The 224,521-nt window shown below is 41.6% G+C and overlaps 3 protein-coding genes, 1 long non-coding RNA gene and 1 pseudogene across 19 annotated transcripts; 3 read left to right on the top strand and 2 right to left on the bottom strand.

Moving 5' to 3' along the window:
- Positions 1 to 269: 269 nt before the first annotated feature.
- Positions 270 to 30,293, bottom strand: MRO (maestro). Of its 12 annotated transcripts, XM_055368542.2 has the most exons (11): positions 30,195 to 30,293; positions 25,169 to 25,301; positions 24,368 to 24,489; positions 20,907 to 20,945; positions 14,064 to 14,166; positions 11,793 to 11,939; positions 10,265 to 10,447; positions 6,488 to 6,643; positions 5,170 to 5,277; positions 4,474 to 4,523; positions 270 to 3,289 (listed from the first exon to the last, which is right to left on the bottom strand). In XM_055368542.2, exons 5-11 carry the CDS (start codon positions 14,160 to 14,162, stop codon positions 3,268 to 3,270), a joined length of 765 nt encoding a protein of 254 aa, XP_055224517.1. In that variant the 5' UTR covers positions 14,163 to 14,166; positions 20,907 to 20,945; positions 24,368 to 24,489; positions 25,169 to 25,301; positions 30,195 to 30,293; the 3' UTR covers positions 270 to 3,267. The 12 variants fall into 12 exon arrangements, with proteins under 12 accessions (XP_055224517.1, XP_055224515.1, XP_063555293.1 ...); XM_055368540.2 differs by lacking the exon at positions 20,907 to 20,945; XM_063699223.1 differs by having other exon boundaries at positions 270 to 4,523.
- LOC109023957 (large ribosomal subunit protein uL22-like) lies at positions 28,458 to 86,251 on the top strand (annotated as a pseudogene).
- ME2 (malic enzyme 2) lies at positions 86,176 to 154,741 on the top strand. 3 transcript variants are annotated; one of them, XM_004059425.5, is made up of 16 exons: positions 86,176 to 86,616; positions 103,151 to 103,270; positions 114,443 to 114,576; positions 119,195 to 119,344; positions 122,586 to 122,661; positions 123,765 to 123,926; positions 124,528 to 124,631; positions 126,869 to 126,978; positions 127,096 to 127,193; positions 127,504 to 127,617; positions 130,529 to 130,643; positions 132,196 to 132,338; positions 138,664 to 138,766; positions 145,967 to 146,037; positions 146,686 to 146,784; positions 153,869 to 154,741. In XM_004059425.5, exons 2-16 carry the CDS (start codon positions 103,163 to 103,165, stop codon positions 154,034 to 154,036), a joined length of 1,755 nt encoding a protein of 584 aa, XP_004059473.3. In that variant the 5' UTR covers positions 86,176 to 86,616; positions 103,151 to 103,162; the 3' UTR covers positions 154,037 to 154,741. The 3 variants fall into 3 exon arrangements, 2 of the variants coding, with proteins under 2 accessions (XP_004059473.3, XP_055224509.1); XM_055368534.1 differs by lacking the exon at positions 86,176 to 86,616 and adding an exon at positions 94,022 to 94,342; XR_008673614.2 differs by lacking the exon at positions 145,967 to 146,037 and having other exon boundaries at positions 86,481 to 86,616; positions 153,869 to 153,923.
- Positions 154,742 to 176,150: 21,409 nt separating this feature from the next.
- On the top strand, positions 176,151 to 201,567 carry ELAC1 (elaC ribonuclease Z 1). Of its 3 annotated transcripts, XM_055368536.2 has the most exons (5): positions 176,204 to 176,339; positions 176,641 to 178,471; positions 182,583 to 182,747; positions 192,320 to 192,787; positions 194,840 to 201,567. In XM_055368536.2, the coding sequence occupies exons 3-5, from the start codon at positions 182,591 to 182,593 to the stop codon at positions 195,304 to 195,306; spliced, it is 1,092 nt and encodes a 363-aa protein (XP_055224511.1). In that variant the 5' UTR covers positions 176,204 to 176,339; positions 176,641 to 178,471; positions 182,583 to 182,590; the 3' UTR covers positions 195,307 to 201,567. The 3 variants fall into 3 exon arrangements, with proteins under 3 accessions (XP_004059475.1, XP_055224511.1, XP_018869612.1); XM_004059427.4 differs by lacking the exon at positions 176,641 to 178,471 and having other exon boundaries at positions 176,151 to 176,339; XM_019014067.3 differs by lacking the exons at positions 176,204 to 176,339; positions 176,641 to 178,471 and adding an exon at positions 187,033 to 187,102 and having other exon boundaries at positions 182,688 to 182,747.
- On the bottom strand, positions 187,097 to 197,032 carry LOC134757378 (uncharacterized). Its single transcript, XR_010131243.1, has 3 exons — positions 196,860 to 197,032; positions 192,349 to 192,564; positions 187,097 to 187,303 (listed from the first exon to the last, which is right to left on the bottom strand). It is a non-coding gene; the product is annotated as an uncharacterized lncRNA (long non-coding RNA).
- Positions 201,568 to 224,521: the final 22,954 nt, after the last annotated feature.

Here is a 224,521-nt window from a genome sequence, read left to right on the forward strand (position 1 = left end):
GCATCACGGGAAATTCTAGGTTGGTGTCTATTATAAGGAATCTTAGAAGTCTGGCTTGGGAGCCTTAACTCCCAAGTGCTTAACTTGGTAAATAATAGGTGCCTTTGCATATCAAATCATCCCTCCTCAGTAAATTAGGATGTGTTGGCTTTATCTAGAACCCAGGGTTTTCCTGAAACCATTTAACATGCAAATAAAGGAACAAAATATTTACTCTACTGTGGTCAGACAAAATTAATGTAAGTTCAGTCACATAAATAAAATGATAATCAATCATAAGTCATTTTATTTGTCATCAAGTTATATTATCAACAGGTTATTGTCATCAACAGATTAAAACAAAATGTCTCAAAAAGACAAAGGCAAACACATACTATTGAGAGTAAACAATGACCATCCCAGGCTTTCCAAAGCATATATATCACTTACACTCATGGACTTTTTTTTCATTTTAAAAGGGCACTTTGCATGTGTTTTATAACTATGAAAGTAATACATGCTCATTGCAGCAAACTTAGAAAATGCAGAAATGCACAAATATCTGTCTTCTGTACAACATTAACTGCTAGCTACCCTACACAGCTGTTGTTTCTCGCTTTCAAAACATTCTAGTGCTTTTTTATAACGTGTCAAGCGTTCCCCCAATTAAGTGGTCTATTAACTGGAAGTTCACAGGCTTCTGCTCTCATTCAGTAGCAGAATTGGTCACACCTGTTAGATTCTCGGCCTCCTCCTTTGTCATTTTCTCTCCTCTCTCTCCACCACTTCCCTCTCCCCTTTAAGAAAGACCTATCTCAGCCAGGAGCGGTGGCTCACGCCTGTAATCCCAGCACTTTGGGAGACCAAGGTGAGCAGATCACTTGAGGTCAGGAGTTTGAGACCAGCCTGGCCAACATGGTGAAACCCCGTCTCTACTAAAAAATTAGCCAGCCATGGTGGCAGGCACCTGTAATCCCAGCTACTCAGGAGGCTGAGACAGGAGAATCGCTTGAACCCAGGAGGTGGAGGTTGCAGTGAGCCGAGATCGTGTCATTGCACTCCAGCCTGGGTGACAGAGTGAGGCTCCATCTCAAAAATAAAAATAAAGAAAGAAAGACCTATCTCATGAGCACCAGGGACACAGGGGACCAAGCATAGCTCTACCCTGGGCACTTAGCATGAGGGTCGGGGCACTTGAACATACCTTTTTTCTTTCTTTCATTCAACTGCTCAATAAGGTTCAAAATCAATGTTCAAAATTAAGAAATGTCAAAACATTACCTTTGGGTTGGCATTCAAATAAACGTGGGGAAGGGGAAACTTGAAATGCACAAGCATAAAAGTAACCTGTACATTGGTTATAAGGAATGAAATTGATGACCCTCATTTGTCAAAATGGGCTCCTCCCAGGAAGGAATGACAGCTTCAGATGACTTTCTGACATTTTTCCCCCTAATCAACATTCATTTACAGAGTACTTTTGCAGTCACCAGGGAGATACAATGATGTACAAGATACAGCCCTGCCTTCTGTAGTTTCAATCTAACAGAATAAAAAAAAAAAAAAACATAAAGCCATATACAAAAAAAAAACTTTTCAGATAAGATATAAGTGGTATAATATTGCTAGAATGTTCTGGGAATTCAGAGACTCGAGCTCTCCCCTGATTGGGGGGATCAGGACTTTGACCTAGGCGTTGGAGTACAGATAAGAGATACGCGTGAAATGTGTGTGTGTGTGTGCATGTGAGTCCAGGTGGGTGTGTACAGGTGAGCAGGGAGGGGACTCAACACAGAAATAGCAGACTGAGCAAAGGTGAGGGGGTATAGGAGAACAAGACATGTTGAGAGAAGAGAAAGGACCCAAACTTGGCTGAAGCAAAGAGAGTAACAGAAGAAAAGGAAGGTTGAAAGCCTGAAATGGCAGACGGGACATTGGACTTTATTCCCTCTACAATTTGGAATCATTTAGTCATTCAGCAAATGTTCCTTAATCACATGGCCAGGCTCTGTGGTAGGTATGGTGAGAAACAGAAACAAACAAACAAAAAAACATAGTCCCTTGCTCTTGCCACCAAATTTCATGATAACATAAATTTCTGGAAATAGAATTTAAACTCAAAGAGGACTTACGAAGAGCAAAACAAAATTAGCCAAGACAACAGTTAATAATAAGGAGTCTTCTTTGGTTACTTATTGCAGTATGACAAATTATCCCAAAGGTTAATGACTTAAAACAACAATCATTTGATTCTTTGTGCATGCTTCCGCAATTGACACAGGCTTGATGGAGACGCTCGTCTCTTTTCCATATGGTGTCAGCTGGAGTAGCTTCAACAGCTCGGGTCTGGCTGGAAGGGACAACTTGTGTCATGTGTCTGGGCCTCGGACTCTGCTGTGGGTTGGGTGTCTCCGTTCTCCTTCACATGGTGATCTCAGGCACTCTCATTTGTTCCTGGTAGTTCAACTCCTTATGTGGAAGCTGGCTTCCCCCACAATTCAAACGAGGAAACTGCCAGGGTTTCTAGGCCCGGCACAGTGCCATTTATCACAATCTCCTGATTAAAGCAAGTCACAAAGGCAGCCCAGATTCAAACAGAAGGGACTAAATAAGGACATGAGTATCAGGAGGCATGACTCATTGGGGGCCACCAAAATAAAAGGCTACCATTGAATCTTAAAGTCAAATAATCCAACCGCATCTTCCACAATTTTAACCGACAGAGGGACATTAACTGCATAGGTTTTTCTACTCTAGAGCACGTAACCCCACCCATCTCACCCTATCCCCACCTTTTTGAATGCCAGCCACATGCAGCCATTTCTCAGACCACTCACTGATCACTTAATGGAACTGCATCAAGTTTAAACCAACCTTGCAACAAAATTTCAAAGAGGCCAACATCCGGGGAGCGGGTGCTGGGGAGGGGCAGGGGGCTTACAGCTCAGAACCACCCATTTGCTCTTGAGCCTGTGTCCCTCCTAAAATCTCTTGCTGTCATGTTCTTCAGATTCAAAACAGGAAGGAAGAAAATCCATTCCTGCCTGGCACTTGCCACTCTGTCTGCCATCTCCCACATCCTCATCTCGCCTAGGGCTCTCCTCATCCCCACATCTGTGTCACACCACCCTGTCCCTGGGAGCCACAGCAGAAAATTGAGTTCCTCGTTCTCAGAATGCCATTTAAGATCCAGCTGTAGCTTTTATAATCTCCCGTGTTTTAAATTGTCTTGAACAAAACGCTCCGGGTGTGGTCTGGATACTGAATTCAGGGGTGGTACCAGAGTTTCTATAGAAGCTTGGGACGCAACCTGGTTAGAGGGAGGGTGACAGGGACTTAGAGATTTTTCTTGTAATTTTTATGAGTGATGTGATTCCTTGGATAACTAGGATTGATCACCAAAATAATTGACATTAATAGCCAAAAAGTAATTAATAAAAACACTCAGCTCACATAAATTAATAAAAATGTATACTTAGTACATATAAAATCAAAAGTTAACTGGGCTTAGTAGAGGAGCAGAAGCAGAGATGTTTGCATTTGCTTTGTTTTTAACATTTCTAACCATCCATCAGTTATTCCACGGAAAGGCAGGATGGCATCATTATTGAGTATGGGCTCAAGAAGTCAGACCGTACATGTTTGAATTCCAGCTCCACTGTTTACTGAGTTATCTGGGGCAAGTTACCTAATTTCCCTATGTGTTAGCTTTCTCATCTATAAAATGAGAACAGTAATAGTACTTACTATCTCAGGGTTGCCACAAGTATTAAATAGAACTTACAAAAAGCACTTTGACCGTGCCCACTGAATTGTAAGCACTCGATGTTACCTACTATCGTTATCCCATAAGTTATCATGAGCCTGAGGATTTTCAACACATGCTTTATAGATTTTTTTCTCTCTATTAATTCTTGTTTAGGATGATCTTGAAAGCAATGACTGTTTAAAATTATGAGAAGCCAAAGATGCCCCTGCAAGCCACCTTCTTGGTATCTTGGCCAACTTTAAATAAATCTTGGCAAGAAAATGTATCAATAGCAAAGTATCAATAGCAAATACACTAAAAAAAAAACAAAACAGAAAACAAAAACAAAAAAACGCTTAAGGTAACAAGTATTCTCCTAAGCCTCAGAAAGTGAGTATTAAAAATAAAAGCTAGGTGACAGAGATGAACTTAAGAAAGAAAAAGCTGAGAAATAAGCACTGAATCTATATACACTTGGAATGTTTTAAAGAAAGTGTGTACCTGCTCATCAAATTTGTATAGGGAGGAAATGAAATAAGTGAAAGCAGTCTAGAATTTTACTTTAGATATAATCATACAATTCCATGTATTATTTTTGCCTTTGATTGCTCTCACAGCACCCTCTTTTCCATTACAATCCCAAGAGGCAAGCAGTGAGAAGAGGCATCCAGTGAGATAAAACAGGGGAACATGATGGCTCAGCAATGCACTCATACAGAACCATTTCCCTGCTGCTCTGCGCTTACAGAATTTTATTTGCGTAGAAGAACTGCAGGATCTCTGGATGATAGTGGCTCTGAAAGAAATTAGCAAAGGTACGCGTGAGGGCAGGATTCAACAAACTTCCTTGACAATGTAACTAGTAGGCAGTGATCAGTGCAGGGCATGCGGATAAGCAGGAGAGGTGGAGGCATCATCTGTATCCAGCTAGTGACCTGAATTGGAACTGCCAATATATCTTGTGCTTGATCCTCCAGGCGTTTTGCCATTTACGTTGTATGATGGGTCAATTACAATCAAAACACAGTTGGCTTGGCCGGGCATGCTGGCTCATGCCTGTAATCCCAGCACTTTGGGAGGCTGAGGCAGGCAGATCACTTGAGATCAGGAGTTCAAGACCAGCCTGGGCAACGTGGTGAAACCCCATCTCTACTAAAAATACAAAAATTAGCCGGGTGTGGTGGTGCACGCCTGTAATCTCAGCTACTCAGGAAACTGAGGCACGAGAATTGCTTGAACCTGGGAGGTGAAGGCTGCAGTGAGCCGAGATGGTGCCACTGCACTTGCTCTTCTCAGAAAAAAAGAAAAAATAAAAAAATAAACATAGTTGGCCTGAGTCGTTTTAAGGGGGGTAACTCTTTCTTGTGCTTGGCCACCTTCCGTGTTAACCACCAGGAGGGCAGGGACCGGAAAAGAATTCTCTCCTACCCTGGCTCACTCACCAGCTGCCGGTAGAGCTTAGTGTTCCTTTGATCTTCTTCACTCTGGAAGCTGTATTCCTCCTTTAGTTTCAGATATGGAGAACAGGCTCGAAATGTTGTTTTGCAAGCCTGAGAAAAATAATATTACTATTTTATTTATTAGAGAGTTCCATAATCCCAAGCAAGGAAAAGTATCCTAGAGGATTGCACCCAATCTGTGGTCAGGGGCCCACTGAAAGTGTGAAAGTAACTTCCAGGTAGTTTCAAAATTTGAATCTTAAAGGATGTATGCTTATAAAATGGCCATGTCTATAATTTGGGGACTGGTGGGAAGGGCGTAGCTTTACAGTTTAGCACAGCCTTTGTTATTATCCCATCAAAAGTAGTACTGGATTCCTAAATTTAATCTCTCCGTCAGTAACTTAAAGAAGGCAAGTGGTTTGGTAGAAAGCTTTGCTCCCAATTGTTTTGAAACGTTCACCAAGTCCCACTCCAAAGCAGGCCTGAAGTTGATCCAACCTTGTTGGGATGCAATTTTCTCCAAGAATAAAACAAAACTACCAGAAGAAATTAATAAGTCATGGGTGGAGCCCAGCAAGATGGCTCATGCCTATAATCCCAACACCTTGGGAGGCTGAGGTGGGTGGATCACCTGAGGTCAGGAGTTCGAGACCAGCCTGGCCAACATGGTGAAATCCCATCTCTACTTAAAATACAAAAAATTAGCAGGGCGTGGTGGCGGGCACCTGTAATCTCAGCTACTTAGGAGGTTGAGGCAGGAGAATTGCTTGAACCGCAGAGGCGGAAGTTGTAGTGAGCCGAGATCACACCACTGCACTCCAGCCTGGGCAACAAGAGCAAAACTGTCTCAAAAAAAAAAAAAAAAAAAGAAAGAACGAAGGAAGAAAGGAAGGAAGGAAAGAAGGAAGGAAGGAAGGAAAGAAAAGAGAAAAGAACAGAAAAGAAAAGAAGCCATGGGTGGAAATCTATACCAGGCACAATGACAAAAGCTAATTGGGCATGAATAAATATCCTCATTATGTGGGCTGCTGCACCATTGATTAAACCTGTGCCTCTCTGCCCTCAACCCCATTACCCTGAGCTTACCTTGCATTGACAGGTGCTGGGCTTGGGCAGGTGGGGCAGATGGAAACCAACACTCTTTCTCAAAGAGAGATTACACACCAAAGAGGCACCTTGTCAAGGATGCACACAGAAACGCTGCTAAGTATCTACAGCAGTGCTGGCAGGAACCCTAGGGTCTGGCGTCTCAACTCGCAACTCCCTTTATGAATAGCATGGAGATGTCACTCTGTTGGTTGCAGAGTCAAGGTCTTACCTTGGCAACCTGGGGATTTCTGTCCTGTAAATGGATCAGGAGGGAATCTCGTGTCTGCTTAACCTGACTGGTGAAAAATTTTTTCCATTTCCTCCCGGCAAAGGCAGCCAATTGCCCAAACAAAACAAAGGCCGAGTATCTCAGACTGTCGTTCTCCTGCGGTCCCCATCAACAAAATAAGAAAGCCAGATCATTACCAAAAGGCAACTGCATCTGAACACATCACAGCCATCGGTCAGAACACATCACAGCCGTCAATCAGAACACATCACAGCCATCGATCTTGGCTGTACATTACAGGGTGGATGGTGAGATCTCGTCTAAAGCACTTAGCTGGGTGGGTGGGGGTGGCTTGAAGAGGGCCCAAAGGCTTCAATGAACCTCTTCTCCAGCAGACGAGAGGACTAGCCTGGGAAATCACTAGTGCTACTCCCACCTTCCCAGATTTTTTGTTCATTATTTCATGTTTTGGAGATAGAATACATTTATAAACTTCCCAAAATTCAAAATAACCAAAAAGCTTTATAGGAAAAGTAGGTCTACTTCCTAATCCTCTCCATCAGCCACCAAATTTTCCTCCCCACAAGCTAATAAAGTTATGTTTTGTGTGTATCTCTCCAAAAAATAAAGAAGAAAGATGTATATCATATAATCCTTTCCCTCTTTTTTACATAAATGGAAGCACATGCCACTGTTGTTGTGCACCTTGAGTTTTCATCAGTCTGAGAGCTCTTTCTACGTCAATACATAAAAGAGTTTTCATTTTTCTTTTTCTTTTCTGCACCAAAATTCATTCAACCAGTTCCCTGTTTATTACTCCAGCATTTTTGCCAAGTCTCTTCTCTTTGCTTTTGGTCTGAGTTTCTCCTATCTGCAGTGGATATAATAATCATGTTTCTTCCCCCAACACCCTCCCACCTCTCCCAGCTTCCAGTCTGATTGGTTGGTTTGTCCCTGAGTGCATTTCAGTGGACTCCGCCCTCTCTTTCTTTCCAAGTTGAGCTGTTTGGTCCAAGTATTACATTTCCAGTGAGGAGACCAAGGCCCAAGGCACTTAAGGAACTTGCCCAAAATCACACTGTCAGGTAACAGAGCCAGTATAGTAACCTAAACACCTGACTCCTGGTGCACGGGTTTTTATATCAGTGTTTTGTAGTCTAAGTCCTCCTCCAGGTAAACCGGAGGGAGGAGGGCTGGGGTGGGTCTTCACAGTGGGGAAGAAGCACCAAGAACTGGGGGTCACAGAGACCCAGCAAGACTGAGGAGCACTAATCATATTGTGAAGTATCTTTAAAAAATTTAGCACATGATGCATACAGAAATTGTCTTAGGGTTGTTGTTCTTTTTTGTTTTTGTTTTTTTTTTAGAGACAACATCTTGCTACATTGCCCAGGCTGGCCTCCAACCCCTGTGCTCAAGTGACCCTCATGCCTCAGCCTCCTAAGTAGCTGGGATTACAGGCACACACCACCATGCCTGGCTTAGGGTTGTATTATCTTCATGGCTCTATTAGTGAGTGTGTGTGTGTGTGTGTGTGTGTGTAGTGTGTGTGTGTTTAAGTAATTTTAATGGAGAATGTACCCCATTCAAAGCCATACCCTAATGCTTTAAGATGTACAGACACGTAAGACAGATGCTCGCCCCCCCTGGGAGTCTGACAACCATCTAACTGGGAACACATGCACAGGTGAGCTTCATGGCCTCAGATAGTGAAGAGTGCTATCTGTAATGGAGATGTAAACTGTCAGCAAACAGCTCTGCATAAGAATTTCTGTGTTTCTACGTGGCTGGGGATTTCTGCTCAAAAATTCCAGGCAACCAGGGTTTAAAAAAATGGTTGAAGGCCAGGCATATGTCTCATGCCTGAAATCCCAGCCCTTTGGGAGGCCGAGACAGGAGAATCGCTTGAGCCCGGTTAGAGACCAGCCTGGGCAACAGAGCAAGACCCTATCTCTACAAAAACTACAAAAATTAGCCAGGCATAGTGGCATGCACTTGTGGTCCCAGCCACTAAGGAGGCTGAGGTGGGAGGATCAGTTGAGCCTGGGAGGTTGAGGCTGCAGTGAGCTGTGTTCCTGCCACTGCACTCCAGCCTGGGCAATACAGCGAGACCCTGTCTCAAAAAAAAAAAAAAAAATAGTGGTTGAATGACAAACAAGTCCTCGAAGTTCAGATGGTATCTCCAAGAGATTTAAAGCCATCTCCCCGGAGACATCTGCTTACACTTCAGGGTGGTAAGTAGGGACCTTCGCCCGCTCCCTCCCCAGAGAGGACTGGCTTACATTCAAGAACAAAAATCCCTCTGTGTCTCTGGAGCAGGTGAGACACATGTGCCCAGCTCCCATATGAGCTCCAAGTTACATAAGGTCAAGGCCTCTTCTCCCCTTCTGTCCTGCTGACACGTCTGGCTCTCGCCATGTGGCTCCAGAGAGAATTAGGGCGTGGGGAGATGCAAATCTCTCTGGGAGTAAATAAAAGGTCTGTTCGCTGTTCTGTAGGTCTTGTCTTTCAGGGACAGAATAACTGGCAGGCTAACTTGTTAGCTTGCAGTCAGGGTCTCTGACTCTTCTCAGTTTTGGGCTGGACGATGTGCCGGTGCACTTTTTGCTTAGCCTGATTTGTCATCTGGTAGTTGAGTGTAGCCCTATAGTCAGAGGAGCTGATGGCATGTCCACTTCCTGGCTCTGTGAATTTGGGCAAGTTCTAACCTTTCTGTGCCTTGGTTTCCTTGTCTACAAAGTGAAGATAATTACAGTGCCCATCTCACAGGGTTATTGGGAAGATTATATGAAATGATTCATGTAAACTGCCTAGCACTGTGCCTGGCACACAGTGAGGGCTCACTAGATGCTAATCATTGCTATAGCCACATTTATAAGACAGCATTGACTACATGTTAGTCAATCAGTGTACATCATCATCAGTGTACATATACCCACTTCTCTGTTAAGATGAAAACTCGCCAGGTGCAGTGGCTCACACCTGTAATCCTAACACTTCGGGAGGCCAAGGCAGGTGGGTCATTTGAGCCCAGGAGTTTGAGACTAGCCTGGGCAATATAGTGAAAACCCATCTTTACCAAAAATACAAAAATTAGCCAGCTGCGGTGGCATGTGCCTATAGTCCCAGCTACTTGGGAGGCTCAGGTGGGAGGATCAATTGAGCCCAGAAGGTGGAGGTTGCAGTGAGCCGAGATCACACCATTGCACTCCAGCCTGGGTGACAGAGTGAGACACTGTCTCAAACAGACAAAAAAACCCTTGAGGGTTAGAGATAAAATTCTATACATCTTTACATTTCCTCCCAACCCCTAGCACAGTACTAGTCTCTCAACAAGATGTGTTAATAAATAAGTGAATACTAGAGACCTTGTTCCCACAGCAACAAACCACCCGCAGCTCACATTTCTTTCTTTCTTTCTTTCTTTTTTTATTTGAGAGGGAGTCTTGCTCTATTGCCAGGCTGGAGTGCAGTGGCATGATCTCGGCTCACTGCAACCTCCACCTCCCAAGTTCAAGCGATTCTCCTGCTTCAGCCTCCCGACTAGCTGGGACTACAGGCGTGCACCACCATGCCCAGCTAGTTCTTTGTATTTTAGTAAAGATAGGGTTTCACCATGTTGGCCAGGATGGTCTCGATCTCCTGACCTCGTGATCCACCCACCTCGGCCTCCCAAAGTGCTGAGATTACAGGCATGAGCCACCGCACCCGGCCCCACAGACATATTTCTAAGCCCATTTTGATTTCAATAACCCAGAATTTTTCTGATTTACTTACATCATCTAATAAAGTCCTGGTCTGAAGGGTGATATCTATGAAGAAGGAACCCAAACCTTTCCCCTGGATCTTGCCCAGAACGACGGTCAGAGTCTTCATACTCTCATGGATGACTTCCAAATTCACAGGGTCATACAGTCCATACACCAGCAGGTCGAGGACAATTTTCTTATACTTTCTCACCTGTCACCAAGGTTTGAAAAGCATTAATAGCACAGGAATTGCTCCCCATAGGTTGAAAAGCAACCCCACATCTAAGCTACTAATAACCTAGGACTTGAACTAATAGACCAGGGCTTTCTTCAAGATCTGCACAACTCTCATTAAAATACAAATGCTTCCATTAACCCAACCCAAGAGCCCAACTCAGCCTAGGAAGGAAAACAGTGTGGCATGTGGGTGGGTGAGGCTCGGCGGGGCTCTTCAAACAGGGCAGCAGACCTGGGTGATCTCAGGGCCTGGGGAGAACTAGGTACCTTTATAGTGGGGAGGAGACAAAATGGACACTGAAGTTGGCGGATGGTAAAGGAGGAGGTGGGAAAAACATCTTTTACGAAACAAACATTAAATTACTAAAAAAAAAATCACTTAAATTCACCAGGAAGGGTAACAACTGTGAGTTTATCCTTCCTGCAGCTCTGTCTCTCACAGCTGATATTGCTGAGGTGTCATGAGCCTAAGATGACCCTGAATGAGTGACACCCTGAATGAGTCTCCTCCCCTTGAGTGCAGAAGGAACCTGTGACTCGCTTCCAGCCTACAGACATGACTTTACATTGCATAAGACTCTATCTTTTTTTTTTGAAATGGAGTCTCGCTCTGTTGCTCAGGCTGGAGTGCCTGGTGTGATCTCTGCTCAAGCCTCAGCCTCCCGAGTAGCTGAGATTGCAGGCACATGCCACCATGCCTGGCTAATTTTCTGTATTTTTACAAAAATATAAAAGAAATGGGGTTTCACCATGTTGGCCAGGCTAGTCTTGAACTCCTGACCTCAAGTGGTCCACCCGCCTTGGCCTCCCAAAGTGCTGGGACTGCAGGCGTGAACCACTACGGCCCAGCCCGTAAGACTCTGTCTTAGCAGACAGGAGGAGGCAACACCCTCCTGCTGGCCTGGAGGAAGTGAGCTGCCTGCTGTGAGAGAGTGGCCTCTAGGCATCGAAAGTGGCCCCCGGCACACAGCAGGCAAAAAAACAGAAACTTCTGTCCCACAATGGGAAGTAACTGAATTCTGCCAACAACCATGTAAGCGAACCCTGAGCTTCAGGAAGGAATGCAGTCTGGCAGACGCTTGATTGCAGCCTCGTGAGATCCTGAGCAGATGACCCAGCTGAGCTGCACCGGGACTCCTGACCCGCGAAAACCCGAGATAATCAACACGTGTTGCTGTAAGCTGCTAAGTGTGCGGTGGTTTGTTCCGGGGTGATAGATACCTAATACAACAGAGACCATACTCCAGCCCTGGGAGTCTCCACACCAAGGTGGTTGGAGAGGCTTGGGGAGCTGGCTGAGCCCCACTCCCCTTCCCTACCTTGTCAGGGGCTTCATAGGCCATGGTTCCCAAGTTTCTCATTGCCATGTGACGCTTTTTAGCACTGGGGTCCCGAGCTCTTTCTGCCAAGATAAAAAACACATTCTTCAGAGGCTCCCGCTTCTGGAACCTCAGTTTCCAAGAGACCTGGGTGATGGGTCAAAAATGTATTAATTTGGGAGTGTTCAGAGTCATACCCAATCCCAACCCCAATCCCTCCCTCTAAAGAAAATCCCGTGATTGCCTGCTCAATTTTACCCCTTCTTTCTCCTACTAAAGATGGCTGGGTTTTGTTGGAAATGTACTCATTTGGTCTACATAACGAAGAAATTGATGGAGAAAGAGGGCAATAAAGATAGTGCAGGCTGGTGTTGAGGTAGGTTTAGGAGATTAAGGGGAGAGGCTCTAGAGCAGCTATGGGTGTGATAGAAGTTGAAAAAAAGAGGACTTGATCAGTGTTGATGTGATGTGGGAATAGGGATCCGTTTCACAGGGAAAGGTGTGCCGTTACTCCTCAAAGAGCTCCCTTTACCCCTTCTTCTCCAGCTCTTTCCCATTTTTCTGCTCTCCTTTGTAGCCAAATGCCTTGAAAGACATCTATACTTGTTTTCTCCCGTTTGTCTCCTCCCATTGCCTCTTGAACCCTCTGCAATCAGGCTAATGTCCCCTCACCCCTACCCTGCCAAATGACTAATTCCAAGGGTCAGTTCTCAGTAGTCACCTTACTCAACCTCTCAATAGCACTTGACACAATTAGCAAAGCATATCTGCAAACATCTAGTACACATCTACAAACATTTCAGCACTGATCTAGTACACATCTACAAACATTTCAGGATTAATCTAGTACACATCTACAAACATTTCAGGATTAATCTAGTACACATCTACAAACATTTCAGGATTAATCTAGTACACATCTGCAAACATTTCAGCACTGATGTAGTACACATCTACAAACATTTCAGGGCACTTAAAGGATGTCCCAACTCCAGAATGCATGCATCTGAGCATGCAGTTAAGAACAGGAAGAGAAATGCATGCATAATGCAAATTGGGGAACACTGTGTGTCTGATGCAGACACCTGTACTTTAAGAACTAAACTCTATCATGCCTGTAATCCCAGCACTTTGGGAGGCCGAGGCAGGTGGATCGCCTGAGGTCAGGAGTTTGAGACTAGCCTGGCCAACATGGCGAAACCCTGAAACCCCGTCTCTATAAAGATACAAAAAATTAGCTGGGCGTGGTGGCGAATGCCTGTGATCCCAGCTACTTGGGAGGCTGAGGCAGGGAGAATTGCTTGAATCTGGGAGGCGAAAGTTGCAGTGAGCTGAGATCACACCATTGCACTCCAGCCTGGGCAACAGAGCGAGACTCTGTCTCAAAAACAAACAAACAAACACAAACACTAAACTCTAAGTAATTGCAGGGCTAGGGATGGGGCAAGAGATAGGCTAGTCTCTGAGCCTTTGTGGCAAGCCTGTGAGCTCTCATGCAGGAAGACCCTGGTGTGCAGCAGGACCCAGAAGACCGCAACATGTGCTAGAGTCAGAATCAAGATGACGAAATACCCAGACAAGATCAAAGAAGACAAAAGCCACCTCCCCCCCATCCTTAGAAAGGGGCCTAGAGGGGCAGACTGGCTTGAGATTCAGCTATCTCAGTGGTGCTATGGATGAGATTTGGTGATTTCCAAGCTTCATTAGTATTCCTGGATTTTCATTACAGTTCATTCCTTTTTTATCTTATCTTTTTTTTTTTTTAATTTAAGACAGCATCTCACTCTGTCACCCAGGCTGCAGTGCAGTGGCATGATCTCAACTCACTGCAACCCCTACTTCCTGGGCTCAAGCGATCTTCCCACCTCAGCCCTGAGTAGCTGGGACTACAGGCGCATGCCACCATGCCCAGCTAATTTTTGTGTTTTTGGTAAAGACAGGGTTTTGCCATGTTGCCGGCTGGTCTAGAACTCCTCAGCTCAAGTGATCCGCCTGCCTCAGCCTCCCAAAGTGCTGGGATTACAGGGGTGAGCCACCACACCCGGCCTCATTCCATATTTGTATTATTGAGTTAGCAGCAAGTTAAATTATTCTCAACTTATCTTCCTGTCATCCTGTAAACATCCTATCCATGTTAAAAGAACTGTCATCAAAGTTTTTTCAGAAGGAACTTCAGTGGAGCAGGCCTAACTAACCACAGACCAAGCAAACATACATCTTACAAAACAGCTGCTGGGAGGAGAAATTTGTTCATAATATTTTGTGTCAGACCTTGGAAAAGAAAGATATCATTGATGTCCTTTTCTGCTTGGGCTGGGAAGTAGGGATGGAAAGGGGCTGGCCCAGGATTCTCCTCTGTCTTTGGTCCATGGAACTAAAAACAAAACAAAACAAAATCACATGTGCCACAGACACTCATCATCAACAAACATTGTTGTACAATGCATTGTGCTGGGGTAAGAATACAAAGAGGCAGCAATCCTGAGGTCTGTCTTTAGGAACCTTCCACTGTGGTGAGATAGAACAGTCACACAGATGAATAGCAACCCAAGGCAGCCCAAGAGGAATAGCAGCTTGGGGGTCAAGGGGGATCTGCCCTCTAGTTCCCCACTGCATTCTGCAGATTTCTTTTATCACTGTCAACAAAGAAGTAAAATGTAGATTCCCAGGCTCTGCCCACAGAGTTCTCATGAATTGAAATACAGAGTAGCCTCAAATTTTGTGTTTTTAAAAGTTCTGTGAGAATGTAAATCGGTACCTCTTTTTAGAGAGGATTTGGCACTATCTCTTACCACTTTAAAGCACATGTAATTGGCAATTCTTTAATCCTATAGATATGAACACATCATATGTTCAAAGATATACACAAAGGATAGCCACCATAGCACTGTAATAAACAATATTGTGTTCTTTAATGGTTTGGGCAGGGGAAGCGGGAGTGGGGCAGGGGTTTGAGACAGGGTTTTGCTCTGTCTCCCAGGCTGGAGTGCAGTGGCAGGAACACAGCTCATTGCAGCCTCAACCTCCCAGGCTTAAGCAGTCCCCCTGCCTCAGCCTCTGAGTGGCTGGGGCCACAGGTGCATGCCACCATGCCCAATTAATTTTTTATTTTTTTTTTACGTTGTCCAGTCTTGTCTCAAACTCTTGGGCTCATGCAATCCTTCTGCCTCAGCCTCCCAAAGTGTTGGGATTATAGGCTTGAGCCACTGTCCCCAGCCAATGGTTTGAACATAAATAAATTACATATATTACAACTATACAACTTTACAACGACTGCTATGCAGTCACTAAGAAGAATACTGGGCAGATCAACATGTGCTAAAATAATCTCCACGATATAGTGTTGAGTGAAAAGTGCAAATCCATGTGTACAGTATGTTACCACTCGTGTAAAATCAAAATGAGGGCAGGAAATACATATGTACATATACGCTTGCATATGCATAGGAGGAGGAAAAATACACAAGAAACATTAAGAGAGATGGCCTCTGGGCTGGAAATCCGAGGAACTGAAATTGGAGGGAAACTTACTTTTTTCACCTTTTTTGTATATGTACAGCTTGTAATTTTACCATGTGCATGTATTATTGAAAGAATATAATATACATAAATGTAGCTTACCAAGTGATTCTGATCACAGCTTGACTTGGGTCCAACTAGTACAAACCAGCACTTCTCAAACTTTAATATGCACTAAAATAATTTGAAGATCTTGTTCAGAGTGTCTGCAGCGGGAACTCGAGATTCTGCCTTTCTTCCAAGCTCCCAGGGGATTCCAAGCAGGTACTATGCTTTGAGTGGCAAGGGCATAAAGTTTGGTTTTTTTTATTATTATTATACTTTAAGTTCTAGGGTACATGCGCACAACGTGCAGGTTTGTTGCATAAGTATACATGTGAAGGGCATAAAGTTAAGAGCCACTGAAGTCGAGAGAGGACCGTGGGCTGGAACAGCTGGTGGAGACTTCCCAAAGCACACTGGTGAGCTTGGAAGCAGAGGCAGAGCATATATGACACATTGGGAGTCAACGGGATCCCATGCAGTATCGTGGTGATGGTAGCAGTAACAAAATAGTAGGAGAGAGGTAGAAGATAGGCTACAGAGGCTAGTTAAAGGCCAGCTGTGGAGGACTCTGACTTCTAAAGAGCTTGATTTCAATTGTACTTTGTAGATATGAGTAACCTGATGATTTTCTTTTAATTTAGGTGAAATCCGTGTAACATACAATTAGTCATTTAAACAATGTTCTGCAACCACCACCTCTGTCTAATATCAAAACTTTTTCATCACCCCAAAAGAAAGCCCTGCACCCATTAGGCATTCATTCCATATTCCATCCTCCCCCAGCCTCAGGCAATGTTAATCTGCCTTCTGTCTCTATGGATTTACCTATTCTGAATATTTCACATATATAGAATCATACATTATTGTGATCATTTATAACTGGCTTCTTTTTCTTAGTATATTGTTTTCAAGGTTCATCCATGTTGTAGCATGTATCAGTATTTCATTCTTTTTTATGGCTGAATAGTATTCCATTGCATGGTTATACCACAATTTGTTTATCCATTCACCTGTTGATAGGCACTTGGGCTGTTTCCCTGTTTTGGCTATTTTGAATAATGCTACTATGAATATCTGTGCACAACTATTTGTATCTGCTTTCAGTTATTTGGGGCATATACTTAGGAGTAGAATTGCTGAGTCATGTGGTAATTCTTTTTTTTTTTTTTTTTTTTGAGACAGAGTCTTACTCTGTCTCCCAGGCTGGAACGCAGTAGCTCACTGCAACTTCTGACCCTGGGTTCAAGGGATTCTCTTGCCTCAGCCTCCTGAGTTGCTGGGATTACAGGCGCATGCCACCATGCCTGGATAATTTTTGTATTTTTAGTAGACATGGGGTTTCAGCATGTTGGCCAGGCTGGTCTTGAATTCCTGACCTCAAGTGATCCGCCTACCTCAGCCTCCCAAGTGTCAGGATTACAGGCGTTAGCCACCCAGCCTGGCCATCATATGGTAATTCTATGTTTAACTTTTTGAAGAACCACCAAACTGTTTTCCACAGTGGTTACACCATTTTACATTCCCACCAGCAACGTATGAGGGTTCCAATTTCTCCACATCCTTACCAACTTTTATTTTCCATTATTATTGTTATTATTACTAGATCCATGTTAGTAGGTATGAAGTGGTCTGTCCTTTGTGGTTTTTATTTGCATTCCCCTAATGACTAATGAGGCTAAGCATCTTTTCATGTGCTTGTTGGTGATTTATATATCTTCTTTGGAGAAATTTCCATTCAAATCCTTTGCTCATTGTCAGTTGGGTTGTTTGTCTTTTTCTGAGTTGTAAGAATTCTTTATATATTCTGAATACTAGACTATTACCAGATATATGATTTACAAATATTTTCTCCCATTCTGTGGGCTGTCTTTTCACTTTCTGGATAATGTCTGTTGTGCACAAAAGTTTTTATTTTTAATGAAGTCCAATTTGTCTATTTTTGTTGTTCTTACTCATGCTTTTAGTGTTAAATCTATGAATCTATTGCCACATCTAAGGTCATGAAGATTTACCCCTGTATGTTCTTTTAAGCGTTTTATAGTTTTCACATTTCTATTTAGGTCATTGATCCATTTTGAGTTAATTTTTGCATATAATACATGGTAGGGGTTCAACTGCATTAGAACCATTGACTTGTATGTGTTTTGTGTTTTATTTTTTTTAACAGGAGAAATGGCAGGCAAGCAGCTGCAGCCATTCTTAACCCTGGCTACATTAGGATCACCTGAGGAACTTCTAAACCTCCAGACTAAGTCTACCATTATCTCTGGAGGGAGACCCAGGCATCAGTATTTTTTAAAGCCCACCAGGTAATTCCAGCAGGCAGTCACTGAACTACAGTGACCAGTGACCAACTGCCTTGGTTTACCCAGGGCTGGGGAGCTTCCAGGGACATGGGACTTTCAGTGCTAAAGCTGGAAAAGTCCTGGCCAAACCAAGACACACTCCTCTCTGATGCAACCTGACCCTTTCCAACAGCTGTGCTTTGGAACATTTGACTCACTTGATCTGGAGGTGCATGGGGACTTGGTTTCTCTGCCATCCTTGCTCCCCGGGTGGATTTGGTCCATGAAACCCCAGGTGGATTTGCTCCATTCTGGAGAGGTCCATGAAAACACTCCCTCACCGCCTAACTTCCAGGACCTATATCTCCTTCATATCTGGCCAACAGGAATCTTCTCACCACTGCAATGGGGCACCAAAAAAAAAAACCCCAGTAAACTGCACCCCCACCAGTTAGCAAGAGTTTCTCTTTCCGTCAGTTACCTGGCTGAACTGAGATTCTCTCTGTTTGATTGAAGGTATTCCCACAGGCTTCCTCATTAAACCAGTGGTTCTCACACTTCAGTGTGCATCAGAATCACCCAGAAGACTTGTTAAAACACACATTCCCAGGCCTAGGCCCCAGAGTTTCTGATTTTGTGCATCGGCAGCAGGGCCTAATAATTTCTATTTCTAACAAGCTCCCAGGTGACACTGGGATGTGACTGGTTTGACGACCACACTTGGAGAACCACTGCACTAACGGAAAGAAACCACAGCAGTACAGTGTTGCTTCTCTCCAGAATAAAGGGATTTTAAAATTCACATTAAGGATGGAGCTGGAGGTCATTATCCTAAGCAAACTAACACAGGAACAGAAAACCAAGTACCGCATGTTCTCACTTATAAGTGGGAGCTAAACGTTGAGTACTTGTGGACACAAAGAAGGCAACAGACACCAGGGCCTACTTGAGGGTGGAGGGTGGGAGGAGGGTGAAGATCGAAAAACTACCTGTTGGGTACCATGCTTATTACCTGAGTGACAAAACAATCTGTACTTCAAACACCCGCAACACACAATTTGCCTTTATAACAAACCCACACATGTACCCCTGAAACTAAAATAAAATTTAAAAATTTTAAATTCACATAGAGTCAAAAAACATGCTTGGTTGTTTCTTTCTGGGGCTTTTCTTTTAACAACTTCATGTTTCAATAGAACCTAATGATTCTCAGGTCAGATGCTCCAGATCAGAGCCGACAGGTGCCTGACAACGGGTACAGGGAGCCTAAAAGACGCAAAACTCCTGTCCCATGTTGAACGAGGGGTTGAACACAATCTTACTTTAGACAAATAGGATTGGTTATTTATATTAGCATACTTGTGAATTTTAATAGCATTCAGATTACCTTCAAATTAAAAAAAAAAAAAACTCAAAGTGGAGGTAAAGCTGTCACCCGACTGCCCCCAGCCCGACTCGGGCCATCACCATCTGCCCCTGCAGCCAGTGAAGGTACTGCAGCCAGTGAAGGTAGGGGCGGGGAGGAGAGCCATGACCCACGGGAATCAGGGCAGTTGAGAAAACTGTTCTTGGTGGCCTGAGCTTTGAAACTACAGAGGCCTGTTTAAGAGACCATTTTGAGGAATGGGGCACACCCACAGATTGTGTGGTAAGGAGAAACTCCCAAACAAAACATCTCGGGGGCCTTGGTTTTGTGACTTACGCTCGTGCAGCAAAGTGTGCTCAACCACATAAGGTTGATGGGCATATAGCGGAACCAAAGACAGCTGTTTCTAGAGAGGGTTCTGTAAACCCTGGATGGTGCCTATCCAACAGTAAAGAAAATGTTTGTTGGGAAGTAATAAGGAAGAGACAGAAGAATATAATTTGAGAGACTCCTTTGAAAAGTGTGACAAGATTGAAACCACAGAAGTTATGAACCAGTCACGGTGGCTCACGCCTGTAATTTCAGCACTTTGGGAGGCTGAGGTAGGCAGATGACTTGAGCTCAGGAGTTTGAGACCAGCCTGACCAACATGGTGAAACCCCCGTCTCTACTACAAATACAAAAATTAGCTGGGCATGGTGGCACGTGCCTGTAATCCCAGCTACTTGGGAGGTTAAGGCAGGAGAATTGCTTGAACCCAGAAGGCAGAGGTTGCAGTGAGCTGAGATCATGCCACTGTTCTCCAGCTGGGTGATAGAGCGAGACTTCATCTCAAAAAATAATAATAAAAAATAAAAAAGTTATGGAAGCCAGGCAGAGTGGAAAACAGAGAGGATTTTCTCTTGTAACTTTTGATGATCATGAAACAAATGATGAAATTGTTATTCAGATATACCACGCCATTAATGGGCATAATTGTGAAGTAAAAAGTGTCCTTTCTAAATGAGATGGAGTCTACCAGGTCATAAAGAGGTCATGGAAGTGGATCTGGCAACTTGGCTGGTCATGGAGGAAACTTTGGAGGTGGTGGAGATAATTTTTGCCGTGGTGGGAACTTTGGTGGAAAGGAGGCTATGGTGGTGAAGGTGATGGTAGCAGAGACAGTTATGCAGGAGATGACAGTGGATAGAATGGATTTGGAGGTGATGGTAGCCACTATGGGTGGTGATCCTGGTCATAATAGTAGAGGGGGCCGTGGTGGTGGTGGACCAGGATATGGAAACCAAGGTAGTGGATATGGTGGCAGTGGTGGATGATATGATGGTTACAATGAAATTTTGGTGGTGGTAACTATGGTGGTGGTGGGAATTATAATGATCTTGGAAACAGCGATCAAATTATGAATGCATGAAAGGGGGCAGTTTTGGTGGAAGAAGCTCAGGCAGTCCCTGTGGTGATCGTTATGGATCTGGTAGTGGAAATGGTGGATATGGTAACAGAAGGTTCTAAAAACAGCAGAAAAGAAGGCTGGGCACGGTGGCTCACACCTGTAATCCCAGCACTTTGGGAAGCTGAGGTGAGCAGATCACCTGAGGTCAGGAGTTCGAGACCAGTCTGGTCAACATGGTGAAACCCCGTCTCTACTAAAAATACAAAAATTAGCTGGGCATGGTGGCGGGTGCCTGTAATCCCAGCTACTTGGGAGGCTGAGGCACGAGAATCGCTTGAACCCGGGAGGCAGAGGTTGCAGTGAGCCAAGATCATGCCCCTGCACTCCAGCATGGGGGGTAGAGTGAGACTCTGTCTCCAAAAAAAATAAAAAAAAAATAAAAACAGCAGAAAAGGGATACAGTTCTTAGCAGGAGAAAGAACAAGAAGTTTGGGAAAGCAGCAAGTTACCTTGAAACAGTCGTCCCAAATGCATTAGGAACTAAAAATCTGCCATGGAAGAAACGATGATACATAGTTAGAAAAGTTACTGCAGCTTAAACAGAAAACCTTTCTTGTTCAGGACTGTCATAGCCACAGTTTGCAAAAAGTGCAGCTATTGATAATGCAATGTAGCATTGGCTAGATGAACATCCCTATGGTCTTTTATCTGCTATAGCTTTTTCTTTTTCTTTTTCTTTTCATTACATCAGGTATATTGCCCTGTAAATTGTGGTAGTGGTTCCAAGAATAAAAAATTAAGGAATTTTTAACTTTTCAATATTTATATAGTTCAGTTTTTCCACATTTCTGAACAGACACTTTAACAAAATCGTTTTGAGGGTGTTTCCTCGTGAGTTAACAAATAAAGAAGACCATTGTGAATTACTGCTTTGCATAAATTTTGCTAACGTTAGCTGTAAAGAAACACCAGCTGACTTGCAGTTTAAGGGAATTCTATTCTCCCCATTTCCAAACCATGATCTAAATGGGTGCTGACATGTGGAGAGAATATTTGTATGCTTGCAACGTCTATTTTAAATAAATAGGATCGGGTATTTAAATTAGCATATTTATGAATTTAATAGCATTAAGATTACCTTCAAATGAAAAAATCTCAAATTTCAAAATCAAAATAAAAGAAGCAAAACTCCCTCAAGCTGAGGGCCCACTCACCAAGGAGGGTGTGGGCCTCATTATAAAACAGCTGGTATCTCTGTTCCAAGGCACAAGAAAATCATGCCTGAAGCTCCTTTCCATTGGGAAAGAAAACAAACCTGCTACCCTGTTCTTTCTGCTTGACTTCTCTTGCAAGATTAGCATAACAGCTAAGGGCTTTAGCCAGCCAAGGCAGCTTCCCCAGGCTTCAGAAACCAAGCAGCCAGCATCGCCTTCACAGGCGTAAGTAGAACTCAAGGTCATGCTCCCATGCACGGCAAAGTAAATGAGAACTGAGTGGCTCCACCTGGAAGATTCGATCTGTGATTAGAGAAACTCACAGAGTTACATCTTGAGCTCACTACCTCTTCTAGCAAACCCTACCTCCCCATCACAAGAGAAAAACTGTGATGTGGTTTAATCTTACAGGTTGTCAGGGATCATCTCAATCTTGGGTGTAGGAAAAGTAAAGCATTTCTCAGTGTTGGTTGCACCTTCTATATCAGAATTCCCCGGGGTACGTGTTACAAACTCCAAGCCAGAGGTGGGTGCAGTGGCTCACACCTGTAATCCCAGCACTTTGGGAGGCTAAGCATCCCTTGAGCCCAGGAGTCTGAGGCTGCCGTAAGCCATGATTGCGCCACTGCACTCCAGCTGGGTTGACAGAGCAAGATCCTGTCTCTAAAAAATAAAAATAAATAATAATAATAATAATAATAAACTCCAGGCCTGCCCCAGAATTATTGGATCTGAATCTCAGGGAGTGTTGGGCCTGAGCATTGCACTTTTTGTATGTGGTGCCTGGTGATGCTACATGCCTGTTGGTATAGAAGAACCTCTATCCTGGAAATTAAATAAAGCTAAGCCGAGCCCATGCAGTAGCAGAAACCATGGAAGTCAGGGAGGGAGCTGGGGCCGAGGGATGAGAAAGAGAAAGAGGTCAGTGTCTTTGCAGAGAACAAGAGATTGATACCATATGTTTGTGAAGCACTTTGAATTTCACTTTAAAAATAAAATTAAAATCACAGCAGCTGTTTGTCTATGATTTATGCAACTTTTCTAGGATGCTATTCTTCAGTTAAAAGTTTCATTAAAAAATAAAACAAATTAGGAGTTAAATCAAGGTCACAAGGCCCCTCGCTGGAGCCTTGTGTTTCTTGTACTTGCAGCTTCTTAAAGAACTCCCACCACCCCCATGCCCTCCTTCTTGCCTGCAGTGCCTCCCTCCTTTCTAAAACATGAAGTCCTTTACACCCAATCCAACAAAAACAAAAGGATCATTCTCATCTGTTGCAACACAGGATCTCAGAGAGGATCGTTTTAAACACACTGTGAATGAACGTAGTATACAGATTCCAAGATTTCTTAGGATGTTCTAACTCCTTCTCCAAGCCCTCCCACCCGTAAGACAGGCATTCTTTCCTAGGAGAATTACATTTTCTGGTGGGTTTCTATGGTCACCACATATGCCTAGCCTTGTATGACCAAGACCAAGAGGTCACCTGGCCATTTGGAAGCCAAAGACACAGCTCTGCTTATAGTTTTACTCATCTCTGCACACGTTCTTCAACGAATTCTTCTTCCTCTAGAACATACTCCTGAGTGAGCTATGTGCAGACCCCCTGGTTTTCACCAACCCCAAAACCCCGGCTGGGGCTTGTGTTCATTGCCAGGTTGTGCTCTACCTGAACTTACTGAAGATACATGGATTTGGGGTAACTTAGAAGACTGTTTTATGCTTTACACTGACTCCCATCTGCTTTTGCAAACTTGAATGACTCTGACTCAAAATATTAGATTTTTGGTCAATAATCCTTTTATTTATTGAAGCCAAAAGGTATATTATGAAGGCCAAAATTATAAAACACTTTGATTTTATCTCCTCATCTGTAAAATGAGCAGAAGAAACTGTTAGATTGCTTAAAAATCCTTCCAACACTGAACTTATAAATGACAATAGTAGGCTGCGTGTGGTGGCTCATGCCTACAAATCCCAGCATTTTGGGAGGCTGAGGCAGGCAGATTGCTTGAGGTCAGGAGATCAAGACCAGCCTGGGCAACATGGTGAAACCCCGCCTCTACTAAAACTACAAAAATTAGCCAGACATGGTGGTGCACACCTGTAGTCCCAGCTACTCAGGAGGCTGAGGCAGAAGAATCACTTGAACCCAGGAGACAGAGGTTGCAGTGAGCCGAGATCAGGCCACTGAACCCCAGCTTGGGCAACAGAACAAGACCCTGTCTCAAAAAAATAAAAAACAAATTAATATTAAAAAAATCGTCTTCATTTTAGAAAAGAAGAAACTGGGGCTTAAAGTAATGTTGAACAATTAACTCAAAGTCAAATAGTGGCAGAGCAGATTTTAGGACTCTGAAAGCTATCCTGTCAGTCACTGTGCTATAAGCCTAGGTTCAGCTCCCAGGCAATGTCCTGTGAGCTGAACGAGGGAAGACAGACCGCATAGACATTTCAGTTTAAAGTGTCAATATCTTCCCTGAGTCCCTGCCATTCTATTATATTGCTGACAATAGAATGATCTATAACCCATCTATTGATCGATTAACATAGTTTGTGAAAAGCAAACAAAATCAGCTTCCCGGTCAACACTGCCCACTTCAGTTTTACAAAGAGAACATTACCAAATACCTAACCCCTAGAGGTCGAACTCCCATACTGGTGACCAGAGTGAAATTCCAGAAAGGTTTTGGGAACCCAAGTGCAGCCAGGACGCCTCCCGCTGCATCTGGCTGCCCCGGCCAACAGTGTCCCTTACCTGTGGCTCCTGCAGGCGGCTGCCACGTGATGAACCGGAGCCCGTTCCTGACTCGGGAGGGCTGCTTTCCCGGGTAGTAGCCAAATGTGATGACTCGGCTAAATTTTCCCCGCCCTGAATTCCTAACATACAAGAAGGGAAATTAGGAGGTGACGCAGGGTCTGCTCAGGATAACGGGTCGGCACAGAGTGATGGAAAGTGAGAATCAAATAAGAGGGGAAAGTCAAAGTTTATAGAGTATTTGGGCAGGGGAGGGAATTGTTCTGGAATGAAACCGACAAGAATATTGTAGGGTGGCACAAGCATGACTTGCGCCCTTTGCTTCCCTACGCCATGCTGAGGTGTTTTTCCTTCTCCTTGCTGTGATTTCCCCTCCTTCTTCCCTCATGCCAGCCTGGCCGACACTTTCTGCAGAAATTCTGCAGACGGCAATTCTGGGGACCTTCCCTCTGTACCAAACAAAACCGCCCTGCCAAGCCAAGGCCCGTTCCCCATGCGGCCGCGAGATGGCGGCATGACTCAATGGACGGGTTCCAGGCGGCCCCTGCACAGAGCCGCCGCCGTGGCTGCCTCCTTCCTTACGTAATCCTGTTAGAGCGCATTTAATCTAAGGATGGGACACTGTGTTCCATGCCAAGCAGCCTCATCGTGGCTGATTGTTGCACCAACAACAAGAGCTTTAACCGTTGACGTCCCTTCCTGCTCAAGAAACACCATATGTCCCGAAAGGAGCGATTTAAGCTCTCAAAATGATTTATTGGTAAAAAGCAAAGCAAAATTAAAACCGGGGAATTACAGCACCTGCAGAATTTAGGAGCCTCTCTCTCTCATCAGCCCTCCTTCTCCGGACTCTCCAAACATGTGCATAAATCTATTTAACAATAATTAGTTATCGTCTCGCTCTGCATTGGGTCATAAAGGGAGAAAATATGTCCTGAAAGGAAAAAAGAACAGTTATATTTTCAAAGACCGAGGCACTTATTGTTATGCTAATAGATAACATTCAATTAAAACTTCTGTGTGCCAAATGTTGTGATAAATATTACATAGACTATCTCATTCAATTGTTACATCAAACCAAAGGTTAATACTCCTACTATAGTCTCCATTTTAAGGCTGGAGAAACTGAGGCACAGGGAGATTACCTCGACAAAGGTCATGCAGTTAATTTGTGGCAGTTAAAATTCAGCCACAGGCAGGCTAATGTAAGAGCTTGGACTCAGCCATGATGCTATGCAGTGGACTGGTCTAGAAACCCCAATTAGGAGATAAACAGAAAAATATAAACCAGAGAACTATGTCAGAGTGGAAGATGAAAGAAAAAAGGCAGAAAGAAAGAAAATCGATGCTGCTGAGAAAATAAGAAGAATGAGGCTAAAACACCACCCTCTTCAGATTAAGTTACAAGGGCACCACTGTGACATTTGAGGACACAATTTCAATAGAGTGACAGAGAAAGGAAGCTAGACTGCAAAACTAACGGGCTATGAGGAAAGAGGAAATTGAGATGTCTTGCTGCAAAAGGAAAGCAATAAATAGACTAGAAGAGACAGCAAGGTCAGGCAAAAGCATTTTGGTTTTCTTGTGTGCTTTTTAAAATGGAATAAAGCCTGGCCTTGTTTGAAAGTGGTTGCAAGGGAGCCCTAATATGTGGGTGGTGCCAAGTAGTGGTAATAGGAAGAGGTGGAGGGGGGCATCAAGGGCACAAGGGAAAGGGTTAGCTCTGGAGGAGGAAGAAAGGTGGCTGCCTCTGTCTGCAACTGGGAGGCAGCCACAGAGATGAAGATACATCAACACGAAACTGAGAGGAATGGGCAAGTTCAATTCTTCCAAATTAGCTTTAATCTTTTCAGTAAAACCAGAGTTAGGTTATCTGCCAAGAGTGAGAATGAGGTTTATACGGCCATAATCTATACACTGAACTAATCCATGTAGTGCTTAGAATGACCAAAAAGGTATAAGATTATCCAAAGAACAGAGGAGACTGGAGAAAGGAAGCCCAAAGTATGATTGTAAAGATTCTCTGCAAAATCTCCTTTGTGAATCAGAACTGAAATTTACATCCCCTCCTCCCCATGAACAGAAACACAACAGACACACTATTAATAACCCCTTGTGTCTAAAGTTTCTTTATATTCATGTTTTAAGATATTTGACAGAGAAATAGTATCTTCTCTACTGTTAAATAGGAGAACTAATATGCAGATAAATTTTCCTGTTTGACTTAAAACTACAAAGAATATCAGGGCCAGAACTGGAATTGATATCCAGGAGCCTTTCTGATACTTGCACTGTGCTGACTTCAGCTCTACTAAACACTTCTCATAAACCGCCTGGATGCAGCTAACTGCACCTAGAGAATCCCAGACACAGCACAAACTTGGGAAGCATCAAAATCAATGCATGATGCCCACAAGAGTCTAAGATTCTCCTTATGTGGCCCTGGGTCACAGTACAGTTCTTTGGAAATTAGAGGGCAAGTTTGATAACTTCGTTGCAACATATTTGCATATCGATAACATGATGTCCTTAAAAGCACACACCATAATTATTTAATGTAAGGATTTAATGACTCTATTTTCATTCTCAATTAACATTTCCTTATTGCCAGAAGTACACTGGGACTGGCACAACTGGAAAAAGCAAAGAGGGTAATTATTTAGCCTGCATTACTGATGAAAAGGGTAACAGGCAAAGCTAAAGCAATCCACAATTCACCTTCCGTTTAGACAGGAGATAAGGACAAGAGATTGACCAATCAAAATGGTTTATCTTCAGTTTCAGGTATTTCAGAAGCACTTCCCTGTGTGTGTGCGTGCACAATGTGTAATCAGGAAATTTATCTTTTTTATTTATTTTATTTTATTTTTGAGACAGAGTCTCTCTCTGTCACCCAGGCTGGAGTGCAGTGGGGGGATCTTGGCTCACTGCAACCTCCGCCTCCCAGGTTCAAGCGAATCTTATGCCTCAGCCTACCGAGCAGCGCGACTACAGGCGCCTGCCACCACACCCGGCTAATTTTTGTATTTTTGATAAAGGCGGGGTTTCACCATGTTGGCCAGGTCTCCAACTCCTGACCTCAGGTGATCTGCCCGCCTCTGGGATTACAGGCATGAGCCACTGGGCCCTGCCAGGAAATTTATCTTAAAGGGAGAGATTTAAGTTTCCTCCCTCTCATCTTCTTTCAGGAAATACATCCCCCGCCCCCCGCCCCCCAGCTAAGCTAAACCCTCTCTTGATTTTCACTTCTAAAAAGAAGTAAAATCAGCCACCTCCTTAGCCACAGGTTGGGTTTACCAGCTTCTCATTCTTTCCTTCTTTCTTCCAGTGTTCACTGAGATCCTGCTTCCATGGAGGCAGAGTGCTCGGCAGGTGGGACCAACACTCAGACTACGCTCTCAAGGAGAATCGACTGGTAGAGGACTTGGGACTGGGGCTTATGTGCCCACAGCGCAAGGCAGGAATTGATAAGAGCCAAGGAGAGGAGGTGATAATGAGTCAAAGGGCAGTCACTCGGGAAAACCCTTTGTAGAGGATGGAGCATCTACTCCTGCACTTAGTGAAACCTGTTAGTCAGAGAGACATGAGAAATGCCTCCCAGGAGGCAGGCCCAGCGAGAACACGAGGCCACGAAAGCCCACCAGCTAGCCACCCCATGAGCCACCTAACCTGACTCCTCCACAATCCACTCGCCTGCAAGGCAGACAGCCTTGGGAGGCTCTTCCCAAACTTCATGCCACATTTGCTTCCCACTCCCCTACCTATGTGTTTTAATCTGAAAACAAAGGTCATTTGGCTGCTATTCTTTGAATGGAATAGATGCTGCAGGAAGAAGCACTGGGATTTATCCCTCGGCTTCAAATACCCTCCAGCACATGGAGGCAGGAGCGCCCCGTGGCCCAGGTTGCTTCACGCCCAGATGCAGTTCTCCACACTCTATAAACAGTAAGCTGTCTCATCCAACCCTCCATCTGGCTGTTACGCCTTCCATTTTCTCTATTTTGTTACTTGATAGTTATTGTTGGTACCAGAATGCGAGAAAAAATTCAAGCTCTTTCTGTAGCCTCTTGGCCTGGGGTAATCTCTGAAAATGGTTTGCCTATCCCTTGACCCAGAAAACTCCACAAAATCATGCAAACAAAGGGGTTCAAATCTTTATGTTCGCTTTAAGAACACCCGTGTAACTGTGCAGGCCATCAAGGTATGCATACCCAAAAAACCACCAAGTACCTGAAAGATGTCACTTTTCAAAGGCACTGTGTGCCTTTCCATCATTACAAAGGTGGAGCTGGCATGTGTGCCCAGGCCAAACAATGGGGCTGGACGCAGGGTTGGCGGCCCAAAAATGTGTTGAATTTTTGCTGCATGTGCTTAAAAATGCAGACAGCAATGCTGAACTTCAGGGTTTAGAGGTAGATTCTTGGATCATTGAGCACATTCAGTTAAACAAAGCCAAGATGTACACCGTATTTACAGAGCTCATGGTCAGATTAACCCATATGAGAGATCCCCCTGCTACATGGAGATGATCCTCGCTGAAAAGGAACAAATTGTTTCTAAACCAGAAGAGATATTTACACACAAGAAAAAGGTATCTTACAAGAAACTGAAGAAACAACATGGCCTAGAATATATTCAGTATAAGATAAATGCAAATAATAGTTTAGCCAGGCATGGTGGCTCACACCTGTAATCCAAACACTTTGGGAGGCTGAGGCAGGAAGATCACTTGAGCCTAGGAGTTTGAGACCAGCCTAGGCAACATAGGGAGACCCCCATCTCCATAGTTAAAAAAAAATTTAATTACCCAGGCAAGGTGGCATGTACCTGTGGTCCTAGCTACTCAGGAGGCTAAGGCAGGAGGATTGCTTGAGCTCAGGAGGTCAAGGCTAAAGTGAGCCATGATCATGCCACTGTACTCCAGCCTGGGTGATAGAGCAAGACACTGTCTTTTCTTTTTTTTTTTTTCTTTCTTTTTTTTTTTTTGAGACAGAGTCTCATTCTGTTGCATAGACCGGAGTGCAATATTGCGATCTTGGCTCACTGCAGCCTCTGCCTCCTGGGTTCAAGCAATTTTCCTGCCTCAGCCTCCTTAGTAGCTGGGACTACAGGTGCATGCCACCATGCCTGACTAATTTTTTGTATTTTTAGTAGGAACAGGGTTTCACCATGTTGGTCAGGCTGGTCTCGATCTCCTGACCTTGTGATCCGCCCACCTCGGCCTCCCAAAGTGTTGGGATTACAGGCATGAGCCACCACATTCAGCCAAGACACTGTCTTTTAAAAAAAAGTTCAAAAAAAAAAAAAAAGGCCGGCACAGTGGCTCACGCCTATAATCCCCACACTTTGGGAGGCCGAGACGGGAGGATCACCTGAGGTCAGGAGTTCAAGACCAGCCTGGCCAATGTGGTGAAACCCTGTCTCCACTAAAAATACAAAAATTAGCCAGGTGTGATGGTGCATGCCTGTGATCCCAGCTACTTCGGAGGCTGAGGCAGGAGAATCACCTAGGAGGCAGAGGTCGCGGTGAGCCGAGATCGCACCACTGCACTCCACTCCAGCCTGGGCCACAAGAGCAAGACTCCATCTTAAAAAAAAATTAAAAAATTAAAAAAGAAAAGTAAGTTCAAGTTTAAATGCCTTTCCTACCTGAGATATTAATTACTCCCACACCATCACCAACACCCCTACTTCCAAAAGGTAATTATAAACTTCTGTAAACATTTTTCAGTTGAACTGGTTAAGTCTATAGCAGTCTATCAACTGTGTTGAACTACAATGTCTAACAGAATCAGTTGAGTCCTGAAACTGCTCTGTGCTGTCTTACCTGAGCTAGGCAATGAGGAGCACAGCGTGGCTAGCTTCTCGCTCTGTGCTCATCTTCATGAAGGGTGAATATGAATCAATCTAGAAACATCTCTGTCCTTTAAACAAGCTTGCAGTGAACAATAAGCCACATTTTGTCCTTAAGGATGAAACATAGGCCAGATTAGAGTTTTATCACAAGAGAGAAATACGTAATAAGGCCTCTGCTATCTGCCCCTGATAATTGCTAGTGATACATTCTAAATGATGCAGTTTTGCAAACTTCTAAGATTCTCACGTTACATTTCCTATTTGTGCGAGGGCCCGGTGAGAAAGCTACATGTTTTATTGTGGAAGAGAACAGAATCAGTAAACGGCACCATGAGACATCAAACCAATCCTGCAGACAACACTGCCTATGATCTCTGCTCTTAACACCTCAAAGTGTTCTTAGGCTATTTGTCATTTTCTCCTCTCAACCTTGGAAAGGTCATTCTTGTGCTTCTTTGACATATAGGGAAACTTGGGGGAGCGGAGAAGAGTGAGTGGGGAACTTCCCCAAAGTCCCAAACTAGTTGATGGGACTGGGATCTAAATGTTTGGCTTCCTCTTGTGCTTTGTCCAGCCAGACATTCTATGGATTCTGCCTTTCCCCTCTAAAGGCAGAGTTCTTATTCCCATGGCCTTCCTTCCTCCCACTTTTTAAAAATTTTTTCTCAACTTGTTTTCTTCTCTGCCCCCTCCCCCACCCCCACCTGCCTTGTTTCTATTTTAAGTTTGTTTTGAGCATTGCTTAACATATTCCTTCCTCTCATAGTCTTAACATTCCAAGGCTTGTCCCTCAATTTTATACTTAGAGTAGAATCCAGTCGAATCCCACAAAGCGACAAACCTGTAGGCGTTTTATGACAATGAGTGTAATGTCAGGCACAATATGACCAATAAAACAATAAACCCATGCCCAAAAGTGCTTTACCAGGCCTGCTGCTGTGATAAAGATCCAGTCCATTATTGGAACTGTTGACTCTTCCTTGAGAGATTGGAGAAGACTCTAAGAGTAGAACCTTTTTTTAATATACCCCACAATAGATACATTACAACAGTCTGTCTTTGATCCCATAATACCAGCTTCCCACCACAACTCCATCACAGCATTACTGCACCTTTCCCATTATTGTTCATTTAATTTCTCCAGTAAAGAACAAAAGAACAGCCAGGCACAGTGGCTCACCTGTAATCCCAACAATTTGGGCGGCCAAGGTGGGCAGATCACTTGAGGTCAGGAATTCAAGACCAGCCTGGCCAACATGGCCAAACCTCATCTCTACTAAAAATACAAAAATTAGCCAGGCGTGGTGGCAGGCACCTGTAGTCCCAGCTACTGGTGAGGCTGAGGTGGGAGAATCACTTGAACGCGGGAGAATCACTTGAACCCAGTAGGTGGAGGTTGCAGTGAGCCAAGATCGTGCCACTGCACTCCGGCCTGGAGAACAGAGTAAGACTCTGTCTCAGGAAAAAAAAAAAAAAAAAAAGAACAAAAGCAAACATTTTTATCAACATATATATGTTCAGGAACCAACTATGCAGGTTTCAGGTGCCCTGCAACTAGAGCAGATTATTTTGTCTCCTGCCGGCATCCAATCCTTCAAGGGATTGTGTATTAGATCATCCCTAGAAAGGAAAGGAAAACAGGTAACATGCAAATTACCTGATTTTCTCATTGAGAATTTTTGGGGAGGTAGCTTTTGGCTATTCCTATTCTCATTCTTTCTTACAACCTCAGGTAAATAAAAGTTGACCATGACTTAAAACAACACAGTATGTTTTAGATCTTAGAAATCAAGCCCTATTGTCTGTCAAAAATTGATCTCTCTTGGTACAAACATTTTGCAGGGAAAGTTGACAACATTTTATCAGAAGTTCACGTGCATATGCCTTCTTTTTTTTTTTTTTTTTTTTTAGATAGCTCCTGAGCATCTGGGATTACAGGCATGCGCCACCATGCCTGGCTAATTTTTATATTTTTACTAGAGACAGGCTTTTGCCAAACTCCTGAGTTTGAGTTTCATCTCAGACTCCTGACCTCAGATGATCCACACGCCTCGGCCTCCCAAAGTACAGGCATGAGCCACCACGCCTGGCCGCATATGCCCTTTGACTCAGTTGTTCTGTTAATATTGATTTACCCAGGGCCATGGTGATTTTGTTCAAATTAGAATAAAGTATCCCCTCATCAGGAGATTTTATGTCTGTCTTCCAGAAAAGTATCATAATAACTATTTAAATTTATGATGTCTACAAACTGAATGGTGCCCTCATAGAAAAGGCACTTTATGCAGTGTACAGCTTATCTAACTACATGCAACAGCCCAGTGACCTCATGAATTCATATGAAAGATGATATCGAGTTATATGTAAAAGGGTATTCATTGTAACAGCAAAATAAGTTATCACAAATGTCCACCAGCAGGGCACACTGTATATAAATAGATTAGAATACCTTTATACAATAGAATACTAGGAAGCATTATAAAAAGAATATGGGAAGATCTATACTGTAGACACTGATAATGAAAACATGTTCAAAGTTTATTAAGTGAAAAGACCAAGGTATAAAATAAAATATATTATAATTCAATTATGTGCATTTCAAAAAGAAATACATGCTGGTACATAGCCATTTTTCTGAAAAGACACTTAAGAAATTATTAACAGGAGCCTTCTAGGAAGAGAGTAATTGGGTGAAGAAGGAAGCTTTCAGTTCAAATGTTTACCTTTCTATATTATTTGAATTTTCTCACTGAAAGCATTTATTACTTTCTTTTTTTTTTTTTTTTGAGTTGGAGTTTCACTCTTGTTACCCAGGCTGGAGTGCAATGGTGTGATCTCAGCTCACTGCAACCTCTGCCTCCTGGGTTCAAGCAATTCTCCTGCCTCAGCCTCCAGAGTAACTGGGATTACAGGCACGTGCCACCACTCCCAGCTAATTTTTCTGTTATTAGTAGAGACGGGGTTCCATCGTGTCGGCCAGGCTTGTCTCGTACTCCTGATCTTGGGTGATCCACCTGCCTCGGCCTCCCAAAGTGCTGGGATTACAGGCGTCTCAAAACAAAACAAAAAACAAGTCTAAGAGGTATTGTTTAATTTCTGTGTACATGCCCCCAACAGAATACATGAAAAAATAGACTGCAGGGGTTTTTGATATAGCAATGGGGCCAAGGAAGGGAGGGAGGCAGGAGGCAGGTGGTGAAGGCTGGGTGCTGACCCAGGAGACACACCCTCTATGCACCGCTGTTCTCTAGGGGCATTTCTACCTCACAATTCTTGCTTCTGAAAACAAACAGATGCTACATTCATGTATCTATTGGGCAGTGAATATATTTAATCATAGAAAAAGAATATCATTAAGCTCACTTTCTTTTATTAATTCAGTCCTAGTGGAGGATAAATACAGTGCAAGCAGAGCTGCCCATCACCTAAAAACCCAGGGGCTGTTAGAAACCTACTGTCCTTCCTTGATTCTGCCATACTAAGTGGGTGTAGAAGAATGACATTTGCTGCCTTTCTCATTTTGATTTCAGTCCTCAGATAAAGAAGAATTCTAGCTTTCTGTTTGTTTCTGAAATGTAAACCACCATTACGATAAAATAAAGCTGAATTCATTATAATAAATTTTATGCTAAGAATATATTCTCTCAAATGACTTTTTTTTTTCTTGAGACCAGGTCTCACTCTATCACTCAGGCTGGAGTGCAGTGGTGCAATCATGGCTCACTGCAGCCTTGACCTTCCAGATTCAAGCGATCCTCCTACCTCAGCCTCCCTAGTAACTGGGACAACAGGCATGCACCACCATGCCCAGCTATTTTTTAATTTTTTTGTAGAGATGCGGTCTTACCACGTTGCCCAGGCTGGTCTTGAACTCCAGGGCTCAAGTGATCTTCCAGCCTTAGCCTCCCAAACTGCTAGGATTACAGGTGTGAGCCACTGTGCCCGGCCTCAAATGAATATTTACTTAGACTACACATACATTATTCCACAAAAAGAGGGCAAAAAAAAGATTTTCTTTCGATTAACAGAAGTTACATTGAATGTAAGTAAGTAACATAGCAACCTCAAACCTAAGAAAAGAGTGACATTTATATGTTTATTTTTAAGATGACGTATTTGTATTAAATGACTTTTAAAAAATTCCCTTCAGTAAAGGTTGTCAGAGGAGAGCATTTTAACTGTTACAGATTTTACAAAACATTTTTCTGCTTTGCAGTTTTGCCTTTTGAATCATGTATTTGTCCCAATGTCAAGGCATCAGACCTTGAGTTTGATTACAATTTATACACATTTTGATCCAAAGTTATACACATTCCATTCTTCCACCCCTTGGAAAATGGGTTTTAAATACTGAACTCATTCCAGGCCAAGGTCTTCTCTTGACACATTAACACAACAAATACTCTTTTATTGCTGAATTTCTATTTGGAGACTGATTATTTAAAACTCCACTATTCATTTGCTTACCAGATTTGCCTTGGTTACCCTGTGTCATTAAACAAATATTTATTCATTCGATAAACATTTTTGAGAATCTTCTAGGTCCCAGTCTCTCTGTCCAGCACTAGAGCACAGGGAATAGACAGATAAATATAAAATTGAAAAAGGCTGGGCACGGTGGCTCAAGCCTGTAATCCCATCACTTTGGGAGGCTGAGGCAGGTGGATCACCTGAGGTAGGGAGTTCGAGACCAGCGTGGCCAGCGTGGGGAAACCCTATCTCTACTAAAAATAGAAAAATTATTCAAGTGTGGTGGCACGTGCCCTTAATCCCAGCTACTCGGGAGGCTGAAGCAGGAGAATCACTTGAACTGAAAGGCAGAGGTTGCAGTGAACCGAGATCCCACCACTGCACCCCAGCCTGGACAACAAAGGGAGACTCTGTCTCAAAAACAAAACAAAACAAAACAAAATCTGGGTATGGTGGCTCACACCTGTAATCCCAGCACTTTGGGAGGCCGAGGCGGGCAGATCACGAGGTCAGGAGATGAAGACCATCCTGGCTAACACGGTGAAACCCCATCTCTACTAAAAGTACAAAAAAATTAGCCGGGCGTGGTGGCGGGCGCCTGTAGTCCCAGCTACTCGGGGAGGCTGAGACAGGAGAATGGCATGAACCCAGTGGGGCAGAACCTTCAGTGAGCCAAGATCGCACCACTGCACTCCAGCCTGGGCGTGGAGTGAGACTCTGTCTCAAAAAAAAAAAAAAAAAAAAAAAAATTGAAAAAACGATATGATTCCTGCCCTTAAAGAAGTTGCAAGCTGGGCTCTTCTGTCCAGTGTTTATCATGATGTTTGTTCTATAGAATCAGGGGCAGGACTAAGGTGAGACCAGAAAGACACATGTCCTAGGAGAATTTTAGGAGGTGTTCACTCTCGGGGTTGCACAGGCCTGCCAGTATCGTAACCCAGCCACATGGCTGCCCCACATCATATCTGCTTCCCTTCTGCTGTCCTCCTAGCTCAGAGACATCACAGACTCACACTTTCATCACAGTCAGCTCCTTTCACTTCCTCGAAAATGTCTACATTTTGTGTCTATTTTCTTTTTTTCTTTTTTTTTTTTGAGACAGAGTCTTGCTCTTTCACCCAGGCTGGAGTGCAGTGGCACTATCTCGGCTCACTGCAACCACTGCCTCCTGGCCTCCAGCAATTCTCCTGCCTCAGCCTCCCGAGTAGCTGGGATTACAGGCACCCACCACCACACACGGCTAATTTTTGTATTTTTAGTAGAGACGGGGTTTCCCCATGTTGGCCAAGCTGATCTCGAACTCCTGACCTCAGGATCCACCCACCTCAGCCTCCCAAAGTGCTGGGATTACAGGCGTGAGCCACCACGCCCGGCCTCTTGTCTATTTTCATGTCTAGGACTATGCAACCCTCTCTATTGCTCCCCCACCTCACCCCAATTAAGCATTTTTTCCAGGCCTTGTTTAAACCCCACAAGGAGAATCCTCCCTAAATCTTACAGCCTGACCAATCTCTCTCCATGCCCTCTGCAATTCTGAGAAGGCCTTTAGCACTAACCAATTTATATTCAAATTATCACATGGGAATCTCCTGCCCCTGGTCTGTGAGCCTGTGGAAAGCAAGGCCTGTGTTTCAGCTTTTGGAGGACCTGATTCCAAACCCATGGCCCCCAGCACAGTACTTGGCACATGATGGGCTTTTAGCAAATTATTCTTTCATTTATCTGAGTCTTTAAAATCCTTATCACATTTTTAGTGTTTCTTTTCACTTTCACGGAAGCAAACAATTGTTTGAGGCATTCGTAACACTTGAATGTGATTCTACAGAAGCAAGACAGGAATTATAATGAGTTAGCTTGTTAGAAAATGCATTTCTTATTTCCCAGCAACTAATTAAATGTAATAGTAGCTTAAGTAAATAGACATTTTGTTTAGTACTACTGTAATTTGTGTGTGGTAGGGTGTTAACTTGTTTATGACAATAGACTTTCTCTGTTGTGCAAAAGATGGTCACTTATTGGGTGAAGGTCTCCACAGCAACTTCTTGGGGTAACACCACTATTCAATGAGTTATAATTAATAAAGAATTATAGTGGTGACACTCTTCCAATCGGGCAGCTCCTAATGATAGCATGATCTCTTTACTGATGATAAGAATGTGGCCTTACCCATCACTAAGGCACACCACATCATCAATGTAGGAAATTATTTACAACCCCCCTCCCAAACATGTACCCCAAATGGTCATCTAAGAGTATAGTTAGGATACTTCTTGAGATGATGTGCTGAAAGAGTTAGTGGCCTGGGAGCCTTTGCAGAATTGCACTAATGGTCATGAAAGGGACTGATCTATCATAATTATTTTAGTGGCCCCCCTACCCTGGGCATTTGTGATGTCGATGGGCAATTAATTTAATAGCCAAAGCTTGGCTATGACCAGTCATTGGCAGTAGGGAGTAACCCTTCCCCCTTCCCTTTGCTGTTTCCTTGCAAGGACCTGCTACACAAGATGTTTGTCTTCATGGTGTGACTTGACAATGCAGCTTAGAGCTATAGCAATTTTGCTAAAATATTTTAGACAAGTAAACTCCAAATACTGAATGGAAAGCCCTTGTCTTTCTGGAAAGCTCTTAGCTAGAGTCCTTTATGATGTTTTTCCTCCCTCCTCTCCCCACATCCAGCCATCATTCCTCTTCCGCCTAAAATATCTGGCAATTACAAACAAAATGAGCTTCAGTTGCTAAAGTGGGGAGCACGGGATTTCTAGTCCTTGGTGACTTTACTGCTGCAATCAAAATAGGCATTATCAACCAGAAAGCCTCCAACGCTGGAAGCTCCAGGGCACACCCAGGAGATGTGCTGTGGAGTGAGGCTAGGTTGTGGGCAGGGGGTAAATAAAGACAACACACACTGTTTAATCAATAAGCTTCTGGAAAGGTGACATAAAGACGGAAACTGTAAAATCAATGAGATTTTAAAGTTAGGTAATAAGAGTTGGTTGTTTTACAGGAAATACAAATGAAAAATCATTTTCTATTTTTTTCTGCTTTCAAGTTTTGAATTTAGGGCTTTCTAAAAGTAGCCAGCCAGTTCTTTGAGGCTGGGGTTCCACAACCTGCAGATCTGAACAAAAGAGAAAGTAATGCAGGGGAACCTATACCGATGTTACTCAGCATCATGTGCTTTGGGACCACATTATTCATTTGAACTGGTAATGGGGGAAGGAAGAACCACCTGCCCTCTGTCTTCCAAGTTATCTTTAATATCAATTAGCAACAAGATTTGCAGGCCAGGTGCAGTGGTTCACGCCTGTAATCCTAGTGCTTTGGGAGGCAAATGCAGGCAGATCACTTGAGTCCAGGAGTTCAAGACCAGTCTGGGCAACACGGCAAAACACCATCTCTATAAAACATTTTAAAATTAGCTGGGTGTAGCTATGCATGCCTACAGTCCCAACTACTAGGGAGGCTGAGGCAAGAGAATTGCTTGAGCCCAGGAGGTGGAGGTTGCAGTAAGCTGAGATCGTGCCATTGCACTCCAGCCTGGGTGACAGAGAGAGACCCTAGAAGATTTGCAAAAATTCCAGAGTCTCATGGCTTCAACCTCGAGCATATGTTTCTTGGTAATCCTGTCACTTCATTGGTTTGGGTTCAATAAACAATTTTATATAGATACACATACACATATATATATGTATAAATATATGTATATGCAAATACGTGTGTGTGTGTGTGTGTATATATATATACACACACACACACACACACACACACACTTTTTTTTTGAGATGGAGTCTTGCTTTGTCACCCAGGCTGGAGTGCAGTGGCGAGATCTCGGCTCACTGCAAGCTCTGCCTTTTGGGTTCAAGCAGTTCTCCTGCCTCAGACTCCTGAGTAGCTGGGATTACAGGCATGTGCCAACGCACCTGGTCAGTTTTTGTATTTTTAGCAGAGATGGGGTTTCGCCATGTTGGCCAGGCTAGTCTCAAATTCCTGAGCTCAAGTGATCCACCCGCCTCGGGCCCACAAAGTGGCTGGGATTACAGGCATGAGCCACCACGCCTGGCCTTTAGAATATTTTCTGAATGCACATCTTGGGTACAATATGGCCAAGGAGATCAAATAGATGAAAAATAAGCTTATAGATTAATTAAGGAATCAAAACAAATTGCCCTGATTTTATTCTCTGTGCACTTCACATCATTTCACATCTTGCGGATCTTCCTAGAATCCTCAAGAACTTTTTAAGTTCAGGCTCCTCATACAGATCCTCAAAGCTTTCCAAGCTCTGCCCCACTTTATTTTTATAGCCTTATTTCTCCTAGCCCTGTCATCTGCACACGTTCCACTCCCCAGCCCCCAAGGCAGGGTCTCCCTGTCTCTCCAATACCATCTGCTTAGCTCAACCTGCCTGTTATTGTTCATAAACCATCACCACAATGGTACAGGTCAAGACGGCTTTATGTAAGCAATGGTTTTGGAAAATGAAAGACAATTTCAAAGATCTCCTGTCATGGTCTGAGCCAATTAGCTTCCATCTCTTCACTTTAGATATGCTCATCCTCATCCAAATAACAATCTTTTTTATGTAGTAAAAGTTAATTGACTCTCATAATTTTGAATATACGGTAATTCAGACAAGGATTAATTTGAAGTTTGACTTTTGCAACTGACAAATGGCAGTAATTGGTATACAAACAAACTTGATGTGGGAAAGGTTTAAATATCTTAAAAGATCTACATTTTTAGCACCTTCAAGTATTTGAGGAATATCCTTTCTGGTATACCAATAGAAACAAAGCTTATCTATTTACCACAGTAAAATCCTTGTAGATCATAGAAACAAAGCTTATCTGTTTATGAAAGTAAGATTCACATAAGTAATCTACAAAGATTTTATTAACTTAATTGAGATACTGTCAATACTTCAAAGTAATCAAAATGCTATTCATTTATGTATTAAATAATTTAACTTTTTCGTCAGGTTGCTCCCAATTTAGTGCAAGTGAAAAAGACATTGAGAAAGAAAAGAATATATATAAATACTTCTTATCTGAGTAATGTGACCCCTTTTAAATTATCAGGCCCAGAGAGGCATTAATATGAGACAGCAATTATGTCCTACTTCTTCCCACCCCGACTTGAGCTATGTAATTATCTTTTTTTTTTTTTTTTTTTTTTTGAGACAGGGTCTCCCTCTGTCGCCCAGGTTGGAGTGCAGTGGTGCAATCTCGGCTCACTGCAACTTCTACCTCCCAGGTTCAAGGGATTCTTGTGCCTCAGCCTCCCAAGTAGCTGGGATTACAGGCGCACACCTCTGCAACCAGCTAATTTTTGTATTTTTAGTAGAGATGGGGTTTCGCCATATTGGCCAGGGAAAGGTCGAACTCCTGGCCTCAAGTGATCCGCCTGCTTCAGCCCCCCAAAGTGCTGGGATTACAGGTGTAAGCCACTGCACCTGGCCTGTAATCATTTCTTGAAACTGCTTGCTATTTTCACAAGTAGCTATAAATTAACCTAGCAATGCCACACACAGGACGCCATACCCATACCCTATAGTTCAACAATGTGTAGCCAATCTAATCCATGTTATTTCTTTTAACCAGTGAAAATTCCTGACAAACAACTTTGTATCAGTCCACTCTTTGTCCCCCAACTACCCCTTTTTTTGGCCTTTGAAAACCTGCTTGTGACAAAAGGTTAGTGGAGCACTCCCCAAGGCAAGTGTGTCCAGGGCAGTGGTCCTCAACCTTGGCCCAGATAAACTCTCTCTATTAATTTTGCTTCATTTTTTTTTCCTTAGGCTCACATTATTCATTTGAAAGTCATTAAAATAATTCTCTAGACCCAATTTCTGGCTCTAAGATTTACTGTGTGACTTTGAGCAAGTTATAGTAACATGTCTAAGGCTCAGTGATCTTATCTGTGAGATGGGGAAAAGCTCTTGTGAGATTTGTGAAAACTGAGTGTGAAGATATCTGGTACTGAGCCCAGCCAGTGGTAGGCACTAAATGAACGTCAGTTTCTTTTTCTTTACCTACTTTTTCAGTGATTCTCAAAGGAAGTTCTGCGCATATGTTTAGATTGATCTTTTAGTACTCCATTTTTAATGGAATGAAAAGTAATGAATTAATTACTTTTTTAAAACCAAAATCCCCATATTGGTATTTTATTTAGATAAATCCAATTGTTTTCCATCCTAGTAAGTTCTTTTCTTTTTTTTTTTCAGATGGATTTCGCTCTTGTTGCCCAGGCTGGAGTGCAGTGGCACAATCTCGGCTCACTGCAACCTCTGCCTCCTGAGTTCAAGCGATTCTCCTGCCTCAGCCTCCGGAGTAGCTGGGATTACAGGAGCCTACCACTATGCCCAGCTAATTTTTGTACTTTTAATAGAGATGGGGTTTCACCATGTTGGCCAGGCTGGTCTCGCACTCCTGACCTCAGGTGATCCACCTGCCTCAGTCTCCCAAACTGCTGGGATTACAGGTGTGAACCACTGTGCCCAGTCCCTAGTGAGTTCTTTTGATAAGACTGAGATCTGGTCATTGATGTATTCCTACTGGCCATATCAATTAGGAAGGTTTTAACTGCAATCAAGTATCAGGATATCCAACTCATAGAAGAATCTTGTTTTTGTTTTTATATATTTTCAGTTTTTTAACACAACACAGAAACCCAAACATGGGGGTCATTAGCATTGGTCGGCTGCTCAGGGGTGACATCCAGGATCTCCATTCTTTCCATCTTTTTACTTACTCTGCTGTCATCATTATGCCAGGGCTTCCTCCTTCTGCTTGTCTGCGATAGTTACCACGTCTGCAGGTATCATTCTACATTCAAGGTTGGATGAGTGGGAAAGGGCAACACCAACCACATTTTTTAATCAGAAAAGCCAAGTGTTTACGAGAAGTCCTTCAGCACACTTCCTCTTACATATTTTTAGCCACAACTAGCCACGTGGGCACTTCCTTCCAATTGCAAAGAGAGGCAAGGAAATCAGATATTTGGCAAAAGGAAGATGGATTGCCATAATTTGCTTAAGCTAATAATAAATGAGTCATCAACTAAACCACCTGGAACAAAATCAAGAATTTTTTCTGCTCAATGAATCTGTCATCTGAAAAATTCAAAGCATTCTTGGTCCTGGGTCTGCTACCCTCAGCTTTCATCAGGTACAGATATCTCAGATACACTTCCACAATTGAGATTAAACTTATATAAATCTCCAATTTTTTGGTATGTTTGCTTTATCAACCAAAAAAAAAAAAAACCCCTCTCTGTAAAAGCAGGAAGCTGGATTAGGTGATTTATTGAGATTTCTCACAGGTTGAAGACCTATGATGCAAAATTCAACATAAGAATGGCAAGGGTCGGGAGGCTGAGGCAGGAGAGTCGCTTGAACCTGGGAGGCGGAGGTTGCAGTTAACCAAGATTGCACCACTGCACTCCAGCCTGGACAACGGAGGGAGACCCTCTCTCGAAAAAAAAAAAAAAAAAAAAAGAATGGCGAGGGTCCTGTGTGTACTTCTTCTGTAAGTGTAAAAACACAATTACTATGCCTTTATCTGAACCTTATTCAACTTATGATGCGTTAGAATCCCAAGTTCTATTTCAGAAAGCTCTCTTTCTCTTTTTTTGCAGCTCAATTTTCCTTCATAAGTAAACTAATCTGTACTTTTCATTATTAATACCGTTCCAACCAATTTGAACCAATTATCATTCAATTATTCTACAAACATTCACAAAGCACTTACTTTGTGTCTAGCACTGGGAATATAAAGATGCAGAAGAAACTTATCTGCAAGTTTATAAACTAGGAGGGAGAAAAATTTGTGAGCCAGTAATGTATAAGCAATAGGATGTCACAGGTGTAATCATTTTAAAATATATATAAAGGTGAAGGGGGAAAAAACAAGGCTGGAGTGGTCAGTCCTTGATGGGTGGAGTCAGAATTCTAAAAATCTGATTTAACATCAGAGACTTTCTCCAGAACTAGCATCTTCTGGATTGCTCCAACAGTGTCAGCTCTAAGTATAAAAGGATCTGGTCAGGTGCAGTGGCTCACGCCTGTAATCCCAGCACGTTGGGAGGCTGAGGCGGGCAGATCACGAGGTCAAGAGATCGAGACCAGCCTGGCCAACATGGTGAAACCCCGTCTCTACTAAAAATACAAAAATTAGCTGGGTATGGTGGCGCGCACCTGCAGTCTCAGCTACTCGGGAGCTTGAGGCAGGAGAATTGCTTGAATCCAGGAGGTGGAGGTTTCAGTGAGCCGAGATCGTGCCACTGCACTCCAGCCTGCCAATAGAGCGAGACTCCGTCTCAAAAAAAAAAAAAAAAAGGATCTGGTTTTGCCTAATATTGCAAATGAGATGTTTAGTTAGGAGTTGAAGTCGTATTTTCAGGGGGTTTATTCAGATGTGTTTTCTCTTGGTTAACAATCACATGTGTTCTAAACTCTTTAAGGATTCGTAAATCAGGGGGGTAGCATTTCTTTGTTTTCAGTGATGACACAGACATTCATCATCACCTACCGTGCTGATCTCAAGTTTGTGGGAAGATAGCCAAAAGAAAAAATATTGATTCCCTACTTTCCTTTAGGCTCAATGAGACGTCACTCATTTTTTTTCCTTCTTGGTCACTTAGCTCCACTGACAGACACATTTGTACATGATACTGGGAAGTGAGTGAGCATCTACCACAATCACCAAGCTTCTGTATTCATTTCCTCAACTTTTAGCCAGGTAAAGATGAGATTAGAAATTCAGTAACTTCATGTATCACCAGTGTCTTCCAAACTGCAGACTCTGACTCACTGATGGGTCATAAAATCCAATCAGTGGGTCTTCATCAGTCTTTTTTTTTTTTTTTGAGATGGAGTCTCGCTCTGTCACTAGGTTGGAGTGCAGTGGTGCGATCGCGGCTCACTGCAACCTCCGTCTTTTGGGTTCAAGCGATTCTCCTGCCTCAGCCTCCCAAGTAGCTAGGACTACAGGTGTGTACCACCATGCCCAGCTAACTTTTGTATTTTAGTAGAAATGGGGTTTCACCATGTTGGCCAGGATGGTCCTGATCTCTTGACCTTGTGATCTGCCTACCTCGGACTCCCAAAGTGCTGGGATTACAGGTGTGAGCCACCACACCAGCCTTAATCAGCTTTAAAAAAAAAAAATAGAAAAAAGAATAGAACAGGAAAATATCAGAACGCATTTCACCTGGTTAGGTAAAAGTTAGCTCATGAAATTTTTGTTGCAGTGTGCATGTATGTGTGTATTGAGTCACAACATAAAAGATATTTCTTACTGTGTCACTGTCAAAAAATTAAACCACAAAATCAGACACTAATTCCCATGAAGGCACTTATTAGCCATCTAGCAAATATTTGTTGAATTAAACTGATTTGCATGTGTGCTTATATATCTACTCAACAAATACTTACAAAGACTGTGTACACAACATTGATCATTACAATCCTTCATTTAAATTTTGTGAAAATGTAGGACACCAACAGGCTGTCAGTTAGTCAGACTCAGTAAATGTTTTCTAGGAACAAATCATCCCACTTACCAGGACTGTTTCATAATTTTTAATCCAGCTTAACCCCTGCCTGCAGTATTAAATAGATTTTGAGATATCTAAACAGGTATCCAGGAAAAAGAAAGCTATAAAAGCATCAGGTGCAATGGATTATCAGCAAACAAAGCCTTCTGATCCTTATTAGTCTCAGGAACACAAGTCATGTCCTAGTTCAAACTCCTCTCATAATCAGGGCAGGCTGGCACAGTGTCCTGTGTCCCAGCATGGATGATGTCACAGGTCCTGGCCTCCTGTGTTCCTTTTTCAGGCCTTGGGTACTGAGCACTTACCTGTTCTGACTACAGTGAGCCCCCTCCCAAGCCAGCAGGGCTGCCACTGGAGGTTTTGCCTTCCCTGGAGGCCACATTCTCACCACCCCTCGGTGGGCACAGCTCCTCACTGTCCAAAGTCATCACAGTTCTCAGTGCCCAAGATGTGCCCTGAGGGTCTCACACCATGCCCAGAAGACTACCACTTGCCAGACCCAGGCCAAGCCCACAGACACTGCACCAAATGCTCTTTCATCTCTTTTGTCTGCATGAAATAGAGCCTCCTGTGGATTCCAGAGTTCTCTACTTGCCTTGGGCAGGGGAACCACGTTCGGTCAGGGGCATCAGGTGAAGAATGCACCAATGCCTAACACTTGCCTCTGACCTGCTCACAGCCTGGTACTGTGATGCTCCACACATACATCAGAGGTGGGGCAAGTTTTTTCTCCACTCACCCTCCCTACACCAAAACAGAGGATACACCTGTTCCCATCAACAGGGAACTGGGGCTCTGTGATGTTCATGACCTCTGCCACAGTGTTCAAGTGTTTTCTGAAGCAGGGGCTTATCACGTCCCTGTGCCCGCCTCCCGAAGGTCAGACATAGTCCTGTAATCTAAGCTCCATAGCCTCTGGGCTACCCTTGTGGAAGTCCAGCCTGGGTCAGTTAGATAAAGGGTGAGCACTTACTTCCACAGGAAACAAACAACATCCTGAAAGTCATCTTTTCCTCTGTCCTAGACTGGATCTACCTGACACTGAAGTTTAGTGGATCTGTGGGTGTTTCTCTCTCTTGCTCTCAACCAAAGCCTTCGCCATGGGCTTGTTCCCCTTCCTTCTGTCTGCCTAAAATTCCCCAGGACCTGGAGCCCCAGGGACCAGAGCTACAGGACAGGCTGTCTCTGTTGCCTGCCCCTTGTGTGAGCTCATTCCTATCGCAGATTCAGGAAAAGAGCACCACAGTCAGTGGGCAGCAAAGGCTAAGGAAGCACAACTGGCTCTTTCTCCCACCCCTTCCAAACCCTCCCTAGTGGTTTAGCATTATGGATGCTGTTTGGTTTGTTTACAGAGTCCAGCCCTTCAAGGGGCCACCAGATTCCTGTGGGGAGTGTTAGAGAGGGGAGGGCATGAGTAGCTTCAGTGGGATGGGACGCAAGAGCTGCTATCCAGGCAGAATATGCAAAGGGCTCCATTTTGGTACCCTTGGTCCCAGATCCAAACAGTCCACCCACCAGTGTCCATCTCTCAAAATGATCTAGAGTTCCAGAGCCCAATCACTGAAACTCTCTTAAGGAGATCCAGAGACAGAAGAGAAGTTCTTGGTCATCTCTTGTGATGTGGAATATCAGTTACTTTCCAGGATTTTCTTCTAATTAAAAAAATCCAGCAAGCAGCAATGAGTTTTGAGGCTGCCAGTTGTCTGGTTTGGGGTACTGCAGCAAAATGATTAAAAACTTGCTCTTAGAATGAGATCTGGGATCAAATCCCAGCTTTGCCACTTAACCAGATAACTCTTGAAACCTCAGTCTCCCTGATTATAAAATAGGGACAACACCACAGCCTACCTTATCAGGCTGTTATGAGGATTGGTTAAGAGAACCTTTGTTAAGCTCCGAGTATAGTATCTGGCACACAGTAAACATTCAATAAATGTTAACTGTTGTTACTATTGCTTTTTTCTTTTTTTTTGAGATGGAGTCTCGTTCTGTCGCCCAAGCTGGAGTGCAGTGGTGTGATCTCGGCTCACTGCAAGCTCCACCTCCCAGGTTCATGCCATTCTCCTGCCTTAGCCTCCCCAGTAGCTGGGACTACAGGCGCCTGCCACCACACTGGCTATTTTTTTTTTTTTTTTTTTTTTAGTAGAGATGGGGTTTCACCGTGTTAGCCAGGATGGTCTCGATCTCCTGACCTCTTGATCCGCCCACCTCGGCCTCCCAAAGTGCTGGGTTTACAGGCGTGAGCCACCGTGCCCAGCCTATTGTTACTATTATTATTGGCAATTATGAGAATTAGTGAAAAGAGCAGAATAAGGTAATTAAGACTAAGACAAACCATATAGTATCTACCAAGCTACATCCTTACTTCAAAGTAAAAATGAAGTTGATTCTATTTCAGTGTATTCTACTTGTTTGCTTGTCCACTTGACAATGCATTGGACACACAGAATATGGTATAGTGGAAAGAATATGGACTCTAGTGTCAGAATTATGCTTAAATCCCTTTCTTCTACTTCTCGAGAGGTTTGGACAAATTTTTTAAGCTCTCTGAAACTTAGTTTACTCATCTATAAAATGGGAATAACAATTATAGCTTGCAGGGTTGTCCTAAGGATTAAAAAAGCCTCTCCTCCTGCTTCCGTCCCCTGTGGGCTGGCAGCCTCTCTCATGTGCACAAATAGCTCTCTTGGCTTTCTCCATGGGAGCCCTTATCACACTGGACCACATTGTTCCCTCCCCTAGAGTGTACACTTTGTTTTTTTGAGATGGAGTCTTGCTCTGTCACCCAGGCCGGAGTGCAGTGACACTATCTTAGCTCACTGCAACCTCTGCCTCCCAGGTTCAAGCGATCCTCCTGCCTCAGCCTCCCAAGCAGCTGAGACTAGAGGCATGCACCACCATGCCAAGCTAATTTTGGTATTTTTAGTAGAGATAGAGTTTCACCATGTTGGCCAGGCTGGTCTGACCTCAAGTGATCCACCCCCCTCAGCCTCCCAAAGTGCTGGGATTACAGGCATGAGCCACCTCACCCGGTCAAGTGTACACTTCTTAATTGTCTGTTTGTTTTCAATCGCCGGCATCTAGTACAGCCCTTGGACACAGCATATGTTCAGTAAAAGCTTGCTAGCTTATTGAATAAAAAAAAAACTGAAAATGGCAGAAAAAATAGATTTTGTAGGAAAAATAAAATTCGTTTATTACAAATATTCTAGGGAAGAGTGTTAGCAGATATATCATAGCTGTGTTCCATGTTGAGATTTTTTTTTCTTTTTTTTTTTGCTGTAGTAGTTGTAATTTGATTTGGGTGCCATTCAAATCTTCATAATAAGTGGTGTTACATCTCATCTTACCCCATGTCTTCTAGCTCTGTATTAGCTAATCTTGCTTTTAAACATTCCTCTGAATGGAAATCTTTTCTTACATTATCATTACACAAACAACACATGGTCACAAAAAGTCACAAGTACAGATAAACTAAACAAAAAATAAACCTAAAACAAATTCTACCGTCAAATAATTACTGTTAACATTTTGGATGCATCCTTCTAAGTTTTCTTTTAACACAGACTTGAGATATAATTCACACACTGTATTAGTTGGCTAGGTCCATACGTTAGTCAGGGTTATCCAGAGAAACAGAACCAAGAAGATGTGTATTGAGAGAGAGAGAGGAAGAAATATATATTTTAAGGAATTGACTCACACAATTTTGTGTATGCAAGTTCAAAATCTGCTGACAGGCTGGAGACCCAGGGAAGAGTTGCAGTTCAAGTTCAAAGGCAGTCTGCAGAATTTCTTCTTACTCAGGGGAGGTCAGTTCTTATTTTCTTAAGGACTTCAACAGATTGGATGAGATTCAACCACATTTTGGAGGGTCATCTGCTTTACTCAAAGTCCATTGATTAAATGTTAATCTCATTTAACAAACACCTTCACAGAAACATCCAGAATAAGGTTTGACTAAATATCTAAATACTGTGGCCCAGCTAAGTTGACACATAAAATTGATTATCACAGACTCCCATAACAAAGTACTACAGACGGGGTGGTTTAAACAACAGAACTTTATTTTCCACAATTCTGGAGGCTAGATACCTGAGATCAAGGTGTTCATATGGTTGGTTTCTTCTGAAGCCTCTTTCTTTGGCTTGAGTCTTTTCCCTGTGTCTTCAAATGGTCTTCCCTCTGTCTGTTTCCTAATCTTCTTCTTTTCTTGTAAAGAAATCTATCATGTTAGATTAGGGCCTAATGACCTCATTTAACTTAATTAATTCTTTAAAGACTCTATCTTCAAATATGGTCACATTTTGAAGTACTGGGTGTTAGGACTTCAACATATGAATTTGGGGAACCTGTGTTAGCCCATAACACTTAAGGTACAATTCAATGTTTTTAACACTGAAGAAGGAGGATCACAGCCCTATTTATAATTGAGGAAACTGAGGCCTGGAGATTAGTCCAAGGCTACACAGCTAGAGTCCAGCAGAGGAAAACCACATGGCTTCCTTCAGGGGGGAATTTGAGATACTCAGTCACTTGCTCACTTGTACTTTTTTTTGTTTTGTTTTGTTTTGTTTTGTTTTAGAGACAGGGTCTCACTCCTATCACCCAGGCTGCAGTAGAGTGGTGTGATCTCAGCTCACTGCAGCCTCGACTTCTCAAGCTCTGGTGATCCTCCCACCTCAGCTTCCTCAGTAGCTGGGACCACAGGCATGCACACCCACACCTGGCTAACTTTTTGTATTTTTAGTAGAGATGGGGTTTCGTCATGTTGGCCAGGCTGGTCTTGAACTCCTGGGCTGAAGTGATCTGCCCACCTCAGCCTCTCAGAGTGCTAGGATTACAGGTGTGAGCCACTGTGTTTGGCTTGTACTGTTTTTTCAAGTGTCAAAATTAGAATTAATATCCTCAAGAATTTTTCCAGTTATGTAATATAAATTACACTTGTATAATTCTGCCATGGCATATCCCATAGATATACCAACTGTATGATTTGTGCTGCTAGATATTTGCTTCTTCTCTCTGGTTCATCAGCATGTTACAGTCATATCCTTCAGTGTCCTATTTATTACCCCTTGGTTGTATGTACAAATCACCCTTCTCAACTAGTGGAGAGCTATCCAAATCAAAGCATTAGCTTTTCACCCATACACATAAAGTTAGCTCCTAACATGAATATCAGGAAAGAACCACAATATTAATTGTTTGGAAATGCTCCAACATTATCCTCACTTGGAAGAGACAAACCAGTTAGTTGGATTTGCATTACTTAAAAAGGACAAAGCGAAATGTCAAGGTAAATTATGCAATGGGTTATGTAATTTTTAAATTAAAAAACAACAACAACAACAAAACAGAACGGGAGAATTTCCTTCCTAGTTATGTGCATCCTTACTGGTTACTCTGACTTTTTGTTACTTATTTACTAAAGTAACTTCAAGGACAGCATTTGGCAGTCACTCGCAAACCTCTAGCCCCAGAGTTTTCAAGCAATATCACTGTACGTTTTGAAGATGCCCACCTCAGTATACTACCGTTTTAATAGGACAAATAAATAAAGTTGTTCTTGGGTGGGGTTTCCCAAAGAAAGCATTGTAGGACACAAAGATTACAAAGGATTGAAAATGCTATTCACAATTTTGTACGACAGGGTAGCTGCTGGTAAGAAAAAGCGGGCTAGACGAATGTATTTTTGATGGAATCTAGTTGATTGGATTTAAGGGCCTCAAAAGTTAGCAACAATATATTCTGCATTGCTACAAACACAACTGTGTATTGTTTGTCCTCTCTGTAATTATATCAGAACAACCCTAACATCAAAGGATTGCAGAATTACATAGCAAACCCAGAATAGCCTGTGGTTTGGAAGCTGAATAGAGAGCCCAATTACCCAGGTCAAATATCTACCAGTGATATCAGTTTAGGGCCACACTCTGGCTTTACTTTCTGGTGCAAGGATATTCCAGGCCTAAAATCTGGCGACAGGCCACTACTTCTTGGGGCAAAAGTCATAGCCTGCTCAAAGTTGTTGCTCTTGTCCCATTCCAATTTATTCCCCTTCCAGCTTGATAAGCCAGTCTACACCCAAATTTCCAGCTCTTCAGTTTCAAGAATAGAACCAGATGGCTGGGCACGGTGGTTCATGCCTGTAATCCCAGCAGTTTGGGAGGTCGAGGTGGGTGGATCACCTGAGGTCAGGAGTTCAAGACCACCATGAGCAACATGGCGAAACCCTGTCTCTACTAAAAATACAAAAATTAGCCGGGCGTGGTGGCATGTGCCTGTAATCTCAGGTATTCGGGAGACCGAGGCACGAGAATCACTTGAACCTGGGAGGCAGAGGTTGCAGCGAGTCAAGATCATGCCACTGCACTCCCACCTGGGCAACAGAGCGAGCCTCTATCTCAAAAAAAGAATAGAACCAGAGATGTGAACCATTGTCATTCTAGACAAAAACGTGGATGCTACACAGGTATATGCATCTGCCTATTTGCTACACTCACCTCCCAAAACAGAAGCACAAACCTTGTCACTTCCTCACATAGGCAGCTATGAAGAATAACCTAAGCCAATTACTTAGGTTATTGTAGATAAGATTGTTTTTTGCTTATCTACGATGTAATTATCAATTAATAATAAAATTAAAAAGCTACCTGTATTAGAGTTCTCCAGGGAAACAGAACCAACTGTTCTGTTGGTAGAACAACTGATAGATAGATAGATAAAGAGACTTTCTTGCAATCTCTGCCTCCCAGGTTCGAGCAATTCTCATGCCTCAGCCACCTGAGTAGCTGGGATTACAGGTGTGCAGCATCACACCCGGCTAATTTTTGTATTTTTAGTTGAGACAGGGTTTTGCCATGTTGGCCAGGCTGGTCTCGAACTCCTGACTTCAAGTGATCTGCCCACCTCAGCCTCCCAAAGTGCTGGGACTACAGGCATGAGCCACTGCACCCAGTGCTTCCTTCCTTCCTTCCTTCCTTCTTTTTCTTTTTCTCTTTCCTTCCTTTTTGCCATCCAACCTTCCTTCCTCTCTCACTGTCTCTCTTTCTCTTTCTGTCTTACAAGGTGTTGGTTCATGTAATTATGGAAACTGAGAAATCCCACAATACGCCATTTGTAAGCTAGAGACCCAGGAAGACCGGTGGTGTGGTTTAACAACCTCAGCAAGTCAATTGTGTAGATTCCAGTCTGCATCTGAAGGCCTAAGAACCAGGAGCACTGAAGGTAGAAGATCAATTTCCCAGCTCAAGGGTCAGGCAGAGAGTGAATTCAGCCTTCCTCTGACTTTTTGTTCTACTCAGGCCCTCAAGGGGAATGATGTCCACCCACATTGGGGAGGAACAACTGCTTTAATCCTTTCACCAACTCAAATACTAATCTCATCCAGAAACAGCTTCACAGACACACTCAGAAATAATGTTTAATCAACTATCTAGATATCCCATGGCCCTGTGAGGTTAACCCATACAACTAGCCATCATACTACCATTAAGGACATAAATTGGTTTTCAGATGAACTCATTAAAATGTAGAATCCTGGCCGAACATAGTTGCTCATGCCTGTAATCCCAGAACTTTGGGAAGCTGAAGCAGGCGGATCACAAGGTCAGGAGTTCAAGACCAGCCTGACCAACATGGTGAAACCCCGTCTCTACTAAAAATACAAAAACTAGCTGGGGGTGGTGGCATGCACTTGTAATCCCAGCTACTCAGAAGACTGAGGCAGGAGAATCACTTGAACCCGGGAGGCAGAGGTTGCAGTGAGCCGGGATTGCACCACTGCACTCCGGCCTGGGCAACGACAGAGTGAGACTCCATCTCAAAAAAAAAAAAAAAAGCAGAATCCTGAAAGTACAGGACACATTCATATCAACAAGGACCCAGTTTCTTCAGCTCAACTTAGGGTTGGGGCTTCCTTCCCAATTCTCCTGTCTTGGTCTAATACCATCACCAATGTCTCAATCAGCCAAGCTTAAAATTCTAAAACTTGGTGTCATTTTTGACTCACTCTTCTTTTTTATCTCTCCTATCCCATGAGTCATCAACTTCTGGGCATCATTTCTTTGAAAAGTGTGATGTTTTCTCTTCTTCCGTTCTTTGCCAGTGCAGTCCTTAGTAACCACACACTGATTATAACATCGCTTACTCTAGGCTCCTCTGCATTCCAGCTGCCCATCACATCCTTGCCAAATATCCCTAGAACACCATCCCCACTGAGTCATTCCTTAGCTCAAACACCTAGAATGGTGGCTCTGTGGGACCTCTACAATATCAGTCTATAGTTCACTATCAGCTTTTCAAGTTTCTTCATAATTGAGCTTCCTCCAGGAGACTTTCTCCTTCTGGATGGCAAAGCTGGTCTTGCTGACCCTGTGCTGTAAGCCTGCACAGTATGTAACACGGAGTAGGTAGTGAGTAAATTACAGCCAAATGCATGGAGAAACATTGAAGCCCATGGAGTAGGTGACATCTCCCATTGCATTATAATTACTGATGTAATGTAAGGAGTGGTACAGATGTTTTGCTTTTGTACAGGTGAGAAAGCACAGAAAGGGCAGTTTGACAGGTCAGCGCTCTGCATGATCTTGTAAGTTGTGAGATCCTTCTTAGATGCAGAACAAGGAAACACAACTATTTCATGAGTACTTAGCAGTAATAGCACAGACTTAGAGAAAGTGATGTGAGACTTTTTAAAAAGTTTATGATGCATAATTTGACTTTATGATAAATATCCTGATACGAGCTCATCGACCTTTTTTTTGTCAGTTGTACTTACACACAAATCACAGTCACTATAAATAGGGCCACTTGAAAACAAAAATAAAGGACAAATGATTTTGGGCAAGCCACTTAACATTTCTGGGCCGCACATTCCTTTTTTTTTTTTTTTTTAAGAGAGACAGGATCGCTTTACAAACCCGGCTGAAGTGCGGTGGTGTGAAGTGCATAGCTCACTGCAGCCTCAAACTCCTAGGCTCAAGCAATCCTCCTGCCTCAGCCTTCCAAGTAGCCGGGACTACAGGCACATGCCACCACGCCCTGCAAATTCCTCATCTTAAAATGAGGAGGTGGCACTAACCAGATGATCTCTGTGTTTCCTTCAGTTCTGACATCATTTGGCTCCGTATGCAAAAAACTACCCCTCTGCTCCTTAAATCAGCAAGTTTATTAGTCTGAGCATTCAGTTTTAAGATTTCATAGGCCAGTAAAATTCCCTCGCCCCCAGTTTTTTTCCACAGGATTTTCAGAGCATTAGAAGTCTTTTATTTTTGTTGTTGTTGTTTCCACAGGGTTAGAAGTCTTTTATTTTTGTTGTTGTTGTTGTTATTTTTATTTTTATTTTTTTGAGACAGAGTTTCGCTCTTGTCACCCAGGCTGGAGAGCAATGGCACGATCTCGCCTCACCGCAACCTCCACCTCCCAGGTTCAAGCGATTCTCCTGCCTCAGTCTCCCGAGTAGCTGGGAGCTACTCGGCACCTGCCACCACGCCTAGTTAATTTTTGTATTTTTAGTAGAAATGAGGTTTCACCATGTTGGCCAGGCTAGTCTTAACTCCTGACCTCAGGTGATCCGCCCACCTTGGCCTCCCAAACTGCTAGGATTACAGGCGTGAGCCACCGCACCTGGCCAGAAGTCTTTTATTTTGACAAAAGAAGGAGTTTTTTATTCCTAGTCCCACCATCCTACAAATCATCACCATCATGTCATTTTAATAAACCATGTTAAGACCAGAAATTTAATCTCTGGATAAAAGATAATTATTGTGTTTAATACATTTTAAGTTTATGAAAAACTCATTGAAGCCACCTTATTTTTCGCATTTCACCATAGACTAGTGAAATCTTTGTCACAGGCTGATTCTGTTGTCATCCTGATTCAACACTTTTTTCTCTGTGTGACCCAGGATTAAATCCAGCTTCCCCTTTGCTACATAGAGATATGAGGAAATTCACCATTTTATCATCTATGCATTATAAAATCTAAAATATCAGCATTGGAAGGTTTATTAAATATAAATCCATCAGAAAGATATTTGCATTCTTTCTACTACACCTCAACCAGACAGTTATCACACTGACAGCTGATAGCCAGAGAGCTGTCTGGTTCTGAAGGTGAAGGATGGAATAATAATAGCCGGCTATATTTTAACATATGCATTTTACCAGCTTCCCTTTTACAAATCCCATATCAGTGATTTATGCACTCTGAAATGAGGCTGAGAAACATGGACATGGCTAAGTGCATACCTATGATGTAATACAGTTGAAATGTTCTGTCTCTGAAATATCTAGATTGTCTCCATTTTTCAATGTTCAGTGTAAATGTCTCCTCCTCCAGGAAGCCTTCCCCACCTCTCCAGCCAAAAGCAATCTGCCCTCTTTTGAACTTCCTGAGTATTATTTCACCCTATCATATGACACTTTCCAATTTCCTCCACTTTCGTGTTATGGTGAAATATGTGGAAATCTTATTTCCTCTACTAGATTGTAAAGTCCTTGGTGACAGGAATTATGTCTTTGGACATCATGTCTAGCCAGACACAGTTAGCCATGTATCCTCTAGGAAATGGGTTCTCAGTAAATCAAGGAAGAGATGAAGCAAGTGAAGAAGAAAAACTCTTTTGCATAAAGGAGAGGCCCCCCTGCTTGGAAAAATCTCTTTAAAGGGAATATTCAAGAGAAAGTGAGGGAGAAGGCCGGGTGCGGTGGCTCACGCCTGTAATCCCAGCACTTTGGGAGGCTGAGGCGGGCGGATCACCTGAGGTCAGGAGTTCAAGACCAGCTTGGCCAACATGGCGAAACCCCGTCTACTAAATATACAAAAATTAGCCGAACGTGGTGGCAGGTGCCTGTAATCCCAGCTGAGGGAGGCTGAGGCAGGAGAATCGCTTGAACCCAGGAGGCAGAGGTTGCAGTGAGCTGAAATCATGCCATTGCACTCCAACCTGGGTGACAAGAGCAAGACTCTGTCTTAAAAAAAGAAAGAAAGTGAGGAAGCAGAAGGCAAAAGTGAGTTGGGTTAAAAGCCAACTGATTAAGGAAAGAGATTGTGTCAAACCTAACAAGGAGCAGAGAGGAGTGAGAGGATGGCCAAGAGCCTATTATCTAGGTGGGTGATACTTGGCCCCATAGCCTGTGCTTCCACTTCTTCTCTCACCCGTTGCTTTTCAAGTCCTCTTACTGAATGGGTTCACTTGATACCCTTAAAGAAGCCAGAGCTTGGTCAGGCACGGCGGCTCATGCCTGTAATCCCAGCAATCCCAGCACTTTGGGAGGCCGGGGAGGGCAGATGGCTTGAGCTCAGGAGTTAGAGGCCAGCCTGGGCATTTGAAAAAAAATTAGTCAAGTGTGGTGGTACACACCTGTTGCCCCAGTTACTCTGGAGGCTGAGGTGGGAGGATCATTTGAGCCCGGGAGGTCAAGGCTGCAGTGAGCTGAGATCGGCCACAGCACTCCAGGCTGGGACAACAGAGCAAGACCCGGTCTCAAAAAAAAAAAAAGAAGAAGAAGAGGAAGAAGTCTGAGCTAGGCACGTGCAACAACCACAGGCAGACTTAAGCTCCAAGAAGCCATGTTAACTCCTTCCCTAGAAAGTCAGTATGGTCTGTATGAGAGCAGGAGAGCAATCAGCTGGCTCAGTAGAAACCTCTCCCCACTGCACATGAGCAGAATCCTTCCTGCAACAGAAATCTGGAACATCTTGTTCAGTGAAATCATTTCTCCTTCAAGAAAACCTATGCCAGTGCTTACGATGACAGACTATCCATCCCTGACATACGACTCTGTGTTGACACGGAAATGTGATCTGAGTCTGCAAGGGCCTTGGGGCAGGACCCTCTGTCTCTGATAGGACTAGAGGTTACTGCACTCATATATTGCCTATCAAGACCACCCTTCCTAATTTAGATTTTTTTTTTTTTGAGATGGGGTCTTGCTCTGTTGCCAGGCTGGTCTCAAACTTGTGGGCTCAAGCGATCCCTCCACCTTCCCGAGTAGCTGGGATTACAGGCTCAAATCACCATGCCCAACCCAATTTAGATCTTATTTTCTTTTTCTTTCTTTCTTGTTTTTTTTGTTTGTTTGTTTGTTTTTTGTTTGTTTTTTTTTTTGTGACAGAGTCTCGCTCTGTGCCCAGGCTGGAGTGCAGTGGCACGATCTCGGCTCACTGCAAGCTCCACCTCCCAGGTTCACGCCATTCTCCTGCCTCAACCTCCTGAGTAGCTGGGACTACAGTCGCCCACCACAACGCCTGGCTAAGTTTTTGTATTTTTATTAGAGACGGGGTTTCACCATGTTGGCCAGGATGGTCTTCATCTCTTGACCTCGTGATCCGCCCGCCTCAGCCTCCCAAAATGCTGGGATTACAGGCATGAGCCACCGCCACCAGCCTAGATCTTATTTTCATTTGATGCAAACTGGGCTTCAAACCAATGAGACGCATCAGTCCAGGCTTGGCTACCCATGACTAGTCTGTCTTCGTACAGCCAGCACCTCCAATTCAATTTGTCCAAAATAGAACCCTTCACCTTTCCACACGCTGGTTTTTCAATCCTTAACAAGTGTATCTATTTCCCAGGTTGGGAGGCCTTACAGACCTTTCCACTACTCAACCCCAAAGCTTGTTTCCTACCTGGGCCTACTCAGCTGCTGGAGTCTCCTCCCATCTTTGCTGCAACCTCCTGGGGTGAAGCCAGGGTTCCGCTCCTCATCCAAGGATTATCGCCAAAGTCAAAGTTAAGTCAAAGGAAAGAACATCCAATCCCTTTTCCTAGGGAGATTTTTTATCACCACTCCCATGGCACAGAAACCAGTGGTAAACTATAGATAAACTCATAGTTTGCTTCTGTTTCCAAAGGGAAGCTCACCAATGCCTCGTCACCTGCTTCCTTCTGACCTGACTTTCAACCCAGGACAATGCAAGCTTGCAGAACACACGGGCTGCTCTTTATCAAGCAGTCTGTTTGTGTTTCTAAGACTCTCCCTGATTCTATTTTTTGGGTTTTTTGTTGTTGTTGTTGTTGTTGTTGTTTTTGTTTTTTCAGACGGAATCTCACTCTGTCACCAGGCTGGAATGCAGTGGCACAATCTCAGCTCACTGCAACCTCTGCCTCCCAGGTTCAGGTGATTCTCCTGCCTCAGCCTCCCAAGTAGCTGGGACTACAGGTGTGCACCACCGCGGCTGGCTAATTTTTGCATTTTTAGTAGAGACAGGGTCTCACCATGTTGGCCAAGCTGGTCTCGAACTCCAGGCCTCAGTTGATCTGCCTGCCTTAGCCTCTCAAAGTGCTGGGCCTCCCTGATTCTGTTACTCTGCCTGACCAAAGAATGATCACTTCCCATTTTCTCACATCTCTTTGAAAAACCAATTACTCTTAAAACTTTAGAAAAATGCCTCCCTCTCTCTGTCAAACTTGCAGAGCTCTGTGTTCCATCTCTTCCTTTCCATTCCCATTCCCCTGGTCTAGTCTAGGGTATTGTTCTGCCCCCCTGCATGGTCACCTGGTTCCTGATATCACTCCAGAATGATACTTCTAAACCACATTTTGATCATGTCACTACTGTCACCCCATTCCCCTGCAACCTCCAAAAACTCTTACTAACTCTCCATTGCTTGCAGAACAAAGACCAAATTATTTTGCATGGTATTGAAGGCTTCCACATTTGAGCCCCAACCTGCCAATCTAGTCTTGCTTACATTCTCATGTTCCAAATTCCTGCTAACAGAACAAGCTCTAAGATTTCACATCTACTTCTCTGTCTGGGATTCATTTTGACCTATCAGAACTATGGCTATCCTTCAAGACTCAGATAAAATGACAAATGACATCTACTACACAAGCCTTCCTTGATATTCCCTACCTGAAATGTTTTCCCCCTATTCCTGGCACTTCCACGAAACTCCCCCTTAAAAGCATTTGTCACCTTTTACTTTGTATTACAGTAACTTGTGCACACAGCCCAGTTCTTATCCCAAATTGCAAACTCCACAAGGCCAAGGACAGTGTTATTGAATTTTATATCCTTTTCAATCCCTAGTACACTCCCTTTCATAAAGTTACTTAATGAAGTATTTATTAAATCCATTAATCCAGCTGGGTGCAGTGGCTCATGCCTGGAATCCCAGCACTTTGGGAGGTTGAGGTAAGCAGATCACTTGAAGCCAGGAGTTAGAGACCAGCCTGGCCAACATAGTGAAACCCTGTCTCTACTAAAAATACAAAACCCTGCCTCTACTAAAAATACAAAAATTATGCACCTATAGTCCCAGCTACTCAGGAGGCCGAGGCACAAGAATCACTTGAACCCGGGAAGTGGAGGTTGCAATGAGCCCAGATTGCACTACTGCACTCAAGCCTGGGCAACACAGCAAGACTCTGTTTCAAATAAATAAATGAAAAAGAAAGAAAAATTCATTAATACACTAGTGGTGAATGTTGTCAACAACTTTTTTTTATAGTTAAGTAACTTCAACTTTAAACTTTTTAAATTTGCACGTTTTGTCCAGAAATGATGTTAATCATTTATCATACAGCCATATCCTCAGTCCAGAGGTTAATCTATGCAGAAAGGAGCTTTCATTATACATCCAAGTGAGTTACATTTCAGATAACTGGGTATTAGTGCCTACTTGGCACTTTTCATAAGAATCAATTCTTTTGTATTCCCTATGAGTCAGGGGAGGAGAGGAAACCAGAAGGATAAAGGAACATATTCAAGTTCCCCAGCAAATGAGGTCAGAGATTAGATTTAGGGCTTTGTAAGGTTGAGGCAAAGGTTATGTTGAGATTCCCAGAGTGCTGGGTCTCAGAGCAGTCAGTGAGTCAACTGCGAAGGCGCTGAGTAACGAACTACGAGATCTGAGCGGCATCTCACACAGGACACTGAAGAAAGGCATTTTGTAGACGGATGACTGCCCTGCCAGTGTGGTGGGTGAAAAGGGGGAGTTCTGGCCGGCAGTGTGGCCCTTGCCTGCAGTGAGTCTTAAGGAGACTCATTTACTTACCTGTCCAAGTCTCACTTCACCTTCCAAGAAGGAAAAATGTTGAACTTAGGTAACCAATAGTCCCTTTCTAGCTTTCAAGCTGTGGTAGAGGAATTCATTCACTTAGTAGTGAATGTTCTGAGCAAGTGGCTTTTTACATCCCTGGGAAGTACAAAAGAGCCTAAGGGCAATGGCCAGGGCAAAACTAACACCTGAAAAGAAATTAACAGCTCAGTGGGGAATAGAACTGGGTAGGAATAAAACAGGACCAACTCCTGGAGAGTCTGGAGAGGCAGGCTGTGAAATCTGACCTTGACTTAGAAGAGGGAGCAGAGGGGGAGGCTGGTAGGTAATAAAGAGGGGAAACAATGGACTTCAGACTTTGAACAAAACATCCCTCATGTCATCTGAGCCTCAAAGTATACTAAGAATTATGCAAGATACAGGGGCAGCCATCAGGTTCGATCCACATGTGAATCAAATTATTTCAGGCCCCCCAACAATAATGCCTCAACTGAATACCTTGATGGGGGATTAATTCCAGGTCCTCATCTGGGCTATCCAGCTCCAGGAACTTAAGCTGGCATTACACCAGTACTGGCTTTGTATGGCACTTCCCCACACTCAAGAAAGAGGAAGAACCTGAAATGGGAGAAGTCAAACGTTTACCCAGACTTCTGATTTAAGGTGCCGTGCCTCTGTACTGCCTTGACCTGGGGGCATGATATGGTCAAAGTGCTATTTTTGAAAGCTAAATTAGCTGGGTGTGGTGGCTCACGCCTGTAATCCCAGCACTTTGGGAGGCTGAGGCGGGCGGATCACCTGAGGTCAGGAATTCAAGACCAGCCTGGCCAACATGGTGAAACGCCCGTCTCTACCAAAAAAAAAATACAAAATTTTGGCCAGGCGTGGTGGCTCACGCCTGTAATCCCAGCACTTTGAGAGGCTGAGGTGGGTAGATCACGAGGTCAAGAGATGGAGACCATCCTGGCCAATATGGTGAAACCCCATCTCTAATAAAAATACAAAAAATTGGCAGGGCATGGTGGCACGTGCCTGTAGTCCCAGCTACTCAGGAGGCTGAGGCAGGAGGATTGCTTGAACCCAGGAGGCGGAGGTTGCAGTGAGCCGAGATCGCACCACTGCACTCCAGCCTGGCGACAGAGCAAGACTCTGTCTCAAACAAACAAACAAAAATACAAAAATTAGTCAGCCGTGTTGGTGCGCACCTGTAATCTCAGCTACTCGAGAGGCTGAGGCGGGAGAATCACTTGAACCCAGGAGGTGGAGGTTGCAGTGAGCCAAGATCACACCACTGCACTCCAGCGTGGGCAACAGAGCAGAAAGAAAGAAAGAAAGAAAGAAAGAAAGAAAGAAAGAAAGAAAGAAAGAAAGAAAGAAAGAAAGAAAGAAAGAAAGAAAGAAAGAGAAAGAAAGAAAGATAAGTTAAGCAACCATTTGTAAGGTGGGCAAGCATTGGAAGAGGAGGAAGACAGAAATATGGCCAGTTAGGAGGTATGACAATTAATAAGGGCTGGAGAAGGCAATGTTGTCCTTCAGTTGCAGTGAGCCAAGATCACACCGCTGCTCTCCAGCATGGGCAACAGAGTGGAAAAAAAAAAAGAAAGAAAGGTAAGTTAAGCAACCATTCGTAAGGGGGCAAGCATTGGAAGATGAGGAAGACAGAAATGTGGCCAGTTAAGAGGTATGACAATTAATAAGGGCTGGAGAAGGCAATGCAAAGACAGGAAGCAGGTGACAAATGCATTATAGGGGAAAAAGGAAAAATCCTTTTCAGATTCCACTGACATCTATTGAACACTTATTCTATTTCTTTTTTCTTTTTCTTTTTTTTTTTTTTGAGATGGAGTCTCGCTCTGTTGTGCAGGCTGAAGTGCAGTGGTGCAGTCTTGGCTCACTGCAACCTCTGCTTCCCAGGTCCAAGCGATTATCCTGCCTCAGCCTCCTGAGTAGCAGGTTATAGGCATGTGCCACCATGCCCAGCAAATTTTTGTATTATTAGTAGAGGTGGGGTTTCACCATGCTGGCCAGGCTGGTCTTGAACTCCTGACCTCAGGTGATCCGCCAGTCTCAGCCTCCCAAGGTGCTAGGATTACAAGCGTGAGCCACCGCACGCGGCCTCTTATTCTATTCCTAGTTATACTCTTAAGTGCTTTCATGTGCTCTTTAAATTTGGTCTTCAGAACGATCCTACAGAGATAAATAAGTTTTGTAAGAGATATTGAGAGAGTTGCCGTGGTCCATAGCTAGTAAGTGGTAGAGCAGAATTTGAATCCAGGCATCCTGATTCCAAGTCCCGTATTCTCTTCATGACATTATGGATCTAGAGAAGTGGCATTTAAAGAAATGGCACTGCTGGGAGGAGTGACCCGCAGAGGGGAAATACACTGGCTTTGATTTGGATCTGAGCTGTGGTAGGATATCCAATTGCAGATGTTCCATACTGACCTGGCTCACGTCTTGCTTTCCATCCTGACTCACATAAAAACCAGTGACCTTCACTGCTTGACTCCCTCTGGATCACATTGTATCTCGGCCATCTCAGGCAACTGTTCCACTTAAAACCTCGCTTTCTGTCTACAACTCCCCAACTTTCCAGGCCTCCAGCTCTCTCATTCCTATTGCAAACACCGAAATGCCTTTGACTTTTTAGAAACATCAATCCCTTGATATTTTTATTTTCTCCCAGTCTTTTTTGTTTTGTTTTGTTTTTGAGACGGGCTCTCACTCTGTCACCCAGACCGGAGTACAGTGGTGTGATCACAGCTCACTGTAACCTCAAGTTCCTGGACTCAAGCAATCCTCCTGCCTTAGCCTCCTGAGTAGCTAGGACTACAGGTGCACAACACCACTCCTGGCTAATTTTACTTTTATTGATTTTTTGTAAAGATAGGGGCTCACTGTGTTGCCCAGGCTGGATTTGAACTCCTGGGCTAAAGCAAGCCTCCTGCCTTAGCCTCCCAAAGAGTACTGGTCTCCCAGTCTTTTTTTTTTTTTTTTGAGACAGAGTCTCACTCTGTCGCCCAGGCTGGAGTGCAGTGGGGCGATCTTGGCTCACTGTAACCTCTGCCTCCCAAGTTCAAGCAATTCTCCTGCCTCAGCCTCTCGAGTAGCTGGGATTACAGGTGTCTGCCACTATGCCCAGGTAATTTTTTGTATGGGATGGGGTTTCACCATGTTGGCCAGACTGGTCTCAGACTTCTGACCTCGTGATTCACCCGCCTTGGCCTCCCAAAGTGCTGGGATTACAGGCATGAGTCACCATGCCTGGCCCCAGTCTTTTTTTTATTAGTTTCTCCAGACGTCTCTATCTCTCCAAATAACCCCAGATGCCTTAGCTCATTATCCAAAGCCTGCTTTTGCCTTTGATTTCCCAGTACCCCAATGGAGAAGTATAGATGTTACTCTGTAACATCTCTCAGACAATACCCCAATCCTGGCTGGATGTTACAACCTGTCTTCACCTTTACTTAGTTGCCAGAGGAAACTTTCTCAGTCTTGCAGAGAACACTCACAATCTCCAACTTCAGCTGGGCCCTGAGCACCCCTCAATTCTTTCCCTGCCCAGGGTCTCTCCCTCATTGCCTCCTATTTCATAGAAAAAGCCTGAGCGCATCACACCTTCTGTCTCCATCATCCTCCTACCTATAAATGTAGCAACATCCACAGCCTTGCCACTGCTTTCCCTCCCCTCAACAGAGAAGCCACTGTCCCTTCTGCCCAAGGCCAGGACCTGCCATCCTGGGCCTCCCAGGATTCTGCTCCTTCACACCACTGGGTGTCATCTCTCTTCCTCTGCTGCCTCCTTTCTGTCAGCTTCTAACATGCTCCAACCTCTCCTCCTACACCTCGCAACTTCTCCATCCCCGCTTCTCCAAACTTCTCAAAGGAGAGAAAGCCTTGACTTCCTCACCTCACACCTGCTTCTCAACCTGCTGCAGTCTGACTCTCACTTCCATTAGCTCTGGAAACTATACCCCTAAGATCTTAAATGCCCTCCTAATTGACACATCTTATTTTTATCTTCCTGGGCCCCTCTGCTCCTTTTTTAAAATTTTTTATTTTAAATTCTGGTCAAATACACATAACATAAAATTTACTGTCTGAACAATATTTACGTGTACAGTTCAGTAGTGTTACATATATTCACATTGTTGTGCAAACCCATTAAACAGCAAGTACCCACTCTCCCCTCTCTTCCAGCCCCTGGCAACCACCATTCTACTTTCTATCTCTATGGATTTGACTATCCTAGATACCTCATACCAGTAGAATCATACAGTATTTGTCTGTTTGTGTCTGGCTTATTTCACTTAGCATAATGTCTTCAAGGTTCACCCATGTTGTGGGATGTGTTATAATTTCCTTCTTTCTTTTTTTCTTTTTTTTTTTTGAGATGGAGTTTCACTCTTGTTGCCCAGGCTGGAGTGCAATGGCGCGATCTCAACTCACTGCAACCTCCACCTTCCAGGTTCAAGCGATTCTCCTGCCTCAGCCTCCCAAGTAGCTGGATTACAAGCATGCGCCACCACGCTGGGCTAATTTTGTATTTTTAGTAGAGACGGAGTTTCTCCATGTTGGTTAGGCTGGTCTTGAACCCCCAACCTCAGGTTGATCCACCTGCCTCGGCCTCCCAAAATGCTGGGATTACAGGCATAAGCCACTGCACCTGGCCTAATTTCCTTCCTTTTTAAGGCTGAATAATATGCCATTGTATGGATGAACAATATTTTGTTCATTCATTCATCTACTGATGGACATTTGGGTTGCATACCCTGTTGGCTACTGTGAATAATGCTATGAACATGGCCATACAAATATTTCTTCTAGATCTGGCTTTCAATTCTTGTGGACATATACCCAGAAGAGGTATTGCTGGATCATATGATCTGCTCCATGTTTTTTTGTTTTGTTTTGTTTTGTTTTTTGTTTTTGAGATGGAGTTTCACTCTTGTCACCCAGGCTGGAGTGCAATGGCACGATCTCAGATCACTGCAACATCTACCTCCCAGATTCAAGCGATCCTCCTGCCTCAGCCTCCTGAGTGGCTGGGATTACAGGCATGCACCATCACACCTGGCTAATTTTGTATTTTTAGTAGAGATGGGGGCTTCTCCATGTTGATCAGGCTGGTCTGGAACTCCCAAACTCAGGTGATCCACCCACCTCAGCCTCCCAAAGTGCTGGAATTATAGGCATGAGCCACCGCACCTGGCTGCTCCATGTTTTAAAGGCCATCATTAGGCCAGGCATGGTGGCTCACGCCTGTAATCCCAGCACTTTGGGAAGCGGAGGCGGACGGATCACAAGGTTAGGAGTTCAAGACCAGCCTGGCCAACCGGTGAAACCCTGTCTCTACTAAAAATACAAAAAAAAATTAGGCGGGTATAGTGGTGTGTGCCCGTAATCCCAGCTACTCGGGAGGTTAAGGCAGGAGAATCGCTTGAAGCCAGGAGGCAGAGGTTGCAGTGAGCCAAGATTGCGCCATTGCACTCCAGCCTGGGCGACAGAGAAAGACTGTCTCAATAATAATAATAATAATAATAATAATAATAATAATAATAATAATAATAATTTTTGAAAAAGGCCATCATTGCTTCCTTCCTGAAGCTCCCTGCTACATTGTCTCCATAAGACACAGTCCTTATTCTTACCTTCAGTTCTCTTGGCACCCTTCTTACCCTTCCATCTCCTCCTCTGCAGGTTTTCCCTCTGCCTGCCCTAGGGGTCTGAATCAGAGTCCAATCAGAAAAACAGATGTTTCCCTATAAAAAGAGGGTGTTCAATACAGGAAATTGATGAAATAGCCATTGGAAAGCTGAAAGAATACACAGGGGAGTGTTGAGATAGCCCAGATCAATAACTGCAGGAAGCCACCCCCAGTCCTAGGGCTGAAAAACAAAGAGGTGAGGTTCACCCCCGCCTCTAGAGGCTCTCAGAGACCTGTCTCCCTTACTGCACAGCTGGGCTTTGACCCTTGAATTAGAGAATTAGAGACAGGGTTTTCCAGAGAAACAGAACCAAGAGGAGAAAGAGAGAGAAAAATAGAAAAAAAGAAAGAAAGAGAGAGAAAGAAAGAAAGAAAGAAAGAGAGAGAAAGAAAGAAAGGAAAGAAAGAAAGGCAGGCAGGCAGAGAGGCAAGCAGATGGGCAGACAGACAGATAAATAGATAGGAGAGAGAGAGAGAGAATTTGTTGGCTCACACAATTGTGGAGGCAGAGAAGTCCCACAATGTGTCATCTGCAAGCTGGAGAGCAAGGAAACCCCATGGTATAATTCCATCTGAGGCCAAAGGCCTGTGAATGGGAGCCTGGGAAAGGGTGAGGGGGAGTGCCAGGGTTGGTGTAAGTCGCAGAGTCCAAGGACCCAAGACTCAGGATCTCTGATATCCAAGAGCAGAAGATGGACATCCAAGGGCAGGAGAAGCTGGATGCCCCAGCTCAAGCAGAGAGTAAAGTCTCCTTTCCTCTGTCTTTATGTTCTATTCGGGCCCTCAACAGATTGGATGATGCCTTTTCACACTGGTGAGAGCAAATCTTTACTGAGCCTACTGATTCAAATACTAATGTCTTCCTGAAACACCCTCACAGACACATCCAGAAATAGGGGGAGACTGGAAAAAAAAGTTTGCAAACCTCAACCATAGCCTCAAAGAACAGAGTCCAGAAGGACAGATTTGAAGCCAAGAGACAATACACAGATGATGAGCCTGGGTCTCTGTCCTGGGTTCACCATTCTTCTCACTACATTCACTTTCTAGGAGGGATCTCAGTTTTCCAGGAGTAAACTCTCATGCTTCCAACCCTACCTATATGCCAGTGACATCCAAGTCCATTTGTCCAATGCAGACCTTTCTTCTGAGCTTTAGAAACATTTCTTCACCAGTTGCCTGCTGGGAATGTCCACCCTGATGGCCTTCAAATTAAACAGGCTACAAACAGGACTTGTCATCTTTCCTGCTTGACCCACCTCCACTCTTCGGTTCTGCAATTATGTCTGAGCACGGTGGTTCATGCCTGTAAACCCAGCATTTTGGGAGGCCGAGGCAGGAGGATTAGTTGAGCTCAGGAGTTCGAGACCAGCCTGAGCAACATGGTGAAACAGTGTCTCTCCCAAAAATACAAAAATTAGCTGGGCATGGTGGCATGCACTTGTAACCCCAGCTGTTCAGGAGGCTAAGGTGGGAGGATCGCTTGAGCCCAGGAGGTGGAGGCAGCAGTGAGCCCTGGTTGCACCACTGCACTCCAGCCTGGGGGACAGAACAAGACCCTGTCTCAAAAAAAAAAAAAAAAATTAATGGATTTCTCCACCCCCATCCCAAATGGGTTAGGTGGGTGTCTCTTCTTTGTGCTCCCATTATACACTGTAATACTTTTTTTTTTCTTTTGAGACAGTGTTTCACTCATGCTGCCCAGTCTGTAGTGCAATGGTGCAGTCTTGACTCACTGCAACCTCTGCTTCTCAGGTTCAAGCAATTCTCCTGCCTCAGCCCCCTGAGTAGCTGGATTACGGGCATGTGCCACCATGCCCAGCTAATTTTGTATTTTTAGTAGAGGCAGGATTTCATTATGTTGGTCAGTCTGGTCTTGAACTCCTGACCTCAGGTGATCCACCCACCTCAGTCTCCCAAAGTGTTGGGATTACAGGCTTGAGCCACCATGCCCAGCCTGTAACACTTCTTTTATAGCACTGACATTATAATTAACTGTAGATGTATCTGTCTCCCACCTCTCTTCACCTCTCTGCCACCTCCTGAGAGCTCTGTCATGTCAGGGACAATCGTATATTTGTTTGAAACCAAGTAGGCACTCCAAAGGTGTTTGCTGACAGAATGGTGCCAACTGGGGGAAAAGGACTGGATCAAAAGTAAAAACTCACAGTGGGGCACCCAGACGTGAGAGTCCTCTCAGTAGAGGTAAGTTTAGAATTGAACCTTGGGGATCACCCCTAATTATAAAAACAAGGGAGAGGAAATGGCAAAGATGAGGCAAGAGATCCAGAAGAGTCCTGGGCCAGGGGAACCAAAAAAGGTGTTTCCAGGCCAGGTGCAGTGGCTCACGCCTGTAATCACAGCACTTTGGGAGGCTGAAGCAGGCAGATCACCTGAGTTCAGGAGTTCGAGACCAGCCTGGCCAACATGGTGAAACCCCATCTCTACTAACAATACAAAAATTAGCTAGGCATGGTGGCAGGCACCTGTAATCCCAGCTATTCGAGAGGCTGAGGCAGGACAGTCGCTTGAACCCGGAGAGGGCGGAGGTTGCAGTGAGCCAAGATGGAGCCACTGCACTCCAGCCTGGGCAACAGAGCAAGACCCCACCTCAAAAAAAAAAAAAAGTGTTTCCAGAAGGAAGGGAAGATCAGCTGGGCCAAATTTGGCTGAAAGAATCAGGAAGTTGACAACTGAGAAAAGGTTTGAATGTCACCAAAAAAGAGGAACTTTTGCAGTTTTGAAAAAGTTGTGGGGATAGAAGCCAGCTTCCCTGAGCTGCAGACGCGACTGCTTTCACAGGAGTCTGTAGGCTGCTTGTGGAAATGGCTTGGCATAAGGAGGTGAGTTAAGTTCCCCCATTTGGATGGAGTACAGTGAGCCCCAGAATGTTATTTCTCATATTTTCTTCTCCTTTCTGCCCCAATAAGTACAAAATGGGCTGAGAGTCACAGGGTTTGTGACCCGACAACAGTTCCATTTCCCTTTCCTCACTGTTGGCATAATGCCTTTTGAATATTATTTTCACAACTGAGGCCAGGTGCGGTGCCTCACGCCTATAATCCCAGTACTTTGGGAGGCCGAGGCTGACAGATCACCTGAGGTCAGGAGTCCCAGACCAGCCTGGCCAACATGGTGAAACCCCATCTCTACTAAAAATACAAAAAAAATCAGCCAGCGTGGTGGTTCGTGCTTGTAATCCCAGCTACTCAGGAGGCTAAGGCATGAGAATTGCTTGAACCTGGGCGGCACAGGTTACACTGAGCCAAGATCGTGCCGCTTCACTCCAGCCTGAGCGACAGAGCGAGACTCTGTCTCAAAAAAAGAAAAAAAAAATATTTTCACAGCTGGCATAAAATGAAATCTTATTCCTTTCCCAACCTTACATGAAGATGACTATTGCCCACTAATGCCTATTCAGAGAATGTAAATAAAACATAAACAAGGGCCAGGCACAGTGGCTCACGCCTGTAATCCCAGCACTTTGGGAGGCCAAGGCGGGCGGATCACCTGAAGTCAGGAGTTCAAGACCACAGACCACCCTGACCAACATGGTGAAACCCCATCTCTACTAAAAATACAAAAATTAGCTGGGCTTGGTGGTGCATGCCTGTAGTACCAGCTACTCAGGAAGCTGAGGCAGGAGAATTGCTTGAACCTGGGAGGCAGAGGTTGCAGTGAACCCAGATCATGTCACTGCACTCCAGCCTGGGTGACAGAGTGAGACTCTGCCTCAAAAAAAAAAAAAAAATATATATATATATATATATATATACACACACATATGTGCATATATATATATACACATATGTGCATACATATGTATATATATGTGTATATACATGTATATATGTGTATATATGTATATATGTGTGTGTGTATATATATACACACATATATGTCATTTTTCTTCACAAAAGAAGCTAAAATATATTTTTGTACCAAAAATAAAGTTGTAAACTGCTTTTTAAAAAATTCTCTGTGGGAGGCTTCCAAAAACATATTCTACAGCAATTATTCTGAAAGTCAGTATGTCAGAAATAAATTACTTTCTTGACCTAACAATATGTGCCCCTGGCACAAGGAGAGACATAAACAAATTCCTCTTCACGTGGAACAGAAGATAGCTAAGACAAGTTCCCTAAATTATAAACCTTGGAGGCTGGGAAATTTGGCCAGTTTTCAACTTGAAAGCAACCTCTGCCATGTTAATCAGTTAAACCTGCGTTTGTGTCATAGTGTGGATTCACCCAGTAACTGGAAAGCCCAGGGAATGTAACATTGTCCCTGGCAAAGCTCAATAAATGGAAAGAGTGGAGTTTACTGAAAGTCACAAAACACCTGTTGACGGAGAATGTCCCCACTTCACCTTGAAATTGGGGATCTGACAAAAGAAATTGCTACAGGAAATTGTTTTCCATGATCACAAGTTGAACTCATAAATTGCTGACAGATAAAACAGGGTTCCTAGTTGAACTTAGATAAAAACTGATAGCCTGGTAAAAGAGTTCTTAACCATAGGTGGTATGTGAACTTGGACTGGGAAAAATATACAAACAGTCCGAGACTTTAGATTTTTTAACTTTATGATAGTGGGATAGTTATACATATTCAGCAGAAAACATTCTTCAAGTATCCATACAACCATTCTATTTTTCACTTCAGTACAGTATTCAATAAATTGCATGAGAAAGTCAACACATTATTATAAAATAGGCTTTGTGGACAGGCACAGTGGCTCATGTCTGTAATCCCAGCACTTTGGGAGGCCGAGGCAGGTTGATCACTTGAGGTCAGGAGTTTGAGACCAGCCTGGCCAACATGGTGAAACCCTGTCTCTACTAAAAATACAAAAAGTAGCCGGGCGTAGTGGTACACACCTGTAATCCCAGCTACTCGGGAGGCTGAGGCGGGAGAATTGCTTGAACCCGGGAGGTGGAGATTGCAGCGAGCTGAGATCACGCCATTGTACTCCAGCCTGGGTGACAGAGCCAGACTTCGTCTCAAAAATAAAATAAAATAAAATAAAATAAAATAAAATAAAATAAAATAAAAAAGATTTTGTGCTAGGTGATTTTGCCCAAATGTAGGCTAACGTAAGTGTTCTGAGCAAACTGAAGGTAAGTGAAGTTAAGCTATAATGTTCAGTAGGCTAGGTGAATTAAATGTATTATCAACTTAACAATATTTTTATGATGGGTTTATCAGGTTATAGCCCCATCAGAGGTTGACGAGCATCTGTATTTATTTACACTAATTTCTAACTGGAATTTAACATTTTCTTCAATTATCAATGTAGGGAACAAATTGCTAGAATTAACAAAAACTACAGATTTTTTTTTTTTTTTTTTTTTGAGACGGAGTTTCGCTCTTGTTGCCCAGGCTGGAGTGCAATGGTGTGATCTCGGCTCACCACAACCTCTGCCTCCCAGGTTCAAGCGATTCTCCTGCCTCAGCCTCCCGAGTAGCTGGGATCACAGGCATGTGGCACCACACCCGGCTAATTTTGTATTTTTTTAGTAGAGACGTGGTTTCTCCATGTTGGTCAGACTGGTCTCGAACCCCCAACCTCAGGTGATCTGTCCACCTTGGCCTCCCGAAGTACTTGGATTACAGGCGTGAGCCACCGTGCCCAGCCGAAATTACAGATTTTTTTATGTCACTTTACAGTAGTTGCAGATATTAGGTTGGTGCAAATGTTATTGAGGTTTTTGCCATTGAAAGTAATAGCAAAAACCACAATTATTTTTGCACCAACCTAATACTTTGAAATATCATTATTACTAGTTATTAGAGCCACTGTTATTTAATGCATTAAAAAGTAGCATATATATTATTATACCAGAAATTTGGGGGTTAAAAAATTATTCTGGTAACTTTATTTCAGTATAATTGGATTCTGTGGTTATTCTATGTATTTTGTTTTACGCATTTAATAAAACATTCTGAGGAGTCTGTAGGCTTCATCAGACCGCTGATGTGTCCAGCACACCAAAAAGTTTAGGAACCCTTGATCTAGTACTTTATGAATAAAGTTTTTAGGCTATCATCTTTTAGTTGCAGGCACAAAGATATGAACAAGAAATTCTATTTGCACCATTTGGTGGCCTTAATTAGTTGGAATCTAGATTATCCTTTTTGCAAAGTAGTGTTATTTAGGAATAATCATTTAGTCTATGTCCTGTACATCTTATTTACAATTTTGGTTTTACAATCTAAGTACAATTCCTGTTCTGGGATTTTTTTTCCAGATATCAGCCAGAGATTTTGCCTCTATCCTATTTAGTGAAACCTTCTACCTCTTGCCTTGTTCATTGCTACACATCTAGTGAATAGTGCAATACAATTATACTGCTCATGGTTTAAGCAGAACATGTGGTTCAAGTGCAAGGAAGGAAAGACATACTACTTTCCTTTGGATGCCTGTTAATCAGGAATGCTCCCAGTTAATTTCTGGGGCTGGTGCAGACCCCAAAATGGCCAAGTCCCAAGGTGAAACACCGGAATTGAGTCAAACCTCTAAAGAGGTCTTGGAGTCCCATAGACATTCCTAAGGTGACTAACGGCCATGAGAAGAACATTTGGAAGGATCTTCAGCGCAGGAGCACAGCTTGCTGTGGGAGGCAGTTCAATTCAGAAAGCACATCAGAAGGCTAGTAAGTTTAAAGTAAAAAACTACTGGGGCCAGGCATCGTGGCTCACACCTGTAATCCCAACACATTGGGAGGCTGAAGTGGGCGGATCATTTGAGCCCAGGAGTTCCAGGCCAGCCTGGGCAACATGGTGAGACACCATCTTTAATAAAAATACAAAAAATTAGCTGGGCATGGTGGCACATGCCTTGTAATCCCAGCAACTCGGGAGGATGAGGCAGAAGAATTCTTGAACCCAGGAGCTGGAGGTTGCAGTGAGCCAAGATTGCGCCGCTGCACTCCAGCTTGGGTGACAGAGTGAAACCTTGTCTCAAAAAGAAAAACCTATTGGCAGGGAAGGCACACCTAGGAGGTTTCTTTTGTGGTTCGACCACATCTTGTTCATGTAAAATATTTGAAAGATTCAATGTACAATGTCAAAGCTGTTTTTAGGGTTCTGATATCCCATGCACAAAAGAACTTACCATTTGTTGCTTAGCAGGAAAAGATACTGGATAATCAAACACAATTTATCTATTTTGGTGTCCTTAAATGACTGTACCTGTTGTAACTGCTCTCTTGGCCAGAGAAATTATGAACACTTTACAGAAAAATGTCCCTGTACTGCCCCCAAGAGATCGAATCTCAGAGGTAGCTTTTCAAACCCACATAGTCTAAGAGCTTTGAAGCCTGCAGGGCCTATTAAAGACATTTATGTAGAATTAACTTCAAGATACCAGGAATACTATTTGGGTGATCAAAGTAAATATTCTTGGGATTTTTTTTTCCTCAGACATCAACCAAAAACTGTATCTATCCTATTTGGTGCTTAGTTCATTATTACACATCTAGGGAAGGAACAGTAAAATTGTAATGCTCATGGTTTAAGCATAGCATATTCTCAGTGTAGGAAGAAAAAGAACAACTGTGCATTTGTCTTGGCACACGACCTTTTGGAAGGTAAAGAGCATACCATGGGCTTCTCATTATCCCCTATCTAGAAACAAGTCTGCTTACAGCAGTGTGAGTTCACAGAATCGAGCACTTCAGAGGTCCTCCGTATTTCTCAAACATGACTGTGCCCTGGGCATGCTGTTGCAGTGCAAATCCTGATGCAGTGAGCCTGGAGTGGCTTTTTCTTTTTTTTTCTTTTCTTTTTTTTTGAGACGGAGTCTGGCTCTGCCGCCCAGGCTGGAGTGCAGTGGCCCAATCTCGGCTCACCGCAACTTCCGCCTCCCGAATTCAAGTGATTCTCCTGCCTCAGCCTCCCGAGTAGCTGGGACTGCAGGCGTCCGCCGCCATGCCCAGAAATTTTTTTTTTTTTTTTTAGTAGAGACAGGGTTTCACCGTGTTAGCCAGGATGGTCTCGATCTCCTGACCTCGTGATCCGCCCGCCTCAGCCTCCCAAAGTACTGGAATTACAGGCGTGAGCCACCGCGCCCGGCCCTGGAGTGGCTTTTTCTGACAAGCTGCCTAGTGATGCCAGAATTGCTGTTTCTGGAGTCCTCAGATAAGGACTTCTAGGTAGTGATGGAGCCAGGACTAGGATTTAGAATAGGTAATAATAAGCAGCCTACAACTCAGGAAGATTTTAGGGGTGGGGCTTCAGCAAGACTGAATTACTTTTCATAAAAGAAGAGGGTATTTCCACCATGCCATGATGCTAGTCAATTTTTGCTTTACTCCCTCCAGGTTACCTAAAGCCCGAAGAGAAAATCAAATGTAGTGCAACATTATCCATAAATATCAACATGCTATTATTCCTTAAGGAATAAAGGTTCTTCTATTGTTAATAAGCCTGTCATGTTAACTTCTTTACTCTTCACAAAAATTTCTAGAACTTATCTTAAAATATTTTGATAATGAAGACACTGCTTATTATGGCACTAGTTTACTCTTTAGACAACTCGAAAGTTGTATTTATTTTAATTGTATAAAGAATTGTTAGTACTTTTTTGGAGGTAATTACCACCGTTAGCACTTCACTGTATTTGGGGAAAACATGGTTTTTTCTTAATGATCATACTTACCTACACCAAATGCTTTTATGCCTCACTTTCAGACCAGGCTGACAGGAGGTTTGTTTTTGCAGTGTGTCTAGCAAAAAAAAAAAAAAAAAAAAAAAGCCTTTACTGTTTACTTACTCTTGTATTTTTAGAGTTTGCATTTTTAATGATCCTAATTTATTAGAGAATAATTCTCAGTGGTGCCGTCAGTATTCATTATTATCTTCTAAAGCAGATGGAGTTATACAAATCTAAAGATACGAGTAGCACAATCTATCTGCTTTTGCAGTAGGTAATGTGTCAACATAAAACCGACAATCTTACTCATATACTACTCTCATTACAAAGATAATAACCTTCTGTAAGTCTCTGAAATCTCAATAATATGGATTTTGGCCAGGGAGGGTGACTCATGCCTGTAATCCCAGCACTTTGGGAGGCCGAGGAGGGCAGATTCCTTGAGCTCAGGAGTAAGAGACCAGCCTGGGCAACATGGCAAAACCCCATCTCTACCAAAAAAAAAAAAAAAAAATTAGCCAGGCACGGTGGTGTGCGCCTGAGTCCTGGCTACTCAGGAAGCTGAGATGGGAGGATCACTTCAGCCCAGGGGGTCGAGGCTCCAGTGAGCCATGACTGGGACACTGCACTCCATCCTGGGTAACAGAACAAGACCCCGCTGCAATAATAATAATAATAAATTTATAAAAATGAATCATGGTGCTGGGATGAGATAAGGCTGCTCCATTCTCATGGCAACTGATACCTGATACAAAAGTTTTTCCAGGCATCTTCCTTTAATTTTAAGAAAAGCTGATGAATATATGCCCATCTTGAGATAACTGGCACATATACAGCTTTACACTTTGCCAATGGAAGGGTTTTACAGGGAAGTCACATGGCCAGGTGTGTGCCCGCAGACTGCCACTTTAAGGCTCCTCCCCGTTCACAGGTGAATAGGCTGAACTGAAAACAAAGCCCAAAATAGCAGCCTCAATTTCCACCAGTACAGAATTCACACAACTAATCCACACCCCTGCCTTCCTCTGTTTGTTCCGTAATCAAACCGAACACCTATTTCGTCCTCTGGTTTCGTGTTCATTTGGGCCTTGACACCTTGTTTTACCTGATCCTCTGTGTCATAATCCATCTTTCTTCCAAGAAGAGCTTGTGTCTTCTTTCTGGGCCCAGCATTGTTTGTATTGTCTGCAAGGCCATTTGACCACACTGACAAGGCCTGGTGAGCTTTATTCTGGGCAATCAAGAATGTGCCAAGGATGGCTCTTGCCTTTTTCTCGGAGAGTTCAATATCAGACACCAAGGAGGAAGCCCATTAGGAAGATATTGAATTCACAACAGAGTTGCAGTGAAACTGTACTCCCAAAGAAACAGCAATGCACAATGCAAATGGCTTATTTTATATATTTATTGAGGTGGATATAAAATTTATGCAGTGAGGTATATAAAGTACATAAATTTCAAACATGATGAATTTTTATATATGTACACACCTATGTAGCCATTGCCCAGACTGAAAGATAGAATGTTTTCAGCCTCCAGAAATTTCCTTTATGTCTCTTTCCAGCCAACCTATCTTAACGGTAACCACTTTAGTGACTTCTGTCATCACAAATATTTCCGTAAAGACTAAGTTCTTTTTTTTTTTTTTTAAGGCATGGTCTCGCTCTATGGCCCAGGCTGGAATGCAGTGGCATGCTGTGATCTCAGCTCACTGCAACCTCTGCATCCCAGGCTCCAACGACCTTCCCACCTTGGCCTCCCGAGTAGTTGGGACTACAGGTGTGTGCCACTCCGCCTGGCTAATTTTTCTATTTTTAGTAGAGACAGGGTTTTGCCATGTTGCCCAGGCTTGTCTTGAATTCCTGAGCTCAAGTAGTCTGCCCACCTCGTCCTCCAAAGTGCTGGGATTACAGGTGTGAGTCACCGTGCCCAGCCAAGGTTAAGTTCTTAAAACTCAAATGAGTCATTTCTGTGTGCACAACAGCAAATAAAATGTCATAATTGTTTCTCATTCACAATAAGCTTAGGTTTCAGGCATTATAATAAGCAGTATTTAATTAAGAAATTGGAAAATTGAAATTGAGAACTACACAAAGCCTTTCCCTAATTTCTTTTACCACAAGGAGAGCTTCACTTTTTGATCACACAAATGAATGATGCCCTTTGAGCCAGCTGGGCTTCAGAATTTAGACACTTTTGGAGCATACACTGTATGTTACATAATACCCACTGTGGGATCCAGAGCAGTGCCTATTAACACATTCACATTTTTGAAAAGAAATAAATAAATATTTACACTATGTTGGGGAAATAAAGACTATAGATAGCCTTGTGTCAAATTCTTATTTGTCACCAAATAAATTCTGGCACTACCAAAATGACAAAATTAAAAAAAAAACTTTTTGGATTTTGGAATTATAGATAATAGTTTGTGGATCTGTAGTAGATAATATTTATATTTATGTATTTATTTATTTACTTTGAAACGGTGTTTTGCTCTGTCACCCAGGCTGAAGTACAGTGGCATGATCTCAGCTCATTGCAACCTCCACTTCCCGGGTTCAAGAGATTCTCCTGCCTCAGCCTCCTGAGTAGCTGGGATTATAGGCATGCACCACCATGCCCAGCTAATTTTTGTATTTTTAGTAGAAAAGGGGTTTCACCATATTGGCCAGGCTGGTCTCAAACTCCTGACCTCAAGTGATCCACCCCGCTGGGCCTGCCAAAGTCCTGGGATTACAGGTGTGAGCCACCGCACCAAGCTGACAATATATTATTTAAGGGACTTTTCTGCTTGAGGCAAGGCTCATTCTGATGTCCATGTTCTTCACAAAGCTTTCTGAGGTAATCCAAATTTAAGAAGTGACTACTTCTTTTGAACTACTATAGCACTTTGAGCTTATTCTTCACATGGTGACTTAAAAAAAAAAAAAAAAAACTTTTATAATGAAATGCTTGGTTAAACCCAAAAGTAGAAAATGTAGTATAATGAACCCCATAAAGACCTCATCTGGAGCCAGGTGCAGTGGCTCACGCCTGTAATCCCAGCACTTGGGAGGCCAACGTGGGCGGATCACCTGAGATCAGGAGTTCAAGACCAGCCTGGGCAACATGGTGAAACCCCGTCTGTACTAAAAATACAAAAATTAGCTGGTGTGGTGGTGCCCACCTGTAATCCCAGCTACTCGGGAGGCTGAGGCAGGAGAATTGCTTGAACCTGGGAGGCAGTGGTTACAGTGAACCAAGATTGCGCCACTGCACTCCAGCCTCAGTGACAAGAGTGAAACTCCGTCTCAAAAAAAACAAAAAACAAAAGCAAACAACAACAACAACAAAACCTCATCCAACCTCAACAATCTCATTAGAAATATAATGATTGTATCACTTCACCTGTAAATATTTAATAACATACTGCCTGTTTAAATACTTACATGAGTAAATATTTTGTTTCCATGTTGTAATATAGACTCCTTGATGATGAAGTAAATGTTGTGTCTTTTTCATTCCTATTTCCCAATTACCTTTTCTCAGCAGGAAATTTAATACAGGAAAATGAATTATGCCCTGAGGAATGCTTGATGAATGTACAACATCAAACAGTGGTTCTTAAGCTTGAGTGTGTGTCCAGATCACTTGGAGAGCTTGTTATAAGGAAGACACTTGGGCCCCAACTCTGGAGTTTCTGATTCAGTGGCTGTGGGGTGGGGCCTGAGAATCTGCATTTCTAACGAGTTCAATGATGATGATGATGATGGCCTGGGACCACACTGTGAGAACTCCTGCGTTAGATGTCAACACTGAGTGATTTGCACATTAAAACAGTTTTATCCTTTAATCAAGTATCAATCATATGTAAGGACTAGGAATACAGGAAGAAATACTTTTTATAAATCTCTACTCTCATGGAGTTTCTAATATGTTGTATAAAAAGTATATAAAACAGAAATACATGAGAACTATTAAGAAACATGGGTGTTGGAGACCCATATTGGAACATTCTTGTTTTATTGGTATAATGTAGGCATCAATTTGTTTAAAGCTCCCTGGTGATTCCAGTGTGCATTTACATACTATTACACCAGTGTTCACTGAAGAGCTGAGATTAGAATTTGTCCTTGAATTATGAAACAGTTTTTAATTGACAGCTTACAGCGGGGAAGGCTTTCCCACGTTGGGGAGTGGAGTGACATAATGCTCCAAGCTTACTTTCAAATCTTTCCAAGACACTGAACTGTACATAAACATATTTTAAAATATTCAGTCTGTACAGTGTAGTTTGTATCTTCTTTCCACTTATTAGTGGTACCCTTGGATGAATCAACCTCTAAGTCCTCAGTTTTCCCATATGTAAAATGGGGATAATAATTATACCTACCAGCTGGGCACAGTGGCTCATGCCTGTAATCTCAGCACTCTGGGAGGTCAAGGTGGGAGAATAGCTTCAGATCAAGAGTTCAGGAGCAGCCTGAACAACATAGCAAGACCTTGTCTCTACTAAAAATAAAAAACATTAGCTGGTTGTGGTGGTACATGCCAGTAGTCCCAGCTACTTGGGAGGCTGAGGCGGGAGGATTGCTTGACCCTGGGAGATCAAGGCTGCAATGAGCTACAATTGGCACTGCACTCCAGCATGGGTGACAGAGCAATACCCTATCTTGAACAACAACAACAACAAAAACAGGAGTGGCACGGTGGCTCATGCCAGTAATCCCAATACTTTGGGAGGCCAAGATGGGAGGATTCGTTGAGTTCAGGAGTTCAAGACCAGCCTGGGCAACATGGCAAGACGCCCCACCCCATCTCTAAAATAAAATAAAAAAAGAAACAGAAATAATTATGCCTACTTGATAGCGTTGTTAGGATAATTAAATAATTTTAATATATACATGAGGTGGGCAGGGTACAGTGGCTCATGCCTGCAATCCTAGCACTTTGGGAGGCCAAGGGTGGATCACCTGAGGTCAGGAGTTCAAGACCAGCCTGGCCAACATGGCAAAACCCTGTCTCTACTAAAATTACAATAATTAGCTAGGTGTGGTGGCACACACCTGTAATCCCAGCTACTCAGGAGGATGAGGCAGAAGAATTGCTTGAACCTGGGAGGCAGAGGTTGCAGTGAGCCAAGATCATACCACTGCACTCCAGCCTGGGCAATAGAGCAAGACCCTGTCTCAAAAAAAAAAAAAGTAAAAATAAATAAAATACACTAGGCGCCTTAGAGCAACGCTTAGCAAATAGTAAGTACTCAATGAATGGTAATTATTATTTATCAAGCATCATCTATATGCCAGGCAGACAGCCTGCATGAGAATACTTTGCATCTGTATCCTTTTAATCTTTGCAAAACTCTTGCATATTTTTTGTCTCATTCCTCTTTTCAATGCCCTTTGGGATACGTAGGGAAAGTTTAATTGTGTCCACCTAACCGGAGAAAAAGACATCCAGCCTCTTATTAAGACAGTGTGAGAGCTAGCCCTAGAATTCAAGTATTCCACACTCCCAAAGTGTGCTTTTTCCTTCGATGTAAATAAGTAAATGAACAAAATAAAACAAAAGCAAAAAAAAAAAAAATTTGAAGAACTGAGGCATTTGTCCAGATAATTTTCAAACATCCCCTCCACGCCTTCCACTCCCACCCCATAGGAATCCAAACAACCTTCCTTCTATCATTCCCTGATTATCTATAATCGGGATGTCTAATTTATGGATAACTTATACTCTGCTTGGGGTTATATTTCTTGCTCAGCCATAGTTCTAGTCAAAAATTGTCAGGTTTTATCTTCATTTACTGGAGAGACCCTGCATTTAGAAGAGATTCTTTCCTTCTCTCAAGGATTATCCAGAAAGTGATTGAGCCATGTTTAGCCTTAAATCCTACCCTCACATTTTTGTGAAAAAGCCCATATTTGTATAAATCAACTCCAAATGGGTTTTCTGTTGTTGGGAGCTAAAAATCATTTCTAACAGTTACTGTTAAAATGCACAAAAATCTTGTTCCTGTCATAATATCTTCATTTATATTTCCTCCTTTAGAATAGCTCATTAACTCTTATTAGGTCAAATTGACGATGTCAAGTATAAACTACTAGTAGTAGATTAGTGCTCTCCCTCTCCCTCTCCCTCTCCCTCTCCCTCTCCCTCTCCCTCTCCCTCTCCCCTCTTTCCACGGTCTCCCTCTGATGCCGAGCCGAAGCTGGACGGTACTGCTGCCATCTCAGCTCACTGCAACCTCCCTGCCTGATTCTCCTGCCTCAGCCTGCCGAGTGCCTGCGATTGCAGGCGCGTGCCGCCCCGCCTGACTGGTTTTCGTATTTTTTTGGTGGAGACGGGGTTTCGCTGTGTTGGCCGGGCTGGTCTCCAGCTCCTAACCGCGAGTGATCTGCCAGCCTCGGCCTCCCGAGGTGCCGGGATTGCAGACAGAGTCTGGTTAACTCAGTGCTCAATGGTGCCTAGGCTGGAGTGCAGTGGCGTGATCTCGGCCCGCTACAACCACCTCCCAGCCGCCTGCCTTGGCCTCCCAAAGTGCCGAGATTGCAGCCTCTGCCCGGCTGCCGCCCCGTCTGGGAAGTGAGGAGCGTCTCCGCCTGGCCGCCCATCGTCTGGGATGTGAGGAGCCCCTCTGCCTGGCTGCCCAGTCTGGAAAGTGAGGAGCGTCTCTGCCCGGCCGCCATCCCATCTAGGAAACAAGGAGTGCCTCTTCCCGGCCGCCATCACATCTGGGAAGTGAGGAGCGTCTCTGCCCGGCCGCCCATCGTCTGAGATGTGGGGAGCACCTCTGCCCTGCCGCCCCGTCCAGGATGTGAGGAGCGTCTCTGCCCGGCCGCCCCGTCTGAGAAGTGAGGAGACCCTCTGCCTGGCAACCGCCCCGTCTGAGAAGTGAGGAGCCCCTCCGCCCAGCGGCCACCCCGTCTGGGAAGTGAGGAGCATCTCCGCCCGGCAGCCACCTCGTCCGGGAGGGAGGTGGGGGGGTCAGCCCCCCGCCCGGCCAGCCGCCCCGTCCGGGAGGGAGGTGGGGGGGCCAGCCCACCGCCCAGACTGCCGCCCTGTCCGGGAGGGAGGTGGGGGTTCGGCCCCCCGCCTGGCCGGCCACCCGGTCCGAGAGGTGAGGGGCGCCTCTGCCCGGCCACCCCTACTGGGAAGTGAGGAGCCCCCCCGCCCGGCCAGCCGCCCCGTCCGGGAGGTGAGGGGCGCCTCTGCCCGGCCGCCCCTACTGGGAAGTGAGGAGCCCCTCTGCCCGGCCAGCCGCTCCATCCGGGAGGGAGGTGGGGGGGTCAGCCCCCCGCCCGGCCAGCCGCCCTGTCCAGGAGGGAGGTGGGGGGGTCAGCCCCCCGCCCAGCCAGCCGCCCCATCCGGGAGGTGAGGGGCGCCTCTGCCCGGCCGCCCCTACTGGGAAGTGAGGAGCCCCTCAGCCCGGCCAGCCGCCCCGTCCGGGAGGGAGGTGGGGGGGTCAGCCCACCACCCAGCCTGCCGCCCTGTCCGGGAGGGAGGTGGGGGTTCGGCTCCCCGCCTGGCCAGCCGCCCCATCCGGGAGGTGAGGGGCGCCTTTGCCCGGCCGCCCCTACTGGGAAGTGAGGAGCCCCTCTGCCTGGCCAGCCGCCCCGTCCGGGAGGTGAGGGGCACCTCTACCCGGCCGCCCCTACTGGGAAGTGAGGAGCCCCTCTGCCCGGCCACCACCCCGTCTTGGAGGTGTACCCAACAGCTCATTGAGAACGGGTCATGATGACAATGGCGGTTTTGTGGAATGGAAAGGGGGGAAAGGTGGGGAAAAGATTGAGAAATCGGATGGTTGCCGTGTCTGTGTAGAAAGAGGTAGACATGGGAGACTTTTCATTTTGTTCTGTACTAAGAAAAAATTCTTCTGCCTTGGGATCCTGTTGATCTGTGACCCTACCCCCAACCCTGTGCTCTCTGAAACATGTGCTGTATCCACTCAGGGTTGAATGGATTAAGGGCGGTGCAAGATGTGCTTTGTTAAACAGATGCTTGAAGGCAGCATGCTCGTTAAGAGCCATCACCACTCCCTAATCTCAAGTACCCAGGGACACAAACACTGCGGAAGGCCGCAGGGTCCTCTGCCTAGGAAAACCAGAGAACTTTGTTCACTTGCTTATCTGCTGACCTTCCCTCCACTATTGTCCTGTAACCCTACCAAATCCCCCTCTGCGAGAAACACCCAAGAATGATCAATAAAAAAAAAAAAAAAAAAAAAAGATTAGTAATAATAGTAGTAAGGATAATCATAGTACTGTTCTGATTCTGTGTGCCCTGACCTACTATATATTAGACCTTAACATTCATTTTTAAAAACTCTATACTTGAAAAATAACTACACACTTACATTATTTCTGGAGACCTATGGATGTATATAATTCCCCCTGGTTTTTTAACTGATGAGACATCTTAGTGTCTCACTATAACTATTACTGGATCAAAGTAGCTTTTTTTTTTTGGAGACAGGGTCTCACCCTGTCACCTAGGCTGGAGTGCAGGGATGCGACCTCAGCTCAGTGCAACCTCCGCCTCCTGGGCTCAAGCGATCCTCCCACCTCAGCCTCCCAAGTAGCTAAGACTACAGGCATGCACCATCAGGCCTGGCTAATTTTTTTTTTTTTTTGTAAAGATGAGGTTTCACCATATTGCCCAGGCTGGTCTCAAACTCCTGTGCTCAAGCAATCCACCCACCTTGGCCTCCTAAAGTGCTGGGATTACAGGAGTGAGCCACCTCACTCAGCCCAAAATAGTATCATTTAAAGATGAAATAGCTCAATTCAAGCAAGAATGCTGGACAGATAGGGGATAAAAGGTAAATGCAAGAAAGCACAGTATTTTTCAAAGCTTAAGATGACCATGCAGAAAATTCACAACCAGTTGCAGAGTAATGACTACTTTATTTAACCCAGGAGTTATATCCGCCAGTGTAATTCTTGCTTGTAGAAACCAGCAGAGGGAAATTTCAGGTTTAGACACTATGTTTCTACTAATGATTACTCATGTTTTCCAATTACATGTGTCTTTTTCCTGCCTTTTCACTGCTCAGATCCCAATATATGTAATATGTCACTCAGCAGCTGTTACATGAAAGGAACATGTTAGGTTGCTATATTAACTTTTCCAGCATGCATGTGTGTGCACTGGAGAAGAAGAACCCAGGCTCTTCTACTCCTCTGACATCCTTAGAGTGCAGGCCTTCATTCTCTTGTTTGTCATCTTATGGCCCAATGATGGGTGCCATGCCACTACACATCTGTGGCAAAAAGTGAGATGAAGCAAAACAGCCAAAGACACATGCCAGTTGAATCTGTTCTTTTTTTTAAAAAAGCCTTTCCAGAAGCCCCAGCCGTCAGCTTCCTTGTATGTGTTTCTAACAGGGTCACCTTAAACCAGCATGATCCAACTGAAATAGAGTGCAAGCCACAAATGGGAATTACATATATAATTTTAAATTTTCTGTAGCCACATTTAAAAAGTAAAAGAGGTTTAAAAAATAACTTTAGTAATATGTTGCATGAACCAAAAATATACAGAATATTATTTCAACATGTGATCAATATTTTAAAAATTAAGATATTTCCATTCTTTACATGTTTTTGCACTGTCTGCAAATCCAATGTATATCTCAACTTAAAATAGCCACATTGCAAGTACTCAATAGCCATATGTCACTATATTGTAAAGGAAAAGAAGCCTGTGACATTGTGATAGAATAGGAATGTATATTTGGTCTCTGCCCTGGTTCCTGAGAAAAAGCTTCTAAATCCCTTGGAATTTCCTGAGTGACAGGGGCATCTTTTGTTCTAATGAGGCAACTCTTGGTGGGCTCCTAGATAGCCTCAGGATGGGGGCTGGTTGCCAGGGGAACCAACCATGTGATTAGAGGATTGGAACTTTTAGCTCCATCCTCTGCCCCCTGACCTCCTGGGAAGGAAGAGGAGATAAGGTTGAGTTGATCTCCAATGGTCAATGATGTAATCAATCACACCTATGTAAGGAAGCCTCCATAAAACTCCAGAAGGACAGGGTTCAAAGAGCTTCCTGATGGCTGAACACGTGAAGGCATATGGAGGGTGGTAAGCAAAGAGAGGGCATGGAAGCTCCACACCCCTTGCCACATACTGTGCCCCATGCATCTCTTCCATCTGGCTGTTCATCTGTGTCCTTTATGACATCCTTTGTAACGTACATAAAGTGTTTCCTTGAGTTTTGTGAGCCATCCTAGCAAATTAATATAACCCAGTGACAGGGTAATGGCAACCTGGGACTTGTGACTGGCATCTGAAGTGGGGGACACTCTTGTGAGACTGAGCCCTCAACCTGTGCGATGCGACACTATCTCCTGCTAGATAGCATCAGAATTGAGTTAAATGATAGGACACCCACCAGGTCACAGCTGAAGAACTGGTTGTTGGTGAAGAGCAACCCACACACATTTTGGTGACTAAAGGTGAAGTATTGTGTTCTGTGGTGACTGTGTGTGCACAGTAGCAGAAAAAGTTAGCTCTGTTTTCTTTTTCTTTTCTTTTTTTTTTTTTTTTTTGAGACGGAGTCTCGCTCTGTCGCCCAGGCTGGAGTGCAGTGGCGCGATCTCAGCTCACTGCAAGCTCCGCCTCCTGGGTTCACGCCATTCTCCTTCCTCAGCCTCCCGAGTAGCTGGGACTACAGGAGCCCGCCACCAAGCCCAGCTAATTTTTTGTATTTTTAGTAGAGACGGGGTTTCACCGTGTTAGCCAGGATGGAATTCTGTTTTCATTAGGAAGTCTTTCACCAATCACTGTAAGCGGCTAAGGGGAAAGAAATTGTTGTCAGAGCAGACCAGAAAACAGCAGTGTCTACCTCCTTGACAGTAGCGGGTATTTAATAAAGAATAAATTGACTTCAATTTAAGCAAAATAAGTTCCCTCCATGATAGCTCTCTACAACCTTCAATCTGGGATTATTCGAATGTAGGACAAACTGTCCTTAAATTCTTTAAATTGACAAACAATTGTATATAATTATGGTCGGGCGCGGGTGACTCATGCCTGTAATCCCAGCACTTTGGGAGGCCGAAGCAAGCAGATCACTTGAGGCCAGAAATTCAAGACTAGCCTGGGAAACATGGTGAGAAACCCCGGCTCTACTAAAAACACAAAAATCAGCTAGGCATGGTGGTGGGTGCCTGTAATCCCAGCTACTTGGGAGGCTGAGTCAAAAGAATCGCTTGAACCTGCAAGGCGGAGGTTTCGGTGAGTCAAGATCACGCCACTGCACTCCAGCCTGGGCGACAGAGAAAGACTCCATCTCGAAAGAAAAAAAATGTATATACTTTAATGCAATGGGATACAATGTAATGTTTCAATACATTGTGGAATGATCAAATTAGGCTAATATATCCATCACCTTACATACTTATTTCTTTTTGGTGAGAATATTTTAAATCTACTCTTTCAGCCATTGCGAAATATACATTATGAACTATAGTCACCATGCTGTGCGATATTTCTAAAACTTACTCCTGAAACTTTTTACCCTTTGACCAACATCTCCCCATTCCCCATCTACCCCCCAACACCCCCACAACTGTCTTTCAAAGACAAAAGAATTTCACCTCTACTAATGAAGCGTTTATGTAGAAAGACACTGGTAATGTTTAGTTTCCTTCATCCAACCTGCTGCATCTTGTAAGTTCCTGGCAAGCAGAGTTACTTTAGGTCATGCATATTTATAACCTCTCCTTGCCTGCAGTGGTTATTATAGCAACCACACCAATGGATTATCACCTAACTGGAGTTTCCTCCTCACAGGCCCCACCCTTCAATGTTCAGAGAGGGGCGATTGCCCCAGATTTTATTTAATTGTCAGAGTTTAGGAGGGAGCAATTCACTCTTCCCTACTTCCATTCCATCTTCTCAATCCTACATTTCCATCACTTTTAATTTTATTCTGCCTTGCCTTTTTTATATTTTACATCTTATTTTTGAAATTGTCATTACCATGCCTTGTTTTAAGAGTACACAAGCTCATTATAGTAAAGAGTTTTGGGTGATAACATTTTCTGAAATAAGGGTGAAGAAATATCCTCCCATGTCACAACCGTTGGGAGGGCGGGGGTAGGGATGTTGGAAGGCACGGTCCCTGCTGCTTTCAAGGACAAGACAATTAAGTGTTCCGGTGCTTTTCTGAGGCAGAACATTGAACATCTATTTATGGTGACTGTGACAGTGGAGGTGATTGGTAAATTCACTGCAGGCCAATAACCTTGCCAGCAGCCATGAGGAGTGGCAAAGAATTATGCAGAAGAGCAAGTCCTATGCACACAAAACAGCTCGGAAAGTGAAAGCGTCGCTGAAGTGCGGAAGCCTCGCATTTCCTGGGTCCTCTTCCTCCTTCCTTTGCCGTCTACTGCCCTCCCGTTCTCCCCCTTCCTCTGTGGCTCAGGCAGGACAGACCCCAACTCCCAGCTTCCCTGGCCTCCGCGGGTTCGGAGACTGGGACCCCCGGGCCAGGAGTGATGGGGGCGCGGTCGGCCAGCCCCGGCTTCCTTCATGGAGCGGCGGAGCTCCACCTCCTCCTCTGCACTGCACTTCTCACATCCTCAGCATCGCGTCCACGAGGCCGCCCGCCCCGCCTCAGAACCGTAACCTCCAGTAGCTGGGTTGAGGAAGGCGCGGAGGACAGGAACCCCAGCGCCGGCAGCTAAGCCTCCAGACGGAGCCCGCCCCTCTGGCCGGTTCCTGCCTCCCATTGGCCCGCAAGCCCGTCCGTCTCCACCGTGGGCCACGCCTTCCCGGCCCCGCGGCTGGCCGGCTCCTCGCGCCCTCCCCTCACTTGGCCGCTCTTCGGGCCGCCTCTGGGTGTGGGGCCGCCCGCGCCAGTGTGAGCCTGAGCTGACGGCGGCTCCGGGAGGCTCGCAGAAGGGGAGGGCCGGGCGGCGCGGGAGCTGAGCATCGCCAGGGCGGGCGGCAGGGCGCGGCCTCGCCGCCGGGTGTACCACCTGTCGCGGCGCGAGACCTCTGGTAAGGCCCGGCGCGGTGGGGCCCCGGGCGGGGGTCCGGGAGAGGAGCGGGCGTCGGCCTCCCCTGGCCAGGCCCCGAGAGCCCAGCGCTGCCGCGCCTCCGGCCTCCGCGCGTGCAGCCCCCGCCGTTCCCGGCCTGGCGGTGGGGGCTGGGGGAAGGGAAGCGGTCCGCGGAGTCCGGGCTGAGGGCGAGGGACCGGCTACATCGCGGCGACCCAGGTTCTAGCGGCCGCGGCTCTACCCGGCGCGCGATTTCCAGGTTCCTCCGCCCGCTGGTGCCTGGGCGCCCCGCTGTCGCCCGGGAGGGAGGCCCTGGGCCTCCAAACGCCAGCATCTCTTTCTCGCTCTTTCTGCACCCCTCCACAAAAGGACTTCTGTGGCTGGAAACCCTTTGGCAAGTCTATCTTCTTTATTCAGTCGGGCCGAGTTAACGGCAGGAGTTAGGCTGTGTGTGTGGCTCCTCCCTTTAAAAAAAGACTTGCTGCGGGCTGGAGAGTTCTGAGATTGGACCGATTCCGTCTATTATGAAATGCCATCTGTGGACCGGGATTGGCAGGTGTTTCTTTCACGCTGGCGATAACTATCTCTGCATGTGGTGTTACCTAGGTGGTCCTAGGTTTCGACTTTCTTTTTTGGTTCCAGAGATAATTCTAGAAAATTTACGTTGCTTGTGGTGAGAAGCGTGATCAAATTAACACGTGCTTTTTTACAAAACGTTTTATCATCTTCTGTCTGTGGATTTACCTTCCTGATGCTTGTGTCTATCACCTCTAAGCAAAGAGTTAATAGCGTTGCTATTTCTGTTAGTTTTGCAGTTGATAACGATAACAATAGTAGCATGAATTAATTGCTAGTGACAGGCAGAGCGCTAGTTTCTACACGGATTATCTCAAAATAACCCTTTGAGGTTGATACTGTTACTGCCTCCAGTTTACAAACCAGGAAACTAAGGTTTAGGTAGGTTAAGTAACTTGCCTAAGACCACAGTTTTAACGTGACAAAGCCTAGATTCAAACTCAAGTGGTCTAACTTCATAGCTGCATCCTCCACCCCCACTCCCTTAAACGTGTATGCTCCTTAAGCATTGCTCATGTTGTTAAGCTAATTGCGATGTTGTACCCATAATTTTGATTTTCAATTTACAAATATTCTGTAAATTAGATGAGAGAAACAGTTGTTTTTAAAAACATACATATAGGCCGTTCGCGGTGGCTCACGCATGTAATTCCAGCACTTCTGGGAGGCCGACGTGGGTGGATCACCTGAGGGCAGCTAATTTTTGTAATTTTAATAGAGACGGGGGTTTCACCATATTGGCCAGGCTGGTCTCGAACTCCTGACCTCAAGTGATCTACCCACCTTGACCTTCCAGAGTGCTGGGATTACAGGCGTTAGCGACCGCGCCTAGCTCCTAATATGACTTTTATCATGCATTAATAGGAAATGTTGGGCTATGCTTCTGTAGAAATATTCTCTTGAGAATAATATATTTATGCTTAGTAGCTATTCCTGAGAACTGCTTATGGGTGACACCCTTAGAGGGTGTTTATATGTTTTTGTCTTTTAATATATTTATGAAAACAAAATATAAAGGAAAAAACCCATTTACCATTTGGGAACTTCTTTTGTAAAATTAAAAACTTATAGCTATATATGTATAATCTGTATATTAAGTTAAAAACTCTAATTGATTTTGGTGAATTTCAGACAAACTAGACATATTTTATTCTCTTTAAGACGGAGTTTTGCTCTTGTTGCCCAGGCTGGAGTGCAGTGTTGTGATCTCCACTCACTGCAACCTCCGCCTTCCGCGTTCAAGCGCCTCTTCTGCCTCAGCCTTCTGAGTAGCTGGGACTACAGGCATGCACCACCATGCCCGGCTAATTTGTGTGTGTGTGTGTGTGTATTTTGAGTAGAGACAGGGTTTCACCATGTTTTTCAGGCTGGTCTCGAACTGCTGACCTCAAGGGCTCCACCTCCGTCGGCCTCCCAAAGTGCTGGGATTACAGGAGTGAGCCACCATGCCCGGTGAACTAGCCATATTTTAAAACACAAATAACATTAAAACCTATATTTACTAAGGATTAATGTTACAGGACAAAATTCACACTAAATAAAAATTACATTGACTTTATAAAAAGATAACTTTTATTAGAAATTAACTATTTTATTTGAAAGTTACGATTTTGATTTTATGGTGGCATATTATACCTCCTTTGATCAATATGTACAAATTTCAAAAGTGATAAAAAATATATTCTGTATATACTTGTTTAGGATGACATTTGATATTGCCTGTATTTGTATGCCATCCAGGTTCTCATTCTTGACTTTGAGATTTGATTTGAAATATTTTGAATAAATGTTAATCATGATTATCCTTATAGCCTCTTATGTTAATTTGATCATTAAAAGATGTTGATGCAGAAACAAGCAGGCATTTAGAAGGCACCTTGTGACCACCTTAGTCTACAACTACTAATAGTAATGCTTGTGATAACTAGCCTTTCTAGAGCACCTAGAGGGCATTGTGATAAGCATCTTAATGGATTATCTAATTTAAATCTTAAAACAACCTATTAAATAGGTCTTGTAGTTTAACGTTCCCATTTTACTGATGAGAAAATGTGAATTGGGGAGGTTGTGATTTACTCAGCATCACAGAGCTAGCAAATGGCAAAGCCAGGATTTATTTTGTTTTGTTTTTGTTTTTGAGAGAGGGTCTCACTTTTACCTAGGCTAGAGTGCAGTGGTGCTGTTATGGTTCACTGCAACCTCAACCTCCCATGCTCAAGCCATCCTCCTGCCTCAGCCTCTGAAGTAGCCAGGACTGCAGGTGTGTGCCACTACCCCCAGCTAGTTTTTAAATTTTTTGTAGAGATGGGGTTTTGTCATGTTGCCCAGGCTGACCTGGAACTCTTGAGCTCAAGCAACCCACCCACCTTGGCCTCCCAAAGTGCTGGGGTTTACAGGTGTTCGCCACGGGATTTAAATCCAGGCAGTTTGACTCCAGAACTTGCCCTTTGACCACTCTGCTAGACTATTTCATATGGGTTTTTTAAAGCAAACTTTGAAATCAAGTAGTCAAGCTCTTTATAGTGATGCTATTGTAAAACTCTAAAGGCTTGACACTGTTAATAATATGTATATATCAACATTACTACACAGAATTCTGCAAGTTTCCCCTCCCCCACTTTATTGATGAGAAAAATGAAACATCTAAGTCAATGGCTTCCAGACTTTTGGACTTTGCCAACAAGTAAAAAACTTATGTGTGGGGGACAATTGGGACCAGACGTAAGATCTCCAACTTTTACTTCTGTCAAGGTTGAGAATCTTCTTAAACACTACTGCAATCTGGTCGGGCGCATTGGTTCATGTCTGTAATCCCAGCACTTTGGGAGCCAGAGGTGGATGGATCACTTGAGGTCAGGAGTTCGAGACCAGCCTGGGCAACATGGTGAAACCCCGTCTCTACTAAAAATACAAAAATTTGCTGGGCATGGTAGCACACACCTATAATCCCAGCTACTCAGTAGGCTGAGGCAGGAGAATCGCTTGAACCTGGAAGTCAGAGGTTGCGGTGAGCTGAGATCACACCACTATACTCCAGCCTGGGCAACAGTGATTTTTGAGACTCTGTCTCAAAAAAACAAACAAAAAAACTACTGCAATCTACTGTCCTGATCCTTTCCTTAAAAAAGGGACATTTTTACCACCACAAAGGTAGGAAGGTCATAGTTACAACATAAAAACAGAATAAATTTAATATTATGAAAAACTATATTACATTGTGTTAGTTTTTCCTCCTTTGGTCATAGACCAGTCAAAAATATGTCCTAAACTAACACCAATTCAGAGATCATTCAGGAATGCCTGGGTGACACAACTGATTCTGAACTGGTAATTAGCTGAGTCCAGTCCAGATTCACTCTCCAGTCTGTCTGACCGCACAGCCTGTGCTTGTTGCCCTGTCATGAGCTCTTTCCAGTGAACAGTGTCTAGGGTTTTGGTCTCCTGTGAACAGTCTTTCTCAGGTGTTGACTATTTCCTTCTCCCCCCAGGTAGGGGGCCAGGGAGAATAGTCTCCAGCAGCCAATGTCTTAACAGCTTTAGTCCCAGTCCAGTTTGTAAATACCACCCAGAGGGTGAGTTCCACTGCTTCCCTGTTTGAGGTAGTTCTTTTGTCTGTGCTTACTCATGGAAGGGGCAAGGCAGTGACCATACCAGGGCAAGAAACCACGGGCATATTCCAGTATTCAAGAAACTCTCCGGCTGGGTGTGGTGGCTCACACCTGTAATCCCAGCACTTTGGGAGGCCGAGGCGGGTGGATCACCTGAGATCAGGAGTTTGAGACCAGCCTGGCCAATATGGTGAAACCCCATCTCTACTAAAAATACAAAAAAGTAAACGGGCATGGTGGTGGGCACCTGTAGTGCTAGCTACTCGGGAGGCTGAGGCAGGAGAATTGCTTGACCCAGGAGGTGGAGGTTGCAGTGAGCCAAGATTGTGCCATTACACTCCAGCCTGGGTGACAGAGCAAGACTCTGTCTAAAAAACAAAAAAAGAAACTCTCCAGTAAATAGCTTGATTTTACTTAGTTATTCAAAATTCGAATCCCCACCTTCTTTTATTTCCTGTTTTTACTTCACTTGCTCCTATAGTTCTCCTTCTGTCATCTTTGTGTAACATAAGGAGTTAGGTGTGTGTTTTCCTCGTTCTGTCTTGTCTCCAGCAGATATTAAGCCCACCTGTCTGTTTCTGTCTGTAAGTATTCTAAGTTCCGATTTCGGCAAAGATTGTTTCTTTCCTTAAGTTTTTTTTTTAATTATGCCTACTAAAGACACTATTAAAATTACTTTTATATTTTATTTTACTCTATCACTTGCTAATAAAATTAAGTTCTCTAATAATTTGAATAATATGTTTTATCTTTAATTATAATACTCTTTTGCATATATTCTCTCATTTGATCATCACAGTTTTCTATGAGGTAGATTTGAGAGGTGGTGTTATCTTTATATACAAGCCAAATTCATTATTTTATTTATTTGTTTATTTTGAGACAGAGCCTCATTCTGTCATAAGGCTAGAGTGCAGTGGCGTGATCTCGGCTCACTGCAACCTCTGCCTCCTGAGTTCAAGCAATTCTCCTGCTTCAGCCTCCCGAGTAGCTGGGACTACAGGCACGCACCACCATGCCCGGCTAATTTTTGTATTTTTAGTAGAGACTGGGTTTCACCATGTTGATCAGGATGGCTTCGAAATCTTGACGTCATGTTCCACCTGCCTCGGCCTCCCAAAGGGCTGGGATTACAGGCGTGAGCCACTGCGCCAGGCCCAAATTCATTATTTGATAGGAGCAAGATTTTAACTAGGAGTTGAAAATAGAAGATTTCATATATCAGCAACCCGATCTTAACTGCTGATTCCAAAATGTATTTTTTGGGGATTGCCTTTGATTCAAAATAAAATGTATTCCATACCATTTTAGATTTGCCTACCTTGTAGTACTAATCACCAAAGTTTGTTTGTGTTTGTGTGTGTGTGTGTGTGTGTGTGTGTGTCTGAAACAGAGTTTCGCTCTTGTTGCCCAGGCTGGAGTGCAGTGGTGCAATCTCGGCTCACTGCAGCCGCCGCCTCTCGGGTTCAAGCGATTCTCCCATCTCAGCCTCCCGAGTAGCTGGGATTGCAGGCGCCGGTCACCACACCCAGCTAATTTTTTGTGTTTTTAGTAGAGACAGGATTTTGCCATGTTGGGCAGTCTGATCCCGAACTCCTGGTCTCAGGTGATCTGCCTGCCTCAGCCTCCCAAAGTGCTGGGATTTCAGGCATGAGCCATCACGCCAGGCCCAAAGTTTTAACTGTAGTAAATAATGCTATCTCTCCTGGAAGAGCCACACAAACATATGATGAATTCTTTTAGAACTTCTTTTTAGCTGGGTGTGATGGCTCATGCCTCTAATCCCAGCAACTCACAGGCTGAGATCGGACGATTGCTTGAGGCCAAGAGTTCAAGACCAGCCTGGGCAACATAGCAAACGCCAGCTCTACAAAATATTAAAATTAGCCGGGCACAATGGCTTGTACCTGTAGTCTCAACTACTTGGGAGGCTAAAGCAGGTGAATCACTTGAGCCCAGGAGTTCAAGACTGCAGTTAGCTGTGATTATACAACTGTATTCCAGCCTGAGTGACAGAGTGAGATACTGTCTCTAAAAAAAAATAAATAAATAAAACTTTTTTTAAATGACAATTTATAAAATTTAAATGGTTTTTTTTCGCCACTTAGCAGAGTATCAACCATCCCAATTTTGTTAATAATACTTTTGTCACCATGTTGGGGATTCTGGGGAGAAAGCTACTTGGTATATATATATATTTTTAACACTGTGCTGCTATAATTAACATTATTATTCATATGATACTGATTAATAATTTTTTAAAGTGTAGAAACATGTATATATAATTTGTACTTTTAGAGCCAACTGCTGGTACTTTCTGCAGTATAATAATAAATGGAAATAAAGTGACATGGACCTTTTATGCAAGATAATCCTGAAAAGATGTATAAAAGTCAAATATGAGTAACTTAAAATTTAAAAATAGCCTGAAAAATCTTGCTATTTAAAGAAGTCCAGTGAAGAATTCTCTTATATAGCAAATTCTCTCTCTTAAAAATAAAATCAATGGAGTTTGCTCAAAGCAGGCTCTACCACTGTTTCTTCTTCTAGATTGTACACATTTAATAGATATCCATTATTAGATTCAGATAGTGAAGACAATTCATAAGTACACAATGCTGGTTCTATATATGTGTGTGTATATATATATTTATACTATATACCCACACAAATTTAAAATTTAAAAAAAAAGAAAACTTGGGAAGCCTATACAGGTATGTGTCTATTTTTTAATTTAAAATTGATAAAGGGTAAGTTAGATTTTTTTTTTTTTTGAGATGGAGTCTCACTCCATTGCCCAGGCTGGAGTGCAGTGGCATGATCTCGGCTCACTGTAACCTTCACCTCCCAGGTTCAAGAGATTCTCATGCCTCAGCCTCCTGAGTAGCTGGGATTACAAGCACGTACCACCCTGCCCAGCTAATTTTTGTATTTTTAGTAGAGATGGGGTTTCACCATGTTGGCTAGGCTGGTCTTGAACTCCTGACCTCAAGTGATCTGCTCACCTCAGCCTCCCAAAGTGTTGGGATTACAGGCGTGAGCCACTGCACCTGGCCAAGTTCTTTTCCTTGGTTTTGTTCGTGTTCATATTTCTTTTAAAAAGCACAAAGGAGAGCTTTATTTAGGACTTTATAACTTACTGGTAATAGAACATTAAGAGAATACTGCATGGTGGTGATTTAATAGATTCTGTTTAATGCTTTTGATGTTTACCTAGAGAAAACCAAATCTGGCTGGACGCAGTGGCTCACACCTGTAATCTCAGCACTTTGGGAGGCCAAGACTGACGGATCAATTGAGGCCAGGAGTTTGAGACCAGCCTGGGCAACATAGAGAGACCCCATCTCTACCAAAAATACAAAAAATTAGCCGGGCATGGTGATGCATGCCTATAGTCCCAGCTACTCAGGAGGCTGAGGCAGGAGAATCACTTGAATCCAGGAGACGGAGGCTGCAGTGAGCCGAGATCGTGCCACTGCACTCCAGCCTGTGTGACGGCAAGACTCTGTCTCAAAAAGAAAAAAGAAAACCAAATCTGATGGTGTAAGTTTCACAGCAGCTAAAAAGACATGGATTCCTGTAGTGTTAAGTAAGAATATGAGAGCAATACTAACCCTAGGCCTCATTCCGGCCCTGACGTAGGTGCTCAATAGATGAGTAAATAAGTATAATATATGTTTAAACTGAATCAACTTCCAGTTTAAAGTGATCGATTAGTCACATGTTGAAATCTCCCTTTCTTGCTCTAAAAACACAGAGATGGTAAGTAAAATTGAAACAACACAGAGCCAAGTTTGAAAGCAAGAGAGAAATCTCCACATGCAGGAGTGAAGAAAGAACCTATAGCAGTGAGCTTGATTGAAGACAAATGTTCCATGGGTAGACAGGGAACAAATACAGTACATGAATACTACTTAGGATCTGAAGTGTTTATTGCTTGCCAGGAGACGGAAACTGAGTTCCCAAGGCCTGTTCAACCTTCAGAATCAAAACTAGACATATTTTGGGAAGCTGAGAATGGGGAAACACTTTTCTCTCCATAAATGAAGACTGTATCCTCACTGAGGTTGAGACGAGAATTAAACCATCCATCCCACACCATAAGTAGAATCCTAAACCTCAACTTGTTTGAATTTGGCTTTGGAATTCTACCTGAGGTATGTAACCATCTAACACAGAAACTAATGTAGAAACTAGTTTTAGCCTGTAAACCCTCAGGATCTCATATAGAGGCAAACTTAAAACTGCCTCCAAGGGTTGGTTTCCACAACACACAACGTGTATGGGACCACCATCAAAGATTGCAAAGTGAGCTTATAGACAAAAATTATGCCATGAAAGAGACTGAAAATTTATATCCAGGCACTAAAGACATTAGAAAAGGTCTTTAAAATAAATATTTAATGAAGCCAGAATTTAAAGTTATGAAGCATGAACTGGTGACCATAAAACAGAACCAAATAGAAATATAGACATAAAATGATTGAAGTGAAAAAATGGAATATCAGAAATAGATAACTAAAGAGCTATATAAGAAGTTAGGTGGTGGATAAATTGCTTAATTAAGAAATGAGGCCAGGCTCAGTGGCTCACGCCTGTAATCATAACACTTTGGGAGGTTGAGGCTGGCAGATCACTTGAGCCCAGGAGTTGGAGACCACCCTGGGCAAAATGGTGAAACTCTTTCTCTACAAAAAAAACTACAAAAATTAGCTGGGCATGATGGCACATGCCTGTCATCCCAGCTACTTGAGAGGCTGAGGTGGCAGGATCGCTTGAGCCCCCAAGGTCGAGGCTGCAGTGAGCTGTGATCATGCCACTGCACTCTAGCCTAGGCAACAGAGCAAGACCCTGTCTCAAAAAAAAAAAAAATGAAAAGAAAATATACGAAATGAAATTTTGTCTTGAAAAACGGGATTTAGAAAGGAATGGGAGGGAATACATTTATGAAACAAAAACAACAGAACCAAAGTCTTAGAGGCTGAAAATTTTGGAACAGGAAGGGAAAACAAAATAAAAACCCTGGACTACCACTAGTAAGCTGAGTGATATTGGACATGTCCATTTCTGTCTCTGGGCTTTATTTTTTTTTTCATTTAAATTAAGATATTTAAACTAGGTGATGTCTAAGACTTGTGATAACTATAATTGTGATTCAAGGAAAATCTAAGTGTGTAAATCTAATTAGAATAAAGCACTATTTAGGTTTATGTACTTGGTAATATGATACATACTCTAATGCTTTAGGAAGGAAGCTCTATAAAGGGTATCAGGGTCATAACAATGTGTTAAATAGTGTGGTATTATACTAAATATATTGATCTTCCTGATTCTGTCACAGAGCTCCTCAAACCCTTGGATTTCCTGAATGATAAGAGTGTCTTTAAAAAAAATTTTTTTTAAACTGATGTATAATAGATTTACATAGTTTCAGGGTACATGTGATAATTTAATATATTAATATAATTTGTAAAGATTAAGTCAGTGTATTCTGGATATCCATCACTTTCAATATTTGTATTTATACTAGAAACATTCCAGTTCTTCTCTTTTAGCTATTTTTAAATGTACAGTAGATTATTATAAACTATATTCACCTTACTGATCTAACACTAGGTCTTATTCCTTCTGTCAAGTTGTATATTTTTATCCATTAATTCCCTCCCCCCCATGATAGGAGTGTTTTTTGTCATAATGATCCCCTTTTGATCACACCTGAGTGTATGCTAGTCACCTGAGGTGACTTAGGGTAGAGCCCCTAGGCAGCCTCAGGGTATGGCTGATCACTAGAAAGACCAAGTGATTAGAGGGTTAGAACTTTCAGCCCTATCCATGAGCTTTGGGGAAGGGGGTGCTGGACATTAAGCTCTATAAAACTTGAACGACAACATTTGCTGAGCTTCTGGGTTGCTGAACACATGGTGCTGGCAGAGTGGCCTGTCCAGAGAGGGCATGGAAACCCTGCATCCCCTTGCCCTCTACATCTCTTTATCTGGCTCTTCATCTGTATCCTTTATAATAAAGGGGGATTTTTTGAAGACATATTAGAATAAAGCAATTTATTGCGGATAAGAAGACTTAAAAATGGGCCATGGTTAAAGACTTGTTAAGAGTTCATAATAATGATACATTTGACAAGGAAATTTAGTTATTTCTGTGACATATAACAATTTAACATTAGAATTATGACTGACAACATTTCCTAAGACGTATCAGATTTCTAGGAATCTCATGCAGTTTTGGAACACATATTAACCTGTTCATGTTAATGGGATTCTAGGGAATGGTTAAACATTATTCTTATTTGGCAATGCTTCCCATATAATTTAACGTGCCCAATAAGCCTAATATGTTTCGCTTGGACTTCCACAGGCCCTTTTGGAATGTCCAAGAGTTAGTTTAAGGTCAAAAAGATGTAATTTAGAATTTGAAATTTGATTTGGGGAAGCCTGTTAATTATGTCAAAGGTTTAAAACACTTGATCAAAAATAGTATCAAAGGTCACTGTGATGAAATGAAATAATATTCATTTAGCTGAAGTGACTTCAAAAATCAAGAGATTTCAAAAATCAAGAATCCTCACTCTTTGATAGAAAAGCAACCCCATTTTCCAAAAAAAAATCAAAAGGCCTAATAAAGACAGCATGATGCAAACAGAATGTTTCTTCTATTTTGCAGCTTACTCAAAAGGCAAACTATAATATTCTGTTATTTTTTATTAATACTACACAAAAATCTTCAGAAGAGAAAACCAAATTCAATATATTATTATTTTTTCTTTTTTTGTACTTTTTATAGAGACAAGGTCTTACTATGTTGCCCAGGCTAGTCTCGAACTCCTGAGCTCAAGTGATCCACCCATCTCAGCCTCCCAAAGTGGTGGGATTCCAGGCATGCACCACTGTGCAGGGCCTCAATGTATTATTATTAAAGTGAATTTTAATAAAACCTTATAAACAAATTCAATCTCAGTCAGCTTTGACCACACAACATAAGATTTCTGTAAATTTTTTACAACTACTTACAAAATTATTTCAGGTTTTTTTCTTCCCCAAATTGTTTTATCCATTTAATTTTATCTATATCATTTTTTTCTTCATTATGAAACCTTTAAATAACCTCTAAACTAGACAGAATTCCTTTTTTCAACAAAAAACACATCTTTTGTCTTTCTTATAACCTTCCTCACCAAAAGGCATCCTGCCTTTCTTGTAAAAGCATTGTTTTTCTTTATATCTAGTTGTTTTAATTACATATATTACAATTTTGACTCTTACTAATTTCCAGTATAAAACCTAGTAGGAAGCAATTTTAATTGCTATGTACCAGGTACAGAGTTCTGGACAGAGCTATTACGACTACATCTGGAGGACCCAACCCCTTCTAGCATGGCCAGGAGGCACTGCTGGACCAGGAGGGCAGGGCCATATTGAGCCTGGCTCTGCCCTGCAGTTGGTGGCCCAGGTACTGAAGATAAACGTATGTACCTGGGCCTCACCATGGTCACCTGTGTAGACTGCAGAATTTAAAGGCTGAAAACCAAAAACATAAGCTCAGACAAATCAAACAAATATTAAAAATATCTCAGGAGCAATAGTTTGATGACCTTAAAATACATAGAAGAAACTGTGTAAATCTAACCAGTAGACCCAAGGCAAAAATGTCTGAATTATATTTAATATTGGCAATTTTGAGACATTCCTATTTTACCAACAATTTTTAAACTAGCTTATTTCAAATAGAGAGAATTTAAGCTTTTTCAAGAGGGAATTTGAATATGTCAGAGGAGACACTGAGGAAGGTTAATCTGAACTACCAGACTACAAGGTGGAGTGGCCTTCTTTATAAATCCCACAGGGGATCCAAAGCAGGCAGTTTGAGCATACAAAGGAGTTTTACTTTGTTTTAAATCTGAATTCTGCTTGCTATATTCCTTTTGTGTCTTTTCATAGGTCTCTGAAAAGATGAGAGGTCTCTGCAAAATTTTCTCATAAATACAGCCAATTAATTTATTCCATAAGCACCTAAGCCAATAAGCCTTTTTCATGGAAAGTCCCAGAGGTAGCTTTGCAGGTTTAGAATACCATAGACATGAGTGGCATATTTTAAATGGCATAGATGTGGTTCCGCATGATCCCCAAAAGAATTCACTCCCACAAAGAGGCTAAGATAGCAGAAGACTCTTGTTGCCATAGACAGTGAAGGATGGTGTGTATGTATGGTGTCTCTAGTATCACACAAATTTGTGGGGGGCACTGGTCACAGACCCATTACTCCATGACACCAGGAGGCCCACCTGGAATTGGACTTATAATTCTTTTTTTTTTTTTTTTTTTTGAGATGAGGTCTCACTCTGTCGTCCAGGCTGGAGTGCAATGTCGCAGTCTCAGCTCACTGCAGCTCTGCCTCGCAGACTCATCCAGTCTTCCCACCTTAGCTAGTACCACAGGTGTACACCACCACACCCAGCTAATTTTATTTTTGTGTGTGTGGGTTTTTTTTTTTTTTTTGGTAGAGACGGAGTTTCACCATATTGACCATGCTGGTCTCGAACTGCTGAACTCAAACAATCTGCCTGCCTCGGCCTCCCAAAGTGCTGGGATTACAGGGGTGAGCCACTGCACCCGGCCTGGACTTGTAATTCTTTATAGTTTCTTTACTTTTTGAAAAAATGTTAATATCTTTAATCTGTTTGAAAGGTTTTGCTAACTGTAGTGGCAAATCCTTCTACCTATTCTTTTTCAAAATTTCTTTGATTTTCTCACATGTGCTCTTTCAAATATATATTTAAGCTGAGTCTAAAGCTCCATAAAGTTCAAGGCTGCAGTGAGCTATGATTGTGCCACTGCACTCTAGCCTGAGCTCAGAATGAGACCTTGTCTCTAAAAAAATAAAAAATTAAGCTCTGTAAATATTCTTGGAATTTTTGTTGGAATTGCCTTAGAACTGTGGATTGTTTGAGGGGAAACTGAAATGTTTACTGTTGACTGTTCCCATCCAGAAATGGGTATTTCTATCCATATATTTAGGACTTCTTTATGTCTGTTAGTTTCTGTGTTGGTGTATTCCTAGGTATTTTATAATTTGTATTAGTATTGTAAATAGAATTTTTTATCCTATTACATATCTTAATTTATCATTGCTGATATAATCAGCCACTTTGCTGAAGTCTTCTTATTAGTTCTAGTATTTTTTTCATTTGATTGTCTCAGATTTTCTAGGTGGCAGTTATATCATCTGCAGCTTTAGACCTTCGTAGTAAATGGGCCCAAAATAATGCTGCTTTTTTATTCTAAGAAAAACAATTCAGTGGAGTCATGAAGTGAAAAGTATAGCAAAAAATTACTCTTTAAGGGCAGGTGCAGTGGCTCACGCCTGTAATCCCAACACTTTGGGAGGCCGAGGTGGGCGGATCACAAGGTCAGGAGTTCGAGACCAGCCTGGCCAACATGGTGAAACCCTGTCTCTACTAAAGATACAAAAAATCAGCTGGGCATGGTGGCGCACGCCTGTAATCCCAGCTACTCGGGAGGCTGGGGCAGGAAAATCACTTGAAACCGGGAGGCAGAGGTTGTAGCGAGCCAAGATCGTGCCATTGCACTCCAGCCTGGGCAACTGGGTAAGACTCTTATCTCAAAAAAAAAAAAAAAAACAAAAAAAACCTTTAAATTTGCTTCAATACTTATTATAAAATAATACGCATAAATATACAGAATAATGGTAATAAAGAGTGTATATGCAAAATTGTAATTTTATGGTATTTTGAACTTAAAGCATCAAGATGGTAGCATAAATTAATTTCTAAAAAGAAACCTGAACACTTACTTTTCATCATGGTTATTTCTGCTACACTATTACGGCTATGATAAAAATCCAGCAATGAAAAACGGTGAGGATAATGATGTAGCACCTGCTTAATGAATAAGACCATTCAGATGAGCAAAATACATAATTTCAATAATTTGTGTTACCTTTCCCCTGAAAAGGCCATCAGGAATTTGTTAGAGTTTGATGCCTCCCCAGTAGTTAGCCTTGGTAACTGAGGAAGTAATTGGCTTGTGTTTGACTCAAAAAGTTTGTGTAGGCTCAGCTACGGGTTATTTTTCTGTCTCACTGTCTTTTGAACAGCTCAGATATTTCTTAAAAGGGTCTCAAATCTCCTACGTGTGATTTTGTAGTTTTGTTCTACTGACAGAACATATTCAGAAATTGAATCTTTTTTTAACAATACATTGAAGATTTTCTACTGCTGCCTTTTCCTCTTACTCTTTCTGCTCTTCCCATTTTCTACATTCTTTGTCAGTGTTTTCTTAAGGCCCACAATTAATTCTTAAATTTATTCTTTGAAGCTGTGAACAAAACCATCCCTACTATCTTGGCCTGGCTACCTGTACAGTGTTTTCCACTTTTTTGACAAAGGACAGGAAACCTTTTAAATCATTCACACATTCTTTTCATTTATGTCCTTCATGCTTTAATTATTTACAGTTTAATTACATCTATGACTATTTAATATGAGTGAAACATTCTTGGCAATGTTGAAGGACTTCTAACCCTGACTGCGTCATATTTAATATCAGGCTTACCATCCATACATGGATGTGTTGATGAAACTCTAAGCCTCATACAAGTGGTCTTGAAACATCAAATCACACTTGATTTCAAAGGTTGATGGATGGAAGTGGTATGGGAGGCAGAAAACAACTTTAGCAAAGTTACTTGCAAACTGGAGTGTTTCAGTGTCCAGGAATAAGTGATCAAGCAACACATTGAAAACATCCCTTTTTGGCCGGGCGCGGTGGCCCATGCCTGTAATCTCAGCACTTTGGGAGGCCGAGGCAGGTGGATCACGTGAGGTCAGGAGTTCAAGACCAGCCTGGCCAACATGGTGAAACCCTGTCTCTACAAAAATACAGAAAAAAAATTAGCTGGGCATGATGGCGGGTTCCTGTAATCCCAGCTACTCAGAAGGCTAAGGCAGGAGAATAGCTTGAATCCGGGAGGCAGAGGTTGCAGTGAGCCGTGATCGTGCCGTTGCACTCCAGCCTGGGTGACAGAAAGAGACTCCATCTCAAAAAAAAAAAAAAATCCCTATTTTGGCCGGGAATGGTGGCTCACACCTGATTACAGGTGGCTCACGCCTGTAATCCCAGCACTTTGGGAGGCTGAGGCAGGCAGATCACGAGGTCAGGAGATCGAGACCATCCTGGACAACACAGTGAAACCCCTTATATACTAAAAATAAAAATACAAAAAAATTAGCCGGGCGTGGTGGCGGGTGCCTGTAGTCCCAGCTACTCAGGAGGCCGAGGCAGGAGAATGGCGTGAACCCGGGAGGTGGAGCTTGCAGTGAGCTGAGATCATGCCACTGCACTCCAGCCTGGGCAACAGAGCGAGACTCCATCTCAAAAAAAAAAAAAAGAATTTTTGAAATGCCTCTGAATTGTTCAGTTTAAAATGGTTACTTTTATGGTATATGAGCTTCAAAAAAAAAAATCCTTATGTAAATGGTTTTGCTGCCCCCTCACACATATCATGGATTTCTCCACAAATAGAAATCCATTTAAAAAAACTTAACAGCATAATAATTGCAATGATTTGTAATGTTTAAAGAAATAAATAGGCATTTCAAATTCTGATTTTTGGTGAGATAATTGGTAAGTAGAAGACTCTATTATCACTAAATATTTTAGATTTAATGTATAGTTTTCTCTTTAAAAATGTCCATGTTTATGATGGATGCAATTATTTTATACATTATTTTATATAAAGTAATTACAATTACTTTATATGTTTTCTACCCAATTTATATGATTTGTTTATATTAAATAACAGGTTTTCTAAGACAAAAAATTCTAGTACGTTAAATTTAAACATTAAACATAGTTCATTAAAATTCTAGGTCTAGATTAAGAATCAGGATAGTTTTTCTTCCTCTGTGTCTCTACTTTTCTTATCATTTGCTTTTCCACCTTCAAGCTAAACTCTCACTCATTAAAATGGAACTCACTTTGCTATTTACTATGTTACCTTGTTTCTTAACCTCTTAATGTGTTTCTGTTACAAGTGGGAGATGCATACCTTGCCACACTTGTGTGACTAGAAAGAGGTTAAATGTTTTTTGCAGTGTCTGATACATAGTAGGTGGTACTTAAAGAGTAGCAGTGATTATTTCCCAAGAACATAAGAGTGTTATCAGAAAAAGTAAGTTTTCACCTTCGCCTCTTGTTACCTTTTTAAAACTGTTGCAGCCTGTGGAAACATAAATGTGTTTTGAAAACTGATACCTGATGGACATGAAGGCCTATAATATGATTCTCTTCAGTGGTTTATTTGCTTTGTTTTTTTCAGGTGAAAGAAAAGATGTTGTCCCGGTTAAGAGTAGTTTCCACCACTTGTACTTTGGCATGTCGACATTTGCACATAAAAGAAAAAGGCAAGCCACTTATGCTGAACCCAAGAACAAACAAGGTTAGTAACATTAATATCAATGTACATTTTCTCTCTTCTTATTAAAGTTTGATATATTTAAGACTGATAAGGTGTGACATATTTTTGTAGCTTTATGCTAAGGTTGTTCAGAGATAGTTGTTTACATGAAATTTTCACGCTTCTCCACATGGCAAAATCGTGGTTGCTTTATACCTCCTCAATTTCATCCTCATGACTTTTACCACCAGAAAAGGATTGACTTTAATTCCTAGTTCTAGCTTTAAAAAATAAAAAATAAAAAATCCCGGAATAGTGCTTTGGCCAAGACTTTGGGCCACATGTGAGATATTTACATTTCCCCAGCTCATATCAGGTACTCACCCTGAGCTAATCAGTTAGGCCCTTGGAAAGTAGGGTCAAAATTGTGAAATGAACCTTTATGTAAAGTCCACATCACCCCACCTCCACTTATCTTTTTGGACACAAACCATTGCACACAAAAAATTTTGCCCATTAATTAGAATGATTAGATGACTGCTTCAAAATAGAGAGACTCCTGGCTCTTTATTGTACTCTTGTGACAAAAGTGACGTGCAATATTGAGATCCAGTCATGACTTCATCCTCCATCTATGTTTGGTTCGGTGGACAAGTGCCTGTCTGTTTTTTAGTGGCAATATTAAATAGTAAGTAAAAGTTCTGGGAAGAGATTTTTTTTACAAGAAGCTTGCAAGAGGATACATTGAATTTATTGCAATATATGAAATTTACCTTTTGGGGAAAGGTAAATTCAAATGAAAAGTGTGACTTATTTTAAAAGAACAGTCATAAAAAACTTGCCAGTCCCGTTTGTTTCGCACTATCAGGGAAAATAGTTAATTGTTAATTGTTATCCTATGATAAGTTTTGAGGGGTTTCAGGCCTACAAAGGGGAATTTGACCATGGGTCACACAGAGCACCTCACCTTTGTATTCTTGGTACGTGACACAGAATGAGTTCAGCAAGCAGTTAGTGCGTTAAATGAAGCTTAATGAAGGATATTCTGATCCTCTCTTGTTTGTGCCTGACCTCTCCAAATCTCATTTGCTCTTTAAGATGTACCTCATTTCAAATCCAGTTCTCCTGTAGAACCTTTTTACACCACCATGGACTGGAGTAATTACTCCCTTCTCTGAAACCCCATAGCAGTTTCTTCCTGTTCCTGTGGCAAGTAATCAATAGGTGTTGCTTTGTGCTTCTTTTCATGGTTTAAGCTGTTATTGAAGTCATTGATGGTAGTTACATTTTCCTGAGTTTATATCTTCTTGACTATATTTCAGGTTCCTTTTGGGCAGGGACCATTCAAATACTTCTGTGTATCTTTTACAGTGCTATGGGCGCATTTGATAAATACATTGGTTTTATTTTATATTTTATCCTTATGGAAATAATTTAAAACCTATTCTGGGGACTTAGAGATTATAAGAAATTTATAAAGTACATTGAGTGGCAAACAAGTTTGCAGATGGAGCATAGTCTAAGTGCATTACCATATACTTCCCTAAAGAAAATAATGTCGGCCAGGCACAGTAGCTCACTCCTGTAATCCCAGCACCTTGGGAGGCTGAGGCAGGCGGATCACCTGAGGTCAGGAGTTCAAGACCAGCCTGACCAACATGGAGAAACTTCGTCTCTACTAAAAATACAAAATTAGGCTGGACATGGTGGCTTATGCCTGTAATCCCAGCACTTTGGGAGGCTGAGGTGGGCGGATCACCTGAGGTTGGGAGTTCGAGACCAGCCTGACCAACACGGAGAAACCCCATCTCTACTAAAAATACATAATTAGCTGGGCGTGGTGGAGCATGCCTATAAACCCAGCTACTTGGGAGGCGGAGGCAGGAGAATTGTTTGAACCCGGAAGTGGAGAGTGGGGTGAGCCGAGATCGTGCCATTGCATGCCATCCTGGGCAAGAAGAGCGAAACTCCATCTCAAAAAAAAAAAAAAAGAAAAAGAAAAAAAAGAATGTCTAACATTCTGGCCTTCTGAAATCCCTAAGATTGAATAGCATCTATATGGTAACATCATTGAAGGACCACTTCTGGAAACCCCTTAAACATCAGGAAGAGTTTATTTTTGTTTAAAGAACATAGACCAGTGATTCCCAATTCATGGGTTATAGACTCCTCAGGAACTTACCATGTAAAGAAATCTCATTTGTGCTTCAAATATTGTATACTTAATAACTTTTCACATTTTTGTAAATACTATCTTTAAGGATATGTTGCTGCTGTAATTAATAAAACAGTAATTAAAGGCAGTATTGAATTCTGAATCTTTTTAAATGTATGTCTGTAATCACTGTATACTCAAGGTATACCTGCTCTTTGTTTATAAAACTTTTTTATTGTGGTAAAGGAAGCATAATATAAAATTGACAATTTTAACTATTTAAAAGTATACAATTCAGTGACATTAAATTTATTTAGTGTTGTGCAACCATCACCACTATCTAGTTCCAGAACTTTTTTATTATCCCAAGTAGAAACCTAGTATTATTTCATTTTATTTTATTTTTTTGAGACAGGTTCTCACTCTGTTGCCCAGGCTGGAGTGCAATGACACTATCACGGCTTACTGCAGCCTTGACCTCCCTGGGCTCAGGTGATTTTCCCATCTCACCTTCCCGAGTAGCTGAGACTACAGGCACGTGCCACCACGCCTGGCTACTTTTTGTATTTTTTTGTAGAGACAAGGTCTTGCCATGTTGTCTATGCTGGTTTTGAACTCCTGGGCTCAAATGATCCGCCTGCCTTGGCCTCCTAAACTGTTGGGATTACAGGCATGAGCCACCACACCTGGCCAAAATTTCTTACACTTTAAAAGGTGAGACACCATTATGCTAGGTTATAAGCAGGAGTTTAGGTGCTAATTTGGGCTTTACCATTTACTAGCCATGAAACTTTGGCAAACCCTTCAACTTCTCTAGGCCTTAGTTTTTTCATGTAAATAATATAGGTAATAGCATTTGGAAACATTTAAAGGGCTATACAAGTATAAAATTGGATTTCTCCTTTTCTCCCCATGCTCATTTGGCTAACTTTTCTCATAATTTTCTGAAATTCAGCTCTGCATCTTTTCCCACACAGCAGAAGGTGAGCAGTGGTTGAGCAAGTGAATCTTCATCTGTATTTACAGCCACTCCTCATGGCTTGCATTACCGCCTGTGCTCTGCCTCCTGTCAGAGGAGTGCAAACCCTATTGTGAACTGCGCATGCAAGGGATCTAGGTTGCACACTAATTATGAGAATCTAATGCCTGATGATCTGAGGTGGCACAGTTTCATCCTGAAATCATTCCCTACCCCCTGAAATAGAGTCAACAAGATAAAAACTCATGAAAATGTAACTATCATCAATGACTTCAATAACAACTAAGACATGAAAAGAAAAATTGTCTTCAGCTGGCTGTGGTGGCTCACACCTGTAGTCCCAGCACTTTGGGAGGCTGAGGTGGATTGCTTGGGGTCAGGAGTTTGAGACAGCCTGGCCTGGTCTCTACCAGCCTGAACTCGTCTCTACCAAAAATATAAAAAAATTAGCCAAGCACTGTGGTGCATGCCTATAGTTTCAGCTACTCAGGAGGCTGAGGTGGGAGGATCACTTGAGCCCAGGAGATGGAGGTTGCAGTGAGATCGTGCCACTGCACTGCAGCTTGGGTGGCAGAGTGAGCCCCTGTCTCAAAAAAAATTGTCTTCCATGAAACTGGTCACTGGTGCCAAAGAGGATGGGGACCACTGCTCTAGGAAGTTTTCAGTGACCCTTTTTCCTACTTCCTCACCACACTGGGTGAGTTACTCCCCTGTCCTTTGAGCATTCTTGTGCTCACTTCTGTCAGTACCGTGTATCATACTCAGTTGGAATTATCTCATTCCTCCATTGAGGACAATGACCATATCTTAGTCTGTATCCTCATTATCTTACCGCAGAGTACTTAGCACACACAGAGCCTCAGTACATGCTGGGTAGATGGATGAATGCATAAACAGATGAGCAAATAGGAAAACAAAATCTGACATGATTGGTGCTCGGAGTTTCACAGATAATTAAACATAGGTTTTGTTTCCAGAAAATAAGTTTGGATTAGATAGGAGTTTTGTTACCTACTCTTGTAAAACAAGTTGGGAAATACCCCTATTCACACCTCTTTTCCCAATGTACTGATTTATGTGTTTTCTTATCATTTTTTGAGCAAATGAAGTTTCATCTGTATTTACAGCCACTCCTCATGGCTTGCATTACAAAGCCCATTTCATCTTACAAAGTCTTAAAAATTGAGTGATGCAGTTTTTTTAAAAAATAAGAATAGGGGGAGGAAGAAGGAAAAAAGTAAGAATAATTTTATTTATTTATTTATTTATTTATTGAGATGGAGTCTCGCTCTGTTGCCCAGGCTGGAGTGCAGTGGCGTGATCTCGGCTCACTGCAAGCTCTGCCTTCTGGGTTCACGCCATTCTCCTGCTTCAGCCTCCCTAGTAGCTGGGACTACAGGCGCCTGCCACCGTGCTCAGCTAATTTTTTGTATTTTTAGTAGAGATGGTGTTTCACTGTAGTCTCAATCTGCTGACCTCGTGATCTGCCCACCTCAGCCTCCCAAAGTGCTGGGATTACAGGCGTGAGCCACTACGCCCGGCCAAGAACAATTTTAAATTACATTAAAAAGTTTTCAGTTGAGTGATATGATTTGGCTCTGCATCACCACCCAAATCTCATCTTGAATTTTAATAATTACCACGTGTCAAAGGTAGGACCAGGTGGAGGTAATTGAATCGTGGGGGTGGTTTCCCCCATGCTGTTCTTGTGATAGTGAGTGAGTTCTCACAAGAGCCGGTGGCTTTATAAGGGACTTCCCCCTTCGCTCAGCACTCATTCTCTCTCCTGCCACCCTGGGTAGAGGGGCCTTCTACCATAATTGTAAGTTTCCTGAGGTCTCCCCAGCCATGTGGAACTGTGAGTCAGTTAAACCTCTTTTCTTATAAATTACTCAGTCTTGGTATTTCGTCATAGCAGCATGAGAATGGGCTAATACAGTGAGTATATTTTATTTCAAATTTATGTATTAACACCTAATTTCTATACCAAAACAACATAAGCCATAGAACATGTGATGTGAATAATTGTGGATTTGTGATGAACAGAGCTTGCCACTTAGTTATAATTTGCCCTTTTAGTGCAATTTCATCTCAATTAACACATTTTCAGAAGTCTAAACAAGCATTTGAGTGCTAGTGAGGCACTGGCTACATAGTGCCTATCCGTATTGAGGTTAAGGGAATGCATTTTATCTCCTGCATATAAATGTGTGTAAATGGATTCTATCTCCTGAATCGTTTGCCTTCTATCTTACATTTCTCATTACAAACGTAAATCAGTATTAAAGAGTCTGATTTGTATTAGAGAGTTGTTTTAGTCTTAGATTATTTCTGTTACTCTCAGGATATGTCTTATATTAGATTGTACAAGGCTTAAAGATACAGATAAAATGTGCTTTAAAGTATGAAATGAGTACCAGAAAATAAATATTTGGTTGAATCAGAGAGATGAGAAAATATATAACAAATGAATTGGCTATTCATTTTTAGTGTGGATTTAAAGCTTTTAGAGGTAGATATAAGTGATACTTTCTTTTACACTTTAATAATGCTTCCATAGGGTAGAGTGCTCAAACAAGAAATTTGGGAAGGATTCAGGCTGAGGTTTTATTATGATTACAACAGTAAAAGTGTACAATTGTTTGATTACAAGGTGAGCCAACTCTAAACTATGTACGTAGCCTCCGACCCTCAATTTTTTTTTTCACTTTTGTTCTTCCTGCCTCTGTGTTGGCTGCCTTAGCAAGAGAGATGCCAACATTTTTATTGATGACCCAGTGGGCTAAAGGTATAGGAGTCCTTCTGAAATTTTTTTTAAAAAACACCTGAACACTATTGATATAACCTAGTAATTCTCAAGTAACTCCTGCTATCTACGTTTTTTTCTTTTTCTAGTTCCTCCCGTAATACTACTAAACATCTCTTTTAAACCAAGTATTCTTTTCAAGATGTAAGATTGTGAAGAGATTTTACTACAGATTCTTAATTTATTTCAGCCAAATTCAAATATCCTAATGGACTCTATTTAGAATAATGAACCATAGATTGCCAGAACTAAAAGAGCTAAGTACATAGTAAATACCTATGCAAACCATTAACTTAATTCGAGAAGGAGTGTTAAAGAAGAGAATCAATAACTCCTTTATTTTGTAGATTCCATCCCTAAGATTTAAGGACATGCTCAAGCTTTGTATCTGGAACTCTGGTTTTCTGGTTATTAGTTCTCTGAGGGTTTTGTTAATTTATTTGTTTATATTTTAACTTCTCCCGGCTAGTTCTTTAATAAATTTAGAATTTTCTTCTGGTTATTTACACAAATAATATGACTAATAAAATATTTAAAAATCACATTGCTATTATTCTATCACCTTTTTTTTTTTTTTTTTTTTTTTTTTTGGTGAGACAGAGATTTACTCTTGTTGCCCAGGCTGGAGTGCAGTGGTGCGATTTTGGCTCACCACATCCTCCGCTCCCAGTTTCAAGCGATTCTCCTGCCTCAGCATCCCAAGTAGCTGGGATTACAGGCATGTGCCACCACGCCTGGCTAATTTTGTATTTTTGGTAGAGACGGGGTTTCAGCGTGTTGTCCAGGCTGATCTCAAACTCCTGACCTCAGGTGATCCACTCGCCTCAGCCTCCCAAAGTGCTGGGATTACAGGCGTGAGCCACTGTGCCTGGCCTCTATCATCTATTTTTATTTGGCCATGATTCTCTTAAAAGTATACTTACTTTTAAGATTATAACGTATACTTTTATATGCAATTTTACCACTGGGAAAAGTATACTATAAATATATCTCTAAAATGTTTGATAAGCTGTATAATAAATATATGGGTGCATAATAGTGTAGTAGCCTTTGGATTTGGAATTCCAGTGGCTGATGAGACTCCCAGCTTTGCACCTTTACTGGCCCCCTAGCATGTTTACCTGAATGTTCAAGTGTCTGTTTAAGAGATTTGTGTCAATATTGACTCGTGTGGAGAAACTGCATGTGCCTAAAGTAAAATAGTTCAGGGTCTTTCAGGATCAGCTGGAGGAAGTACACCTCTGCTATGTAAATTGGGAGGGAGGGAATTGCTGTTGCATAGATGAGAAAAAGGGAGTCTTGGGAGAAGTGGCAAAGGGAGATGGAGAAAGTAGGGGAAGAGTAGATAAGAGGATGATCATTTCTGCTTAATACTAAACTAATCAAGCCATTCATTTTAAACTAATGTCATCATCACAGGCTTGCTTCACTTATTAACACCAGCCTAGCAAATTTTAGAACTTAATCAACTGTTAACATAAATATCTATACATAAAATTATTTAATCATTTTATTTTTTACTCTGCATTATAAATAAATCACTTTTGAGTGTCCCTTAAATCTAAATAGGAAATAGGCAGTGCAACCTTGTGTAGTCAACTCCATTTATCTTTGGCAATAAGGATAGGCAAAGTGTACTTTTTTTTTTGAGACAGGATCTCACTTTGTCACCCAGGCAGAAGTATAGTGGCACAGTCATGGCTCCCTGCAGCCTCGACCTTCCAGGCTTAGGAGATCCTCCCACCTCAGCCTCTGAGTACCTGGTACTACAGGCATGTGCCACCACACCTGGCTAATTTTTGTATTTTTGTAGAGATGGGGTTTCACCATGCTGCCCTAGCTGGTCTCGAACTCCTGGGCTCAAGCAATCTATCCGCGCTGGCCTCCCAAAATGCTGGGATTACAGGCATGAGCCACTGCGCCTGGCCGACATTATTTCTTTAGAGAAGTATGGTAATGCATTTAGACTATGCTCCACCTGCAAACTTGTTTTTCTCTTTGTCTAGGCGTAGATCTCTTTTGAGTTTATCATACTTGGAGTTGTTGAGCTTACTGGATGTGTGGATTAATGTTTCTCATATTTGGGAAGTTTTGGGGCATTTTCTCTTGAAATATTATTCTGCTTCTTTCTCTCCTCTCCTCAAACTTCATTATGCATATGTTGGCGTACTTGATGGTGTCTTACAGGTCTCTGAGATTCTGTTCATCTTTTTTTTGAGACAGAGTCTCCCTCTGTCACCAGGCTGGAGTGCGGTGGCACAATCTCAGCTCACTGCAGCCTCCGCCTCCCGGGTTCAAGCAATTCTCCTGCCTCAGCCTCTCGAGTAGCTGGGACTACAGGCACATGCCACCACACTCAGCTAATTTTTGTATTTTTAGTAGAGATGGGGTTTTACCATGTTGGCCAGGATGGTCTTGATCTTTTGACCTCATGAACCACCCACCTGAGCCTCCCAAAGTGCTGGGATTAGAGGCGTGAGCCACCGCATCTGGCAGTTCATATTTCTTTATTCTTTTTTCTTTCTATCTTAGACTAGATAATCTTGGGTGACCTATTTTTAAGTTTGCTGATTCTTTCCCACTTGCTCAGATCTACTGTTGAACCCCTCTGGTAAATTTTTTATTTTCATTTATTGTACTGTTGATGAAAATATTAAAACTCTGTAAAATATTTGAAGAGATTTATTCTGAGCCAAATATGAGTGACCATGGCCTGTGAAACAGCCCCAGGAGATCCTGAAAATATGTACCCCAGGTTGTGGGGGCACAGCTTGGTTTTGTACATTTTAGGGAGACATGAGACATCAAATACATTTAAGACACACATTGGTTCAGTCCAGAAAGGTGGGACAACTCGAAGTGGGGGCTTCCAGGTTACAGGCAGGTTTAAATTTTTTCTTATTGGCAGTTGGTTGAGTTATTATCAATAGAAATAAATGTCTGGATTATGATAGGAGGCTTTGGAGACCAGAGTTTCTTCATGCAGATGAAGCCTCCAGGTAAGAGGCTTCAGAGAGAATAGATTGTAAATGTTTCTTATCAGGCTTAAGGTCTGTGTTGATGTTAATGCTGGAGGAGTATAGTGAGGCATGTCCGACCCCCCATGCCATCATAACCTAAACCAGCCTTTTCAGGTTAAATGTTAAGAGTGCTCTGGCCAAGGAGGAAGTCCATTCAGGTGGTTGGGAGACCTTAGAATTTTATTTTTGGTTTGCAGTACTTTCATTCCCAGAATTTCCATTTAATTTCTTTGTTGGTAGTCTCAATTTGGTGGGACATTATTCTCATACTTTCCTTTAGTTCTTTAGACATGGTGTCTTTTAAGTCTTTGAATGTATTCAAAGATGTGAATGTAAAGTCTTTATCTAGTAAGTACAATGTTTAGGCTTCCTCAAGGACAGTTTCATGATTTTTTGTTGAAAACTGGACATTTTAAATAAGGTAGCAGTTCAGGAAATCAAATACTCCTCCCAGGGTTTGTTGTATTGCTGCTACTTTTGCTTGTTTAGTGATATTTCCAAACTAATTCTTCTCTTTTTTTGAGATGGAGTATTGCTCTTTTGCCTAGGCTGGAGTATAGGGGCATGATCTTGGCTCACTGCAACCTCCACCTCCCAGGTTCAAGCGATTCTCCTGTCTCAGCCCCCCGAGTAGCTGGGACCACAGGCACATGCCACCACGCCCGGCTAATTTTTGTACTTTTAGTAGAGACAGGGTTTCACCATGTTGGCCAAGCTGTTCTCGAATTCCTGACCTCAGGTGATCTGCCCACCTTGGCCTCCCAAAGTACTGGGATTACAGGCATGAGCCACCGTGCCTGGCCTCCAAACTATTCTTTATAAAATCTGTATTCTTGTACGTGCCCACTGAAGTCTCTGATTGGTTAGTTTTGTGGTCAGCTGATAATTAGACAAAGACTTAAATGCTTGGAACTAGTAAATTTCCCATTTTTTGCCAAGCGGCTCTGTGTGCATGTTGCGGCATACCTCCAGCACTGAACCAGACAGTTTACAACTACCCAGAAGCCTTCACTTCCTGCTTGCACAGAGCCTCAAGGTTAGCCAGAGGTGTGAGCTAGGGTCTTTTCAGGTCTTTCCTGGATGTGTCCACAGCTCATGTATGTGACCTTCTAGAGTCCTGGTAATACCTCATGGCTTTTGAAAGCTCCAACCCCATGGTCATCTCATTCTTTAGCTTTTCCTTGTGAGCTTTTTGTTGCCCTATTGTTTTTCTCAACTGTTATCCACTGCTTTGGGCAGCTGCTATGCTAAATTATTGCCTCTGATTGTTTCCAACAAGCACTTCTGGGGAAATGGCTTTTCAGATGGGGTGAGCGCCAAGTTAGGTCAAATGAAGGTAGCCTTGCAAGTGGGGTCTTCCAGGGAACCACCAGACAGGTCAAATAATGACATTTTCCTGGAATGGGGCTTAGAAGAATCTCCAGCCCCTTCTTCCTGCCCTGGTGGCTTCCAGGCTGCTGATTTTCATAGTAATTGTGAGGTGTTAGTTTTCGATTTAAAACTCACAAAGCTTGTTGCTTACTGAAATCCAGCCATTTTTCCTGAATAACTGCTCCCTGATTGCTGCATTCCTTTGGTAAATTTGCAGAATGTTGAAGAAGTTGCTTCTGGTTATTTGTCCAGTGTTCTTGTTGCTTTTATGGAGGAAAAGATTTTCCAAAGGCCTTGCTCCAGTATTTTCATTGACATTGCTTTGATACGAAGAATTTAACCCATAGTCAAATACCAGAAATTGAAAAAGATTTTCTTATGACATAGTTTAATTTTTTCTTAAGCATCATTTCTTCTATTCCCCTTTTAATGGTATTTCATGGTATGAATATACCGTAGGATGCTTAACTCTTTCATAGTTAATGGGCTTTTTGTTAGCTTGTAATAGCCAAGAGAACTAGAAACAATGCTACAACTAAACTTTTTGTATATGCCTTTGTATGCCATTAAGAATGTTTCTCTAGAATAGCTCCCTGGAAGTCAGATTGCTTGATGAATAATATGTATATAAAAAATTTAAGAGTACTTTAAAACTGTCTTCCAAAGGCCTAAACTAGTTTATATTCCCAGCAGTGATTTGTGAGAATAACTATTTTTCACACCCTGACCAATACTGACATCAGTCTTACAAAGTTTTGAAAGCGTGGGCAAAAATAATATGTCATTGATTTTTCAAATTTGCATTTAAATTATATTTTGAAGAACAATGTCATTACTACCCCAGTAAGTAATAATTTTTAATCCTTTTATTTCTCCTCCTTAGGGAATGGCATTTACTTTACAAGAACGACAAATGCTTGGTCTTCAAGGACTTCTACCTCCCAAAATAGAGACACAAGATATTCAAGCCTTACGATTTCATAGAAACTTGAAGAAAATGACTAGCCCTTTGGAAAAGTAAGAGTTGCTTAGATGTTTCTTTTTTTATTGGTATTCTGATTAGAAAACTTATGAGCATTATGGTTATTATGGCATGAGAAATACACAATCTTATATAAGTTTGTGTTTTGTCAGTTAACTACTTTTATAATGATTGTGTTTCTTTCACTTCAGTGAATACTTCACAAGTATTCACTATTGTAAAACTTAACAAATTAGTTTTTATGCTTACAGTCAGAGCAATTCAGGTTTGAATGGAATATTAGAAGCAAAGGATACCATCTAATTTGCACCCATTTTATTCAACAACTTTTATTGATCACCTGCTTTGTGTTTGACACTGTACCAGCCACTGAGGCTATAAAGTGGGTAATAGATAGGATGACCATATACTATATCACCTAATCTAGGATACTTTGGAGGATAAAAAAGAGGTGTACCCAAAGCTACCCCTGGCAAACTTTTTTTGTTTCTCTTTTTGAGATGGAGTCTCGCTCTGTTGCCCAGGCTGGAGTGCAGTGGTGCGATCTCAGCTTACTGCAGTCTCCGCCTCCCAAGTTCAAGCAGTTCTCCTGCTTCAGCCTCCTGAGTAGTTGGGATTACAGGCGCCCACCACCATGCCTGGCTAATTTTTGTATTTTTAGTAGAGATGGAGTTTCACCATGTTGGCCAGGCTGGTGTCAAATTCCTGACCTCAGGTGATCCACCCGCCTCAGCCTCCCAAAGTGCTGGGATTACAGGCATGAGCCACTGCGCCTGGACTTTTTCTTTTCTTTTCTTTTCTTTTTTTTTGAGACAGGATCTCACTCTGTTGCCCAGGCTGGAGTGCAGTGGCACAATTTCGGCTCACTGCAACCTCTGCCTCCCGGGCTCAAGCAGTTCTCCTACCTCAGCCTCCCAAGTAGCTGGGATTACAGGAGTGCACCACCACACCCGGCTAATTTTTGTAATTTTTAGTAGAGACAGGGTTTCACCATATTGCCCATATTTCCCAGGCTGGTTTCAAACTCCTGGACTCAAGCAATCTGCCCGCCTTGGCCTCCCAAAGTGCTGGGATTACAGGCTTGAGCCACTGCACCAGGCAGCAAACTTAATATATATGACCAACCCAGTAACTCATAGCCCTGTCTTCTAAAAGTCATCAACAGACAGTTATGCTATGATTGTTATTGGTCTCTAGACCACAATGTACAGTACAATGAGAAAAAGGTACAAGCAGATATATTCTGAGAGCACGCAGAGGGCATCTAGCTCAACTTGGGGAATCAGATAACAGCTTCCTGAAGGGAGTGATGCCTAAGCTGAATTGTAAACAGGATGTTACAGGTAGCAGGCAAAGTATTCTGGGTAGAGGGATCGGTCTGCATATAGAACTAAGCATATCAATTGAGTTTGTTAAGTATAGGAGATTATTGGTGACTGGTAAGAGTGGTTTCTTTGATGTGATAGAGCAAAAGAGATACTGTGATAGATTGAAAAATGAATGGAGGGGGAGGAAATGTAAACTACCCTTACAAGAAGTTCAGGTAAGGAGGGAAGGAAGATATTAAATAATAAGTAAAGTAAGACTTGGGATTAAGTGTGTTTCAAGCTGGAAGAAAATTTAATGTTTCATCGTAGTTAGGAGGAGTGAGCCCAGGAGAAAGGATAATTGATAGAGCAAGGTCTAGGGAAAGGAAAAAGTCATAGGGTCAAATGCGGAGATAGAGTGGCTGGTCTTGAGCAAGAACAAAGAACAGCTCATTCGCCGAAGCTGAAATAAACATAAATACAGATAGTAAGGATAAGTATGGAGATGATTGAGCAGAAGTAGTGAACTCTCAATCTTAACTGATGATCTTGCTTTCCTTTATGACATAGAATATGAAAGTCATCGCTCAGATTTAGAAGGGCCAGGGTTGAGTAGAGTTGGTGAGGAGAGTGAGAAATGCTTGGAAGAGCCATGTGGCTATAAGATAAAGCTGAACAAAAGGTAGGCTTGGTGGCTCATGCCTGTAATCCCAGCATTTTGGGAGGTCAAGGTGGGAGGATCACTTGAGCCCAGGAGTTCCAGACCAGCCTGGGCAACAGAGTGGGACCCTGTTTCTACACAAAAAAAAAAAAAAAAAAAAAAAAGCCAGGCATGGTGTTGCATACCTATAGTTGCAGCAGCTCAGAAGACTGAGGCAGGAGGATAACTTAAGCCCAGGAGGTCAAGGCTGCAGTGAGCCATGATTGCACCACTGCACTCCAGCCTGGGTGACAGAGTGAGACCCTGTCTCAGAAAAAAAAAAAAAAAAGAAAAAGAAAGGCTAAACAAGAGCAGGTTAAAGGGGTGAGAGCAGACCCTGATGGCCTGGTGGCAAGATCTTGTTTGTATTGGTGCCATTCTGCACAGCAATGTTATTTTTCCATAGAAAAAATGAAATGTAACACTGATTCAGGCTTGGAGTTTGCTGGGCTGGCAAAGGCAGGTGTTACATAAATTCATTCAGTTAATATTCAGGACTGCTAATGTGCCTGGCATTGTTCTAAGCTTTGAAACTCCACAAATGAAAACACTCAGCCCTTCTCTTCAGAGAGTTCACTATCTCTGGTGGAAAGGCAGACACTGTGGAAGGGTAGTACAGTGATAAATCATGTGGGGATTCCTAAACAGTAATGACAGGGAGAGATTTGCTCAGAGTGAGAGATTTGATCCTGGGATTCAGAGCAGGAAATAAAGAGGATCCTGAAGGGAGCCCATAGAATTGGAAGAAAATGAAGCAGTCAAAGAGCTAGAGATCCCTCTGAAGGATGACGAAGTGAGGGCATCATATGGCTACCCAAAATGGTAGAGGATTGTGATCCAAGAGTGGATAAGGGCATTCACCATTGCTGAGCTATAATGATCCTAGGTGAGTGCTGCCCATCACTGAGGCACACAGAAGACTGACTAAAGTGAAATAAAGATTGAAAGTGGTAGCATTGAGGAGATCCATGACTTGTACAGCTTCCCTCTATCACATGCCTCATAGGTCATCTGTTCTTCCCTTAACATTATTTCCATCTCACAAAGCCATCCATTCCATTTTAGCAGCTCAGTTTGTTTACTTCCCTATACTGCAGAGAAGTCTTCTTCCCTTTAATTTCTATCTATTGATACCATTTCTTCCACTATTAGCTATGTAGAAAATAAAATTGAAGGGATCACTTCTCATTTATTCACCAAATATTTGCACACCAGTTATATGCCACATATTGCTGTTAATAGTTCCTGGAACTATAGAAGTATATGAGGTGATCATTTCTAACTTACGGTATTGTCTAGACTGGAGGAAGCCAGAAAGTCAAGGAGTGGAGTGAGAGTTAACAGAGGGAAGTAGGCTATCATGGGACCTGAAAATAGGAAAGTCTAAAGCATGTATGTATACATGATAGGGGAGGGGAGTGGACAGAAAAGGGCCCCCAGAGAGCACGCCACCTGAGCTGCATTTGGAGCGCACGTGTATAGGACTATACCTGGAGAGAGAGTGCAGGCAAATGGTGCATCAAACGCAGCAAGTCCAGGTTGAGTTGTGATGCATTTGAGGAGCTGAAGTAAGTCAACGTGAAGAAGATGAGGCTGAAAAGTAGGCAGAGGTTTTGTTAACTATTTTAGGAGCTTGAGCCTTATTTTACGATGATTTATTTGGAAGTGACTTGAGAACAGAAATGATCACAGTTAGGTTTTTAAGAGAAGAATGAATTGGAGCATAGGAGGAAATTGTATTTATAAAGACTGGTAAGAAGGCTTTTGAGGTAAATCAGCTGAGAAATGATGGTAGCTTGTACTGTGCAAGGGTGGAGGGAGCAAATGGATATATTTGAAAGCTACTTAGCAGGTAGACTCTGTAGGACTTGGTGATTTATAGGATTGGTGTTGGGGAGGGTTGGGGAGGGTAGGAGAGGAATAAATCAAGAATGGAATCTGGGTTTCGCATTTGGTCACGTGATAGCAGAAGAAACAAGGTCAGCGGAAAGATAAGTCTGCTTTAGGCATATTTAATTCAAGATGATTACTGACTTTCAAGCTTTCAAGCTGATATTTCCCTGTTCTCTAAATTTAAAAACAAGTTATTTATATATTTATTGACATCAATTGACAATTGCCTTTTTTGTGCTGCTTCTGCACTCTATGTAGACCTTATAATGCTTCTAACCCTCCTGGGTTATAAACTCCTTGAAAATAGAGGTAACTTCTTATATCCCTGGAGAATAGTGCCAGGCATATAGTGTTAAGCAAATGTTTGAATTAATGCCACTTTATTTTGCTTCCTTGTTTATATGTCAGTCTCCTTGAAGACTGATTCTTTAAGCGTAAGGACCGACCTCATGGTGATCTTTGCATTTCCAGTGCCTTCTACAGAGCCTGACCCACAGTTAGGGTTCAGTAAACATTGTTTCTATTGTTATTTCATCGTCAACATCATCTACTATTTAAGTACCCTCATATTTTTGTTAATTTTTAGTCCTGGGTGTTAAATAGTAATAATCTAAGGTTTTGGGTTTTTTTTAGAATGTGATGTGAGAATGGGGCTCAATTTCAATTTTAGACATTTAGATTTAACTTTCATAAGCCAAGACTTTTAATGTAATGCAGGCTGACTTAGACATTATTTACTGTGCTTCATTTCAGATATATCTACATAATGGGAATACAAGAAAGAAATGAGAAATTGTTTTATAGAATACTGCAAGATGACATTGAGAGTTTAATGCCAATTGTATATACACCGACGGTTGGTCTTGCCTGCTCCCAGTATGGACACATCTTTAGAAGACCAAAGTAAGGCTTGTTTAAAAAAAAGCTTGTAAATGATTATTGAATAAGGAAAATATCATTCCATAACACCCATTACATTTCTATTTTATGTTTCTTAGCCAAATCACATTTCCCACCTCAGAAAAACGTAATTTTGATTAAAAGAGATTAACAAAATCCCAACATATTCATAACTTTTATCTTTGTAAAAATAGCATAATTCATTTCTAATCTTCTTTAAATTATTGTGATTGTTAGAGGAATTACATACATACTTCTGGAACCTGCCCCCCCGCCAAAAAAAGTCTTAATTCTGGTGGGAGATTCTCCCGAATTATCATTAAAATTTTTGTCAATAAAGTCAAATTAAGAGATTTTTTTCCTCATTTTTTAATCAGTTTTAATTTGTTTGTTTTTGTTTTTGAGACAGAGTCTCACTTTGTCACCCAGGCTGGAGTGGAGTGCAGCAGTATGATCTTGGCTCACTGCAACCTCCGCCTCCCAGGTTCAAGTAATTTTTGTGCCTCAGCCTCCCTGGTAGCTGGAATTACAGGTGCACGCCACCATGCCTGCTAATTTTTGTATTTTTAGTAGAGATGGGATTTCACCATGTTGGCTGGGCTGGTCTTGAACTCCTGACTCCAAGTGATCAGCCTGCCTCAGCCTCCCGAAGTGCTGGGATTTACAGGCGTGAGCCACTGCATCTGGCCTGTTCTCCTTTTTTTAATGAATTTTCATTCCAAATAGTTGTAGCACCTACAAACATTATAAGTGGGAAGAGTACTGAAATGGCAAGGACTGACTCAAGTTCTTGAATGAGTCGCGTGATCCCCATGAATGTGTTTCCTCATGTGTAAAATGGGAATAGCAGGGCCTATTAAAGAGCTGTTGGAGAAACCAATGTGACAGTTCTTTGGAAAATTATAAGCAATATTATATATATATACACACACACACACACACACACACACACACACACACACACATATGCTGTTTTCACTTAATCTGAGTTTTCTTATTCCTCTAATCCATTCTTACTTTTCTCAATCCTTATAATATTTTCCCCATGCCCAATTAACACATTCTTCCACGTGTAGAAATTCAGTCTCCTGTCACCTTGTCTAGTGGCTTTCAAACTTTAATGTGTATAAGAAATACCTGTGGGACTTACTCAAAATGTTGATCTCTGCCAACTTTCCTCTCCTCCCCATCCCCAAGATTTCTGATGAAAAAGAAAAAAGGTCTGGAGGTCCGGATTTTAGTGAGCACCCTCAGTGATTGTGTTGCAGGTGTTCCCTGGAAGACACTGAGAAACAGACTGTTCTAACCTAGATGCTGCCAACAATTACTGTAACTAAAACATTTCTGTGACATAACCATGCTGTTCAGCTATTTTATAGTTTCTTATTAGAATGATTAAAAGATAGAGAGAAACTTAGAAATACTGATGCCTGATCCCCACCCCCAGAGATTCAGATTCAGTTAGTCTAGACTTACGAGTTTCACAAAAGAGCCTGGTGTAATTCTGATATATACCCAGAGTTGAGAACTGACTTGAAACATGAAGAGCATGGCTTATGTGTGAGGGCAAATACTGTATATTGTTTATGCAATGTATTGTGCTATGGGTTTTTTGTTGTTGTTGTTCGTTTTGTTTTTGTAGATGGTCATTAAATCTTGATTGGTTGGTTGATTGATCTAAACTTTAAGCTAATTAAATCAGAATCTTTGGAGGTGGGACCCTGGCATTTTAAAGCTTATCAGATGATTCCATTATATAGCCAGATTGAGAAATTGCTGAACTAAACTGATTTGAACTGTAATAGTAGTGCCAAATTTAAGATACCAATGAGAAAGTTAAACATAAGATCAGTTTGACAGCAATGAGGATCCATTGGCCCTCACGTCTGCCTGACCTGTGTTCTAGAACCTGCGTTTCTTCTTTTTTTCCTCCTTCTCTCCCTTCCTTCTTTGCTTTCTCTTTTGGAATCTGGATTGATTATCTGAATTAGGTAACAATATACTGTGTCTAAAATGACTTTTTGTTAGCCATTCCACAATTTATACATATTTCAAAACATGTTGTACATGATAAATGCAGTTGACCCTTGAACAACACAGGTGTGAAGGTCCATTTATACTCAGATTTTCCTGTGCTTCTGCCACCCCTGAGACAGCAAGACCAACCCCTCCTCCTCCTCCTCCTCTTTATGATTTTGTTAATAACATTTTCTTTTTTCTAGATTACTTTATTGTAAGAATACAGTATAGAATTCATATGGCATACAAAATAGTGTTAGTCGGCCAGGCACAGTGACTCATACCTTTAATCCTAACACTTTGGGAGGCTGAAGCGGGTGGAACACTTGAGGTCAGGAGTTCGAGACCAGCCTGGCCGACATGGCGAAACTCTGTCTCTACTAAAAATACAAAAAACTAGCCAGGCGTGGTGGCGGGCATGTAAAATCCCATCTACTCTGGAGGCTGAGGCAGGAGAATTGCTTGAACCCTCGGGGGGCAGAGGTTGCAGTGAGCCGAGATCGTACCGCTTCACTGCAGCATGGGTGAAAGAGCAAAACTCCAAGTCAAAAAAGAAAAAAGAAAAAAAATTGTTAGTCAATCTGTGTGTTACTGGTAAGGCTTCTGGTCAGTAATAGGCCATTAGTAGTTAAGTTTTTGGAAAATCATATGTAAATTTTTGACTTGATTTTCTAACACCCACATTGTTCAAGGGTCAACTGTATATCCAATTTTTGCCAATTAAAAAATAATATTAAATAAGTAAAAGTAACTTCACTTTTTCCTGATGCTTCAGGTGTCTCATCTTTTGTGTGATTTTACTATAATTTTCTTCTCTCCCTTACTGCTCCTTCAAATTTCAAATTTTCAGTTTCAGTAAGTTTTAACAATAGTTTAGTTGGCCTTGTACTGCTCTCCTGCATTGGTGGCTTGCTTTAGATTTTTTTTTTTTTTTTCCTGGTGGTGTATTGAGTTTATTTGAACATGAGATGTGGTTACATTTCTTCTTGGGTAAAATGACTGTATCATTTAACAGTAATCTTTGTTGCATCTGCTATGAACAGTGTAATTACAGTTTGAAGTACTTGAAAATGTTTGAAAATAAACCAGTGTGACTTAGCTAAATCTGCTTGGAAATTATACCATGTCTTGATATTTTATTAAAATATCAAAATATTTCAATTATGAGCAAAAACTTAGAAACAAAGCTGTTGTGAAATGCAAAGGTGTTTTTGTTCTGTTGCAGGGGATTATTTATTTCGATCTCAGACAGAGGTCATGTTAGATCAATTGTGGATAACTGGCCAGAAAATCATGTTAAGGTACTAATAGCACAACCCTCCTTTTCACAATGTTTTCTCTTTTCTTGTAAATTACCTCTAAATCTCCAAGAACAGTTTTTCATTGTTGCTCTGATTTATTTTGCACTTATATACATGCAGATTTAGTGCTTTGCAGCTGAAGTGATGATAATAGTAGTAGTTATAAAATGGGCTACTCGTATAAAGGTTGACTCTGAGAAAGAAATTAGAGCTAGAATACAAGGTGAGCCCTCTCGGTATCAGCACCACTGGTGTCTCCTGCCTTCTCAATTTCCTTTTCTATTTCACTAATATTATTCTAGGTAAAGAAAATACATTAAAATGCCACAAAAACTTTTGTTTATGAATGGTGTTAGAGAAGTTTCGTTATGCCTTTTTTTCTTTTAAATCTAACATTTAGAACCTTAGCAAATATAAAAATGTTAAATATAGCAAATATAAGCCCTGGCCTATTTAGTTATCTTTCATAAAATAAAATGTAATAACCTATTTCAAGATCTTTGGGTAGGCTTTTGTAAATTTTATTATAGGCAATAATCTTACCTGCCTTTATACGCCTTTCCAAAATAAACATTGAATGATCGTTGGTTTGAATACTCTAGCAAAAATTTGGTCAAATAATTAAACTCACAGTATCATCTTAAGACCTTCCTTATAAGTAGGTATTTTTTTTGTTCTAGACCTTTTTCTTTTTCACAGTTGCTAAGGTTTTTTTTGTTTGGCCTAGGTTATTGTGTTGGGGTACCATGCTGTTTATTTCTAAACTCTTATTTTTCTCTTATGGTAATCTCTCCATCAGAATCTTGTTCATCTCTGCCATATTTAATCTTTCTGAAGATGTTTAAGTTGGTCCTCTAGTCAGAAGAATTCTATTCCTAAACCGAAGTCAGAGGGAAATCAAATCTAGTTAATGTCTCATACTAGTCAGAAGTCCTAGAATTTTAAGTATGCTTGGTTGGTTTACATTGGAAATTAGCCAAGAAACAATTTTATTTTTAAAAGCAAAGAGTAAATATATATGAAGTGAAACAATCTTTTTAAAAATGCTTTTCTGTAGTGCCCCATTTTTGACAACTTTTAATTTGCATTTTTTTGTGATTAAGGCTGTTGTAGTGACTGATGGAGAGAGAATTCTGGGTCTTGGAGATCTGGGTGTCTATGGAATGGGAATTCCAGTAGGAAAACTTTGTTTGTATACAGCTTGTGCAGGAATACGGCCTGATAGATGCCTGCCGGTGTGTATTGATGTGGGAACTGATAATATCGTGAGTAACATCATTTTCCCCCTTTATCTTCCTCCTGTATTTTTAAAAATGTGTACAATATTCCTTTTTTGAAAATGATAATTTAAGAAGGGAAAGTTTTATGATTAGATTTTTTTTTCTTAAACTCCACTTTTAATATTTATATAAATAATAGTAAATTAAGTCTATTAAAAGTTTCTTGGGCCGGGCATGGTGGCTGATGCCTCTAATCCCAGGACTTTGGAAGGCCGAGGCGGGCAGATCACCGAAAGTCAGGAGTTCAAGACCAGCCTGGCCAACATGGTGAAACCCAGACTCTACTAAAAATACAAAAAAAATTAGCTGGGCGTGGTGGCACACGCTTGTAATCCCAGCTACAAGGCTGAGGCAAGAGAATCGCTTGAATGCAAAAGACAGAGGTTGCAGTGAGCCGAGATCACACCATTGCACTCCAGCCTGGGTGACAAGAGTGAGACTGTCTCAAAAAAGAAAAAATAAAGTTTCTTGTAGGGCAATACGTTTAAAAAATCGTATTAGTAATTTTTTATTTTGCAATTTTTATTGTATGTGTTTAAACTGATCATATAAATTATTTTATTTTTACATTTGGTTTATTTTGTAGGCACTCTTAAAAGACCCATTTTACATGGGTTTGTACCAGAAACGAGATCGCACACAACAGTATGATGACCTGATTGATGAGTTTATGAAAGCTATTACTGACAGGTATTTTTTAAAAGTTTGAGTATATGAAAGCACCTTTAATGGGGTGGGCGGGGTAAGAACCAAAGTTTTGTTTTGTTTTCCTTTATTTCTTTCTTGTGAAGATAAGCAGGAGGCGATTAAATTTTTGAGAACTTTGTTCTGCCTGGCTGTTTCTGCCTGATTAGATGTGCCGATATGAGGTGGTACCCATGGTCTGCCTTGCTTTCTTGAGTTACCTGACATTTTGAGGGAAGTCTGCCCTCACTGCTTCCATCAAACGCTTACTGCTCAGTACCTTTTTCAGCCTTGACCTTCAGGCTCACGCCCACCATTCCACTGAAGCTCTTGTGCAGCTTTTGTATTTTAAGTTCTCTGACCATTGGGTCCTCCCACCTCTCTACCTCTTTGCACCATCGACTCAGGTTTTCCCACTTCTATGTCCTTGAAACTCTCTCTTCTCTTGACTACTAACCAGCTTCCTCCTAACTTGGTCTTTCTCCCACCTTTCTCTTTTTTTTTTTTTTTTTTTTTTGTCATCTTCACAGATTCTTGCTGTCTCTTACTAAATGTGGATAACTACCTAGTCCTCTTCTCTTTCAGCCAGGTCAACTATGACCTTTATGCATGTTACTACTAAACCCATAAAAACCCATCTGTAGTTCCACTGCTCTTGTGAGGCCTGCATTTCTAATAATCAGAATCTTCCATCTGGATATTCTGTTATGAGTGCATATTCATATCCCACACTGAACTCCTTTCCTTTCCAAACAACCTATCTTCTATTATTGGCAGTAACATTCATCCTGTTGCCAAAACTTTGATCTTAGTGTTATCTTTGACCCTTCTGCCTTCTCCATCAGTCTCCCATGCGGTCAGATAATCCTCAAATTCAGTGGGTACTACCACTTAAATGTCTCCTGTTTTCCATTGCCGCAATCTTGCTCTCTCCTTATCTCTCTTCTGGAGTTTTCTAATTCTTCCTCCAGTTTCTCTCCTCTCCAGTTCATCTCCACCTTAATACCAGATTAATTGTTTTGAAACATGTGCTTCATTATGTCATTCTTTTGCTTGAAATCTCTGATTGGTTTCCTATTGCCATAGGATAAAGACAAACTCTTTACCTTAATGATCTAACCCTGGCCTACCTTTAAAATTGCTGGCACGTAGAAGATATTTAAACATTAATTCCTTTTCAGAGTCAAAGTCAACAAGTCTAAAGCTGAACTTTACATCTTCCCAGAAATTGCCATCTCTCCTTCTTCCTCTCACTTTCCTGTCTTGGACAACCAAATAGTACCTTCTTAGTTACCCCATTACCTTCACATTGTAACAGCTTCTTCCTCATTTCCCAGTTGATCCTTATCAATTTCTATTCATCCTAATAGTTCATAGTTACTCCTTTTGCTTCCTGCATCTTCTGCTTCAGATCTCTTGTCTTCGTATCATAGTAGCCTTCTAGTTGCTTCTGCCACTCAGTCTCCCCACACCAATATGAGCTACGTATCACTGGCAGGTTTATCCTTCCTAAAGGGAGTCATATGTGAATATTTTCCTTTCTCTGCAGCCTTCACTGTTTCTACATGGGATGCAGAAGAAAGTCCCTCTTCTCTAATTTAGCATTCGAGATCCTCCCTTATTTGGTCCCAACCTGCATTAACCAATTTCTCCCTTATCTCTTAATGTAAACCATGAAATATATAGCCAGACTGTTGAAAATTCAGGGTCACCCTAATAACAGCCTGCTTTTCTTCCTAGCTCTTTACTTTTTGTTCTTTCAGGGCCCACCTCCTTTTCAAGCCTTCCCTTACTACTTGAGCTCACCTAGACGATTAACATCTTCTTTTTCTGAATGTCAGTGAACTCAAATAGCAATTATTTTTCAATTTCTTATTTAATATATACTTTCTTGTGTTGCTGTTTAACTATTAATGTAATGAGAATATACATATCAAATATATATTTTTTGAGGTTCAGAGTCAAAGGAAGTGTCCTCCTGGACACTTGAAAATAGTTTACATAGATTAATATCCCATGGGTTTATCATTGTGCCACATTCTTTTTAAACACCTCATACTTTTTTTATTGAATAATTTCTACATTTTGGATCTAGTCTTTCACAGGCTCTGAAATTTTTCAGATGGCCTTAATTGAACTAACATAATACATTATTTTTGAATGCTATCATAGGGAATATTAGGTGGAAAGCTGTTTAATAGTGTTATTTTCAACACAACTATTGTGGGTTTTGCTGTTTTTAGATATGGCCGGAACACACTCATTCAGTTCGAAGACTTTGGAAATCATAATGCATTCAGATTCTTGAGAAAGTACCGAGAAAAATATTGTACTTTCAATGATGATATTCAAGGTAAAGCAAAAAAAAAAAAACAAAAAAACAAAAAAACTTTAGGGTTTTGATTCCTACTTTTTAAACATTTTTAATGTGCCCATTTTTTATTTGTAAAAATCTTTGTTTTTCTTACAGGGACAGCTGCAGTAGCTCTAGCAGGTCTTCTTGCAGCACAAAAAGTTATTAGTAAACCAATCTCCGAACACAAAATCTTATTCCTTGGAGCAGGAGAGGTAAGTTTTGTAGGCTTTTTGAAACTTAAGCCTATCCTCTCTTATAGAATTAGAAAATGGGCAGAATATTGATGTTTATGAAAGAGCATAATAAGCCTGTAATTTTGTTGAGGTAGAGGATATGAAATCAAGAGTTCTGCTGTAAAACAGGTAATTTAAAATATGTTTCGAGACAATATCACAAAGAATTTTTGTTTGTAAGGGAAAAATAAACCAAATATTTCTTATGGCATATAATCTTCATATATAAAGTAATTCAAGCATTGCATCGTACTCTAGTATATATTAAAATTTATGTTTTGTTGAACAGGCTGCTCTTGGAATTGCAAATCTTATAGTTATGTCTATGGTAGAAAATGGCCTGTCAGAACAAGAGGCACAAAAGAAAATCTGGATGTTTGACAAGTATGGTTTATTAGTTAAGGTAAGGTATTTAAAATTTGGAGAAGCAAAAGAGTGTATTATATTTTTAGTTGGATTTTTAAAATATTATTCCTTAAAATCTTGTTTCTCATTGGAGTCTCCAAATTATACCATTTGGGACCTTCCACTCTCTTTTCAACAGATGTCCCTAGTCTTGTTGTCTTTTACGAAGACTTCTGCTTCATATTGAATTAATAATCTCTATGTTGGCATCAGACTTACTCTTTCTTGCTTTGTTGTCTTGCTCTTAAGAGATCAAGTGGCCATTGTACAAGTATGATCGTGTTTGACACTCCTAAAACTAGGTTTTTAATAGGAACTGAGAACTTCCTAATTAAATTACAGTATTGCAGTACTTTTGATATTTGAGCAGAAATTCTTTTAATTTTATTATTATTATTATTATTTTTTGAGATGAAGTCTCTCTCTGTCACCCAGGCTGGAGTGCAGTGGTGCGATGTCACCTCGCTGCAACTTCTGCCTCCTGGGTTCAAGCAATTCTCCTGCCTGAGCCTCCCGAGGCTACCGTGCCTGGCCGTGAGCAGAAATTCTTAACCCTTTGGAGATCATAATCCCCTGAAGAAATCTAATAAAAATCTGTGGACCCTATCCCCAGGAAAAAAGCATGTGCTCCTGAAACCAATTTATGGATAATAAAGAGCTTATCTCCCAGATTAACTTAGTACCTTTGGGCCTGACTACCTTTGTTAGCATTGATTACCATTTTCACTAGCTTAAGAATGTCATATATCTTCTGTGTAACACATTGAATATAAGTAAACTGTTCCATAGTTAAACCAATCCAGTACACAATGCTGTTATATTTTTGTATGTACACATTAAAATATAATGGTATAGCTGTCACTTGGCATTTATGTCTGTGGAGCAAGCTATCTAAATGTACTTTGTTCCAGTTCTAAAATCTTTTCTTGTTAATTAGAACCAGTATTCTATTAGTACAAAAAATAAAATGAAAAATTAAAGTATGTGAATGAAAAATCTTGAGTGCTCAAACTACATGTAATTTAAAATGTAATAGTAGTTATATACCAGACATTGTTATAAGACTTTACATGTATTATCTCCTTTAATCATCTCAAAAAATCCTGTGAAGTTTTACAAATGAAGAAACAGTTTAAAAGGTCGAGGGAGTTTTCCAAAGTCATCAGCTTATAAGTGACGGAGGTAGGATTCAAAACCAAGTATCCTGACTGTGAAGCCTGTGCTCTGAATAATTAAACTGTGCTGCCTCCCAAAGAGGCTGTAACTACCATATTTACTAGTATGTAAGGCACAAGGATAAAACAGCACATATTTAGAAGGCTATTGGGGGATGTTTGTTTTGACTAGTACACAGTTAGTTTGGTACTTCTTTTTGTAATGTTGGTTTTCATCAAATATGTTGTGATTCTTTAGCATATTGGTAGGTCAGGTCTAACACAGTATTGGTAGCTACAATGTGTTTACTTAGCACAAAGTGAGAACCCTGTCCATCTCCATATTCATCATCAGATTATATATTTCTTTTCCAGTGTGCAGGTAGCTTGGCCTATGGGCATTAGGCTTCCAGTGTCTCCTGGTGATCCTAAACACTGCCCTTCATTTTGAAACTTTGAAAACAGTGGCTTCTTATGTCACTGTTTGCTCGGCCTGGTTTTCTCAGCCGATTGATGATAGTGTCCTGCTTTACTAGCCCCTGCAGGTTCTTATCTGGAGTTATCTTGGAGTTCTGATGGAAATACACTTTTTCAGAAGTCTTCTTTTTTACCAAAATAAGAATATGAGCTTCTCAGTTGGTTTTTGCATTCAGTATGTTTTTGTCTGCCTTAAATCTTTGAGAAATTCTTCATTGTTCTAGTCTGTCAGTGGTATCTCTTCTGGCTTTGTGGCATTACTACAAATTTAACTTTTATGGTTTTTGACCTGGGATTTGGAAAGGAAAGCATGTTTCTTCATTCAGCCATCTTTAACCAGAATTCCCTGTTCCTCTTGTTTCTGAACTCTTGGTAGTGCAAGTCCGTGGTGTCTGTCCGCAATTCTGAAATCCTAAAGGCTTTGAAATTCCAAAATTTTTTCCAAAATTTATTTTTGTGACCAATCTGATTGCCTTGAATTTACCTAGTAGCGAAACCTGACTCAAACTAATAAGAAGCTCTTTGTAATCTTAACCTTTTGTACTTGATGTGACTATTCATAAGTTTGTTCAGTTGTGGAGTATCTGTTGGGAGGGAGAATATGTAATATTTGATATATGCCATATTGTATTTCTAAAATATGAAAAATTCTCAGCCAGGAGTGGTGGCTCATGCATGTGGTGGCTCAGCTTCCCACTTTGGGAAGCTGAGGTGGACGGATCACTTGAGCCCAGGAGTTTGAGACCAGCCTGGGCAACATGGCAAAACCCCATCTCTACAAAAAAATCAGCCGGGCATGGTGGTGTGTGCCCATAGTTCCAGCTACTCTGGAGGCTGAGGTGGGAGGATCACCTGAGCCCGGGGAGGTAGAGGCTGCCACTGCACTCAAGTCTGGGCGACAGAGTGATACCCCATCTCAAAATAAATCAATCAAATTAAATTAAATATGAAAATTTCTTAATTCCAAAACTCATCTACCCCAGATAAAGGACTGTAGGCTTTTGTGCCATGTTGGACTTAGGAAGACCTCATAGTGTAAATGCATTTTTGAGAGGAACTAGAAAGTTTCTAGGAATAATGGTAGATTTGATTTTTGTTTTATATTTGAGTTTATGGACATGATGAAGATACAGTTGGAAGATATGGGTTGAAGAGAAAAGTAAATGAAAATGAAAAGACATTTCTATTGTAGAAACAATGTGTAACTCATGATGTCTTTTTATTTCATCCTTAGTATGCATTGACTAAAAAAATACTGTATTTTATCTCAAAATTTAGGGACGGAAAGCAAAAATAGATAGTTATCAGGAACCATTTACTCACTCAGCCCCAGAGAGCATACCTGATACTTTTGAAGATGCAGTGAATATACTGAAGCCTTCAACTATAATCGGTAGGTAAAGTTTTTCTGATAAATAATTTTACTCCCTAACTGTATGTTGCCAGTCATAATTACCATGTAGGATTACTAAAAATGAATTGGCAGTTTTACCTAGCTTTCAGCATGTACAATGTTTTCTGTGATAACTTTTTGGTTACCATGCATGAAATTCAGTTACCAGATGTTGCTTTATACTTTTAGGTCCTAGACACTGTGTAGTCGATCATGATTTGCTTTTAGAGTTGGTATGACTGTTGGACTCAAAACATGAAAAAAACCAAAGCCATTTGCAGATTTTACCAGGAAAATTCTATGCAGACTCAAAGTTTTCGTGGGCAACAAAGCTGAAAACTTTGAGTGTGTTTTGAATCAGGCATTGCATAGATGCCATCAGACTATGTCATCATGGCATTACATTCTCAGCAGAAAATGTAAAAGTGTTTAAAAGAGGAGCTATTTAATTTGCTGTATAGCTGTAAGGTTTTTTGTTTTCTTGTTTTTTGTTTTTTGTTTTTTGTTTTTTGAGACAGAGTCTCACTCTGTCACTCAAGCTGGAGTTGGCTCACTGCAACTTCCGCCTCCCGGGTTCAAGCAATTCTCTTGCCCCAGCCTCCCAAGTAGCTGGAATTACAGGTACCCACCACCACGCCCAGCTAATTTTTGTAATTTTAGTAGAGATGGGGTTTCACCATGTTGACCAGGCTGGTCTCGAACTCCTGACCTCAGGTAATCCACCTGCCTCGGCGGGTGAGACTCCATCTCAAAAAATAAATAAATAAAAATAAACGACCCCCCATTTTCCCCACTCCCCACCCCCTAACAACCACCATTCTACTTTTTGTCTCTATGAATTTGACTACCTCATATAAATGGAATGACATGGTATTTTTCTCTTTGTGACTGGCTAATTTTATTTAGCATAATGTCAAGTTTCATCCATGTGGTAGCAAGTTTTATCTTCCCAATCAGAGTGATGAAGATAGTCATATACTCTTTTTAAAAACTGGTTGGGCATGGTGGCTCACACCTGTAATTCCAGCACTCTGGGAGGCCGAGGCAGGCGGATCACCTGAGGTCAGGAGTTTGAGACTAGCCTGGCCAACATGGCGAAACCCCATCTCTACTAAAAATACAAAAATTAGCCGGGCATGGTGGCACACACCTTTAATCCCAGCTACCTGGGAAGGTGAGGCACGAGAATCGCTTGAACCCAGGAGGGAGAGGTTGCAGTGAGCTGAGATTGTGCCACTACACTCCAGTCTGGGCGACAGAGCGAGACTCTGTCTCAAAAAACAAAAAGTTAAAAGAATAAAATTTCCCATAATTTACTATGTGTATAGTAGACAATAAATATTTAAATGAGGACTTTCAGCATCTTACTGTTTTTTCTTTTCAGATTTGAGATTGTGTTCTCATAGATTTTGCATTGCTGAGATAGTGCTATCTTTGTAATGAGATATTACGTGTGTTTTTATTATTGTAGGCCTATTGTAGAAATGCTATTGATAAGCATTGCTTTTATACCTATAATGAAGTTGCTGTTTTTCCCCCTTACGTATTACAGGAGTTGCAGGTGCTGGCCGTCTTTTCACTCCTGATGTAATCAGAGCCATGGCCTCTATCAATGAAAGGCCTGTAATATTTGCATTAAGTAATCCTACAGCACAGGCAGAGTGCACGGCTGAAGAAGCATATACACTTACAGAGGTATTAATAATCACATGAATTGATATGTATATTATTTTCCCTCCACTAGCTTATTAGTTATACATTCTTACACAGTTGTTCTAGTGGTTTCCCTAGAGATTACAGCATGCATCTATGGGTGATCAAAGTCCGATATAAATTATTGCTTATACCAATTATGGGAAACAGGTACTTTATAACTCCACTGTAATGCCCTCACACTGTTTGCACTATTGTTGTGAATTTTAATTTTCTATGTATTTTAAACTCAAAATACATTATTGTTATATTTTACAAAAATTATTCAGATTTACCTACACTTTAATTTATTTATCACTATTCTTCCTGCAAGTGCTTCTACCTAGGATCATTTTCCTTCTACCAGAAGAATTCCTTTATTTAAGTGTAGGTCTAATGAATTCTCTTGGTAATTTATTTTGCCTTCATTTTGAAGGATATTTTCACTCTGCATAGACGTAAAAGTTGGTAAATACTTGAGCATTTTGAAGATACCATTTTACTGTTTTCTGACTTTTGTTTTCTTTTTGATGATATAGCATTGTCTTAGGTTTTTAACAGTTTGACTATGGCGGACATATGCATGGTTTTCTTTGTATTTATTCCACATGGGGATTATACTGCTCCTAAATCTATGGCTTGATGTCTGTTTTTGGTTTTTGTTTTTTCTGTTTTGAAAAAATATCAGCCAGTATCTCTACTTTGACCACATTGTCTCTCTCATCTTATGGGACTCTAATTATATGGTTAGAGATATATCTCATTTATCTTTTACACTGTTTTCTATATTTACTATCTCTCTTGCTTTCTGTGTTTCAATCTGGTGATTTCCTTTGACCCTATTTTCCAGTTTGCAGATTCTCTGTTCAGCTGTGCTCATCTGTTGTTATGTTCTTAATTTTAGTTGCTGTATTTTTTCATTTGTAGAATTTGTGTTTTATCTGTATAGTAATTTATTAATTTAGTAACAGACTTAAAATCATGTACTGTAGAAATAATCAATCTCTAAATACTGCTTTCTTGTACTGACATTTTATGAAACTTTTGTTTTTACTCTCTTCAAATGCATCTTCACCATCAGTGTTTGTCTTTTCTAAGGCTGTTTTTTTTTGAGTCATCTGGTGCTGTGGAGAACAAATTTTTATTTACATCCAAACTGTTTAAGATTCACTACTTTTAGATCTTTGACACTACCACGGGATTATAGCCCAATTACAAATATCTGCCTATAAATCACTCGACATTTGGGTTTTTTTCCTACCATTCTGTAAGGATGTAGTTGTAATCTCCACAATTACTTTCTATATTGTTGTGGTAAGTGATCTAAGTGGCTCTAGGAAGTGATTTTTAAAGGCTTGTTTACAATGAGGTCTAGCAGCTATAATTGCTAGACTACATCCTTGAGAGTAAGTAATAAATCTGATACATTTTTTTAATCTTCACTCCTTTAAAACAAAGTTTTTTATAGTAGAAAAGTATTACAGTGTATCTCTCAAAAGCTAAGGATTCTTTTAAAAATATAACCACAGGGCCGGGCACGGTGGCTCACGCCTGTAATCCCAGCACTTTGGGAGGCTGAGGCAGGCAGATCACGAGGTCAGGAGATCGAGACCATCCTGGCTAACACAGTGAAACCCCGTCTCTACTAAAAATACAAAAAAAATTAGCCAGGTGTGGTGGCGGGTGTCTTTAGTCCCAGCTGCTGGGGAGGCTGAGGCAGGAGAATGGTGTGAACCCAGGAGGTGGAGCTTGCATTGAGCCGAGATCGCGCCACTGCACTCCAGCCTGGGTGACAGAGCAAGACTCCATCTCAAAAAAAACCCCAAAAAACCATATGTGTATATATATATACACACACCACAGTACTGTTATACCTCATAATTTGAACAATAATTATATCTTGTCATTTAATTTTTTTTTTTTTTTCTTTTTGAGACAGGGTCTCTCTTGGTTGCCTAGGCTGGAGTGTAGTGGCACAGTCATAGCTCACTGCAGACTCCAATTCCTGGCTCAAGTAATCCTCTTGCCTCAGCTTCCTCAGTAGCTGGGACTACAGGCAAATACTACCACACCCAGCTAATTTTTTAATTTTTATTTTTGTAGAGACAAGGTCTTGCTTTGTTGGCCAGGCTGGTCTCAAATTGCTGACCTCAAGTGATCCCCTGCCTCAGCCTCCCAAAGTGCTGGGATTACAGACATGAGCCACTGTGCCCCACCTAATTTCTTGAATATATGAATTGCAATTAAAATTTTCTAATGGTAACAAATATCTCGCTCATTTTTATTATCTATCTTTTGTTCTGTCTTGGTTATCAGGTTTGTTTGTAAGGCTAATTTGTCCTTTTTTTTTTTTTTTTTTTTTTGAGATGAAGTGTCACTGTGTTGCCCAGGCTAGAGTGCAGTGGCGTGATCTCACCTCACTGCAAGCTCTGCCTCCCAGGTTCACATCATTCTCCTGCCTCAGCCTCCCGAGTAGCTGGGCACCCGCCACCATGCCCGGCTAATTTTTTTGTATTTTTAGTAGAGATGGGGTTTTACCATGTTAGCCAGGATGGTCTCGATCTCCTAGCCTTGTGATCCGCCCACCTTGGCCTCCCAAAGTGCTGGGATTACAGGCATGAGCCACCGCGCCCAGACTGTTTTTGTTTTTCTTAATTGAGTGATGGATAGTGTAGAAAAAGAACTATAGCAATAATTTAAGGCTGTGGATAAAGTTATCTTTGGAGAAAGGGACTTTACTTTTTCAAGTAGATCGCCATAATCCAGCCAGGATGTGGTCCACATGAGGCCTGGGGTATTTCCAGTTTGCCCTTTCTCCTGATATCCACCCCTTTGGGTATGAATCATCAAAAGTCCTGAGGTATTTATCAGCACCTCTCATCCTTAACGGTCCCTGAACATCCATTTTCCTCTCTGTCATCATGAGACTTTGGGTGGCTTTGCTGTTCAGGGTCTCAGTCACAGCTTTTGATTTGGAAATCAGCAGTCATCTTGAGGGGAAGAGCTTCAAATGCTAGGCTCATATATCTTGCTTCCCTCTTCTTTTGAATCTTGGAAACCTCTCTTCCCCAACACGAAACTCTCACTATCTTGTTAGGTCTCTGCTTGCTTACAAAAATTTTTAAAAATGTATTTTATCTGGTTTTTTAAATTGTAACTAGAGGAAAATTTGGTATGAAACAACCCAGAAAATCATTGCCAAAGCAGAACTCTCAGAACTTCCTGAACTTAATATTCATACTCTTGATATATTTGGCATTCTTTTTTTTCCCCCATTGTTAAACACTGTGTAGGCCAGGCACAGTGGTTCATGCCTGTAATCCCAGCACTTTGGAATGCCAAGGTGGGAAGACCACTTGAGGCCAGGAGTTCAAGATCTGCCTGGCCAACTAAAAATACAGGTGAAACCCTGTCTCTACTAAAAATACAAAAAAATTAGCCAGGTGTGGTGGCTCACACCTGTAGTCCCAGCTACTCAGGAGGCTGAGGCTGGAGAATAGTCTGAACCCAGGAGGCAGAGGCTGTGTGAGCCAAGATCATGCCACTGCACTCCAGCCTGGGCAACAGAGCAAGACTGTCTCAAAAAAAAAAAACCAACAAAAAAACAACCGTTATGTTGACACATGTATTCTCTCAAAATTCCTTTTTGACCTTTTTGACCACTCCGTTAGTCAAAATAAATTCTCATGACTGTTGGTTTCCAATTGATATAATAATTATTGAAATCTCTTCTTCTAAATCAATCACAAAATCACCATACAGATATTTAAAAATTAGTCTCTTTAGTACACTGTCTTATCTTTTTATTACTTTTAGCTTGATTGCCTGTCCTCTTCACCAGGCTTTACTACTTAAAACTAATGGTTATTGTTCCCCAAATTAAATCTTAGTCTTCTACAATGACTATTTGGTAAATACATTAAATGCATCGTGGATCGTTGACATTTCCAAAATATAAAAAATTTAAGTGTTTCGAGTAGTAGTGGTATATCACCAGAAGACTGCTCATTTAAGAATTTTGTTTTTTGAATAAATATTATTGTAATAAATTATTTTATTGGAATAAATAAAAATTCCCCAAGGAGACTAGTTTGATATACTATATTTCATCAGTTTTAAGATCAAGGATTGCTTGAGCCCATGAGTTTGAGACCAGCCTAGGCAACGTAGCGAAACCCTGTCTGTATAAAAAATTTAAAAATTAGCCAAGCATGGTGGCGCACACCTGTGGTCTTAGCTACTTGGGAGGTTGAGGTGGGAGGATTGCTTGAGCCCAGGAGGTTGAGGCTGCAGTGAGCTGTGATCGTGCCACTGAACTCCAGCCTGGGCAACAGAATGAGACCCTGTCTCAAAAATAAATAAATAAAAAGAGCGTGGTGTCATAGTTTACTTTTACATAAATTCTTTCTTAGTGTTACATGAAATAATGGCATAGAATTTTGACTAGTCGTCACCTGTTAAATTTTTAGTCCCATTTTGTTTTCACCATGGAGGTGTTACTCCAACACCATTTGCTGCTCAGCGAGAAAAATACTCTAAAAAAAAATCTTCATAGTTGAATTGCCAGCTGCTTACATAGACCAAGTTGGACTTCAGAATAAGAATATACTATTATCATTAAAACCTGGCCACGTTTAAGCCATGGATTAATTATTGGGTTAAATGGGCAGGGAGGCAGGGATGGTGACCTGGAGAACGTGAACTGCTATAGAATCTTGTCATTATTAAAGAGATTCCCAAGATCTTTCTAAATTTCCAAACTAACTGATACCATGAGAACATTTTTTCCATGATGTGCTATATTGTGTAATCTACCTTATAAGACTATTAAAATTAATGGTGCCGGAAAAATAATTATGTACTTATTGTGATAACATGTATGACATTAACCATGAACTAACCTTAATCGTCAAAGAAACAAAATTTTTAGTCACAAGTAATGTTTAGAACAGATAGATAATTGTAATAGCTATCCATAGAATAGGTAGAAAATGATATAACAATATAGAGTTGCAAGTCTAAGATAGTCAGCTGTGCCCTACTAGCATAGTTAGCTTGCTTCTACTCTTAAACCTTGTATCATTTTGAAATGGAAAGTATGTCTTGTAAAAGTGGTGGTTACTCTGCATTATTGACCTTCAGATTACCTGGAGTCAAATTCTTGAATGTTAAATCCACTAAAGCCAAGGGTCTACAATGCTATAAAGAATAATAACACAATTAATTCTCTTAGAAATACTGAATATGCCAGTAACATTTATTATATGCCATTATAGAGCATAGTATCAAAATTGGATAGATGTGACAAATTTGGAGAAGTATTCTTCTTTTACAAGGCATCAGGCCATTTGTTTTCCTGGAGTGATACTGTGGTCGTGCCACATGCCTGTGTTATAAACTGCCTACTGCTGGGTATTATAGCATCGTTGAAAACCTGCGGCTATGGAGTTACAAAAAAATCTAGATTAAGATTTAACTACTACAATTTTGATGTGTGACTTTTGACAAAGTATTTGAAAATATTAAAGCCTTAGTTTTCTGATTTTTTAAAATTAGTGAAATGGAGATGATGTTGAAGTTTTCATGATGGCAAAATTAACTGAGTTAACACATATAAAGCACTTGGTAATTAGTTTTAGCGGATATATAGTAAATGACAGCCATTTGTTTTGGTATTTCCCCTTCATTCATCGGTGTTTATATTGGTCTTTATAATATGGAATGGTATTTATTGGCCGTCTACATTTTAAATTTCTTTTTCTTTTTTTTTTTGAGATGGAGTCTCGCTCTGTTGCCCAGGCTGGAGTGCAGTGGCGTGATATCGGCTCACTGCAACCTCTGCCTCCTGGGTTCAAGTGATTCTCCCGCCTCAGGCTTCTGAGTAGCTGAGATTACAGGCATGGGCCAACACACCCAGCTAATTTTTTGTATTTTTTGTAGAGATAGGGGTTTCACTCTGTTCCAGGCCGTCTCAAACTCCTGGCCTCCAGTGATCTGCCCACCTTGGCCTCCCAAAGTGCTGGGACTGCAGGTGTAAGCTGCTGTGCCTGGCCTTAAATTTCTTAAAAATAAGTGTCTGATTTTTAAATTTTTAGTAATAAATGATTTTTAACTTTATTATTTATTTATTGAATGTATACTACACATGAAACAAACCTCATTCTAACAAAAGGATTGTAACGAAAAGATTGTTATATAGTATATTATGCCTTGTTTCCAAGTAATATATTGGTCTATTTTACTCCAGGACTTGATTTTGTATGAATTCACCTCAATTTTCTCATCCACAGAAAATAACAAAATTGAAGTTATTTCATTTTATTAACAGGGCAGGTGTTTGTTTGCCAGTGGCAGTCCATTTGGGCCAGTGAAACTTACAGATGGGCGAGTCTTTACACCAGGTCAAGGAAACAATGTATATATTTTTCCAGGTAAATGCCACCATTATTTATGTTATAGAGCAATAGTTAATTATGTAAAAATACTTAATGGAATTCTTTGGAATGGGAGATTGAACTGAGCAACAGTATTACAGAATTTTGGTATAAATGTACAAGGAAACTCAAGGAATTCATCAAATTCAGCATGCTCCACTTTCTCTGAAAATTTATTCATATTGTTAATTAAATTTGTTTTTATTATAGAAATAATGTATTGCATGATTTGTAAAAATGCAGAGGAACAGAATGGCACAAAATTATGTAACCCTTTCTATCTCCCCTTGGTGTACCTCCTTAATTATACTTCTCAGAACCATTGTCAATAATTTGCTGGGAGTTTTTCTGATGGTTACCATCGTGACTGATAGATTTATTTCCCAGGTTCAAGCAGTTCCCCTGCCTCAGCCTCCCGAGTATCTGGGACTACAGGCATGCACACCACACTCAGCTAATTTTTGTATTTTTAGTAGAGATGGGGTTTCACCATGTTGACCAGGCTGGTCTCGAACTCCTGACCTCAGGTGTTCTGCCCATCTCCCATCCCAAAGTGCTGGGATTACAGGTGTGAGCCACCACGCCCAGCCAGGTGTTCTTATTTTTTAAGATACACCCACTATACTGGTATCACACCAAAGGAAATTAATAATAATTGCTTAATATCGTTTATCATTACCTCAGTTCAACAACTTATTTTTATTCCCAATACCTTTTTTTATTCTAGAATTGCTCTTTCTAAATAGCTACTTTTAAAACAAAAACGGTTACAGTACTCTTTGAGCTTTTTCTGGAGAATTATTAGGATTCCTTTCAATGTTTCTGCCTTTGTGCTGTATTTTCCATAAATTTCTGGTGATCCTCAGTTGTCTCTTTCTTTTAAGCAACACTGTGTTGAGTAAAACAGGAATTTTGTATGATTTTCTTTTGCACTTGTGTCTTTTTTCTTCTGGTGGGTCTTTCCCTGACTAGCTGACAGCAGGCTCTAATTAAGATATGACAAGTTTATATAGGTTGGCATCAGGCAAGCATGTATAACTGTTGTCAAAGTAAAGAGGGTATTTAGTCTGTGAATATCCTGGTACTTTTCTATATTTTTCTCCTTTTTTTTGCCCCTCATGTTTTCCTGTATGTCTCTTGAGACCTAACTTCTATAATAGAAACTGTCCCGTCATCCATAATCTCTTTCTAGAACTTGATAATGTTCAAAATTAATGTGTTCTATTCAGTAACATTTCTATGGCCTAAAAGACATGAGGGCAGGAAAGGAAATACTTTTCTGCTGATTTTGACAAAGCTATTTTTTTAAACTTTTTTTTTTAGTTCCAGGGGTACATATGAAGGTTTGTTATATAGGTAAATTGTGTATTGCAGGGGGTTTCATGTATAGATTATTTCATCACCCGGGTAATAAGCATGGTACCCGATAGGTAGTTTTTTGATCCTTACCCTCTTCCCGCCCTCTACCCTTAAGTAGGCCCCAGTGTCTGTTGTTCCCTTCTTTGTGTCCATGAGTTCTTATCACTTAGCTCCACTTGCAAGTGAGAACATACGGCATTTGGTTTTCTGTTCCTGTGTTAGTTCACTTAGGATAATAGCCTCCAGCTCCATGCATGTTACTGCAAAGGACGTGATCTCATTCATTTTTTTGGCTGCATAGTATTTTTTTTTATTTATACACATGGTGTATATGTGCCACATTTACTTTATCCAGTTTACCATTGATGGGCATTTAGATTAATTCTATGTCTTTACTATTGTGAATAGTGCTGAAGTGAACATACACATGCATGTGTCTTTATGGTAGAATGATTTATATTCCTTTGAGTATATACCCAATAATAGGATTGCTGGGTCGAATGGTTGTTCTAAATTCAGCAAAACCATTTTTTATATCATATCTGAGTATTAAGGAATTTAGCAGTTGATTATTTTTATATAACACTTTAAAGTCCTAACTTAAATAACAGCTATGGATACCATAAATATAGACATTAAAAATGACCTGGCCAGGCATGGTGGCTCTCGCCTGTAATCCCAACATTTTGGGAGGCCGAGGCAAGAGGATTGCTTGAGGCCAGGAGTTTGAGACCAGCCTGGGCAACATAGTGAGACCTTGTTTCTTCCAAAAATTAAAAAAATTAACCAGGTGTAGTGGTGCACACCCCTAGTCCCAGCTAGTCAGGAGGCTGAGATGGAAGGATCGCATGAGCCTGGGAGGTCCAGGCTGCAGTGAGCCATCATCATGCCAGTGCACTCCAGCCTGGGCAACAAAGTGAGACTGTCTCAAAAAAATAAAATAAAATGACCTGGCATTTGAGGCAGAAATGAGCCTAAAAACAGGAGGATTGGCTGAAAGTCTGTTCATAAAGCAACTTAAAAAAAAAAACTGTTAATATTTGAATGACCTAGTTGAGCAACTACAACAACCGGATGAAAATTTTTTTTAAGACTTTAAAAGGGTCAAAGGGATAAGATATTGACTCTAATGGAATATTGGAGAATTCTGGACCAAGGTTAGGGAGGGAACAAATGCACAGAACAAGCTTTTGAAGCCAGTTTTACAGTGGAAATATAGACCAGGAAGAAAGTGGCTAAGAGGTACAGCTGTGCTTTTCATGGAAAGTGGACAAGATCGGCACCATGTCCGAGTCTGGCACTACCTCCCATTCTGGACTGAAACTCTAAAGTGCTGTACCTTGGATTGGGGGTATAGTCTGCAGCAGCAGTGGGTGATTTAGAAAACCTCAAGCCTCTGTTCAGGACTGCCAGTGCCCACAAGTGCCCAGCAGAAGCAAACAAAAATTTCTCTGAAATAAGATAATGGAATCCTAGTCCTCAAATTATTTTTATAAATTTTCAAGTACAACCTAAGTAGAAAAATAAAAAAAAGATAATGAGGCACATAAAGAGACATAACAACAGAAGCCAAAACCAGCGAAAACAAGAAAAACAGATACACTGAAACCCTGGATATACCGTAAATGCTATGAAACAAATATGCTTATTATGTTTATAGAGATAAAAGCCAATCTTGAAAACTTAAGACAAGTACCACTAAATTCTAGAATTGAAAAATGTAGTAATCTATAAGAACTGAGTGAGCTGGGTGTAGTGGCTCATGCCTGTAATCCCAGCACTTTGCGAGACCAAGGTGGAAGAATTGCTTGAGCCCAGGAGTTTGAGACCAGCCCTGGCAACGTAGTGAGACCCTCATCTCTATAAAATTAAAAAAAAAAAATTAGCCAGGCATAGTGGCATATGCCTGTAGTCCTAGCTATTCAGGAGGCGGAAATGGGAGGATCACTCGAGCTTGGGAGGTCAAGGCTGGAGTGAGTCATGATTGGGCCACTGCACTCCAGCCTGGGTGACAGAGCAAGACCCTGTCTCAAAAAAAAAAAAAAAAAAAAAAACACTGAGTGAATGAGGCTTATGGCAGATTAGACCAGAGAGAATTAATCAACTGGAAAATATCTCAGAAGAAACAATCCAGAATGCAGCACAGAGAGACCAAAAAAAAAAAAAAAAAAAATAGGTAAGGGACATACATTTCATTGATAGATCTTTAATTGAAGTCCTAGAAGAAATGAGAATGAAGCAGAGGCAACATGTGCCGGCCTCATGGCTGAGTTTTATTTTAGAACTGGTGATTGACAATCAATATTCAAAAAGCTCACAGAAACCCGTGTGGGATGCATAAAAAGAAATCTACATCTAGGAACATTATTGTGAGGCTTCAGAATCACCACAAAGAGAAGAATATGAAAGCAGTCAGAACAAAAAGATTTCCTTCAAAGAAGCGACCGTTAGACTCACAGCAGACTCCTCAGTGACAATAAGATACCAAGGCAGTGGTAATGACCTATTAAAGTTGCTTATGGGAAATACTTGCCAACCTAGAATTCATTACACAGTGAAAATATCCTTCAAGAATTAAAGCAAAATGAAGACATTTTTCAGAAAAACAAAAAACCGGGGATTCACCACCTGGCAGACTGTTTTTATATTAAAGGAAAGGAAATTTTGTTCCTTAGGGAAAAAGAAAATAATCCCACATAGAAACTCTAAGGTGTAGGAAGGAATGAAAAGCAAAGAAAGTTATGAATAAGTGGGTGGGTACAACAAAATGAATGTTGTTTATATAGAGTGAAACAAACATCACATGGGATTTTGAAAAATATATAGAGAGAGAATTAAAATGCACAACAACAACAGCTCCGTTAAATAGAGTTAAGCTGTTATGTGGGACTTACATTGATTGACAGGAAGGTAAATTAAAAATTATAATGTCGAGCTGGGGACATTGGCTCACACCCATAATCCCAGCACCATGGGATGTCAAGATGGGAGGATCACTTGAGGCCAAGAGTTTGAGACTAGCCCTGGCAACATAGGGAGACTCTGTCTCTACAAAAAAAAAAAAAAATTTAACCAGCCAGGTGTGGTGACATGTGCCTGTAGTCCCAGCTACTCCAGACACTGAGGACAGATGATCACTTGAGCCTAGGAGTTTGAGGTTACAGCAAGCTTTGCTCGTGCCACAGCACTGTAGCCTGGGCAATAGAGTGAGACCCTGTCTCAAAAAAAAATTTAATGTAGAATGTTGGTAGTTAAAGATGCATGATATAAATTTTAGGATAACCATTAAAACACTACAAAGACTTCCTGTTTATGGTAAGGTAATGTTGGGATGAAATGAAACAACAAAAATCCGAAAAGCAAGAAAAAAGAGGAAAAGGAACGTAGGCAAGACAAGATGAGATGAGAGTGATGAGACTAAATGTTTGGGGGCTAAATCTGCCCCAATTACTTGAAAAAAAAAAAAAACTAAAAGCAAAAGTAAAAACTACATTAAATCTAGATGGACCACATTCTCTACTTAAAAAAATGCTATTAACCATGTGATCTTCTCAGTCATGAGGTAATCTGGTGACTATCCTTCCTCAAAGCCAGTTGGGATATTCTTTGAATAGAGTAAAACAGTGTTTCTAGGCTGGGAGACACCAGACATAGTTGAGGACAGAGGTGCTAGAAAATAGGAAGTTTAAAAGCACATGCGGTGATGCTCAGAGGAGGTAAACCCCACCCTCATGCTCATAGCTTCCAATCATTTTCTCTAGTTCTTAACTCTTAAATGTGAGAAATGCTTGATGATTACTAGTCATCTGAAGAAAGTCTCTTTATTAAAGATTTTCATAAAAGAGACCAAAGCAGACAAACAGAAAAAGACATCTTGGGGAAAAAAAACAAGGATAATGGGAAGAGAAGGAAAGTTTTAAAAATTATCAATATCCTCAGGGGGACAAAATATTATATCCTATAAAGACAGATTTTTATTTTTTAAAAAAATAGAAAGCAAAACAAGCTCCTAAAAATAAAGTTTGATAGCAGAAAGAAGAAAAAGATGAGTTAAGTCACCTAAAAAGAGAGCAAAGGACAGGAGAAGGAAAATAAAGAAAATTAGAGAGCCAATCCAAGAGGTACAATATCAGAAAATATAAATGTCAGGGAACAAGAACAGAAAAATGGAGGGAAGTGAATCCTCAAGACTTCATGAACATTTCCCAAAACTGAAAGACTCGTGTTTTCAGATAGGAAGCGCCTACTCACTGAATGCTAAACATGATGAGTTAAAATAATGCACATCAAGGCACAGTGTTTTGAAATTGCAGACCGTTAGGTATAAAAATAAGGATCTGGCTGGGCACAGTGGCTCATGCCTGTAATCCCAGCACTTTGGGAGGCTGAGGCAAGAGGATTGCGTGAGTCCAGAAGTTTGAAACCAGCCTGGGCAACATAGTAAAACTCTGTCTCTACAAAAAATAAAAAAATTAGCCAGATGTGATGGTACATGCCTGTAATCCCAGCTACTCAGGAAGCTGAGGTAGGAGGATCGCTTGAGTCCAGGGAGGTTGAGGTTGCAGTGAGCTTGTGCCACTGTTCTCCAGCCTGGGTGACAGAGTGAGACCCTGTTGCCAAAAAAATTTTTTTTAAAAGGGATCCTACATGCATCCAGAGATTAAATGAAAACAATCACCTGAAAAGGCTCTGAACTCAGATTGATGCTTCTCACCAGCACTGGAAGCTAGATGGTATTGGAATAATACCTCACAGTTCTGAAGGAAAAATATTTCCAAGCCAGAATTCTAAACCTAGACAAACTATCAAATATAAGTAGAAAGAAGTAAACAAACACATTTTCAGAAATGCAAGATTTCAAAAAATATATATCTCCAATGCACTGTTCTTCAGAAAGCCTTGGGAGAATGTACCCTACCAAAAGAGGGAGTAATAAACTAGGAAAAGTTGAATTTAGGAAATGGAATCAACTTAGAAAGAAGCAAAGAGGCCTGTAATGATAAAGGGGTTTTCTAGGATGACAGCTCCATAGCTGGAATGGGGGACAACCAGACCAGAATGGAGCTTTAGCAGATTTATTCTAGAGCAGGAAATTCGAGAATATATAAAGTAGCTAAAATAGAAGAAAATGTTGACAATTGAGTGAGAGTTCAAGGGTGAAATAACAATGTTAAATACAAAAAAATCAAAGTAAAGGAAAAAGGACAATTATTAACTTCAGGAAGGACAAAGTTATGCAGAAAAGGAAAAGTAACCATGATATAAACATTGAATATTGATTGAACCACAATTATGCTCTAACTATATTGGGAAGAAGAAAGAAAGCTGAAAATATGAAAGAGCACTAAATATTTACTCCTACAGGAAGGAGTCAGTGATCTCCAAAACAGAAAATGCAAGATCAGCACAATAAGAGAAGGCAAAAAAAAAAAGAAAGAAAAAAATCACAAGAAACATAAGTTATTTAAGAGTGAGAGAGAAACAATCAGCTAAAACAAATTGTCATTGCCTCTGTAGAGCAAGAAGTGGAGTGTTAGAGGTGGGCTGGGAACTGGAGTTAAAACAAGCGTTGATAAATTGTATGTATTTGTCATTTTCATAAATGTAAAAACTAAACTGAGAAAAGCCGTTTGATATTTCTGAAATTACTTAGCGAATAAGAATTATTAAAGATCATTTGATTTTAACTCAGATTTCTGTTTCTTCTTGGCTGTTTTCTGTTTGGGGGGAGCTGTTTGCGATGTGGATGGATTACCATTTATTTGCCTGAATATAGGAATTTATTTCTTTCATAATTTGAAAAGTGACCATACTAGTAAACTTTAAAATGTGTTCTAGGTGTGGCTTTAGCTGTTATTCTCTGTAACACCCGGCATATTAGTGACAGTGTTTTCCTAGAAGCTGCAAAGGTAAATGTTTTAAATGTTGTTTATTTTATAAGGGATGAATTATGAAGATGAGTAGATCTGAAAATTAAAGGCAGAGAGAGAATGGGTTAAATCTGCCTTATTAATGAAAAGGAAGTTACTCAAATTACTTTTATGATTTACCTATTTATGCATAAAATTAATTTTTTTAATCATGACTTAAATTTTTATAAACTGAATCCTCTCATTTTAATAACACTTAGACTATACTTGCAGTTTGTATATCTGAATATATTGTGACAGCATAGATAACTCCTTGCATGTTTTTAATGGACAAGTACTGGTATTATTTGGAGTGCTGGCCTATGGGAACTCCAGACTTTGAAGTATTTCTGAAGAACTCACATTAATACAATTAATGTCTGTTTTCAAAGTAGCCATTGCAATTAAGCCAAGCTCTACATGTGTAATATAAAGCAGAATATAATCAATAAGTCTTTAAGTCTGGTTATTTATTGTTTAGTGATGAACAGTTTTAATTTCTGCAGTGGTTTAAGTGTATTCCTTCAAGAAATAAGAGGAATTATATTACCTGTATTACTCTCTGTTTCCCCAATGCTTTTTCCATTTTACTGGGTCCTTATTCTGTTATTTAAACAAACAAAAGCAAAATGCTGTTTTTCTCTTCAGGCCCTGACAAGCCAATTGACAGATGAAGAGCTAGCCCAAGGGAGACTTTACCCACCACTTGCTAATATTCAGGAAGTTTCTATTAACATTGCTATTAAAGTAAGTAATAACTTAAGCTTCTTCACATTAATTTTAATGACATTTTCTTATACAAGAAATACAGGTTTATTAAGATAAATCTGAAACATTTAGAAGGCTGCAAAGAAGAAATTTTAGGCCCATATTCTTACTACCAGAATATAACACACATGATTATTTTGGGTTTGTTGCCTTCTAGTCTTTTTTCTTTGCAAACACATACATGCATACACACATGCATGTAGTCACTTGTGCCTTTTTGAAAAATTGTCTTAAAGAATAGAAATAGGGGTCTCCCTGTGTTGCCCAGGCTGGTCTCTAACCCCTTGGCCTGAAGCGATCCTCCTGCCTTGGACTCCCACAGTGCTTGGATTACTGGCATGAGCCACAGCACCTGGCCTGTGCCCATTCTTATAATTGGTTTCTTACTGCACTTTTTCCCCTTAATATATTGTAAGTCTTTTCCATGTAACTTAATAATAATTCTCATGTATGTGATCATTAATGCTGCATGGCATTCTCTTTATTATTTTTTCAAAATTTGTTTCATCATTTCTCTGTTTTTGGACATTTAAGTTTTTAGCTTCTTATTGTTAGAAATAACACTGTAGGCTGGGCGCAGTGGCTTACACCTGTAATCCCAGCACTTTGGGAGGCCGAGGCGGGTGGAACATCTGAGGTCAGGAGTTCAAGACCAGCCCAGCCAACATGGTGAAACCCCGTCTCTACTAAAAATACAAAAAAAGTTAGCCAGGCATGGTGGTGGGCACCTGTAATCCCAGCTACTCTGGAGGCTGAGGCAGGAGAATCACTTGAACCTGGGAGAAGGAGGTTGCAGTGAGCCGAGATCGTGCCATTGCACTCCATCTCAAAAAAAAAAAAAAAAAAAAAAGAAAGAAATAACAGCGTAATGAACATCTATCTTTACAGATAAATCTTTGTGTGTATTTGTGATGGTTTCTTTTTTTTTTTTTTTTTTGAGACAGAGTCTTGCTCTGTTGCCCAGGCTTGAGTGCAGTGGCAGAATCTCAGCTCACAGCTCACTGCAACCTCTGCCTCCCAGGTTTAAACAATTCTCCTGCCTCAGCCTCCCAAGTAGCTGGGATTACAGATGCCCACCACCATGCCCAGCTAATTTTTTGTATTTTTAGTAGAGACGGGGTTTCACCATGTTGGTCAGGCTGGTCTCGAACTCCTGACCTCAGGTGATCCACCTGCCCTGGCCTCTCAAAGTGCTGGGATTACAGGCGTGAGCCACCACGCCCGGGCTGTGATGGTTTTTGTTTTTTGGGGATAAATTCTGAGCTTAAGAACAAAGGTTTTTAAGGTGTTTTAAGGCTTCTGATGCATATTGTCAAATGAGCTCTTCAGAAAAAGTACTGATTTACATTGCAGCAATTAGATATGAGTGTATCTTTTTCCACACTTTTGCCGATACTTAGAATTATTTTTTTAATCTTGCATATTTAATAGGTAAAATTGTTTCTCATTATTAAGGCACTATTAGTGAGATCGAATAATTTTTTGTGTTTATTCAACAATTGTATTTCTTCAACGAACTACTTTTTCATGACCTTTGTTCTTTTTTATATTGGATATTTGCCTTTCTACTTTCTGGCTTTGATTTCTGAGCGCTTTTTATATATTATATATTTTTTATAATTTTTAATTTTTTTATAATTTATAATTTTCTGAGGGCTTTTTATATATTAAGTGTATATGTAAAAAGTGTATATATACACTTAATATATATAAAAAGTGTATATATACACTTAATATATATATAAAAAGTGTGTATATACACTTAATATATATATTAAGTGTATATATATAAAGTGTATATATACACTTTATATATATATATATAGTGTCAAATGAGCTCTTCAGAAAAAGTACTGATTTACATTGCAGCAATTAGATATGAGTGTATCTTTTTCCACACTTTTGCCAATACTTAGAATTATTTTTTTATCTTGCATATTTAATAGGTAAAATTGTTTCTCATTATTAAGGCATTATTAGTGAGATTGAAAAATTAACATATATATATTAAGTGTATATATACTGTTTGCTGTGGTGCAGATATTTTCCCATTTGTCATTTAACTTTATAGAATTGTTTGACATGTCTTTTAAAAGTTTTTTATGGAATTATTTGTTTATTTTGTGGATTCTCTCCTCACCTTTTATGAATATTAATGCCTTCTGTCACTCCAAAATCATAACTGTCTACTTGCATTTTCTAAAATAAAACTTTTTTAATCTCTCTGGGATTTATTTTAATGTATGATATGAGAAAGGGAAACATTTTTTCCTGAGTAGTTAACCAGTTGCCCCAGCATTATTTATTGATTAATGCATCTGTTGTTTACAGTTAATTGGGAATTAAATCTGTTCCTGGGATTTCTATTCCTGACCATTTTTGTTTACTATCTGACACTGTTTTAAATTTTATAATGTGTATAATGTAACATTTAGTACTTTATCTTTCCCATCATTATGCTTTTTCAGTGTTTTCTTGACTGTTCTAAATTGTTTTCTTCTGGACAAGTTTTTGTATCTGCTTTTTTAATTTTAAAAAACTCTGCAACTTTGTATGAAATTGTTACATTTATAAATTGGTGAAGTTGGGTCTTTCAGTATTGAGTATTCTCCAATCACTATCTCTCTTTACTTATTAAGATTTTTTTAAAAAGTGTTTCAGTATAATTTTGTTTTCTTCATCTGAATATGGCATTTTTACTTTTTTCTAAATATTTTTAAATTTCTGTTTTTCTAATAAAGACTTTTTTCTTTCCAAGTATCTTCTCATTGATCATTTCTAATATATAGGAAAAGGTAGGAATAATACTAATTTGAAAACATTCATTTTTATGAATTTACTTGATGACCAGTTTTTTGAACAATCTTATTTTAATAGTTTTTCATTTCATTTGGAATTGTTGAGTTTTTAATTGTCCGCAAGTAATTTTTTCTTTTTTTAATATGCATAGTCCGTTTTTCTCTAACTATAAATTAGCTGAAACTGCAGAATAGTCTTAAGCAATTAGGTTGATAAGGGTATTCTTGTATTTTTTTTTTTCAATTTAGAGACAGAGTCTATATTGCCAAGCTGATCTCAAACTCCTAGGCTCAAGTGATCCTTCTACCACAGCCTCCCGAGTAGCTAGAGGCACATGCCACCACACCTGGCTAACATCTTTGTATGTTAATATTAAATATGATGCTAGCTTTTGATTGAAATAAGTGTTTTCTACTTTTTAAAAGAAGTAGTCTTCTATTTCTAGATTACTAAGATTTTTCTTAAACATTAGGATTGACTGTGGAATTTATCAGCCACAATTTCAACTTCCATACAGTTGATCATAAAATTTTATCATTTTGACTATTAAATTTATTTATTTATTTATTTATTTTGAGGCAGAGTTTTACTCTGTCACCCAGGTTGGAGTGCAGTGACGTGATCTCAGCTCTCTGCAACCTCTGCCTCCCAGGCTCAAGCGATCTTCCCACCTCAGCCTCCCAAGTAGCTGGGACCACAGGCATGCACCACCATGTCCAGCTAATTTTTTTTTGCATTTTTGGTAGAGATGGGGGTTTGCAGTGTTGCCCAGACTCGTCTCAAACTCCTGAGCTCAGGAGATCTGCCCACCTTGGCCTCCCAAAGTGCTGGGATTATAGATGTGAGCCACTGTGGCCAGCTTTGACTATTAATTTTATTATTACATTATTTTGGTGCCTGTAACCTAAGCAAAGATTGGGAATTGGTAAAGGATGGTATGTTCAGGGAATAATAGTTGAGCCTGGGGGAACAGGTAGGGAAATAGCATGGAAGAAAATTTGAAAGTTATATTAAAGCCAGCTGTACAAATATACAAATGCCAGGCTAAGGAGTATGATTACCTTCTACTGCAAAACAGTTGAAGATTTTAGAGCCCAGAACTAGGATGATAGAGTCCAACTTTAGAATTTATAGAATGATATTACAGGTGGGAGAGATTTTGGAAGATATTAGTCAGTTAAGAGATTACTGGGCCAGGCAGAGTGGCTCACTTCTGTAATCACAGCACTTTCAAAGGCCAAGGCAGGAGGATGGCTTGAGGCTGTAAGTTTAAGACCATCCCTGGACAACAAAGCAAGATCTCATCTCTACCGGAAAAAAAAAAAAAAAAAAAATTAGCCGGGCATAGTGATATGTGCCTGTAGTCCCACCTACTCAGGAGGCTGGGGTGGGAGGATCACTTAAACACAGGAGGCCAAGGCTGCAATGAGCTATGATCATACCACTGCACTTCAGTGTGGGTGACAGAGCAAGACCCTGTCTCTAAGAAAGAAAAAAGAGAGAGAAATAACTGGTATGTCCAAATGAGAGGTAGTACATGAGGTCATAGAAGGAGACCTCTGCTTAGGATTAGTATACCAACAGAGGCCCAGGTTCATGTCTCTGTTTCCCCAGAGGCAGGAGTAGAGAGTGTGCTGTGTCTGCAGTGGCATAGGCTTTTCTTTTTAGGAGCAAATAAGGAAGTGGTGAGTAGAGGAGGCAGAGCTTTGTGTCTGTCCCCACCCCAAACAGCCACTGATTCACCCCTTTGGCTCTATGAGCAGGGCTGTGTGTGCTCCTCTGACAGCTACCAGTCACCTCCTGCATGCCTCCAGGACCAAGGGGAGCTTTCTCCAATCTCATGCCTTGCCCATAATCTTTTTCTGTGGTTACTACCAGCCTGTGGGAAAGAGATTTGCAGTGAGTGTGAGCCCCCCTTATGTCTAAAGCTTGCAGTTGTTCCAGAATAAAACACTAGCTCACATAGACCTTTGACAGTTCCTTAAAATTTTAGCTGACTTCTTACTGTATGCATGGTGGCCACTGCCTCATTCTCCCTCCCATGCTCTGCCACAAGTGAGAGTTTCTGTGTCTAGTCTGCCGCCTTCTCTCCTTCATTCATTTATTTATAAATTTATATTTATTTATGTTAATTATGCTGCTCACTGGCTTCAGAACACCTCCCACTGCCCCTCACATCAGGCAGGCCACGTGTTCAGCTCTCCAAGGTCGGAAGGAATGAGAAAAAGTGTGTTTATTCCATCCTCCTGGAAGCAAAAATCTCTGCCTGTCTTTTTATATCGTTCCTGTTTTTCCTGTTTAGTACAAAAACTGAGAAGAGCAATTTGGTCAACAAACTGTACTAATGACATGTGTTATGTTTATTTGGCCCTTAGGTTTTTTGTTTGTTTGTTTGTTTTTGAGATGGAGTCTCAACTCTGTCGCCCAGGCTGGAGTGAAGTGGTGCAATCTCAGTTCAACACAACCTCTGCCTCCCAAGTTCAAGTGATTCTCCTGCCTCAGCCTCCTGAGTAGCTGGGATTACAGGTGCCCGCCACCACGCCTGACTAATTTTTGTATTTTTAGTAGAGACAGGGTTTCACCATGTTGGCCAGCCTGGTCTCAAACTCCTGACGTCAGGTGGTCCACCTGCCTCAGCCTCCCAAAGTGCTGGGATCACAGGTGTGAGCCACCGCGCCCAGCCAGCCCTTAGGTTTTTAACCTCAGATCTTTATTGCAGTTACCTGCCACTGAGGATCTAGCCCTTCCCTACTTCTTTTTCCTAGTCAGTGATAATAAAATATTAATAAAATATGTTTTCTATAATAGAACAGAAAACAATTGAACACATTTTCTATCACAAAATATACTGAGATTGAGTTCTTGGTACCAAGGATTATTTTTTAATAACCATCTTATTCTGAGATTTTTCTTTTAGAAAGTTGAAATATGAAACTTTAATAATGGTTACCATTTGGAATGAGAATTAGAGGAGGAGAGTGACATCTTATAATGGTTTGAATTTTTTCTACCGTATGTCACTACATTTTTTTAAGTTAAATTAAAACCTGCTGGGCATGGTGGCTCATGCCTGTAATCTTAGCACTTAGGTAGGCTGAGGCAGGCGGATCACCTGCGGTCAAGAGTTCAGGAGCAGCCTAGCCAACATGGCAAAACCCCATCTCTACTGAACATACAAAAATTTACCAGGCGTGGTGTTGCATGCCTGTAGTCCCAGCTACTGGGGAGGCTGAGGCAGGAGAATCGCTTGAACCCAGGAGATGGAGGTTGCAGTGAGCTGAGATCGTGCCACTGCACTCCAGCCTGGGTGACAGAGCAAGGCTTCATCTCAAATAAATAAATAAATAAATCCATAACAGAGCAAGGCTCCATCTTAAATAAATAAATAAAACCATGACTTCAGAACTTTACTGTGTGAGAGGCACTGTGCTACCCTGTGAGGAAGTGTTTCACATTCCTCATTTTATATCAGAACTGAGGCTCAAGGGCTTATTCTCACCACCAATCATGGTGTGTGGCTTGGGTGGAAAATTTGAAATTCACTCAAGCCACCTTTGGTGGGGAGTAATCGAGCTTACTGTTGAGGGTCTAATATCTAGACTCAGAATGCTTTGGGTTTGAAACAGCTCTCAAGTAACTACCTTGGGCAAGTTACTTAAACTCCTCTCATTCCTCATATGCAGAATGAGAATAAGGATAGCACTTATCTCCTGGGGTTCTTGTCGAGAGTAAAGGAGGTATCCTTGTAAAACACATAGAAAGTGCCTGGCACTCAGTGATAGTGGTGTCAGTTCCCCTGTATAGGTTCTAGCCCTGACTTCACCTGACCTTATAGTTCTAGTGTCTAAATCCTGATTTATAATAATTACTATGCCTGTTAATCCAAATTCTAGAGCAGAAACCTCTCTCTCACCTTGGGTTAGGTTTTCTTCCTGGTCAAGTTGGCTATGATTAGGAAATAGTCTCTGTGCCCCTCTAGAAAGGCCACTCTTTCAGCAAGACTGGGAGGAATGACATAGGCTGGGCAGGTTATCTAAATGTATTTACTAGAATGACACAGTAGAACTTAAATGTGTTTGGTTTTATCTTTTAAACTTTCCATAGTTTCCAAATGTTTTGAAAGGAGTCAAAGCAATGTTATTTTTTATTGTGAAAAAAGAAAAATGCCATTCTTCTAAACTTATTTTCCTGTGTTATAATAGTACGTTGTCTCTCTAATAGGTTAATACTCAGAGCCTACACAATAACCTTACTTATTTTTCAGGTTACAGAATACCTATATGCTAATAAAATGGCTTTCCGATACCCAGAACCTGAAGACAAGGCCAAATATGTTAAAGAAAGAATATGGCGGAGTGAATATGATTCCCTGCTGCCAGATGTGTATGAATGGCCAGAATCTGCGTCAAGCCCTCCTGTGATAACAGAATAGAAGCACTCCCTGATAAATACTTTCTGTGCTCCAGGGAACCGCTTTTTTCAGACAAGAAGAGATAATGTCTTCAGTTTTATGGTGTTTTCTGTGTTTTGTTCTCCCTGACCACTTTGGTTGATGTATTTTTTCCATGCGTCTCCACATCTGTTGGGGTAGACGTGTTGATTGATTGCATTGCACACCAGCACCCTACAATCAGATAGTTGTGATGCTTTAATTCTAACATACAGCCCATACCACATCCAGGAGATGTAAAAAGTGTGTTTGTGAATGTCTTCACTTGTACTCTAATTCAGACTTGCCAAAGTATTTGCTATTTACTATTATGGGTAATACTCTTCTCTGGCCTAGTTCTTACAGAGCTACTAAAATAGAAATTTACTTTTATGGATAGAAGTACAGAATTTTGAGAAGAAACTAAATTTTCACCAAATTTTAAGGAAAAATTGTCATTATCTAAAAATGTTCTTATATATCTGCTTCATCTTACCTTCATACTCTGAAATTCCCTATAGCAGACAGAGCTAGGGAAATATTAAAAATTTACCCTATTTATTTTCTGGAACTAAATCAAGCCTTAACTATAACATTATGAGAGTAATGGGAACTACTGCTGGCTTTAAGTAAATAAAAGTCATTGTTTTCAACAGTGTATAAAAATCATAGTGTAACCTTTTTATTTAATAAATATCTTGCACTTAATTGCTTCAGTTATGCTATCTTATTGCCCAACTAGAAATTTAGATTTGCTTATGAAAAACACATATTTTTGTTACTTCTAGATGATTCTAGGAGGGAGTATAAGATACCTAACTCATATGGGAACATCACATGACTTTTTAAATCTAAATTAGTCATGCTTCACATCAAAATGAGTCATTTAACTGGAGAAACTATGCCCTTATTCCAGAACTGATGCTCTTTATTACTTGAGATAATTTTGGAATGTTACTATGATACTGTTTCTTTGAATATCATTAATAGTGACAACTCTTTCTCCATTGAAGGCAGACTTAATTTTTTTAAACCACCAAAATTAATTTAGAGCTAAGTGGGGATGAATAAGGTTGGTGTTCATCCGGGAAATGCCTTTTTTAATCCCAGTAAAATGGGTAATAATGGCTATCCAGAACGGTTTTCTTGTGTGGCTTTGAAGAATTCTAAAGGAAAATGTATCTGCCTACCATGCTTACTTTTAGGGAAGAAAACTTAAATGCTCATTCTAGGATAGTAACAACAACAGATAATTCATCGATAATATGAGCATGCACAGTATTTGATATTGCTCTGTAGGAAAAAAGAGACTTCATTTTTTTCATCTTCTGCCTATGAATACAAATTCATTCTTTTTTTTTGAGACAGAGTCTCACTGTTACCAGACTGGAGTGCAGTGGTGTGATCTCAGCTCACTGCAACCTCTGCCTCCCAGGTTCAAGCGATTCTCCTGCCTCAGCCTCCCAAGTAGCTGGGACTACAGGCACACGCCACCACGCCCAGCTAATTTTTGTATTTTTAGTAGAGACGGGGTTTCACCATGTTGGCCAGGAGGGTCTCGATCTCCTGACCTCACGATCCGCCCACCTCAGCCTTCCAAAGTGCTGGGATTACAGGCGTGAGCCACCACACCTGGTCCAATTCATCATAATTCTGAATATAATTTAATAATTTTAAAATGGTTGCAATGGCATTGCCATTTGGAGTATGGGAAAATGCAGTTGGTTAATTCATGGAACAGATTAGTAAAGTCAGAAGTCTTTTTCATAACATATGGTCACAATTCCTTTCTTTTAATTAAAGACAAAAGGTTTATGGGTTTTGGTTTGTTTGTTTTAGATATGGGGTTTTGCTATGTCACCCTTGCTGGAGGGCGGTGGCTCTTCACAGGCGTGGGTCATAGAGCACTGCAGCCTGGAACTCCTGGGTTCAAGCTCTCCTCCTGCCTCAGCCTCCTGAGCAGCTTGGACTAAAGGTGTGCACCACCACACCTGGCTGAGAGGCTTCTGTTTTTCATGTTCCCTTTATCAAAACAAAATCACACCTAAACATACTGTGTGAAATCTTGATTTTAGTTCAACCTAAGAAGTATAATAAATGTAAACCTGTTTCTTGCTTAGTGTTTATTGAAGGCAGGAACGTATGCTGAATTAAAGTAATTTTACTACGAAGTTTGCTTATTAAGTATGTCTGGTACAGTCTTCATGGAAGTTATTAAGTATTTTAAGGAAAAAAATAGGCTAAATGGCATATAGCCTGCTTAAATAAAACAATTCTATTTTTTTAAAAAGCTCCCAATTTTCATTGTTATTTACCAGTCAATCTTTCAACAAGTATCAATTATTGGATGTAAATTAAAGTAACATTGCTTAATATTTAAGCTAAGAATACAGGAAGGACTATTAGCATTGAGGAAATCGGGGGAGGCCAGAATGGCATCAAGCTGGAAAAGAAATTAAAACATTACCTTCGATGAGACTTTACCTAGCAAGAAGGAAATTCTTTTGCATAACAGCAATAGAGAATCTTTTATTTTGAATTGAGAAGAAATTCTGATGATTAGAGTGTCAGTAAGTAGTAGGAAAAGGTAAGAATACATGTGTTTCTAATCTCCCACCACCACCTGTTGTATGGAACAAATTGGATTACTAGCAAGGGTAAGGTTTATTGACAATGAGAAGTTTTAGTCCAAGATTTTAGTTAAAATATTTTAAAATTTTTGGATTCATAACCAAGAAGTTGCCTCAGATCACTGTGAAGCTTTAAAATGCAGGTGCCTTTGCTCCTCCTCCCTCCAGGCCCCCGGGGGCAGAGCCCTGGCTGGTGTCTCTTCAGGAGGACCCCTGACACACCGATTCTGCCCTCACAATCACTGCCTTAAAGCAGGCAGCAGAATCTTTTGGAGAACTAACAAGATTCTGATGCTGATGCATAGGGCCTGGGGTGGGGCCTCAGCTTCTGCTTTTTTTTTTTTTTTTTTTTAGACAGGGTCTCTTCCTTTTTCCTTTCTCACTCAGGCTGCAGTGAGTGGCGTGATCTTGGCTCACTGCAACCTCCACCTCCTGGGCTCAAACGATCCTCCCGCCTCAGCCTCCTGAGTAGCTGGGACTATAGGTGCAAGTCTATGCAACCACCCAGCTTATTTTTGTATTTTTAGAAGTGGGGGGGGTTTGCCACGTTGCCTGGGCTGGTCTCGAACTCCTGACCTCAAGTGATCCAACCACCTTGGCCTCCCAAAGTGCTGGAATTACAGGCATGAGCCACTGCACCCAGCCAAGAATGTCTGTTTCTGACAAGCTCCCAGGTGATGCCTATGCTGCTGGTACAGTGAACAACATGCTGAGAGGCATTGCTCCAGGATACTGCATGTAGTGAGCAGTTCTTTAGCGTTTATGTGTCATATACTTCAAGTTACATGAAAAAGATCAACTGAAATTATGTTCTTACACAGAATAGTTTTCATCTAGTTTTATTATGTTTTTACAGGCTGTTTATAAGAACAAAAATTAATAGAGAATTTTTGAACATATTTTTCTGAAAACATAAAAACTAGAATACTCTTTAATTCTAAATTATAGATTTGTAGCATACTTAGTAAACCTAGTAACCAATTTTCATTTGTAAGAGATTAGCTATCAAATGGACATTTATTTCTCTTAGTTTTCTTATGACATGACTTGCCTTATCCTTTGTCCTTTTTCTGTAAATTGTCAGCCTCTGGAGAAATAGGATTTTACATTTTTGCAAATGAGTTGCCAATGAATTAAGACCAAAACGTCATTATTAAGGAGTATGAAGCATTATTTACTGGCTCTCAGATAACAGAAAACCCAAAAGGGATGGTGGCGGAGTGAAGAAAGCCTTGCCTTGGGAAAAATACTTCAAATGCTCCCATAGCTTTTTTTTCTGAAGCCCAGTCAGTATCCTTCAAGGATAACTTTTTCATACTTTTTTTTGGTTTGTTTGTTTCTGCTAGCTTTATGACAGAGGTTATAATATTCTTTTCTCCTCTCTTCTTTGACGTGTTATGTTGTCTTTTTTTTTTTTTTTTAACTTCTTCATACTCTTAAAAAGCTCCGGAATGGCCAAGCGCAGTGGCTCACGCCTATAATCCCAGCACTTTGGGAGGCCAAGGCAGGCGGATCACGAGGTCAGGAGATCAAGACCATCCTGGCTGACACGGTGAAACCCCATCTCTACTAAAAATACAAAAACAGCCAGGCGTGGTGGCGGGCGCCTGTAGTCCCAGGTACTCGGGAGTCTGAGGAGTGAACCCGGGAGGTGGAGGTTGCAGTGAGCTGAGATCGCGCCGCTGCACTCCAGCCTGGGCGACAGAGCGAGCCTCCATCTCAAAAAAAAAAAAAAAAAAAAAAAAAAAATCTCCAGGGTTCTGTTGAATTCACCAAAATGGGGTCAGCTCTGGTGAGCCTATGTAATACTCGAGAACATTAATATAAACCCATAGCTCTTTACTGGGCTTCCATTTAAAGGGAAGTCCTAAGAATGAAATGGCACCAGCATCCTGTTTCCATCCAAGACAAGACCACACGTGTTCAGGTGCCATGTATTCATATAGCTCTCAACTGATTGGTGATTTGCACTTTGTGCATCTAATTATTAAAATGAAACTCTCTACAGGTGAGCTGAAGTAACATACTTCATATTTAAAAAGTTCACAGCAATTTGAACTTTCTCATAGAACTTTTTTCTATTGAACTTTCAATAGAAAACTTTCTCATCTGAAATCAGGATAAGTTTTTTTAATGTAAGCAGAGAAAAAACTCAGTGTTTTATTTCAAATTTCAGTAAGTTCAGGTGGGCCTAATTAAGACATGACTATTATTACAAATCCTATTCTTGCCAGAAGTTACTTAGATAGATTAGTGATTAGATTTTAAAAACATTATTTTCCTTTCTTGAATAAGGAAAATTGTGCATCTCAAAGAGAAAAGTATGGAAATATGTTCATAGTTCAGTTGCATAAAATAGACACATTAAGTCAAGTGATTTGAATGCTTAGTGTCTTTTGGTAAACAGCGTTTTGTCAACAAACTTTTCATATGGCTATAGAATCTTGTTTTTTCCAAATAAAAACTTTGCAATTGGGAGTTATTCCTCCATTCAGCACACTTTTTAATGTTAAGACTAGGGGAAACTTGTGGGTATATATTCAGTGGTTTTCAGGATTTTCTTTTATGTTCTAGAAAAGTAATTTTTCCTTTCCTAGTTTTAAGTATATATTCTAGCAAATCGTTGATTCCTATACAGCCATTGGATTATCACCAACACATTTGGTATATACAGTGGGCCGATAATGACAAACTAAAGTTTGTGGTTAATACCTACTCTATACCAGACACTGTTCTAAGGATCTGACATATTTAATCCTCACTGCTACCCTCTGTTTCTGTGCCTGATTTACAGACAGAGACAGAGGCACAGAGAGGTTAAATGACTTGTCAAAGGTCTTACGATGTGTGGCAGAGCCTGGGTTTTTAGCTCAAACCCCTCTCAGTGAAGAAAGGCTTCTGTGTAGGCAATTTCATCTAATACCTTCATGAATTGTTACTTCAGATGAGAATTCTCACTTATTCTTTTTTTTTTTTTTTTTTCTTTTCTTTGAGACAGAGCCTTGCTCTGTCTCCCAGGCTAGAGTGCAGTGGCGCAATCTCAGCTCACTGCAAGCTCCGCCTCCCGGGTTATGCCATTCTCCTGCCTCAGCCTTCCGAGTAGCTCGGACAGGCGCCTGCCACCTCGCCCAGCTAATTTTTTGTATTTTTAGTAGAGACGGGGTTTCACCGTGTTAGCCAGGATGGTCTCGATCTCCTGACCTCATGATCCACCCGCCTCGGGCTCCCAAAGTGCTGGGATTACAGGCGTGAGCCACCGCGCCCGGCCTCACTTAGTCTTTTACCAGTTCATCTGATTTTTACTTTGTTCCCATTTATAATTCAAATATAATATAAACGTCTTATTCATTTAGTCTTCAGCATTTTAAGTATTCGACACGAACATTAAAGATTTGGTGTTGAATTTAATAAATTACACCAAAAAGTCTCAGTAGCCAATTCACTAACATCTTTTGATTTGGTAATCTTCACAGAATCAACAACTGTTAACACTTCTGTGCAAATAAATTTCAGTTGTGCTTATATATTATAATATTCACTTTAGGAATCCACCTGTCAATTTGCAATTCAATTATAAGGTATATTTTAAATGATATCTATGTATTGTATACACATATTCCATTGAAAGGTGAGAATAATTAGAAAGTAGTAATATAAAAATGTGTATGAAATAAGAACTTTCTTAAAAGACCTAGTTTAGCTAAATATATGACAATATAAAATGTCTGCCCAATGTTTTATTATACTTTGTCTAATGACCTTTAAATTTAACTGAAATTAAAACCGTAGTTTTGCAGTTGATATTTTTGTGTTCCCTTTGTTAACATACCAAGCACTAATTATTGACTTCAAGGAAGCCACGTATTGCAAGTCATTGCTTAGCCTTTCACATCTTTGTGTTGATAAGATGATGGAATGGGTAGTCTTGTAGTAATTGCTTATGGGAATGCTAGTTTAAGAGGAATGCCTTGTATAGAACATATTATACCAGATTGACTTGTTAAAAATGGTTCTAAGAATCAGTCTAAAAACTTCAGAATTATGTGAATTATTTTTTCTCTTTTGTGATATGTTGTAATGAGATGTGTGTTCTTATATTTTCTTAGTAAAATTTTCTTACGCATAAAATGCTTTATGATCTTGTTTTTAAAGGCTCTGTGTATAGGACACTTTTAAAACTTGGTAATATAAACCTTAACACACACTCTCTCTCTTTCTCTCTCTCTCCAGAATACTTGATCTCTTGGGAATGTATTGTTGGACTTAAATTCACATATGGAGTACTAGTTTTGCTCCTCATCTTTTCATTCCCTTTTGTTGAGCTTCCTACCCTATTCCTCTCCTTACTTGATTTAATTATGATACTAAAGGAATTCTCTATCGCCTTTTCTTCTCCCCACTTCTCACACGCAAACACCAAGACCCTAATGTTAAGATACTAAATCAGGAGAGACTATGTTGATTTTGTGATGAAGGGGGGAATTATATAATAACAAATACCTACTGAGACCCTCAGATAAAAGTTCTTTTTTTGCCTCAGGATTCATGAATAGCTCCCAGGAGTCCACGAAGCCCCTGAAATAATACATGATCCTATGCTTGTGTCTCTTGGAGGGAGAGAGTCCATCACCTTCATCAAAGGGCCCTTTCTTTTCCCGGGATAGGTTGAGAAAAACTAGCCTACGCCTCTTTTTTTTTTTTTTTGAGACAGGTTCTCACTCTGTCACACAGGCTGGAGTGCAGTGGGGCGATCTCAGCTTATTGCAGCCTCTGCCTCCTGAGTTCAGGTGATTCTCCCACCTCAGCCTCCCAAAGTGCTGGGATTACAGGCGTGAGCCACCGTGCCCGGCCGGCCTACACCACTTTTTGACAACTCCATCATACTTCTTTATTGGGAGGGCTGGCATGGTGAAAGACAGGCCCCAACTTGCATGGAGGCTGAAATAGGTAGCCAGACCAATAAAGGCCTATCGTTGCCTCTATAGCAAATAACACCCAGATACCTCAGCAAGAGCAGTGGGTCAGCAGCACCTCCTTCCCCAAATACAACTGCTCTGTTCTTGAATCCTGAACAGTGTGGACCTCAAATACCACCTGGTCTGTGTCTAAACTGAATAGAATACAACTTCAAAAACAAATGATTTTCTTTCTCAAGCTGATCTAAAAATTACACTTACAACCTCGCAGATCTCCAACTGCTGGGAATATAAGTAACTACCATCCCCAATTGCTGCGCTCTGAAATTCATCATGGCTTTCACACGGAAGCCATGCCTCCTGTGGGCTGCTCTTAGCCAGTGACTTCTCACAGCAGGGATGGTATGACAGGCCTATTCCTGGAAGACAGGAGATTCCTCTGATGCATAGCTTTAGCTCAAGCCCTCCCCCGTGGCCTTGCCAAGCTCAGAACTGTACTTCAACCTAAGGCACTTCTTCACTCAACCTCTCTTTCTTTCCTCTCTCTTTCACTTGGGATCAGATCTGTATGATGCTATGAAGGCTCTTGCAGGCTCTTCCTGGCTCCCTCCCCACCTTCACAGACATTTCTTCTCATATAAATTACTTGCATATCAGCTGGGTACGGTGGCTCATGCCTGTAATCCTAGCACTTTGGGAAGCTGATGTGGGAGGATTTCTTGAACTCAGTAGTTCGAGGCCAGCCTGGGCAACACAGTGAGACCTCATCTGTACAAAAGATACAAAAAATTAGCCAGCATGGTAGTGCGCCCCTGTAGTCCCAGCTACTCGGGAGGCTGAGGAGAGTGGATTGCTTGAGCCCAGCAGGTCAAGGCTGCAGTGAGTCCTGACTGAGATGTTCCTTCTTGGATGACCAGACTAACAGAGCAGTTGATTCAGGATGTAGTTTTGCAGATGAGAAACACTAAAACTATTAGAGCTATTGGTAAGGTAATTAGACTTTCTAGATTTTCTGATATGATCTTTCTTCCAGATATACTGTCTCAACTCCAGACCATGTTGTGAGCTAACCTAAACCAATTCAGACACATGCTCCCAAAACAGGTACTTTCAAGTCAATAACAATACCAAAGAGGTTTGAGGTGGGTAAGGGTTAGCTACCCCCTACAACCTTACTACTAGGTTTTAATAAAAACAAGTCTCAGACCAAATTCTGCCATGTATACAAACATTCATTAAGCAAATATTCATTAATAAGCAGGCACAGGCCAGGCATGATGACTCACACCTATAATCCCAGCACTCTGGGAGGCTGAAACGGGAATCACTTGAGCCTAGGAGTTAGAGATCAGTCTGGGCAACATAGTGAGACCTTGTCTCTACACAAATTAAATTAGCCAGGTGTGTTTATATACACCTGTGGACCCAGCTACTTGGGAGGCTGGATTGGGAGGATCGCTTGAGGCTGGGATGTCAAGGCTGCAGTGAGTGGAGACTGTGCCACTGCACTCTATTCTGGGTGGCAGAGTGAGACCCCGTCTCAAAAAATAATAAGAATAATAACTGGCCGGGTGCGGTAGCTCACTCCTGTAATCCCAGCACTTTGGGAGGCTGAGGCAGGTGGATCACAAGGTCAAGAGATCGAGACCATCCTGGCCAACATGGTGAAACCCCATCTCTACTAAATATACAAAAAATTAGCCGGGCGTGGTAGCGGGCGCCTGTAGTCTCAGCTACTTGGGAGGCTGAGGCAGGAAAATGGTATGAACCCAGGAGGCGGAGCTTGCAGTGAGCTCCACTGCACTCCAGCCTGGGCTACAGAGTGAGACTCCATCTCAAAAAAAAAAAAAAAAAAAAAAAGAAGAAGAAGAAGAACTAAATAATTTAAAAAATAAGCAGACACAAAACAATTCATACTTCTTAGTCTACTCAGGCTGTCATAACAAAATATCAGAAACTGAGTGGCTTAAACAACAAAAATTATTTCTGCACAGTTCTGGAGGCTGGAACTCCAGCACTAAGGACACAAATCCTCAATCGGGCCCTACCCTTATGACTTGATTTAACCTTAATTCCTTCTGTAAAGACCTCATCTCCAAATACAGTCACATTGAGGTTTAGGGATTCAACATTTGAAATGTGGGGAGAGATTCAATTTAGTAAAGGTTCGCTCAAGGAGAAGAACAACCCAGAGGCAGGATTTTTATGCCCTCTACTTGGCATCATGAAATCAGAAAAGGCTCTCCCCAAGACAGCCAGGGAATCCAAGCTCAGGTGCCACTCCAAGGCACCTATAATCTCAATAGATTCTTTAGTTTGTTAATCCAAGGGTGGAGAAAATCTCTGAATTATTTCAGCCAATCTACCTATATTGAATACCCTGCATTTTACCAATGAGAGCTTCTTTCTAACATTCATCATGCTAACAAACCAATAAAATCCATTTTTTGACATTCAGTATGCTAATTTGCAAATCATTGGTTTTCTATCAAAATAATAACAGAAGGTCTTGTGGTAGCTACTTTTGCAGTGCAGCTCTTCCTGATTTAAGGCAATCACTCCAGTACTCTTACTGGCTGACCACCCCCTAAAATTAAAGCTTAAATTAATTGACAAATACTTAATAATACATCAGTAGACTGAAATACTTAAAAGCAAATTACAGGTGGGGCGCGGTGGCTCGTGCCTGAAATCCCAGCACTTTGGGAGGCCAAAGCGGGCGGATCACTTGAGGTCAGGAATTCAAGACCACCCTGGCCAACATGGTGAAACTTCATCTCTACTTAAAAATACAAAAATTAGGCAGGTGTGGTGGCAGGTGCCTGAAATCTCAGCTACTCAGGAGGCTGAGGCAGGAGAATTGCTTGAACCCAGGAGGCGAAGGTCGTAGTGAGCCGAGATTGCACCACTGCACTCCAGCCTGGACAACAGAGTGAGATTCCGACTCAAGAAATAAGTAAATAGGCTGAGCATGGTGGCTCACGCCTGTAATCCCAGCACTTTGGGAGGCCAAGGCAGGTGGATCACCTGAGGTCAGAAGTTTGAGACCAGCCTGGTCAACATGGTGAAACCGTGTCTCTACTAAAAATACAAAAGCTAGCTGGATTGATGGCAGGCTCCTGTAATCCCAGCTACTCAGGAGGCTGAGGCAGGAGAATTGCTTGAACCAGGGAGGCACAGGTTGCAGTGAGCCAAAATCACGCCATTGCACTCCAGCCTGGGTGGCAAGAGCAAAACTCCATCTCAAAAAAATAATAAATAAAATAATAAATAATTAAGTAAATAAAATAAAATTGTAGCCATTGTAACAGATCATCTGTCCCAATTTCACTTAGAAAAGAGTCACTACAGATTTGGAAGGATAGTATTTAAAAATGCTATCAAGAAGGGTATGGAAATAGTTCATTTGAGTGAAATCCAAGTGCCACTATCACACACACACACACACAATGTAGAATGAATTGAGGAAGAAGCAGGCTTAGATGAAGAAAGCAAAAGTTCTGTTTGGGTCAGTTAAGTTTGAGGTGTGTATTAGACACGTTTTGGGTGACACTTGACATTCAACTCTGTTATTTTGGAGTGATTTCTCACTGTGTGTGGTGTTGCAGGGGATAAGGTGTTCTGTCCTCCTCTATAGAAGCCAAAGCTGGTGTGGGGAGGATCCGTCTGCTCCCTACCTCATGGCAACCAAGAACAGAGGCCAGTATCTACTGGTGTTGTGTCCATGGCAATGCCCTAAGAAGGCTCTGAGGCAAGACCTTGACTGTGGTTCCTGCTGCCTCCATTAGCTCATGTTTTCTGTCAGTTCTGTGGATTATCCAGTTTCCTTTCAGTCTGCTTAAATTAGCCAAAATTAACTTCTGTTCTAGTAACCAATAATTCTAACTGACATCGAATGAAGAAGATCTTAGCTGTTTATAAGGGTGTATATATTAGATCATTCAACCAGACTCTAAGCAAAATGAGGACAGGAGTTGTGTTTTTTATTTTATATAGTCTCAAAATCTCTTTCTCACCCAGTCCAGGGCTCTTTCTCTCTTTCTTTCCTTCTTTCTTTCCTTCTTTCTTTCCTTCCTTCCTTCCTTCCTTCCTTCCTCCCTCCCTCCCTCCCTCCCTCCGTCCGTCTTTCTTTCTTTCTTTCTTTCTTTCTTTCTTTCTTTCTTTCTTTCTTTCTTTCTTTCTTTCTTTCTTTCTTTCTTTCTTTCTTTCCTTCTTTCTTTCTTTCCTTCTTTCTTTCTTTCTTTTGACTAGTCAAGCACAATAGTGAGAAGGGGGTAAAGAGTAGAACAAGGAGCTGAATCTGTAACTGACTGTGAACAATCTATTGAGGTTAATCATTACCTTTGGACCAGTACAGGGCTCTTTCTCTACTCTATAGGTTTAAGCAGTGCTTGATTTCACATAATCAAATGATCAACAATTTCTGACTATAATCTGAAAGAAAAATAGTGACGAAGCCTGCCATGTTAGCAGTTTGTTGGCTCTAAAACTTGCCTACTACTTTTTACTAATTTGTAATCAAAGGCACTATTTTCCCCCTTCATTCTATGTTAATTACCTCTGTAGACAAGGTTCATTTACTGATTCTAGGACACCACTATTATATTACATGTAGATTACCTCTAAGCAGAGAGCAAGGGAGAAAAGAGAAAGCAGCTTTCTCTTATCTGTATAAATTATACTATTAGATGTGTTAAGTATCACTTTGAAATGACTTAAATTTGAATAACACATTACAAAGCATTTCAACAAGCACCATTTAGTCCTTATAGCAAAAGTTTAAGGCAAACAGAGCAATTATTATCCTCATTCTACCAATAAAAAAAAAGAGGCTCTGAAAAGTTAAATGACCACCTGATCCAGGTCACTCAAATACAATGGGATAAAATCAAGATTTAAATTGTATTTTGACGGAAAAGTTCATGTGGTTAAGCAATGAAAAAAGACAAATGAAAAATTGGGTAAAAGATGTGCAACTTATTTCATAGTTAAAGAGTTATTGGCCACGCGCAGTGGCTCACACCTTTAGTCCCAGCACTTTGGGAGGCCGAGGTGGGGGGATTGCTTGAGTTCAGGAGTTTGAGACAAGCCTGGGAAACATGGCAAAACCCTGTCTCTACAAAAAATGCAAAAATTAGCTGGGTGTGGTGGCACACACCTGTGGTCCCAGCTACTTGGGAGGCTGAGGTGGGAGGATCGCTTGAGTCCAGGGAGATTGAGGCTGCATTGAGCCATGATCACACCACTGCACTCCAGCCTGGGTGACAGAGTGAGACCCTGTTACAAAAAAAAATAAGAGTTATTATCCCTAATATATAGAAAGCACCAAAAAAAAGAGAAGATAAAGGCCACTAATACAATAGAAAACTGACCAAAAGATATGCACAAAAAGTTCACAGAAAAAAATACAAATGGGGCCAGGTGCAGTGGCTCACACCTGTAATCCTAGCACTTTGGGAGGCTGAGGCAGGCGCATCACTTGAGGTCAGGAGTTCAAGACCAGCCTGGCCAACATGGTGAAACCCCGTCTCTACTAAAAATACAAAAATTAGCTGGCCTGGTGGCATGCACCTGTAATCCCAGCTACTTGGGAGGTTGAGGAGGCAGAATCACTTGAACCTGGGAGGCGGAGGTTGCAGTGAGCCAAGATCATGCAAGTGCACTCCAGCCTGGGTGACAGAGCAAGACTCCATCTCAAAAAAAAAAAAAAAAAAAAAAAGCAAATGGATCTTAAATTTATGAAAACATACTCAACATAGCACACTTATCAAAGATAAATGCCATTTTAAACTACATTAAGATATCAGATTGGCAAAAATCCAAAAGTTTGACAACATTATTGGCGATGAAGATCGGAGGAAAAAGGCACTCTCATAAATTGCTTAACGGAAGTCAAAATGGCACAATGCTCATGGAGGGAATTTTAGCAATATATAGCAAAATTACATGTGTATTTACCCTTTAAGCCATCCATCCCACTTGGTATAAATCTATGCCAAAGATATACTTGCAAAAATAAAAAATTACTTATATTTGTTACCATACTGTGATAACAAAACAAAACAAAAAGCAGAAAGCAAAACTGGAAACAACCCAAAGGACAGACTGAATAAAATGATACAAAATCACACAGCAAGTACTAGATAACTGTAAAAAGGAATGAGGAGGAATTTTGTATATTGATACAGGGTTGTGCTTCTTAGAACTTCCTTCAGAAAAAAACTTGCCATTCAGCTACAAGGAGTGCACCTTTACTAGTGCATTTTGGTTTTCGTTCATGGGAATTTTAATTATCATCTGGAGGCCATTTGCTTTCAGCCTGAAGATATTCCTTTAGTATTTCTTTTTTCTTTTTCTTTTTCTTTTCTTTTTTTGTTTTTGAGATGGAGTCTCGCTCTGCCGTGCAGGCTGGAGTGCAGTAGCGCAATCTTGGCTCACTGCAACTTCCGCCTCCTGGGTTCAAGCGATTCTCCTGCCTCAGCCTCCCGAGTAGCTTGGACTACAGGCATGAGCCACCACTTTTTTATATATTTTTAGTAGAGATGGGGTTTCACCATGTTAGCCAGGATGGTCTTGATCTCCTGATCTCGTGATCTGCTTGCCTCGGCCTCCCAAAGTGCTGGGATTACAGGTGTGAGCCACCGTGCCCAGCTTCTTTTTTGTTTTTGTTTCTTCCAACAGGGTTTCACTTTGTCACCCAAGCTGGAGTACAATGGTGTGGTCACAGCTAACTGCAGCCTCAACCTCCCAGGCTCAAGTGATCCTCCTGCCTCAGCCTTCCAAGTAGCTGGGACTACAGGTGTGCACCACCATGCTTGTGTAGTTATTTTTTTATTTTTATTTTTTAGTAGAGAAGAGGTCTTCTTATGTTGCCCAAGGTGGTCTCAAACTCCTGGGTTTAAGCAATCCTTCCATATCAGCTTCCCAAAATCCTGGGATTAGAGGCATAAGCCACCACACTCAGCCTAGTATTTCTTATAAAGCAGTTCTGCTAGCAACAAATTCTCTCAGTTTTTGTTTATCTGAGAAAGTCTTTATTAATCTTCATTTTTGAAAGATAGCTTTGCTGGATATAAAATTCTTCGTTGACAGGTTTTTTTTTTTCTTTGTGCACTTTAAATATGTTATCCCACTGCCTTCTGGCTTTCATTGTTTCTGCTGAGAAGTCATCTCTTAATCTTGTAAGTGATGAGTCATTTTCCACTTGCTATGTTCGAGATTTCCTCCTTGTCTTTGCCTTTCAGCATTTTTATTATGATGTGCCTGTCTGTAGGTCTCTTTGTATTTATCCTATTTGGAGTTTGTTAGCTTCAGGATGTGGAGATTATTGTTTTTCAATAAATTTGGAGAAATTTCAGCCATAATTTCTTTTCTTCTGCTTCTTTCCTCCCTCTCCTGATATTCTCAATACACCAACATTCGTGTGCCTAACCATGACCCACATTTTTCTGAGGTTTTATTTATCTTTCTTCATTCTTTTTTCTCTTTATTCTTTAGATTGCATAATTTCTGTTGACCCAGCTTCAAATTTGCTAATTATTTCTTCTGTTAGTTAAAATAAACTGTAGGGCCCCTCTAGTGAGTCCTTCTTTCTTTCCTTCCTTCCTTCCTTGAAATGAATAGAATAACATATAAAAGAACTCCAATATGTCTGGCAGGAGATTTCTCCGTAGAAAACTTACAGACCAGGAGAGAACTGCATGATGTATTTAAAGTGATGAAGGAGTCTCCCCCTCCCCCTCCCCCTCTCCATCTCAGTCTCCATCTCCCCACGGTCTCCCTCTCCCTCTCTTTCCACGGTCTCCCTCTGATGCCGAGCCGAAGCTGGACTGTACTGCTGCCATCTCGGCTCACTGCAACCTCCCTGCCTGATTCTCCCGCCTCAGCCTGCCGAGTGCCTGCGATTGCAGGCGCACGCCGCCACGCCTGACTGGTTTTCGTATTTTTTTGGTGGAGACGGGGTTTCGCTGTGTTGGCCGGGCTGGTCTCCAGCTCCTAACTGTGAGTGATGCGCCAGCCTCGGCCTCCCAACGTGCCGGGATTGCAGACGGAGTCTCGTTCACCCAGTGCTCAATGGTGCCCAGGCTGGAGTGCAGTGGCGTGATCTCCACTCGCTACAACCTCCACCTCCCAGCCGCCTGCCTTGGCCTCCCAAAGTGCCGAGATTGCAGCCTCTGCCTGGCCGCCACCCCGTCTGGGAAGTGAGGAGCGTCTCTGCCTGGCCGCCCATCATCTGGGATGTGAGGAGCCCCTCTGTCTGGCTGCCCAGTCTGGAAAGTGAGGAGTGTCTCTGCCCAGCCGCCATCCCATCTAGGAAGTGAGAAGCGCCTCTTCCTGGCCGCCATCCCATCTAGGAAGTGAGGAGCGCCTCTTCCCGGCCGCCATCCCATCTAGGAAGTGAGGATCATCTCTGCCTTCCGCCCATCGTCTGAGATGTGGGGAGCGCCTCTGCCCCGCCGCCCCATCTGGGATGTGAGGAGCGCCTCTGCCTGGCCGCGACCCTGTCTGGGAGGTAAGGAGCGTCTCTGCCCGGCCGCCCCGTCTGAGAAGTGAGGAGACCCTCCGCCCGGCAGCCACCCCGTCTGAGAAGTGAGGAGCCCCTCCACCTGGCAGCCGCCCCATCTGGGAAGTGAGGAGCCTCTCTGCCCGGCAGCCGCCCCATCCGGGAGGGAGGTGGGGGGTCAGCCCCCCGCCCGGCCAGCCGCCCCGTCCGGGAGGGAGGTGGGGGGTCAGCCCCCCGCCCGGCCAGCCGCCCCATCCGGGAGGGAGGTGGGGGGTCAGCCCCCTGCCCGGCCAGCCACCCCGTCCAGGAGGTGGGGCGCACCTCTGCCCAGCTGCCCCTACTGGGAAGTGAGGAGCCCCTCTGCCCGGCCACCACCCCATCTGGGAGGTGTACCCAACAGCTCATTGAGAACGGGCCATGATGACAATGGCGGTTTTGTGGAATAGAAAATGGGGAAAGGTGGGGAAAAGATTGAGAAATCGGATGGTTGCTGTGTCTGTGTAGAAAGAAGAAGTAGACATGGGAGACTTTGCATTTTGTTCTGTACTAAGAAAAATTCTGCCTTGGGATCCTGTTGATCTATGACTTTACCCCCAACCCTGTGCTCTCTGAAACATGTGCTGTGTCCACTCAGGGTTAAATGGATTAAGGGCGGTGCAAGATGTGCTTTGTTAAACAGATGCTTGAAGGCAGCATGCTCGTTAAGAGTCATCACCACTCCCTAATCTCAAGTACCCAGGGACACAAACACTGCGGAAGGCCGCAGGGTCCTCTGCCTAGGAAAACCAGAGACCTTTGTTCACTTGTTTATCTGCTGACCTTCCCTCCACTATTGTCCTATGACCCTGCCAAATCCCCCTCTGCGAGAAACACCCAAGAATGATCAATAAAAAAAAAATACAAAAAAATAAAAATAAAAAAATAAAGTGCTGAAGGAAAAATACTTTTATCCTAGAATATTGTATCCAATGAAAATATTCAAAAATGAAGGAGAAATAAAGATTTTTCCAGAAAAACAAAAGCTGAGGAATTTTGTCAACACTGGACCTGTCCTAAAAGAAATGCTGAAGGGAATTCTTCAATCTGAAAGAAAAAGATGTTAACAAGCAATAACATATCATCTGGGCCAGGCATGGTGGTTCACACCTGTAATCCTAACACTTTGGGAGGCTGAGATGGGAGGTTGAGCCCAGGAGTTCGAGACCAGCCTGGGCAGCATGGTGAATCCCTGTCTCTACAAAAAATACAAAAATTAGCTGGGTGTGGTGGTGTGCAGCTGTAGTCCCAGCTACTTGGGAAGCTGAGGCAGGAGAATCGCTTGAGCCCAGGAGGCAGAGCAGTGAGCTGAGATAGCACCATTACACTCCAGCCTGGGCAATGGGAGTGAAACCCTGTCTCAAAAAATAATAAAAAAAAAAAGATATCATCTGAAGGTAGGAAACTCACTGGTAACAGTAAGTACACAGACAAATGCAGAATATTATAACACTGAAACTGTGTTCTTAAATTCAAGACCTAGAACTGTTACCGACCTTGATCCCTGGTGGACTGAACAAAGAGAGTGAATGCGGGAATAAAGACAAAGACAAACAAGTATGTTTGGAAGAAGGGGTCAGGGGGCACCTTGCCTCTAGTGGACAAGGACCCAGACTTTCTACAGCCCTTCGTATTTATTGGTAAAAGAGATAGCGAGAAGTGGGGTGGCAGAAAAGGTCAGGTGCTCAGTCCACAGTGGGCTTGCAAAACTGCATTCCTCGAACAATAGGCTCTAGATGTCCCAGTAGATAACCTCAAGGAGCCCGGTGCCAGGCAGTGACCACCCGCAGCAAACCTTCTGGTGGCAGGCACAGTGTGAGTTTGCCCACATCCTGCATTCATGATAAACAGTTTGCTGTTTGATCATATAGCCTCCAGTGGAATGCTGAGTTGGTCATGATACCTTTGGCCTTTTCGGCTCCCAACATAGAACTAGGGAAACTACTAAAAGAAAACACTGAGGACACTCTCCAGGACAATGATCTGGGCAAAGAGTTCTTGAGTAATATCCAAAAAGTACAGGCGACCAGAGCAAAAATGGACAAATGAGATCACATCAAGTTAAAAAGTTTCTGGCACAGCAAAGGAAACAACAAACAAAGTGAAGAGGAACCCACAGAGTGGGAGAAAATATTTGCAAACTACCCATCTGACAGAGGATTAATAACCAGAATTTATAAGAAACTCAACAACTCTACAGGAAAAAATCTAATCAATTAAAAATGAGCTAAAAGTCTTAATAGGACTTTTCTCAAAAGAAGACATACAAATGGTCAAGAGGTCTATAAAAAGGTGGTCAACATCATTGATCATCAGAGAAATGCAAATTAAAACTACAATAAGATATCATCTAACCCCAGTTCAAATTGCTTCTATCCCAAAGAAAGGCAATAATGAATGCTGGCAAGGATGTGCAGAAAGAGGAACCCTTATACACTGTTGGTGGGAATGTAAATTATTAGGTTGCTGCAAAAGTAACTGTGGTTTTTGACATTGAAAGTAATGACGGCCAGGCGTGGTGGCTCACGCCTGTAATCCCAGCACTTTGGGAGGCCGAGGCGGTTGGATCACCTGAGGTCAGGAGTTCAAGACCAGCCTGGCCAACACGGTGAAACCTTGTCTCTACTTAGAGTACAAAAAAATTAGCTGAGTATGGTGGTACGCACCTGTAATCCCAGCTACTTGGGAGGTTGAGGCAGGAAAGTCACTTGAACCCAGGAGGCAGAGGTTACAGTGAGCCGAGATTGCGCCACTGCACTCCAGACTGGGGGACAAGAGCAAGACTTTGTCTCAAAAAAAAAAAAAAAGAAAGAAAGAAAAGAAAGTAATGACAAAACATTACAGAACAGGGGAAAATCCCATTTACTCCGATGTGATTATTACCCATTGTATGCCTGTATCAAAATATCTCATGTACCTCATAAATATATATACTTACCATGGACCCATAAAAATAAAAAAATTTAAAAATTTAAAACGTTATAAGAGAATTAGGAAATTTGAACAGTCACTGCATATTTGATGATATTAAGGAATTATTTTCTTATTTTTATAATATAATGATATTATGGTTCTATTCTTAAAGTCCTTATCTTTTATATATATTTACATACTACAATGCTGACCATCATTATATTGTGATGAGATTTTTTTAAAGGGTCCTTAAATGTTCGTAGAGGTATTTATGAATAAAATGATATTTTGCCTGGAATTTGCTAAAATATAATCCAGGGTTTTGTTTTTGTTGTTGTTGTTGCCTTTGGAGAGAGAGGGTGATACTGTGGATGGTTGCCCTCTCCAAATCTCATGTTGAAATGTGATCCCCAGTGTTGGAGGTGGGGCCTAGAGGGAGGTGTCAGATCATGGGGGTGCATCCCTCATGAATGTCTTAGTGCTATCCCCTTGGTGATGACTGAGTTCTCACTCTATTAGTTCACTGGGGAGCTGGTTACTTAAAAGAAGCCTTGCTCCTCCTCCTCACTGCCTTAGTATGTGACATGCCTGCTCCCTCTTTACCTTGCCATGATTGTAAACTTCCTGAGGCCCTCAGCAGATGCCGGCAGCCACTTTCTGTACAGCCTGTAAAACTGGGGGCCAAAATAAACCTCTTTTCTTTATAAATTACCCAGTCTCAGGTATTTTTTATAGCAATGCAAATGGACTAATACAGAGGAATTATAGGTGAAACAAGATGGATCAGATGTTGGTAACTGTTGAAGTTTAGTGATGATTGTATGTAAAGGTTCATTCATAATTTTCTCAACTTTTATATGTTTGAAATTTCCCATGATAGAAAATTTTTTAAATGAACAAACAGTTCTATCCACTATTCTCTAAAAGTGTGATAACCTCTGAGAAGGGAGTAGGAAGCTTTGATGGATGGGCAGAAATAAGTCCTAGCCAGGTCTATGGAGAATACTGCTCTGGGAGATCCCTAGCTCAGGAGTCTTAAACCCCTGGGCTGCAAACCAGTAAGGTCTGTGGCCTGTTAGGAACTGGGCCACACAGCAGAAGGTGAGCGGCAGGCTAGCAAGCATTATTGCCTGAGCTCTGCCTCCTGTCAGGTCAGCTGGGGCATCAGATTCTCATAGACCTGTGACCCCTGTTGTGAACTGCACTTGTGAGGGATCTGGGTTGCATGCTCCTTATGAGAATCTAACTAATGCCTGATGATCTGAGATGGAACAGTTTCATCCCAAAACTCTATGCCCACCCCCTGCCCCCAAGGAAAAATTGTCTTCCATGAAACTGGTACCTGGTGCCAAAAAGGTTGGGGACTGTTGTCCTCGCTGATTGTGATCAAGACCAAGCTGTAGAATGCTATGTGTCTTCTTAAGGAACTTTTGGCTAGGCAAGTGTCAGGAGAGATAAGTTCAAGTTCCAGTGTTCAATGCTTTGTTAATTTAGACCCCACTTGACCAAGTCCATTTTATTTTTTTTATTTCCACATTAATTCAAGTGTCATCATCCTACAAGATTCAGCTCAAATCCTACCTCTTCCTCACTCATCTCTTAGCTAGTGATCTCCCTTTTTCCATATCCTTTTAAGTGGATTGTTTCCTGACTGAGTGTAGGCTCCTTAAAACCAGGGACCAGCAGGGCACGGTGGCTCGCGCCTATAATCCCAGCACTTTGGGACACTGAGGCGGGTGGATCGCTTGACCTCAGGAGTTTCACACCAGCCTGGGCAACACAGTGAAACCCCATCTTTACCAAAAAAAAAAAAAAAAAAAAAAAAAAAATAGCTGGGTGTGGTGGCTTGCCTGTAGTGCCAGCTACTTGGGAGGTTGTAGTCCTGTAGTCCCAGCTACTGATACTTGGGAGGCCAAGGTGGGAGGATTGGTTGAGTCCAGGAGGAAGAGGTTGCAGTGAGCTGAGATCGCGCCACTGTGCTCCAACCTGGGTGATAGAGTGAGACCCTGTCACAAACAAACAAACAAACAAAAACCCAAAACCAGGGACCATGACAAATTTTAAAAATCTCTCAGCCCCAAAAATAATACTATCCACAAAGTCAGAGCTCCATTAATATTGGAATAAAGGTTAAAAGAGCCCAATAAGTAGATCAATTAATGATTTTTAAACAAGTGGCGGTCTCTCTGTCCTGGTAGTTTCAAGAAACACCACTCCGATTCCTATTTTGAAGCCGCTGGATTTTTTTTTTTTTTTTTTTTTTTACAGAGTCTCGCTCTGTCGCCCAGGCTGGAATGCAGTGGTGCGATCTTGGCTCACCGCAACCTGCACCTCCTGGGTTCAAGCGATTCTCATGCCTCAGCCTCCCGAGTAGCTGGGACTACAGGCGTGTGCCACCATGCCCGGCTAATTTTTTTTTGTATTTTTAGTAGAGACGAGGTTTGCCATGTTGGCCAGGTTGGTCTCGAACTCCTGAGCTCAGGCAATCCGCTCGTCTTGGCCTCCCAAAGTGATGGGATTACAGGTGTGAGCCACGGCGCCCGGCCAGCTGCTGGATATTTTGACCACCTCAAGTACGCTGAGCACGAAATCAGTGCATCTGGTAGTACACAGGAGCTTGAAATACTTTTTTAAAAAGTTGTTATTCATACTGAAGGAGTTTTTCCCTGTGGTCTGTAATCGCCACGTGCCCGTTCTGTATACAGCCAGCCTGGGTTTTTCAATCCCACGTCCCCTACCTAAGAGAACACCAAGGCTTGGAGTGAGTACAGCACAATCAGCTTCAGATGTTAAGCAAATATTCCAACCTAGAGTAGGAAAATGGAATATGGACGGGGCTTTATGAAGGTGCATGGTCAGGCAAAGGATCTTAGTGGATGAAAGACAGTAAAGATTCATCCCAACCAAACACCAAAAATGACACATATGTATGAGCAAAACATCAGGAAGAACACTCTTATGTGGAAAATATTACACGGAAAACAAAAGAAGAGTAACTTTTTCCCTTTTGGTTTATCCCACTCTGGTCCTCAGGGCGATAGCCACCACCTGACACACAGCGACCTGGGAAAGAGGGAAACTCAATCACTGCCCTCGCGGCCCGTGGGGGGGGGGAGCCCGGAAGCGCGCCCAGAGCCAGGTCCCGCGCGGGCGCCACCGAGCGCGGACCTCCCTCGCATCCTAGAGCGGCCGCGCGGGACCCGGCCGGCGGCGCACTTCCGCCCGGGAGCACTGTAGCCCCGCGGACAGCTGGGCCAGGGTGCGGGCCTGCGCCTCCCTCGGCTCCTGGCGCGGGCCTCGGGGAGAGGGTGAGTGCGGTAGGGCATACCAGAGGGGGGCGGGCGCGCTTCCTCGGGACTCGCCGGCTCGACCAGGCATGGCCCGGCGCTGGGGACCTAAGCCTGGGGAGCGCCCGGGAGCGAGGACGCGCCTCGTTCACCGCCCCGGGCTGGAGCCTCGGGCGCCCGGCGCCGCCGCCCACCCAGCCTTTTTCGAGGCCAACACGGTCTCGTGGGGGAGCCTGGGCTCTCTAGAGGCCGGAAATCTGGCCTCTGGCCCTGCCTGTGCCTTGGCCTCTTACTCTCTGCCGCCCGGCCTCGGTTCTTTCAGCTCTAAGATGGAGGACAGCGATATCTGCCCTAGGCACACCACAGGGTGATTGCAGGGTTGACACTGCCTGCCTGAAAACGAAGGAGCGCCGGTTCTCAACCCGGCAACCAGTAGAATCGCTTGGGAAGCCTCCAAATGCTGATGCCCCATCATCACCGGGGAATTGTGATCTGCGGCCAGGACCGAGATCCACGGGCCCAGAGTGAAATGACAGTACTGTGATCACGACTGGAATATGCACTTCGCCGAACGTGGATCACAGTCTTGAGAAAGCAAGCAGCTGGGTTTTTGTTTTGTTTTTTTTCCAAGAAGACAGGGACCTAATCTGGTTTGCTCGCATTTAATTCCTAGTGCCTAGAATGGTGCATGTCCCAAAACATGCACCATTGATTAAATAATTTCTGATTACTTCCCGACCTATTTGGAGGGTTTTCATTATATTTGTTTTAAAATTATTATGGAAACCTTCAAGTCATATATGAAAATTGGATAGTGTACTGAACTCCCAATTCATGATCAATTCTGTTTCATCTGTTACCCTCTCCCCCACTGTAGTATTTTAAAGCAAATCTGAAATGTACCATTCCATCTGTTACCTTGTTCATGTTTATAAGACACAATAACACCTTTTTAAAACATAAAGCCATTATCAGTGTACTTAGCACTTCATTTTACCCTCTACTATCCAGTCAGCATTTACATTTTCCTAGTTGTCTCTCTCCTCTTACCCAGTTTGTCCAAATCAGTATGCAAACAATCTACACACGTTATATTTGGTTGATGTCTCTTAGATCTCTCTTAATCTTTTTCTCTCGCTCTTTATTTTGTTCCCTGTATTTTACTTGAACAAGTCATTTGTACGGTTCACGTTTTCTACAACCAGGATTTTGCTTTTCCCATCTCTGGTATCCTTTAATAAGCAGGTATTTAGACCTGCAGCCTTCTTCAGGTCAGGTTCGATTTTTTGGCAAGAGAACTTAATGGGGGATTACTGTGTTTTTCACATTGTATCACACCAGGAGTTAGATAGCATCTTGCCTCTCTTTGTGGACCTTTTATGTACAAGTAGCACCGTAGGGTAACAATTGACCAGGGAATGCCAGCAAATACATGCAAAAGAAATGAGAGAATATCACCTTTTGGCAACCCCTAATGAAATAATGGATCCTGGCAATGATCACTAGCGGCTGTTAACGTCAGAAAGAGAGACAGCTAGACAATGCGTGCTGCCTAATGGGGTACTCCCATCAGACAGCACACCGTTTGTCTTATCAAGTATTCTTGGAGTAATGGGGGTGCTGTGTATAGATGAAACATGATTGCCTATGAGTTAACAGTTGTTGAAGTTCAATGATGGGTATATGGCATTGCATTATGCTAATCTCTACTTCTGTAGGTGTCTGAAGTTTTTCAGAATAAAACTTTTTTTAAAAAGATTGATTAGTTGAGTAGTGAGTTTAGGTCAACCTGATCCATACATTGCAGTTCTCTGTTAGCCTTTCACTAAGTGATTCTCAAATCGGACTCCATGTTAGGATCACAGGAGAAGGCTTTTTATTTTATTTATTTATTTTTTAATACTAAAACATGTCTCACTTGCAGAATTTCCTATCTAAATGTTCTGGGATGGAGCCCAATTATTGATAGGGTTTTTTGTTTTGTTTGGGACTACAGGTGTATGCCACCATGCCTGGCTAATTTTTTTATAGAGACAGAGTCTTGCCATGTTCCCCAGGCTGCTCTTGAATTCCTGGCCTAAAGCCATCCTGCCACCTCAGCCTGCCAAAGTGCTGAGTTTACAAGCAGGAGCCACCGTACCTGACCTTCACTGGTATGTTTTAAAAGCTCTCCAGGTGATTCTAATATGCCCCCGGGGTTATGTACTACTGATCTAAATCCATTATTTGTTAGGGATGACAAAGTGATTATATTCTATTATTCCTTCTGCGGTTAATTTGCCTTTACAAATGTTAACTTTCTGCATTCTGTTTATTCTTACCTATCTTGCAAATCAATAAGGAAGCCTCTGCAAATAAAGCTCCTTTCTTATCAGAGGAAGACTTGATCTTGGAGGTGATAATGTAGAGTAACACATGAAAGGGATGTTAGCAATAACCTCAACGCTATGCTTAAGGTAGAGATGCACCACCTTATGTATGAGGGTTGGGGGCAGGAAATATGGGGAGGGGCTGTTTCCCAAAATGTAAGGGAAGACTAGGTAGTGTGTAGTTAGAGGAGCATGTTTGGCCATATGACACATTTCCAAAAAAAAAAAAATCATCAGCATTAAGTAAATATAAATTTTTAAAAAATAAATAAAATGCCACTCATTGAAACATAATGCAAAAAATTTAAAAGAAAAGTTAACCCCCCGCACAGCCCCCACCCCATCACTTTAATTACCCCTGAGATAACCCATATTAACAGGATGGTGTGTATCCTCTCCCACATCAGGCTTTCTCTGTCTTACGTAAATGTAGGGGTTTGGGGTATTGTTATAAAAACGAGATCATACCATAGCCATCTGTAACTTTTCTCCTTGTCATCCCTCCACAACAGTAGTTACAGAAGACTCTATTAGCTGCAGAATAAATAGTTGATAGACTAAATAATAGCACAAATGTACAATAAAATATTCAGCCATTTTCCTATTGACATTTTTAGATTGCTTTCATATTTTAGCCATCTTGAGAGCAACACAATACACGTCATTTTACATAGCTCTTTATTATTTGGGTAGATTACCAAAAATGGGATTACTGGGTGAAAGCATATAATTATCAACAGCATCATTATTACTGGTAATATATATTCCAAATTATTCTCTGGAAGCCTAATCGCTATTCATAACTTTGTCACCATTAGTTTGTGACAGTAGCCATTTACCGTCATCCTGGTTAGCACTGACTAGCATTGCTCTATTGATATTTGCCTGCCAGCTGATGTGTGGTAAATGGTCTCTCTTTTTTTGTTTGTTGTGAGAGTGGGTCTTGTTCTGTCATGCAGGCTGGAGTGCAGCAGTGAAATCACAGCTCATCGCAGCCTTAACCTTCCAGGTTCCAATGATCCTCCTGCCTTGGCCTCCTGAAAAGCTGGGACTATAAGCACATGCCTCCATGTCCAGCTGATTTTTGTTTTTTAATTTTTTTGTAGAGACAGTGTCTCACTGTGTTGCCTAGGCTGGTCTCAAACTCCTGGGCTCAAGTGATCCTCCCACCCCAGCCTCCCAAAATGCTGGGATTGCAGGTATGAGCTACCGTACCCAGCCTCTTTGTTCTTTATTTTGCATTCCACTAACTACCTGGAGACTGAACCCTTATCTTTTATTTATTAATTTAAATTTTTTAAATAGATACACGATAGTTATTTGAACCCTTTTCATGCTTATAGGCCATTTGGATTTCTTCTGTGATTCATATATATACATATTTGTGTATATATGTGTATATATGTATATATATGTATATATGTATATATAGAGACACATATATATATATATATCCTTTGCCTGTTTTTCTGTTGCACAAGTATTTTTGTATTTTGAATGCATTTGCATAAACTTTTTTTTTTTAGGAGCATTAACCCCCTGTCATAAGGGGGTCCAAACTGTTTTTTTTCAGGTTTTTTTTTCTTGTCCTTTGACTTTATGAGTCTCGATATATAAAAAAGATTTTATTTAGTGAAAATGTCTGTTTTTAAAATTTCTGGATTTTATGTCTTGCCAGTAAGGGCTTCCCATCTCCACAGTTAAATGTATAAACATTCTCCTAATTTTTTTGAACACGTTATTGGATTTTTTACATTTAAATTTCTTAACTACGTGAAGTGTATTTTTATATACAATGCAAAGTGAGCATCTTTCTTTGCTTTTTTCTCTGCTAGAATAGCCAATTATGTCAGTGCCATTCATTAAAGAAACCACACTTTTTACATCTTTGTTATATACTGTATTGATTCCGATAGGTAGCTGGTTTATTTCTGAACTTTCCCTTCCCTTTTACCTCTATTTTTGTGCCAATATTATTGTTTGTATGTATGTATGTATGTATGTATGTATTTGTTGAGACAGAGTCTTACTCTGTCACCCAGGCTGGAGTGCAATTGTGCAATCTTGGCTCACTATGACTGCCGCCTCCCAGGTTCAAGCAATTCTGCTGCCTCAGCCTCTTGAAGTAGCTGGGACTACAGGTGTGCGCCAGCATGCACGACTAATTTTTGTATTTTTAGTAGAGACAGGGTTTCACCATCTTGGCCAGGCTGCTCTCAAACTCCTGACCTTAGGTGATCCACCCTCCTCAGCCTCCCAAAGTGCTGGGATAACAGGCATGAGCCACCGTGCCCGGCCTATTCTGTTTTAATTATGTCAGATTGCTGTAGTAAATGTTAATACCTAGAAAAGCAGGTCACCACTCACTGCTTTTTGGAATTTTCTCGTCCCTTCTCAGACATTTATTTTTCCTTCCATATGATTTTTGGATTGTTTCTGTTCCAAAATAAATCCCACTGGAAGTCTGATAGAATTTCCACCAAATACATCTACATTAGCTTAGGAAGGATGAACATCTCTGTGATATCAAGTTATCCTATCAGGGACATAATGTGTATCTTTTTTTCATGTGAATCTTTTGGGTGCTGTTCCTTTCCTGCTAACTTTATTTCTGGTAATTTTGTTTTTGCTCTTAGAATGGGTTTTTCCCCCATTTCTGTTTTTATCTTGTTATTGCTAAGACTGAGAAGAGTTACTGAAGTTTTTGTATATTTTATATCTAGCTGTCAGTCAAATTCTCTTAGTTTTTCTTAAGCTTATTTGTTTTCTTCCCTGCCATCAATGTGGATAATCTGTAATCAGTTATGTATAAATTTCAGTTCATTCTAATATATTCTGTTTGATACATATCTTCCATCTCAGAAGTATATCAGTGATGTCAGATGTACCTAGAAATAGTGAAAGGAATAGTGCCAGGAGTTGGAAGAAACCTGCACATTCAACAGGTTGTTGCTGATCACTTAAAATAGCAGAGTCCAAAGTCCTCGTGAGTCATGGACCATGTCATGTAGGGAGTGAGACATTTGTTCAGCATTATTGTGAAATATCAGCATGACTATAGAGCATCATAGAGCATTACTGTTATGATTGTTCAGAGAAAGGGCTGATCATTATGGGCATCAGAGACACCATATGGTGAGCATCATTAAATACCATCTCTTGCCCAGTATCTGAACTAGAGTTGTTGTTTAGTGTTTATTAGAAGGATTTTTTAAAAAAAATTAATAAGTAGAAAGTACAGAGTGTTCCCATGTAGTCTCTTATCCCTCACCTCTCAGTTTCCCCTTATTAACATCTTGCATTAATGCGGTATATGTTCAGAAGCTTAAGGGCTCATGAAAAAAAATGAAAAGAAAAATGTGCTACATGTGTTACAGTTGTTGAGCCAATATTGATACACTGTCAACTAAAGTTTACATTAGAGCTCATTCACTCTAGTGGTGGTTATTCTGTGTACAGTTGACCAATGTATAATGACATATGTCTGTCTTACTGTATCGTACAGAATCGTTTCACTGCCTTAAACATCCCCTGTGCTCTGCCTGTTCATTCTTCCTTCTCTCACCCTGTATCACTAGCAAGCACGATTTTTACTGTCTCCATAGTTTTGCCTTTTTGAGAACATCATATAGTTAGAATTCAGCTATAGTTTTTAATTGCCTGGGTTTGGTTACTTTTGTTTGTTTGGGTGTGTGAACAATTATACAAGATTTGTTAACTTGTAGTTTTAGCCAAGTTATTAAGACCTTACTGTGGATATGTGTGGAATACTATGAGAGACCAAGAATCCAGACTGTTCTAAATAACCAAAAAGTAATAATAGAGATAAATATTACAGGAATGTGTTTTTGGTACAGTGATATGAAATAATCCCCAGATGATCTTTCTGTTGCAGGGTGGAAGATGTCTATGGATGTGACATTTCTGGGGACGGGTGCAGCATACCCATCTCCAACCCGGGGTGCCTCTGCTGTGGTCCTTCGGTGTGAAGGCGAGTGCTGGCTCTTTGACTGTGGGGAGGGAACACAGACACAGCTTATGAAAAGCCAACTTAAAGCAGGTTAGTGTGCCTTCAGCTATCTCATTAAGATTTTTTTGTTGTTCTGCTTCATTTTCTTGGCTCTCCTTGGACATTTTGTTTAGAAACAGCCCTGATGGTTGCATCCCACTTCAATGCTAGACCCTGGTGAGACTTGGAAGGCCTGCAGGCATCTGGCCACGTCCACTGAACTTCATTTACTTATTTACTTGCTTTTCATTTATCCTGTAGATGCTGAAAGCAAGGATTCATGTAGGCTTGGGGTTTGGGAAATGTCGTGGGATACACCAGGCATATTAGATGAACACTGCCTTAGCAAGGAAGCAGTGTACATACTTACCTCCACCAGGAGACAGTTTTCATGAGAGGATGCAAAGGGTAGGAAATGTTTGGAGGAGGGAGATGCTGTTTTCCTCTTGGGGTTATCAGGGTAAACTTCTCAGAGAAGTTGACCTGTGGATTGTCAAAGGAGGAGGAGGAATTTCAGGGCTGAGGAGAAGAAGGGCATTTCAATCAGGGGGAATGGAGTGAGCAGAGGCCAGCACCTGGGAGATAGAGCAGTCCAATGGTGAAAAGCTTCAGCTCAGAGTCAGGCAGACCTGGGTTCTAGTCCTGGCTGTGTCTTGGGCCTGTGACCTTAGCATATCAGCAAACTTCAACTTTACTTTCCCGATCTTGAAAATGGGGATAAAAAGTCTACTTAGAAAGGGTGTTATGAGAATTACATGTAATCATTTATTCTCTGTGTGATTGCCTCTTTCTCAGTTAAATCTTAGCTCAGATGCCATCTTCTCAGAGGCATTCCCAAATCCTCCTGGATTAAGTAGTTCCTCTCTCACCCCAGTCATTCCTTTACTTTGTCCTATTTTTATTGACTTCTTAGCATCATCAGTATCTGAAATTATGTTATTTAGTTTGTTTCTGTGTTCTTTATCTCCCTATACTGTAAAGTACGTTCCATGATCATTTATATACCTAGTAGATGCCTAGTTATATCTGTTCAACTAGGCATCTACTAAGTATATAAATGATCATGGAACTTACTTTAGTGAATGGATAAGACGTTTAGCAACTTAGCACAGTGCCTCTCACTTATTAGGTCTTGATAAATAGTATTGAAGTCATTATTCCTACAACTCTTCACAGTACCTGGCACTTGGTGACTAAAGGAAAGATACTTCTAGTGTTCAGGGATCTCTTGGTCCAGTGATGGAAACTGACATGCAAACGGACAGTAATCAATCATATAATGTGATAAGTAGAATAATGGAAGTATTTTCTAAGTACTTTGGAGCACAAAGGAGGGGGAAGTTACTGACCATTCATTAATAGAAGGCATCCCAGAGATTGTTAACAGTTGAGCTAGGATCCAAGAGATTCATAGAAGTTTTTCTGAGAGAGAGGTAGAGATGGACATTGACGGAACAGACAACAAAGTGAGCAAAAAGTAAGGAAGTTTCCAGGAAAGAACTGGCATGTTGGGTAGCATTGAGTACTTGGCTAGGCTAGATGGAACTAAGAATGCTGAAAAGGTGAGGGCTGACTGTGAAGTCCTCTGTAGCATAGTAAGATATTTAGACTTTATTGTTCTACTGGGAAAAAGGAACCATTCATGTTTTTAAGGGGGAATAATGCAATCTTATTTGTGTTTTAGGACAGAGTTTTCTGATGGCACGTGTATTGGGAGAGAGAGAATAGCATCAGGGAGACCAGTTCAAGGCAATTGCAGTTCACTTGTATCAGTTCATTTTCATACTGCTATGAAATACCCAAGACTGGGTAATTTATTAAAACAATAAAATACCCAAGACTGGGTAATTTATTAAAACAAAAAAAAAGAGGTTTAATGGACTCGCAGTTCACATGGCTGGGGAGGCCTCACAATCATGGTGGAAGGCAAAGGCAGAGCAAAGGCGTGTCTTACATGGTGGCAGGCAAGAAAGCATATGCAGGGGAACCGCCCTTTATCAACCCGTCAGATCTCATGAGACTTATTCACTGTCATGAGAACAGCATGAGAGAACCTGCCCCCCATGATTCAATTACTTCCCACTGGGTCCCTCCCATGACATGTGGGGATTATGGGAGCTACAATTCAAGATGAGATTTGGGTGGGACATAGCTAAACCATATCATTCCACCCCTGACTCCTCCAGAACCTTATGTCCTCACATTTCAAAACCAATCATGCCTTCCCAGTAGTCCCCCAAAGTCTTAACTCATTTTAGCATTAATTTAAAAGTCCACAGTCCAAAGTCTCATCTGAAACAAGGCTAGTCCCTTCTACCTATGAACCTGTAAAATCAAAAGCAAGTTCGTTAATTCTTAGATACAATGGGGGTACAGGCACTGGGTAAATATACCCATTCCAAATGAGATAAATTGGCCAAAACAAAGGGGCTATAGGCCCCACGCAAGTCCAAAATCCAATAGGACAGTCAAATCTTAAAGCTCCAAAATGATCTCCTTTGACTCCATGTCTCACATCCAGGGCATGCTGATGCAAGAGGTGGGTTCCCATTGTCTTGGGCAGCTCTACTCCTGTGGCTTTACAGGGTATAGCCCACTTCCTGGCTGTTTTCATGGGTTGGCGTTGAGTGTCTGCAGCTTTTCCATGCACACAGTGTAAGCTGTCAGTAGAGCTGCCATTATGGGTTCTGGAGGACAGTAGCTCTCTTCTCACAACTCTACTAAGCAGTGTCCCAGTGGCTATGTGTGGGGGCTCACTCCCCATATTTCCCTTCCACACTGCCCTAGTAGAGGTTCTTTGTGAGGGCTCCAGCCCTGCAGAAGACTTCTGCCTGGACATCCGGATGTTTCCATACATCCTCTGAAATCTAGGCGGAGGTTCCCAAACCTCAATTCTTGACTTCTGTGCACCCACAGGCCCAACACCACATGTAAGCTGCTAAGGCTTGGGGCTTGCAGTCTCTGAAGCAACCGCCTGAGCTGTACCTTGGCCCCTTTAAGCCACACTGGGATGCAGGGCACCAAGTCCCAAGACTGCACGAAGCAGCAAGGCCCTGGGCCCAGGCCAGGAACCATTTTCCCTCCTAGGCCTCTGGGCACGTGATGGGAGGGGCTGCTGTGAAGACCTCTGACATGCTCTGGCAACATTTTCCCCATTGTCTTGGTGATTAACATTTGGCTCCTCATTATTTACACAAATTTCTGCAGCCAGCTTGAATTTCTGCTCAGAAAATAGGATTTTCTTTTCTGTTACATCATCAGGATGCAAATTTTCTGAACTTTTATGCTCTGGTTCCCTTTAAACATAAGTTCCAATTCCAAACCATATCTTTGTGAATACATAAAAGTGAATGCTTTTAAGAGCACCCAAGTTACTTCTTGAACGCTTTGCTGCCTAGAAATTTCTTCTGCCAGATACCCTAAAGCATCTCTCTCAAGTTCAAAGTTCCACAGATCTCTAGGGCAGGGGCACAATGCTGCCAGTCTCTTTGCTAAAGCACAGCAAGAATCCCTTTGCTTCAGTTCCCAATAAGTTCCTCATCTCCATCTGAGACTACCTCATCCTGGACTTTTTGGTCAAAACCATTCAACAGGAAATTCCAAACTTTCCCATGTCTTCCTGTCTTCTGAGCCCTCCAAGTCTCTAGGAAATTCTAAACCTTCCCATATTTTCCTGTCTCCTTTTGAGCCCTCCAAACTGTTCCAGCCTCTGCCTGCTACCCAGTTCCAAAGTCATTTCCACATTTTCAGGTATCCTTATAGCATTATCCCACTCTACCAGTACCAATTTACTGTATCAGGCCATTTTCATACTGCTATGAAGAAATACCCAAGACTGAGTAATTTATTAAAAAAAAAAAAGAGGTTTAATGAACTAATCACAGTTCCACAAGGCTGGGGAGGCCCCACAATCGTGGTGGAAGGCAAAGGCAAAGGTATGTCTTACATGGTGGCAGGCAAGAGAGCATGTGCAGGGGAACTCCCCTTTATCAAACCATCAGACCTCGTGAGACTTATTCACTGTCGTGAGAACAGCATGAGAAAACCTGCTGCCATGATTCAATTACTTCCCACCGGGTCCCTCCCATGATGTAGGGATTATGGGAGCTACAGTTCAAGATGAGATTTGGGTGGGGACACAAACCATATCATCACTGTGTATATGTGTGTGTGTGAGAGAGAGAGAGAGAATGAGGATATTGAAGTATAGAGATGGAGATGAGAGATTCAATTTAAGAGATACTTGTAGAAACAAGAGGAGATGGTCACTGAATGTCTAGTGTGTGAGGAAGTGAAGAATTAATACAAGTTACTGATGGTGATGTCCTGGACCTAGAGAAGAAGTCAGGAAGAGAGTTGTTGGAGGAAGGAGCTAATGCATATTGTTTGGGACATATGGCCTTCAGGTAAGTACAATTGAACCGTAATTATATACTGTCTTGTGTTGAAACTTTGAGATAATTCAGGTGCTATTCTTTGCTTTTCTTGGATCGTACAGAGATTCCTTTCATGAGAACCTTCATGAGAGCCCTCCGGACAGGCACAGGCCAGAGTAGAGACTTGATAGTTAACATTTTAGACAGTAGGAGTTGAGGTGGCAAGGTGTACTGAAATAGAAACAAGAGATTGTTAAGTGTGAGTACCAGAGGTTTGGCTGTGGGGATACATCTTTTTATTTAATACTTGTGTTAGTTATCTGATACTATCTAATAATGCATAACAGATTATAAATTTAGTGGCTTATTTGCATTTATTATCTCCTAGTTACTGTAGGTTAGGGAGTTCGGGCCTGGTTTAGCTAGGTTTTCTGCTTCAGGGTCTCACTAGGCTGCAATCTAGGTGTTGGCTGGGGTTACAATTTCATCAGAGGCCCAACTGGGGAAGATTCTGCTTCTCAGCTCTTTCAGGTTGTTGGCAGAACCCTTACAGTGGTAGGACAGTCCACCCTGAGCTCCTTGAGTTCTCTGCATTGTAGGTTTCTGCTTCATGGTAGCTTGCTTCTTCATAGCCAGCATGGGAGAAGGAGACTCTAGAGTAAGTCTGCTAGCAAGATGGAGTCTTATGTCCCATAACGTAATCTCATTGCATTCTTATGCCATATTCTGCTGGTTAGAAGCAAGTCACAAGTCCTGGCCACACTCAAGGAGAGGGGATTGTAGGACGTGAACACCAGGAGGTAGGGGCCACAGGGACCACCTAAAGTATCCACCACAAGTATATTTTATAGTACCTTTATATATGATTTTTTGTTTTTTGTTTTTTTTTTGAGACAGAGTCTTGCTCTGTAGCTCAGGCTGGAGTGCAGTGGTGCGATCTCGGCTCACTACAACCTCTGCCTCCCAGGTTGAAGTGATTCTTATGCCTCAGCCTCCTGAGTAGCTGAGATTACAGGCACGTACCACGACACCTGGCTAATTTTTTTTGTATTTTTAATAGAGATGGGGTTTTGCCATGTTGCCCAGGCTGATGTCAAACTCCTGAGCTCAGGCAGTCCACCCGCCTTGTCCTCCCAAAGTGCTAGGATTCAGGTGTGAGCCACTGTGCCCAGTCTATATAGGATTTAAATAAACAGTTGGAGTTGGGCACAGTGGCTCATGCATGTAATCCCAGCATTTTGGGAGGTCAAGGCAGGAAGATCACTTGAGGCCAGGAGTTTGAGACCAAGCTGGGCAACATAAAGAGACTCCATCTTTACAAGAAATAAAAAAGCCGGATGTGGTCCCAGTGGGAGGCTGAGGCAGGAGGATCCTTTGAGCCCAGGAGGTCAAAGCTGCAGTGAGCCATGATTGAGCCACTGCACTCCAGCCTGGTGACAGAGCAAGACCCTGTCTCAACAAATAAATAAATAAACATAAATGCATGCATTCATACATACAATTGATAAATCTAATCTTGGCCAAAAAAACCCAAAACAAAACAAAAGAAAACAAAAAAAAACACAACCCCAAAAGCCCAAAGGAACCTTTAGTTTACTACATTTCTATATGCTTAGAAAAAAAATTTCTGAGGCCGGACATGGTGGCTCATGCCTGTAATCCCAGCACTTTGGGAGGCCGAGGCAGGTGGATCACGAGGTCAGGAGTTTGAGACCAGCCTGGCCAACATGGTGAAACCCCATCTCTACTGAAAATACAAAAATTAGCTGGGCATGGTGGCGGGTGCCTGTAAACCCAGCTACTTGGGAGGCTGAGGCAGGAGAATCACTTGAACCCAGGAGGCGGAGGTTGTGGTGAGCCGAGATAGTGCCACTGCACTCTAGCCTGGGTAACAGAGTGAGACTCCATCTCGAAAAAAAAAAAAAAAAAGAAAAATTTCTGGCCTTAGAGAGGAAGGGGAGATAGTAATCCTAGAGCATTACCTGTGACTCTCTAGTACTTCAGATGCCCCTAGTCTCAAACTGGAATGCAGCACCCTCAGTACATACTAATTTCTCTCCATAACCTATTATGGACCTATCATTATTTGATTCAGTGAAACCCTTTTAGCTTGTACTACCTCTAGGGATAATGGATATATTACATAGTGGTGAAGTCTGGGATTTAATGTACTCATGACCAAATAATGTACATTGTACCCATCAGGTAACTAATTATCCCTCACCCCACCCCCCCACCCCCCGCCACCCTCCCACTCTTCCAAGTCTTCCATGTATATTATTCTACACCCTATACTTATGTGTACACATGAAATGATTATTAAAAGTATTATAAGAGCATGATTTTTTAAATGATATAAAAAGTATAAATGCTTATTGTAAAAATTCAAACAAAACAGAAAAGTGTAAATAAGAAAAGTCCAAGTCTCCCCTCATAGGTGAATTTTCTATGTACATAGATATGGTGATAGTATGGGAGTGTGTGTGTGTGTATAGTTCTGCATACATAGAATTATACTGCTCTTGGCATAACCTGCTTTTTTTTTCAACTGAGCAATGTATACAAACAATACATTGCAGCTTTTCCAAATCCAGTCAATATACCTATGTCTTCATTTTTAGAGAATGCTCAATATTCCACTCCTCTGTGGATGACATATTCCCCCATAACTTCCTTGTTCCCAAGGGAAAGGGAACTCAGGCATTTTTGTGTCTTCATTTGAAAGCTTCCTCATACCTTTGATAATTGTGGTTGCCATTCCTTCTCCCTTTGAAATCAGGTTTCTTGAAAAATGAAGTATTTGTCTCCTTGAAACTGTGATAACTGTAGGAAGCAGTTTTTCACTTAATTTGCCTCACTTCGAGTTCACAGGTTGTTTTGGTGTTCAGTTTGGCTTTGTTTTAGAGTGGATAGGGAAAGGGCCCAGAAAGTCAGATATTGGTAGTTTTTAGGCCACTGGGGGATCTGGACTCATTGACTGCTATAGTTCTATTTTTTTTTTTTTTTTTTTTTGAGATGGAGTTTCACTCTTGTTGCCCAGGCTGGAGTGCAATGGCGTGATCTCGGCTCACCGCAACCTCCACCTCCTGGGTTCAAGCGATTCTCCTGCCTCAGCCACCTGAGTAGCTGGGATTACAGGCATGTGCCATCACACCCAGCTAATTTTGTATTTTTAGTAGAGACAGGGTTTCTCCATGTTGATCAGACTGGTCTCAAACTCCCAACCTCAGGTGATCCATCCACCTCAGCCTCCCAGAGTGTTGTGATTACAGGCATGAGCCATTGCACCCGGCCCTATTGCTGTAGTTCTTTTGTCTGCAGAGTCCTCAGGTCACGCATGGAGGTGGCTTGGCAACCCGGACAGGGAGACGGGGGAAATGAGGAATTCAGGCAGTAAAAAAACAGCAAAAAGGAGCATATCGAGGAAACTTCTAGAGTGCCTCCTGGGGATTCGCAAAGTCCACAATCAGCCTGTGCCAATCTGTTGTTCTCTGTTGCTGGCTGGGCTTGGATGTAGTAATTCTGGGAAGACTTGCTTGGAGAACACTTGATGTTATAGAACAAATCACATTACAGTAAACTATTCCTGTTCTTTTATGGTATCAATAAACTGTTTCTGTACTTTTATAGCATCAAATGTTTAAAATAGGTGGGCCTTGAGCAAAGGACCAGAAGCCTCTTTTGCACTAGAAATGTGTTAATTTTTGTTGTTACTTTTGAAATGTCATGTGGTGTGTCTCAGAAAATGCTGATGTGGCATCCTGCCATATTCCAGCAATAAATTCAGTTTACCATTGGCTAAACCAAGTTATAACCTAAGCCAATATGCACTGAAAAAGCTGTTGTGTTAGTTCAGATTGAAAGGAAGAATGGACCCAAGTACCCTTACATAATAGCTTAGGGGATCGGCCCTCCTGCATTCTGCCATCTGTTGCCCACCTTCCTTCTCAGTTCTTCACCTTTTTCCCTCTCCTACCTCCCTTCTCCCTCCTCCTTTTCCCCTCCCTTCCTCACCCTTCTTCCTTTTTCTCCATCTTCTTCCACCTCACCCAGACAAGCAGGCCGTGACTTGATTGGTTAATCGCTGTCCAGTATAGGGAGTCCTTAAAAGGCAATTTTGAGTTCAGGCACTGGTCCAGTCAGTTGGAGCCAGTGGAACATTTTGTTTTCCTGGAATATATGTTTGCTTTCCTCAGAGGGAGCAGTAGGGGGCAATGTAATTGCTAGATGCTTTTAATACTTGAGGCCTATGTATTTAATAGTAAGTGAATTATTTTGGTACACTTGTATATTTTACTTGGTTTTTTTTGTTTTGTTTTTTTTTTTTTTGAGACAGTTTCGCTCTTGTTGCCCAGGCTGGAGTGCAATGGCACAATCTCAGCTCACGCAACCTCCGCCTCCCGGGTTCAAGTAATTCTGCTGCCTCAGCCTCCTGAGTAGCTGGGATTACAGGCATGCGCCACCACGACCGGCTAATTTTGTATTTTTGTTTAGAAGAGATAGGGTTTCTCCATGTTGGTCAGGCTGGTCTCGAACTCCCGACCTCAGGTGATCCTCCTGCCTCGGCCTCCCAAAGTGCTGGGATTACAGGCGTTGAGCCACCGCGCCTGGCCTACTTGTTTTTTTATGTGACAGAAAATGTATGAAAATACTCTGAAAGCTGTAAAACTATGTAATATGAAGATGTCTTATGAAAAATGTTATATCTTATTGAAACCATCTAGTGGGGCTAGGCACCATAATCCCAGCACTTTGGGAGGCCAAGGTGGGATAATTGCTTAAGGCCAGGAGTTTGAGACCAGCCTGGGCAACATAGCAAGACCTCATTTCTACAAAATTAAAAAAAAAAAAAAAAAAGAAAAAACAGGCATAGTGGTAGGGTCTGTAGTCCTAGCTACTTCGGAGGCTGAGGCAGTAGGATCACTTGAGTCCAGGAGGTCAAGGCTGCAGTGAGCTATGATCACACCACTGCACTCCAGCCTGGATGACAGAGCAAGACCTGTCTCTTAAAAAAAAAAAACTATTAAAAACGAACAAACAAAAAACCACCTGGTGAAATAAAGCCTGTCTTCTTGTTTTTGGAATCATGTAGCAAAATGTAAATGAATAAGTTTATGATGATAAGTAGAACTTTTAAATTCAATTTACTATTTTTAATGTAAATTGTTAGGCTTGTTTCAAATAGCTTTGTATGGATTTTTAGTTAATGAAAAATTTCCAAACGTATTTCTCTATCTCAATCAAAAGGGAGAATTACCAAGATCTTCATCACACACCTTCATGGAGACCATTTCTTTGGCCTTCCTGGGCTCCTCTGCACAATCAGCCTGCAGAGTGGCTCCGTGGTGTCCAAACAGCCTATTGAAATCTATGGCCCTGTAGGGCTTCGGGACTTTATCTGGCGAACCATGGAACTCTCTCACACGGAGCTGGTCTTCCATTATGTGGTTCATGAACTGGTTCCTACAGCGGATCAATGTCCTGCAGAAGAACTAAAAGAATTTGCACATGTGAATAGAGCAGACAGTCCTCCCAAAGAGGAACAAGGAAGAACTATCCTGTTAGACTCAGAAGAAAACTCATACCTTCTGTTTGATGATGAACAGTTTGTTGTAAAAGCATTTCGCCTCTTTCACAGAATTCCCTCATTTGGGTTTTCAGTCATGGAAAAGAAACGCCCAGGTAAACTCAATGCACAGAAACTTAAAGACCTTGGTAAGTGTTTTTTTTGTTTTCTTTCCCCCCCTTCTCATCGATAGGGCTCCTGTTGACTGAAGCTATAAGAAGTGTCATAGTAAGGCCAGGAGTGGTGGCTCACGCCTGTAATCCTAGCACTTTGGGAGGCCGAGGTGGGAGGATCACTTGAGTTCGGGAGTTCAAGACCAGCCTGGGCAACATGGTGAAACCCCATCTCTACTAAAAATTCAAAAAGTAACTGGGTGTGGTGGCATATGCCTGTAGTCCCAGCTACTTGGGGGGCTGAGGCAGGAGGATCACTTGAACCTGGGAGGTCAAGGCTGCAGTAAGCTAAGATAGTGTTACTATACTCCAGCTTAGGTGACAAAGCGAAACTCTGTCTCAAAAAAAAAAAAAAAGTGTCATAGTAAGCTTCCACTCCTCTATCCCAGGCCTAAAACTGACATTTTCTCCACTTAGTCCCTTTGCCCAAAGTTTGCTTATTAAGGAAAATCCATGGGGCCAAAAAATGCTATTTAGAGCAAAAGCCAAGTATACATTTGAATCCTGTCTTCATCTCCCTGGATTCACATTCTTAGTCTGTCTTCACCTTATACTATCTTGGTTGGCAAGGTGATTTGGGTGGTAGTGGTGGTGGTTTTAGGTCCAGCCTTTATTTTTTCATGTCTTCCCTTTGATACGTGTTTTTGATGACATCTTTGGTCTGAGAATTTTTGCCATCATTCTTAACCTTACAACTGCAACCATGTGCTTTCAGAGTTTACTTCTGTATCTACTTTGCTTACTAATTTAACCTTGATTAAATTAATTTGGTATTCAAAACCCTGTGCCTCAACCAGTTTTAGATATCAGGGTTCATCGTAGTTGAAAGCAAGCATACAGAGGTGGGCTTGGGGCCCATCTAAGGCTTCACACCTCCTCCATGCTAAGTGCTAAGCCAGCATGCATGAGGGGATCTTTTCAGTACCTCTTGCGAGGTAGAGTCCAGGTACATTATATCTCCAGCGTCACTGCCTTCACGGGCATGCTGTGGCAGTGCCTGTAAAAAGCACAGTGGCATTTTGTGTGTGTTTGTTTTTTTATTTATGTGATCTCTTCCTCAACTAAAACAAAATGCTAGATAATGAGGAAAAGTGACTTAGGCCAAGGATATTTTTATTACCTGAAAGCCTGTGGAAATACTATTATATTTGGAAACTTTAAACATGATCTGTGTTGGAATTGGTGGTCATACTATACTAGTTTGTAAGTATTGTCCATAGTGATGATCAGGTCTTACTTTAAATTAATACGAGATTTAAGCCCACTTTGATAAATGTGGAACTGCCCCTGTCTGCCAAGAAGACTGATAATGTACAATTGCCTGAAAAAATGCTCCTTGATCTTGTAATACAAACAATCCTGCTAACAATTTTTTTATTAAGTTACTTTGTAGGTACTTGTTTTGACTAGGTGTTGATTATATCTTTTTTTTTTTTTTTTTTTTTGTGGCAGTCTCACTCTGTTGTCCAGGCTGGAGTGCAGTGGTGTGATCTCAGCTCGCTCACTGCAACTTCTGCCCCCTGGGTTAAAGCAATTCTTGTGCCTTGGCCTCCCATATAGCTGGGACTACAGGTGTGCACCACTACTCCTGCCTCGGCCTCACAAAATGCTAGGATTACAGGCATGAGCCAGTGCACCCAGCCTGACTATATCACTATTTAAATGCACTCTCAAATTTTACCCAAAGGTGAGCTTATTAAATAAAGCACTCTCAAAAACTGTTGTTTCTGTGCACAGCAGAGAATCAAGAATGTTACAGTGACTACAATAAGGTCCTAGTGATACTTAGGAGACTAAAACTTGTCTGACATGTATGCATGGGAAATGTTTTAAGTACTAAGGCATTGCTAATATCAATCAACACTGAAATTTTGAAAATGTATAAGTCCAGTTTTCCATGAGTAGTAAAACATTTATAACAATTATGGATGCCTTTTCCATTAGCTATTTGCAATGCTGTTAAAATAGACTCTTGAAAAGTCATAAATTCCATTCCTATGATGTAATGTTATCTGCCTTCATCATTAGGTGTTCCACCAGGTCCTGCCTATGGGAAGCTGAAAAATGGAATTTCTGTTGTTCTGGAAAATGGGGTTACAATTTCTCCCCAAGATGTCTTAAAAAAGCCTATTGTTGGAAGAAAAATCTGCATATTGGGTGACTGCTCTGGGGTTGTGGGTGATGGAGGAGTAAAGCTGTGCTTTGAAGCAGACCTGTTGATCCACGAAGCAACCCTGGATGATGCCCAGATGGACAAAGCAAAGGAGCATGGCCACAGCACACCACAGATGGCAGCAACATTTGCAAAGTTGTGCCGTGCAAAGAGGCTTGTTCTGACTCACTTCAGTCAGAGGTACAAACCAGTTGCCTTGGCCAGAGAAGGAGAAACAGATGGCATTGCAGAACTAAAAAAGCAAGCTGAATCAGTGTTAGATCTCCAAGAAGTGACTCTAGCAGAAGATTTTATGGTGATAAGCATTCCAATCAAGAAATGAAACCAGTGTTCCTGAGTGCACACTGACATGTCTGTGAATATGTTACTGAGCCTATAGCCCAGTTTTTTTAATTTCTTGTTTTAGTCTGAAATTATTTGGGCCCTAATAATCCTAAAAAGAATGGAGCTGCATTGATGAATTGGCTCAGTATTTAAAGGGAGCAAGCTTTTTGATAATAAATCTTTTTAAGAGAAAAAAACCCCAGCATCCTTTTTGAAGTCCAGATTTGTCAAAATGATAGACTATTCAGGTATACATCTTATTTTGTGCTACTACCACAGATAGCCAATATTCCATGCAGTCCTGGGCTTAGCTTCTGCCCAGCTTTATTGCTGCTATTGGCAAAGAGCACAGGACTCAGCCCTCGTGGCTAAAAATGGTATTTTGGCAGTTTGTATTGAATCTGTTTGTGTTATTAACAGAAGAGGGAGAAATGTCATGAGACGTTGGACGGCAGGATTGATGATAGCATGACCATAGCTTTGCTGGAATACTGAATGCAGGGTTTGGCTAGGTGTTTATTTTAACATTTTATTAAACTTTCTATTTGGGTCTTAACCCATGGTTCTCAGCTGGGGTGACACTGCTCCTCTAGAAGCAGGTTTGAAATTATGAGTATGTTTTCTTGTCGCAGTGACTGAGTACAGTGGTGGTAGTGGTGGTACTACTACTACTGGTATTTAGTCAGCAGGGATCAGGGATGTTAGCTGTCCTGCAAAGTTTTGGTCAGTCATATACAATAAAGAATCATCTCACCCCGAAATGCAAATTGCAGGCCCATTGAGATACACAGCAAGTTAGTTTATACTCTTGATGTGAATATGGTTTACCAAAATTAGTGACATAATGAGTGGAATTACTAGGTAAGTCAAATCCTAAAGAGTGAATATGTTAGAATTGCAATGTCATACCAAATAACATTCAAAAGAAATGAGCCATCAAGTGAAGCTTATGAACCTGGAGGTAAAAAATGCTTATCTGTTAAACTGAGGTTTCATTGACGTGTCCCTGTTAATAAACATTATTTGCCCCACAATGTTTCTTAAAACATGCTCCATGGAAAGCTAGCCTTGAGTGCTGATTCACTCAGAGGGGCTCCTCAGTCAAATCAGTTTGGGAAACACATTATTGCTGTCTGTCCTTCTAGGAGTGGTGTAGTGTCCATCAACATACTAAAAACAGTATTGCTTCAAATGATCATAAACCAGTGTTTGATGCCAGAAAGACCTGATCCCAGAGTCCCATTCTCTGATATGTGGTGGTACCTCTGTGTGGTCTGGAGCAGGTAACCCACTCTCTGAGTTTCTTCAGCTTGTTCATTTCAAAAATGGGAAAAACAGTAAGACCCATGTCATAGATTGTTAAACAAGACAACATATATAAGGAGCATAGCACATTGCTTGAAGGTGTTGAGAAATCCTGCAGTACAGAGGCCTGTCAGTTCTGATGAACCCTGTTCTCAGTCCTATTTCACCAGGTACTACCTGTTAACATCTCAGGAACCTAGAGAGCTTTACAGCACACATATTTAGAAACACTGTTGTAGTACGTACTGTTCAATTCCTCTGGGTTCTGGGGCTTCTTTGGCCAAATTTTTTGACTCCTGGCTAGTTGTGGAGACTCCAAAGTAGTGATGACTGGCTGGGGGCAGTGGCTCATGCCTGTAATCCCAGCATTCGGAGGCCAAGGCAGGCGGATTGCTTGAGCCCAGGAGTTCCAGACCAGCCTGCACAACATGGTGAAACCCCATCATTACAAAAAATACAAAACTTAGCCAGGCATGGTGGTGTGCCTGTGGTCCCAGCTACTCAGGAGGCCAAGGTGGGAGCCTGGGGAGGTTGAGGCTGCAGTAAGCTATGATCGTGCTATTGCACTCCAGCCTGAGCAACAGAGCAAGACCCTCTCTCAAAAAAAAAAAAAAAAAAAAAGCAAAAAACAATGATCAAAATAGGTCTGGTTACTTAAGATATGATCATTCTGATGCAGTCTCTAGAATGGTCTGTCTTACTGTAGACTCTGCCTGCAAAAAGTGCCAAATTTTGATCATGGATAAAGCATGCCATGGTTTCTAAATTCAATTCAAATAAGCATTAATTAGACATCTAATGTACCTAAACTTGTGCAAGAGGCTAGGACTCTAGGACTAGAATGGCTCAGATGAGTATCTCTAATGCATGAAGCCCCTGAGGATAGAGATTATGTCTTAGTCACTGCCACATCCTTAGAAATGTCCACCTAGAGCTGAGTGCGGTGGTGTGTGCCTGTAGTGCCACCTACTCAGGAGGCTGAGGTGAGAGGATCACTTGAGTCCAGGGGTTCAAGTCCATAGAGACATAGCAAGACTCCATCTTGGCCAGGGGCAGTGGCTCACGCCTGTAATCCCAGCACTTGGGGAGGCCAAGGTGGATGGATTGCTTGAGGTCAGGAGTTCAAGACCAGCCTGGGCAACGTGGCTAAACCCCCGTCTCTACTAAAATTACAAAGATTAGCTAGGTGTGGTGGTGCATGGTAATGAAACTAGCCCATTTCATTACTGAACTTACCAAAAAGAACTTAAACCACCTCTTTGGTGGTGCCCCATTCACTGAGTACTAAGTAAGTGCCAGATTTTATTGTGTTGGTAGTACATAAATGAATAGACAAATGGCAAAATTCCAGCCCTAAGCACACAGCCTAGTGAAAGAGACCAGTAGATAAAAGTAAATCTGTAGTTGCTTCACATGTTCTAACCTTGTATCCTGGGCACTCGAATTTTGCTGTTCCTGAGCATTGCTTGGTAGCTGACTTGAGCCATGCCCTTAGAATCAGGCTCTATAAATACATATGGGCTAAGCCCTCAGAGGCCATGGGAATGTGGAAACGATATATTGGGTCAAGTGTAGAGCATCAGTCCATGATGAGAACTTTTTCTAGACCCTCTTCTGGGCTAGAATTTGTTTTCAGTGATAGAGACATTCTAAGAATCTGTGGAGTTAGAATTAAGAAAGAAGTTTATATTGGACTTCTCGGAACCTGTAATCTACCCAAGGATTTGACTCTTAAGTGGGGAGGGTGACCATAATATGTATTGTGTCCCAAATTTATTTGATTACTGAATCCTCTTTTTGCCAAGGAAGATCTTGGAACTTTAGAAATGCCATTCTCCATACGTTGCAAAATTATTCTATTTATATTTTTTACCTGCAGAATTTATTGAGGTAATGATTTCCATGTCTACACTTAATGTATTACTTCCTTTGTCCTAAACTGACTCAATTGTAAGGAATCCATACATAACTACTTATTTTAGATTTTATTTTATTATTATTATTATTATTTGAGACAGAGTCTCATTCTGTATTTTAGATTTTAAAAAATGCACACTTGTGGCCAGGCACCATGGTTCACCTGTAATCCCAGCACTTTGGGAGGCCGAGGTGGGTGGATCACTTGAGGTCAGGAGTTTGAGACCAGCCTGGCCAAAATGGTGAAACCCCATCTCTACAAAAATTAGCTGGGCATGGTGGCGGGCACCTATAATCCCAGCTACTCGGGAGGTTGAGGCAGGAGAATTGCTTGAACCTAGGAGGCGGAGGTTGTAGTGAGCCGAGATCACACCACTGCACTGCCTGGGTGAAAGAGCAAGACTCCGTCGCAAGAAATAAGAAGTGCACGTTCTAATTCTCCAAAGTTGTTTACACTTGCCCAGATAGACCCTAAATCAGCTCTGTTTAATACTCATGCCTCATTAATGCACTTTTAATGAACTTTGAATTATAAAAGCAGCGTATGTTTGGTAGAGAATTTTTTTAAGATGCAATAAAAGAAGACAATTATTTGTAATTCCTTCACCCACAGAGAGCTGTTATTTCTGATCCAGTGGTCCCCAAACTGAGGGGTGGGTGAGAGTTACTCAGGGTGTGTAGGTAGACAGCGATCCTTAGGCTCTGTTTTCAAAGACTTAGGCTCTGTTTTCAAACGTCTGGGGTAATACCCAAGAATTTGCATTTTTAATAAGCCCCCAAGGCGATTCTGAGGTATATGAGTGGCAGACCATATTGAGAGAAAAAAACTGTCTATTCTATGCGTTTTAAAAGTTTTGCGTGTGTTTAGATATTTTGTATGTGCTTCTACCTATGTTTGTATGTGTGTATATTATACACATGTACACCTGTATATTTTTACATGTAGGCTGACCTCAACTGTTTTTCTCATTTAGCATATTATGAGGATTTCCCCACGGCATTAAGTGTTCTCTGAAAGCATGCATTTCATGATTTTCTATTATTGCATTCTATAGATACAGTGTCACTTAACCGTTTTTTCATTTGGAGGCAGTGAGATTGTTTTCCGTTATTATAAATAATACTATCATGAATATTCTTATGCATAAATCCTTGTATCTCTGAGTATTTCCTTCCTTAGAATTGATTTCTCTGAGGGTGAAAATCTGACTTCTTTTTGGAGGTTCTGGGTAGGAATTGCCCACTGGTTTCCATGCTCTTTTACACTCCTAGCAGCAGTGAATAGGAGTGGCCTGTCTTGGTATTCTATCTGGAGATGATATGGAGTATCATCAGCTCATGACCTTGCTAACGCTTCTTCCCCAAGACATTAGTCCTATGAAGATTATTTTCACCTCCCAGTGCAAATAACTTTGTTATGTCTTGCAAGTAGGATATATTGTGATTTCCTTGAATACTCTTATGCCAACTTAAAAATTTGGTAGTTTTTACTTCAGGGGTAAAAATCCTTACTGCTTCAAATATGTCCATGATAGATGTACAGTGAAGGTACTTTTTTACTAAGAAAGGTATAAATTTATCATGAAATGTGCTGGTTCTGTCCTTACTGATTGATGGATTTTTCAGGTAATGAATGAGTCAGTATTTTTCTTACATGGGAAGACTAAAAAGGAAGTGCTGGTAATGCTCTGAATGTTCCCTCTTGGCAGGATAAGAATAGAGCGGGGAGGCGGGTAAGATCGCAAAATTATTTTCTTCCTTAGTAGGAAGTAAACAGTGTCTAAAAGTGAAAAACAAATAGTACTCTAAGCATAGTATGTTTTTAAAAAGCAGAAGGTGGGGAGGAGAGACTACCAGATGAATAGTTAAGAGTGGAAGAAGGGGTCAGAAGGGTCAAGGGGGTGGGGACAGATGGTCAGGGGACCGCTATTTTTTATAAGCCTAATAGTATTAGCACTATTTTACATTTTAAACCATTTGTGTGTATTCATTTAGTTTAAAAATTACATTAAAACACACACACAGATAAGATGCTGCTCTGAGTAATCTTAACAATTGCGTGTCTCCCCATGGGTGCTACAGGCAGTTAGCAGCTGCTCTCAAGCCTTTGTAACATTTCAGTCCCATTCTCCATACTGCAGTCTGAGTCTGTGTGTTTTGTTTTTTTCAAAATGCACATTTGAGTCTCACATTCCCCCTGCTTGAAACTTAATGGTCATTTCTTACCCACCTTCCCAATCTAATCTTCCTCTACACTTGTGCAGCCCTAGCCACGTGGGTCTTCTTTCAGTCCTTTGTCAGGGCTTTCTGTTGTCGCAAAGCCTTTGCAAGGCCTGCTCCCTCTGCCTGGAATGCTCTTTCTCCTCTCCCCAGGTTAACCCTTACTGGGCCTTCAGATCACAGCCCTATAGCCACAGCCTCAGGGAAACCTTCCCTGGCCTCACCACTAGGTAGCATATTATTCTTTTTTTTTTTTTTTTGAGATGGAGTCTCGCTCTGTTGCCAGGCTAGAGTGCAATGGTGCGATCTCTGCTCCCTGCAACCTCCGCCTCCTGGGTTCAAGTGATTCTTCTGCCTCAGCCTCCATATAGCTGGTACTATAGGTGTGCACTACCACGCCCAACTAATTTTTGTATTTTTGGTAGAGACGGGGTTTCACCATGTTGGCCAAGATATTCTTGATCCGCCTGCCTCAGCCTCCCAAAGTGCTGGGAACACAGGCGTGATCCACTGCGCCCAGCCGTATATTACTCTTATAGCACCTGCATCTGACCTTCCTGGTGCTTGGCACTTACTATTTTCATTTTGCTTCTGTGAGCGATGTTTCTCTTTCCCATTAGCACTGTAAGCTTCCCAAGAGCAGAACTGTGTCTTTTGTTTCCCTCTGTGCCTAGCTTGGTGCCTGGAACATATTAGGCACTCAATAAATAGTGTTGACTGGTTCAGTTTTCTCCGTCATCCTGTTATTCAGTTAATATGCAGTGCTTTGTTTTCCTAGGAATTCTTCCTGATTAATATTAAAAACAAACAAAATACCCACCCCTAGTCTCTGAAATAAAAGTGGGAAGGAGGATAATGGTTGTCTGTGACTTTAATGGGGTGAATCCTTTTAAGTACTAATTTTAAAGCTTTAGTTTTGTGTCATATGATATGCAGACAGAAACCTAGACCCATGGGAAGGGTTGGAAAAAAGATTTACTCTGCCTAAAAAGTTGTGATGTTAGCTTTTGCAATGTATAGGGGAATCAGAACAGAGAGGAGACAGCCAAGCCCCAGGCAGGAGTCTGGAGCCCTATGCAGGTAGGAAAAGTGGGAAAACTTTTAAGAATACAGATATCTGATACTCAATTTTATGTTGCCTGCATTGCTTGGAATTAAATCCCTACTTTCTACCTAACTTTCTTTGAAGTCTGCTAGACACATATGACTTGGGGATCCCTCCCCAGCCCTGCACACCACCAAAAAAGAACAAGTTCTAAATTCCATGACTAGGTTGACCTGGGGGGAAAAAGGACAGCAGGGAAGAGAGTGAGACAATCCCCAAACTAATACAGTTCACAGGAGCTGAAGTCAGAGGTGATTACATGAACCAATGTTTCCCAGTTATTTTCAGAAAATTGTGAAGAGGACATTGACCTTAACATAGCCCATGGAATGAGAATGACAGGGGTTGAGCCAATTTCATGTATATCTTAAAGGACAGGGTAACTCCTACTGCAATCTAGACACAGATATTTCTGTGTCCTTGATATGTTTCAAGGGTTAAAAGGCTGTCATATCCAGTATAACAAGGAAGTTTTTTGGGGGGAAGCAGTACCTCAGTTTATCCAAAGCAAAAAATATTTCCACCCCTAAATAAAGCTAGCTGAGAAGCACTGCTGCTCAGATGTCAGAATGCTAATTATACACCCAGCAGACATGGAAGGTACAAAGATGAAATGCACCCACGAAAAAGTAAAAGGGGAAAGACAAGGGATCAAGTTTTCCAGCTATATAAATCTACCTTTAATTGCCAGAAATCATTCAGGCAGCCTCAGGTAGAGAACTACACAATGTTTAGTTCACTGTCACCAAATGAAACCAAGGTTATCTGGGTTGTTTTCTACATTGTTATGGCTTCCAGATGTCATAGGCTTGTCTGACTATATCTCTTGACACATCCTGGGCTGGAAATGACCTTGTCACTCGGCCTTCTAAAGTGCTGGGATTACGATTGTTGACCCAGACATGGGTACCTTAGAAGTACCCATGTCTGGGTCAGCAACTCAAATGCTGATCCCAACTGGCTTACAAAGGGCCTTCCCATGGAATACATTTTCACACAGCTAGCAGATAATAGGGCACAATCCTCCCCAGCATGCCTATACCGAGAGGCAGTGTAGCCTAGTAGAGTGGTCTTCAGGCTAGGTAATAGTATCCCTGGAGATATGTAAAGACTTTTCTAAGGATACACAGGCATATTCTCATATGAAATATTTCGTAGAGTTTATCTTCCTGAGAACTATTGCAATCAAAGTGTTTTGCTGTAGTATTGTGCATTGTTCCAGAATGAAAAGCCTCTGGGATACCAGTGAAAGGGATAATTGAAATATTGATATTGAGGTTGAAAAAAATGAATGATTAACACCTTTTATAAGTTAGGTAGTTTCCAACTTGTTTTGAACAAAACTGAAGGAGGATCTAATCTGTCCGATGATAGATTTGTTTAAGCAGCTTTATGGAGATATAATTCACATGCCATACAAGTTGGTAGTTTTTCATATATTCACAGAGTTGTGCAACCATCACCACTATCAATTTTAGAACATTTTCAGTATCCCCCAAATAAACCCCATACTCATTGGCACTCACACCCACTCCTTCCCATCTCCCAAACCTACCATCCCTAGGCAACCACTAATCTGCTGTCTCTATAGATTTGCCTATTTTGGACATTTCAGATAGATGGAATCATACATTATGTGGTCCTTCGTGACTGGCTTCTTTTAGTATAATGTTTTCAAGATGTATCCATGTTGTATCAATCCTTTATTCCTTTTTATGATCAAATAATATTCCATTCTATGGATATACCACATTTTATTTATCCATTCATCAGTTGATCCAATAATAGATTATGAAAAATATTGTCTACAAAACACCTGTATCAGAAATGAAAAATGAGATATTCCTACAGATCTTATGTTTGTAAGATATTGCTACAGATCTTACATTAGAAAGATAAAAAAGGATATTATAAATAACTCCAAAGTTACTGAAACAACTTCCTTAAAAAAAAAAATTGCCAGAACTGACACAGAAAGTAAATAGGACTAACCAGACTTTCTATTTATTAAAGAAATTGAATTTGTGATAAAAAAGAAACCTTCTTACAAAAAAAAAAAATCTTGAGGGCCAGATTAGTGAATCATTTTAAACAATTGAGGAAGAAATACACCTTTCTTCCCCAAACACTTCTGGAAAGTAGAAAAAGAGGGAACACTTTCCAACTCATTTTATGAGTTTAGCATAACCTTGATGCCAAAATGTAAGGACATTAAAAGAAAGGAAAATTACATGCTAGTCTCTATCATAAAAACCCTGAAGAAAATAATTAGCTAATTGAATCCAGTGAAATATGAAAGGAATAAGACCTCTTCGTAAAAGGAGTTGATTCCAGGAATGCAAGATTCATTTAACATTTGAAAATCAGTGTTTTCCACTTAATAAAATAAATGAGGAAAAACTGTGGGACAATCTCCACAGATACAAAACATTTTTTGATAAAATTTAATAGCCATTTGTAGTAAGAACTCTTAGCTTATTAAGATAAGAGATAAAAGCCAGGTGCGGTGGCTCATGCTTGTAATCCCAGCACTTTGGGAGGCTGAGGAGGGCAGATCACTTGAGGTCAGGAGTTTGAGACCAGCCTGACCAACATGGAGAAACCCCATGTCTACTAAAAAAATATAAAATTAGCCGGGCGTGGTGGAGCATGCTTCTAATCCCAGCTACTGGGGAGGCTGAGGTAGGAGAATCACTTGAACCTGGGAGGCGGAGGTTGCGGTGAGCCGAGATCGCGCCATTGTACTCCAGCCTGGGCAAGAAGAGTGAAACTCCATCTCAAAAAAAAAAAAAAAGAATGAGATAAAACAGCAACTCAAAGTACTGTTAAAAGAAAAAAAAAAAAAAGGGGGATAGGAGAGAGTGCCCTTAATGTGCACCACCACACCCAGCTAATTTTTAAAACTTTGTATAGAGGTGGGGTCTCTCCATGTTGCCCAGGCTGGTCTTGAACTCCTGGGCTCAAGAGATCCTCCCACCTCAGCCTTCCAAAGTGCTGGGATTACAGGCATTAGCCACTGTGCCTGGTCATGTACTATATTGCTTTGAAGGTCTTAGCCAGACCAATAAGATAGATAGATAGATAGATAGATAGATAGATAGATAGATAGATAGTATGAAGATTGGAATGGAAGAAATAAAACTTTCATGATTAGCAGGTGACATGATTATGTACATAGAAAATTTTAAAGAATAAGCAAATAACCTGTTAGGATAAATAGATGAATTTAATAAGATTGCTGAATACTCAAGTCAATATAAAGAAAATCAACTTTATGCCTATATTCCAACAACAAACTAATAGAAAATGTTTTATTGATATCATTTACAGAAGGATCAAAACTATCAAAAATCTAGGAATAAATCTAATGAAATATATGCAAAACCTCTCCACTGAAAACTACAAAATATTATTCAGATGAAGAAAAGTAAAATAAATGGAAAGGCATACCATGTTAATAAACCGAGAATATTCAGTATTGGAAAGATGTCATTTATCCCTAAATTTATCTGTAGTTTCAATGCAATCCAATCAAAATAACTGTAGGTTTTTATTTGGATATGTTTATGAAGAAATTGAGAAACTGTTTCTAAAGTTTATATAGGCATGCAAAGACCAAGAATAGCTAGGACAATCTTAAAAGAAGAACAAAATTAAAAGATTTACATTATCGGATATCAAGACTTACAGTAAAACTGCAGTCACTTAGTATAATATTGTTGCAAGGAGGACAAATAGACCAATGGAATAGAAAGACGTTCAGGGGAAAAAAACCCACACATATTTAGTCACTTATGACAAATATGAAATTTCTGTGCAACGAAGAAAGAGTTGCCTTTGCAATAAATGGAGAGTCAATCAGATTTCAATAATGAGAAAATTGATTACATTGATTCCTACCTTAAACAATACACAAAAATCAATTCCAAATGGATTTTATATATAAATGTGAATTTAGAATTTTAGTATATGTGCTGCTGAGGTGAGCACTAAATGTGAATATAGAAAAGCTCCCTTTTTGGAGTAGGCAAAGATTACTAAAACAAAATCCAAGCACTAAGAATAATAAAGAAAAAGGTAGTTAAATTGAATGTTAAAATTAGGAACTTCTATTCATAAAAGACACTATCAAGAGAGTGAAAAAGCAAGCCACAGAGTAGTACAGCATATTTACAATAGCTGTAGTTGATAAAGGATTTGAATCTAGAATTCAATAGTAGTTAGCTGTTGCTACATAACAAATTACCCCCAAAACAGTGATCTCATAATCTTGGTGGGTCAGGAATCTCGGTACAACTTAGCTGGGTACTTCTGGCACAAGATCTCTCATGAGGTTGTAGTTAAGCTGCCAGCTATAGGGCAGTGGGTTCATCTGAAGACCCAAGCGAGGGATCCACTTTCAAGCTTCCTCATGTAGTTGTAGGCAGACCTTGGTCCCTTGTCACATGGGTCTCTTCCCAGGGCTGCCTCATGACATGGCAGCTGATTTCCCTCAGGTCAAGCAACCTGAGATAGAATGAGCGCCCAAGCCACAGTCTTTTTATAATTTAACCTTGAAAGTGACATCTCATTACTTCTGCCACATTCTATTCATTAGAAGTGAATCAGTAAATCCAGTGCACACTCAACAGTAAGGGATTGCAGATAGCATAAATACCAGGAAGCAGGGTAATTGGTGGGCCATCAGAGGCAGCCTACCAAAGAATTTATAAAGAACTTTTAAAAGTCTTGATCTAGGTAGGAGTTAATATGGGTGTATTTACTGTGTGAAAATTAATCTATTCAGATGTGATTTGGGTGCTTTTCTGAACATAGGTTATATATCTGTGGAAAGTTGACTTAACATTTTTGATGAAAAACTCTAGGCAGAATTCTAAAGATTCTTATCTCCTGGTTATTAATTAAAGCTCTAATCTAGGCATTACTATGAGTGGATTTTGCAGATATAATTAAAGTCCCAGTTGACTGTAAAACTATCCAAGTGAGCATAACTCAATCGGGGAGCCCTTTGAAAGCAGATAATTTTTCATCTATAATTCCAGTGCTTTGGGAGGCCAAGGCAGGAGGATTGCTTGAGGCCAAAAGTTCGAGACCAGCATGGGCAAAATAGTGAGACCCTGTCTCTATTTAAAAAAAAAAAGATTAAATGATTTAACATATGTAAAGCACTTAGAACAGAAAGTGCTATATACAGATCAGACGTTATCACTATTAAACTTCAAATTGGAGCCTACGATGTTCCCTCATCATTCAGAGGAGGTTTAACTCCTTTGGGGTTTTGGAAGCTGCCCTCACAGTGTTCCACCAGCCCAGAGGCTGGGGTAAGGAGTGCCTCCAACCTTCTAGATTGGGGGCCAGGGCACATTGCTTTTGACTTGTGTTAAAGCCACTTGCCACATGTTGCTATTGGACACTTGAAATGTGGCTAGTCCAAATTAAGATGTGCTGTAAGTGGAAAAAAGTCACTAGATTTTAAAGACAGTATGAAAAGAAGAATGTGTAATAATAGTTCAATCATTTTTTACATTGATTATAGGTTGAAATAATATTTTGGACATATCAGGTTAAATAAAAGACATGACTAAAATTAATTTCACCTGTCCCTTTTTGCAGTTTCTAATGTGGGTACTAGAAAATTTAAAATTACCTATGTGGCTCACATTATATTTCAACTGGACAGTGCTGCTTTAGACAGTCTTTCTCAATGCCAGCAGTCAGAGTGGTCCTTTAAAGATACAATTCAGATCATGTCACTACTCTGCTTAAAACCCTCCAGTAATATCGGATCTCACTCAAGAGTAAGTCAAAATCCAGATCGAAGTCTACCAGTTCCTGTGTGATCAGCCTCCACCCCACCCCCTCTCTCTCAGGTTCAGTGTAAATCAAGTTCCAAATTTTGCGAAACCTGAAGTTTACATCATGGGAGAAAGAAAGGGGAGATGAACATGAGTTCTTGCTAAGAAAAAGTACAAATTATGAATTTATTTATTTATTTAGAGATAGAGTCTCGCTCTGTCCCCCTGGCGGGAGTGCAGTGGCGCGATCTTGGCTCACTGCAGCCTCTGCCTCCTGGGTTCAAGCAATTCTCCTGCCTCAGCCTCCCGAGTAGCTGGGATTACAGGTTGGGTAATTTTTGTATTGTTAGTGGAGACGAGGTTTCACCATGTTGGTCAGGCTGGTCTTGAACTCCTGACCTCAGGTGATCCACCTGTGTCGGCCTCCCAAGGTGTTGGGATTACAGGCATGAGTCGCCGAATTATGAGTTTAGAATTAGGTACTGTGATGGTTAGTACTAGGTGTCCACTTGAATGGACTGAGGGATGCCTGGATGGCTGGGGAAGCATTGTTCCTGGATATGTCTGAGAAGGTGTTGCCAGAGGAGATTGACATTTGAGTCCCTGGACTGGGAGAGGAAGACCCACCCTCAGTGTGGGTGGGCACCATCCAATCAACTGCCAGAGCGGCTGGAACAAAGCTGGCAGAAAAGGGGAAGAAACAACTTCCTGGGTCCTCTCCAGTGCTCTCTTTTCCTCTGCAGGATGCTTGCTTCCTCTCCTCCTGCCCTTGGACATCAGACTCCAGGTTCTTCAGCCTTTGGACTCTGGGACCTGCACCGGCAGCCTCCTGGAGGCTCTCGGGCCGTAGGCCTCAGCCTGAGGCACTGTCGGCTTTCCTGGTTTTGAAGCTTTCAAACTCGGACCGAGCCACGCTCCCGGCTTCTGTTTCTCCAGCTTGCAGACAGCCAGTCATGGGACTTCGCTTTATAATCCTGTGAGCCAATTCTTCCTGATAAACTCCTTTATATATACACACATATATCCTATTGGTTCTGTCCCTGTGGAGAACCTAATACAGGTTTTGGTATCAGGAGTGGTTCTAGAGGAACATAATTTTAAGCATAAATTTCCTTTGTCGGTTTTGGGGTTTCTGGAGTTGGATATCTAATCTGATTAGACCCAAATGCTAAAGACTCTATTTCTAATAGTATGGACAGCACTAATAGTCCTTGGCTTGAACTGTTTAGAGTTACGCAAAATAAATGCATTTGATATTTCTGATTCCCTGTTCCTAAGAGGCAAGGAGTTTAGTGACTCTATATATGATACCTTTGAACATTTGTGGAGAACCAAGGAATATAATGAAGTTGGCTGGTTGCTCCTAAGTTCACTGGGCAAAGTGATGAACGAAAAGGATGAGCTGAGGGATTCTATTTCCTGGTTCTAGATACACATACATAGCCAAAAAGTTTCTCAGGGTGCCCTGGGTAAGAATCTTCTCTTCTGTGGACAAAGAGCTGAAATTGCTGAAAATCAGACACAAGCTCTTATGCAAGTGGCTGACCTGCAATGGAAGGTTCATGCTCAGCCTCACCAAGTGTCTACTGTCTAAGGGAGGGCTTTGATTGGGAAAGAATGGGACCCTGTAAGTTGGGATGGGAATATGGGGGACTCTGATGAAGCTAGGGACACCTAACTCCTAAATTCTAATGAGCCTTTTTTGCCAGAGGAAATGGCATCCCCACCCCCAGTAGTGGCAACATACTTTTACCCACGCACTCCAGTACCAGCCTTTCCATCTTTAAGATTAACCCTGCATTGCCCGGGGAAACAGGGATGTCCTCCCTTAAGGCAGCTGCCAGGAAAGACAATGCTGGTTCTCCTCAGGACCCATCCCCACCACCTGTCTTTACCTCTGGACTCTAACTGGACTCTAGTTCCTACAGGCCCTTAGAGGTGAGGTTCAGGGTATGACTTATGAGAAGGCATGCTATGCTCCAAATACTAATCAGACTTTTTGGGGGCTACTGGATGCTGGCTCCAACTACTCGAGTTTTCTAATTTACATGAGCAGAAATCCAGGGAACAGGTATGGGAATGGATATTAAGAGTGTGGGATAATGCAGCCAATATCATAATGAATGGGCAAAAACTGGAAGCATTCCCTTTGAAAACTGGCACAAGACAGGGATGCCCTCTCTCACCACTCCTATTCAACATAGTGTTGGAAGTTCTGGCCATGGCACTCAGGCAGGAGAAAGCAATAAAGGGTATTCAATTAGGAAAAGAGGAAGTCAAATTGTCCCTGTTTCCAAATGACATGGTTGTATATTTAGAAAACCCAATCATCTCAGCCCAAAATCTCCTTAAGCTGATAAGCAACTTCAGCAAAGTCTCAGGATACAAAATCAATGTGCAAAAATCACAAGCATTCCTATACACCAATAACAGACAGAGAGCCAAATCATGAGTGAACTCCCATTCACAATTACTTCAAAGGAATAAAATACCTAGGAATCCAACTTACAAGGGATGTGAAGGACCCTTCAAGGAGAACTACAAACCACTGCTGAACGAAATAAAAGAGGATACAAACAAATGGAAGAATATTCCATGCTCACGGATAGGAAGAATCAATATCGTGAAAATGGCCATACTGCCCAAGGTAATTTATAGATTCAATGCCATCCCCATCAAGCTACCCATGACTTTCTCCACAGAATTGGAAAAAACTACTTTAAAGTTCATATGGAACCAAAAAAGAGCCTGCATTGCCAAGACAATCCTAAGCAAAAAGAACAAAGCTGGAGGCATCATGCCACCTGACTTCAAACTATACTGCAAGACTACAGTAACCAAAACAGCATGGTACTGGTACCAAAACAGAGATATAGACCAATGGAACAGAACAGAGCCCTCAGAAATAATACCACACATCTACAACTATCTGATCTTTGACACACCTGACAAAAACAAGAAATGGAGAAAGGATTCCCTATTTAATAAATGATGCTGGGAAAACTGGCTAGCCATATGTAGAAAGCTGAAACTGGATCCCTTCCTTACACCTTATACAAAAATTAATTCAAGCTGGATTAAAGAATTAAATTTTAGACTTAAAACTATAAAAACCCTAGAAGAAAACCTAGGCAATACCATTCAGGACATAGGCATGGGCAAGGACTTCATGACTAAAACACCAAAAGCAATGGCAACAAAAGCCAAAATTGACAAATGGGATCTAATTAAACTAAAGAGCTTCTGCACAGCAAAAGAAACTACCATCAGAGTGAACAGGCAACCTACAGAATGGGAGAACATTTTTGAAATCTACCCATCTGACAAAGGGCTAATATCCAGAATCTACAAAGAACTTAAACAAATTTACAAGAAAAAATCAAACAACCCCATGGAAAAGTGGGCGAAGGACATGAACAGACACTTCTGAAAAGAAGACATTTATGCAGCCAACAGACACATGAAAAAATGCTCATCATCACGGGCCATCAGAGAAATGCAAGTCAAAACCACAATGAGATACCATCTCACACCAGTTAGAATGGCGATCATTAAAAAGTCAGGAAACAACAGGTGCTGGAGAGGATGTGGAGAAACAGGAACACTTTTACACTGTTGGTGGGACTATAAACTAGTTCAACCATTGTGGAAGACAGTGTGGCGATTCCTCAAGGATCTAGAACTAGAAATACCATTTAACCCAGCCATCCCATTACTGGGTATATACCCAAAGGATTATAAATCATGCTGCTATAAAGACACATGCACACGTATGTTTATTGCAGCACTATTCACAATAGCAAAGACTTGGAACCAACCCAAATGTCCATCAATGATAGACTGGATAAAGAAAATGTGGCACATATACACTATGGAATACTATGCAGCCATAAAAAAGGATGAGTTCATATCCTTTGTAGAGACATGGATGAAGCTGGAAACCATCATTCTGAGCAAACCATCGCAAGGACAGAAAACCAAACACCATGTATTCTCACTCATAGGTGGGAATTGAACAATGAGAACACTTGGACACAGGATGGGGAACATCACTCACCAGGGCCTGTCGTGGGGTGAGGGGAGGCGGGACGGATAGCATTAGGAGATATACCTAATGTAAATGATGAGCTAATGGGTGCAGCACACCAACATGACACATGTATGCATATGTAACAAACCTGCATGTTGTGCACATGTACCCTAGAACTTAAAGTATAAAAAAAAAAGAGTGTGGGATAATGGAGGAAGGACCATAAAATTGGATCAGCCTGAACTCATTCCTATGGGTCCACTAAACAGAGATTCTGCATTTAATGTTGCAGCTCAGGGAGTTAAAAAAGGGTTCTAATAGTTTATTTGCTTGGTTAGCTGAAACATGGATCAAAAGATGGCCCACTGTGAGTGAGCTGGAAATGCCTGATCTCCCTCAGTTTAATGTAGAGGAAGGATTCCAAGGCTTAGGGAGATTGGAATGTTAGAGTGGATTTGGATTTGTCAGTAAGGACCTACTCATCCCAACTGGGAGGGTCCAGAAGACACACCTTTCACCAGTTCCTTGTGAAATAGATTTGTGAAGGGAGCACCAGCATCCTTGAAGAGCTCTTTGATTGCTCTTCTCTGTATGTCAGATCTTACAGTGGGAACCACAGCCACTCAACTGGAAAACTTAAATGCAATGGGAATAATTGGATCCTGAGGTGGCAGAGGCCAAGTGGCAGCACTCAACCATCAAAGGCAAGGTGGGCATGGTTAGTAATGGACAGCAGAAGCAAAACAGCAATCAGAATAGTCTGAAACCTGTAGAGCTCTAGCACTGGCTAATTTATCATGGTATTCCTAGAAGTGAAATCGACAGGAAGCCTACTATATTCTTACTTGATCTGTATAAGCAGAAAACTTCCAGGTCAAGTGAACAAAAGTCCAATTTGAATTATAAAAACAGAGAATCATGGTCCTTCAATCAATTTCCAGACTCAAGCTAATTTATAGACCCAGAACCCCTTGAATGAAAGGGAGGCCAGGTCCACTTGAGGAAGGACCCCGCTATACTACTGAAAATTTATACTGTTAATCTTTCTCCTAACCTTCCTCAAGGAAACCTCTGGCCTTTTAGCAGGGTAACTGTGCTCTGAAGAAATAAATAATCAGGGTTTTGGGGGGCTACTGGATACTGGTTCTGAACTGTCATTGATTTTAGGGGAGCCAAAATATCACTGTGGGGCTGGGCGTGGTGGCTCACACTTGTAATCCCAGTACTTTGGGAGGCTGAGGTAGGCGGATCACTTGAGTTCAGGAGATCAAGACCTGCCTGACCAAAATGGTGAAACCCCATCTCTACTAAAAACACAAAAAATTAGCTGGGCCTAGTGGCATGCACCTGTAGTTCCAGCTACTTGGGAGGGTGAGGCAGGAGAATCACTTGAACCCGGGAGGTGGAGGTTGCAGTCAGCGGAGATTGTACCACTGCACTCCAGCCTGGGTGACAAACAAGATTCCATCTCAAAAAAAAAAAAAAAAAAATCATTGTGGCCCTCCAATTAGACTAGGGGCTTATAGGTGTCAGATAATTAATGGAGTTTTATCCCAGGTCTGACTTATAGCGAGTCCAGTGAGTCCCTGGATCCATCCTGTGGTCATTTCTCCAGTGCTAGAATGCGTAATTGGAATAGATATTCTTAGTAGCTGGCAGAATTCCCAAATTGGTTCCCTGGCCTGTGGGATGAGGGCTATTATAGTGGGAAAGGCCAAATGGAAGCCATTAAGAATGCCTCTACCTAGGAAAATAGTTAATTAAGGACTTGAAACACGGAGGGTGGTGATTCCCACCACATCCCCATTCAGGTCTCCTATTTGGCCTGTGCAGAAGACGTGGATCTTGGAGAATGACAGTGGATTATCATTAGCTTAACCAAGTGGCGACTCCAATTACAGCTGTTATAGTAAATGTGGTTTCATTGCTTGAGCAAATTAACACATCCTCTGGTGCCTGGTATGCAACTATTGATCTGGCAAATGCTCTTTTCTCCATTGCTGCCCATAAGGCCCACCAGAAGCAATTTGCCTTCACTGTCCTACCTCAGGGGTATATTGACATTCCAGCTGCATGTCATAATCTTGTTCACAGAGGCCTTGATTGCTTTTCCCTTCTCCAAGATATCACACCAGTTCATTACATTGCTGACATTATGCTGATTGGACCTAGTGAGTGAGAAGTAGCAACCACTCTGGCCTTATTTGGTGAGACATTTGCATATCGGGGGTGAGAAATAAATCTGACTAAAATTCAGGGGCCTTCTGCCTCAGTGAAATTTCTAGGACTCCAGTGGTGTGGGGCCTGTTGAGATATTCCTTCTAAGGTGAAGGATAAATTGTTGCATCTGGCCTCTCCTACAACTATGAAAGAGGTGCAACACCTAGTGAGCTTATTTGTATTTTCAAGACAACACATTCCTCATCTGGGCGTGTTACCTGGCCCATTTATTGAGTGACACAAAAGGCTGCTAGTTTTGAGTGGAACTACTACCTAATGATAGGCTGATTACATTGAACTACTTCCATCGTGGAAGGGGCAGCGGTTTATCCTTGGGACAGACAGTTATTTCTGATATGGATTTGACTTTCCTGCATGCAGTTCTTCTACCAAGACTACCATCTTTGGGCTCACAGAATGCCTTATCCACTGCCATGGTATTCCACACAGCATTGCTTCTGATGAAGGAACTCACTTCCCAGCCAAAGAATTGCAGCAGTGGGCTCATGCTCATGGAATTCACTGGTCTTACCGTATTCCCTATCATCCTGAAGCAGCTGGCTTGATAGAATGGCGGAATGGCCTTTTGAAGTTGCAATTACAATGCCAACTAGGTGACAATACTTTATAGGACTGAAGTCTTCTCCAGAAGGCTGTATATGCTCTGAATCAGTGTCTAGTATATGGTACTGTTTCTCCCAAAGCCTGGATTCACAGGTCCAGGAATCAAGGAGTGGAAGTGGAAGTGGCACCACTCACCATCACCCCTAGTGACCCACTAGCAAAATGTTTGCTTCTTGTTCCAGTGACATTATGTTCTGCTGCCTAGAGTTCTTCGTTCCAGAGGGAGAAATGCTGCCACCAGGAGACATAATACAAAAGTGGCTTGAGGAGCTACTTTAGGCTCCTTAAGCTTCGGAGTCAACAGGTTAGGAAGTGAGTTACAGTGTTGCCTGGGGCGATTTACCCAGACTGTCAAGATGAAATCAGACTACTACTCCACAATGGAGGAAAGGAAGAATGTCTGCAATTTAGGAGATCCCTTAGGGTGTCTCTTAGTATCACCCTGCCCTGTAATTAAGGTCAATGGGAAACTACAGCAACTCAATCCAGGCAGGACTACAAATGGCCCAGACTTCAGAAATGAAGGTTTGGGTCACGCCACTAGGTAAAAAAGCCACAACCAGCTGAGGTGCTTCCAGATAGCAAAGGGAATACAGAATGGGTAGTAGAAGAAGGTAGTTATGGTTAGGGACAAGCTGCCCCAGGGACCACCGCCCCCCACCGCACCCCCCACCCCGCCCTGCAATGCAGCTGACCCTTACCCTGAATACTCTGCAGCTGCATTCCTAAACCCTTATCTAGGCGCCACAGCAAGGTCACCAGACTTGCTGAGCAAACCCTGATTATAGCCCCCCGGGCGGCACTGGAGAGGTCAGGAGAAACCTAGGTTACACCCTCTTGTAAATTCCTATTTTCACAAGATAATATATTGTAAGCCGGTCAAGAGATGATATGTGGTAAAGTTAACTGACAAACAATCCCAGAGTCTCTCTCTCCCATATAAACCCCTCATTTTGTAAGCTCAGGGCTGCCTCCTGACTGTGGTGGAACAGCCCGGCAGGTTAATAAACTTCCTTGCCTGACCTTGGGTCTCTCTCTCTCTCGTCCTTTCTTTCGGCTAACTTTACAGTTATCAATACCAGCTGCCACTACATGACCCATTTCAGAAACGAGGACTGTAATTGTCATGAGTATTTTCTCCTTATTTTGTTAATAATACATTTGTGCATATATACACTTGTATTAAGCAGATATCTTTGTCTTATGTCTTTTCTTGTTCCTTTATGATGTAACATAAGATTTACTGACGTCACATCAGCATTTAAGTGTTGTTAATTTTATGTAATAGTATTTAAGGTAAGGATTAGTGCATTTTCAATTGTACAAAGGATAGTTACATTATGTTGGGTGGAATTATGACCTTGTTATTGTCTTTATTTGGAGATAAGTATGATTTGAGAAGGTGTGTGTGAGTGCCAAGTTGACAAGGGGTGGACTTGTTATGGTTAATAGAGATGTCAACCTGATTGAATTGAGGGATGCCTACATGACTGGGGAAGCATTGTTTCTGGTTGTGTCTGTGAGGGTGTTGCCAGAGGAGATTGACATTTCAGTTGTTGGACTGGGACTCAGTGTGGGTGGGCACCATCCAATCAGCTGCCAACAGAGGCTGGAACGAAGCAGGCAGAAGAAGGGGGACAAAGCAGCTTGCTGAGTCTCCTTGCTCTCTCTCTTCATGTGCTGGATGCTTGCTTACTCTCCTCCTATCCTTGGACATCAGACTCCAGGTTCTTCAGCCTTTGAAGTCTGGGACCCCCACCAGTGGCTCCTGGGGGCTCGTGGGCCTTCAGCCTCAGACTAAGGGCTGCATTATTGGCTTCCCTGCTTTTGAGGCTTTTGGACTTGGACTGAGCCACACTCTCAGCTTCTGTCTTTTTCCAGCTTGCAGATGGCTTATTGTGGGACCTCCCCTTGCTATCATGTGAGCCAATTCTCCCTGATAAACTCGCTTTTATATATACATATAGCCTATTGGCTCTATCCCTCTGGAGAACTCCTAATACAGGTTCAGAATTGAATGTGAATTTAGATTGAGAAAATAAATCACAACAATTTATTGGATTCTTGGAAATTCTGGTCCCTTTCTTCTGATCTCTCTTTAGGCAAATTATCACACATGCTTACACAGAATACCTCCAGATTGCAGCCTGGTTCCCCTGACCCCATCTAGAATTCTCCACAACCCCAACAACAGCTGCCCAGGCTCAGGGAAGCCTTGAAGCTCTGACCTCACTGCCTTTGACCTCCCCTCTCTTTCTGCCTCCTTACTACTCTTGTTTGTACCATGCCGGTGCCCACTGTACAGCTTTTCCACTTGCTCCTTCCTGTGCTTGAAATGTTCCATCCCCAGCTGTCCACAGAGCTCACCTTCTCATCTTCAGGTGTCTGCTCAAATGTCACCTCATCAAAGCAACCTACCCTGTTCTCTCTGTAAAAAGCAGCAACCCCCTTCTGCACTTTCTATTCTCTTTACCGTGCTTTAATTCCTCTCATAACACTACCAGCTGACATATTCTGTGTTTGCACATTTGTTTGTTAATTGCCAGTCTCCCTCCTTTAGAATGGAAATTCAGGAGGATAGGGACTGTTTTGTCTCCTGTAAGTACACCTGGCACCTAAAACTAGGCCTGGCCCTTGATAAGACACTTAAAAACTATTGGTTGAATGAATGAATATAAGTTGAATAACAAGGAAGCCTTATTATTTTTCAATATGGAATCAACTTTTTAAGGAAATAATTCACTCCACATTCCCAGCCCATATCCTCAATTATCAGTTACCTCAGTTACCTACTGGTGTGTGACAGCTACTATTTTAGCTACCTGGCATGCTTCCACATCATTCTTACCCTAATCCCACACTCCACTTATCCCCAGGGATAAGCACACACTCTAGGTATGGCCAAGTGGTGTGCTCCAGATGATTGGTCAGAAATGAGCTCACCACCTAAGCTTGGCCAATCCATGACTTCCTCAAGATCATTCTCACTGGAGTTAGGGAAGAGGAAGTAGCCCCTTGACATGTGTCACATTATTGAGCTAGAAGGCTGTGAATTAAGGGCTCTGAGGGATGTGTTTTTCCCTAGCAGAGAAAGAGATGGCTTGAAAGTCCCAGCAGCATGGAGCCCTGGGTCCAGTTTCTGGAGCTCCTCTGCTTCCTGCAGCTCTTCCTGCAGTTCCAGGATGCTGGAACCTAGGAGTTTCCCAGCATCCTTCCAACTTCCTTTTCTGCTTTAACAAATACCAGCTGAGCTCCTGTTACTCACGATTAAAACTCCTCACTAATATGCACCGGGCACCAGGCTGTTCACTGAGGATGTAGTGATGACCTGGACACTATCCTTGCCCTCAAGGAGCTTACAACCTTCAGGGAGAAAGCAGAAGGGAAGATGATAATGGCAATGCAGTCTGAACACATGTATTGGACACGGGACTTGCCAGAATTCAGAGATCTGACATGTGTCATGACACTGATCAGCTGCTTTAAGTTCTTGTGATAATTCTAGGTTCAAAGCAACCTAAGGATCTAAAATAATATTGTTGGTCATCAAATCAATATATATATATTAACTGAGCACCTACTGTATGCAAGGGTTACCATAAGTGCTATGATACAGACCTGTAGAACATTCTAACTGGGGTAGATTGCCCTTCTAAAAAATAATAAATACTTGGTAAGTATGAAATGAAGTCATAGGACATTCTGTTTCTTCCTATCTGTGTCTTTCTTTTTTTAATTCTTTTTTTTTTTTGAGATGGGGTCTTGCTCTATCACCCCAGCTGGTGTGCAGAGGCATGGTCATAGCACATTGCAGCCTCCAACTCCTGGACTCAAGCGATCCTCCTGCCTCAGCCTCTCAAGTAGCTGAGACTACAGGTGTGCACCACCATGCCCAGCTAATTTTTTTAAGTAGTGATGAGGTCTTGCTATGTTGCCCAGGCTGGTCTTGAAATCCTGGGCTCCAGCCATCCTCCCACCTCAGCCTCCCAAAATGCTGGGATTACAGACATGAGTAAGTCACTGTGCCTGGCCCTATCTGTGGCTTTCTAAAGGAGCAGTTTAGCATATGGTTGGGAGCGTGAGCTTTGGAATCCCAATTGTGTTACTAGCCAGGTGATCTTGGGCAAAGTCACTTTATCTCTGTGAGACTCAGTGTCTTCCTGTAGACTGGATAATATAACTTTTTATTTTACAGGGTTGTTAGGAAGATTAAATGAATCCATTTGAGTAAAGCAGTTAGAATAGTGCCCAACACATAGTAAATCCTCAATAAATGTTAGCTAACAACACTATGTCTAAATCATATAAATTATAAATTCCTCAAAAGCAGGAGCCTTGCATTATTTGTAGCTCTGCTAACACGTACAGACCACTCAAGATTTTTCTAGTTGCTCAGCTCAGCAGTATTAATATATTAGCAGATGTAGCATTGTCTTGCTTGCTGGTTTCTCCATCTGCTCTAAATTTAGTACTAAATAAAGATAGTTGTGGGGGTGGAGGAGGTTTTAAAGATCTCTGGTCCAAATCCATTAGGTTTTTTGTTTTGTTTGAAAGCTGTAATCCAGAGAGAGTTTGGAAGCATATGCTAAAGACCATTTTTAGGCATGTTTTGCAGAAATGTATAGCATCTATTTACATTATTATGTGTTTCCATACTTTGACTGTCAACCCTTTGCATATAGTAGTATCCTAACTGATGTTCCAAATTTGCTACTATGCTATACATGGGCTTGCATAATTCCTAATTCATAACATATGGATATTAAATAAATTAGCTTATGAGAAGCAATTCACTTTTTTCCATCTTGGTAAGTAGAATAGTCACAATCCAATAAAGATAAATAAAGATATCTAGGACTAAGGCATCATAATTACACCTTATATTTGTATAGTGCAAAATAACACCTTACATTTGTAAACGTTATTTAATTCTTACAACTACTCAGTGAAGTAAGCAGGCATGGAAGTATCATGAATTCCATTTTATAGATGAAGATATTAGAACCTAGAGGTTTTAACTGACTTGCCTAAGTTTACTACATGATAACAAATGGCAGAGCCAAGATCATACTTGGGTTTCTTGACTGCTAGCCCAGTGCCCTTTTTACTTTACTGGTAGAGGAAAGTGTTAGGAATTTTTATTTTCTTCCACCAATATTTACAGCCTGACTCTACAAAGAACCTTACCAATGGTGGTCTGTTGTGAGCCTTCAGCAAGGTATGGGTCTCATATGCTTAATCCCAATTTGTAAATGTTATAGAGCCACCCCCCTGGCAAGGAGGATTTATATCAGGCAAATGTTGCAGATAACGGTATTTAGCTGCATCTGCTACAGCTGATAAACTTTGGAATTGAAAGACAAGAAAGAATCATCAATGAAGTAACTCAAATAATGGGAGAGAATCTCCCAGTCAACACTCAATATCCTTGCTCCTTAAATTTCAAGCTAAAGATGCCTATAAAACTCCATATAATATAACCACAGAAGATATTTTGTAGGTAGTACTTTGCACAAAAGCAATCATAGGAGTTTTACAGTTTGTTTTTATTGGAAGAGAGCCACTGCTCCAGAATTTCTTGTCATTGAATAGATGGGAGGGAGCGGGAGTTAGAAGCAGAAAAGAGAATCAGCCTGAACATACAGATGCTGGGGACTATGCGGTTGGGGCAGAAAACGTTTATACTGTAAGGAGTTAGTGTGAGTGGTGGAGAGAGAGTGACTAAAATTTTTACACAATTACTATATAAATTCTTTTTTTTAGTATATACATTCTGATCAGACTAGTGTAAACTGGCATAGACAAATATGAAGCAGTTGATGTTGGACATAGAAATGGGAGAAAAGAAAGCCAGACAATGTAAAAAATTTATTCCCCTCCCACTCCAGATAACACCCCAGTGTGAGAGTTAGGAGTCCATATATTTCAACAGACTGAAAACCAATTCAATGAGCTTGAAAAATAATAAGATATATTGATTCTCATAGGTCAAAAAAACAGGGATGGTACCAGCATCAAATGCAATTGGATCTGAGGCTCAAAGGAGAGTAGGGTTTTCCCTCTCTCTCCTTCTGGATTTCTACTCTGCTTTCTAGTTTATTATCTTCTTTCCTACTGCAAATGACCTTCCTCGATGTAGTCAGAGAAGTTGACTGCCAGCAGTGGCAGGCCAATACTCCATGCTGGGGTACCACTGTTAAACCAAATCCCAGCACAAAGAAAGAACATGTTTCTCTGATGGCTTCCATGTATGATGTCTTAGAGAAGGATTGTGATTGGTTAGTGTGGGCCACATGTCTGCCCGTGAACCAGTCTCAAGCTCTAGGGCAATGGAGTGCCAGGACTGGCCAATCCTTGGTTATGTCTCCACACTTGTAGCCAAAGCAGATGAAGTCCATCACCAGAAAAGTGGTGAAGAATTTGGCTGAGCTATCCCAGTTCACTACAGCAACAGTTCCCAAATTGACCTGAAGATAAACATCCCCTGGACCCTTGTTAAAAAACAGATTATTTGGCTCCCAGTTTAGACCTCCATAATAAGAATTTATATAGGAGAAGGATGGTAATTTGTATATTTAGCAAGTACCCCAGGTGTATTAGTTTCCTATTGCCACTGTAACAAATTACCACAAATTTAGTGGCTTAAAACAACATGGATTTATTATTGTCCTGGAGGTCAGAAACCCAAAATTGGTTTCACTAGGCTAAAGTCAAGGTGTTGACAGGAGGTTTCTTCTGGAGGCTCTGAGGGGAGAATCCATTTCTTTGCCTTTTTCAGCTTCTGGTGGCTGGCTGTGTCCTGTTCCACCATCTTTGAAGAGCATCACTCCAGTTACTGCTTCTATAATCACATCACCTTCTCCTCAAACTTTGACTCCTTCCGTGCTCCTTTTATAAGGACCACTGGACATTGGGTCCACTTGGATAATCCAGCATTATCTCCAAGTTCAAGATCCTAACTCAGTCACATCTGCAAACTCCCTTTTGCCATATGCTATATGGTTTGGACGTGTCCCTCAAATTTCGTGTGTTGGAAACTAAATCCCCAAATTCATATCTTGATGCTATTTGGAGGCAGAGATTTGGGGAGGTAATTAGTACTAGATGATGTCATCAGGATGGGGCTCCTATGATGGGACTGGTGGCTTTATAAGAGGAAGAGAGACTTGAGTTTGCATGCCTGTGGTCTTTTGCCATGTGATGCCCTTCACCATGAAAACCCTCATCAGAAGTTGAGCAGATGCCAGTGCTGTGCTCTTGGACTTTCCAGACTCCAGAAGTGTGAGAAATAAGTTTCTTTTATTTATAAATTACCCAGCCTCAGGTATTCTGTTATAGCAACAGAAAACAGTCAAAAACACTATTCAAGGTAACATTCACATGTTCCAAGGTTTAGGACATGGACATAGTGGGGCCATTATTTAGCCTACTGCACCAGGTAATTATTTTTTTTTGAGACAGAGTTTTGCTCTTGTTGCCCAGGCTGGAGTGCAGTGGCACAATCTTGGCTCACCACAACCTCTGCCTCCTGGGTTCAAGTGATTCTCTTGCCTCAGCCTTCCGAGTAGCTGGGATTACAGGCATGTGCCACCATGCCTGGCTAATTTTGTATTTTTAGTAGAGATGGGGTTTCTCCATGTTGGTCAGGCTGGTGTCGAACTCCCTACCTCAGGTGATCCACCTGCCTCGGCCTCCGAAAGTGCTGGGATTACAGGCGTTAGCCACTGCGCCCGGCCTGCACCAGGTAATTATTATCAGGTAAATTTGAGAAACACTGATAAAGGAGTTAAAAAGAAATTACTTAGGCAGATTGTGAAGGTAAGGAAGTCCTTGGTAAGGTTTTTCTTTTAATGAAAAGCAGCCCCCAAATCATTTCTTTTCTAACAAAGAGCAGCCTGTAAAATTGAGCTGCAGGCATAGACAAGCAAGCTGGAAGCTTGCATGGGTGCATGCTGGCAGTTGTGCCAATAGGAAAAGGCTACCTGGGACTAGGCATGATTAAAATGGTAGCTCCATATTTCCTTCTCTTTGCTAGCCATGTGTACAGTAAGAAGCAGACAAGATGGCACTGGCCAAGTGGAAAGCCCATTTGCATAATAAGATTGGGGTGGGGCAACCAGCCGTCTCCTTGTGCCATGTGAACATCACACCTGGTCGAACCAATCTGTGGGCCCTTCATAAATCAGACACCACCTCCTCAAGCCTGCCTATAAAATCTGCTGCAGTCTAGCTTTTCCCCTTCAGACAATGCCTCTCTCTCTCACAAAAGAGAGCTGCTCTCCTTTCTCTTTCTTTTGGCTATTAAACCTCTGCTTCCAAACTCACTCCTTGTGTGTCCGTGTCCTTAATCTTCTCAGCATGAGACAATGAACCCCAGGTGTTTACCCCAGACAGTGATGCTGCTTCAGCACCATAGGAATGGTTAGTTAACACCACAAGTGCAACATAAATATTCCAAACTATAAATATTATATAAGCATAACTAATCACTTAACTGTATATAATATATAGATGCCCCAATTGGGTGGCCCAACCACCATGTTTTTGAATGTGTCAGTAACTCATTTCATTTTTATTGTTGAGTAGTGTTTCATTGCTATGGTTTTGAATGTCCCCCCAAAACTCATGTTGAAATTTAATTGTCATTGTGATGGCATTAAGAGGTAAGGTTATGATGAAGCACAAAGGCCATCACCAGATGCTGCTGCTATACTCTTAGTCTCCCCAGCATCCAGAACCGTGAACCAAATAAATTTCTATTGTTTATAAAGTGCCCAGTCTCAGGTATTCCGCTAAACGCAGAATGGACTAAAACATCCACTGAATGAATTTACCACAATCTGTTCATCCATTCACCTATGAATGGACATTTGGATTGTTTCCAGTTTTTTCCGGGCCAGGTGTGGTGGCTCACACCTGTAATCCCAGCACTGTGGGAGGCTGAGGCATGTGGATCACTTGAGGTCAGGAGTTTGAGACCAGCCTGGACAACATGGCGAAACCCCATCTCTACTAAAAATACAAAAAATTAGCTGGATGTGCTCACTTGAACCCAGGAGGCAGAGGTTGCAATAAGCCAAGATCGTGCCACTGTACTCCAGCCTGGGTGATAGAGCGAGACTCTGTCTCACAAAAAAAAAAAAAAAAAAAAAAGAATATTTATGGAGCCTCTTCCACATGTATTTTCTCTCCCATCTTACCTCCTACTTCACTCCTCTCTTATCCTGCCCTAACTCTGTTGACCTTACTTCTGTCATGTGAATACACTGAGCTTACTTCTGCTTCAGGATCTTTACATCAGCTCTCTCCAGATTTTTGCACAGCTCTCTCCATCATTCAGGTCCCTACTCAAATGTCACCCTCTCAGAGAACCTCTCCTGATTGCCCTATCTAAAATAGTACTCCACCTCCTCCCCCAATCTAATCATTCTCTATGGTCTTTTTTTTTTAAATAAAATTGCAATTATCACTTTAATATTATATTGTCTGTTTGGCCACATGTTCATCATATGTATCACCCACTAGAATGTAAGTTTGTTTTTTTTTTTTCATTTCTAACTTTTAAGTTCCTGGGTACATGAGCAGCATGTGGAGGTTTGTTACATAGGTAAACATGTGCCATGGTGATTTGCTGCACAGATCATCCCGTCGCCCAGGTATTAAGCCCAGCATCCATTAGCTATTCTTCCTGATCCTCTCCTTCCTCTCATCCCGTCTCATCTGACAGGCCCCAGTGCGTGTGGTTCCATGTATCCATGTGTTCTCATCATTTATCTCCCACTTATAAGTGAGAACATGCAGTATTTAATTTTCTGTTCCTGCATCTGTTTGCTAAGGATAATGGCCTCCAGTTCCATCCATGTCCCTGCAAAGGACATTATCTTGTTCATTCTTATGACAGCATAGAATTCCATGGTGTATATATACCACATTTTCTTTATCCAGTCTATTACTGATGGGCATTTAGGTTGATTCCATGTCTTTGCTATTGTGAATA

The sequence above is a fragment of the Gorilla gorilla genome, chromosome 17 (assembly GCF_029281585.2).
Source record: "Gorilla gorilla gorilla isolate KB3781 chromosome 17, NHGRI_mGorGor1-v2.1_pri, whole genome shotgun sequence".
NCBI lineage: Eukaryota > Metazoa > Chordata > Mammalia > Primates > Hominidae > Gorilla > Gorilla gorilla.

What these genes read in the sequence shown, in the direction of transcription:
- MRO (XM_055368538.2), bottom strand. Translation starts at nt 24,496, where the DNA reads ATGTTAGGAATTCAGGGCGGGGAAAATTTAGCCGAGTCATCACATTTG. An exon ending in TGATATCTTTCTTTTCCAAG is followed by an intron (nt 11,876 to 14,063) that starts GTCTGACACAAA and finishes TTATCTTGGCAG; the next exon opens with AAAGAGCTCGGGACCCCAGT. An exon ending in GAAATCCCCAGGTTGCCAAG is followed by an intron (nt 5,278 to 6,487) that starts GTAAGACCTTGA and finishes TATTTTTCTCAG; the next exon opens with GCTTGCAAAACAACATTTCG.
- ELAC1 (XM_004059427.4), top strand. Translation starts at nt 182,591, where the DNA reads ATGTCTATGGATGTGACATTTCTGGGGACGGGTGCAGCATACCCATCT. An exon ending in GAAAAGCCAACTTAAAGCAG is followed by an intron (nt 182,748 to 192,319) that starts GTTAGTGTGCCT and finishes CTCAATCAAAAG; the next exon opens with GGAGAATTACCAAGATCTTC. An exon ending in ACAGAAACTTAAAGACCTTG is followed by an intron (nt 192,788 to 194,839) that starts GTAAGTGTTTTT and finishes CTTCATCATTAG; the next exon opens with GTGTTCCACCAGGTCCTGCC.
- ME2 (XM_004059425.5), top strand. Translation starts at nt 103,163, where the DNA reads ATGTTGTCCCGGTTAAGAGTAGTTTCCACCACTTGTACTTTGGCATGT. An exon ending in CACATCTTTAGAAGACCAAA is followed by an intron (nt 119,345 to 122,585) that starts GTAAGGCTTGTT and finishes GTTCTGTTGCAG; the next exon opens with GGGATTATTTATTTCGATCT. An exon ending in GGCCAGAAAATCATGTTAAG is followed by an intron (nt 122,662 to 123,764) that starts GTACTAATAGCA and finishes TTTGTGATTAAG; the next exon opens with GCTGTTGTAGTGACTGATGG.